At 30.0% G+C, this 281,544-nt stretch overlaps 14 protein-coding genes across 29 annotated transcripts; 5 read left to right on the forward strand and 9 right to left on the reverse strand.

Annotated features, from left to right (window-relative positions):
* Positions 1-457: 457 nt before the first annotated feature.
* Positions 458-178,823, reverse strand: LOC129910514 (inactive dipeptidyl peptidase 10). 5 transcript variants are annotated; one of them, XM_055987923.1, is made up of 13 exons: positions 124,497-124,900; positions 94,596-95,103; positions 7,485-7,599; positions 7,311-7,409; positions 7,076-7,170; positions 6,894-6,979; positions 4,997-5,217; positions 4,788-4,932; positions 3,595-4,725; positions 3,339-3,533; positions 3,113-3,273; positions 2,843-3,048; positions 458-694 (listed from the first exon to the last, which is right to left on the reverse strand). In XM_055987923.1, the coding sequence occupies exons 2-13, from the start codon at positions 94,707-94,709 to the stop codon at positions 554-556; spliced, it is 2,709 nt and encodes a 902-aa protein (XP_055843898.1). In that variant the 5' UTR covers positions 94,710-95,103; positions 124,497-124,900; the 3' UTR covers positions 458-553. The 5 variants fall into 5 exon arrangements, with proteins under 5 accessions (XP_055843898.1, XP_055843897.1, XP_055843895.1 ...); XM_055987922.1 differs by lacking the exons at positions 94,596-95,103; positions 124,497-124,900 and adding an exon at positions 13,199-13,960; XM_055987920.1 differs by lacking the exons at positions 458-694; positions 2,843-3,048; positions 3,113-3,273; positions 94,596-95,103; positions 124,497-124,900 and adding exons at positions 131,537-131,640; positions 178,454-178,823 and having other exon boundaries at positions 3,293-3,533.
* LOC129910517 (XK-related protein 4-like) lies at positions 66,813-208,412 on the forward strand. Of its 9 annotated transcripts, XM_055987929.1 has the most exons (8): positions 66,813-67,105; positions 67,179-67,408; positions 191,788-192,078; positions 192,150-192,227; positions 192,294-192,368; positions 195,230-195,360; positions 195,445-195,597; positions 195,696-196,305. In XM_055987929.1, the coding sequence occupies exons 3-8, from the start codon at positions 191,915-191,917 to the stop codon at positions 196,148-196,150; spliced, it is 1,056 nt and encodes a 351-aa protein (XP_055843904.1). In that variant the 5' UTR covers positions 66,813-67,105; positions 67,179-67,408; positions 191,788-191,914; the 3' UTR covers positions 196,151-196,305. The 9 variants fall into 9 exon arrangements, with proteins under 9 accessions (XP_055843904.1, XP_055843903.1, XP_055843909.1 ...); XM_055987928.1 differs by lacking the exons at positions 66,813-67,105; positions 67,179-67,408 and having other exon boundaries at positions 191,397-192,078; positions 195,696-196,303; XM_055987934.1 differs by lacking the exons at positions 66,813-67,105; positions 67,179-67,408; positions 195,696-196,305 and adding an exon at positions 203,171-203,312 and having other exon boundaries at positions 191,401-192,078.
* On the reverse strand, positions 186,425-189,600 carry LOC129910513 (cullin-5). 2 transcript variants are annotated; one of them, XM_055987917.1, is made up of 3 exons: positions 189,211-189,600; positions 189,071-189,146; positions 186,425-189,006 (listed from the first exon to the last, which is right to left on the reverse strand). In XM_055987917.1, exon 3 carries the CDS (start codon positions 188,857-188,859, stop codon positions 186,532-186,534), a length of 2,328 nt encoding a protein of 775 aa, XP_055843892.1. In that variant the 5' UTR covers positions 188,860-189,006; positions 189,071-189,146; positions 189,211-189,600; the 3' UTR covers positions 186,425-186,531. The 2 variants fall into 2 exon arrangements, with proteins under 2 accessions (XP_055843892.1, XP_055843893.1); XM_055987918.1 differs by having other exon boundaries at positions 189,062-189,146.
* Positions 208,413-208,503: 91 nt separating the features above from the next.
* On the reverse strand, positions 208,504-214,000 carry LOC129910521 (heparan-alpha-glucosaminide N-acetyltransferase). The gene is made up of 10 exons (XM_055987940.1): positions 213,737-214,000; positions 213,546-213,679; positions 213,367-213,488; positions 213,128-213,302; positions 209,955-210,159; positions 209,724-209,888; positions 209,537-209,658; positions 209,299-209,468; positions 209,042-209,228; positions 208,504-208,905 (listed from the first exon to the last, which is right to left on the reverse strand). Exons 1-10 carry the CDS (start codon positions 213,881-213,883, stop codon positions 208,611-208,613), a joined length of 1,722 nt encoding a protein of 573 aa, XP_055843915.1. The 5' UTR covers positions 213,884-214,000; the 3' UTR covers positions 208,504-208,610.
* A 5,509-nt stretch (positions 214,001-219,509) lies between these two features.
* On the reverse strand, positions 219,510-228,608 carry LOC129910512 (syndetin). The gene is made up of 12 exons (XM_055987916.1): positions 228,495-228,608; positions 228,217-228,423; positions 227,816-228,133; positions 225,383-225,571; positions 225,242-225,328; positions 224,598-225,179; positions 224,213-224,544; positions 223,980-224,145; positions 223,803-223,913; positions 223,416-223,739; positions 223,239-223,351; positions 219,510-220,401 (listed from the first exon to the last, which is right to left on the reverse strand). The coding sequence occupies exons 1-12, from the start codon at positions 228,537-228,539 to the stop codon at positions 220,089-220,091; spliced, it is 2,787 nt and encodes a 928-aa protein (XP_055843891.1). The 5' UTR covers positions 228,540-228,608; the 3' UTR covers positions 219,510-220,088.
* Positions 228,609-230,918: 2,310 nt separating this feature from the next.
* Positions 230,919-237,906, forward strand: LOC129910516 (broad-complex core protein isoforms 1/2/3/4/5). 2 transcript variants are annotated; one of them, XM_055987926.1, is made up of 5 exons: positions 230,919-231,445; positions 234,511-234,916; positions 234,984-235,226; positions 235,315-235,386; positions 237,685-237,906. In XM_055987926.1, exons 1-5 carry the CDS (start codon positions 231,176-231,178, stop codon positions 237,900-237,902), a joined length of 1,209 nt encoding a protein of 402 aa, XP_055843901.1. In that variant the 5' UTR covers positions 230,919-231,175; the 3' UTR covers positions 237,903-237,906. The 2 variants fall into 2 exon arrangements, with proteins under 2 accessions (XP_055843901.1, XP_055843902.1); XM_055987927.1 differs by lacking the exon at positions 237,685-237,906 and adding an exon at positions 236,897-237,567 and having other exon boundaries at positions 230,920-231,445.
* Positions 237,907-237,976: 70 nt separating this feature from the next.
* On the reverse strand, positions 237,977-242,474 carry LOC129910515 (serine hydroxymethyltransferase). 2 transcript variants are annotated; one of them, XM_055987924.1, is made up of 3 exons: positions 242,222-242,474; positions 239,389-239,591; positions 237,977-239,324 (listed from the first exon to the last, which is right to left on the reverse strand). In XM_055987924.1, exons 1-3 carry the CDS (start codon positions 242,405-242,407, stop codon positions 238,121-238,123), a joined length of 1,593 nt encoding a protein of 530 aa, XP_055843899.1. In that variant the 5' UTR covers positions 242,408-242,474; the 3' UTR covers positions 237,977-238,120. The 2 variants fall into 2 exon arrangements, with proteins under 2 accessions (XP_055843899.1, XP_055843900.1); XM_055987925.1 differs by lacking the exon at positions 242,222-242,474 and adding an exon at positions 239,659-239,792.
* A 3,267-nt stretch (positions 242,475-245,741) lies between these two features.
* On the reverse strand, positions 245,742-246,777 carry LOC129910520 (probable tRNA(His) guanylyltransferase). The gene is made up of 2 exons (XM_055987939.1): positions 246,503-246,777; positions 245,742-246,452 (listed from the first exon to the last, which is right to left on the reverse strand). The coding sequence occupies exons 1-2, from the start codon at positions 246,768-246,770 to the stop codon at positions 245,755-245,757; spliced, it is 966 nt and encodes a 321-aa protein (XP_055843914.1). The 5' UTR covers positions 246,771-246,777; the 3' UTR covers positions 245,742-245,754.
* Positions 246,778-248,327: 1,550 nt separating this feature from the next.
* Positions 248,328-252,000, forward strand: LOC129910519 (cystathionine gamma-lyase). The gene is made up of 6 exons (XM_055987937.1): positions 248,328-248,343; positions 248,399-248,605; positions 250,343-250,539; positions 250,597-250,958; positions 251,029-251,356; positions 251,762-252,000. The coding sequence occupies exons 2-6, from the start codon at positions 248,462-248,464 to the stop codon at positions 251,907-251,909; spliced, it is 1,179 nt and encodes a 392-aa protein (XP_055843912.1). The 5' UTR covers positions 248,328-248,343; positions 248,399-248,461; the 3' UTR covers positions 251,910-252,000.
* Positions 252,001-254,527: 2,527 nt separating this feature from the next.
* LOC129911958 (60S ribosomal protein L35) lies at positions 254,528-255,345 on the reverse strand. Its single transcript, XM_055989995.1, has 3 exons — positions 255,215-255,345; positions 254,919-255,055; positions 254,528-254,842 (listed from the first exon to the last, which is right to left on the reverse strand). Exons 1-3 carry the CDS (start codon positions 255,215-255,217, stop codon positions 254,611-254,613), a joined length of 372 nt encoding a protein of 123 aa, XP_055845970.1. The 5' UTR covers positions 255,218-255,345; the 3' UTR covers positions 254,528-254,610.
* Positions 255,346-256,517: 1,172 nt separating this feature from the next.
* On the forward strand, positions 256,518-262,922 carry LOC129911625 (DEAD-box helicase Dbp80). Its single transcript, XM_055989479.1, has 11 exons — positions 256,518-256,748; positions 256,807-256,907; positions 256,994-257,125; positions 261,291-261,486; positions 261,541-261,655; positions 261,714-261,891; positions 261,946-262,047; positions 262,113-262,248; positions 262,306-262,468; positions 262,530-262,643; positions 262,712-262,922. Exons 1-11 carry the CDS (start codon positions 256,701-256,703, stop codon positions 262,849-262,851), a joined length of 1,425 nt encoding a protein of 474 aa, XP_055845454.1. The 5' UTR covers positions 256,518-256,700; the 3' UTR covers positions 262,852-262,922.
* A 1,310-nt stretch (positions 262,923-264,232) lies between these two features.
* LOC129911800 (transmembrane protein 203) lies at positions 264,233-265,017 on the reverse strand. Its single transcript, XM_055989743.1, has one exon. It carries the CDS (start codon positions 265,015-265,017, stop codon positions 264,595-264,597), a length of 423 nt encoding a protein of 140 aa, XP_055845718.1. The 3' UTR covers positions 264,233-264,594.
* LOC129911799 (ribonuclease P protein subunit p20) lies at positions 264,952-265,748 on the reverse strand. The gene is made up of 3 exons (XM_055989742.1): positions 265,460-265,748; positions 265,233-265,401; positions 264,952-265,174 (listed from the first exon to the last, which is right to left on the reverse strand). Exons 1-3 carry the CDS (start codon positions 265,610-265,612, stop codon positions 265,065-265,067), a joined length of 432 nt encoding a protein of 143 aa, XP_055845717.1. The 5' UTR covers positions 265,613-265,748; the 3' UTR covers positions 264,952-265,064.
* Positions 265,749-269,436: 3,688 nt separating this feature from the next.
* Positions 269,437-279,917, forward strand: LOC129911691 (uncharacterized). Its single transcript, XM_055989556.1, has 6 exons — positions 269,437-269,864; positions 275,986-276,118; positions 276,186-276,327; positions 276,431-276,629; positions 276,696-276,861; positions 278,935-279,917. The coding sequence occupies exons 1-6, from the start codon at positions 269,739-269,741 to the stop codon at positions 279,042-279,044; spliced, it is 876 nt and encodes a 291-aa protein (XP_055845531.1). The 5' UTR covers positions 269,437-269,738; the 3' UTR covers positions 279,045-279,917.
* The last annotated feature ends 1,627 nt before the right edge of the window (positions 279,918-281,544 follow it).

The following is a 281,544-nucleotide window of genomic DNA, read 5'->3' on the forward strand; positions in this document are numbered from 1 at the left end:
ATAGGAAATAATTTTAACTCAAATAATGGAAACTATAAGCCCGGAAAGATTTTAGATTTGAATATAGCCAATATATCTAAACATCACATTTTATATTTATATATACGTAGTGACACATTTATACATTTATATTAAATTTTTATACACTCATAAATTATAATCTTATACATTTATAATTTTAAGGCATAAAACTATAAATGTTTATATTCGTTAAGAAAAAAACCTACCTTAAAAAAAATTCAATTTTGACACATTCTGTAATATTGTAACAAAAAAATACAAAACTACTAATTTAACTACATTTACATACATTTTTTTAATTATGAAAACTAAAAGATGAGTATAATATTTATCAGTCAAAATTTTCTTTTCTTTATTAATCACATCACACATAATGTTCTATTTTTTTTTTTTTTTTTTGGCTATTTAAACTTATTTTTTGTTTGTGCCTTATAGCCTTTATTTTTGTTTTGTTTATGATGAACATAAATGGACGATAATGTCACGTTTATTGAAAAATCTAATAATAATTTTAAGCCAAAATACACATAACTTATTGTTTGAACACAAAAAGACCCGTGGGATCCCATTCATTTTCATCTAATGGCCCAAAACACTCATCAAAATACCATTCCATAGTTTTGTAAACGTGATTTAGTGATTTGGTCAAATAATGGTCTTCATCGGTATATATCTGAAATTAAGAAATTCAAAGTTTGAAGTGAATTTTATTTTTAGTCATGGTTACAAAATAAATAAAAATTTCTTCAGAAAAATACTGCTTATGTGAAATTTCGCTTCTTTTACGGTATTTTACGGTACCATAACTGAAGGTCAAGGGTAGCTTAAATAAGAAGAAATGGTCCTGCCTTTGAGAACACACTGTATTGAAAACACTGTAAAAGTCGAAACTGGGTATATTTTCGTTGCCAAATGCACCTTGAATATCTGAGCCATGTTGAAATTATCCTTCCAAAAATCATTTTAATGCTCCTAAGTCAAGAAATATGCCGAGATGATCTATTGAAGCCTAAGACTCAAACCCTTCTGTAGTAAAGGGATGATTGTGTAGAGGTGATATCTGATATCATTTAACATTATGAAGGACTTTTGGGAGGAACGCTATAATTCAATACAACAAAATGTTTCAGTTAGGTACTTGCATTCTTTTTTTTAGGCATGTTAGATCTATGGCGAGTTTAAATGTTAATGAAACGATCGGGTGAACTAAAATCGATGGAAAACAGGCCCTAAGATATCCTTAGAGGTGGTTTTTCTCGTAATTGTTTTGAAAAAAAGTTTTTCTTATAATTTTACCAATAATTTGTAACCACTTGATTTTTTACAGTTTAAAGAAAAACTAACCTTTATAAACCAAAGATTGTCAAACGTCAAATTTTTCCGTTCTGATTTTAAGATCTTCAGGTTAACCAATCAATCTACATGCTAAATAAATTATAGTTGCCTACCAGCTCTTTATGTTAGAGTTTTCGAACGATCGCTGTTAAAAAAAAAGTTAATCATAGAGCGAATCTCCATACTGATAACAAATCAGATTCGGAAATTTCTCACACTCAGCATGAAAAATAACCCAAAAAATTCGCAATAAAAGTTTTTCTTTTCTGTGTTTGTAATAATCCTTGAAAAGTGATCATGTTTTACAAAAACAGTTTGTTATTTTGTGGAAGTTAGGATTAGACGATGCAAATAGGGGTACTAATACCAAAAAGTTGATCAAAAGTCTTAAATACAAAATGAAGCTTAACATGAAATTGTTACCTCTATGTCATAGAGAAATAGACCGGATCGACTTTTTTGTGCGATTTTTTTTAAGGGTGTTTTTTATAAGGTTGATTTCTAGTGTTTTTGTATTTATTTTGAAGATTTTAGAGGTATCAACTTTATATAAAGCATATTTTTTCAATTAAGCAAGTTTCTTTTTTTAAATTTTGATCATTTATGGTGAGTGTTCAAAGTGATTTTTCACGAAAGCTGAAAAGGAAAAATTAACAAAAAAGTAATATAGTAGCACTTGGTACCTAAAAAAACTTTGGTTTCTGCATGTGTTAGTTGGTAAAAAATACTTTATCCGTTTTCACTTGCGATATTTAATGGCTTGGAAATCTTCCCATTCCATATGCAAAATTTTGACATTAATTTAATGGTCTACAACTGGTGTAATTGTTTAGTCAGCTATAAATTTGTTTTAACTAATTTTTTGCGTCTTAACTGCGGGTCACTGTGGCGTATGTGTAACTTTATTATATTGAAATATACTATTGGTTCATACAAATTACAAAAATTGTAAAATATGGTATGGTTCTTAACCCTCTGTCGGTACACGGGTGCGAATTTGGCAGGACAATAATAAAAAAAATACGAGTTTTCAAAAAAGTGGTCACAAGTGGTCTCTTTATAAGGGTGAAAATATTTTTTTTTTGGAATTGTGAATACAATATTCGAATTCCTCAGAATATTCTACATCAATTTCATACTTGATTCTCTATAAAATATTGTGACCGAAAAAAGTTCTAGCAACATGAAAAAGTATAAACCAAATTCGCACCCGTGTGCCTATCACGTCACAAAAAAGAGGTGTGCCTACTGAGGGTTAAGAACCTTTTCCATTTGAAAATATGACCAAATAATTTTGATAATTTAAAGCAAATGTAACGTACGTTTTAAAAGTTTAGAAAAATATGAAAATTAAGGAAGGTCCAAGAAACTTGATTGTTGCCCAGTATCTTAAAAAGAAATGAAGTATTCCTTAATGCTGCAACTTTTGACTTCTTAATTTAGCGAGATCAAAAAACAAAAAATTTTAACTTAAAAAACATTGTACCTGATTTCTAAATTTGACTTCTTGATCTACCAGTGCTCGAACTAACATAAGCGAATGTTCCTGATGTATAAATGTATCAGCTGTTCCATGCATGATCATAAGATTGCGGCCTTTTATATTTCCAGCTTTCATCGTAAGATCAGCCTCTTGTAAAGCTCTCAAGTAATCGCCCTTAAGCGGAATGTAACGTTCAGTAAAAAACGAATCTGAAACAATCGATATTCGAATGTAAAAATAAAAATTATTTAATTTCATCAATTTACAACTTACAATGATATCCAAATGAAACTACAGGATTTATTGCAACACCACATTGTATAACTTGTTGTGAGTCTTCGATTAGTGTCATTGCTGTTGCATATCCACCATAACCCAAACCATATGCACATATTCTCGATGGATCTATAAATTTCAAATTATCTCGCAGATAACTGAGGGTAAAAGAATTTAAGTTTTTATTTTTAGTTAGTTTACTGAGTTAAAGTTAGTAACATACGTTAGCACTCCAAGTTGATCTTCAATTTCCACTGTTCCCAGTTTTCCATGAATTTGTGTGCGAAGTAATTCTCCCTGAAATCCACTACCACGACCATCGATTTGGGCCACAATTATTGAACGCTGACTACAAAGATACCAATTCCAATCGACGTGGAATTTTTCCGAAACTAACTGTGATCCAGGAGCTGCGTCTCTAGAAAATTCATTACGAAAATTAATCAAAAGTTAGGCACAATAATTTATTGATAACTTACATTTGTAGAATAAGAGGAAACGCTACTTCTTCCTCTTCTCGCATTCCAGGTGGAAGGAAAAGCCGTACTTGAGCATGAAAACCATGACGAATTTCCACACTGAATGTCCTGATTTGTGGAAGTGCCAACTGAGCTAACCTGTGTCTCAAGTCTGCACCTGAGTTTAACACATATATTTTGTTGTTTGATTGAGTTTCGACTAGATACACTGACGGTGATTCAGGACCCAAGCATTCCTGAATATAATATGAAAACTCTTTACTAAAGTACACCCTATTGAAGAGGCAATTATTTGGAATCTTGACTGGATTATCTTCATCTGGTTGTGATGTCTGATTGTGCCCTGAAGGATTTACGATCTTAAAAGTTGCTGGCGAATTATCGCACGTCAGGCAAGTTGGCTGTGTCGATGTTATATACGTGCGATTTGCTTCTGTAACATTCAATTTAAGACTTATCTTATAGAGATGCCGTTCGCCGGGTCTCTTTTCAGGAGCCGCCATGAAATATACAATTTCGTTAACTTCATCCCAACCGACAATTTCTGTGACTTCAAACTGTCCCATGGTCAACGGTACCCACCGACGATCTAGGGTTGAAATGAAGACAACATGTCTGAAATGACCATGCTCTCCATCACGTACAGACAATCGCTTTAAGAGATACCCTCCGTTTGAAAGCTCGTAGGTTGTAAGACCTTCTGTCACATTTGCACGAGCATCTGAGCCATTCTTTGTGCTATGAATATTATGATGCGCATTTATTTGTGCACTTATTCTAGAAGAAAATATAGGTTTTTCAGCTGGCAATACCCAACCATCACTAACTGTCACTTCAGTATGAATGGATTGACAGATAAAAGATGGCGCCCGACACAGGACTGTTGTGGCTTTTGTTTGTTCTCGATTAGTCACAGTCACGGAAAGATCAAGAGCGGAAGCCCATGTAAGACCGCCAATATAGCTACCATTTGTCAGTTCGGGTGGTAGTTTCACTTGGCTTGGGAAAATATACTTTAGAACGGTTAGATTCACGATGTTAACTGTAACATTGGAATTTGTTGTGCCTGCCTTGGGATATCGTTCAGATCGAATTTCTGGATATTTAAGATCATCTCCCATCCATGTGTATCTAAACAAATCATACAAATTGTTACAGGAATTATAACTTTTTAGCAAGAAATTAATACTAACTTGTACTCGTGCACATCACTGTCGTTATATGTTAAAAATGCCAGATACTGCAAATCTGGTGAAAACATCATTGTGCTGCTTCTAAGTTCTGGCACATTTGCGTACATCCAGTCTGGAATACCATTTGTTATCACTCCAGGTGTTCCTAAAGTAATAAAATCCAATGCATTGTAAGATAACGAAGGATAAAACGAATTTTATGTAGGTACCTGTTGCAGTTATACGACAAACAAGATCACCTTGAACTTTTGGCTTGTAATACAAGTCATTTTCATACACAAAAGCTATACCCTGATTCAATGAACTCTTAACACTAGGGGGATTTTGTGAGTTTGGTGCCCATTCTACGTGCTGGAGGCGAGGTGCATCGGCACTGTTTTCTGGTCCCAAGGGAAATGTATTTCGTGTAAGAACTTCGTACACATGATGTCTGAAAAATAAAAATAAGGAAAGGGAAACTTAAATTATCTGAAAGAGAATTTACTTAAAATTATCGGTTTTGGATGCTTTTTTTAATTTCAAATATTTCAAAATTCTAAATTCAAAGTTTTGAAAAAGACGGTTTGAATATTAGAAATTTCAAAAATAAGGAAAGGGATTCTTAAATTATCTGAATGAGAATTTTCTTAAAATTGTCGGCTTTGGATGTTTTTTTTTTAATTTCAAATATTTCAAAATTCTAAATTCAAAGTTTTGAATAAGACGGTTTGAATATTCGCAATTTCAAAATATAAAAAAAATGTATTTAATTTTTCGATAAGAAATTCCAAATTTGTTATCAAATCTAACCTACAGAATCCAGTTAAACAAAAAGTTTAACCCAAAATGCCCCTTTTAACAAATTGACTATAAATATTGCTTTAGTATTTATATTTATTGAATTTAGGTAGGTACATTGAATTTAGGTAAAACCATCTTTCTAGGACCAGGGGTTTAGTCAGGAAAAACCTTTTTACATTTTTACTATAAGGCTATATCTAAAAAAAATGGCCTCTTACATATGTCAACATATAACGATTTCAAATGAGAAAAACTTTAACCCCCTTGGGGCGCCATTTAGTGTCAAAATAAAAATCTGGAAAAATTAGTTGTTTTTTTTTCATTATTTTATTTTTATTTATTCCATTTTGATTCTCGAAAAACCCTAAAAAAAAGAACGTCCTAATGTACTGAAAAATGCTTTTTCATAAGAAAAATTGTTGAAATCAAACAAGTAATATGGGAGAAAATAAGGTTAAAAAAAAGAAACTGTTCTATAGCAGGTTTAAAAAAAATATAGAACTTTTTTAAAAGCTCACATATGAATTTTTTCAAAAAAACGTTGCAGCCGTTTTTGAGCAAATTAAATTTTTCTAAAATCAGTATATGACGGGTTCCTACCATTTTTCTTGGTTTAATAAAACGCTACCTACCACCTACAAAGTTTGATATTAAATCGATGGAAGGGAACTTTTAAAATTGCATTTTTTCTGGACTTGCGCTTTTTTCAGAAAACCAAAACAAATATTATTTCGAATTTTTGTATGAATAGGCTTTTACAGAAGATTTGAGGAGGTTATAGGAAATTTACATTTCTGATGTTTCTTGAGAACGTTGTGCTGGAGCTTAATTCATCATCTTGGATTTAGCGAGAATTTGGTTTTGAATAATCCGGCGATTGTTGAATTCACCTCTGTTGTTTATCAAATATTTCCGAAATTTGAGACTGATATTAAAAGGTTGTTTTTAGCTTTTAAAATCTGTTGTCTAGTTAGGTAATACTTTTTCCATCCTTTTTTTCAAATAAAATTAGGCACCATTTGGAATTATTAGGTACCTAATATGTATTTATTTTACGTAATTACTTTCTAAGTTCTTAATAAACTCCCTTTTGTTTTCATTTAAAATTTGAAAACAATTAAAAGATATGTTTTGCTTTCATCTTGAAATTGTTATTTTTCCGAAATATAGCAAACGGACAGAAAAATTAACTTATTTGTAATCAAGTTTTAAGTTTGTTTAGTTTTGCAGAATTCACACTTCATTTACATCTAAAGTGTCGTTATAAATTAAGAATGATTTTCGAACGAAAAATTAATGAAAAAAAAAAAAAAATGTTGAAATTACCTTGATCCTTCTTCATTGCTATCTGATTGCAATAGAACATACTTCTGATCTGGAGAGACTAAAAATGATTCCGCATTAAGTTGCCTCTGAAATATTCAAATGGAAAATTAAACAATAGCGAAATTTATTACCTATAGGTACACTTCCGTATCTTCACCACTTAAAAATGCAATGATACTTACAAACGTTGAATTCGTCATAAGAACTCGAGTGGTATAATTTTCTAAATTTAGAATCGATAGTCCTCCAGTTGAATCTCGAAACACAAGTTCAACATCTGAAAAATTTAATATTATTTTTTTTGTTATTCATATACCTATGTATGTAAATCGTAAATGTATGCACAATGTGTTGAGAAAGTATTTTAATTGCATTTCAAATTGTTTTAGTAATTTTTTTGTTTTAATTGTTCATTACCATTTATCCACGTGCCATTAAATGATTTCCATTCTAGACTCTTTCCAATTACATCGCTAAGTACCATACGTCTGCCACGAATTCGGGAACCTTCATCCTCTGTTGAGTATAAATAGCAAAGAAATAATTGAGAAATAAAAATGAAATTATTGTCACTTAATTTTAACAACTTACCTGGAGACAATAGAAAAATGGAAAAGATAATTAGGCTGAATACAGCTGCTATCACTAAGAGTGCAATAAAAATTCCACGCCAATTTCTTCGTTCTGGGGATATCGCAACAAGCTCCTGCAAAAAAAAAATAAATCAATACAAAAAATAATTAGTTTTATTGTGTCGAAATGTTGATTAAAATAGCAACACCTTAAGATTTACTGAACATACAAACAAGTATATTTTTAAAGAAATGTCTTTAATACATAAATAGACTCAACACGGTTGAATTCACTTCTATATTGGGTACTGAAACTAAAATGCCTTAATAAGGTTTGGTTACATATATATTATTTTCTTAGACTATATTATATGTCTTTCAGGATATGACAATGAGTTTAGGAGTTTTTTTTTGTCATGGAAATTCAATAGAATGTTTAGGGATTAGGGGGATAAAATGAGGGGTGTCAAAACATTTTTTTATCGATCGATTGAACACTTGTTTTTTTTTTTGTATTAATCCCAAAAATAAAACTACAAAATAAGTTTTCAAATACATATAAACATTGTATGAAGCTGACAAGCTTCAGTTTCCTTTATTAACATTAGCAACGAATATTAATTTCGTATATGAGTTCAGCCCGTATCCCGTTATTCACGCACCTTCGTTGTTCAATCGCCAGATAGAAAATTAAGAAAATTCAAATCCTTTATTACAAAAAAAAATTGCAATAATCTGCTCCTTTATTTTAATTGAAGGTACTAAAAATATTTGTATACTCTGGCTTCAAATTAGGGTTAAATTGAAAACGATCCTTTCAAAAAATTGAATCATTTTTACACACTGTTAAACAGACGTATACTTTTAATTTTATTGACTACGGAAAAAGAAATAACATTAAAAAAGCTAAGTAATAAATATGACACCGTTTTTCTTTTTTAAGCAGTTAAATGAAGAACAGTTTTTAGGGCTGTTTTTATAGCTTGTCTATTTAAATATAAATTTAAAAATAGTATTTTTGTTTAATGGTCGTTTTTTTTGCGAGTTTTAGATTTTATTTCATCTCATTTTTACTCTCTTAAGCTAGAATTTTTAAAATTTCTGTTCTCAAGTTTTCAAAAACTAAAGTAAAGTTAAAAAAGTTTTTAGTCAAAATTGTAATCACTAAAATTTAAAAACAAAGTTCCTTGTTTTGTCTCTGCTCCACAACAATATACTGTCTTACTTATACCATTTTGTAAGGCCAATAAGTTTCACAGAAAGAAATCCAAAGTTCTTTCCAGTTTTAAAAACCTATAAGTTTGTAAAGAGAAGCAAAAATTTCTGCAATATGTACCAAAGACTGACAAATTTTGAGCTTCAGAAAAATGAGCAAATGTTCACTTATTAAGAAAAAAAAAATTTCGTTAGTACATGAAATTCTCGCTATATACAAATTTCGCATTAAATAAATATTAGTTTTGACAGTTAGGTATCTTAAATTTAAATTGCTAATTTGGCACCAGCAGATTAAATGAACAGGGAAGGTCAAAGCAGAGAAATTCACAAGCATGAAATCCATAGATCATTTTCTTATAGGTACTTAGAAGTTATACTTCAAGAGTTAGCGCACTACAAATATGTCATATTCAGTTTCCTCCCACACTACCTTAAAGGTATTTAAAAATTAAAGACACACACATACAGTGGCGTACGTTGAGTTGCCGGGGCCCCGGGCAAGACTAAATTTTGGGGCCCCTTTGATATTTGGGGACCCCTTAGATACAAAAAAAGTACGTATACGCCATACATTTTTTTGTATGGCTTATTTATTTTTAGGTTTATTTTAATGTTTTAATATGTTCGTAATGCTCTTTGCTATACTTACTTAAAATGTCTATCATAAAAGTAATAAATACTTGTACTAGGGGCCCCCAAAATTAAATATATAGAGACCCCTAAAATAAATTTTATTTAAGCTTAGAATTGATAGTTCTAGGGGCCTCTGCTCTGAAGTAATATGTACACATTTGATTTTCCATCATCAAACATAGTTTATTTCTTTTGGGGCCCCTGAAATATTATTTTTGGGGCTTCAAAATTAAGTGCTTAGAGGCCCCTAAAATATAATATAATTTTTGTGGAGCCAAGAATTAATAGGGCCTCTGTTCTGAAGTAATATTCGGAATGCCACCAATAACATAATGTTTTTATTTTGGTCCCTGATTTATTTATGTTGGGACCCCGGAATTGATATTTAATTTTCCATTTGATTGTTTTGAACCACTTTTGAGGATCCTCAAATAATATTTGTCATGCCATCAGATTTGATGAATATTTTTGGGCTCCTTAGTAATAAATTATGTCACTTAATGACATAATTTGTCTCTCTTTTATCTGAAGTGATTCAAATACATTTTAATTCATACTCGTAACTCAATTTATGCTAACAGTTTCCATCTCTGTATTGTCTCCAGTGGGGGCCCTGGGGTCAGTTGGGGGCCCCGGGGCGCCGCCCCGCTTGGCCCAAGGGAGTGTACGCCCCTGCACACATACACATAAATGGGATGAAGAGAGATAATTATATTTCCAATCAACCAAATTTGTTTGACGCCACAACTTTCTTCAGATTTGTCCACATTGACTCAACTACTAATCTCCATACCGCAATTAAAAAGCAAAACATTTTATTATTTTTCATGGGATGCTCGTTAGTAAAAATACTTTTTATAATAGGTTAGGTATCATGTAGGTAGGCCATCACTTTTGAAATACCCTTCAAAGACTAATATATCCATTTACATACATGCATATATGCAATGTACAAATTTTTGAAACCTTTAAGCTTAAACTAAAATCAATTAAAAAAATATAATTTGAGAATTCAAGATTTTCTGATAAAATTAAAAGTCGATAATTGGCTCTGAGGTTTTATTTTTATACAAATTAATTCAAAGGTACGTGTCCATAATTGCACATAGAAAATAACCCCATTTCACTAAAAATTATATTTAGCCCCTCAAATTAACCCACTCCTATTAGTAAAAATGTTACAAACACTTTCTAATTATCCAACAAAACGAGCGTGTCCTCTGGTTTTATTAAATAAACAACAGGGTTGCCAAATAACTTTTAATTCAGAATGAAAATTCAATACAATACGAGTTTTAATTAATTGAAGCCAAAAGGACGAGTTAAACAATAAATCATACCTACAGTGAGTAATTTTTGTTTTACTGTTCAAAAAATTAAATGAGATTTTTTAATGCACTTTTCGAAGTATCTGTGCACTGTGCAGTTTAAAGTAACTTCCTACTTCAAAATTGCCAAAATCTAATGTTAACCCTGCCTACCATTTATTCTGTTGCATATCAATACATATGAATGTTAGTACGGACAGATAGAACAAATCCTGATCTCTTTTAATGTAGTGGCATTAGGTATTTTTTTTTTTAAATTCAAATAACTGTTCCTGAAAAAACTCTATCTGTCAACCCTATTAGAGAGCTATATAAAATTATTATTAGAGTTGTGCTCTAATTAAAGGAGTGGTGCTTAATAGCAACACATGAAGGTTACAAACATAGAATTTTTTTCCTTGCAACTATGATATGTGTTTTATAATAAATGTACCTATATGTATATTTCAATGGACTTTTTGATTATGCTGTAGTTACTTTATGATTATATTATGGCTCCTAGGCCTAGACATGTTTTTTTTTTTTTTTATTTTTGTTTGTTGCTAATTTGATCTGACTGTTTATTATTAGGCTTCCCGCTACTTCATTAAACAAAAGTAATTGGTTTGATATTGTTAACCAATTTATTGGTTTATTTATTTAAACATCAACACAAAACGTGTCGTGACGTAAGTTAGAAGAGCTATATAAAGGTTCTGTGTTGTTATATTTCAATTACTTCTTGCATTTTATTTAGTTTTGGGGAAAATATAAAACAAAGCGATGCCGACTTAGAAATGATGTGGGAGCTTTACTTTAAGAACGGTGCCTGGTACCGCAGTTTGCTTTATTAGAAATATTGAAGTAGGTAGGTACTTCGATGCAGTCTACCTATTGGTAAGCAATGTGAAAAAAAAGAATCAATATCAGAATTTAAACATTTAGGTCGGATTTATTCACTCTCCATTATATTTTTAATCCCCATTAAAATGAAGAAATCTGTCAAATCGCATACAAATTTTAAAATTTTCCTTTTTTTAATGGAATATGAAAAAAGAGGTAGCATTTGATTTTGCCCAATACTTCTGTGGGCAGAAAGTACCGGGAAAATTTTTAAAAATCAAAAAGTATTTTTTTTACTGTCTATTGTCTCAAAAATAGGCATTTTAAAAAAGTTCTTCCAATCCATCTAATGATACATAAAAAGAAAGGCCTCTTTAAGCTCCATTCATAACTGAAAACCAGAAGTTTCTTTCAGTTCGAGTTTCTGAATAATTTGCAATCGAAAATTTTGTTTTCTTACATTCGGAAGCAGATATTTTCGGATCAAGGTCTCGAAACAAGTTTTGGTTTACACATCTCAGTAAAAAAATTACAAATCTAATTTTTTAAGATTTTCGAGAAAAAATCAAGGTTAACTAACCCCTTGCCTAAAAATAGGCAATTTCAAAAAAGTTCTCCAAATCCATCGAGTGATACATCAAATCAAAGGCCTCTTTAAGCTCCATTCAGTCCTAGTTTCTGAATAATTTGCAATTGAAAATTTGGTTTTCTTACATTCGGAAGCGGATATTTTCGGATCAAGGTCTCGAAACAAATTTTGGTTTACAGATATTAATTCACAATGAGCAGGCCTACACATTTCAGTACAAAAATTACAAATCTTTTTTTTTTAATATTTTCGAGAAAAAAATCGGCATTTTCAAAAAAGTTCTCCAAATCCATCGAGTGGTACATCAAGAAAGGCCTCTTTAAGCTCTATTCATAACTGTTAACCAAAAGTTTCTTGCAGGGATGGTTGCTGAATTAATTGCATTCGAACAACCAAAAACCCTTAAATACCATAGTTTCGTGATATGGATTTTAAATATTCCTAATGTCAAATCTGATTGTTATATCGAGATGAAGTTTTGTACTAACCCTAAACATCTTCTATAGTATCTACATTCATAAAACCTATTTAATTCACCTTCTGTTGATTAAATGTACTTGAATCAAGGTTTAACAAATTTATATTCAGGTATTACGTAAATATACTAAAATATAAGATTAGGTATAACTACTATATGTGTTTCAATTGCAAATCTAAGCTAAGCTCTTGCATCCAAATAAAAAAAAATTCAAGTACCATTATGTGGCACATTAGAAGTGCAATTATGCTATGACTAAAGAGCTTATTTAGTACCAACCCTTCTATAGTTTTCCATCTTTCATTAAAGCCTAAAGATTTCCTTTAAAAAAATGCACTTTATATCTTGTATGTTCATATGTTATGTATATAATTAAAGGTGACACATTTTGTCTTTGGTTTGTTCCTTTTCTTTAAAACTGTTTTTTTGGTACAGTTTTCAGTCAAACAGAACCTATAGAATTTGTACAGCTTTTTAAATTTATACAAAAAGAGATTAGGTACCTGTGTGTTTAAAATTACAAATAAAATATTGATTAGTCTTTGGAAGATACATGTTCACCAATATTATGGATTTCCTACTGCGTATACAAATTCAATAACAGCAGCAACAACAAAACAAAAACAACAACAATCACAAAAACAACTCATCCTTATTTTTCTTACCTCGTCATTTGGCACCAAAGTAACTTTTTTCAAAGGAGCATTTACAACAACAGTTTCTCTCTTCAACGACGAAGGCAATTTAACCACAGACGAACCCTTTTGTATTTCAACCATTTTTAAACAAAAACCAAAGATGTACGAGTATCTTAATTGACACTTGGATAATAAACGAGCTTTATAGATGAAAAGGCCAAGAAGTCTGGCAACAACAACGAAAGAAAAAAAAAACCTTTTGAGAGCACTTTTTGACGACGACAAGACGTCTATGCAGACAAATCAATCACTTTTTTAGGTAGAGCCATTACCTCATGAGTTATTTATTTTTTTTTTTACAAATTTTTTCTTTCTTTTTATCCTTTTTTCAACAATTAAAATGCACTAATCGATGATGCAAATTTTATCATTAAACATCAAGGTAAAATAATTTATTTATCACCAAAAACTAAAACTATATAAATAATTCCACCATATGCTGAATTGACTTAGATGCCTCTTTCCAACATCGATTTTACGATGCGTTTTCATAGGTATATACACGCAGAAGTATCTCTCACGTAGAATAAAACAATATTATGTATTGTTGTTGTTTTTTTAAGTTAAAATTTGTTACTAAAAAAGGACAAGTTCATTGCAAAATGCATTAAAACAAATACAGATTTTTAATTATTAAGTTTGCCATTTAGATGTTTTTGCAGAGCAATGAGAAAACACTTTACTTTCGAGAGGAGTTATTTTCATTACAAAATATCGAACACAACTGAGGGGAATGAAAAATTCTGCTCAATGAAAAATAAACATTAGAGTGTTGTTTCGAAAAATGAAAATGGACAGTTTAGAAAACGTGTGGAAGGTAATTACTCGTATATTGTGTTATCAAAGAAAATTCTTGTGGATATAAAGATGATAAAAGGTAGCTAAAGTGAAAGTTTTAAATGGAAACTTTAAAGCTTTTAAGCTATTCGAATGGTTTGAAAATAAGTTTTCGAAAAAGAAAAAAGTTGGGTGCGCTAAACGTTTTAAGTTTTCGTTAGTAAAATTAAAGGAGCTTTTTGGGTTTAGTACTTATCTGGTTCTAAATAAGCTAAACTTTTGATTTCAAATTCAAATTTTTTTCTACAAATTTAATTTATTCTTAATAATAATAAAATAGGAGTTGAAAGGAATTGTTAAAGAAAAACTGTAGACAAAAAAAAAATTGAAAGTTTTTTTTAAATATTTTATTTTTCATTCTTTAACTTCCTGTTATTTCTAGATTTTTGGTAACGTGTATTATCCAAATGTGTCTTTGACAAAAAGAAGAGCCCTTTAACCAAAAATTCCTGAAACCAAATTCAGTCTAACATAATCTGGGTCAAAATCATGGAGGTGGATAATTTGATGTCCAGGCATTATTTTTAATCAAAGTAACATTTATTTAAAACTTTTTTCTCATTTATCAATTATAATAGTAGGCACGCATTCACGAATATATTTATTTCGGTTAGAAAAGTTTCCATTTCTTTTTTATTGCATCGAATATATCCAAAAAAAGCGTTCCCGGGCATGTCTATAACTCAAAAACTGAAAATCGAATGGCTTAAAAACACATAAAAAGCAATTATTTTTGAGTATTTCTTTTCTCAACACTAGATATACACAATACTCTTTATAAATTGGTACATCTCTTACAAAAAAAAAAAAATAAATTGTGTTATTTTGTATACACTAATAAAAATTGTCCCAAAAAAAATGACGCATAATACTAACATTTCTTAAAGTGTCTATATTTTAATCATTTAAAGTACAAAAGGTGCTACAAGCATCATTCCGCACCTATTTTTATGGGTTAAGCGTTCCGGGAAAGCTTGTTTTGGAGTATATTTAGATTTAAATTTTATTTTTTTGGTGATATTATAATCAAAAATCGAGGCCACTACAATATAATCTCAAAAATATTTCGTTTTACTTTGTGACATAAAAAATAAAAATAAATTAAGGTCAAAACGTCATTTCCGGGAACGTCATTTCCAGGAACGGTCTTAGAATCTGAATAAATAATGTAGTCTAACACTCATAATTTTGAATTCTTTGGGTATTTTTATTCTGTATCTTATCTAAGTATGGCTGTAATATAAACTTTTATCAAAAAAATTAAAAAAAAAAACAAAAGAAAAAATTACTTATGGCTTAAGTGTTTCGGACGTGCATAAAAGCATTTTTTGAAAAATGTACATTTTTGTGCTCTGCCCGTTCATGAACTGACAAATTATGACTAAAGCGTTCGTTCATCGAAATTTCACACCTCCATTATTAGCTTTAAAATAAAATTTAATTCACTAAACATGGTATAATGGTCAAATAATTTTGGTCCATTAGATCAGACGTTAAAAATACCTCAAAAAGATGTATTAAATGAGAAAGAATGTTTCACTTCATGAACTTTAAAATACAACAAAATTTGACAAAAATTTGACAAATCCTTAAAATATTTGTATAAAGATTGGTACAATTTTCTTACTTTTATCATAAAACTTTGGTTTATATATCGCAGTACTTATTCATATCGGACAAGTCTCAACCAAAGAAAGTCTTCTACCAAGTTCACGTTGATATGCCAATATATCTACTATGAAACAATGACAGATTGCATAAATATTAATTTTTAAGCACATTTAAAAGCACTTTTTTACATGACACTGTTCGTTTGTTTTTGCGCATTGCATTGCAATTGTTTAAATAAGTATGATAGTAAAAAAATGTTTTCAAAAGAAAAAAACTTTTATATTTGACTATGTTTCACCGTTCATTTTTACAATCCTTGGTATTTTTTGGGATATTGCAAATACTATTAATAAAATAATTACATTTTACTACTGAAAAAGTGATCCCTATTTAACTATCGAAATAATATTACATATATTTTATATGACAGTTTCTTCTCGGAGCATAAAGATTTATCAACAGAAATGGGCGCTGCTGGCTGTTTTTTTTTTTTTTTTTTTTTTTTTTTTTTTAAGAGGTAAATTTAGATTTCAGTCTATTGGCGTGGAGCCAAACAAAACTTTTGGTACTATGATAGGCTTGTCGTTGCTAATACAAAAATATAGATATAAAAGTTCTTTAAATGGACTGAATACTTTTGAGTTTTAACTCTTTGAATCCATTTTTTGGCTTAAAAGCAAAAAGTAAACTCACTTGCACCAAAGGGTTTGAAAAGGATGTTCTACATATCTATTAGGTATATTAGTGCCAACCAACATCTTTTTTTTTTCTTATGGGGTTAATTTTAGTTCAATTATGTAAACCAATTTGCATGAGCTTAATGTATGGTATTGTTAGTTTTAATTTTGTTATGTTCTTTTTTTTTTTTGACAGATGAAGTGATGAAGTTTTGCATACAATATGCAAACTGTATCTTATCTGCAATTTTCTTTTGTCTCTTGATATGGCTTAAAGGCGATGGTCACTCATTGTCGTTGCATACATTTTTTATGTAGGTCAAAATGTTTTAACGAGATTAACTCAAGTATTTAATAATGCCGGTTAGCACCTTTATTTTCCAGAACTTTTTTAATATAATGCATCTCAAAAATGGATGAATTCTTCTTACGAAATGAGAATTTCATATATTTTTATTTTTTATTTTTATCAAAGAAAATTTTCCTTTATACTGATACAAGTGTCCTCATGGGTAAAGATAGCCCTTTCCCCACAGTTTAAGTCAACGAAAGAGAAAAAAAAATTCCTTTCTGTATTACATACATCGTTATGTGAAAGTTGACTCCTATAACTGAGTAATAGCGAGGTGAACAAAGACCATACAGCTTTTCTCGTGGGTCATCTCTGTAAGTGATTTATTGATTATTATTATTGTTAGACAAACTCTTGTATTTTATTTCAAGTTAGAGCAAAATAAATAAAAAATAAACTAAATAAATGAATGTGTCACAATGGATAAAGTGTACTTGGAAAATATCTTGGTATCATCCTTGGTGACATGTTTTCAACTCAATCCTTTATTAATGTTCACTGAGGAAAAAAACAAAAATATAAAAAAAAAGAGACTATACAGGATCAAATATTCTATTAAAAAGTTATAAAAATAGTCAATGTCAACCATTTATATGTTTTATAACTGCTTATAATAACCACTATCAGTGCAATGAAACAAATTTATTTTAAAAGTGGGAAATTCAATTTAAATTACGAAGTTTTTTCAACTTTATGACGGTGATTAACTATATTATAAAATCATGCTTCTGGCATATTTAGAGGTTAGATCAAGAGATGAATTTCATTTTTTATTTTTGGGTACTTTAAACTTTATACCATTTTAATTCAAAGAAAATAAAAACAATTGAAGCCATTTTCCTTTTTTTTAAATTAAAAAACTATTGTAGTCATTTTCCAGTTGTTTTTTTCTTTTGTGCACATAATGATAATATGTGCTAAAAAAAAGTATACATGCATATAATTCACGAGTAATTTGTGATTCTTCAATTAATAGGTTTTCAAAGTATCGAACCGTGAAACCACAAGGTATCTATATTGTGTATGTATGTAATGCATATGCATACCAACTCACCAATACCATTGCATCTAATGATTAAAGGAATCTACTAAATAATAATTTTTCCATCAATTGTATCTTGAAAAAGTATTTAATTTTCAATGCTAACTGCCATAAACTAACTGAAAACCCACAGGTCTACTACTAGAAAAAAAAAATGTTGATGTTCAAAAAAATAATTTAAAAAATATTTTAAAAAAAGTTACGCATACGCCACAGTGACCGTTAAAGTTTACTTTGAAAACCTTAACAAAGATTCTTACCGGTGTAATAAAAGAAAACCAATTGTTCTAACGTTTTTAAAATGATAAATAATTACTGTGTTGTCTTGCCTAAGCGAAGGATTTACATTCTTTTCCATAAAACCGACAAGAAACGGATGGTGTGTCGAACATGATATCAACCATGAAGTGTATAACTAAACAGAAGAAAAAACTATATTCAACTATTGAATGACAATAAAAATTATTACTTTTTTGTTCTCTATTGGAGTCGTGACAAAATGTATCTGTACGATAGACTAGAATTATTGGATATTATTTTTTTTTTTGATACACCGAAAAAAAAGCAATATCAATTCAACATTTTTCAAATATCAGCAAAAAATGCTCTATAAAATGTGTTTTATGATAATTAAAATATCAAAACAATATTTTTATTACTAGGATGAATTTTTTTTTTTTTGATATTTTATTATCAATTTATCATATCAATTTTTCATTTGTTTCTCATTCAAAATTGTTGAAAATATTAAATAAAAAACTCTTTATATATACTCATTTAAAGGCGCTTTGTGTTTTTTCAAAGTAAAATGAGAAAATTTGATCGGCATTAAGATTTTACTTAACATAGTTTGGGAGAAAATAAAAAAAAAAAAACAATTATATCATTTATCTATTATATATATTTAAGTTTGGTTTTGTGTACGTTCGCTAACCGGCCACACCGACTGACTTATTTTCTTAATTTTTTTAAATCAAAGAGGCATAAGAGGAGAAGGTTTAAGGCAAAAAAATTTAAGATTTTATAGGGTAAATAGATGTAACAAGACATTGAAAAAAGAGGCTATTTTCTAAACGGTAAGTCGTAATGACAAATTTGAAATCACGGTAAAATAAAACTTTATTTTTCAACACGTTACATCTTTTGATCTGGAGCTTATACAAATTTGATTTATCTGTATTGAGCATCCTGATAATATTACCTTTCATTTGAGTCAGTCAAAATATTACATTTTTTACTGTCATGAATCCATTTGTTATCTATTATATGTATTAAAGTTTGGTTTTGTGTACGTTCGCTAACCGGCCACACAGACTGACTCATTTTCTTAATTTTTTTTTTAAATCAAAGAGGCATAAGAGGAGAAGGTTTAAGGCAAAAAAAAAATCAAGATTTTATAGGATAAATAGGGGTAACACGACATTGAAAAAAGAGGCTATTTTCTAAACGGTAAGTCGTAAAGAGTTGACTTTTTTTTTAAATGATAGACAAATTTATTCAATAGTTAAAAAAGGTATTGAAAAATTTTCAAAAAAATTTCAAAACCAAGTTGTGAGGGTTTTTTTGCAGTCATAGACCTTCGACAAAAGACTAATTAGAGGTACGCAAAATTTTACACAGAAATTTGAGTTACACCATGAGAAAGATATTTAAAAAAAAATTAGGGGTCTAAAACGGATTTTTTTTATAGGCCCTGTATTTTGAAATAAAAATTTTTGAAAAATAACCTAATTTTTAGGGACATTTTTGAGTAGTCTTTTATTTTTTTGGAATTTTTAAAAGTCTGCAAAAAATCTCAAATTTATAGGAAATATAGGTTTTAATCATGCGTATGCATGTACAAACTTTTGAATTTTTAAATCGATTTTTGACCGAATAACGGGAAAAACAATTTTTTTTTGTCCCAAGGTTTTTGGCCGTTTTTAACAGTTTTTTATTTTTATCTTTTTTTTTAATAGATAAATGAATCAAATTAACAGTGTAGATAGATAATAGGCAAGACTATATTTGTACAAAGTTTCAATTAATTTTGTAATGACAAATTTGAAATATCGGTAAAATAAAACTCTATTTTTCAACACGTTACATCTTTTGATCTGGAGCTTACAAAAATTATCTATATTATATTATCTTTATTGAGCATCCTGATAATATTACCTTTCATTTGATATATCACACATAACGCTACATTCACTACAAGCTTCACAATGGTAAATTAAAAAACTTAAAAAACGTTTTTAACATAGGCCATTTTTTTTTTTAATTTTAAAAGTGAATATTTTTAAATTAATTGGACGAACTTTTCAAGTTTATTGGGAATTATGACAAATTACAAAGTCGAAAATAGAAATAAATACAAGAAATGGCGGAACGAAGTCCGCCGGGTCAGCTAGTAAATCTATAATAGAAAAAATAATATCACCACTATTTTATAAAGAGGATTCACTTTTAGTAATGTTTTATTTCATTTTAAAGAAACAAGAAAGAAAATACATAAAATAACAAAAAAAGAAAAAGAAAGAAATATCATTGGGCAGTGGGCACGTTCAGGAAATATTAGGGACTAGATATTTAGGCAACGTCATTTTCTGAACGGAAATTTGAGGAAATTGACTAAATTAGTTTGGATGTGATTCTATTGTCAAATTTCGAAATTTATTTAAGAATTTTACGGGTCGCCAAATTTCACATAACTGTAATAAATAAATAAAATTAATTATAACTGATAATGCACTTTTTAGTTGTTTTTCACACAAATATGTACATTTAATTTTGCTAAATTAATTGTACATATTTGTTTTTAATTAATCTGCTGTCATGTTGACAAAAAAAACTTTCCTAAATTTTTAGGGAAAATTTTCTTGCCTAACTTTCCAGTCAGCTTTCCAATAAAATTACCTGAATTATTGGAAGGATTTTTTTTGACAGCTGACTAATCAGAGACCGAGAAATTACCTTAATGTTTAGTCCCTAACGTTTCTGAATCTGTCCACTATGATAAACTGAAACGTAAAATCTACTCAAAATTGATATTTTAATTGTCAAAGTGAAATTTTAGGCCCATTTGCTGAAACGAGTCTTAAATATTTATGTGAAACATAAACCCTTAAGTTATACATAGCGGTTTGCACGAACTTCAAATTGTGTCATAAATTCCTCTAAGTTTAACATAACTTAGGGGGAAGAAATAGTAGAACTTAAGGATTTTATGATCAACTTAAAGTATTTAGGCCCATTTGCTGAAACGAAACTTAAATATTTAAGTGAATCGTAAGGCCCTAAGCTCTACATTGCGATTTGCACGAACTTCAAACTAGGTCATAAATTCCTCTCAAGTAGCACAAACGTCTAAAATACACCAAAATATTTGGTGTATTTTTTGCACTTTCGTCATATGCATTTTGAATATAAAAAATACACCATTTTCTCGTATATAATAAACTCCGGTGGTTAAAAAAATATACCGATTTTGGTGTATAAATAGCGCTAGTGGTATATTAAATGATCTGGTTTTTGGTGAAAATTATCCCTTTGAAATTGAAGAATACACAACAAATCTACGGATAAAATACACCATTTAAATTATTCTGATTTAAAATTTGAACCAAAGTTTATTTTTTACCTCAAACAGTGTGATGAATTCTAATTCACACCATTTGTTATGAAATAAATGTAAATGAATTTTTATTCACTTTCATAATATTGCCATAAGAAACTAATGGTTAAATATGAATTTGTTTGCCTAATTTTAAAACGAAACACATTCTGTCTACTAATTTTACATACTATCCCCTCTAAAAATCGAGCGCCTCAAAAATATCAGTGAATTAATGATTTTTTTGTTCGATTTTAAAAATCAGTTTTTCAAAAATTTTATTTTTTTTGTTGTTTTTACATTTTTTTTAGAAGAGTTCTTTTATAATATAATAAACCGCATAGAAAAAACCAAATTGCGGGATAATTAGGTCGATAAATATACTATTATAGAAAACTAATTAATTGCTGTCTACTTTTTTTAAATGGCGGCCATTGAAAAATATGTCGTCTCCGACTTATGCATTCTGGTGAATTTTATGTCCACAGGGTGTGCTTTCTACACCAAAGAGAGTTTACAAAATGTACCGTTTTGGTTGATTTCAGAATCGAATAATTTTATACACCATTAATGGTATATTATAAAAACAACTGAATATCGGTGTATTTTTTGCACGGAATCTTAAAAAAATGTTGAAATTTTTTACAGAAAAGACAGTGGTATAATTTTTATACCACTAATTTTGAGTAATACACCATATTTTTTCAATTTCCTCAATTTTACACCAAAATTAATGAATTTACACCAATTTATACACCAGTGTGCTACTTGAGCTCTAAGTTAAACATAACTTAGGGGGAAGAAATAGTAGATCATAAGTAGTTTACGTACTACTTAAGCATATTTATTTGAGAAAAAAGAGAGAATATAACTCAAAAAATGATGCGTTGGTACCAAAATGGACAAAAATTAAGTATAGCAATATGAGTTGACTTACTTTTATAAATCCTAACCATCTGCAAACGCAAAAAATTCTCTGAAAATTTTTTTGAGAGAATGTTCACCCTTTTGTTGTTTTTTTTCAACACTTATTTTGACACACACATACGTTCACAAAACACAAACACATTCACTAAAATTATTCCATTTATTAATTAAAACGCAAATTTTATTAGACTTTCACTATTTATAGCTTTTTCCTTTAATTTAAAGGTATTCTTAACAATTTTTTTGATAAAATTTCTCAAAAACAAATAAAAACTAACTGACGTTTTTATCGATTTGACAAATTAATTTGAAGTAAATCATTGCTAGGTTGAACATACAAATTTTTTAGAAACTTAGAATAAACTAAGTAAATCATAAGAGCTATGTTCGGCCTAGCTAAGATCAAAATTTATGACTAGTTTCAGCAAATGGGCCTTAATTGAACAAAAAAGAAAGAACGCGGCTTAAAAAATTGATGTATGTGGCAGAAAAGGAAATTATCAATTTAATATAAATTTACTCACATTTATTAGCATTACCTAACCATCTCAAGATTGTAAAATGGATGGTAAAATTTACAACCCACATTTTTGAAGCACTGTTCACTTTTTGTTTTACAAACAAAAATATTAAGAAATTCTGTCAAATGAATAATTTTTTTTATTAAGAGCCAATTTTTCAATCTTCTAATAAACAGTCAGTTAACTGTTCGACGAATAAAGTTATTAGGCTCATAAACAATCAAATAAAAACATTGAATTTTTCAATCAAGAATAATCTATTCTACAGAATAACAAAAAAAAATGTCAAATTCAAAAATATTTAAAATTAAACGTCATTTTTATTCATGATTGTTTTTGTTTTCTTGTGTTCCACTGTATTTTTTTCAAAATTCTTTCAAAACAGCTTTGACAACTGACACAATATTTTTTCTCTATCCTTAGGAATAAGTACTAACTGACTGTTTAACTGACTATTGAAAAATTGGCCCTAAGTTAAACACACTTTTATAGCCACTTTCACTATATTAACACTTTTTTCTGCAATAAAAATTGCCAAAATAATAAATTTGTTGAATTATTTCCGGCTAATTTCTCAAAAACAATTCAAATACCCTGACGTTTGTGTCGTTTGACATTTTAATTTGAAGCTCTCAGCGATTTCTCGCATGAAAGTGAATCGTTGCTAGGTTTAACATAAATATTTTTTAGAAACTTAGAATAAACTAAGTAACACATTAGAGCTATGTTCGACCTATCTAAGATTAGAATTTATGACTAGTATGAGCAAATGGGCCTCAATTACCCACCTAAAATTTAAAAAAATTTCAAAATTATATCATAATAATATCAATACTGATATTTTAATTGTTGTCACTCAAAAATGTAAATTTGATAGCTGTTATTATCAAATTTTGTTTCGGTGTACAAACTTTGGGTTTCCTTTGAAATTAAATTGAATTTGATATACATAGAATTTTTTCATTAAGAAATTTTACTTTATGAAATAATTTATTTCCTATTTTTATAATATTTATTTCTTTTTTCAATAACACATATTGTGAGAATTTATTTTATTTTTCTATAGTTTGAGTATATTGGCATTGACTTCTATTACAGGTGCGAATTAACATTGGCTTGGGAATAAAAATATAAAAACAACATTGAAACCATGAAATAATGAAATCATGTGTGCTATATAATAAACGAAGTGCTGCATCCAAAAGATTGAAACTCAATCGATTAAAAAAATAAATATACCACAAAAACACATGCATAAATTCATGTGTGTGAGTTATAGCCTTGATGATATATCAGTCTTGCAGAAATGCAATCATCATTTATTCCCGAAATAATCAATACATCTTTAGGGAAAGTACACGAGTGATGAGTGATGTTTGGAAGAAAATTTTTATTTAATATTGTACGTGCAGTTTATTTAATCTACAAAATATTTTTTATCTTTTCATCAACTCAAATTATTGTGTTTCTATTAGTGCAAGAATTTAAAAATAATAAAACGGAAAATAAAATAAATTATATAGAGAAGTCAAAGCAGCAGGGTAGTTCTTCAAAACTGCGAAGTTTAATTAAACTCGTGTGTTGAAATTTTTAGAAACATATTTATACATACGAGTACATAAACTGATACATTTTTCAAAACAAGCGTTAAACGTTCATCTATGTATTCGTTACCGAATCAGAGATTATTTTGCTCTCTTTTTACAAGCATACAAATCAATCTTAAGTTTTTGAAAATCAATAAATTAAAGATAATTTTTTAATAAAATAAAATATTCTTAAGAATCTGCTTGTACTTTTTTACCTGCACAAAGCAAATAAAAATGGTTGTCATAATGAATTTGAACACAAAATTTACTTTAGTTGATTTTTGTGTATTACTTCATCCATTTTATAAGCAAACAAAACAAAATTTTAAGGATTTTATCGTTCTATAAAATTGAAAATATTGTTTGTATTTAGGACACATGGAACATACTCGTAAATAAAATGGGATACATAAAGCCCAAAGCTTTCCCAATAAATTTAATTAAAATGATTGTTTCTATCCACAGTAATATTGTAGCCCATCAATCTCATAAGTCATGACAACTTGAAATCCAATTATTCTTTAACGTAGTATTTAATAGGATATACTGTACTGTAGGTACATTAGGGTTGATTTATTTTAATAATTACAGTTATTTCGTATTTTTTTTGTTTAATAGTACAGCAGTCCCAAATCATAAACATACATAATTTATATTTTTTTTAAATAAAAACATTTAAAAATTATATACAAAAATAACCTTTATTTATCTTTTTAATTTATTTGTCTTAAACTGGCCAATGAACAATATGCACTGTTTGTTTATGAATTGAAACAAAAATATCATTAACTCATTTGACTGTGAAATGTGCTTTTTAAAACAAAGTTGAATTTTTAAATAAACGGATATTGAAGTTTTTCCACCTTCATAATTTTCCATTTATGTAGTTACGTTAATACAGTAACAAATTAATTTTTTCGGTCAGAATGATTATTTAAAATTGATGTTAATTTAAAACTACTGAACATTTTAAGGTAAATTTTTTTGCAGTGAACATTGAAAGGTCAATGAATTCTCTTTTCAAATACAAAAAAAAAATAAGTTTTCTTTTCTAAGGTTTCTTGTTGAAAAATATTGTTGAATAATAAACTCCGAAGTTATGGTAGTACATTTAAAAGCTTTTCATATAAAACTCTACCAAATGAGACATAAATTCAAATTGAATTATATTGTGATGGTTAACTGTTAATTTCATAGATTTTGCATTTAAATGAAATGACTTATTAAATAAAATAAAACCATCTTATTTTGTCACTACTTCATCGTGTTGATGCTATAATTTTCCATAACGTTTTCAATTAAGTTTTTATATGGAAAAGTTAAATATGTGAAGTGCGAATGTCTTCCAAGAAAACCTGAGTGTAAATCAGTAACATTTTGTTTGTAAAAAATGCTTAGATGCCAAACAAACACATTCATTCAAAAACTTTTAAACTCAATTACTTCTACACCGAAAACAAAATTTGATAATAACAGCTATCAAATTAACATTTTTGAGTGACAAAAGTCGTCCAACCATTAAAATATCAATTTTGATATTTTATCATATCATTTTGACATTTTTACTTGCGATATAGGTACTATAGGGCAAGTTTAGGATTCGTAAAAAAAATCGAACTCGAGATAACAATTTTACATGACATTACGATGATGGAGAATGCCAAAAAAGTGGGTCCGGCAATTCTGTCTGTTTGTCTGTCTGTCTGTCTGTCTGTCTGTCTGTAAGAACCTCGAGCTACAGCCTAAACTACTGAAGCGATTTTCTTCAAACTTGGTAGTTAACAGTTTTGGGTGATTCCCTAGAGGAGAAATTAAAGTTTTTTTTTTAGGACCAAAACTAACGGTACCTGTCATATAACGGAAACAGAAAAGTTGATTTAATTCAAAAACGGCTCTAACGATTTTGATTAAAATTTTTCTGCTTACTGTTACAGATAAGAGCCTCCTTTGATAATAAAAAAAATATTTTTTGTACCGTTATTAACGGTACCTGGATTTATGAATTTCTCAAAAACGACGAAACAGATTTCGACCAAATTTTTTAATACAGAAACGTTTAAACAATCATTATTTAAAAAAATTTTTAATTTTTCAAAAAACACATTTTTGGATTTTTAAAAAATATTTCAAAATTTTTTTTTGAAAAATCAATTTTTTGGAAACGAGTTGGTGAAAAATTTTGAAATTTTGTTTTTATGTGTAAATTAATTATTTATGCAAAATTGCATATCAACTTTTTTTTTGAAAAATGTTAGAAAATGTTTATATAGAAAAAATTATTTTTTTAAAAAACGGCTCTAACGATTTTCGAAAATTTTTTTCTAAAAATTCCTTTTTATACTAGAAATTAAATGGCATACTTAGTTTTTTGTAAAAGATCATTTAAAACGGCATTTAATTATTTATAAAAAACAGATTTTATTTTTTTTGCACCACTAACGAAATTCCGTGAAAATATCAAATTTTAAATCTTCCCTTATTTTGTTCAGTGAAAAACTTTAACATTAGAGTAACTTTTACCATAAGAGCAAGTACGTGCGACCCCAGTCGTGCAATTTATTTAATTTTAGGTGAATAGTGAAAATGAAATGGTAACGGAGTTACGAATAACAGAGTTACGCGCGACAGAGTTACGGCCGTCAAAGTTACGCGAAACCGAAGTTACGAAAAAACTAGAGTTACGAATTCTAAAGTTATGTTAAGCTATGACATGTGATTTTTGGGTTGGCAACAATTGCGAGGAACGATATGGAATTATGGAAACATAAATAAGAGAATATCGATACGTAGGTGCAATATTAGATGGACAAATAAGAAGTTAATTTCAATTATGTCCCCCAAACTTACATAAGTATAAGTATTCTTATGTTTTTTTTTCTATTTCAACGTTTTTGCGATCTTTTCACAAAAACAAAACCATATATACACTACGCGTCACTTGAATAGAAACAACAATTTTTCTTTAGAAAATAGCGATTGGCGCTTTGGTAAGGTAACTTAGTAGATTTTAGGTTTTGCATTTTCAAAGAGGAACTTTTAACAAACAATGTTGTAAAAACAAAAACCCAAAACAGAAACCGTATGGCTACAAGTTGCATTTTTTCGCATAACTTCACAAAAAACAGGTGTTTTTTTTTGCGTCACTTGAATAGAAACAAGCTCTTAAATTAGATAAAAATGATGAAAAATGGTGGAAAACACTAATTTTAGTAAAGCAATATTAAGCTTTGACATTATTTGCACATTATAACCAATTATGGGCTACGAGCTACCATTAGGCATCACAGAAAATGCATAAATAGAATTTAACATTAAAAATGCACTTGCAATATGCAAAATCGCGAAAGATATTGGAAAATTTACCAAATTTAGATGAGAATATTTTTAAAACATCGTAAACTAGTGATTGAATAAAAAAATAAGACAGGTGAGACCCAAATCAAGAGCAGAGAAAAAAATAATTAAAAAACTTGCTACAATTCCCTTCACTTTGCCGCTAAAATCGGTCAAAAACGTGGTGTTAGTGCGATGGTAATGTGTTGGTTTGTTCCATCACGGAAGTTATAAAATGTGCGCATCATTTAAAAAGCCTCAAAATGCAAAATAACAGCATTTTAAGTTCCTCTAAGATAACAAAAAAGTTAACTATTTTATAGTTGCATTCGAACTAAAAAGAAGTGAGGTAAAGAGTGGTTTTTTAAAGGAAAAACATACCAACTCAGATGGACAACTTTAATATTAGTCCTATTTCATTAGTTTATGAAAGAATCTTTTATCGCATCGCCACCAAAGGGCACTAAAATGTGTTACAGTAATACGCTTTGTTTTTATGATGTGCAATAGCAAAATTGAAGCTTCACGCTTCGAAAAAAGATGCAAACTTTTACAAAGAAATAATGGTAGAAGCTCTTGGCAAGTTTAGGAACGTGGAAGAACAACCGTCATAGAGATTGCGCAAGGGTAGTTCCAGAAAAAAACAACGCAATAGAAACAAAACAGATGCATTCCGGATGAAAACGAAAGTTTATTTCACTTATTCAATCCTTTAACTATAGAAAATGTAATTTTCTTAATTTGTAAGAAGTTACCAAACACTTTTTTCACTTTCTCCAATTAGGTCCACGATTGTGTACAGTACAAGTGCATTCTCAATGTTAAATTCTATTTATGCATTTTCTGTGGTACCTAATGGTAGCTCGTAGCCCATAATTAGTTATAATGTGCAAATAATGTCAAAGCTTAATATTGCTTTACTAAAATTAGTGTTTTCCACCATTTTTCATCATTTTTATCTAATTTAAGAGCTTGTTTCTATTCAAGTGACGCAAAAAAAACACCTGTTTTTTGTGAAGTTATGCGAAAAAACGCAACTAGCAGCCATACGGTTTCTGTTTTGGGTTTTTTGTTTTTAAAACATTGTTTGTTAAAAGTTCCTCTTTGAAAATGCAAAACCAAAAATCTACTAAGTTACCTTACCAAAATGCCAATCGCTATTTTCTAAAGAAAAATTGTTGTTTCTATTCAAGTGACGTGTAGTGTATAATACATATTATGTATATCTATACCTATCCAATCAAAATTTTACAAGATTAAATAACACCCATTTTCGCTTTACTCATTTAGTTCTGACCAATGAGAAAAATGTTAATCTCTTGTTTGAATTTCCATAATTCCATATCGTTCCTCGCAATTGTTGCCAACCCAAAAATCACATGTCATAGCTTAACATAACTTTAGAATTCGTAACTTCGGTTTCGCGTAACTTTGACGCTCGTAGCCCTGTCGCCCGTAACTCTGGTATTCGTAACTTCGTCGGTTTCCCACTTTGACAACTAAAATATCATTTTGACATTTTTTTAAGTTTGAGTGGATAGTGAAAATTTCACTTTGACAATTAAAATATCAATGTTGAATAGATTTTACTTTAGTTTATTATAATAAAACCTATTTCTTTCTTTTTCTTTTTTATTATTTTTATTAATAAAAGTATTTGCTTTCTTTTTTCAAAACATTACTGAAAGTGAATATTCTTTACAAAATAGTGGTGATATTATTTTTTCTTTTATAGTTGATATAATTGTTTTGTTATTTTCTCCCAAACTATGTGAAGTAAAATCTTGTTGCCGATCAAATTTTCTCAGTAAATCATACATTTTACTTCGAAAAAACACAAAGTGCCTTTAAATTAGTACACATTAAGAATTTTTTATTTATTATTTTTCAATAATTTGGCATGAGAAATTGATATGAAAAAATGATAATAAAATATCAAAAAAAAATTCCAAAATGTGACATTTATATATCATCCTGATAATAAAAATATTGTTTTAACATTTTAAATATCATAAAACACATTTTATAGAGCATTTTTGGCTGATATTTAAAAAATGTTAAATTGATATTGGTTTTTTTTTCGGTGTATTGTCTCTAGAGGTGTATTGAGACACCTTAGTTAGATAATATATTCATTTTTCCGTTCGGTTGTGGAAAAAAAATTGTAATTTTGCACCACTAAGGAAAAAGGATAAAACTTAATAAATATTTTTTTTATATAAATCGGATGCTACCTTTGCTTCCGTAAACCTTTATAGAAGCAAATTAAAAAATGTTCAGGTTCTAAAATTTGTTTTTCTTTTATCATCCTAAACATTTTATGAAAATGTTCAGAGCGCTCTCAGTGTGTTCAAACCGATTGAGCATTCTGACAGTTTACAAAATGTGAAAACAAAATAGATGAAAGTAGTTGCTATAGCCGCGTTCCTTTGGAAATATTTATCTACTTTTTAGTACTTAAAGCTGCTTTTAACTACTTTTTCAGTATAGCAAAGTAGATCAAAGTAGTTTTAAGTACTAAAAAGTAGATAAATATTTCCAAAGGAACGCAGCTTATGTAATAAATAAATATGTAGTTAAAAATATCTTTTTATGAGTGTTATAATAGCTGTGAAAAGGTAACATAATAAAAAATAAAATACGTTTCACAAATAAAACGGAACGCTCAGAACACTTTTAGATTCATAGCATGTTTGACATGCTCGAGCTCTGCTCAGAGCTTCATTCAGAATGAAAAAAGAAAAACCTTTAATGGGGAAATAAATATTACTAAAAGTGGCTGCCACTAAAAATAAGCAAACTGAGTGAATTAAAAAAAAAAAAAAATATTGTTTAGAAATACAGAATTAATTCAGATAAATTAAAAACTTTTTCTGAGCTATTTTGTTTAAGAAAAGAACAAGAGATAAAGCTCAGAAAAAGTTTTAATTCATTTAAATTAATTTTATATTTAAAAATTATTTTTTTTTTTAATTCACTCAGTTTGTTTATTTTTTTTTTTAAATTACTTTCAGTATAGTTTTTCTTAAATAACTTATTTTTTTTAAGAAAATAAACTGCACTTCAAAGCGAACCAAATTAATACTCATTTACGTGTTTTTTTTTTAAATAAATGATGAAAGTGAAAAAAAAAAAACTTAAAAAATGAAGAAAATTGGGTTTGATGCAAAATTGCGGAAAAACGGTTGTCCACAGAAAAAAAAGTTTTGGGACAAACTAAAACTGTAATAAATTCTTGATTGGTCGTAAAAATAATCTTTCCATCCGGATAGAGCTGTAGCAAATCGTATGTATTTGTTACTAAAATGCGGGTATTCACTTCAGTAACGAGTAACGAAACGTTACTTTCTAAACAGTATCGTTACTCGTATGTTTCGTATTTCGTTACTGGGTACTGAAGTAACGAAACATACGAAACGTACGAGATACGAAACATACGAGTAACGACGCGATTCCAGTTTCAATACTCAATCCGATGTAAGAGATACGAAATGAAGTGATACACTCAATTTGTCGCATTTCGCATCTCGTGTCGGTATCGTAACCATAGTCAGAATGCTAACTGCAGATAATTATCTGGAGTTTACTTTTGTCTCGATTAAAACAGTAGTGCCAAGGTTCAATAATCATTGTGCTATCGATAATTTATACAGAAATATCAAAAGAGACGTTTTTGTATTTTCTCTATTTGGCCGAAATATGTACATATATCCACGACGCGACCAATCTGTTTATGGCCTTGGTGTTAATGGTATTGATATTTAGCTTAAGAATGTACAAAAGTTTTTTGGTTTTTCAAAAAATTAGTTTATTTTCGGTGCAAAATTTTCAACACAAAAAAAAGCAGAGAAAACGAGGTTTGAAAATCACTCTCAATAGAAAAAATAAATGAAAAATTGTTCGACATGGTTGTATTGAAGTGTTAATATTTCGAGATCTGCGCGTTGCACTTTTGAAATAAAGGTCTCTAAAGAATTGTGATAAGATTACTGAAAGAATATAAACAAAAAATTACCAAAGTTTTGTCTAAAAATTTGGAAAAAAAACAAAAAAGTTTCCACGTTTGATTAAAAAAAAAAAACGCACAAAATTCAATATAGCTACCTTTAAACTCTTACAGCCTTATTTATTAGATTTCACTAAACAGCTCTAAACGGCTGCATAGTTATACAATACATAAAGTTTTATGTAGCCTTTATGCAACGTTACATAAATTTCAATTTATTAAACATTTCCCTAGCCATTATTGTTATGCTAGGTTTGTGTCCAAATAAGTACTAAAAATGGAAAATTAGTACGACAAACAACTCCATCTGTCGATAAAATAACTCCATCTGATTCAAAAATAAACAAAAAAAAAAAAAATAAACAAAAACCTGAACGAAAGTTCTCAATGTCATATATGTATGTAGAAGAAAATCTCTAAAAAAAACACATTTCATTTGATAACAAATTGTTCACATGTATGAAAATGTAGACACATAAGAAAAAGATGAATACACAGACACATGAATTTATAAGCACTGCGGCCAAAATTTCTCGAAAATTATATCAGGAACAAATCTGCAAATTTCTTATTTTTTGATGTATACATCTATATACTATAGTTGATTTCAAGTTGTTCATTTAATTGAAAATGTAATCAAAAAAATAAATTTTTCAATGAAAAAACAAAAATATATACAAATATTGACATTTTTTTCTCTTTCTGAAAATTATGTGAAGTTCAAATGACATTTAAGCAAAATAAATTCTTATTCAATCTCTAAACAACCTAAAAACCCGTTTAGCTTATACAACCTTTATTAAACGTTGCATAAATATTATAAATCACAATTTTTTGTTTAAATACATTATAAAGAGTACATAATGCTATGTACTCTCTATGATGAGTTTTTAAATAGGGCTGTTATTACATGAGAATGTCGCAACTAATTTTAATGTTTATGACCTTAAAATGTAGCTTAGATTATAGAAATGGTATTTGGTTTTTTTCTTAAAAAAAATTTGTACACCCTTATACCAATGTACGAAACATACTTAAAATACCAAACATTCGAAACGTATCAAATACCTACATGAAATATACGAAATGTACGAAACACACGAAGCATGCGAAAGTAACGAAAGTAACGAAACATGCGAAACACACGAAACATACGAAATATGCGAAAAATGCGAAAAATGCGAAACATGATGCGGGTACTAGTATCAAAAGTAACGTATACATGCGGGTACTCATTTTGTCGTTACTTTTACAGCCCTACATCCGGACGTAGTTTGACACAGATTAAGCCAGTTAAGGGAAAAGAGAGCAAAAATCATAAAAACCGTCATAACTCGAAAACGGGACGAAAACGAGAAAACTACCTCTTAGGTCTTTCGACTTGAAATAATGACCTCAGGAATCCATGGTTTTCGTTTTGGGGTGACTGTGGGACACCCTGTATAAATACTGACACTTTAAAAAATATTTTCTAAGCAACAATTTTCATACAGGAACACGAACATCAATACATCATAATCCTGTTGATTGAAAAACAAAACATACTATAGTTCATTTTAAATTGCGATGAAGATTGAAAGAAAATTGCAATTAAATATCTTTTGATCCTTTCAACTTAGAAAAATATCTCGTTGCAGACAATTAAAACAAAAACACCAGAAACTACATATTGTTTTATCTGATGAGAATGACCTTTAAATTTTTTTATAAATATGTATGTTTTGTATACATATTGTAATTAACGCCAAAACTAAAGATTCTGTTCTGTTTCTCACTCCTTCTTCCACATGAAAACAATTAGTATGCAAATTACTTAAGAAAAAAAAATTCTCTTAAGTGCTCACTTACCTCTTTCAAATATAGGTACATACCTATTCTCGTGTTCATGCTCTTGTAAAGCTCCTCCTATGCCTTGTGCGGTAATGATACATTTCCGTTAATCCTTTTATATTCTTAAGTTTTAAAATGAACGTACACAATGTACTTACATGCTATTAAATTACCTACACATATAAAATGGGAATGGGAAACATAACAGAAAGTATAACGAAACAGAAAAATATCTGTTTACGAAGTTTTAAAACTTCTTGAAGTGCTGCAATCACCAACTTTGTATTTTATTTTAACAAAACAAATACGGATAAAGAATTGTACGTAGGTACCTAACCTAGGTATGGGTTTTCAGAAAAAGTTATAAACACGACTTTTTGAATTATTTGACACAAACAAAAAGTATTTAGTTGTATGTATTCTTTTCTACAAAAAAAAGTTTTAAGGATTTAGCAAATCCCTTGCAATCGCAACATGAAAATCTGATTATCTCTTACAGCTGCAATAGTTTCTTTTTATGAAAGAACAAAAAAAAAAGAAACTCGAATGCTTTTTTTTTTGTATTCCTACAAACTTGGGCTTAAGTGTCAGGATTATTGATGTGTTTTTAAAGATGTTTCGATTTATCAAATGTTTTCACGTTTACCGAAGCAAAATCTTTTTCATTTCAGAATATAAAAAAAACTTTAACTAAACTTTTTAAAATGGCATCCTAAGGTATACATCAACTTTGAAGTGTATTTTAATGTGTACATTTTTCTTATGAAAAGCATTTATCTACTTAAAACGTCTTTGAGGATATAGGTGCATTAAATCAATATTATCATAAACTTGGCACTTGGCACATATGAACATTTCATCATGAAATATTCTACTGAAATTTATAATGTTTGCATTTAATGATTCACTGAAAAAGTGTTAAAAGTTTAAAAATATACATTTTGAACCTCCTCCCTGATGATGATTGGTCATCTCATAACTTAACAATCAACCATTTCCACATGGTTCCGGTTGTTCATTTGCTTTAGTGCAGGATATAATAGTCATATAAAAGGATGAACCCTAATTTGTTACATGGATGAGTGAAAGCTCATAAAAAGAAAGGTTACATAAAAGCACACAGATCCCGACAGGTTTATATACCTTTTCATTTCTTAACGTCCGTCATGAAATCTGAATAACAGATGAGGGTACATCTTCCTGTTGCCGGATATAAGGCAGCGATGAATCAACAATATGAAGTAAATGAAAAACGAAATGAAAAAAAAAAGCAATGAATTGCTGTCATGTAAAAATTGGGACTAAAGTTATTTTTAGAAGAGTTGTTAGGTTGGGTGTTTTAGAAAAACAAGATTCTAGAACATGAATAATTTTTTGTTACAAGAAATTATTAATACGAGATTTTTTGAGGAGAAAATAAAAAATAATTTAAAAAATAAACCAAAACAAAAAGCTATACTAAACCAAAACAAAACTGGCATATTGAAAAGGTCTATTGCTGAGTTCGATTGAGCTCAAACCAGTAAGAAAAACCTAAATTGTATGGATTATGTATAGATGCACAGACAGTACCTATCAAATTAAATAAAATATTCAAAATAATTGTGAAATTCGATTAATATAGTATTTGGTTGTTTAAAATTTCAGTGCGGCCACCATAAACAAAAAATACCAAGACTGGAAAATTTCCTACGTCTTCCCCCCCAAAACCCTTTTGTGAACAGTGTTGTCTGTGAATATATGTGAAAGCCACCACGTTGGTAAATGACGTTAACACGCACACATTTATAGATTCACGACATTCACCACACATCCAACACGAACACAACGATAGATTGACGACATTCACCACACCTCGCAGCTTGTAGGCAAACGTCATTAGACCGCTCAGTTTCCAGTCTTGGTATTTTTTGTTTATGGCGGCCACTTGGCTCAAGACAAAGATATATTTTAAATGCATTTCCGTGCTTTTCAATTTGAGATACAAAAAAATATTACCAAAAATGGTTTACTGACGGGTCATTCAAAAATGACGAATTCGAAAATACAAACAATTATTCTGTTAACAAAAAATTGAAAAAAAAATTCATCCAAACATAAGCCAATGGTATTTTTCTCTTACATCAATGACCTCAATGCAGTAACCAAGCCCTATTTAATATTGGAAAATGCTTTTGATGGCGTTTATAGGGCAATTGATATTTTGAAAATTTACATTTTTACTCACAGTCATTAAAACTGACTTTTTTTTACATTATTTAACGTTAATGATGTGCAGTGATGAAATGCCAAAAATTTCGTTATTTCCAAACTCATTTCAAGAACCGCGTTTTTGCACTTCTCTTATCATCGCAAAAACACTTTTTTGATAAATATAATTTAGTGCGAGTGACATCGACTTGTCTTTATGATTTAAAGACATTTCATTTGAAGGCCACGATGGTTATCACATACCGGGGCCACGGGACAAGACAATTTTTTTTTCCTAATCAAGTTAGACATAAAAATAAAGGTCTTTTAAAGCTCTATTCCTAACTGAAAACCAAAAATTTCATGGAGGTCTGGTTGCTGAATTGCATTATTTGAAATGGAAATATTTTTTTTTTAACTTTTATAGTCAGATAGCTTCGAACCAGTCTCGAAAGAAGTTTTGGTTTAAAGATATGATATGAGTCCAGAGTGAGCATTGAGCAGGCCTATGCATTTGGTAAAAAAAATTACAATTTTTTTTTTCAGATTTTTAAAAAAATCCAAGGGGTACCCCTTGCCAAAAAAAATGCCAAATGCTATCTTAAAAACTATTGGCAGATCGAAAAATTTTCATTTAAATTCAAAGCAATCCGCTTTAAAAATGTCGCTAATTAATGTACAATTTTTGTTTAATACGTAATGTTTTCTCCATGTACATATATCAGTCTCCTTCACGCAATTACGTTGTTTTCCTTCAGATTTCTTTTATCACTAGTTTTCTTGGACAACAACACCCACCAATGATTTTGTCAAAAAAGGACCAAGGATTTTACATATACCTAACTGTTTTTTCACACGTAGTAGGTTCGACAGTAACTTAATTGTCGTGGACATATAGACCAAACTCCATACCACACTGATAGTTTTTTTTTCACATTTTAACTAAACTGTATTTAAAACAAAGTTTTCGAATTTGAACACGAAACCTTTCTGTTTCTACATATTTTACTAATAAAAAAATACTTTATAAACAAAATATATTTAAAATATTTGACAAGAAAATATTTACATCAGTGATTATCTACTGAAATTAGTTTCACAAGAATGTTTCTAAATTAAATTCTTTATAATCATTTTTCATTTTTACGTATTCAATTAAAAATTTATGTAAGTATTCAAAACAAACCTCCCTTAGGCAAAAATGAAATTTTCTTAAAATCATTATTCGTATCTATTAAATGTCCTTTTATTCATCAAAAATTATATTCGAATCTGTGTGAGGATATATCCCAAGAGATTTTATGTCACATTGTTTTGCTGACAGATCAATTAAGGCCTACGCCATAAGCTATATAACTACTATCTACATCCACAAAGTGCTCTACACTCTCCCTCTTTAAACAAGGATATATAAATATTTGTATCTACATAAATAAAATACAAAAAAAAAAAAACATCTTTTCTTGTATCTTGTATCCACCAGTCTCATAAGTTGTCAAGTTTTGTCGTGTAATTTGCTTGCTCTGGGCATAAATTTGATGCTTCTGGTTGCTTCCCTTCAATGCATCTTCCTCTATACTTATGGGACTCTGACGCTGGCCTACTTTGATATAGTTTTGAAAAGAAAATGCATACAAATGTTGATAAATGATGTTAGGTATATTCTACAAACTACAACATAACTCAATGAAAATCATGATCCAGTTTCTTTAGACATTTTGTGAGGTCTCTATAATATCTACTCTATTCCCAGAGACAGAGGATAAATTTTTTAACAAGCTCCTTGATGGTGAGAAGAAGATGTTGATGTTGATGGTATAGAATATGAAGTTTATTGAGAGTGTAAAAACTTTTATGAAAGTTAAACATTTTGAACATCACTTCTAGAAATTCTGTTTTTGAAGTCTTTGTGTAATCGGAAATATTGTCAGAGTTCTGAGAATATATTTGATTTCATAATTTAGAACAACTATTGTTTTCAATAGAAACTTGATTTCTGGTTAATTTTTCACTATACGTTAAAGAGTTGGGTTATTTTTTATTCTACAAATTGTACAAAAAATACCCAAATTTTACTTACTTTTGTGCTTAGTATAAATCCTTACAAAAAGGATTAAAACAAACAGGCATTAATTTCAATGAAAAACATGAATGTGTCGTACGTTTTTGTTAAAGATTTTCAGAAGGAATTCAGTCTATCCTTTTACACAGATGAAAGTACAAAAAATAAAAAAACACTTGAATTAATAAACGCTTATTCAAACGACAAACAATTCAAGTTTCTTTGAAAGAACTTTGACAACTAGACGATGATGGATAAAGAAGTCTAGTAGATGACGTTGATGCTCTCAAGCAGTGTTTTGGTTTGTTTTAATTCCAAGAAGCGATTCTGAATGAGACAGAATTGTGTTTTTGTCAAAGAGTTTCATTCGACACGACATGGAAAAAATAAAAAAAACAAAAAAATTGGTTTAGTGGAATGAAGTGCTTGCTTAGTCTTATAGCTTAACTGGTTCACATAGATTTTTTTCGAGTAGAATATACCTAGTTAAGATATATTTAGAAAATCAACAAGTTGACCCTCTGGCGGAAAAATCTATAACAAATTCTTTCAAGTTTTCAGTTTATTAATAGATGGACATCAGAAAATGAAAGTATCAATTGTGGACATCGTGGGAAAAGATACAATACCAGCCGAACGAAAAAAACTAAACTGAGATCGTCTTTTTAAGCCTTTTAGCTCGATAATCGGTTACTTTTTATTGTTTTAAAACTAAAATGAAAATTTATTTCTTGAGCACCTAATTACTGAGTTATTATTGCTCTTAATTTATCACTTAATTTATGTGTGTAAAGTACCTACTATTGTTGGTAAAATAGATACATAAGCTCATCATTAAATTTAACTAGAAGTACCTAAGCACTTAATTTAATGTTTGGGTACTTAGCTAATTACTACCTTAAAAGCACTACAAAGATGCAATAACAACATTATAGAGTACTTCCCTTCTTGCACTTTAATCTCCAAATAACTTTTAACTGTCTTTAATTCTTACAAAAACTTGGCGTTGCATCCCGATGGATGTTACCTACTTGGAATTATAAGCCAATGGGGACTTGTTCAGTTAATTTTAGACAATGGAAAATGTTGTGACAGAAATCTAGTTTGAGCATCTGCCTTTGTTCATTAGGATGCTTGTTTTGACATACGATTACATAACATGTTTTTGTCATATTTTACAGATGATTGACTTGGTCGATATATAGATTGACAGAGAAGCGATATGGTGTTTGTGGGGAAGTAACTTTTGCATAAACATTTTAAGGTGTGCGAGATAAACCAAATTCTGCAGCAATATAATTTTACCTAAAAAAGATTCATTTGCGATATACCTATGTCCTTGACATTTCAATTAGTACATACCAATTAGTACATATTGTGCAGTTTATACTTTAGCTGGGAAAAAAATCCGAGGTCTATTTTCATTTTATTATTTGATAGAGCACTAGTAAACGAGCTGATAACTACATTTTCCACAGATCCATAGTGTCATACAGTCGCCATTTCGTTTTTAACGGTTATTTTGATTTTTTACATAAATCACTTGTTTTGGATTGTAGAATATTAAGTTATGTGTTAAACTATACTATGAAAAATTTGTATGGGAGGTACACTTTCTAAGAGAGATATACAAAAAAAATAAACAAAAAAAAAAAAAAACAACTTTCAGAATTCCATAAAACTCATCTTTTGGTAATAAATTTGAAGAAAACCCATCCACCTGTTTAGGCTATGAAAATGTGTACAAATGGACGCACAGACGCACGAACGGAATTGCGAGACCCACTTTTTTGGACTTCTCCATCATCGAAATGTTGGTTTTGATTAAAACACCAATTTGTTTTCGACATGAAACCAATACTTGCCCTCTGGAGCAAGTACTTAATAAGTATTAATTTTGTTAGTGGCCATACTTTTTTTTCTGACACTTAAATTTTTGGCTTATACAGATATAACGTTATTATTTCCTTTATGATATATTAAGCCAAACGCACAAAATTTATTTTAAGATATTTCGCAAAGATTTCAACGACTTTAGAAAGAGGGAAAACCGTTCTTATAGAAACGTTTCGCATTATGTTTGAACAAATTTCCTCACATAACAAAAACCTTAAAAGTAGTAAAAAAAGTTTTTTTTTGCATTTTATAACTTTAAGATTACAAAAACGGGAACTGATCGAATATTTCTGACTTCCAATTTGAGTTCAACACATTGAAAACCTTTGACAAATCCAAACAAAAAAGTTTCGTTTTGTAAACCAAAAATACCTGGGAAGTGGTCAAACGGAAATAGTTCAAGACAAAGTCTACAAACGAATTTAATTCATTGGATGGCATTTTCAGTCTATGGAAACTTGAAATCTTTTTATAGTGCCTTTAATTGGAAATACACTTTTTCTATCCATATTTCATCCATATCAAAAATAGTTTATCCAAGTATGTATCACTTTTTACGCATATCACCAATTGTTTGATATTTTTAAGCTTTTGAATTAAAATACATACATAATTTATATTTCTTCAAAAGTTGTAGGATAGCTACGTAACTATACTTCGAAAATTTAATTAAATTTGGTTCGTATGCAAATAAATTTTCACAAATAAAAAATCATAAAATTCCATTTCAATTTTTTATTCAAATTTGATGTCATAGTAATTATTTCACTTTAAAAAAGAACCTAATTAAGCGATGTTATAATATAACAATAGATAGAAATGACAGATATTGTGTTTTGAAAATTAAATTCTCGATTTGCAGGCTGAACTGATAACTACACAGGTTTAGTTGAGCTAATATAATATTTTTTATTTCAATTAAAAACAAATGTAATTATAAAGATTTTTTTGTAGTCATATCTCACTGTTTGATTGGAAGCATTTTTTAAGCTCCTACATGTTTCGTTAGCTATAGTGTTTCAATTTTTTAATCTGCACCTAACCTGGTTTGATCTGGAAAATTATGACTTGAGGACATGAGATTTTTTTTAGATTTTTGAGGGAAGTTATGGAATATCCAAACAAACATTTAAACAATAAAAAAATTTCCAAGTTGTACAAGGATTTGAAAATTAATTTTTCAAAAGCTAGGCCATTAAACAGCTTTAAAAAAAAAAAAAATTAAAAGACATAGTTTTTGGCTTTTCAAAAAGATACACGTTATTTTTGATGTAACCGATTATTTTCTATAATTTTGTTTCCAAATTAAACGGTTGGGAATAGACACCCCCCTCCCATACATTTTTTTTTTGTCTTGACTCAACCTACACGCTCAAGCTTTTTGGTACATTTGGTACATTATATCGTTCCTTTCAATTGTTGCCAACCCAAAAACCACGTTTCATAACTTTGGTGCTCATATAGCTTTGGTTGTTCATAACTTCAATCTTTCATAACTTCGGTTTTCCATAACTTTGACGCGCATAACTCTGTCGAGCATAACTCTGGTATTCATAACTTCGTCGGTTTTCCGTTAAAATAACATTTGTTTTCAGTTTTCAATGCTCTTATAAATGATTTCAAACTCTTAAGACCAGATATGTACATGAATGTGTTTTAGTTTTTGAAAAAAATCAAAAATAATAAAAACTAGGTACTTTAATTTTTCAAAAATTTCATGATGCTATGTATCTATAATGTATATTGTATATTAATGTTAGGTTAAAAAATCAAGTTATTCTAGATAAGTTATGAACATGTTTTAAATGAAAGTGGTGTAAGTCAAATTTGATATTATTTTCAGAAAAAATCATTTAGGGCTAATTTCTCAATAGTCAGTTAAACAGAGAGTTAGTATTTATTCCCAAGATAGAGAAAAAAAAATCAATTTTTCAACAGTCAGATATAGCTTATTCCTAGGAATAAAACATTATTAGAGGAATAAAACTTCTTTTTACAGAGACGAATTGAAATTATTCTAAGGGCCAATTTTTCAATACTCAGATAAACCTCAGTTAGAGCTTATTCCTAGGAATAAAAGTTTTTTTATATTGACATTTGGCAGTTTTTATTCTTCTGATAGTCTAACTGACGATTGAAAAATCAGGGCTAAGGATTAAAGAATGTCTAATCTCAAAAAAAATAGTTTGTCAATTTTCAAAGCTGTTTTGAAGAAAATATTGATAAAACATACAGCGGAACACAAGAAAACAAAAAAAAATTATGAATAAAAATGACGTTTAATTTTGAATATTGTTGAATTTGATATTTTTTTTTTGTTATTCTGTAGAATAGTTAACTGGTTGATTGAAAAATTCAATTTTGTTCCGATTTTTTAATTTTAATTTACACGCATAAAGTTTTCCAAAATTTTGTGGAATAATGTAATAACGTTAAAATGGGGTTAGTTTTAAAACCATTTTTCGTTTATAACGACTCGTATGTTGTTAGTAGTGATTAAATGTTAGGTCCAGTATCAAAGAAAAAAGATTTGTCTCTTTGAAAGAAGTAGATTTCTTAAATCTCACATAAGATTAGTTACATATAAATCCAAATACATACAAATGTTACTATTGCAGATTAATTTTGCCTACCTACAAAGGAGCTTTCATATTTAATATAGACAACCTAAGAGAATAATAAATTACTGATAAAATTATTTATGGGCTAAAAGAAAGTATATTTATAGTGGATTTCGATGATTTATTTAACCTAGATTTATGAGAATTCATATATTTTTTGTTAATACCTGGTGTGGGAATAAATACAACAAGGACAACCACGATTTGTGTATAGGTATTTTTTTGACGATGATATTTCTTTTTTCATATCAATATGAATGAGTTTTAAAAATATGATAAATTCCAAATTAATATTCAAAAAGATAATCCAAAAAGTGTTTTTATATCTTAAGTATCCTTTAGAATGGTATATCTCTATCTTTGATTAAAACAAATTCTCTCATTTAATTTTCATAAATTCGCTTCTTTTTGCTTATTTCTTAAAATATCAAACGGTAACCTTGACATTTCTAAGCTCTGTGCCATTCACATAAACTAGTCGAGTGCTCAAAACATTCAAATTCCTAGAATGTGCTCGCTCTCGTCAGCAACATTAAAACAAATACTTAACATTTTAATTTATCTCAGTTGTCAAGAATCTTATTAAAATTCTTCGTTTTCTCTATAAAATTCGCCAATCCCACTCCCCCCACCATGAATCTCTAACAAAATTCCATTAATTTAAAATTTAAATATTTTTGCATAAATTTACCTCCATTTGGGAGCCTTTCTTCCCAATGGATGATCCTGCATGTCCTCCACTCTGTGCAGCATTCATTTTAATTATTTTATTTACTTTTTGTCGTTTATAGGTATCCCCAACAACAACAAAAAAAAAAATACAACCAAAAATTTAATTTAGACCATTTATAACGGTTAAGGGCTTTTTATATACAATTTAATTGTCCTTCGTTATGTGCATCCAATTTCACACTCCAGTTGGATGATTTCTAATTGTGTTAACCTGAGCCGAACATTATCGTGATAGGATTTATATGGATTAAGGTAGTTTACCTACCTAGTTTCTACTTTTTTTTTGTTTTTGTATTTATCTATATAAAGGCACGTCAAGCTTATAAATTAGTTCCTCGGGCGCGAATGTCTTTAGATATTTGTATACACTTAAACGTATAGCTATAAGCTTTTGATTAATTCGCACTGTTGTCAGGTGGGGTTAAGGTATGAAGTTAAAGTAGTAGTCTTTCTTTTTCAAAAGATACATCCAAATACAGTCGGTTTGGGAGGTTACCTATATATCTTTCTATCTACAGAGATATAATCAAAAAAAAAGAAAAGAAAACACGTACATCTCGTTCTGTATGCCAATTTACCTTTATTTCTTTTCAGACACACAATTTTGTTTTCTTTTCACATTTTGTCCTATTTAAGTTTCATATCACACAACGCCACGATTTCTGTGCTGTGTGTAGGTGTAGACACACAATAAAAAAAAAAAAAGAGGAATGTAGCACACAAAATAAGATGAAAAGCAAACAGAAATCAAGCAATTCAAACAAAAGCAAGGATAGCAATTAAAAGAAGACAAAAACAACAATCCTCCCAAATGTGTACTTTGAGCGCTCTATATAACACTGCTGGACAAAAAACGAATAAACGAACGACACGAGCTCTGGAGACCACAAAGTCCTGCCTTGAAGTGTCCTTTAGTGACTCACTTGTATATAGAACAAAAAAATCAGTTCACACTTTTATCTACTAAACTAGGTACCACATCCGCATCCGCCCACATATGACGTAGTTTAGAGTTTGAGTTTCCGCTAAAAAAAATCACGTCATTTCAAAATACCGTTAGTTTTTTTTTTTTAGTTTCTAGTTTCTCTTTATAGTAATTAAAACTAAACCACATATACTCACACAATGTGTGTGCCACCCTTTAACCGCGACGTATATAAACCAAATACCAGACACACACCTGTGCGCGTTAGGGGGATAATTAACGACTTGAACGCCACACTATACACTTTAGAATCACCGCTATATCGTGTTAAGTTGTAAATTTATTAACCCGAAGGAAAAAAAAAAACTGATTTGTATTAGCTTTTTAAAAAACAACAATTACGGAGCAAAGGTTATAACTTGAAACAACACCCACATTGTATATTCTGCGTGAAAATACTAAACACACCATATACAAACAGCAACACCACCAACAACAACAACAAAAACAGAACAGCGAATGTCTGGTGCTTATTTTTTTTTTTACAGGACGTAGTGAGGCAAGGAGCATAAAAAAACGAAACACGGGATTTTATCTGCAGAGGAATGCTGCATTGCGTGTATCCATCCACTTTACGGGAGAAATGGGGTTTCGAAGTAAAAGATGTTTTGCGTAGCGATGAAATTCATCCATACCCTCAAAGGGTTTGACGATATCAGAATTAAATATCTTTCACGCAACACATACGAGTAACTCTGTGACATTTGGTTGATTTATGACTGAGCATATATTTTAGCTTGAAAATATGAACAATTTAAAAATTCACATATTTTTTTTTTTGTTGGTTTTTTAATTTTTTTTTTTATAAACTGGAAAAAGAAGTAAGCCGCGCCCGAAGGACGAAATGAAATACCGAAAGAGTACCGGATTTGAAGAAAGCTCCTAACGAACTGAATTGTTGAAACCAGAGTGAGCTAAATAAAAGCTAAAATAAGGAGGAGCTTTTTTTGTGATATTCCTTTCAGATACGGGAGATAAATTTTGTTTTTTTTTTTTTTTTAGATTTTTGTTGCATGGGATGCTACAGCTACAGTTTTACTTGTTATGCTCGCAGGATTCAGTAGGACCGAATTGACAAGAGATAATATCATCTTAGTTAAGCCCATGAATTGTGATAAGAATTGAAAAACTCTCAACTAACTATCTCGACAAATGGTTGGAAAAAATTGTATTCAACTTGGAATTTATATTCGAGTTGATTTTGAGAGATGATAAAATCTCAGGGAGAACAAAAAGGTAGGAAATTAAGGAGAAGGAGGCTGTGCAATCTTCAGGCCCGGAATTGTATAATGCACACTTTCACGTGATATATTGAGATTCTAATGAATTAATTTAGACTTAAGGACACTAAAAATAAGTGTTCATTACCAAGAAACAATTCAGTATCATTTAATGAAAAAAAAATCTAAGTATCTTAAACGTTTCATGAAATAATTATGATATTATTTTTTTCCTTTTTCATTAGCAAGGGAAAACTTTTTTTTGTTTCTTAAAAGTTATACAGATAAAGAATCAATGTTTATTGCATGAAACGGCAAAACAAATATTAAGGAAAGTATGAAGTTGTATTTTGAAATACATTGAACGAAAAAGTTTTTGCTAGGTGGGAACAAAATTTAAACAAAAACTTTTTATCTTCATGGACGATAACGGATGAATTTTTTTTTATAAGCGAGAAATCTTTCAAAAGAGATTTTTAAATAACGAAGGTAACTACTATAGCCGTGGAGCTCTTTTTTCCCACATTAGTCCATTTAGAGTATTCGTCGTGTTCTTTACGAAAGAATGGGCAGGCACCTATTCTTGGGTTAAATCTTAATAATACAATACCCATTGCACAACACTGGACAGCCAGCACTCGAAAAATTTGCAGACACGAGGCCAAGCGATTTTCCTAAAATTAAAATGCAACTGGTGCTGATTGCTCAGCGAAAAAGATCTCCTTCAAATCAAACACTACCAATTTTATTGAATTTATCTAAGTTAATTTTTGTAATGTACTGTAACCGACCATAGCAAAACTAATGACAAAAATTCACAATATTCTATAGGTTAAAAAAAAAAATAGTTACGCATACGCCCCAGTGAACTACAAAAAACACAAGCGACGACCTACCCTCACTTAGCACAACGCTAAAATTTTGCAGAGCGCAACAGTTTAGTATGTTTTTCCCGACAGGGTTGCCATGTGATAAGAATTTTTCTTTTTTCATATCAAGTTTGAAGGTAATAGGTAATTTTATTGCATGAACATCGAAATAGTGTTGATTTGGCAAAATTAACTACCGCAATTTTAAAATATTTTTCTCCTTTATAACATAAAATAAAGAAAATTCTAAAATGTGTACATAGGTGGGTTTATTAGGTGGTCTCTAGACAAGAAAAAAATTGTATTGAAGAGTAGAGGATATTTTGTGAAAAGTGACTTAAAATCGAAATAAAAAATATCAAAAACGTTGGAAATAGCTGCAACAACATGTGATAGCCTTTTAGAAAGCTTAAAACATATTCTATAAGTTTATATTGAAATTAACATCTTTCAATTAAGAATTTTTGAAAGAATGTTAATGTAGGAAAATTTGCAGATTTGAAACCTTAAAAGCTCTAAATACACAAAACTATTATGATTTCCATAGAAAGTGTGACGTTTTTAATGACACCTATCAAAATTTCAGCGAAAGTAATCTTGCAGGAGATAGCTCATAACATATCAAAGTAACGTGTAGGCGTTGTATTTTAAGAGAGTATGGAAAATTCCAAAAAAAAGTGGGTCCGACAATTCTGTCTGTCTGTGTGTCCGTCTGTAGGAACCTCGAGCTACAGCATAAACTAATGGAGCGATGAATGTCTCACGGTAAATGTCTCACGGCAAATGTCTCACTGTAAATGTCTCACGGCATATGTCTCACGGTAAATGTCTCACGGTAAATGTCTCACGGTAAATATCTCACGTAAATGTCTCACGGTAAATGTCTCACGGGAAATCTCTCACGGGAAATGTCTCACGGTAAATGTCTCAAGGGAAATATCTCAAGGTAAATGTCTCACGGGAAATGTCTCACGGCAAATGTCTCACGGCAAATGTCTCACGGTAAATATCTCACTGCAAATGTCTCACGGTAAATGTCTCACGGCAAATGTCTCACGGCAAATGTCTCACGGTAAATGTCTCACGGGAAATGTCTCACGGGAAATGTCTCACGGCAAATGTCTCACGGGAAATGTCTCACGGGAAATGTCTCACGGGAAATATCTCACGTAAATGTCTCACGGTAAATGTCTCACGGCAAATGTCTCACGGGAAATGTCTCACGGCAAATGTCTCACGGTAAATGTCTCACGGGAAATGTCTCACGGGAAATGTCTCACGGCAAATGTCTCACGGGAAATGTCTCACGGCAAATGTTTCACGGTAAATGTCTCACGGGAAATGTCTCACGGGAAATGTCTCACGGTAAATGTCTCAAGGGAAATATCTCAAGGTAAATGTCTCACAGGAAATGTCTCACAGCAAATGTCTCACGGCAAATGTCTCACGGTAAATATCTCACTGCATATGTCTCACGGTAAATGTTTCACGGCAAATGTCTCACGGGAAATGTCTCACGGCAAATGTCTCACGGTAAATGTCTCACGGGAAATGTCTCACGGGAAATGTCTCACGGGAAATGTCTCACGGTAAATGTCTCACGATAAATGTCTCACGGTAAATGTCTCACGGGAAATGTCTCACGGGAAATGTCTCACGGCAAATATCTCACGGTAAATGTCTCACGGTAAATGTCTCACGGCAAATGTCTCACGGTAAATGTCTCACGGTAAATGTCTCACGGTAAATATCTCACAGCAAATGTCTCACGGTAAATGTCTCACGGTAAATGTCTCACGGCAAATGTCTCATGGCAAATGTCTCACGGTAAATATCTCACTGCAAATGTCTCACGGTAAATGTCTCAGGGCAAATGTCTCACGGCAAATGTCTCACGGTAAATGTCTCAAGGGAAATATCTCAAGGTAAATGTCTCACGGGAGACGGGAAATGTCTCACGGGAAATTTCTCACGGCAAATGTCTCACGGTAAATGTCTCACGGCAAATGTCTCACGGGAAATGTCTCACGGGAAATATCTCACGTAAATGTCTCACGGTAAATGTCTCACGGGAAATGTCTCACGGCAAATGTCTCACGGTAAATGTCTCAAGGGAAATATCTCAAGGTAAATGTCTCACGGGAAATGTCTCACCGAAAAAGTGCAACAGTTTTTTGGGATGTGCCATGGTATTTTATTCCTTGATTACTTTAAAAAAAGGTAAGACATTTAAAACTGAGTATGAGACGCTGTTATTGATGCGGATAAAGGAAAAATATTACAAAAAAAACTGCACCATATGCAAAAAAAGAAAATTCTTTCACCAAGACAATGCTCCGTGTGACCGTGTCACAAGTTGTTAAAAATTATTACCCGATTGGACTTTTAATTGCTTTCCTACCGGAAAAAGATTTAGCCCAAAAAAATGATTTTCGAAACCGAAGCATATTTTAAGGCCAAAGATAAATCTTTTTACAAAAAAAATGTTACGTATACGCCACAGTCATCCACATTTTTATATAAATAAAGCTTCCAAAAAACATTAAGTTTCGTTAGAAACTGTTACAGATAATGATACTATTATATTGCAACTAGAAGGAAGTCAAATTATAAACTCCAACTGTAAACAAATTTACTTTAGTAAGTACATATCTGTTTTTATCATTGAATTTTTGTTGATAAAATGTTATAAATTTTCATTGGGCACGTTCAAGAAATACATAGGGACTAGATATTTAGACAACGTCATTTTCTGAATGGAAATTTGAGTAAAATGGTGGCTAAATTAGTTTGGATATGATGGTATTGTCATATTTTTAAATTTACTTAAGAATTTTACAGATCGCATGGGGCAGATACCAAATTTCACTTTACTTTAATAAATAAATAATATTATTTTATAACCAATAATGCACTTTTACTCGTTTTTTACACAAATAGATTTAATTCTGCTAACGTAATTCTGTAATTAAAAACAATCAGCTGTCATGTTGACACAAAAACTTTCCTAAATTTGTATAAGCAAAAATTTTTTTTTGAGTTGTTACACTTACTTTCTCAACATGCGAAATGTTTTCTCTTGTAAGAAAATACTGGAACTTGTAGTAAATTTGCGCTTTAGGCCGCTAAAAATTAACTCCTCCCATTGGTTTAGGAGCAGGTGCAAAAGCACAAGCAACAAAAAATAGAAACAAAAAACGCTTTTATATAGTTTAGGCTGATAAACGCTCCATTAAATAGCATAAGAACTTGACTGTCTTTATTTTATATATAGCCATCATTTTTTTTTTTAAATTAAACTCAATCGAGAGTGATTATGGAGCTTAACAAATTTGCATAAATTTAACTTTGACATCGATACACAAGGAAAATGATCCATTCATACCCATTATTTACCGGGATTGAAAACAGTTTAGCAACAAGTTGATATTGGTGCCAATCTTAACGAGCACTCGAATAGCATTTTTGTGTATCTATGTGTGAAATTTGCAGTTAAGTAAAACATTTGGGATAATTGGCCATAAAATATAGTCTACACCAGAGCTTTTTGATAAAACTGTATAGGGTTTTAAATTGATTATAATACTATCAAATGATTGAGAAGATATTTTGTATATCTCTTTGTGTATTCGAATATTCTTTCATTTAATACGGTAATTTTGGGTACGAAATGTAGGCCATAAGGCAAAACTTTATTCGTTCATAAAACTTTTTGCAGATGTTTTTTTTTTGCTTCATCTTCTTCTTTTTATTTTTACGTTTCAAATAGCTTTAAGTCTCTTTTAGGTCGAATAAAAACATTTCACACAAAGTTAAGTCAGACCACGCGTGACGATGACGACGAAGGACGAAACTTGAGTTGGTATATGAAACCAATTTATAAGATGAATAGGAAATAATCTCTGTTTATGTAAGAAAAGTGCCAAGTGGTATATAAGTAGGGGTTAGCAGAAGGTATCTTTGAAAAGAAGACTGGGGTTGTAGGGATACAAAAAAAAATGTGAATAAAAGTTTGAGGAATAAATCTTAGAAAGTTACGTTTGGGCTGACAATAATAGCCAGGGTAGATTTTACACATGTTGCATATAAAGAGCTAATGTATGTTTGATTCCTATTCAACATATAGAGTAACCTTTTTAGAATTCAACTTTCAAGGACAAAATGATGTTTAATGTCATCCATTCTGCTCTGTTGTTGACATTTCATCACATTTTTGTTCGAGTGAAAGTAGGTTTCTTTTGTGACTCTTTTCTTTAGGTAATTTGAAATTCATGTTATAAGAGTTTTGTCGTGTTCAGTTATAAAAATGTAACTTAAATAACTTGACTGAAGTTTGTTTAATATTTTAAGAAGGCCGTTTGTTTTAAAGAAAAAATATAATAAGGTGATTTTGATTTTGGGAAGTAATTAATGTAAATTTGTTTATGATGTACCTACTTTAACATATTCTTACATCAATTAGATCTTATGCACGGTTAAAAAAAATAAAATTTGTATTAAAAAAAACTCAAAAAAAAAGTCGTTCGTGGTACGGATAGTGCAGAAAGTTTGCATTTTAAAATTTTCTTGTTACCTAGTTAAGGTCCTTTAAATTTACATCTTATAAACAAAGCATTGATAAAATTCGTGATTTAGCATAAGAATGCATACAGTATATTTTTTGTGTACACGTATAGAACAAAAAAAAAAAAAAACAATTTTCATGTGTTGTGTAACTAAACACAGCGTATATCTTTAAGGAAAGATATTAAACCTGGTACCGCGAGAGGGTTATTCTCTGTATGGAAAAATTATTTGGAAGAAGGGAACGGCCATATTATTAACTCTGGATTTAATTTGGATTAAAGTGAATTTTAAATCCAATCACTTAAATCTTAATTTAATGTATCCAAGGATTTAATTTTTTGTTCATATGTATTATTCACTCAAAAAAAAAAATTGTGCAATTATTCAATAAATTAAGTATGATTTGCATTTATCTTTATTTTTTCCTTATCAAAATACTTGACAAAACAGCTGAACATTGTGCATATGAATTTTAAATCTTTTATATCTGGATTTATAAAGTTAAACAGACCCCCAGAGAGCAGTTTAAATTTATTTGGATTTAGCGAGATTGGATTTAAAAAATTGAATTTTAGATTGGATTTAAGTAGTGAATTTGGATTTATTTTTGATATTTGAATTTCTTTACATCCAGATGTACACTCGTTTTTATCAGAATAAGTACACAACTTTTCAAATGTTCATTAATCGTTTGTCCCCAATAGTGGTACGTGATCAAACAAGGTTTTATTGTTTTTTGATAGTTTAAGATGTAAGGAAAAGCAACGGCTAAAATTATTTCCAAATGGACCATAACTTTTCCATTGTTTTTCTTGGAAAGTATTTTTTGAGGAAAAATCAACTTATTTTTTTCTTCATCAGAATAGGTACAGTGTACAAGGGTGTACCTGGTACACCCTTGTTATCTTTAATGTTTTTGTAGATTTCGGACAAATTTACCATTAAAACAAATAACTAGACTTTTTTAAGAGTAATTTAATAATCATACTACCATTTTGAAAAACATGGGTGGATTAAAATCGCTAAATTTTGGCGAAAACACCTTAAGAAATAAAACAAACAATGAAGGATCCACCAGTATTGGTATGGTTAAACAAAATTACGAATTGTGAATATGCTCTATCCAGACTTCAGATAGACACATTTCGGGGGTAAAAAAATTAATGGTGATAAAAAAAAATGCAAAAAAAAACTCTTAGACGAGTAAATTTTTACATGTGCTACCAGTTTTGGTGGATTAACGACAAGAATAATACTGAAAAACGGTTCTTATTTGTAATTTAAGGACAGTAAATAGAATAGTCATTAGTCCCAATCTTTTAAAATGGCTGAATTTTGAAAAGAAACCATCACATAACCAAGAACAGAATTGTATGCGTTTAAGGTTTTTGAAATTCCTTACCACATGAAAAGTTGAGTGGTATTTCTTGTTATTTTTGGATCAACGAACGTTTAATTTTAGTGTCCTTGGTGAGTTTAACTATCAGTTTAACATTTTGCGAAAGAAGAAACCATTTTGAGACCAACTTCATTGTTAAAAAAGAAGTGTTAAGGCATCGAAGAAAGTAATCTACTACGATAATACAAATAATGAATTTCAAACGTGAAGAATGGTCACAATTTATTTGTAAATGAATATTCAAGTAACTTTTCCCTTATTCTCTAGTAATTGTGAACCAGTATACTAAATTTTTCAACAGGCCCGCGCCTCCTACCACAAAAAATGCTCTGTAAAATATTGGGAGGAAGTACAAATTTAGGAAGTGCTTCAGTATCTACCATAGAAAACAGCCCTGAACGTTTTTGAAAATGTTTGGAAATGACTAGCCCGTACTGATAAAATTTGCGATAGTCGATTTTAAGACAAAAATATTTCCTAACCAGCCATTTAAAAATTTAGGAAAGAGATTCTGATAGATTGCATAGAAAGATTTAACAATGCAATTCCTAGCCAGTTTCATTATTTTTTTATGAATAAAAAGTCCACTATAAAAAAAATAAAATAAGTTAAATACATTTTTAAGAAGAACTTGGTTTAAATTCCTTGTCATGGACCACTTTGACATCATTCTCTATGTGTACCTATTCTGATGAAACAAAAAAAAACCTCAGTTTTTCGATGTGAAATGCTTTGCCATAGAGAAACAAGAAAAATAACCACACGTTTTGAATTATTTTTTTTTGCTGATTCTGTTAACATCTTAAACAATGACTTGACATCAAAAAATTATTATTTTTCCTAAACTGTAGGAAAAAACTAATACTGAAAATTTGAAAAGTTGTGTACCTATTCTGATGAAAAGGAGTGTATTATTAAAACTAGTGAATAATACAGCCGTAACAGTGTTTAAAAAGAAGAGAGTTAATTACAACATATGTGAGAATCTCTGCAAAGAACCTGGTTCTGGTTACTTGAAAAACGAAGTCACACGAAGGAACTTCTAAAGTAAACTTCCAACACGATGAAGAAACATGGTGGTGGAGCGATGAAGTCTAAGCCGCGATACCTAGGGAAAAACGCTTTAAAAACTTGGTAAAAGAGATAAAAAAGCATGGTAACTCTAGGGATTTGCACAGTGGCGTAGCTACAGCTGTATCAGCTGTATCCATGTAACAGGGCTCCGGAGATATAGGGGCCCCCAAAAAATTGAGTATTAAAAATTTTCTAAAAACCACTTTTTGTACAGTGTACTACATGTGTTTTTGGGATAGTTTTTTTCTTGTGTATCTATAAACGAAACGAATGTAAAAATGTAAGTAACATTTTAGAGACCTACGATTATTGTGTTTGAAATTATAAATCCTATTTCCAAACTCCTTCAGCACAGAATGACTTAGAGCCAATTTTTCAATAGTCAGTTAAACAGTCAATTAGTACCTACTTATTCCCCAGATAGAGAAAAAATCAATTTTTCAACAGTCAGATATAGGTTATTCCTTTAATAAAACATTTAATAGAGGAATAAAACTATCTGCTTTTTTCAGAGACGAATCTAATCTCAACAAAAATATTGTGTCAATTGTCAAAGCTGTTTTGAAGAAAATATCGATAAAAAATAGAGCGGAACACAAAAAAAAAAAAAAAAACAATTCTGAATTAAAATGACGTTTAATTTTGAATATTTTTGAATTTGACATTTTTTTATTATTCTGTAGAATAGATTTTTCTTGATTGAAAAATTCAATGTTGTTATCTGATTGTTTATGAGCCTAACAACTTTATTCGTCGAACAGTTAACTGACTGTTTATTAGAATATTGAAAAATCGGCTCTTAGAGAAAGAAAGCATTTTTATTCAAAAATAAAAGCAGGAACATAAGGAAGCCCTTTTTTGATGAGTTGGCAAGAGCAATTAAATAAGATTTTCAAATCCGGAATTGTACTTTAAAGTCAACGGATATTTCGCCTGGATATTTTGATATGGGTCAAGATCAACAAGGATTTAAGAGCCTTCATTGTCTGAATAGTATGTACGACGCCTTAGAACCAGATAAACTATTTCCGTTTTCAAATGATGTAACAAAAACTGGTAGAAAAAAAACCTGTTGGTTAATTTTTTTTTTTTTCAGTAATTGTAGCTTTTACGGTGCAAACCCCTGAGCTTCAAAAATCAAGTCTTTTTGAAATATTTCAGCTTTTATAAATACAAGTCCGCTCAAAAGTAAGCTTTAAAAATACGAAAAAATTCAAAATTCTAAAATTTATCTACAGATTTTAAAGTAAACTAGACCGAGATGAATCGCTTGCATCCCCGATATTCGGGATTTTTAAACTTCTGTAAGACAAACCTTTTGAATTTTTCATTTTTTCGACTCTTAAATGTGTCTTTTGAGCTTACTTTTACTAACAAAAACATTTTTGTGCCACAAACTCTCATTTAATTAGCTACAATTTCTGAGAATAATTCTTTTTTTTATCCCGTCACAAAGCTAAAATTTGTATGAGGTTTGTTGACCTTTACGGTTAGCACGACAGCTGAAAGATCATTTCAAATCCAAAATATTAAAAAAAAGTTATCGTTTTTATCCATAAAAGTATATCTTGTTCAGCTATGCAATATTTAATCAGCGAGTTTGCCCAAAGACAAGGACACGTTTTGGACGCGCTTTAGACGCGTTTTAGACTCGTTTTGGAAGCGTTCCGGTAGCTGCCCGACCCTAAGCACACAAGTCGAGCAGCTAAAAAATGGTTTCGAGGTAACGGAATTAAGGTTATTGGCCGGCACAATCAGCCGACCTCAATCCGAAAGAAAATGTATGCGGAGATATAAAGAGAGAAGTAAGGAAAGCTAAGCCTTCGAATAATCGGGAACTGTGGAACGTAGTAAAGGAATCTTGGGAATTGAGCGTTGTGAGACTTTGACGGATTTAATGCTAAATATATTATTTGCAATTTTGAGAACTTAATTTAATACAGTAATCCCGAAAAAAAATTATAGCAATAAGCTGTCTTAAGTTATAATCATTATAATCATTGAGAAATTGACTTATATTATTTCTTATGTAATTCTGTTATAAAGTACTTCCTCTTAAAAGTAACAATTAAATGAACGAGCTGTTATTTCTGCAATTATTCGTTTCCCCAATGAAAGCTTAATAGCCAGTTTTGAATTAAATTGTTTTTGAAAACCAAACTTTTGACTTTTTTAATTATTATTTTGGAAAACTTTTTAATATTAAATATCATTTCTCTATTTCAAAGATCCAACTAATACAGTCAAATAAGGAGAAAAAAGGGGTAAATCTCGGAATGAATGTTAGTAGAAATTTTTTTTGCTCAATATCTTCCTTTTGCCATTCTATAACATATCTCAAAAGTCTAGAAAAATCTCATGTCCGCTTGTCGCGATTTCAAGGTCAAATCGCGAAATGGAGATTTTCAAAATTAGCAAAAATAGGCTATGGTATTATATACACATATGATACATGATTTCAAGGTATTTTGTATATGCTGATTCCAAAAAATCTAAAATCAAGACAATCTGACGTCTCTGGAAAAAGTTATACCTGTTTTTCATCTGTCAACTCATATTATTATAACAGTTGCAAACTTACTACCGAAAAACCCTTAAAAGTTATGGTAGATGAACCAAATTTTGCATGAAGATTTTAGAATCCATCATTATTAAAAATCAAAACAATCCATTACAAAAAATATATATACCTACGAAATAATGGTATTTTTTGATGGAGGGGCAAATTTTAGGATATGCACTAAAGAAGATTCTTGTGCATCTTAGGAATAAGTGCTAATAGGCTAATTTTTTCATTTTAATCTTTGTTTGGATATTCTTTAACTACCCTCAAAAATCTAAAAAAATCTCATGTCCGCAAGTCCTAATTTTCTTGGTTTGAAGATAAGGTGCAGATTTGAAAAAATTGAAAAAACTACTCTTCAGATATTTGTGTCAGATCAACATGAATAAGGTACATTACTTTTCAGGGATGGTCATATTGATTTGTTTGTGGGTTTTGTTGGAATCAGCGTTAAAAAATACCTTGAAATGATATGGGTTATGTTGGTATACATATAAGAATCTAAAGTTTTCTTATTATTTTTTTTTAAATCTGCACCTAGTTTAACCTTTAAAATTAGAACTTGCGGACATGAGATTTTTTTAGATTTTTGACATAAGTTATAGAATATCCAAACAAAGATAGAAACAAAAAAATTAGCCTACTAGCACTAATTCCAAGGTTGTACCAGGATGTTTTTTAGTGCACATCCCAAAATTTCCCTTTTTCTCAAAAAATACCATTTTGTCATAGATATGAATGTTTTTTGCATTGCATTGTTCTGATTCTGAATGATAATGTATCTTAAAACCTTCATGCAATATTTGGTTCCGCTACCATAACTTTTAAGGGGTGTTCGGTATTAAGTTAGCAACTGTTATAATAATATGGGTTGAGAGATGAAAAACAGGTATAACTTTCTTCAGAGACGTCAGATTGTCTTGATTTTAGATTTTTTGGAATCAACATTAAAAAATACCTTGAAATCATGTATCATATGTGTATATAATACCATAGCCTATTTTTGCTAATTTTGAAAATCTCCATTTCGCGATTTGACCTTGAAATCGCGACAAGCGGACATGAGATTTTTCTAGACTTTTGAGATATGTTATAGAATGGCAAAACTAATATATTGAGCAAAAAAAATTTCTACTAACATTCATTCCGAGGTAAAACCCTTATTTGACTGGATTAAACCCTTACCCTTTAAACAATAAAATTGATCCTATAATACTCATTAAAATCAATTCAAAGAAAAAAAGTGTTTTTTTTTATAATAAAATCAATATTTCTTTAATCAAGTTGGCCTTCACAAATAATTTGAATACAAAAACGAAACACAAATTTGAATTCAATATTACTTGAAACAAAATTTGATTCTCTATGTAAACATAAATGATTTAAAGTCCTTGCCATTAAGCTCACAGAGCCCCACAATAAAATTTATCTTAAATCTGTTTAAAGTTTGCATAATTTATTTAAGCACATTCCTTTTAGATAATAATCATTTTTTATATCCATGAATTTAAAAAGCTTATCTATTTTAATGTTTGCTCTACTTCAATGTTCAGTGGCTTTATCCTTAAAGAGTGTCCATAAAAAAAAAACAATAAAATTTACTTTGGGACGATTCGGAAGCTTTTAGTCTGTACACAAACCGAAATACATTTTTATCACAAAACTTTAAAAATAAATAAGTTCCTAAGCTAATTTATACAAAAGTAGTGAATCCTGAATCTTTCTGTTATCTGTTTATCATCATTGAACACCCTGTAAAAAACTTTTTTAAGCTTTAACGAGCTTTCTATGTTCATATTTGAAAACCATGAAGATGTTGGTAGGTACATACTTTGTTTTGGTTTTTGTATGCAACAGGCGTGTTGTGGCTTATGAAAGGATGAAGAAATTAAAACAACAATTCTACACTGAAAAAAATCCTACTGAATTTTTGATTTTTTATATGAAAAATGATTTAAAATTTTCTAAAATTTAATTTCAACACAAAACAAAACAAAGAACATACATATAAAAAGTAACAAAAAGTAGGTACAAAATATTTAAAAAAAAATTCCATTGATTTTTTTTGTACTATTTATATGTTTCAAATTTTATTTAAAAGAACCCACTCTTGTCTTTGACCGAAGTTAAATAAAACTCAGTCAGTGACTTTGCTTTGAAATTTCTATATTAAAACAGCTTATTTTGGTAGATTATTGGAAGTATTTGGGAAAATTGGAAAAGAAGCATCAAATCTGCTAGCCATTTTAAAGTGGTAATTTCTAAGTACCTGCAACTTTTATTTATTTGTCGCATTTTTATTTTTAATATTAGTAATAGAATATAGCTTGTATTATACAGCCTCACTTATAAAAATAAAGAAACGTAGACCGAATAATTATTTTGCTTTCAGACTTGTAAGAACAGATCGGATATTGATAAGGAAGAAGAACTTGGTAAGTCATTCTTTATAAAGGAAAAAAAAAAAATAAACCAATAATGACAAATAATATAAAATTTTTGAAATTTAGGATAATTTTCTATTCCTGTAGGAATGTATTTTTTTTTTTTTTCATTTTAGATGTTCATAAATTTACATAACATACACAGACACACATACATACCTGGCTTATTTTTGAATATTTTTTAAGTTAAAAGTTTAAGCTAGAAATATTCTAACCGTTATCTTTATCAACCACCATCAGTAATTATTCACACAAAACTTTGGCTCCAGAACAGTTTTCTTGCCGGATAAAATGTTCCACATAATGTACATTTATTAAATTTTCCCTTTTTTTATTTACATAGTTTTTTTATTAAGTTTGGTTTTGAGATTTATTTTGTTTTGATTTTGACAGAATTTTCGTTATTTTTGATTAATCACAGTTTTTAAAAAATCTTAATTAATGTATAATACTGTAACGTTTTATTCCGGGTTCACAATAAAACTTATTTCGTTTATTTTAACTTCCACTTATCTTTCCGTTCAAATAAGAACACACTTTATTTCAAATCAATTTACTTTTATTATTCGCTCAAACAAACACACTTTTCAATCACTTTATTTACTACTAACAATTTCCAACACTTTATTTCACTTTGTACTGTACTCTTTCACATTCAAGATTAAACTGTCTCCGGTCGGTGTCCACGCTGCCCTTTTATACCTGAAATTCGGAATTCGAGAATGTCTTCGAAGGTTCTCGTCTTTGCTTCTCGAAGCTTCCTTTCCAAGAGGGGGCGCTTCATACTTCCAGTCCAGTGGGATATTTTGGGATATTCAGCAGTCGAGGGAATTTCTTTGGATGCGTTCAGAGGGTAGTTTCTTAATTACTAAAGGTCCGTTCACATTTCTACCTTTACTGTAGCAGGTAGTGTGTTCAGACTTTTATCTTAAAAGTAGTTCGGTAATTCATCGTTACAATACAGTAACATTTTACTTCAGACCGTGCGTTAGTTCGGATTTTTTACAGAGTTGTTTATGGGTGGTTCTAATGAACATTGTATATTTTGCATTGAATGTCGAAAGTTTTTTGTTTCTTCACTAGCCTCTATCTCAGTGGCATGTAATGTCGGCACAAAGCCAAAACCGCGAATCTACATTTTTGGACATTTTCACTTTAATGCGTCGTTTATAACTTGTTATCGGTCCCTTTATTAAATGCAACCCAATCCTCCCACCCTCCATCTGTTGTCTAGCAGCCCAAGCTATCAATGGCCGTTGAGCGTTGCACTTTGAAGCCGTTTTTCTAAAAATTACAATTTTGCAGATTCGTGGTTTTGGCTTTGTGAACATGACGTCTACTCGAAGATGGGAGGTACTATCAGTCACATATCTGACTTGTTCATCATTTCGGGGGGAAGTTTTTGCTGCAATAAATCTTTCCAAAAATTTCAAATGAGCTTACTCATGGACTTAGTTATTCATACAAAATATGTATACATTAAGGCGTTCTTATTTTTGAATCAAGCTCCTAAGTGGAAAAACTGTTTCTAAATAATAAAAAAAAAAAAATTCCCTAATTTTTTCCGATTTTTATTTTTACGCTAGATGGCGCCCCAAGAGGGTTAAAGTTTTTTCTCATTTGAAATAGGTATATGTTGACTTATAATGCCATTTTTTAGATATATCCTATATTTAAAATTTTTCTGTTCACCCTTTTTAAAAAGGTATAAACCATTTTTCTAGGCCTAGGGGTTTAGTGAGGACATGCATGTCTTTTATTTTTCATGCTACTGATATGCTTGTCTTAATAAAACATGCTTGGTTTAATAAACCCAGGACATACATGTCCTGACTAAACCTTTAGTCCTAGAAAAATGGTTTCTACCTTTTTTAAGGTAGTGTTTTTTAGCATTTGGATAGGGTTGCCGAGTACTTGTCTGCATTTGCGAGGTGGCACCCGACATTTTTTAAGGTAGTGTTTTTTAGCATTTGGATAGGGTTGCCGAGTACTTGTCTGCATTTGCGAGGTGGCACAGAAGAGAGTCTTAGCTAAACATGATTTATTTTATAGCTTTTTTATATTATACACTTTGGCCTAAAAACAAGTGATTTTAGTGTTTTTTAGCATTTGAGTAGGGTTGCCGAGTACTTGTCTGCATTTGCGGTTTGGCACCCGACATTTTTTAGATAGAAGAGAGTATTATCTAAAATATGGTGTATAGTTCAGCTTTCTAGTGCATAAAAAGTTAAACTGTTTTGTTCAAAGAAAAATGTTGTCAGTGGTTGTTTTCATTTGAATGGGGTTGCCACATTTGTAGGGTTTCGTTCTTTATTTTATTTTCTATTTTGATTTTCATTTGGCATTTCAAAGATTTGTTTATCTGGCCAAACAACAAAGATATGAATGTATTAGTTATGTGACAATTTTTCCTTTAAAATAGGGTTGCCACATGGAAGTTCCCATTTTAGAAGTGGCAACCCGTTTTTTTTATTTTCAAGATCAACTTATCTTTTATTTGAAACTAATTTTAACCTCTAACCTTATGAGCTAAGTAACTCGACGGTCGCCTCTCCGACTATATCTTCTAAAAATTATTTTTCACAAATGCGTACTTCTTTGAAAAATCAACATTGCTTATTTACTTAAGAATTGGATTGATTTTTTTTTCAAACTTGTATTTACCAATTTTTTTTATTTGTGAAACTTGAACTTTAAGAGGAAGGTCGTAGAAACCATTCGTGCATTTTCTTATTATAAATACATCGAAATGATTTTTATTAATTTGACTCTAACTTTTAAATCCTTATAATTCATGAATGCTGGTTATTTGGACTTATTCATCTCATTCTCCTTCGCTGTAAAAAAATAAAATGCACTACTGGGGTCGCACGAACTTGCTCTTATGATAAAAGTACCTTTTATGTCAAAGCTTTTTTTGAAAAATATTTTGAATAAATTATAATTTGATTTTTTAAGGAATTTCATAAGAAATGCAAAAATGTGTAGGTAATTTTTTTTTTATAATTTCTGTGTAATTTTTGTTTATAATTTCTTACACCATATTTCCGTTACCCGTATTTTTTGAGAAAAACAAAAACGCAATTATATTAAAATCACTTACAGCATTTAATACAGTAAAATAAGGAGAAAAAAGGGGTAAATCTCGGAATGAATGTTAGCAGAAATTTTTTTTGCTCAATATCTTCCTTTTACCATTCTATAACATATCTCAAAAGTCTAGAAAAATCTCATGTCCGCTTGTCGCGATTTCAAGGTCAAATCGCGAAATGGAGATTTTCAAAACTAGCAAAAATAGGCTATGGTATTATATACACATATAATACATGATTTCAAGGTATTTTTTAATGCTGATTCCAAAAAATCTAAAATCAAGACAATCTGACGTCTCTGGAAAAAGTTATACCTGTTTTTCATCTGTCAACTCATATTATTATAACAGTTGCAAACTTACTGCCGAAAAACCCTTAAAAGTGATGGTAGATGAACCAAATTTTGCATGAAGATTTTAGAATCCATCATTATTAAAAATCAGAACAATCCATTACAAAAAATATATATACCTACGAAATAATGGTATTTTTTGATGGAGGGGCAAATTTTAGGATATGCACTAAAGAAGATTCTTGTTCATCTTAGGAATAAGTGCTAATAGGCTAATTTTTTCATTTTAATCTTTGTTTGGATATTCTTTAACTACCCTCAAAAATCTAAAAAAATCTCATGTCCGCAAGTCCTAATTTTCTTGGTTTGAAGATAAGGTGCAGATTTGAAAAAATTGAAAAACTACTCTTCAGATATTTGTGTCAGATCAACATGAATAAGGTACATTACTTTTCAGGGATGGTCATATTGATTTGTTTGTGGGTTTTGTTGGAATCAGCGTTAAAAAATACCTTGAAATGATATGGGTTATGTTGGTATACATATAAGAATCTAAAATTTTCTTATTATTTTTTTTAAATCTGCACCTAACTTAGTTTAACCTGGAAAATAAGAACTTGCGGTCATGAGATTTTTTTAGATTTTTGACATAGTTATAGAATATCCAAACAAAGATAGAAACAAAAAAATTAGCCTATTAGCACTAATTCCAAGATCGTACCAGGATGTTTTTTAGTGCACATCCCTAAATTTCCCCTTTTCTCAAAAAATACCATTTTGTCATAGATATAAATGTTTTTTTGCATTGCATTGTTTTGATTCTTAATGATAATGGATATGAAAACCCTCATGCAAAATATGATTCCGCTACCATTACTTTTAAAGGTTTTTCGGTAGTAAGTTAGCAACTGTTATAATAATATGGGTTGAAAGATGAAAAACAGGTATAACTTTTTTCAGAGACGTCAGATTGCCTTGATTTTAGATTTTTTGGAATCAGCATTAAAAAATACCTTAAAATCATGTATCATATGTGTATATAATACCATAGCCTATTTTTGCTAATTTTGAAAATCTCCATTTCGCGATTTGACCTTGAAATCGCGACAAGCGGACATGAGATTTTTCTAGACTTTTGAGTTATGTTATAGAATGGCAAAAGGAAGATATTGAGCAAAAAAAATTTCTACTAACATTCATTCCGAGGTTAAATCCTTATTTGACTGGATTAATTATGTATGTCAAATTTAATCTTAATCGTTACAGCCGTTTTCGAGAAAGTTGTAATAACTCAATCACGCTGTACGGGAAAGAGCCGACATCAGCGATTTAAAAAAAGTTAATATCATATTTCCATTATCCGTATTTTTTTGAGAAAAACTAAAAACGCAATTATGTTAGATTTACGTACAACATTACGTGTGTTAAATTTAAGCAAAATCGTTAGAGTCGTTTAGAGCCGTTTTCGAGAAAATTGCAATACCTCGAACACTTTGTATTGGAGGTATACACTTCGCATCACTTGAATAGAAACAACATTTTTTCTTTAGAAAATAGCGATTGGCGCTTTGGTGAGGTAACTTAGTAGATTTTTGGTTTTGCATTTTCAAAGAGGAACCTTTAACAAACAATGTTGTAAAAACAAAAAACCCAAAACAGAAACCGTATGGCTTCTAGTTGCGTTTTTTCGCATTACCTCACAAAAAACAGTGTTTTTTTTTGCTTCACTTGAATAGAAACAAGCTCTTAAATTAGATAAAAATGATGAAAAATCATGGAAAACACTAATTAGGGTAAATTAGGGCATTATGGCATACCTAAGCACAAACTCAAATAACTTTACTACGGACAACAATTTTTATTTCAATCATTTTTTTTAATTAAATTTCATAAAAACGTAACATAAATAAATTATTTAAGAATAAAAATTCAAGCTTTTTAACAAAAAATAAATTAAATTAAAAATAGTCCAAAAAAAACCATATTGCCCTATGTGCGGGCAATATGGTGAACCCCATTTACTTCGGAGCCCTTTACTTTTTTTACGTATATTCGGCATTTCTGAAATATAATTGTAAATAACTTTCATAAAATTAACTTAAATTGAGGTTAATTTGAAATTTAAAAAAATGCAGAGACATTATGTAAGTAACTTTTGAAATTAGTTTTACATAAGGGCATTATGGCGCAGTCGGCTATAATGTAGCGCCATAATGCCCCTACTGCATCTGCGCCATATTGCAAAATATACGCATATTCACAAAACACCAAAAACCAAACACAATTCTTACTTCATTTAAAATATTACAAGTTATATAACCAAACCAAAACTGTACTCTGCATTCCACTCTTCACAACAAACACGTGCACTGTATAGTTACCGAGATACACACAAACAAAAACAAAGCAATATTATATTGGAACCCAGAACCGGTATATTTTTTTTGTTTTCTTTTTTGTTTGACACACAAATAATAGCACTGACCTGCGATTTTCACAAGGCTAGGGTTCAACGAAGACCAAAGTTTCTGCATTGGTTTTATTTAAATGCGAGTATTGGAAGTATGGTAGTTGAGAGGTGCGCCATAATGCCCGGTGCGCCATAATGCCCGAAGTTACCCTATAGTAAAGCAATATTAAGCTTTGACATTATTTGCACATTATAACCAATTATGGGCTACGAGCTACCAATAGGCACCACAGAAAATGCATAAATAGCAGCTAACATTGGAAATGCACCTGCACTATGCAAAATCGAGAAAGATATTGGAAAATTTGCCAAATTTGGATGAGATAATTTTTAAAATATCGGAAACTAGTGATCAAATCAAAAAATAAGACAGGTGAGACCCAAGTCACGAGCAGAGAAAAAAATAACTTAAAAACTAGCTGCAATTTTCTTCACTTTGCCGCTAAAATCGGCCAAAAACGTGGTGATAGTGCGATGGAAACGTGTTGGTGTGTTCCATCCTGGAAGTTATAAAAGGTGCACAACATTAAAAAAGCCTCAAAATGCAAAATAACAACATTTTAAGTTCTACTAAGATTACAAAAAAGTTAACTATTTTATAGTTGCATTCGAACTGAAAAGTAGTGGGGTAAAGAGTGGTTTTTTAAAGGAAAACATACCAACTCAGATGGACCACGTTAATATTAGCCCTATTTCATTGGTTTATAAAAGAATAACCTTAATCGCATCGCCAATACAGGGCACTAAAATGTGTTATAGTAATACGCTTTGTTTTAATGATGTGCAATAGCAAAATTGAAGCTTCGCGCTTCAAAAACGGATGCTAACTTTTACAAAGAAATAATGGTAGAAGCTCTTGGCAAGTTTAGGAACGTGGAAGAACAACCGTCTTAGAGATTGCACAAGGATAGTTCAAGAAAAAACAACGCAATAAAAACAAAACAGATGCATTCCGGTTAAACGAAAGTTTATTTCACTTATTCAATCCTTAAATTGTAGAAAATGTCATTTTCTTAATTTGTAAGAAGTTACTAAACACTTTTATCACTTTCTCCAATTAGGTCCACGATTGTGTACAGTAGAAGTGCATTTTCAATGTTAAATTCTATTTATGCATTTTCTGTGGTGCCTATTGGTAGCTCGTAGCCCATAATTGGTTATAATGTGCAAATAATGTCAAAGCTTAATATTGCTTTACTATAATTAGTGTTTTCCATGATTTTTCATCATTTTTATCTAATTTAAGAGCTTGTTTCTATTCAAGTGACGCAAAAAAAACACTGTTTTTTGTGAGGTAATGCGAAAAAACGCAACTAGAAGCCATACGGTTTCTGTTTTGGGTTTTTTGTTTTTACAACATTGTTTGTTAAAAGTTCCTCTTTGAAAATGCAAAACCAAAAATCTACTAAGTTACCTCACCAAAGCACCAATCGCTATTTTCTAAAGAAAAAATGTTGTTTCTATTCAAGTGACGCGAAGTGTATGTTCTAAGCGAGATATTAAAAAAAAAAAACAACCTTGGAAATTACGAAAAAATCATCTGTACCAAATTTCAAGAAAATCCGTCCACCGACGCACAGACCGACGGACGTCATGACGAAAACCACTTTTTCGGACTTCTCCATCATCGTAATGTTAGTTTTGATTAAAACCTCAATTTTTTTTTTTTTGACACAAAACCAATACTTGCCCTATAGAGCAAGTAATAAATTTTTACTTTGGAACCACATTGAAGTCACATTGAATAAAATGTTCACTATTATTTGCCCTATAATAGTAAATGACTATCCCCCGTATTTATAAACGTTTATACAACTGTTTAAATTTGGAAAATGTGATCAAAAACCTTGTTTATTGTTGTCTTATAGCTGTCAAACTTATACACAAGTGTAGATTGTCTTAACCACGAATAATGCGTGATTATTATTTTTTTTAAATAAAGCATATTTCCAACAATTTGAAAAAAGTTATGTAGCGTATAAGTAGGCAAAAATCTAATAAATAATAAGAGTCTTGCCTTAATTATGTATACATAAATAGTTATGAATCTTTCGTTTGTTGCTTTAATACCTACTTGAAGCGAATGCTCTTTTCCAGAAATGTTTATTTTTAAACATCAATGTATAGCAAAATAGCATTATTCCGTGTTCGAGTGAATGTGTAATTATTTTGACAACACATTGCATGTCGAACTTTACGTGTAGCACTCTAAGCATAACACTTTTATGTGTTACATTTCACGCGTGCACCTAACAAATCATTTGTTAACACTTCACGATTCATAAATTAACTACATATTTTTTCATTATCTTGATGTTGGTTGAGGTACTTGATTTTTCGAAAAAAAAAAATAATTTTTAGAAATGCCTTTGAACTTTGAATCACCATACTATTAACTATTTCTCCTTTAATAGGTTAATGCAGTCATCAAGATTTCATACTTTATGAATAAGGCTTTAAGAGCCATAACATACGATCCACTTTTTGGATTTTATTTAAAATCTAATTCAAATTCACTCACCAACAACAAATATTAACCCAAAGCTTAACGAGTAAAAACAATATAAACTTCAACATTCCCAAGTCCACTCTCACAGCCATTCTTTACAAACTATTTGAAGAAACTTGAACTACTAATTACCATCCACCGCAGAAACCTACGGGGGTGGTAGAAAACAAACACCCGCAATTTGTAAATTACAGAGAAAGTTCTTCAACTCAAAGCTACGATTCGTCCATATAACTACTACTTGTTTACCTACATACCTCTACAAATTAAGATTATTTGATTGTAGTTAGCGGATGTTTTGAGAAAAAAAAAAAACTTGAAAAAATAAATTATTTGAAATTATTTTAAAGTTAAATATTCTTTCAAAGTCAATGAAAAAAAAAATCGCCTCTAGGAACTCAAACATAATAATTTCAAAATGAAAATCTTTCTCTCAGAAATTTCAACTGTTAAATACATTTTGATTATTAAAAGCAAAAGAAAAAGTTACATCTAACTTTTTATCTACAAGGAAGAAACAAAAAAATTTAAGGATTGCAGTCAGGTCCACAATCAACTCCTAATAAAACCGTAAGAGAGAGAGAAACTTTTTCAATTAATAAAACGGAACTCTTGGCAACTAACAAAAGTATCTTTTTAACAGTTTAGCGCTTTCATTGTTCATTGTTTTGTTCTGGTCTGGTCTGCTGCTGCAAAAGGACTTAAACAAACCAACCGACTTATGTTACCTCCTCTGAAATAATCAATAGACCCGAGTTAATAAACCATTTGTTTCCACACTGATAAATCAAGTCCATCTGTACGAATTTTAAGCTGACCGAAAGAGGCGAGGTATTGTTGTACGAACGATGCGAAAAGGATTTATGTTTGAAGGTATGTGTATACATTATTATATAGATTGCCTTAAGCTTGGTTATATTATTATTGTACTATACACAATAGTATCCTCCCGAGTGAGTAAATTTCACACAAGATAAAAACTTTTCCAAGTGTGGGATATAAAAAAACAAAAAAAAAAAAAAAAAAAGAAATTATTGCCTGCCAGAGTGGATGTATCCCAAATTCACAGCATAAAGCATGATTCCTAGAAGTGAAGACAAAAAAGTTTTTTTTTTAACATTCCAAAGTGCAGAGGAGGTATCTTCTCTACACATAATAAAAGGAATGTCTAAAATCCTATATGAAAAATCATAAAAACATCATCAGACACAACATATGGGTATTAATAGAGGGAGAAGTTTTTTTTTTTGTTTTCAAAAAATGAAAAATTTTATAATTAATTAGAATTTTTCAGCAGAATTTTCATTTTTTTGAGAAAAATTTAATATTTTATGGGTTTAGTACATGACTGGTGTTGTAAAACTTTGTCTGATGGTCATGAAAATGTTTTTGTTAGTGAAAAATTTTAAAATATTTTCATATTCATAGATGCATATATTTTTCGGTGGAAGTTAAACATACTTTTGGCTGTTTTATAAGTTAGAAGAATGAATGGGTATTTAAAAAGACTGTGGTTATGGATATACTTAAAAGCTTTTTAAACTCGTTGATAGAGGCAAATGGAATTATGATAGAATAATGGGGGGCTTTAAATTTAAATTCAGCTTACGAAACTACTCTGAGGAAAATCCAAAATATTAAACGAGCATTCTATGTTGGCAACGCTGTACATTATCTGTCCATCAATTAAGTCACATGTTTAAAATGTTAATTTAAAACAACACATTTACGCAATCGATATGACCGAAGAGCGAAGAATAGGTACATATAATTATTGCCTCTTGGAACAGTAGGGAATTTATGTAAATTTAATTTTCTTCTCTGATGAGGTATATCCTCCTACCATATAATTGTGTTAACAATCATAATAGCCACATACATGACAGGTAAATCCTGAGGTAAAATATAAACACCATAATATTCCGTAAAAGGTTTTCGCGATACGAATTTTGGTCAGGTGATACACTTAATTGCTGTTAATTTTATGAAAACGATAGATCAGATATTTACAGTCAATGCATATTCTGAGGTATTTGGTTTAACAACATGTGGTTACGGTAAGACTCTACAACACGTCGCATTAAACAATTTTTACCCTATTTATTAAATTCCGTTAAACAGATGAATAGTTGTGCGAATAAGGATTTATGTGGTCATAAATCGTATGTACACTATGGTTGTAATTAGCAAGTCCTTGACAGTTTTTTATTTATTTTCTTTTTTTTTTGATTATTTTTTTCTCTTTTTTTCATTCGAAAATTTTATTAAAGAGCTCAGTTAAAGCTATCATTGGTTGATATTTTGAATACTTTAATCTTTTATTTTGAGGAATATTTTGATTGGATTCTTTTGAAAAAATGGTTTTAGGTGATGATCTATACTAACTACAATACGGAATACCAACTTTATTTTATTTAGAATACAAAAATTAAAAAAATGGCACTTATTGAATCGAACCTCGGTCTCCAACGTGTGAGCCGAATACTCATCAAATTTACGCTCAGGATTCTGCCGTTCAGACCCTCAGCCTAGTGTTTTATGAGCGCTTATACTTTACTCGAGCACAATCAATAACAACAACATGTGAACTCAATACATATAGTTCCTTTAAAGTCCACTCAATATTAAAAAAAAAAAAAAAAACTAATAAAAAATAAAAAAGCCTCATGTTATTTAATCTTTTTGTAAATCCTCTTATTTAAGATATCCCTACACTCTATCTGAAATTATTTAACATGGTCAACTAGACCAACACTAAAGTCTATTGGTCTGGTTAATTATTCAAGAATAGAACAATTTACATTGTTAAATTTTTTAGTTTAAATAAAAGTTACGCATACACCACAGTGACCGCAATAAGAACAAATAAACCAATGTCTTAATAATAAAACAAGTTGATTTTCAGTGATTTTGTTGACTGATAGTTTGAAATAAATAAAATGCAAGTTGTTTAGTCGATATAGTGATCCCTGTAATAGGAGCTTTAAAACTCTCAAAAATACTATTAATTGCTATTGAAACTTCCCAGACAAATTATACTCAGGAAATTATTTTGGAAATAGATTTATCCTGAAAAAGTTTTATTCCAATTTTATTTTTTTAACCTTGCAAAACTTCAAATCAAATACCAAGAATTTTGTGTTTTTCTATGGACCATTCACATTGCAATAGGTCCTTGTACTTAATAAAAAAATAAAATAAAACTCATTGAATATTAAAATAGAAAGTCCATACAGTTTTGAGTGTTTTCTTCTGAATACAAATTGGTTCGACCAACTTAGTTTTTTACACTTCACAACAGATCAAATTGATTTCTTTTTTTTATATAAATAAATAGCCCCTTGAAAAGTTCTTCAAACAGTTGCAACAAGAATGATGATGTTGATGTGCCTTGAAGGGCATTCAATTCTAACAAGCAGAACTGCATCTATTTGATCTCATAAATATATAAAAAGAGATATTGAAGGAGAAAAAGAAGTGGGGCAATATGATTTTGAATAACAGAATAGAATTGTGAGATAAAAAATGTGAATTTAAAAAATAAAACATCTTCTTGTTTATTGTACCAAGTGTATTTAAAAATTGTTGTTTTTATCTGTAACCAGTACAATTTTATACATAAAGGTAGGTACTTATGGCTTAAAAAAGTTTTAAATCACAATATAATGCAGACACTTTGTAGTTTTAGGCTGCTTATGGTTTACCTGGTTCTGAAGAAGTTATTAAAAGAGTTAAGTGATGTTTTAAAGTTTTTTTTTTATTTTCACCCTTGGTGAATTCTTTGGTAACAAACTTTTTGACGACTTGTGTTCCACTTGTAATTAAAATTCATACTTTTTCTGTTCAGTAAAAACTTGCAACCTTTTCGACTCATAAATTCTAAGAAGAGGGTTTGGCTTCCAACACCATTAGATTTAAGGTCGAATCGCATCGTAAAGGGTTAACTTCTTTACCATGTTGAAAACGTCTAGCTTTAAACTTGGGATAATGAACTCCCAACCGGAAAACTGACCCGAATAGAAAAACTGAATCACGAAATACTATGTTTAAAAAAATCGCTACAAACAAAAACTAGGGGCTCATGCGAAACGATTAATTAGTTAATGAGTCTTGAAAAGCTGCATAGAGAAACAATCGAATGTAAACTTTCACTCACATATATAGGGACTTATAGGGCAAGTTTAGGATTCATAAAAAAAATCGAACCCCTAATAACAATCACACATGAAATTTCAATGATGGACAATGCCAACAAAGTTGATCCCGCAATTCTTTGGGTGATTTTTTTGCAGGACCAAAACTTACGGTATACCCGCTATACAGGGTGTCCCAAAAGTAATGGATCAAACGGAGTATGCTAATAGGGGATCTTAAGGGCTCTCAGATTTGATAACTTGTTCATCCCAAATCCTTACGGTTTTCGATTTAATGCAATTCTTGTGAAATTTCGAAAAATCTCGACTTTGCAACAGTATTTTGCTTCCTGCTGCCATTATTGATTTTTGTTTTTTACAATTCTTTTACTAAAACATTGACAAATAATTAGGAACAATTATTTAATCAAAATATTTTTTATTCAATAAGCCATTTCGATGCAAATTAACTAACAGTTTCAAGTTTAATGAAAAATCAATTTTTTACTTTTAATTGAGAGCAACACCACAAAAAAAATTTCTATGGTGTGAGAATGGTTTATTATTTTAAAAAGTTGCCCTGTTATTGTAGTTTTCAAAAATGTATAAAAGTTTCCAAAGTTGCAGTTAGATCGCAAGATATTACAATTTGAATTCAACAAAACAAGGTTTTTCAGAGCAAAAGACAACCAAAACAAACACATTTTCTCGAACTGTTATTTGTTTATTTTTCTTTGAACAAAAGCCTCTATTTTTGTTTGTATTTTTGCTTTGAAAAACCTTGTTTTGTTGAATTCAAATTGTAATATTTTGCGATCTAACTGCAACTTTGGAAACTTTTATACATTTTTGAAAACTACAATAACAGGGCAACTTTTTAAATTAATAAACCATTCTCACACCATAGAAATTTTTTTTGTGGTGTTGCTCTCAAATAAAAGTAAAAAATTGATTTTTTATAAAACTTGAAACTGTTAGTTAATTTGCATCGAAATGGCTTATGGAATAAAAAATATTTTAATTAATTAATTGTTCCTAATTATTTGTCAATGTTTTAGTAAAAGAATTGTAAAAAACAAAAATCAATAATGGCAGCAGGAAGCAAAATACTGTTGCAAAGTCGAGATTTTTCGAAATTTCACAAGAATTGCATTAAATCGAAAACCGTAAGGATTTGGGATGAACAAGTTACCAAATTCTGAGAGCCCTTAAGATCCCCTATTAGCATACTTCGTTTGATCCATTACTTTTGGGACACCCTGTATAACAGTAAAAGAAAAGTAAATTTGAAAAAAAAAACGGCTCCAAGATTTTGATTAAAATTTTTGTTTGTACTGTTACAAATAAGACCCGACATTTGAAATAAAAAAAAAATATTTTTTAAACCATAAACGGCACCGTTTTTTTAGTTTCTGAGTAACGCGATTTCAACGAAATCGTTTTCTACCGTAACATTTAAAATTTATAAAATTTTCAAAAAACACATTTTTCGATTATTAAAAAATATGTATATTTCAAAAATTTTTTTTTTAAATCAATTTTTTGAAAACCGATGCATTCTGATCTTTGAGCACCGCCGAAATTTATCATGCCTATATTTATAGTATAGGTACTTTTTTTTAAATATGTTCAGATGAAATAGCTAGCTGCATTCATATCCCCTTGAACAATTCAACCGTAATACTCGTAATTCAAGGAACATCCATCAGTTTACACTAGAGCACAACTTCGGAAGTACAGTCAAATACAGAGATTCTTTCTTTAGTCGTACTTCGAACTTTAAAACCAATGTGCATCGGCGTCTCCTTTTAAAGCATTCCTTCTTTTTCTAAAGTTCGTGCTGTTCTCGAAAAAAAAGCACTTTTTCAGTCGCCAAGCACAAAATATGTGATTAATAACATTTTAATTTTTTGAAACAAAAAAAAACCTCAAAAAAACTCAAACGGTTCCTAAAATAATAATAAGCGCCATTGATGAAATTTTATACGTGCTAAGCAAAATTCACATAACTTCTTAAGAAATTACTTTCGCATAGCATCACCGAAGATTATATTGAAATTTCGCCAGAAAGACGATCGAATGAAACTAAGAGTAATCCTTTCCACACGAACACGAATACATACATACATAGGTCAAGTGTATACAATCTTTAACTCGTCTGGGTCAAACAATCAAATTATCGACTGGTGATGTTGAAAACAAAGAGTATATATTCTCACGAAAACTACACAAAGCAACCCACCACATCCACCTCAACACTTCAGAACAATAGCAATAAAGAAGATGATATCATTAACGTGCTCATCCATAAAAAAGCTCACTTTTCATACTTCTTCTTGTCATATATAGCCGTAGCCAGTCACTATTTTATATTTCACCAGCTTAAATTGTGTCGGCACTCAACATCACTATAAAAACAAAGTTCATCTTTTATTCTCGGCGAGCAAAGTTTTCAAAGTTTATTAGCCTCTTCTCTGTGAGTTAAAGTGCCAATTCTTCTGTTCTCTATTTTATGCATAGATTTACATTTTACGTGCGCCAGAGATTATCTATTTTTAAAGAGCAAAAAAGGAAACCCCCAAGAAACAATTAAAGACGCCTTTAATGTGTCCTCTATTTGTCCTCAATTTACAATCTGCTAGAAGAGCAAAAATTGTCCTAGAGCAAAAAAAAAAAAAACAAACCAATGAATGAAGAAGTTAAACCTTTTTAAGAAATCATCCCCGGAAGGAAATTCAAGCTTAACAAAATGTAAACCTCATTCGCTCAATATCCTACCTCTACTTTTTTTTTATGGAATTTTATGCACTTTAAACTTTGGTCGGAAAGGTTCGTTATGTATATAGGCACATTTATGTAATAACATGCTTTCATAGGTAGGTAAAGGTACTTAATGCATATAAAAAGGCAAGACTAATGCACACATGAATGAATATTAAAAGACGTTAAGGAGTTTGTGACAGCCCGCACACACACAATCACATACAATATTACTTCATATCCTTCACTTATCTTGAGACCAACGAGGTGTAATAATTAAAGCTCAAAAGTAGTTTCAGAAATAATATGTAATATGTGAAGGTAAAATAAAGTATAAAAGTACCTAGTGCCAACGTTAGCAACTTTCTCAACAGATATTATTTTCAAGCTATTTTTAAACTGAATTTCGCCAGAGAAAATGATTCTGAGTATATTATAGAGATACAAATTGATACAATGTGTGTTCTGTGTTTTTTGTAACTATAAAAAATCAAAATTTAGTCAAATAAATGAAGTTGTTTCTTGTAAGTCCTCAGAAATAGCGCATTTTCTTGATTTCAACGTCATGTTTTTTTTTTTCTAAAGTATTTAGCCCTATTATGAATAAAAACTCCTGGGGAATCGAGTTCGGCAGAATAGGCTCCCAATCAAAAAGTTGAGTGAAATTTTGCGCTTTTTTATGATTATTTGCGGCAAGGGAACAAAAATAAAAATATAAAGATATTCTTGGAATTTTTCGAGTTCGGGAGTTTTAATGCAGAATCAGGCTGATTGTTTGTGAATGTTTCTAAATATCAGAAGGAGTGGAAAAATGAAAATCTGGTGGGTTTTTTTCTTTTTTGTTCAAAACAAAAGCTCTGAATAGAGTTCAAACATTTCAAACATACTCGGAAGATACTCTGAACTGAACGTATTCTGAGAACTCATATTTTTTTGTGAAATACAGTTGAGAACTTACTGACACGTTACCTTTTTACTGAGGGAAAAAATAAATTGAAGTTGAAACGTCTTTGTTTCAAAGATGAAGTACTTTGATTTATGTGACTTTAAGATACGAAACCATCAAAAATTAACCTATTCTCCACGTTGATTTTAAAATGTTCATATTCAACGCAAAATCATTCCGAATAATAGTTAAATCAATGTGGCTTTCATGGTTTCACGTTGTTTTATGGTGGCTTTTTCCTCAGTGTATGTATAATATAAAAATATAATATTTTTACAATTTATTTCGTTAAACTTCAGCCCTTAAGCCTCTTCTTTCATCCACTTTTTTCACATTTTGTAAGATGTTGTATTCGCTCATTCTTGAATCAGTATGCTCGTTAACTTTATTTTTATTTTGAAAGCTCAGGATCTGTCCGAAATGAAAAGAGAAGAACACCCTATCTATAGGTTTGCTGAAAAAGATTAGATTAGAAGGGATACCTCACTTATGTATAATATTTACGAGATATTGCAATTCACTCGAAAACGGCTCTAACTATTGTGATTTAAAAAAAGTTCTATGATATTTTTAAGGTGTGTTTTATCTTTTGATTAAGCATTTTTTTAAATCATAAACGGTGCCTTCAATCGAACCCGTTTTTTTTTTTTCAATTTTGGACTCATTTCAGTTCAACTTAAAAGAAATAAATGAAAAAAAAAATAAAAAAAAAAAAATACTTTTGGATTAAAAACAAAACATTGATTTTTGTTTTTTTTGTAGGTTAATCAATTTTTCAAATATTGGACATTGAACTTTTTTTGAAATGTTGGTCATAAACTATATACAATATAATGAATCTAACGGACAGCCTTATAATTTTCCTGTTTAACTTGTATTATAAAAAAGTACCTAAAATATTTTTAAGCAGTTTTTCCCAACTACAAAATCAAATACATTTACCTTTTGAATTGGCTAATACTCCATTTGTGCTCCTTAAGTTCCTGGATTATTACAATTATCTGTTCATGACTACCAAGATAAGTAGTATTTTCAACTATATTAAGCATGTTTAATAAATATTTTTGGTTTCAAAGTTGAATGAAGTACTCGTATATAAAAAAAAGTTATAAATTTAAATGATTCTCTACTTCAATATGAAATTTTTTGTCGGAGTTATTAATTGGTTCTATACCTATTAATTTCATAAAAAGTAACAAACATAGTAGCAATATGTTTTTAACTTTACCAATGACGTATTTAGATATTTAACTTTAAAGGACTCAAAATAGGAAGGTATATGAATATATGAAACTGTTACCACGTGATTTAATATCATATTAATGCTATTAATTAAACATTGCTGACATGCACTGAGATTTAACAAGTTTATAAGATATAAAAGATTAAAAAAAGTACCAATACTCGTAGCACATATAATTATATCCAACACGGTTTGGGTAACATAACTCGAAAATATCATGGTATATGAATCCTCTCTATAACACGAAACCACAATCAGGCCTTCAAGCTTCAACTTAATATCTACCAACACAGTACAGGATATATGTATGTATAATCGGTAACATGAATACCTACTACTTGTCCAATGTAATTTGCACAGTTATTAAGTTCTTCATTTAATGCAAGGATGAAAGAGATACTATTTATAAATTTGTACGAACTGCGTGTTAAGTTAAATTTCCCCGAAAAATGATATTTCATAAAAGGTCAATATAATGCATCTGGAAACGAGAATACTGAATATTTATCTGTATTATGAACTTCAAAATGAGCCGTATCTGCATATTCGCCTCTCTTTGGTTCGTTTAATCGATTTATTATTAAAACAAAAATGTTGATACATATTTGGAGTTTGATGACAGACATTAATGTACGAAACTGCATTATATGGACCAAAACTGTAACCTATTGTAAGATATATATATAATCAAATTTCACAAACGATAGTGACAAATCTGTTTCTATTTCTATTAAATCTATTTTACAAAAAATCAAATAACAAATAAGTTGTGTTCGAAAAAATGTCATTTTGTAACGTAACAGTCTTTTCTTTGCAATAAAAGGTTAGTTTCGTTTGGGGTTATTTCCCGGAAAAATTTGTTTTTAACTTTTTTCAAAAGCTCATTTATGTTGTTTTCTTTTCCTTTTATTTATGAGTATTAAGGTACGTTTTTGTTTTTATTTTTTGTGGCAACTTGCCACATTCAACTTGCCACATGCTACTTGCCACACGCAACTTGCCACATTTTGCATAGTGAATGCCAAATGCCTCGTGCTACTTGCCACATGCACTTTGCACCATGATTCATGCCACATGGTACTTGCCACATGCCAAATGAAACATGCACATGCAACTTGCCACGTGTTGTTTGTTTTTTTTTTTACCGTACTGCGGCGTACTGCATTTTTAAATACTAAAGTACTACCAACTGTAAAGGTGAAACGACAGCCCTGCTGCCCAATTGTCTCGGAGATAGCGAACGCGTCATAATCCCTTTGACATTCCTGTAAAAAAACAAATTTTCATACCCACCGTCCCATAAGAAGTATGACTTCATAAAATTTAAATTAATTGGTTTTCCATTTTGTATCAAATGTTAATCTTTTTGAAATTTCAAAAATCCATAGATAGACCTTGTCTAAGAACTGACTCTTGAATTTTTAAACAAAATCGTTTACGCGGTTTTGAGAAAATTAAAATATCGACCCTATACTTCTTTCATGTTCATCTATTGGTAAATTTTCAAATATTTGTATCAATTTCACTATTTCGACAGCTAAAAAAACGATGCTGAGTCAATTTGTGAAAAGCTAAAATTTTAATAACTTTTGTAATGTAAAATTCTAATAGATCTTACGATAGAAATGTAAGAAGACCAGACATTTTTTAAGAGTTTCAAAAACGGGTTAGGTTCGATATACCGCTTTTTATATTCCCGTTTCTTAAAATCCCGCTTTTAAAATCCCGTTTTTCATTATCCCGCTTTTTATAATCCCGCTTTTTATAATCCCGCTTTTTAAAATCCCGATTTTTATAATCCTGTTTTTTATTATCCCGATTTTGCAAGCAAAACAAGTTGTTTTATTTTAAAAAATCGCGCGATTTTTTAAGATAAAACAACTAGTTATGCTTGCATAATCGGGATACTAAAACAAATTAAAAAAATGACAGATTGTTCTAAACGCATTTAATTAAAATCTTTAACAACAAATATAATATATAAAAAAAATCAATTAACAAACTAATATTTACTTTAAAGTTTCAGAAGAACAATCAAATCGTGATGATCCCATAGATTAATAATAACATAAAATGATCACAACACCTTAAATTAAGAACACACTTCATAATGAAAAGAAATTTCATATAAATATATTTCAACTTATACTTGGATGCATTTCAACAATTTTAATATTTAAATAAATGAAATTTCTTTTACTTGTGAACTCAATTTAAGACTTTAATCATTTTATGTTTTTATAAAAGAAATACCGTTTTCATAATGTGTTGAAGGTACATATTGGTGGGCTTTACAACGCAAAAAATCAGTTTTACTAATTTTTTGTCCATTTCTCATGATTTTTTATTTGTGTATTAAGCATGTATTTTGTAAAAAAAATCGGGATTTTCGGGATTTAACGGGATTTTAAAATGCGGGATTTCAGAAAACGGGATTTTTAAAAGCGGGATTTTCGAAAAACGGGATTTTAAAAAGTGGGATTCCGATACGCTCCCTTCAAAAACATTTAAGGTTTAAAAAATATTGTAATGAAACTCTTAAACAATTATTATGTTAGATTACCTCCAAACAAAATCCTACCTCAATTATAAATCTTTCCATTAAAAATTGGCTTTCAGCCAATATTTTAAATAAAAAGAGCCCTTCTTTCTAGCTAAACGTTATTAAGTAGTCAAGATAACATCTGGCGATAATCGTTAAGGAAGAACCAAATTTATATCAACAAATTGCTTTTATCTCGGTATTCTTCATTCCCTTTAAAATATATCTAATAATTTCTATGGTTTGTTTTATGTCAATTTTATTATATACGAAACCCTAACATAAAAATCGACCAAACATTTTGAGCATGCAAATATGTATGTAAATGTTTCTTCAAAATTCAAATCGACCTCCATACCAGAGGCAAAATCCCATATTACTATGTAAATACATACAAAAAAAATTTCAAACCAAAAAATTTAATATTTCCTTAAAAAATTATTTTTACTATCGTGTCGTACTCACAGAGGGATGCAAAAATGAACCTCAACAGTCGAAGTAGCTTTGCGCCTCTCAGCACCACAACACAGCGCTATAGAAAAAAAAAACCTTCTAGGCAATGGAATTTAATTTACTTGGATGGATTTATCTATTTATCTGGATTATCTTTTGAATAAAGGAAAGAGGCAAAACACTTACCGAATGCTGTTTGGATTTAAAAAAAAAAAAACAGAAAAAAAACAAATTATTTTTATTATTATTGGCTTCCAAACGAAATGGATATTAGATTATAATTTTGTTTGTTGTTTTTTTTTTTAATAAAAGCATTAAGAAATGTTGTTAGTGTTTTTTTTTTGTGTCCTTGGAAAAAACTTGCAAACGAGAAAAATAGATGAGTTTTCATTTAAATTAGTTCAACTAGAGAAATAATTAAAATTCATTAATAAAGCAGCTTTAAACAGCAAAAAGATCTACAATAGAATTGAGATTGTATTTACATGGATTTTTGTTATTATTTTATTTATTATATTCAAGCTACATGCATAGTTGTTTTAGTAGCACTCTTGGCAAAACCTAAGGTTTGCCTATATCTAAAAAAAGGCTAATAGTTGAAGAGAAGTTAAAGATTTATTTAAAACTAGAAACAAACTTCATGCATTTATTTATTTTTTATTTATTTTGTCTTTGATTTAATCAAAAACTTTAGTTTTTTTTTATTTTTAGAATAAAAGAAATTTTATCCAATAAGTAAGTAAAAGTTTCTTCGTGTATTGAGACTCCATCATTCACCAGCGCATACAACCACTTGAGATAAATTGAATTTCGTGCCATCGCATTTTTATGACATCCTCTTTTAGACTCACTGCAGGAAGTTCCGGTAAAACATTCATAGAACACTCTGTCAAAACGGCAGGGGGGCCGGTGTGCCACTCTTAAACCTCACAATATAAATCTAAGGATAGGTACTTTAAGGGCAAGTATAACATTAGTTAAAAAAAAATATTTACTAATAGCTTCAATTAGAATGACATATGCGAAAACAAACAAGGACTAACCCGATAAATTTACAGGAAAGCCTTTAAGCCATCAAATCAATAGGTTCCATTCATGGCCAATAGGTGGACCTGGTCATTTTTTTCTTCTATATCGCCTATTATTTTTCTACTACAGAAGTGGATGCGAATTGTAAGGTAGTAGAGTGTAAATTCTTATGAGAAAATCCTGTTCTCAGTACTTCATTAGATTTATTCAGATTTGGAGTGTCGACCTTATAGGGGTTATTGTTTAAAAGTATTAAATCCAGTGCTGTCGTTTAGAGTGATTTAAAAAAAAGTAGTAGAATAACCCCGTAGTGCGATGAATAGAGCGATGGACTATGGCACCAGAGAGGTCTTGTGCGAAACCCAGCCTTTAAAATGATATACCCACTTATGTTTAATACGTGAGCATTTCCTTGCGACACCTGCGTGCACATTTCTGTATGCAAAGATTTATGTGCTTTCCTTCATAAATAAAAGAAACTGGAGTAGATTTTGAGTAGACAAATATATGCTTTTGCGTTTGAAGTTGCATACTTTTGCTTATTGCTTCTTAAATTTTGCCTTCGGCATAAGATTCCTTCTATGGAATGAAAATTCACAAAAGGTTGACAAGGATTAAAAATGATAAAAGAAATGTTAATGTAGAATATTTCTCTGAGGTACAATTATCATCAAAATGAAATGAAATGATATCGATTGTTGCTGGAGAGGAAATATTCAATTTTATATACGCAGTTAAAGTTCGTGATCTTGATTTTTTTGCAAATAAAATTGAAATTAGATCTGATTTATAAGGATATGCTGTGCTTATGTAGGTATGTAGTTGAAATCCTGACATATCTTTAAACCAAAAATTGTTTTGGAAATTTGGTAAAAAGTTATCTGCTTGAACGTAAAAAAATACTTTTTTGGTTTGGAAATAACTCAGCAACCAAACTCCAAAGAAAAGTTTGGATTTCATCCATGAATAGAGCTTTAAAAGACATTTCTTTCGATGTCTCACTCGATGAATTTGGAGGAAATAATTTAGAACGCATTTTTTCGGTACCTTAGATTTTTTGGCTATAATAATTTGTGTACCTGCCTATAAAATTTTCAATAATTTTAGTAAAAACAGTAAACCATGTAGAATCATATATGTTAATAAATTGACCTTAGCCAACATTAACCAATATTTTTGACACGGTTCAAAAAGTTTATTTTTTTTTTTAAGTGTTAATTTTTATTTTCAAATGAATCACGATGTGGGGACTGTAGTCTCAGAGTCTGTATCTACTGGAGCGCAAAAATTCAAATTCCATGGTTTAATAAAATTTTAAATACGGAAAAGAAGACGAAAAAGTGGTTCTCAGATCTAATCTCAATATTCAAAATCCCCTTCTTATTACACTTCAAGTAACATTCAAGTCAAAGTTTTTTCGTCTTAACACTGCACCAGAATACTTCTTGTGCGAAAGTTTTCTTCAGTTAAGTGTCATAATAATAAAACTTTATGAATTTGTTGGTTTGCATAAGCAAAATAACAATTTTGTTCATGGATTTTGGGATTGAGCAAACATTTTTTCAGTTATCTAAACTTTGATTAAAAGTAAACATTGTAAAAAATAAGCAGTTTTTTTGATAGGAGAACTTGGTTCCTTTTTTAAGTTTACATGTCTATTTATGATGATTTTTTTTTTTTTTTTTTTTCAAAGTAAGCATTGAAAAATAAAATTTACAAATGAAAATGATTTCATATTATGACAATTTCATTGTATGTAAAAAGCTTTTTTTGTACTGAGTTAAACTATGGATTAACAAATAAGGGGTTGTAGATGCTGCATCAAGCCCTAAAATAGGATGAGGCGTATTGCATTATGCTTTTTTTGAACCTATTACGAAAAATACTAACAAATGACCATATAAAAAATACAAATAGTGGTACAATAAACAATTTAACACTCAGCCTCAAAGTAATTTATTTTTGATAAAAGTATCTAAACATTCAAGTTCAACCTCTAGACCACTGTTACCAACTTGGGTTTGGTCTCATAATATAAATTTCATCGTGTCTGCCTGTCATTCAACATCAGTCAACTATCAACTTTCATTTGTCAACTCTGACGACTCTAATGTAGTTTTTAATTGGTTAAGTTCCTTTGGTGTTTTAATGTTATTCTAATTAGTTCTGTACAATACCTGCATTACAATTATTTAAACAAAAAGTCAAACGCCTCTACTAAGAATCTTTTTCGTCTGTCAATGTAGCCCTAACACAGAAAAGTCTGCAACGATGAGCACTTCTTATAAAAAATTTCAAATCGCCAATTCATATTATCAATAGTCAAAGATTATTCCTCTAAGGTCAACTGGTTTCATTATTTGTAAAAAAAAAAAAAAATATTACACATACACCACAGTGACCTCGAAATTTAAAATTCGAAAATTCATACAAAATTTGCAAAACTTGAAACCATTTTGCTTCAATAGCAGATATCAATGTTTTTTATTCAAAAAACCTTTTCCGGTACTTGCTATTCAATTAAAGGATATCCCTACAATCGCAAGTTAAAACTGTGTACAAACTCTAATATAATTTTTTGTGTGTAAGGGAAATTTGCTTTAATACTTTTAAACTATAATGATCGCCATATGGTGACATAATAAAAAAGAACCTGTTACCCACAAAAATTCATAACTTTCATATTACCAAAATGGCAACCCTAAATTACAAAATGCTTTTAATAACTACCTGGCATTGTTTCATTGTTAAGAGCGATAACAATAGCTTTAATTTGATTTTTATGAGTGTGTTAAAGTGGTTTTTTATCTTGCCAGTAGAATCTGTATATAGGTATAATTTCAAGAATTTAAAATGTATATTCACCTCACAAAATATCATCTTCAATCTTGAAGCAAAATCAACAGGGTCATTATTCTTACCTTACAGGTAGAGCCAAGAGAAAAGTATACTTATTTGTATTCTGTACGTTTACACTTTGTGTCTCTTTTCATTCATTTGTGCCTCTTTTCATTATATTTCACTGTTATTATTACTCTGCCTACTTATTACATCTCCTATATTTTATCACTATATGGCATATCTCACAATCTTAATTTGCACTTTAGGTAAGAAGCTATTTCTATTCTCTCTATAGGTTATGACATAACAACCATGGCTGTCGAAGGTTAAATGGCATAATAGTATTATAGTATCATTTTACTACTTGGACAAAGGAAGTAGGTCATCGCAAACATACCAACAAATCATAGTTTTAGTTAAGTTAAAATATGTTTTGTATTTATCTATTGTATTCTGCCAATTAAAAACTTTTCAAAACAATGTATACCACAAATTGAATAACAATTGATGATATGCACAAAGTTTTAAGCTGTTCCTTATCTTAAAGAAGTAAATCCTTTTCTTTACGCAATCATCGGCGGGAAACATTACAGCAATTTATGTATTAAAAGAAATACCTATAGAATTTAATTTCAAATGACAGTACAATCACTTACAGTTGTTTTAAGAATTTTCAATTAAATTTCCTAAACTCATTAATACTACCTACAGTATTTTCAAAACCACATAAGTGTGTTGTGCTTTATGAGAAAGTTTATATGTTTCTTCATGTTGATTCTCATTAAGTTAAGGGGTTATACCTGGTTGTAATTTTGAAAAAAATCAAATATTTTTTTTGCATATTTTGAATGTACATACATATGTCGTCGCTTTCAAGGCAGAGTGGCATAAGTCGAAATTTGCAAATTTTCAGGAGAGACATTTAAAGTTTTTTGAATCATTAAAAAATGATTTTCGTTGTCAATAAAAAACAAAACTCAAAAGTTATATACACCAAAAAATTGTATTTCTTTTTTGATATGCGATGGTATACCTACTAAGTTTAATAGCACATGCAATATTAAAAAAAAATATTTTGGAGTTATGCTGTTTTAAAAAAAAAAAAGAACTATTTTTGACCTTGGTTTTTTCTGCCCCTATGGAAAAAGTGCCGTTTTGCACGTTATTAAAAGACAAAACTAAAAATATAAAAATATAATATTATTTTAACTCAATTTTAATTAATTTTAATTTTATAACGAAAAAGATACAAAAAATACGATTTTTCTAGCGTATACGAAAAACATAAACAAAAACTTAGTTAAATTCATCTTTTTAACTCAGTTACAGTTACAGCAATTAGTTTCCGAGAAAATACGCATTTGTGAAACCTTTTTAACAAAGTTTACATGGTTCCTAAAATGTTTAAACGCGTTTTTCTCGAAACTGTGTTTTCAGGAAGGAATAAGGTTTTTGACAATAATTCGATTTTTTAAGTCACTTTAAAGTGTACATTTTCGTGAAAAAAAAACGATTTTTTTCTTTGGGAAGTCGCCATTTTATCAAAAATCAAAATTTTGAATATTCCTTCGTTCATTTCCTGCATTCGTCTATCTTGGAAATGAATCTTTTGGATTTTTTTAATTTTAGGTGATTTGGATCAGAGATATCTTGTTTACTGCTAGACACCTTTTTTTGAAGGTCGTCTAGGAGATCTACTACAAAAATAACGGAACCCAATATTTTTTTAAAATACACAGCGAATTCTTTTAAAACATACAATTTGTTATATGTACATGTATTCTTTATGTTTATATAACACTGGTCAACAAAATTAAACTTTTTTTTGTTACAGAAACCAAGGTATACTTTTCTATAGGATTTTGGTGTGCTGACCTCGAATCCGAAGTCAAACAAATTCTATCACATCACGTTTTTGAGATAATCCCGTTAGAAAATCGAAAATGCCGCTTTTTACCAGTTTTCGAGATTATTTCTTAGCTTTTGGTTATTTGTTTTAAATAAATTTGTAACGGTTTCTAATAGAACTAAATCTTGTCTTTCTTAATCCGTTTAAATCTTTTAAATATCTCTTTTCTTCTTTGAGGAATCTGAAATTGAAATCAACGTGTTTGGTATATCTCATGTTTATTTGCTTTTAATAGCAAATCTCGAAATGTTCTTTGCCAATCGCTTTCAAATTTTGACACAACGTTTCATTTACATTCAAGTAAGTTCTTATCTTGTTTTTAACAAGAAAAAAATTATATTTTTCTCACTAGTAATTATTTAGTATAACTATCTGACACGGTCACGTTTTGATGTATCTCACCGCGATTCACCACCTTCGCAAATATAAAAACTTGTAAGATTCTAAATGGAACGTTTTGTCAAAATTTGAAAGCGATTGGCAAAGAACTTTTCAAGATTCGCTATTAAAAGCAAATAAACATGAGATAAACCAAACACGTTGATTTCAACTTCAGATTTCTCAAAGAAGAAAAGAGATATTTAAAAGAATTAAACGGATTTAAAAAGACAAGATTTAGTTCTATTAGAAACCGTTACAATTTTATTTAAAACAAATAACCAAAAGCTAAGAAATAATCTCGAAAACTGGTAAAAAGCGGCATTTTCGATTTTCTAACGGGATTATCTCAAAAACGTGATGTGATAGAATTGTTCTGACTTCGGGTTCGAGCTCAGCATCCAAAAAACCTATAGAAAAGTATATCTTGGTGTCTGTAACAAAAACCTTGTTGACCAGTGTAATTAAATGCCTCTTCACAAAAAATCCACAACTAGAACGTTTTTTCGCACTTACAGCTAGATATAACCCCCTAAGGAGTGTTTTTAAAAACAATTTTGTTTCCAATGAATCCAAACAAATTGGGGAAATAATGTAAATTTAAGGTAAATTTTAAAACGATATGAGACTATAAGTGAACTACCTTTATCCCTTTATTTTATTTTTTGTAAGGCTATTCTTTTTTTCTTTTAGAGAAAATATTTCTTATGTTGCATGCGTCCTTCTTTCAGTTTATCATTACCTTATATTATATAAGACAACTTTTCGAACCCAAAAACTCTTACCATATTGTTCAACCTATAACCTCTTTTTCAAATATTCTACCTTCAATTAGGATAATCATCGATAAAGTATGGGAAATCACCATTTTTATATAATCTCATTGATGTCCTTATAATATATACAAACACATACGACATACATACATAATGTGTATAAATGAACTTTCAAACCTGTCAACAACATTCTGTTTGATGAAGTTCATTAAGACTCTCCATTATCAAATAATCCAAAAGTTATTCCACAAACTTTATCCCTGAGACATAAGGTATAAGAAATTCTATGGTTTACCTATGAACTTCTTATTTTGTACACACACACACACACACACACACACACACAAAAGTATGTTTTTTCGATCAACTAAAATTGGTAATATTTTATCATTTGGCCCTAGAGGGTTCATATTATTTATTCATAAAATTAATTTTATTCACAAAAAAAAAAGACGAAAATTCACATTCCCATTGAAATCCAAACGAATTGATTTATAAATACTTTTCAATTCGACCGGAAGCCATAATTAATTGGAGAATTGAAGTGTTAATGAATAAATTACAAAAAAAAAAAAAATCGAAATTTAATTAACTACTGAATTGAGTATTTTTTTTGTTTGACGAAAATGGCATTGTTAATTAATTCGATTGTTTAACATAAAAAGGATCAGTAATTCTGTTGGAAATTTGAATAAAGTACAAATGGCTGAATAGAGTAATATAACAAAAAGGGATACATTTAAGATTTAATATTCATTTTTTTAAGCTTAATATGCAATTTTGTTTTCCATATTGCTAAATTTAGCCGGTCTAAGTTGAATGAAAAAAAAAAATCTGAAAACAGGTCGTATGTGAAACATTATGTTTAGTTCTAATATTGTTCTTTTTTTCTACTAGATTTTATTTTTTGTGACAGAAAACGTTTACTCATCCTTTTGCAAAGTCACTTCTCGTATTATAATAATAGATGCATGTGGTTTTGGTAAAATTGAAAAAAAAATCTCATGGGATCATCAGTTTGATTTTCCGTAATAAAATTCTGAATTAATTTTCTATTCAGATTTAGCTATTTCCATACACCTCAGAGTATTCCCTCATCTTGTGGATAGAATGGTTTACTATTCCTTATTCTAAGAGAAAACTAGGACATGTCATCAATATTCAAGAAAAAGAAGAAATACAATCAAATTTACCCGGGTGGCCAAAAAGTTGCAATGATAAAGAAAGAAGTGTGTAGTATAAGCAAATTAAGTGTTTGAAAATACCGAATTTCAACTATTCTCCCAAATTGTTCATAGGAATTAACGAAACCAAAATAAAAATAAAAAAATATAAATTATAAAATTTGCAATTTGGATTCTTATCTCCCAGAATTATGAGTTTTAAAAATAAAAAAAAAATTTTAAATATGCAAAGTCAATTATTTTTTTTTTTAGCTCAAAACTATTTTAGAAGTTATATATAATATTTTTTGTTTTTTAAAATGTTTTGCTTGTGATATATAGGTCGTTTCAAATCAAAAGTCCTGACTCAGAGTTTATTTTCTCATTGCAACAAATCAACTCAAAAATAACAACAAATCATGCTTGTTTGAATGAAAGAAATGCTAGAGAAAAAAATTATAGGTCGTTTCAAATCAAAAGTCCATGGAAAATTGAGCAAAAATAAAAAAAATCATTCGCTTACTGGAAGGAAGCATGTATGAGGCAGCTGAACTTTTTCTAAAAATTACGATAAAATAATGAAGAACAGTTCTTGATATCCCTATTTTAATTAATTGATCCGTCTGTGAGATTCACTGGGTAAACCTCAGAAAGCGGAGGCAAGTCTCCCGGGCTTGCATCACTCCATATCCGCGGACAATACAAAAAAACATAAATTTTTTTAATTATTTATCATTTGAAGGCAGTTGGGATAACTTTGCCGAAGATATTGTTATAGGACTAGGTGAAGATGGACCAGATGGGTCAATATGAAAGTATGTAACGGTTTTTAGCGGGGAGATAACGTCAACTTTGGCAACAAGAAATGATAACAGTTTTTGAAGGAGAGCTCAATACAATAACTTTTTTACTACGAAGAGCTCTATCTCTACCCGTTTAGGCGGGAAAATTTTCTTAAAAATGACAAGGAAAATTATTTAAAAAACAAAAGCTAGAATATTACACATAATTCTAATTTTTAAGTCAAGTTATTTAAATGAAATGTCTTTTAATTAATCGACTTTAAAGTCAAATTCTGGGGGAAAAATTATGTGATTTTCAATTCTATTGACTGATAAAGAACATTGCCTCAATTGATTGCTTATAAAATTAAGAGAACCATAATGTTCTTTATTCTATAAGATGCACTCGTGGAGGGTACTTCTTTGGTTCCAAGAAATTTTACTTTTGAAAACTTTCCATGAGTTTTAAACATATTACCTGTGTTTTATTTTCCTCGTGATCCGGATAAGATCATTAATTTATTTGCGAAACAATAACAAAACAAAATCCTGCTTTTTAGTACAGGAAAGTTAATAAAAAAACATGCATTTTGTGGAACGAAATACAGGACGGCTGAAAAAAAATGAATCTAAAAGAGAAGTATTAGAAAAGCTTAAGTCCTGGTTTTCGGGACGCCACCCCCCTGGTGAAATCCGCCATTTTGGAAAACGCGAATTGCTCTATATCTCAAAAACTATGGGTCCTATACAAATGATTATCAGATCAAAGTTATTTGAAATTTAACTATCTTTTTCTTTGTAGTAAATTATTTTTCTGAGCGGGCAACAGTTTTGAGGTTATGTTGTTTAAATTTAGATTTTTTTTTCGGTTTTTTTAAGATTTTATCATTCCCGGTACTAGTTACATAATTTTTTAAACTGTAAAAGTTATAGACCAAAGTTGTAGGTAATATAAATATCTTTCCTAGTGCATTCACTGTTTTTCAGCGAGGACAACACATTTGAGGTTATGTTGTTGTATTTTTTTATTTTTTCGTTTTTTTTTTAATTTTTCTCAGTCTCTATGACAAAATATAAAAGTTGGATGTTTGACTTAAAACAAAATATGTGTAACACAATATTGTAAGTCTTACCATTACAGACCTTAATAAATCCCTTTCATATTATATTTTTCTTGTTTTTACATAACGTACACGACAGTGTTGCCGTTTGGCCCCTTTAGGGGCCTAATGAATTAAAGAAGTAACTAAATTCAATAGCTGTTTAATCAAAAACAAACTACATGTACTTTTTGTGTACTCCATTGAACGATGGACTGTAACACCAGAGGTCTGGGTTCGATGCCCAGCCTACATCACAAAAAATAAAAAGTTTTTTTCGAGAAATTGACAGGGACTTCAAGAGTTTCATTGTCATGTCATACATAAATGTATTGTATAATGTATATGTATATAAATGGACTTTTTAGGAAATAAATAAATGAAAAAACGTTTGAGTTTTCATGATAGCTATAGTTTATCAACTCTTATTCGCTATAAATTGAAATTTGGATTGGAAAATTAAGGCCAAAACAATCTGCCTCCAAGATAAAATATTTTCAATAGACTTAAAGGCAAAAAGTGTGCACAAAAACTAACATTTTCTCTACCTGAACAGAAACGAAAATTCCCATTTAGCCTCGAGGTATTTGTTATGAAAAATGCATCAAATTCTATAGAAATCCGGTAATGATCCAAGTTCAACTATAAATTTAACTCACCAATCAATATTTAACAGGAAAATAAAACCAAATGAGTATAAGAAAAATTATACCACGAAATTTCATGAAATTGAATTCTCAAATCATATTAATTTCATTCAAATGAATGCGTGAAATTATACTAGTAGGGACTGTTGATGGAGCTTACTTCGATATTGGCATACCTTGCTAGATAATTACTCGAATTTGAGAGTACAGAAAAAGAGAGAGTGGGTAGGTATAGTACCTACCTAAAATTCCTACTTTCCCAAAAAGCATGAATTCCATGAATTGTTAATAAAAGGTTGGATGTTTTTCTATTTGTTTTTCATTTTATTTCCAAAAGAGCTTGTGTGTTGCTACAAGGACGAAAGCAATGTTTTTATATTTTTTTCTCGTTTTTTTTTTTTTTTTTTTGTGAACTTGTGAAGCAAATTTCATCACGATGATGGAGGTAGGTGGATTCTATCTTTTTTTTTCATATTCCAATGTCGAACTAGAAGTGCACACATAACATACATTTATATGAACATGAACATATACTCTCGAATAGTAAATAAAATTGAGCGATTGAAGGTTATTCTAGTGCAATTGACATCGATCAAATGAATGAATATTTAAAAAAAAAAGTACATAGACTTTTTTTTATGGATTTTGAAGTTGAGCTCTTTCATAGAGTAGAAAAGTCATAAAATTGCATAGTACTTTAATTAAAGGCTTAATTTTTTAATATTTTGAAATAATAGTTGACAGATTTTAGATTTTCGAATTCTTTTATATAAAAGCCAAGCTAAAAGTAGGATTAATGTGTAAACATGTTTTTCTAAAGCAGAGCCTTAAATCAAGTGGAAACTTTGTTTGGAAAAAATTCCTAAGCGTTTTTACTAACATAAAACGTAGGTATTTAATTTGGAAACGTTTGTCTAAAACCAAAACAAATAAAAAAAGGAAAATACTGTTTCATTTTTCATAAATAATTTCCGGGAAACAAAAACAGGAGGAGGATTAAAATGAACCCATCAATAAAGTAAATAAGAATTTCAAATTCTTGCAAAACACGGAAAAAGTTTCTATTACCTGTTAAGAAATTATAAGGTAGGTAATTACCGTGACAAAATAAACAAACCAAAACTCCATAATTGCCCCATTTTCAGAGTACTACCTTAAATCAAAATAAATTCTACATTTTACTTTCAAATTCATTTTATTCCATTTTTTTTCGCTTTTTTTTTTTTTTTTTTTGTTGATTTATCAAGATTAAAACACAAAACAAAAAGGAAACAAGTTTTGATGTCTTGAAGGTTACAAAATATGTATATGTTTTGTATACATTTCATTAATTATGTGTCATTAAAAGAAGTATTTTTTTCATAATTAACTTAGCGCTTGAGGGGTTGGTTACTTCTATTGTGGTATGGTCGCATTTATGGTATTCATCACAAAAAAAAAATCGGTTGTGTTCTTCTGGTTTACTTACTTATTTCATTTTGTTGGGAACAGGCTTAAATCTAAGAGTTTTTTTTTTAGTATTTAAACATGACCTCGCTAAAACCACAAAGTCCTGCTAAATTCAACCTTGTGTGTTTTAATAGAGTGGTTGTACTTGTTATTTTTTCGACAGTAGGTATTTTGTACAGCAATTAAAAACAAAGCTGAATTTGACAACTTTAAATATAGATACTCCCTAAGTTATTCAATATTTGAATATCATCGTGAATTCTCTGATTATGAATTTATGGTTTTGACAGGCGATTGAGTGTCCACCCTGATTGCTCCTTGAATATTAATTTAACCGTGACTGTCGATTTGAATGACACTTTTCTAAAGTGTTATTTTTTCTTGTGTTTTTAGACATTAGAGCAACTACGTGAAAATTGAATACAGTATGAGTCTTTGTTTTTTAAATAGCTAGTTGTTTTATTTAAAAATTAAAAACTAAAATTTGGTACGCCATCAAAAAGAAAATATTAGAATAAAATTTATTGGTCCGTTTTCAAGAAATTGATTTTTCAAAAAAAAAATTTACTTTTAGCTTTTGAAAAATCCAAAAAAATCCAATAATGGTCTTTTTTCTTTATTTTACCATTCAAATTACTGCAAAACGTTTATGTACATTTTTTTTTATTTTTTTATTTAGTTTAAGCTTAGTACAAGCTATAACTTAAAAACCAATTAAAAAGTACTTTAACTAGCTCAGACTAGTTAATCATTTTTTTTTTTTTTTTTTTGAAAAAAGTACGACCTTATTTTCCATTTTGGTCATATTATGGCAAGAACCGTTATTTTTTTGTCCTTAAACAAAAATTTCAACTTGCCCTCTCCGAAACCACCCAAAGCAACTAACTTATTAATTAAAAAAAACCGCGTAAGTAGGTAGGCTGTATCTCGAGGTAAATACTGACGGATTTACAGACAGTAATGTAATGTCATGTCTGGATTGTTTTCTCGAGTTAAATTTTTTTTTACGAATCCTGAACATGCACTTTAGTAAGTACTATGTCGCATGTAAATATCTCTCAAAACCCTTATAGACCAGGGTCTATAATTTTTGAAACCAAAATAAATCATAGTAGAATGAAACTCATTGGATAAGGAGGTGAATATGATGAAATTCAAAGGAAAAATAAATTACGGGCGAGCCGAGTTCGGGAAGTGGGTGGGTTGAGTTTTTAATGGTAAAAAATGGTATATCTCGATTTCCGGCAAAACTACAAATCCTATAGAAAAAATTTGTATGGCAAAGTTGTAGGTAATAAAAAGATCTACAACTTTTATATCAACAATTTTTTCACATAACCTCAAAATTTATGTGAAAAATTAAAAAAACCGAGTTTTTGGTTTTTTATTTTTATCTTTTTCAAAAACAAAAATTTTTCTACGAAATTTAGTGAAAAATTACCTTATAATGTCTCAAATACACTGTAATTTATTTGATTTAAAATATTAATTTGTTCACCTTATTTTGACTTAATACCAAAAAAACACCCTAATTTTCAATCGAAAATTCACGTGTCAAAATATCACTTTAATTACTCAAAAAACGTAAGATTTCATGTAACATTGATTAATCTTACGTTTTTTGAGTAATTAAAGTGTAAATTTGAATAAATAGGCCAAAATTGTAAACAATGATACAAATTTTTTGTCGAATTCAAGCTTTTTTCATTTTTTGAATTTTACTAGAACATGCTCTATAGTATACTAATGTAAAATTTTTTTTACACCATCAGAAAATAGACATTTTAAAGAACGAAATGCTCACCGACTTTTTGAAAAAAGCTGATATTTTGACACGTGAATTTTCGATTGAAAATTAGGGTGTTTTTTTGGTATTAAGTCAAAATAAGGTGAACAAATTAATATTTTAAATCAAATAAATTACAGTGTATTTGAGACATTATAAGGTAAGTTTTCACTAAATTTCGTAGAAAAATTTTTTTTTTTGAAAAAGATAAAAATAAAAAACCAAAATCTCGGTTTTTTGAATTTTTCACATAAATTTTGATATTATGTGAAAAAATTGTTGATATAAAAGTTGTAGATCTTTTTATTACCTACAACTTTGCTATACAACTTTTTTCTATAGGATTCGTAGTTTTGCCGGAAATCGAGATATACCATTTTTACCATTAAAAACTCAACCCACCCACTTCATTCTTATCATATTCCCCTCCTTTTCCAATGGGTTTCATCCTACTATGATTTTTTTGTACTTTTTAATGTTTTTGAAGGCATCGGCACTGGTCTATTAGGTTCGGTGCACACATGCGTTTTTTGACCCATTACGCAGCCATTTGACTGCTTATGGTTTTACAGGAATCATAATCAAGTGTGGTTACTCTGCAGAAATTATTTGGAAAATAGGCATCCACATTCTTTTGAATTTAAGATCTTAAACTTTTTTTAAAAGACTTTTTCGAAAATATTTTCATTTTTTGAAGATACTTTTAAAAAATGTTGATATGGGAATACTTGAAAATAGTTTATCGCTTGCAAAAAATTTGTTTTCTTGAGCTAATTGCAAAAAAGTGATAATTATCTATTGAAAATTGTTCATTAACAATGAAATTGTATTGCCCAAAACTGTTTAGATAGAACATTAAAAAACGAAAATAATAAACATATTTAGATGAAATTTTCCACATTGCCGTTTTAACAACTTGTATTTTATAATCTATGTAGGTACTTCAATAGTACAAAACTAAAGACTTGAGCACAAACTTTCATACTGGTAAAATTCTCCTAACGTTATATTTCACCCATTTGCCTCATTCAAAAATTATGATGGATTGAAATATTTTAACGAGTGTAACAAAACTACCTCCTTAAAAACTTCACACCTCTCTACCACTGCCACCATTATTAGGTACATTAAATCTACCTTTTTCAGAATCAGAGAATGTGTACCATATTGGATTTTATTGTTCCTATAAGTCTCAAACAAAAAAATACAAAAAAATCCCCCATTCCACTCTTTTCATCATCTATATTATAGTTTATATTTTTATGTTTTTGCCCCACACTTTATTCCAAAAGGGGTTCAAATGAGTCAAAGGCAAAATAGTAGGGCGTTTTGAAAGTTCCACCAATTTATAGTTCATGCTTTAAACTTTAAACTTTAAAGGACATTTAAATTTAAAGTTCAAAATTATACAAATCTTTATAATTTCCCTTAGGAAATTTCCTAAAAACGCCTCTTAAAAGTTTTCATATTATTAGATTGATTAAAGTGACACACAACACATTCTGGGGTGACTATGACTAGGTATATTAGATTCACAATAAGTTTTAGTAGTTTAAGCCCTGATTTTTCAATCGTCAGTTAGACTATCAGAAGAATAAAAACTGCCAAATGTCAATATAAAAAAAACTTTTATTCCTAGAAATAAGCTCTAACTGAGGTTTATCTGACTATTGAAAAATTGGCCCTAAGAAGTTTAAGTTAACTAATAGTTTAATTGATTAAAAGATTTTAATTAAGGTTTTGTTTATTTAAATTTTATTTAATAGAGATTAATTTTCACTAAAGTTTCTAATCACCACACACTAAATATATATTTTTTTTTAAACTCAAAGATCTTTCTTTCTACTTTAAGAGAGAAAAGTTGGTTAAAAAATCAGCTTGAAAGGAAAAATATTAAGTATTTACAGCCGAAAGAAAATCATGAAATATATAAGAGTAAGTAGTAGAGATTTTATTTTCATTTTTTTTTTTTGCAAATTTCGTGCAAAACTTCTATAGCACTCATGCACAAAAAGCTCATTTTATCTAGTGATAAAAATTAAAATTTAAAATAGCTCAAAAAATAGTATAGAAATTGTTATGTGTTAGTTTATAAAATATTAATAAATTCAAATAGAACTTACCCCAATGCGCCCCAATAGTAAAGCATCCATTTCACCGCCATTTTGAGCTACAACTGGAGCAGCTGCTACAATTGAAATAACTGGTTCTGTTGTGCTGCTCAAATCCACAGACATTTTTCAAATTTTTTTCTTTAACAAGTTTCACAGCTTCAATAAGTTTTGGCTTATAAACCCAATTATGTATGTATATGTTAGTTTGGGAAGATGGTATGTCAAATTGTTTTCAAATGCATAAATGATGTGCATATAGATATGTTGTGGGTGAATTTTTAATATACATAAAGCTTTCTATTGACTTTGTTGTTGTTTTAATTGTAAGTAAGAAAGTTATTAGTTATTTGATTTGATTTATGTTTTGGTCCTTGAGATTTAATTTATAAGAATCCTTTTTTGTTGTGTGTTTAGTTAAAAATTAAGATTATCTTTGATTTTTGATTTTCATTAAATGTTTTTGATTGGTTCGTTATTTTAAAGCATTTAAGTTGTAGGTATTGTAGATATTTCTGTACTTTGAATACAAAAAATGGAATGTATTTAACTTTCAAAAAGAGATTTCATTTAATGTACCGCACGTATAAAATCTGTTACAAAGTTTTATTTATGGCTTTTTTATTACTGAAACCAGAAACACTTAAATTAATCTAATAAAGAAAAAAAAAAACAATTTCGTAGCTAGGGCTTGTAAACCCTACTAAATTGTCACATGGCTTGGTAGGGAGGATTTTTTTTATCCAATTATGTTCTTTGAGAGATCCTTAAATGAGTCTTTATTGCTTGCAAACGAAATAAAATATTTACATTCATCAAAGTTAAATTGGACCTCGTATCTCATAGTAAAAGTAATTATAAAAGAACAAATTCGGTGGATAAACAGAGATGTGGCAGCAGAAAGGCATTTCCATGGAACTGCGGGCAGTACTTTGTTAGATGGTGACTTGTGTATAGAGTGAGTGGTGCGGGTGAATGCAAAATGTCATATCATATCCATGATACTTCTGTTTGTATCTTTTTTATTTTTCATTTTCGTTTAACTTCTAAAACAAGTTTTAACCTCGGTAACAAAATAAGGGAACGAAATAAGATGCAAAACATGATAATGTTCTAGTTTTATGTCGAAATGCTTTGAAATTTATTTAAAGAACAAACATTAAAAAAAAAACGGTAGCTATTTGTTCAGAAAATTATAGGTATGTATATTTTACAATTCAGAACATAATTATTATCAGAATTTTATATTTTAGCCAAAAAAAAAAAATCATTAAAAAATGAGCCATAATTGTCTCAGAATGCTCCGAATGGCGACCTGCCCTTATCAAGTCCATTATTGCTGATTTTTTTTCTTTTTATTGGACAACAATCATTTCTTATAAATAACCTGTACCAAATATTAAGAAAATCCGTCCATTTTAGTGGTAACATGGACGAAATATTGAGATCAACTTTTTCGGACTTCTCCATCACCGTAATGTTTGTTTTGATTAAAACCTTTGTTTTTGAAACGAATCCAATACTTGCCTTAAACTAGGTATAGAGCAAGTAAAAAATTATTCATAAATTATGAAAAAAACAAAATAAAACAAAAACCAAATATTTTTAAACGAAAACATTAAATGCATTTGAACTCCAAAGAAAATATCCCATTATTACCAAGGAAGTCATAAATTTGTTTTTTAAATCCTTGCAGCCGTTTTTTGTTTTATTTTATTTTATTTTATTTTATTTTATTTTATTTTATTTTATTTTATTTTATTTTATTTTATTTTATTTTATTTTATTTTCTATATATAAAAATGTTATTAAATATTTCTATTCTTAAGAAACTATTCAAGATCCAAAATTTTTTTTTTTTTTTTTTAATTTTCTCTTTGTTGAGTCCGGCTTAGACGTTAACGAGAATCCTAGACTTGTCCTAAAGTTCCTATAACGCATGTAAAAAGCGCTATCTTTTTGTTCTTATAAATTCCAAAGCCCCCACTGCTTCGTGTGGTGAAGAATAGCATTAGCTTAGAGATTGAGATGTTTCTTCTCATACAAACATACACTCGACCGAAATTTTGGGAATTGAATTGAGTCCTCTTTCACGTTGTGTTTGCAAATGCATATATAGTATGTATACCCAATCCACATTACTGCAAGTTTAACCACATTATGAAAAAAGAGCTGTTAATAAAATTAGAACCCAAGGTAAAAACATTTTTTTTTTTTTTTAAATTTTATAGTCTAATTTTATGTTTAAATTTAAACAAAATTCCCAAATGTACTAAATTCTCATAATCAGTTTAAAACATATGGTTTTTATGCTCGTGATTCTTTTTCATCTCACTAAATCCCAGACCTTCTCATTATTAGCTCTCGAAACGACTAACCCATTATCATAAAAGCAATAACAATAAAAAAAAAGTAATAAAACTGAGTGTCAGATTATTGCAATCTCAAAAGAGGAACAAAATAAAAAAAAATAAAACATAATTTCTGCATCATTTAATATCCTTTTCTACCATTAAAAAGAAGTTCAAAATGACAGTAAATAATACAAACTCTCTCTCTCTCGAAATAAATAAATTATTGCAATCTATTTTAATCAAACTTTATACATACATATATCCCTAGAATGACATAGAAATGGTGATGGTGTATAGTAGTAAAACCAAACCCACAAAATCCCATCAAACTTTGAACCACATTCCAAAGTGGATCCCACATTGTAGAGTAGATATAAAAGTACCCCTAAACCCTAACCCTATTCTATACCAATCCATATGAATGAGAGACGAACTTTTAGTTGAAATATCAAACCACACTCTCACTCTGTGATGTGTTGAAAATGTGATAACAGAACTTGACACATTCGGGTGGTGTGCTAAGAAGAAAGTAATATCGAATTTAATTTAAGAACTGTTCATACTTTGTCAATATATTCGTATTCTATATTAAATTACAACCATTAAGGGGGTTAACAAAATTTTCTTTAGATACATGTTCATATAGAAACAACTATACATGCCACAGCAGAATATTTTGCTAGGGTTTCTTCAAAATTGTTAAAGGACAAATTTGTTGTTTTGGTGTTGGTTGCACTGAAAATAATAAATTTCGTAAAATTACGAAAATCGTTTCATACACTACATTTTCGTTGGCCCAACGAAACTTTCGTTGGCTCAACGAAAATATGTAATTTTTCGTAATATGAAAACCTTCATCAATTAATGAAAACGTTTCATACACTTTTTCTCCCTTTTTAGTGCCAAAAAATCCAATTCAATGAAAAGATTCATCAATTTACGAAAAATTTCATACTCATTTTAAAGAATAAAAATAAGAATTTTTTCCTTACTTTATCAAAGTTTTAATTAAGTAACGAAAAAATTCATTAACTTATGAAATTCAACATTAACTAACGAAAATCTTCATAAGCTTATGAAAATTCTTCATATACTAATGAAATATTACATTGGCTTATGAAAAAATACATCAGTTAACGGAAAAAATCGTGGCCTTACAAAAAAAAACGTAGACTTGGGTGCATTTCTGTTTTAATGATTAAAAATTTAATCTTGCTTTATATAGTTCACATTAGGTTTTTTTTTAAATCTATGTAAGTTGAGCTGAATATAAAAAATATTTGCGTATTGACAAGGTGTCTCACAATAAGTCGGACTCATCAATTGACTTAAGTGAGCTCAACCTTGTCGTAACGCCAATTTTTGGTTTGGACTGTAAGTTAACAATTTAACAAGTATAATAAATGAATACTTTAATCTACTAACAAAAAAAAATAATTAATACAACGAAAAGTTTTGTTAGCTAACGAATATTTTTTCGTAACGAAAGTTCTTTCATAAATTAATCAAAAAATTTAATTTATATTAAATTAAATTTTACGTTAATCGATGAAAAATTTCGTAAAGTGATGTAAAAATTCATTAACTCTCGATCAAAAATTTTATGAAAAATTTCATTAAAATACTACAGTTTTCGTTGATTGATGAAGTTCTTCATTAACGTATGAAAGCCATTTCGTTGAGCCAATTAAATTTTTCATCGGCTGAAAATTAATTAAATTTTCGTTGGCTCAACGAATTTTTTCGTTGTATTTACGTAACGATTTGGTTCAGTGTGCCTTCAATTATTTTCAAAATTTCTAGAAGAAATTTGTGATTGTGTGATACAATGTTGTTGAAAGGGAGGACAACAACAAATGGATAAATAAATGTTGGATAGAATTATTACATATTTCTATATTAAAAGGCTAATAAACTTTAAATATACATTTTTTTTTCTTAAAATAACGGAGAACGCAGTTAAAAAAGGATATTGCTAAAATATTAAAAATTATATGCACGACTGATTTGGATCTTTTTTGTTTTGAAGTCGAAGTGGTTTTAAATTATAAAACCTTTTAATGTTAAAGAAAGAAATAAGAGGAAATTGTATGTTTTTTTTGTACCAAAAAACGCATGGGTTGAGATATATTTGAGGGTAATAAATAAAATGAGTTGAAAAAACTTAAGTCTGAAATTTAACCACAATAATATTTTGTATTTAATCTGTCAAAATACTCTATCGCAAGTGACCTTCAGAAGAAATTATTTCTTTTGATTCAATATTATTGCGATTACAATTAATTAAACTCATTTATAATACTAAAATAATTCTTCTGCTTAGATTAGAAAGTTAATTATCTTTAATGAAAAAGTCCACAGGGCAAATTGATTGTGGTCCAGTTATTTGATTGATGAAGCAGAAAATTTAGTTATAAGGTCACCAAAACGGAAGTTATTATTCACTTCGTTGTGGCTCAAAGAGTGAAGTGAAATCCAAAGTTAGCGGTAGTGTGCTTGACATCTTTGGAATTAGTTTTGTTCGCACGTAAATGAGAAGCTTTTTTCAAGGACTTATTTATTTTTAAATTCATTAAATTGTTTTTAAGATATTTTTTTTTTTTTAAATATCAACCAGATGTATGTAAGTTATTTTTGTTAAAATCTTTTTTTTTCTGCAAAATAGCAAAATAAATTTTAAAATAACAAATAAATGCACAGGAAATATTGAAGAAAACACATTTTCTCTTTCCCTTTTGTACGGAACAGTTTTTTTTGATAATAACTCAAGAACGGATTGACTGATTTCTTTGACTGCTTTTTAGTTCGGCGTCTGAGAAGACTTCTGAGAGCATTAGGAGATGATTAAAAGAGTAAGATTTGAATCCGTTTATAATGCCATGTTATTCAAAATTTCCAATACTGTAGACGGGAATCATGATTAAAATTAATGGTTAAAAATATCGGAAAATAAAATGAATATACATATATCATTAAATTAACCTTAATGAAAAAAAAAATAGTACGTATACACCATAGTGAACGATTTATATTTTTCTTATGCGCAGGTAGTTTTAGATCTGGGCCCTATTTCACCAACTTACAAATTTGTAATTACAAGTAATTTTCACAATATTTGTGAAAAAATCGAGAAATTCTGTTTCACCAGTTTCTTGTGATCACAAAATTGTACTTGTAATCTACAATTTTAAATTTGTGAAAAAATCCATTTTCTGTTTCACCGAAACTTGTATTTTACAAGTAACAAACTTGTGAGCTTTCAAGTTTCTTGTGGGTTTCTGTTTCACCAAAAAAAAAAAAGTTACAAGTTTCTATTTATTTGTGAAAATTTTCTACAAGAGTCAAGACGTATGTCATTTTTGTTACAAGTTTGTAAAAACCGTATTTAGCGTGATTAAAGTGTTTAAAATGGCTTTACGCCGAAGGCCATTATTATTATTTTAATAAAAGCTATATATTATTATTATTCAAGGTTGTAAAAATACATTTGAGATTTAAAAAAAAATCATTTATTGCAAGTAAAAAAATTTCATAGTGAAAAAAAAAAATTGCATTAAAAAAATTTTTATATATTTTTCAGTTGCAATTACATTTTTTTTAATGCAAATTTTTTTGTTTGCAATAAATATTTTTTAAGGCGATTTTTTATTGCAATAAATATTTTTTTTTTTAATTTGTAATGGAAAACAAATGCTTTAAAAATTGGTATAGCATTTGTGTTTTAAATCGAATGAAAACATCACAAAATATCTGTTTAAAAAATTTTCCTGATTCCGCTATAACCTGCCTCTTAAGTGTATGTAAAAATTCGTTCTCTTTTGATCAAAGAGGCTTGTTTTTTTCTCATATTTGTAGTTCTTAATTCCTTAAATTATTTTATTAATTTTCCTCACTCTTTACAATTTTATTATTTTACCCTTTGTTTTACTTCTATAAATCCATGAATGTCATTCTAAATTAATAAATATAAAAATAATCCAGCAATACAAAAATCTTAATATTTATTTACAGTTTTGTTTGGCATTTAAAAAAATTTCTTATTTGATTTAATTACTAAGATATGACAGTATAAGTTATTTGACAATTTTTCGATTAAAATAGGGTTGCTTAAGTTTTAAAAATGGCAATCCTATTTTTTCATATTCAATATCAACTTAGTTTTCATTTGAAACAAATTTTAACCTCTGTCGTTACGAGTTAAGTAACTCAACGGTCACCGCTTTGACTTTAAAGAGCTTTACAAGTTTGTGAGATAAACTTGTTGCTTACAAGAAAAAAATATATTTGGTGAAACGGTAATTCTACAAACTTGTGGTTTTCAAAAGTTAGTTGTAATTTTTTTTCTCGATAATCACAAATTTGTGAATTACTTATTTGTACTTTGTGAAACAGAATTCCATTGTACAAATTTGTACTTGTGATCTACAAGTTACAAATTTGTGCTTGTAACTTGTAGTTGGTGAAATAGGGCCCTGGTAGCAGTTTTAAAACAATTCTTAGTGATGCCAAATGATGTTGCTCTGCTGAAATGTTAGAATGTTTGCAAAAATATACAGTTGTTGGCACACAAATTTATATTTTTTACAAACTTTTTAAATTGGAAGAACTTTTGATGCAGTTTTGCTGGTCAACAAATTATCATTGAACCGTTTGAACATTTGTGTTATGAACTTGCTAAAAACTAACAATTGGTAAAAAAAACATGTCATTGGTCAAATCATCATCTTTTAATCTTTCAACTTCTTCAAATCAATTAAAACAATATCTCCAATTCAATTTAGTTGGAAATCAAAGTTTGGATCTACTTGGAAATGATCATTCATTTGCCTTGGTCTCTTTTTCCATAAATCACCATTGATTTATCGTATTTATTAAAAGTCTAATTACCATACAATTTTGTATAAAGTAAAATACAATTTTTCTAGAAACTTTTTTGTACTTTATTCATGAACAGTTTTGAAAGAAAATAACAGTCTGAGAGGTTTATATTAGTTAATGAATAATTATGGTCAAAACAATATAAAATGTGCCCAATCATTACAAGGAATTTAATTTATTTTTGAATGATTTTATACTTTTTTAAATAACTTACAATTGTAAGGTACTTACGTCCGCAATCATTTAGATGCTATCATTCAAAGCTTCTCAAATATTTTCTTTTTCTATTTTTATTAAAAAGGAACAACGTTAAGAAATTGTCCTTGATTTAACTTTCCAAATCCTCTTTGCATCATCTCATTTCGTTTATAATTTATTTTGTGACATATACCTTATTTATTATTTGGTACTTGATCTCTCTTCAACATCAAGTCAAAGCTCAATTAAGTAACAATGAAAATTTCAACATCTCTTCATTCCATTTAGTTTGATTTTCTGTAAATTCAACAACAACTGCATATTTTCTCCTTTGTTCGCCATGTTTTTTTCACATCACAGTCATCGTTCGGATATAACAAAGGTTTATTCTTCTGGAAATGATAAGAGCATTAAACCTAGCTAAGCAGCATTGCATTGCACCATCATCATTGTACCTTTTCCAACGATATTGTTACCTATACCTTTTGCTTTCATCGTTCACAAAACACTGTTTATAGCTATTTGCAAAACTATACAATAGATATAAGTGTGTATACTTGTATACAATATTTTTGCAAGCTTTATTGTATATAATATCATTTTAGTGTCATGATAATGGACTTTTCATCATCGTCAAATAGAAAAAAAAATAGAAAAAAAAACAAGAAAGAAAAACAGAATAAAACCACATAAAAGAGAAAAAATAAAATCAATAAAATGTCGTAGGAAGGTACTTGTAATCTTGAAAAAGGTATGCTGTAATAATGATGACAAATATAGCATCATAATAGATTTAGTATACCTACTTATTATTCGAGCCCATTATAACAAGGATGTCAATTTGTATTTAAAAATATGTATAACAAACTTTGTTGGAGGAGGCAAAAATTACGCAATGTGTATACCACAACATTTTGCATTATACAGCAACTGGGGGACAATAAAATTTACATAAATTCAAATTTAGTTAAAGGTCCATTTTGTAATTTGAACTTCCCGTATGACAAAGAGGACAAAATAAATTCCCATGAACATTGCATTATCACTCCCAGGCATGGGGATATGCCCTAAAACAATAAAAAATAAAAAAACAAAAAACAGCAGCGCGGACCTCAAATGATGTAATCGAAAACATGATGACAACAACAAAAAAAAAAGTGCTATCATGTTATCAAAAGTGTATACATATGTCTAGACAAAAGTATAAGGTCACTCATTGTTCGGGGCTAATAAACGATTCTTGGGTATGTAAATTTGGGAACATTTCAAAACAATTAATTACTAATACTATGTACTAAAAAATTATATTTTCATTATTTTGTTCAATTTCAAATACCAAGGAGGATGATATTAAATTGAATAGCTCCTCTTTTACCTTTTCTACTTTCTTTTTTATGAAAAAAAAAACACTTTTCCCTGGAAATATTAACCATTAAGCATGTTCGCTGACATGTTATAAGTTTTGTGCGATATCTCATAATTGCCCAAAAGCCATATCCAACATTTTCGGGTGGAGATCATGGAACTACATTATCTTGACCTGCCATAAGCAAAAAGCATAAAAAGACTTGGCAGCCAAAGGGTTATAACTTATAAGGGTAAGTGAGGGCTGGTAGCATTTTAAAACTAAAAAAAAACATACTAATTTGAGAATAAACCTCGTGGCTGTCAGATATTTTTAACGCTTATCTGCAAACAGGGGCAACTGGTGTAGATGAAACGTTTCATAACAGAAAACTAAGATTATTTTCATGGGCATCACTATTAATAGAATTTTTTGTAGCATTGATAGAAATCGTTAATGGGACACATGACACCTTTTTAACCATGGTACTCATATAGACACAATAGAATCTTACTTTCATTTGCAAATATAATATAATTGCTGAATTTCATTGGGTACCATTATTATAAATTAGTTTTTGCAATAAAAGTAAAATCAAACTTGGAATACCATAAAAACAGTCAGTGTTGGTGCTTTTTACATTAGACTGCCTATCAAAAATGGTTTAAATTTTTTAAACAAGAAAGAAAAAATTTCTTTTCTACTTTTAGCATTGTTTTTTCATATATTTTTAAATATTTTTACTGTAAAATTTCAGCTTCAAAAACTTTCTAACCCTTATTTTTCATAAATGTTGGGTGGCAACCCTAGACAAATTATGTTTATTTCATCAATATATTGATAGGAAAAGAGCATGAAGCCTTATAAATGATGGTATTTTGTTAAGCGGGATCATTTTCTACAATTAAAAAAAAAAAAGTTACGTATACGCCACAGTGAACATCACAATTTTTTGTCCAATTTTGAGAAATTTGAAATAAATAAGAGAATGGCAACTACGTTACATATAATTCATAACTTTTCATTCATTATGACCTTACAAGAATATGGTTTTAGTAGTTTAATCAAATTTGTATGGCAAGTATAGGTAATATTAAATTAAATTCACTTATTGTTAAACGGAAATTTAAGAATTGTAGTGGTCTATTATTTTCCCATATTTAAACATCATGGATGTTTAAAATATGTGATACATAAACTTTACATTGCAAAGTGGAAGTATGCTTAACAGCACAGAACGACAAAGTTACTAATCTGTTAATCTGACCACATTTACAGGACAATTTCGTGTACTATACTTTTATGAGTATTATGATATTACTGACATTAAACGTATGCTGTTATTCAGCTTCTATTCGTGTATGATTAGATGAAAATGATGATATACTTCGAAATTCCATTACAAGCCAATTGAAGGCTAATTTTCGTACTTATGAACTTGAACCCTTCAAAACAAATGATTAGCAGATTAACAGATTTGTAGAGAAAATAGTGAGAAAGCATGTGCATTGCAAATAGTGGTTTTTAATGTGATGAATGATAATAAGAGAACTTTCACATTAAATAATACCTACTTTATTTCTATGTTAAAAACAATTCGAAAAAAATTAACAAAAACTATTTAAATTGATAAAAAATTATTCTGTTAAAATAAAAACAAGCTAAAGTTTTTGAATCAATAACTTTATTAGTGAAGTATCAAAATCAATATTTAATTTTTAACAGATGTCTGCTTAAATAATTAAAAAAGCAAACAGAAAAACAGAGTTTACTTATATATGCTTAGTATCATTTCCCATTAAATCTTCGATTTCATATCTGCAAAATCTTTAATTCTTGAATAACAGAATCACATATGTACATACGTACATATCATGTCTTATTACCATTTTCATAGAATCCAATAAAAGGATACGATTTAATGAATCGTAACGCTCGCATATCATCGCAATCGTTATAAAAATAGAGAAAAGACAAACGTCTGGATGTAGATAACTGAGGGAATAAATGATTAATCATCTCCAGATTCTACCAAATGGATGAGGGCTTTAGCAAGAGAAAAAGTAAAAAAAAAAAGCAGAAAAATAAGCCATAGGGTTGCACGAACTTGGTCTTATTCTTTAAAGTTATTAAACGATTCTTGGTATTGAAAATGAAAAGTGGATTTTTTTTAAGATAATAGTAAATTGCTTAGAGAAAAGTTGAAAAAAAATTCTCTTATATTCAATTTTTTTTTTCATGTAGAAAAAACTTTGTACAAACAATATAGAACAGATGTTGATGCTTGAAGGTTATCTTATATTCAGATTATTTGGGAAAGTGATATTAAATGAAGTTCAGTTCTTTATATTTTTTTTATACTACCGACTAAAAAAAAGGAGGTTGTCTGTAAAGCCGGTTTACGGACGATGATTTTACGTGATAACTTCGTAAGAAAACAGGCAGTGTGCTTTTGTTTAAAATTATTCAATTGAAGCGTTTATTTATTTCAAACTATCAGAATTATTTTAAAAGCTTACAAAAAAAATTATACCATTAAAAAGCCAAATATTTCTTCTTACTAATAAAGCCGTTTTTAAATTTTAACAATGCCCAAAAAGTATTGAAATAATGTATTGAAACAATCATTTCTTATGAAAAAAGTGAAAAAATCACTTCCATCACCCAAAAATCCATTTTTTTTTTATTTAACAACTAATAATAAACTTTATACCACCTGAAAGCTTATTGCTTCAGCTCAAAATATATATATCGATCACGTCTATAAGAAATCTACAAAAAGAGCTAGAATTTTTTGAACTCGATCAATTTTCATCAAAAAAAGCAAAAAAAACATAAAATTTTATTTTCTCACGCTATTAAATAAATTATTATTTTCAATGACAACCTATAAAAGTTCATTATGTCACCTTTCATATGACGTTTCAATCTTATTTCTGCGATGCATAGAAAAAAAGTTAGAATTTTTTAAAGCCAACCATGTCGAAATTCCAAACTGAGATTACACGGTACTTCCCACACTGGTATCTGTTCATGATCAACAGATCTCCACAGGTGTTTTAAGGTATTTCGCAAGTTTTTGAAGTTATACTTCTTATGGGAGGGTGGGTATGAAAATTTACTTTTTGACAAGAATGTCAAAGGGATTATGACGCGATCACCCTGGGTAGCAGGGCTTTAGTATTTAAAAATGCAGTACGCCGCAGTACGGCAAACATAAAACACACAACACGTTGCAAGTTACATGTTTCATGTGGCAAGTTGCATGTGGCAAGTTGTATGTGGCAAGTTGCATGTGGCAAGTTGCATGTGGCAAGCTGCATGTGGCAAGTTGCGTGTGGCAAGTTGCATGTGGAAAGTTGCGTGTGGCAAGTTGCATGTGGCAAGTTACATATGGCAAGTTGCATGTGGCAAGTTGCATGTGGTAATTTCAATGTGGCAAGTTGCCAGCTCACATTTCAGCTCAGCTCACAGCTCAGCTCAAATTAGAGCTAGCACAAATTTTGAGCTAGCTCAATTTTGAGCTAGGTACCATAGCTCAGCTCAACTGAGCTGAGCTGAAAGTGAGCGCCCCCAACTTCCAACGCCTATATCTCGGAATGTTGAAGAAAATGAAAAAAAATTTGTTGATGCCAAAAGGTAGCGGGGACTCTAACCTGCATTTGGGTACAACTCTAATCCCTGTAGGTCCACGCGTTCTCAAACCGGGAGAACTTAAAAGTAAAAAAAAATAGACACGATTCTGAAAAAATAGGCATGATGTGGCGATTTAACATTTAATGCGATTTTTTAAAAATCTGACAATGAGCAAAGCGTAGGCCCATGACACAAGCTATCATTTGGCATGACTCCCAAAAATTGCTCTCAAGCGGTTTAGCTTCCAGGAGCGTTCGAAGATTCGGGGATTTTTCAAAAAAAAATTTTACCCCAACTTTCAAACGCGATTTTCTCGGAATTTTGAAAAAAATCGAAAAACCAGATTATACCACTATCGGGTAGCTGAGAATATAAGCTTTCATATGGCACCACTCCCCTGTCTCTAGATCAAAGCGTTCCAACGCCTATATCGCGGAATTTTGAAGAAAATGAAAATAAAATTTTTGATGCCAAAAGGTAGCGGGGACTCTAACCTACATTTGGGTACAACTTCCATCCCTGTAGGTCCACGCGTTCTCAAACCGGGAGAACTTAAAAGTAAAAAAAAAATAGGCAGGATTCTGAAAAAATAGGCATGATGTGGCGGTTTAACATGGAAGGCGATTTTTTAAAAATCTGACAATTGGCAAAGTGTAAGCCCATGACACAAGGTATTATTTGGCATCACTCCTAAAAATTGCTCTCAAGCGGTTTAGCTTCCAGGAGCGTTAAAAAATTCGGGGATTTTTCGAAAAAAAAATATACCATAACTTTCAAACGCGATTTGCTCGGAATTTTGAAAAAAAAATCGAAAAACCGGATTATACCACTATCGGGTAGCTGAGAATATAAGCTTTCATATGGCACCACGCCCCTGTCTCTAGATCAAAGCGTTCAGCTCCAAGACGTTTTTTCGCGCCCCCAACTTCCAACGCCTATATCGCGGAATTTTGAAGAAAATGAAAATAAAATTGTTGATGCCAAAATGTAGCGGGGACTCTAACCTACATTTGGGTACAACTCCCATCCCTGTAGGTCCACGCGTTCTCAAACCGGGAGAACTTAAAAGTAAACAAAAAAAATAGGCACGATTCTGAAAAAATAGGCATGATGTGGCGGTTTAACATGGTTTAACAGCAACCCTGCAAGTTCCATGTTGCTACTACTAGTGCTGAAGCACACACTATTCTCATAAAATTACCATATCGCACATTTTATGCGCAATTCATTTACTTTCGTTAAGCATATACCGTACGTTCTAAACCGCACAACATGAGTAAATTTCACAGAATAAATTGAAAACTACGTGGACTCAAGGAGGATGAAAAAATTAATTAATTCTTCACTTGATAAAAATGTAAAAAACGAAGTGTGGATTAATAATAGAAATTAAAAATATCAAATGAAATTCATTTACCTACATATACTGAATGAGAAGTATAACTTCAGTCGCGTGTACATGTGTACACACACTCTTTTTTTTGATTTAACATTGTGTAGCTTGTAGTGAATGTACAGTTATGTGTGATACATCAAATGAAAGGTAATATCATCAGGATGCTCAATAAAAGTTAAATTAAATTTGTATTTGTTCTAGATCAAAAGATATAACCTGTTGAAAAATAGAACTTTATTTTACCGTTATCTCAAAATTGTGACTACAAAATTGAATGAAATTTTGCACAGATATAATTCTGTCTATAAGCTATCTACAATATAATTTATCTGTTGAAGAAAAAACAGATAAAAACAAAAAACGGTTAAAAAATTTGGGACAAAAAAACTTATTTTTCCCGTTAATCGGTCAAAAATCATTTTAAAGTACTACATGTTCTATAAGTTTGAGATTTTTTGAACGCTACGAAAAATTAAAAAAAAATAAAAACTCGCCCAAAAATACTCCAAAATAAGTAGGTATTTTTCAAAAATTCATATTTCAAAACGCAGAGACCTAAAAAGAAATCCGTATTAGACCCCTAACTTTTTTTTCATTATCTTTCGAATGACTTTTTTCAAATTGTTCAAAAAAATTTCCCCTACCTATAATCACTACTTCGTCAAAGGTCTACTTCATGTTTTAGTTTTAAAAAACTTACTTTTTACTTGGTTTTAAATTTTTTTAGAAATTTTTTAAATACCGTTGTCAGTCTTGCAACGAATTTATCTATCGATTTAAAAAAAAATTCAACTATTTATATTGCTGCGTTTAGAAAATAGCCAATTTTTGCAATTTTGTTTTACCCCTATTTACCCTATTAAATGACGGAATTCTTAAAAATTCTTCATTTGTATTAAGCTTTAGGTTAGTATCTTTCAAATAAGCTATAAAATATATTTGTATCTCTAATAGTTTATTTTTAATTGAAATTAATTAATTTGCCGCACTGCGAAAAATTTCAAGTGGAACGGGAGAAAATGGCGTCACTTTTTTGTGGTGGCTGCCATGGTATTTATAAGACGTTATCACTTAAAAAAAATTGTATGCTTTCCTGTACCTCCTGTACGATATTTCTATTCGTTAGTTTTAATGAAAAATGTGTTTAAGCAAAAAATACTTTGTTTTATAAGATTAAATTGATAAAAATTAGAAAACCCAAAAGTAAATTTCATTGGTTTATTTAAAATAGTTTTAAAAAACTCTTACCAAGTTTCAATTCAATGACAAACTGTGTGACCCATTCAGCAATTCGTGATCATCAAATAAAACTAAGTCTATTTTATTATTCTCACTGAGTGAAAAAGGCACATCTAAAAAGCTATAGAGGAGAACTTATTGTAACTTTTTTACTTCTACCCCATAACTTGTATTAATGTACAACCTCTTTACAAAAACAGAAATACAACCAATAAAACACATAATACTTCCATTTAACAAAAGAATAAACACAAAAATATGAGCATGGTTGAATTATTTTGATTGAACTTTAACTAAGGATCAACAATTTGATGATAAATGAAGAAAAACCCTTTAAACTGTTTATTTTTTTTTTTTTTGTGAAACTTCTTTCCATAGAGGTGCAACATCCTGTATGAGGATTAAATGTAGGGTTTCATGGCATGGAATTGACTGTGAGCTTCAATGATTCTGTTCATTTGTTTTTATGTTTTATTCAACCATCAACTAAGGGTTGTGTAAGCAAAAACAACTCAACCAGCTGACGGTTTTTTTTTCAATTTTTTTTTTTCTTTACTCCAACATTACTAAGGGTTGTATATATTTTTGTTTTGTTATTATTTTTTTTCTTGTTTTTGTATTTATTTCTGCCTCTTGGAATAAAACTCAATCAAAAACCAAATTAAGTTATATGATGATGATGATGATGATGATAATGGTTATGTGTAATTGTGTATGTCTACGCAATAACACTGGATATTTTATTTTTGGTTTTGAAAATCAAAATGCTGAGATAAGAAACACCCCATAAAATATTGCTGAAGCTGATGGTTTGTTTATCAAATTAAACTTATAAATATTCATGAATATGAATTAATAAATTTGCAATCTAGAAATAAGAAACGAAAATTGCTTTCAATGTCTGCTTTTTTGGAGTGCTCAAGAATAATAAATTTGATTATTTCGGTTCAATATAGAAACATCAACATTTTGTGGGTATGTATAAATTTGAAATTAATTCTTTTTATTCAAAATTTTATGGGAGGCGTAATCAGAAAATTGATTTTCAATCAGAATATCATTATTTTTAAAGAGAGTCCAAGGTAAAAAACAAAACACTGGTCTAGGTACTCAAATCAATGCCGAAAAAGACGAAAGTGGTCTTTATCGAAGTCAAGTCAATAATCTTTAACTTTGCCCATAATGGCAGTTGTAGACCCGCGTCGCATTGTCTATTCAGATAGTTTTTAAAAAGCAATACGGCAAAAGCGGCAATTTTTAACCTATAGAGGCATAAGTATTTTTAAGACCGACTTTTTTAAATATGTATGGCCATTCTCTAATATTGGCAGCCTCTGACCTTGAGTTACGCAACTATTTACTTTATTTTGTTTTTGTCTATGCTAAACAAAAAACTTTGTTTTGCAAACAGTTTGTTTTTAATAAAATCATAATCAAATTTCCTAGTTTGTTTCAAAAAAGACTTTGCCTTATGACTATGGATACTTAGCCAATGGCCATTAAAGCACCATCACGGAAGAATATTTAAATAAGCAAACAAAAAAAAGCCCTGGAGGAAAAGGAATAGAAACTAGGAAGATTTCAGTAAAAGTTATTCTTCATTACAAAGAGCTGTTGTTCTGAAATGTACAAAAATGTTTCTCCTTTTAGCTTTTTTAAACATATAAAACAAAATCAATATATTCAGCGCTAATCTTATAAGACAGATTGATTGTCACTTATTTTAATTAAAAACTTAAGATAGCTTAATATGAATTCCGTTTACCTACATGAATAAATAAATTCCTTAAGTAGCAAACAATGAAATCCCTCTTGCAATAAAATATTCCCTCCACCCATCACCCACTACCAACAAACAACACGAAAAAAAACCCTATACATGTTAAATTAGAGGAGCTATAATAATTCTCGTGCCAACAAATTGCTTTTATATAGCTTATACCTAGAATAATTTCAAGGTCATAAAAATAATTCTTTAAGTGCTTCTCTTCCATTTTATAGAAAAAATATATATTTTTGCACTTTGTTTTTTTTTTCTAAATTTTGGTCAAATGCTTGTATCCATGCAAAAAAAATTGTTGATTAAAAATAAAGAAAGAAAAAATAAAGAAACCTATTAGAATGAAATATATGTACAATGCAAAATTGCATGACAAAAGAAATAAAATTGTTTAAAATGAAGGACTATTTTCAGAAGAGCAATTAAAAAAAAAAACTAAGTTATATAGTACAAATAATTGGAAGGAATCACTGGTGACTGTTTTAATAATATTCCTTTTGAAATTCAAGGACAAATTGGATGAATGAATATTGAAGTTCAATGATATGAAATAATTTTTAAAATGAAAAAAAAAAAAATGAAATGAAATGAAGTATAATTTATAGAGTGGTCTGCTTAAAAGAAAAAATAATTTGCTACACCTCCTTATTTAACATTAGTTCATTTAAAATATTAAATATAGGGTGGATTGTAATGTTTTTATATGATTTAAAACATACACAAGTAACAAAATAATTGTTTTGGTGACTAAAATGATAAATTCGTAAAAAATAAAGTTGAGATAAAAATCAGACATAACATTACTATAATAGAGAATGCAAAATAAAAGTCCCACAAGTCCGTCTGTCTGCCTGTATAAGGATAGCTACAGCATAAACCGAAACACCGATTAACTTCCAACTTGGTATGTAGCGTTTTTGAAGACGCTATAGAGGGGTTTTCGGAATTAATTTTTTTAGACGGAAAATAACGGTATGTTATATGTCAATTTTAGAAAAGTTTCATTTTTTACAAGAAGGCTCCAACGCTTGTTTTAAAAAATTCAAATTTTAGTTTCTATACTAGATAATATCTTTTAAAGAAAACATTTTTTTTTTTTTTCAAAAGTACCTAATTATTTATTTATTTATTTATTCCATTTCATCAATTAGATTACACACTTAATATATAATCATAAAGACTGCTGAATTATATATATTTTGAATATATTCATTGAAAAACTAAAAGAAAAATATAATATATAATGTTTTTTAAACTTAACCACCAGGTTGTAATATCGTTAAAATGAACATTAAATGTTTTTTAAAAGTGTCTCGACTTACTTGAGAAAAAAAATCAATATGACTACAAATCTTATTAGATTCTCTAATACATCTTGATAGAGGTTCATTTAATCCGTAATTTACTCGGTGAAAAGATTCATGGAACAGATAACGAATTCGTAATCCTCTAGACGGAGCATACACTTTAACAAGAGACAAAAGTTGGGGGCAATTAATACGAGATGTAACAATATCACGTATAAAGACAATTGAGAAATATTTACGGCGAGTTTCGAGAGACTGCAAGCCTAGAAGTTGGCATCTAGTTTTATACGAAGGCATTTGAATATTCCAGTTAAGACGGTAAACTACAATTCGCGAAAACTTCTTTTGAATGTTTTCAATTCTCGTAGAATGAACATTATAGAAAGGGTTCCAAATTACACTGCAATACTCTAAGGAGGATCTTACATACGCATAAAAAAGTGACAGCAAAGTAAAAGGATCTGTAAATTCTTTTGAGTTACGGCACACAAAGCCAAGCATAGAATTAGCTTTAGAAACTATAAAATCAATATGCGGAGTAAAGCAAAGTTTGGAGTCAAAGATAATTCCCAGGTCTTTTTTTTCTTGGATTTTTGAGAGTTTCAAGCTTTCAATTTTATATTCAAATTCTATCGGTGACGGGCTACGAGAAAAACTTAATGTTTGACATTTGGAGACGTTTAAGAAAAGCTGGTTATTATCACACCACTTAGATAAGTGGAGTAGATCTTTTTGAAGAAGAAGGCAATCATTTTGTGTTTTAATGCAACGGAAGATTTTAATGTCATCAGCAAACATTAGGCAAAAGGCATTTTCTATGAAATCAGGGATGTCATTTATGAGCAACAGGAATAGAAGGGGTCCCAAGTGACTCCTTTGTGGTACTCCTGAAGTTACATGAATAACATCTGATAGTAAATCGTTCATTCGAACAAATTGAGTTCTACCCTTCAAATAGGATCCGAACCATTTTATCATATTGGAGTGGAAGCCAATAGTCTCCAGCTTTTTTAATAAAATAAAATGGTTAACTCTGTCGAATGCCTTTGAAAAGTCAGTGAATATGACATCCGTTTGAAAGCCATTTTCAAAGTTTCTTATAACCTCGTTGCAGAAAATCGTAAGATTGGTTGTTGTGGATTTTCCAGCAACAAACCCATGCTGAAATGGAGAAATGATTTCTTTAAGAGAGAATGTAAGTTTATCGTAGACTATTTTTTCAAAAACTTTGGGGATTGTAGACAATTTACTGATAGGCCGGTAATTAGAAACATCTTGTTTAGACCCAGATTTATGAATGGGAATTATATAAGAAGTTTTCCAATCATCCAAGAAAATACCCTTTTCAAGAGAAGCATTAAACAATAGAGTTAATGGTTCCGAAAGAGCGCTCACGCAATTTTTTAGTATGATTGGTGGAATGCCATCAGGTCCAGGTTGTTTATCCTCATTTAGACCGTTTAAGGCTGACTCAACATCTGTGTTACTTAAACATAAGTGACCGATGCTAATTGAATTATGACACGCATTAGATGAATAGTTGCGAGGAACGAATATTGGTGAGTAAACTGAATTAAAAAAGCTAGCGAAGAGGTTGCAAATAGTGGCTACATTGGAAGATGTTGTCCCTGAGTACTGCATGCAATTAGGTATCCCATTAGAGCATTTTTTTGTGTTTATAAAACTCCAAAAACATTTGCTGTTCTGCTTTAAGTTGGATTCAGTGCGAATTAAATAGTCTTTATACAAAAATTTGTTTAAAACATCGAATTCTTTTTGAAGGCGAAGATAATTACAACGCAGAACTACATTTTCAGTTGAATTTCGAAATAATTTATAAGATTTGTTTTTTTTATTATTTAGATTGCTGAGTCGCGTATTGTACCACGGGGGTTTAGAATTACTTTGGATAGCTATTTTGGGAACAAATAAGTCGATTGCCTTTTCAATTATCTCTTGTAATAAGCGATACGCTTTAGGTAGTTGGTAGTTCCTGAAAATCATGTTCCAAGAGATAGAGCAAATGAAATTATTTATTTCATCAAAATTAGCTTTTTTGTAATCATATTTCATTTTCTTTCCCATTACAGGTTTTAAATAATCATATATACTAAATTGTAAACTTAGCGCAATATGATGGATGCTGTTTTCAAAAATAGGACTAGTACATTGTTTAACATCGGCTAAGAATTCCTTATCAATAAAGATTAGGTCAAGAATACGGTTTCGACTATTTTTAATATTATTTATTTGTGTAAGATTACATTCAGAAAAAGAGTCTGTTAACTCATATTCACATTCGTTAATTACGTTGAAAGGAAAAAGACATGACTCATCAGGGTCCCAGACCCAATTTATATTACCTAAATTGAAATCACCAAGTATGATTATATGTTGATTACTATTTAAACTTGTAATAACAGAACGACAATTATCAATATGAATTTTAAATAATTCAAGGGAACTACCTGGTGGTATATAACTTAATAATATAGTAATATCGCAATCTTTATTTATTAAAACTCGCACAGCAAGTTGATCGACATCATGAATTGTTGTTGTAGAATTAAGTTTGATTTCATAGCAGGAGAATGATGAACTGACTGCAATTAATACTCCACCGCCTCTTGTTAAATTGGTTTTTTCTTGGCATCTATCTTTGCGAAAGACAGAGTAGTTCAAATTGTTAAATAATTCTGAATTATGATATTTATCAGTAAGCCAAGTTTCACAAAAAGTATAAATATCGTATTGACAGGACGATGTATTGAGAAGAAGTTGATTGAGCTTTGTACGTAGACCACCAGAGTTTTGGTAATATAATGAGAATTTTTTTTGTTTGAAAGTTAATGTTGTTGTTGTAGAAAGAGAATGGGGAAATGAGGAAATGGGAATGGGAGAAACCGGTTTTATGTTGTTGCAATTTGGTTCGGAGGCTCTTCGTTTTTTTTTAGAGAGACAAATTTTTTTATTTGCACTGTGCTAGGCCAAATCTGTTTATCCATTGCAATCATAAGCATATGAGAAGGCACACTGATTTTAAAGTTCACAAATTTTAGTTCGGATATATTTGCATTCATTTTTATTAGTTTAAAGCATTTTATCTGGTTGAGAGGAATTTTTGTTTTAGATGCAATATGATTAATTAAAAGATTTGGATCTGTATCAGCGCGGAATTTAGAAACATGAAACCATTTGTATTGAGAAATAGTATTATCATTCAAAGATGAGAGTACATCTGTTCCATAAACTGTTTTTATATTTTGTTTAGTTGATCTTTGATTATTATTGGTATTATTGTTGTTATTAATAACAGTTGAGAAACTGTCATTTTCATTAGGTGGAGACTCCGACTCTGAGTAAGACTGAGACGGAGATGACAATGGTAAAGGGATAGAATTATAATTAATCATTTGATTTTGATTTTGATTTAGTAAATTAATATCACTATTACCACCAGGTGAATTTTGAGAAACATTTATTAGAGGTTCGGGAAAAACAGAACCTAAAGGTTTTTTAGAATTTTCACTTTTTTCAGAGATTTCACTGTTTTGGATAAAGTTGAGAGATGGGTTCACCAAAGGAGTGCGAGAGATCAGAAAGGGCATTTCATTTAAATCGACACTTGGGTTCATTTCGATGGTTTTGTTTCTAGCACATTGGTTAACGCATACTTTAGATTTTAAGAAAGACACATCATTCTGAAGGTCTCTGATTAATTGAATGAGTTCATTAAAACGATGATCAAAGCAAGATTGGAATGAGGAGGTACATAAATTACATTTCCAGTAAAGTTTATTGCTAGCAATGAGATTAAATTCACTGTCTTCAATCTGCGTGCAATCTTTGTGAAAAGAATTGCCACAAAATAATTCGCACACAACACGGGGTTGATTGCGTTTAATAGCAAAGTCACATTTAGCACAATATAAAACCATAGTGCAGAACAATTATGAAAGCGTCTATATAGAATGAGAACTCAGTGACAACTGTACCTGTCCTAAAGCCGTTCTTTTTTATTTTTGATGTCTACAAAGTTTCAAGTTTGTGGGTCCATGTCGTGCATTTTATTTAAATAGCAGCAAACAACCTATGAAAAAAGAGAAGGCTGGTAGAATATTCAAGACAATCGTATCAAAATTCACACTTCCACAAAAAAACAAAGTTGGTATGATAAAATTTACATATTGATGCGGTTTCACTTAATGTCTTTCTTGCATTAATAGATTAGACCACTCTAGGCGAAAATAAAAAGTGCGCTTTTTTCAATGTATCAGCAACTTGAGCATTTCCAGCAGCATTAACGTTGCCAAAAACTTCAGAGGTGAGGTATCTGCATTCTGAAGCATTGTTTTTTGTAGCAATAGAATTATCTACAGCAATGTACACTATGTTTACTAGAATAAATACGAAATTACGTAGTTTCAAGCTCTTAGAAACTCCTTTTGAGTTGGGGGCTATCGTGAATAAAAAAAAATGCCCTGAAAACTGCCTGGGAATTTTTTTTTTTTTAGGACATTTAAACTATAATTTCGTGAGATTTTCTACTTACTCGAAGAACCATGGCAAAAATTAATGGAACGCACAGTGGGTACCCTCCCATACAAAGTGCGGTCAAAAATATAATGACCATTTTTTTGAAGTGAAAACTTCTTTAGTATCGTAGTGATTTGAAACAAGATGAAACGAAAACGCGATACGACTTCAACTTGTTATAAATTTTTTGTTTTAATAGACAGATGAATGAAATTTGTACAGTAGATAGGTAATTAAATGAATTATAATTGTACAAAATTTCAATTAATTTCATATTCAAAATTCGAAGATAACGGTAAAAAGATGTTCTTTTCCAACACACGTTATATCTTTTGATCTAGTGCACATACAAATTTGATTTAACTTTAACACGCATGCTGATAACATAATCTTTTATTTGATATATCACACATTATGGTACGTACTCTACAAGATACACAATCTTAAATTGAAAAAATTGAAAAATACCTCAAAACACCTGTGTAGATCTGTTGGCGATGACCAGCTACCAGTGTAGGAAGTACCGTAATCTCAGTCTGGAAATTCGACATGGTTGACTTTAAAAAATTCTAACTTCTCTTGTAGACATCTTTGAAATAAGATTTATACATCGTTATACAAGGTGAAACAATAAGCTTTCACATGGTATAAAATTTTTTATAGGTTGTCACACAAAAATATTTAATTAATAGCATGAGAACATAAAAATAAATGTTTTTTTTTGCTTTTTTTGATGAAATTTCATCGAGTTTAAAAAATTCTAGCTCTTTTTGTAGATGTCTCATAGACTTGATCGATATATATATATTTTAAGCTAAGGCCATAAGCTTTCAGATGATATATAATTTATATAGGTTGTCATACAAAAAACGTGGATTTGAAGGTAATAGAATAAAAATAGGTGGATTTGTTCTATTTTTTTTTTTTGCAAGAAAAATGATTTTTTAAGGTTTCACTTCTACCACGTGTGAATTGCACACATGATTTTTTTTTTTAATGAAACGCCTGTATTATCAATTTATATGATTTATTATTGCAAAAAATGCATCAAGTCAGTTTTTTAAAATTTTTGTTATTTTCAAGAAAATTAAAAAAAAGGTAAAAAAAATTTTTTTTTGAAAATATAAAAAATAATGGTTAATGCCGGAAATGGACCTGACTGTCAGTCGAGCACCTTACCCTTACCCTCTAGTTCAGTCTTTTATAAAAATAATAGTGCCGAATTTTTTTAGTTTTACGTTGTAATTTTTTTTTCTCCGTGTTTCGTCATTTAAACTCGTATTACTCGAAAAGGGGAAAAAAGGGAAAAAAACGGCGCTATTATTTCGAAAGGTAGGACGGTATTCTTCATTTGAGAACTTAAATTGTAGAGGGCACTCGAAGGCAAACCAACTAAATCTCCAATTTACTGAAAATTAAGCTAAATAAAAATTAGCCTTTATGTTATTTAACAATATAATTTATGTTTTTAGGAAGTATTAACCTTCTTGTTTAATATCCATAACAATTTAAGTATTAATTTTTTAACACCTGCTATCACTATCGCAAGTTCACACCTTATAACTGCAGCGAAAAGAAAACTGTACCTTTTTTTATATACCGACTTTGAATGGCTATTAAGAAATGAAAAAAAGGGTAACCGTCAAACTTTTTTTGGTTTTGGTTCGATGGGAGATTGTAGAACGTTGTTTAATCATTGGATTTTAAAAAACTGACATTTACTTTTTTTTATTTCTGACCTATGAGCGGTACCCACTGTGGAACGGTTGGTATTGGTACAACTCGCATCAACCGCAGACCAAGAATTATTTGATTCACTAACCTCTCTTTACAATTTAACGAAGAAACTGAATTGCCCCCAAAACAACAAACAATAAATATTCAAAAACTGTTATGTTTTCATGTAACTTTCACCAAATCTCTTGGGTGTGATACATCTTATGCTGTTAACCTCACGTATTTGAATTCAAGGTTTTGATTTTGATGATGCACTATTTCTCAGAAAGTCATCAATAAATTCAGTTAGGTATTGTTATCACCTTTACCAGGAATAAAAATATGTCCTTCGCTAACCTGCTTACGTATTCCAATAGAATAGATGATAATTCATATCCGATTTCTCTTTTAGGACAAGTATTGGTTTCGGGTATAAATCGGATATTTTAATCAAAACCAACATTTCAACGGATACAAAAGTAAAAAAAAATGGTTTTCTTCATAAAAATTCAACTCAGTTTGACATCTCCTTTTTACTTTCTAACAAACTTTATTAACATAATTACATAAAATGACTCAGGGAAAAATCTAATCCATTAAACTAACTTTAAGATTACAGCTTAAGGCTTTTAAAATTTTTTTATCACTCTCTTTCTAAAACATCTTTAGATTTCAAAACTGTCAATCTCATGGTTTCCATCTACCTATACATTATATTCACATTCAGGTGTGGTTATGTCTTTATTCATCCAAGTTTATAGCCAATAGCTGTCCAATATATATGTTGTATTATACATAAAACTTTCATTAAATAAAAAGCATCCTTCAATGCCAAGGACCAAAAGTTTGATGAGCATATAAAATGTTATAATAAAATTACGACATTGAAAAAACACAAAACTCAATTGTCTTCAAGACATAATCAATATTTGAGAAGACGTCTATAAATTTTGCAAAAGCATTATTCAATCTCTATCTTGTACCTGTATTTGATCATATATCTTTAGGATAGTTTGTGTTTTCATGAATTTGAATTAACTTCTATTAACTCTGTCTTATAATATGAATTGTGGACTTGATTAAAATAGCCTTCAGGGTATCTTTTGCTAAATTCCCTTACCAAGGACTTAAGTTAAAATTTATTGTATCAATATGTTATAGCTGCCATCACATTCTGAACATCCAACCTATTCCCATGATGTTTATCTCATCTATACGTGTTCAAGCTTTTAAGGGGATTATTGAAATTTGAATTTCTTCGAATACTCACTTACTGACACTAATCATTTAGGAAGGTATCCCCATATCAAGTGATTACGTTTAGAGAGTAGCCTACTAAAAACAAATATCGATTTATTTTAGTTGTTGTATATAATAATAAAGAACCCTCTATCGCATCCAGACATCAAATCTTAAGTTCCTTGTGTGTCCAAAAGATGGGGATAAGATGAATTTCGCCACATTTGAAAATGCGAACTTCAAGCAGAAAATTAAAAAAAAAAGTGTAACTCCTTCTAGGTAAGTTAAGTTTGTTTCCAAGAATCACCCAACTTAATTCTTAAAAAATATTTTTCCTTAACGTCTGCTAAATATCATTTTTTTTTACAATAGCTAGTTCTATTAAGATGACTGCCAAAAAGCTAGAGATAAAGTGGTGTAATGCATGGTAACGTTCATGTATTAATGTTATTTTTATATCAATTTCATAGAAATGTAATAAAACTTAAAATAAATTCGGTAAACATTTTATTTGAAAATCTTATAATTAAACTCTACAATAAGCAAATAATATTTGATCATCAAAAAACGATGATCTAAAAAGCCTCAGTAAAAAGTTAGTTAAATGGGAACTCATGGAACAAAACACTACAAAACAATTTAGATCTTAAAGCTAGTACGCACTTGAAAAGAAACAAATTGAAATATTCATCTAAAATTCTGTTAAAATATACGAGGTAAATTTAACATTGGTCAGACACGAAAATAGAGCTTAAACCAAACCCTACTTTACTGGATTTTTGGATGGTGAGTCTGAATCCAAAGTCAAAATTTCACTGAGACATCACGTTTTTGAAATACTTGAATATTTATGGCCAAAATTTTATTTTGCAAGACTACTTATACACCATATTAAAATGTCCTAAAGGTATTTTTTTTCTTTCAAAATTAATTTTTTCTCAAAGATATTGAAAAAAGAAATTTATGATGCATATCTCGAAATCTTGATAGTTTTTTTTTTTTCAAGTTTTGAATGGTTTTTCACTTTTGTACTTAAAAAAAAAAAAAAAACAATATAATGTGGAACTATACATACATATATACATATATATTTGACTAAACATCAAAAAGAACCTAATTGAAAATTAGTTTTTGAGACTTTATAGCAAAAATAGTGATGAGGACAGCTGAAAAACTAGACGTGATAGAATAAATCTGTAAACATTTTTGAATTCAGAAAACTAAAGACTACTATAATCATCTAATAAAGTTCTTGCTCCCGACTTTTTTCTTTTGTTTTTGCCAACCAAAACCAAATTAAAGTTCAAAATTCATGAAAACCATTTATTTGATTCAAAAATTGTTGGTGACACCAAATTTTGTCTGAAAAATGTGTGGAAACTGGAGAAAAAATGCATATGAGGTAGTTGTAGTAGAAATACCAGTAAAGCAATGAGACCTAAGTTGAAGAAATGCTATTTAAAATGATCATAAGTAGCTCGAGATCAATCATAAATGTAGGTTGATTACACAGAGAAAAATATGACCCGCTAAAAACTAACAGATTGCCATATTGTTTTACCTTCCATACATTTCATAAGGAAATCTTATTAAAATCAACGATTAATATGGTTTTTTTAAGGAGATTTCTTATTATTTTTATAGAGAAAATCTTATTAAAATTTGACTGAAAAGTTGATTTTTTTGCAACTTAGCACTAGACAAAAATCGCCATCAATATTTTCATGGCATGTTGGTTCAGGTGGTAAGGTGGGCGAATAATGATTTGAAGTCTCCAGTTCGATTCCCAGCCTGGTCATCGTTTTTTTTATTTTTTTGCAGATTTTAAAACAATAAGGAAAACCCGATTGTTTTAATAAGGTTTCCTTTTTGGATGAAAACCATAGAGAAATCTTATTGTTTTTGTTCTATTTTATGTGGTCTATTTTTCTCTGTGTATAGTATACACTTATAAATTACGATTAAAACTTGTCGCTAAAGTATTGCATACTGTCATTTTATACATATGAGTTGTATTTCTCTTGAGAAATATTTCCGAATCTAATAATGATTTGTTAATTATGTTTACTTTAAATTTCAATACTTTGTAATTTTTAACACTGTTATAGATAGCAGAAAAAAAGCATTGCATTTCATTTCATGAAAACTATAATGTCAATACTTGCCTTAACTATAAAAAAACACCTATTTTTTTGAATTTGCATGTCTTCGTTATATACTTTGATATTTCGAAATTTACGGAGTAAAAAAATAAGTTTAACCCTAGTTTACGGCACGCAAAATAATGCAATAACCAAACTTGGGGTTCGCGCGAACCCCAGCTTTTATGCACCTCTAATTGTTCATTATCAACAATTTGATGCATTGTCTCTTTCTGTTATTGATTAAGGTGACAGTTGCGGTGTCTTTTTATGATAACACGTGTTTGGTTTTGCCAAAATATAATAAAAATTGTTGAAAATAGTCCATTTTAAGTCTTGGGGTTCGCATGAACCCCAAATTTGGTTTGTGACTTTTTTTCAAAAAAAAATTCCAGAAAATTATATAAACAAAAATTAATTTCGTTCACTGAGTTTTCATCCCAGGTCGAAAAAACGATTTAGAAAAAAGTTATAACCATTTAAACATGCGTTGGGGTTCGCACGAACCCCAATCCGTAAACTAGGGTTAAATAATTTATTTTTGTATATATGTAAATGAAAAATTCAAACAAAAAACTATCTAATATATATCTTAAGACACTTTCCTAAAATCCAAAAATAAAACCCCGTTACTTTATCCAGAAAAACTATTTTTTCTGAATTACGTAGGTAGATTTTTCACAAATTTACTTATTTTCAAAAAAAAAATCCGAACTTTCAACACTAACTGCCAACTAAAATATATTGGCGTCATTTATTAGAAATATGGAGTACTATTTCGATAAAGCAATATTGAAAATGTATGTTATAGGTAAGCATCAAAAGAAAAAAAATATCTTTCAATTAAAGATAAAAATTCCAAACACACAAAATTGATTCTACAGTAGTTATGGAATTTTATTAAATTATTTGTAAGGGTATCAAAAAATCCAAGTTTACCCTCACGTTTTTGAGACAGAAAGTTTTAAATAAAAGAACAATAATAGTTATGTTCACGAAGGTAGTTCCTGAAATTCAAAACAATTTCTCTGGCGAAATTCACCATTTCTTAACTCAACAGCAAAATCCCAAAACAACAAATCTGTGTACATATAAATCAGACTACCTATAGTAAAATTCATTCTTTCCAAATGGAATCTCTTGACACACAAGAGTGCCAGTAGTGTGTATGGCTATGTATATGTATCATTGTTTGGTATATTTAGTGTATATAGGTGTTTCCTATAAGGTGCGATATAGGTACGTAAAAAAAAAAAAACAAACAATATATCCTTACCGGCTTCTTCTCGTATAAAATTCATCTCGAAAATGTATGCTTGTGTCTTTTGTTTTCCCCAAAGTCACAACAACCGAACGATGCCCATCAAAATGTATTTTCAATCTCGATTCCCATTTATCCATGTGTTGTGTTTACTCCATTACTGCCAATGCCACTACTGCCTGCCATTGTTGCCGCCCGCCTTCCTTTTTGCCTCCCACAGCCTGCCACAACCCAATTCAATTCAATTTAACATCAAAAATACAAATGTGATTACGTTGTAATCCTTGATATAAATCAATTCTATTGCCTGTGTGTGTGTATGTATGATTGTGTGACAAGAAGTTATTTTTTTCGCACTCAGTGTGTTGGTTTTCGCACATAAAATCTCAATTAAATAAAAATAAAAATCAAATAAGACTGATCTCTATTTAAATTCTATTTTTTTTTTTTTCCAACATCAAGGAACTCGTAAATAAAGAAAAGGAAAAGGAAAAAAATTATCCTTAATTTTAAATATGTAAGCAAAAAATTCCTCGCATTAAATTCCGCGTAAAAGATAAAAAGAAATAGGTTATCCTCCAAGGAATTTACAAGGTTACAGAGGGTTATAAATTAATCCTGAGGTTGGATATTAAAGTTTAAGTGAAAGCATTCAAGGTGCACAAGAGAAACAGGTACTAACGCAGTAGGGTGTAGGTTGTAATGCTTTAGACGACGACGATGGTGGAGTTATAAAAATAGCTCAAGTACAACGGGCATATATGAGTACTTTATTTTGATTACGTTTTGCAAGTTTAAATCCAAAATAACAAAAACAAAAAAAACGCTTCTAACAAAACTTCACTGGTTTCAGAAATAACAAAACAATTCAATATTTTTATCATTACGGTAGAATCGCGAACTTTATTTATTCTTTTTTCCTTTTGTATTGCGAATATGAACTTTAAATAAAAGCTTTTCAAAATACTCTTGGTTGTTTTGTTTGTTTAGAAATAAAAACAATAAACACCGTCAGAACTGGTGCTAAAACGCATAATGCAACACTCGAAGCCCGCGCTTATAAACCGTTAACCGAAGCACAAAAACAAACAAACAAACACGAACAACCCAAAATAAAATTAAAAAACATAAAACCAAACACCACCAAAACAAAGACACACAAAAGTAAACAAACAAAAAAAGCCGTGAAGAAGCAAAGACAGAACTAAAATGAAAGGACTCGATTTAGAAACAGCGTTAAAAAGCAACAAAATGGCGTGTCAACACGCTCGTGAATATAATTTTCGACTGAGAAAAGTCCTTTCAATCATCAGCAGGATACTGGAATATGAAGTTCATCGTATTGGCATTTAAGCTTGGCGTTTATCGCACACGTATAATAGCCGTTAAAACTGTATGGGTATACATTTTGCTTTCATCCCTCCGTGTTCTTTTGGCTAGAAAAGTCCTTCCCCTAGCCCAAACCCATGGGACCTACGCTATACAACACAAGCACTGATGAGGGAGGATTCACATTCAAGCATCCACCCAAGGTGACTTAATACAAGCAGCCATATTGCCTGCGTTGTTATTTCGGTACACAGGGATGTCTTATTTTCAGGTGGTTGTTGTAACAGAGAGTCAGAGATGATTGCAACATCATGAAACAGCTGATTTCGAAAAGCTTTTTTTTCCATAATAACACAACAAATTTGACAGGAAAAATAAGCTTTTTTTGTGCAGAAAACTGTATAAGAGAGCATTAAGGTGAGAGAAAGCACTTTTTTAGTATCATGAGAGTGAGAGTAAAGATTATGTTTGATCTGCAAACAAACGTAAAAACAGCTGCTCTATCCAACATTAAGTACACAGATTAGAGGACCTTTTTTTGCTTTGTCAGCTTGACTAATGAAACTGCAATTTGTATCAGATGTCAACGCTTTCATGTTTATGATGGCATATCATATTGGCAAATTTATTGTAGTGAGAGTACTAAAAAATATACCAGGCGATGAAATTTGATGCCAACAACGTTGACACATTCATTATACTGCTGAGCGTGGTGGATTTTTCTCCAAGTGGAATTTGTCCATTTTATTGTTCTATTTGTTTTAAGTTTGCTATTGCAAACACTTGTAGATTCTTGCAGCATGGACAAATGAGTTTTATTTACTGTTAGGTAGGTAGGTATGCGCAAATAATAATGAGTTTTTATTTGTATATTTTGACTTCACTGCCTTTTTTGGTACATTTTGTATAGTCTTTTCAATTTTGTATTCCATAGAGCAATATCCTGAGGGAAATCATGGTTAATGTAAAAATACATATTGAAATGTAAATTGTACCGAACGTTGGGAGAATAATGAGTGCATTACGATAGGGAGTCATTAAACGTTGCTGTCTGTGAAGATTTGAATTTTCCTTCATAATGTTTCCACACCAGACGAATACGCAATTTTTTGGCAAAAAAAAATCAAAAACTGGTAAAGCGATCACACCGGACAACTTTCCTATTAAAAATTTTATAACACTTAAAGTAAGATCATAATTTCGCATATAAGCATATCAAGGGGCACGGTAGTGCCCAGCCAAGTTCTCTAGCAACTTTGGCTCTACACCCTTATTTACAGGAAACAACTCAGGCCATTTTCGACCCCCCTCTAACTTCCACACCAAAGATGCTAGAAATTTCAAACTCACTACATTTGTTGAGCTCGTAAAAACCAAACTCCTCACAAAATTTCAGCCTCCTACGATGAGTAGTTTCTGAGATATAGGGCTTCAAAAATCGCAAAAACCGTAACTGACTCACTGACTCACTGACTCACTGACAGATCATCAAAATTATGGAGAACTTCCCGATATCGTAGAAACTTGAAATTTTACACGGTGATAGGACTTGTGGTGTATACAAAGGAAAAAATCGAAAATTTGAGATTTTCAATTCAGGGGGCGTGGCATCCGCCCATTTCCGCTGAATTTTCATCATATATTATAGAGCACTTCTGATTATCGTAGAATCTTGAAATTTGGTAGAATAATAGAGCTGGTAGTTAATACAAAGGAAAAAATTTAAAACTTGAGAATTTCAGCCAGGGGGCGTGGCAACCGCCCATTTCCGCTGAATTTTCATAAATTATTATAGAGCACTTCTGAATGTCGTAGAATCTTGAAATTTGGTAGAATAGTAGAGCTAGTAGTTTATACAAAGGAAAAAATTTAAAACTTGAGAATTTCAGCCAGGGGGCGTGGCAACCGCCCATTTCCGCTGAATTTTCATAAATTATTATAGAGCACTTCTGATTGTCGTAGAATCTTGAAATTTGGTAGAATAGTAGAGCTGGTAGTTTATACAAAGGAATAAATTTAAAATTTGAGAATTTCAGCCAGGGGGCGTGGCAACCGCCCATTTCCGCTGAATTTTCATAAATTATTATAGAGCACTTCTGATTGTCGTAGAATCTTGAAATTTGGTAGAATAGTAGAGCTGGTAGTTCATACAAAGGAAAAAATTTAAAACTTGAGAATTTCAGCCAGGGGGCGTGGCAACCGCCCATTTCCGCTGAGTTTTCATAAATTATTATAGAGCACTTCTGATTGTCGTAGAATCTTGAAATTTGGTAGAATGGTAGAGCTGGTAGTTTATACAAAGGAAAAAATTTTAAATTTGAGAATTTCAGCCAGGGGGCGTGGCAACCGGCATTCCCGCTGAATTTTCATCAAATATTATAGAGCACTTCTGATTGTCGTAGAATCTTGAAATTTGGTAGAATGGTGGAGCTGGTAGTTTACACAAAGGAAAAAATTCAAAGTTTGAGAATTTCAGGCAGGGGGCGTGGCAACCACCCATTTTCACTGAATTTTCATCAAATATAGAGATTTTATATTCTACAGCCATACCTTGCAAAAAGTAGTGAAATCACAACAAAAACATTACTGTTAAAAAAAGAGCCAAGTTCTCTTATATTGAAATTATGCTGGCACAAAAAGTACTGAGATGTAAAAGTGTACCAAGTTCTAAAGTTTGGGTTCAAATTCGTATCAATAAAATTTTGATTGTTTACTTGGCAATTTTTTAAATAACTTTAAAAATCTATAATTAAGAAAAATTGTCAAGTAAACAATCAAAATTTTATTGATACGAATTTGAACCCAAACTTTAGAACTTGGTACACTTTTACATCTCAGTACTTTTTGTGCCAGCATAATTTCAATATAAGAGAACTTGGCTCTTTTTTTAACAGGAATAGGTTTTTTGTGATATGTATGTACTTGAACATGCACATGCACATATGGGTTTATATCCCCTCAAGTGTTGGGCTGACGATTCGGGTAAGAAATTGGGATAAGAATTTTCCAAATAACTCAACCCTTAAGTTTGAAGAAATTTGCGAAAAGTGTAAAGACATTAAAAACATTACACATTAAACTAAAAATTCTTTGCTGGAGATCCGGGTACAAAGGAGTAAAGTCATAAATGATAGTTTGCCAGAAAATGCGAAGTTAAAATAAAATAAGCTAATCGATGAATTTTTTAGCATTGATCCTTTTATTTACATATATAAAAAGAGTTGTTCTAAATTAATGTTTTTGATACCAAATAAAAGAGAAATAAATTGCACGACTGGGGTCGCACGTACTTGCTCTTATGCTTAAAGTAACTATAATGTTAAAGCTTTTTATTCAAGAAATTAAAAATTTGATATTTTGTAGAAATTTCATAAGTAGTATAAAAAAATTAAATCTGTTTTTATAATTAATTAAACTCCGTTTTAAATTATCTTAAAAAAAAAAAAAATATGCCATTTTATTTCTTGTATAAAAAGGTATTTTTAGAAAAAAAATTTCGAAAATTGTAGGAGCCGTATTTTAAAAAAATAATTTTTTATATATAAAAATTTTTTAACATTTTTTAAAAAAAAAGTTGGTATGCCATTTTGAAGAAATAATTAATTTACACATAAAAACTAAATTTCAAAATTTTTCATTGATCCGTTTTCAAAAAATTGATTTTTCAAAAAAAAATTTTGAAATATTTTTAAAAAAACCAAAAATGCGTTTTTTGAAAATTTTCTAAAATTTTATTATTATCTTTACTTACACACTTTTCTATAAAAATTTTCATTTAAATCGGATTAATTTTGTACGAGATATTCAGAAACGAAAAAAACCGTTCTATGACAGGTACCGTTAATAACGGTACAAAAAATATTTTTTTTATTTCAAAAGTTGGCTCTTATGTGTGTGTACTACACACAAAAATTTTAATCAAAATCGTTAGAGCCGTTTTTGAAAAAAATTAACTTTTCTATTTCCGTTATATGACAGGTACCGTTAGTTTTGGTCATAAAAAAAAAATTTCAATTTCCCCTCTAGGGAATCACCAAAAACTGCTAACTACCAAGTTTGAAGAAAATCACTTTACTCGTTTAGGCTGCAGCTCCAGATAGAGACAGACACACAGACAGACAGACAGACAGAATTGCCAGCCCCACTTTTTTGGCATTCTCCATCATCGTAATGTCATGTAAAATTGTTATCTCGAGTTCGATTTTTTTTTTACGAATCCTAAACTTGCCCTATAGTACCTATATCGCAAGTAAAAAGAGGTTCTTATTTCATCGAAAAACGAAAAGTGCAATTTTGTGACTTAACCCCTTTGTACCCGGCGGCAAAGAATTATAGTCACCTCTAGGTAAAGTACGTTGAGTGTTAATGGTGAAAAAACGTATCAAAGAAGTAGCCTTTTAATGACTTTTTTGAAGGCAGTTATCATGTCTTTAACCCTGCTAAAATTAGGGGATTTTTTTTATTATTTTGAAATAGTTTTTTGACGTAGGAACTTCATGCTCGAAAAACCCTTAAATAACGAACGCCATAATAAATACAATTATAAAATTTTAAAATTTAGTTGAAGCGATAAAAACTGTTCTAATAAACCTACTTCATAATTATCTAAGTCGAACCAAAAAACGTATTATATATAAATTCTAGAAAACACATCTTAGCACTTTTAAAGTAATTTACACCAAATAATAATTTTAACAAACTAAAGAATTTTTCAACTCACTACCATTTTTCCATTCCCAAGTCATTCCAAAAAAATTCAATTCACATTAAGCTGGTTTTATTTTGTTTATTGCTCTGAAACTTAAAATATTAGCATAATGATAGCTTTTTGGAATGAGAATTTTTCTATGCTGCTTAAGGATACACACACAAGAATGTGGGCGCCTTGTGTGTCATTACTATTTTGTCCATTATGGACACCAGGATAAAAATGACATGTATACAAGCATTGTGGTATAGGAATAGGAACTTGATTCGATTAAACTAGGGTAAAGCAAATAGTATCTGTTGACTGTTTGTGTAAAAAATCATTTTTAATTTTTACGTAGGTACATTGATATTCATATTTTGATAATGTTGCTTGCTATAATGTTGTAAAAGAAATATACCTATCTTAAAATTGTGGTTTGTTTTAAAATTAGTTTACATGGACTATTTTTACAAAACAAGAGCTCTTATATAAAAAAAAAAAACAAACTTAAGCTTATAGGTATTTCCATTCTTTTTCTAAGCTTTGTTATAAAAAATATAAAATCTTTAAAGTTTATTTAATGTTTGAATGCTGGTAACCCTTGTTCTGAAGGTTTCTAGTCTCAATGAGCGACAAAGAAAAGTAATGTGCTATAACTTAAAGCAATTTAGGAAATGACTTTGCTAAAATATTGTGGAATTAGAATGAATTTTCATACATTCCTTTTAATGTCCTTGATTTTGTTCATATTAAACGCTCGTTTTCGCGTTTATTATTTATCTTAATCATTTACCTAATTTAAAATAAACGAGTCATATTACACAGCTCACCATTCACAAAATTTTGTGACAAATACTCGTTACATACACTCAAGCACACACATACATGCCTTTACAAGTATCATATTAGATGGTTTTGAAATTTAACACAATCTCTGTTGTAAATGTGTCATCCCTTTTTAGCCACAATTTCATTAACGTTCATGTGGTCCTGGTGAATTGTGATCTAGACAACAGATTTAACCCCAAATTATAACATCACCACCTCCAACCACATTTTATATTAGGGAAGGCTTACTCTTATTCAGCTGCAGAACCACAGTCATTTTTGAATGTGGTTTTTCAAAAATGACGCAAGTATTTTGTTCGTTTGGTTGATTTGGTTTCTTGTTTGTGGTCCTTTATACTTTTTTATTGTGTGTCCCTTAAACAAACACATGCGTAATTGTTAGGTTCAAATGTTAACTTACATCTCATCAGTTATCCCATGAAATTCAAAGAAAATGTTTTAGAACAAATCAACTTAAAAAAGGGTTCTTATCAACCTTTGTCCTTAAATAACGGTAGGCACCTAACAAATAAAAAAGGTTTCCTTTGGGGAAATTTTATATTTTAAACATAACAAGGCCGTAAATGCCAATACAAAGTTTATTAAATTCCAAAAATAGATCATATATTTTTTACGAATGAAAATGGCAATGTCAATGACAATGTAAGTGACAATGATTTATCTAACAGACGAAAGTTTAGAGAAAAAGAAATGTCAAAGTCTTATAAAAAATGTATTTATATTTTGAAGTTTAAATTTAAATAAAAACAAAATCTCCAGTCACCAGCCTCCAGAGAAATAGATTTATTCGCCTCCAAAGCGGAGGTATTTTAGGTTATTGAGATGTCTGATAAGTCAATCAGGACTGCAGATGAGAAGTGACTTTTATATAGGAGATGATGGAAATACTTTTCCTTCGCTTATCTAATAATAATGTTTGCCTCTTAGAAGGGTAAAACAGCATCTAACTGATGAACCCTACTATTTCACCTTTTTTTACTTCTTTGTATTTTTGTTTAATTTTTGTAAATTTTATTTTACTTGTTAATCCTCTTAATTATATCTACACTACAGACTTACCTCTATAGTTATATGATGTCCTCTTCCACGATAATTTTCTTCGTTTCTCGGTCGAAGGTTTTTGGAGTCGATTTGGACGTTGGTCTGCATGGTTTTTAAATATTCTAAAAAAAAGCAAGAAAGTTCATTACTTATCAGTTATCACAAATTATTTACTTGTGTCAAATACATAATTTGATTATCAAAACAGATTTCATTAATTTATATATAATCACTGTGAAAAACAACTTTTAAACCAATAATAGTCTAGCTCTCAAATTATGTAATTAATTTAACTATTTCCTTATCCCTGATTGCAATTTTAATCTTTAAATCAAACAATTCTGTCCAGAAGACTATTAAATACTGTTATTCGGGAGTACTTTATCATAAAACTTGTGAAAATGCACTGTGGAAATAAACATACATATTAGTAGAGTAACTAAAGCAAATTATTAGGGAACCCGGCCGAACAGCTCTGATTTTGACGATTTTTTTTTTCAAACGTAGGTAATTAAAAATACTTTAAAGTCTATAGATTAAAAATTGCCGGTGTTGCCGTATTGTTTTTTAAAATTAAAATTAATTTTTTTTTTAACAAAACCATTTTTTTTGCTTAAATTTCATAAAACAAATGATAGCAAAAGATTCTCTAGGTAATTTAAGGAAAATATATAAAAGGCAGTAAGGGACAATCTTCCATCGTTTAAGCGATAAATGCAATTTTCTAACATTCTGACCTCAAACACAAAAAAAATATTTTGAAAACAACGGCAACACCTACAATATTTTAAAATACATTTTTAAAAAGCCAGAAGCTCATTCTTATATCTTAAATTTAAATCCATTAAATTTAATCAAGACTTTTGAAAAAATGGTCCTAAAACTCAGAATTAAAAAAAATAAATTGCACGACTGGGGTCGCACGTACTTGCTCTTATGGTAAAAGTTACTCTAATGTTAAAGTTTTCAATTGAACAAAATAAGAGAAAAATTAAAATTTGATATTTTCACGGAATTTCGTTAGTGCTGCAAAAAAATAAAATCTGTTTTTATAAATAGTTAAATACCGTTTTAAATGCTCTTTTACAAAAAACTAAGTATGAAACTTTATTTCTAGTATAAAAAGGAATTTTTAGAAAATTTTTTTCGAAAATCGTTAGAGCCGTTTTTTAAAAAAATAATTTTTTATATATAAAAATTTTTTAACATTTGTCATAAAAAAAGGTGATATGCAATTTTGAATAAATAATTAATTTACACATAAAAACGAAATTTCAAAATTTTTCACCAGCCCGTTTCCAAAAAATTTATTTTTCAAAAAAAAATTTTGAAATATTTTTTAAAAATCCAAAAAAGTGTTTTTTGAAAAATTTAAAATTTTTTAAAATAATGATTATTAAAACGTTTCTGTATTAAAAATTTGGTCGAAATCTGTTTTGTCGTTTATGAGAAATTCATAAATCCAAAAAACCGTTCTATGGCAGGTACCGTTAATAACGATACAAAAAATATTTTTTGCATTATCAAAGAAGCCTCTTATCTGTAAAAGTAAGCATAAAAATTTTAATCAAAATCGTTAGAGCCGTTTTTGAAATAAATCAACTTTTCTGTTTCCGTTATATGACAGGTACCGTTAGTTTTGGTCCTAAAAAAAAAACTTCAATTTCTCCTCTAGGGAATCACCCAAAACTGTTAACAACCAAGTTTGAAGAAAATCGCTTCAGTAGTTTAGGCTGTAGCTCGAGGTTCTTACAGACAGACAGACAGACAGACAGACAGACAGACAGACAGAATTGCCGGACCCACTTTTTTGGCATTCTCCATCATCGTAATGTCATGTAAAATTGTTATCTCGAGTTCGATTTTTTTTACGAATCCTAAACTTGCCCTATAGTACCTATATCGCAAGTAAAAATGTTATTAGAAAAATTTAAAATGACTTTTTTCCAAACTTTTTCTAATAAAATATGAATTTATTTAAAAAAAATTTGTGGCCATAAATATTATCAGTTGAATTTTGAAGCAAAAAAGGTAAAACATATCACACTTTTGAAAAAAAAAAAATGAAAAATTACTTCAATTTCAATGGTTTTTTTTTTATTAAAACTGAATGTTTGCATTGAATTAATTAATTTTCTCAAAGACTGTGGTAAATAAGAAGTTTAAATTTTTGCTTTTTAACTTTCAACAGTAAGGGTTATTAAATGAATAAAAAATAATTTTTTGTTTAGATGTTGAACTTAAAAAAAAAAAATAAGTTACATTTTTTTTCAAAACTTTTATTAAAAAAAGTTCTTCGAAAATGAAATACTTTTTAATTTTTTTCATAAACCGTAATACATATTGACATTTCCTTTTATAATTTGAAATCATAATAAATGCGGCCAAAAAAATTTGAAAATAAATGCATTTTATATTACGACCAAGTTTAAAAAACGACATGTTAAAATTTTTTCAATAATTTTTTTTTTTCAAAAATCTGAGTTCAATTACCATTCTTTCAAAAGCCGTACATTCAATTAACTTAATTTTAATTTTACATATATTACTAAGCTTCTAGCTTTTAAAAAATGTGTATTTGAATATTGTAGGTGTTGCCGTTGTGTTCAAATATTTTTTTTTGTGTTTGAAGTCAATTAATAAGAAAATTGCATCTATCGCTTGAATTATGGTAGATTGTCCCTCACTCCCATATATTTTTTTTCCTTGAATTTCCTAGACAATCTTTGTGCATCAATTAATTTATGAAATTTAAGAAAAATTTTTGAAAAAAATTTGTTTTTGTTCACAAAAAACTTCAATTAAATTTAAAAAATCAAAACGGCAACACCGGCAATTTTTAATCTATAGACTTTAAAGTATTTTTAATTACCGACGTTTGAAAAAAAAGATCATCAAAATCTAAGCTGTTCGGTCGGGTTCCCTAATATTGCCAATTTTTGAGCTTTAGTTACTCCACTATATAGCTTGTCTACCAAAGAACTTTCTAAAGCAAAATTCAAATCGACCCTTCATGATGATAAATGAACCACCTATCCTTCGTTTGACTTTATATCCGTTTAAGTTATTTATTATACATCTAATATGAAAAAAATCACGGTCATTTTATTTTTCAAATTATATTGAAATCAATTATTAGTTTAAATTTAAAGTTGAACACATTTTATTTGTGTCAAATAAGTTATAAATTAAAATTAATTAATGGTGTACGTTAATTTGAAATAATTTAATGCAAGTACTAGCTTTATTAATTTATTATTACTTCCGATAAGGCAAGCTTAGAAATAACAATGGGACATTTCATCTCTATCGCGAGCTACAACCCAGAGCACGATTAAGTTGAAGTCGTTATGAGGTTTGAAAGATTCTCTAGAAAGACAAGTCACCGTATTCTTGCTTTCTTATTTTCTGCTTAATGACTTAACAGGCTTCAACAAAATTTTTCTACAGAAGCACTTGATAATCCGTTCTATTCAAAAATTAATTTTTTTTTAATTGATTAATTTTGTCTTAATAATTTTTGAAAACGGGACCTATGAATTTTTTTTTTTTTGTTTGTGTCGAATTTATTTTCTTACCATACCAAAGTATTTTTGAAATGTGTTTAAAAAATCTTGTTTTTGGAAAATTATTTTTTTAAAAGAAAAGCGGCTCTGACAATTTTCAAACAACAAATTAAAAATTTCTTTTAATGCAAGAATTTAAATGGCATACCTCGTTTGGAAGTCGAAACCGTTAAAAATATTTTATTCTAATTTTAAGACAAATTTTATTTTTTTTCTTGTCTATTGCACCTTTCAACCTTTCTTGATGGCAAAAGCTAGAATGTAACCGAATTTTCATGAAGATCTGTGGCGGTGACTGTGGGACACCCTGTAACCCAGATTTCCAAGAAATCTGATCATTTCATAATAACTGAGTGATGAAATTTAGTGATGGTTTTTATATGGTAGTCAGTTGGTTATTTTTTCAAGAAAACGTTTCAGTCATTGAAAAGAAAATGTTACTCATACGCCACAGTGACCAATTTTTATTATCTGCCACACCCTTTGGACGATAACCACGGGAGTTCGTGCATGTATGTATTTAAACATGGAGATGGGTTTCATAAATGGTGTTGTAACCAGAAAAACAATGATTCTGGGGTTTTGGGGTTTCGCTGGTAACAAATAATATAGAAGTGCCTTTTATTTTCCTAGTCCTCTGTAGACTCGGAAACCATTCAACAGGTTTGTACCATAAATTTAAGTTCAGTATAAAATCATAATTTAGAATAAGACCTTCATACATTCTATGTGTGTCAGGAAGCAGGTAAGAACTGTTGAAATAATAACTGTTTAAAATACATAAAATTTAATGAAAGAAATAAAAAAAAATAAGCTTGAAAACTGTTAGATGCATGAATGATTCAGCAGATTTCCTCATAGTTTTTTTCCTGATAATTAATAAAAGAAAGGTTAATTTCTTTCACAAAAACGATCTAATAGTGGAGTAAATAAACACAAAAAATGGCAATATTAGGGAACCCGTCCGAACAGCTTCGATTTTAATGATCTTTTTTTCAAACGTCGGTCGTTAGTTAAAAATAATTTAACCTCTATAGGTTGAAAATTACCACTCTTGCATTATTGTTATTTTAAATTTAATTTAAAAATATTGTGAGCAAAAAATTTGTTTTCGAAAATTTTGCTTAAATTTCATAAATTAAATGAAACCAAAAGATTTAAAGGAAAAAAAATATATGGGAGTGAGGGACAATCTTCCATCGTTTAAACGATAGATGAAATTTTTTCACAAATTGACTTCAACAACAAAAAAAAATATTTGAGCACAACGGCAGCACCTACAATATATAAATACACATTTATTTAAAAAGCTAGAAGCTTTGTAAAATTTAAATTAAGTAAATTAAATGAAGAGTATGGAAACATACGAAAAATTAAACTAAATGAAGAGTTTTTGAAAAACTGCTTAGAGGTTAAAGTTTTTTTAATTACCGACAGTTGAAAAAAAAATTATCAAAATCGGAGCTGTTCGGCCGGGTTCCTTAATGATTTGCTTAAGGTACTCCACTATAATTTTGCTTGATTAAACTTCAGTAGGTACATGAATTTTATGCATCCTTTTCTTAAATTTTGTAAGTATATCTTTTTTCCTAAAAAAGCTCAAAAGAATTTGCAATGGTATTTTTATTAAATTCACTTTCTCTGGCTGAAAGCAAAATGGAGTTAGAACAATTGTGCTTTACGCCGCCGCCGGCGAAATACCTACTCACTTTCAAAATGTTGTGTCAATATTGTGTGGTCATAAATTATAAAGTATAAGTAGGTACCTGCATTTTCTTCTTATATAAGGGTTTATAATTATTTGAATTACCTCTCCTTATTCTAAATGGCGCAAAAGGATTCTTCGTACTTGAAGCAATGCTGAAGCTAGTGTATTGGGACCAACTTCTGAATCTTAATATGGATTTTAGTTCTCCTATAACTTTCTACTAAGAGTATGCTAGACGGTGCTTTTTGAGTTTTACCCCATAAGAGATCATTTACTTTCAAAGGATGTTGAAAATTCTACAAAACATTATTATGTAGTAATTTGGGAACGAATGTTATCTTGTACTTAGAGTAAACTTTTTGATTTTGGAAAATGCTTTGAGGGCAAGTTGACATTAATTTATCCAAATACGAATATGTATGCATGTTTTTGGTATCCCGCATTTTATGGTATAGCAATATACTTTTTTTTCCTTTTCATTTCATTCCATTCTACACACAACTCGAATGAAGAGGTCGGTACTTGTTTAGTTTGTGGTTGTACCAGTGAAAGAAATCAGAGATTTACATATCCCATACTCTTTCTGTTATATGTTAAATATTCTGGTCATGCATATTATATATTTGTATGTTTGTTATCCTTATGCATGATGGTGACTCTGCCATACCATTACTGGCATTCGCACAAAGGAAAAAAAGGTATTAGATTTCTTGTTTTTTTTTTTTTTTTTTTTTTATTTTTGTATCTCTTGCGGACAGAGTTCAAGCTTTATCAATTTATCTTTAGATATATTATTACTTTGTGATCCTGTACTGGTACACCCAAACCCAGCCATTGACTATCAATTTATGTCTTTTTATGTCGTAATAAGGTTTTACTTTGTTGAAGTTCAATTTACAAGAATTAAGGTTATTTATAGGTACGTGCACCAAACTGCTCTGTCAAAAGGCTTTAACATTATACATTTGCTGACTTTCGTTTTGCGGGCAATAGTCGTGTATTGTATTTTTTATTGCTCGTACGTTTATCTTGTTGTATATCGTTCCAAAATTTATGAACGTACCTAAGGACATAGAGAAATACTTTTTTGTCAAAGTTTGTGTGTGAGGAAAAGTGTCACCGAAAATTGAAACTATGACCTTAGCAAAATGGAACTTTCGATCTGTCAACAATGCAATGCTTGGGGGTCAAAAAGAAATTGTGAATATTTTATCAAAAGTCAGTATCCAAAAAGAACTTCAGTTCTTTTTTTTTCAAAAATTTTTTTTTTATATTTTACACTTCAAAATAATAAGAAATATCTATCAATAAATGTTGAATAAAATTGGCTCATCCTTTGATGAAAAATACCTACAATATTAATAAAAAATATTTCAATTTTTGCAAAAATACGGCAACGCCATATTTCCGTTCTCCGATTTATTGAGACAAATAGTTTTGCTAGAATCACTAAGGACCAATTTATTCACACTCCATTAAATTTAAAGTCTCCATTAAAAATTAGAAAACTGTCAAATCGCATAGGTGCAAATTTTGATATTTCACCTTTTTAATGACGGCTTTAAATTTAATGAAATGTGAATAAATTGCAATACCTCGAAAACGTGATATTGGAGATATGCGTTAAAAAGGAGTTTTTCTTGATTTCTGACTTTCTCGCAAACGATTTAACCGATTTCAATGAAAATTTTTAAAAAACATTTTAGTAAAATTAATGAAGACAAATTTTTAAGAATCAATTTTCAGTTTAACATTAATTTTTTTTTTTCAAAAATCAATTTTGAATTGCATACGATTTTTTTCTTTTTTGCAAATAATGCAAACGATTGAAACAGAAAAATATTGTTAGTTAATTTTGATTAATTGGTTTTGTTTTCACCACTGGTAATAACTAGATACTAACTGCAGAATTAGATAAATAAAAATATTTTTTGTGTAAGCAAATACGACATATTTTACTGCTTTTTAATTAAATTCAATTCGAATAAAATAAAATACTTTCACTACAAAAAAAATACTTTCCTTGGTACAGATAAATATAATTCTAAAAACACATTACCCAATACAACATTTATATGTGCATAAAATTAAAATGATTCAATGCACAAATGAATATTACATGCACATCTAAATAAAATTTCAAAAAAAACCTATTTGACCATTCAATATTTTATTCAATATGATATATGTCAGAATCTTCTTTTTTTATTCGTATTGTTACATATAATTTTATGCATTTCAATGCAAAACAAGATCAAAATATTAGTCTAAACATTTACAAATAAATAAAATAAATAACTAATATAAAATAGTGGACAAAAATAAGAAAATAATGAAAATCTATAAAAAAAAAACTGTTAATGTTGAGTATTTTGTTTCGTCAAATTACACAAAATTATTTTAAATGAATATTAAACAGTTCGTTGAAACCAAAGGAAAACCGGAACTACTACTACTGAAAGAAGCTCCTAAAACACTTCACTCGCTCCTTAAAATTTAAGGCTCCTTTGTCCTTTAAAATCAAAGCTTTTTACATCAAAAATCTACCAAGGTGTGAACAGAGACAACCTATTTGCATACATTTTTCATTTTTAGAAATGTATTAAAAATTTAATTTAACCCCCGTAAATGAGCGTGAAAACCAGAATTATGAACAAAATTAAATAAAAAGTAATAGAAAATTAAAAAAAAAAATAAAAAAATTCATGCCACAAAAATTTGTTTGCGTTTTTTTGGACCATTTTTGAAAGCGGTGGGAGACTGCTCCTGGCAACACTGCTCCTGAGGAAAACCAGGACATTATTTACTGGAGTCCTGAACAAAATTCAAAAGTCTTGGAATTATGACTGACGACCATTTTACTCTTTTGCACTCTTAGAAAATATTAGTTAGGAATTTTCTTCATATTGTAAAAACATTCGATAATTTTTTGGATACATATAGATTCATTCAAGAGTTCAATCCAACTCAAATTTTCGGATAATCTTATCAAAATAATTTTCAACTTCCTTTATTCTAGGTATTTTTGAATACTTACAAATCAACCACTGCCAATCAACAACGAGGATTATTAGAGTCGAAATAACACACGTATCCAAACTACGACAGTCCATCATTAACCCTCCCTCCAAAAAGCCTGTTTGACTATGATTTACTCAACTGAATAGGTTCGAAAGCAAAAATGTTAATAAATAATAAGCTGCATGGGTCTGTTGGACTCAAAATTGTGTCTGTCAATAAATCTGATTGTGTATAACTTGTAAGGATGAAAACGGGTCGTGAAAAATCTTTAGGCGCGGACAAAATGTGGAAAATAAAAGAAGCCTTTGAATTAGACCGAAACCAACGATGCATTGGGACAAAAACAAACACAAGTTAAAATTTAGTAAGCAGTTATTTGCGCAATATCCAAGGGTATAGAAACAACATTAAAAGTCGATGTAACTCAGTCACAACATGGGCCGATAGATGTGCAATGATCAGAATAGCATGACTTCGAGCTAAAAATTAAGCTGAAAACCGGTATAAAATGCAGTTTAACGACGGAAAAACGGGTTGTAAGAAGTGCTAAACATTTGAGGAGAACAAAACTTCGCAAAAATTACCACTTTACAAACCACGAACAGAAACTCACCTCCAATAGTAAAAAAAAACTCTGTTTGAAATTGCAGATCAAAAGTTTTGTATGGGGAAATAGCTTTGCACTTAATGACACTGCCTTCACAGTTATGTAGACACCTTAAAATAATGCTTCTCTCTACGAAGCTCATAAAAATAGGAATTTAGCCCTCAGGGCCCACTAAATTCATTTTTTTTCCTTTGAAAAATCACCGGTTGCAAATTCGACTTTCACGACAATTATTTTTTTTTTATTGGAGGTGAGTTTCTGTTCGTGGTTTGTAAAGTGATAATTTTTGCGCAGGTTTTTTCTCCTCAAATGTAGCACTTCTCAATACAAATCATCTCAGCCAGAGGACTTAGCTGTTACTTTACGCGACACTCATGTGACTTATAATTCCTATCATCGCCAATTTGGGTCACGCTATATCAAAGACAAACATGGAGGAAGGTATTGGGAATCTGCATTGGAATGCAATTTAACAGGATATAATACGAGGCTCAACGAAGAAGCCAACATCCTTCAAATTGACAGATATCATATAATAAAACGGCGAACGCGAATTTTGTGGTACAAGCTACGCGGCCCACAAAAACCGGAGGGGCATAAATTATATACTGAACGATTAGAATTTTGGTCTATAAGTGCAGAATGTAATTTTTTTAAAGTTTTTTTTACCCGAAATAGATAAATTCAATAAATTAAAATTCGACATTTTAGTTAAAAAAAAAAGAAAACAAAACAAAAACAACTGGAATATCTGCTGGAATTTCCAATCGACTAGAATGAAATGTCATTCAAGAATGAATGAATGAATGAAAGCATTCAGCGAAAATCAAAAAAACATTAAGGTGGTTTCACATTGGTGCGTTGTTTTATGATCGCATGTTAACTGTGGTTAACTTTGTTTTAGTTATCTTAAGTTATCTAAGTTTAGAAGTAAGATGTTTGTTTTATTACCATGAATTTTTTTGTTAAAATCTAATTCTATTAAAATCGAGTCTATTACTAAGGCCCAATCCTTTGTAAACACCTTTGATTATAAATAAAGGTAACCTACACCAAAGGTTATACCATACATTTTTGCTTTGCAGTATTTTTATATAAAATCACTCAAAACCTGAATAATGAAACCAATAAAATCTATCTTCGTCCTTTTCTCTCTTGAAAGAACATAAGAATTTGACAGTTCCTTTACCATTTTACCAAGTTTTCTCTTTTAGAGTTTACATTTTTGCATAAAAGACCCTAATTTTTTGTCGCACAACAAATGCCGCATGACAGAGCGTTTTTCTAATGAGGTTCAGGGAAAACTAACAAAAACGTCTTTTTTGTTCCTTAAGCCTGGTACGCTGCTCGCGCTAAATTTTAGCTGAGATAAAATTCCCATACAAGTTATCGATAACTTGTATGGGATCCATTTTATCTAGGCTAAAAATTTTCGATAATTTGTATGGGAGCTAAAATTTAGCGCGAGCAGCGTACCAGGCTTTAAAGCCTAAACTACACCCGACAAACAATTTTGTTTCTATAAAGCTTTACAGATGCAATTGTTGCTTCTGTAAAGCATTATAGAAGCAGAACTGTTAGTAGGGCAATGACCTAAAAAGTGAAGAAGTGGAAAATTTACAAAATTAAATTTTTTTAAATTCTTTCTAGCGCTTGGAAAATTTTTTGGTAAAAAATACAAAAATTGTTTATTAAAGCAAGCAATAAGCTTTATGCATCATTATTTTTGATTTTAAGGTAAGAAAAAACTGTCACTAGCGTAATTTTTTTTGTAAAAAAGAGTTAACAAATTGTATTTTATAGAAAAAATTAAGCTTTCCGCATTTTTTGTTTTAATTTTCTAGCCCGAAAAACCATACAAAAATGCGTTTGGAACTTTTCACTTTTTGAGCTAATGTAGTTAAGACTTTAAAGATATAACTATAGCGGCTACTTTTTGCAAAAAGTCAAAAAGTGATAATTTCAAACACATTTTATGACAGTTTTTACGATAATAATGCAAAAAGCTTATTTTTTGGTTTCAAAAACTATTTTTGTAGTTTTTCCAAAAACAAATAACGCTAGAAAGAAATAAAAATTTTTACTTATGTAAATTACCCACTTTTTTACTTTTTAGTTCATTGTAGTTAAGACTTTAAAGGCATAACTGCAACGACCACTTTTTGCAAAAAGTTAAAAAGTGAAAATTTTCAAACTCATTTTTTGATAGTTTTTTCGACCAAAAAATTTAAAATAATGATGTAGAAAGCTTATTTTTTGGATTAAAAAACAATTTTTGTAGTTTTTTCCAAAAACAAATGGAGCTTGAAGGAAATACATAAATTTTTTTTACTTTGGTAAATTTCCCACTTTTTCACTTTTAAGGTCATTGTAGTTAAGCCTTAAAAGTATAACTACAACGGCTACTTCTTGCGAAAAGTCAAAAAGTGATAGATTTCAAGCTCATTTTATGACAGTTTTAACGACGACAAAATAAAAAATAATGAAGCAGAAAGCTTATTTTTTGGTTTAAAAAAGAATTTTTGTAGTTTTTTTCCAAGAACAAATATTGCTAGAAAGAAATAAAAAAAAATTAATTTTGTAAATTTCCCACTTTTTCACTTTAAGGTATGTATTAGAGCCTACTATTGCACGTGTATTAAGGTACACGTGCTACACGTGTATTTAAATAATTCGTGCCGAAGCACGTGTATTTGTAAATACACGTGTATTTATATTTACACGTGTATTTATATTTACACGTGTAAATAGCGTTCGAACAGGTAGATTTGGTGGCGATTTCCTAAAATATGTATTATATTGAATGAAAAGGATATTGTTCAGGTTTTTGCGGTTATTGGCTAGATTTACACATTGAAATTACACGGAAAATTTAATTGGAAATTCTTATCTAACCCTAGCCATATAAATCTTGGAAAAAAATTTTGACCCGATTCCCATTATCGTATCGAACTGAACTTTGTACACATATGAAGTTTGGATTGCAACGCAATATTTTGGGGTCCGAACTCAGGGGAGGGGCATTGGGGGGTTGAAACACCCCAAATCTATTTTATCCCATTCTAAATATCGCAAAAGCTTTTGTAGGTAAATTGCAAGAGAGGGGCTTTGGGAGCTCATACCACCCAAGCAAATTATCATCTTCTTTCAAATATTATACGACTAAAAAGTAAAAAAATAAAGCAGATTAGATTAGATTACCAAGCAACAAAACATATAAAATAATTAAATTGACTCCATGGAGTCCCTTTAAATGCCGTCCAAGGGCTCCGGTTGTTCCACCGGGACAAGAAAAACGGTTGTTTTGTTGTGAACTACATAAGTCACAGTAGGCATTTGTCCCTTCTCGGTGGGCATGTTGCCATACCCAACTCCTTGGCTTCATATTTTAGTTTTATTTTAAAATTTATTTTGATTGAATTTGTCGCTTTATTTATAAAACACCTTTTACACTTTCACTATGAACTTAGTAAACCATATGATCTTCAAATAAACGGTGATTAACAAAAAAAAAAAAAAAACATGTAACAGTTGGTACACTTTCTTCTGAGAAAGACACAGTAGGCAATATGCAAATATATCTTGGAAAAATTTATTAGCTTTTTTTTAATGAAAAGGCACATCATTATTTTTAATTTTTGAATAAATTATTTATAAGGTCTTCAAAAAGTTCAAATACTATTTTTCCAATTCGAACTATTTATTTGCACAATAATCTTCAGTTGTTTAGTTTTAAAAACTTTTATTTTACCCCCAAAAAGCAAAAAAATCATTTTGTTTCGTATTTACACGTGTAAATATAAATACACGTGTATTTAATAAATACACGTGTAAATAAGATACACGTGTAAACGTTTTTTAGATACACGTGTACACGTGTATCGGGTACACGTGTAATTAAATACACGAACAAAATCGTAGGCTCTAGTATGTATAACTACAACCCAACAAACATTATCCCTTCTATAAAGCTTTACAGGAACAACATTTACACCTGTAAAGCTTTATAGGAGCAAATTTGTTAGTCGGGAATGGCCAATGAAAATTTTCAAACTCATTTTGTGACAGTTTCTCCAACCACAAAATTAAAAATAATTATGCAGAAAGCCTATTTTTTGGTTTCAAAAACAATTTTTGTAGTGTTTTCGAAAAAATTTTTACAAAAACAAATAGCGTTAGAAAGAAATAAAACAAAATTTAATTTTGTAAATTTCCCACTTTTTCACTTTTTAGGTCATTGTAGTTATGGCTTTAACATAAAAAAAAACGTTGTCGTGCGACGTGTGGAAAAGCCTTAAGAATTGATTTGTTTGATTAAAAATGTCTATTCTCACTTTCAAAGGGATGTTTTGCTTAAAATTTCACTGCCACACAATACCACGGATTACCTTTTTACTACTGTATACTGTGAAGATCAACACCTGCACGAACCTTTAATAAATGTGAACCTATCTTTAATCTCTAATAAATATCTGAACGCATTCATTAAAATTTTCCTTGAAAATTGAATACCTCAAATATAAATAACGCCCCCTTCCGGAAATTTAAACATCTACAAGCTAAGACGAGAACCTACAAAGACATCTGGATTGCATTGTATATATATTTCTTGAAGGAAATACATATATATATACAATGTGGATTGCTTGAATGATGTCGGTGAGGGATGAAAAAAAAAATTAAGTGTGAATCGTGTGAATGACAAATTCGAGTGAAGTTGGTGGAGGTTGAATGATTGAATGATGGAATTTGAACGAATGGAACATGAAACAGATTGAATTGAATCGCAAAATGCAAGGTGCAAACACAATGCTCTTAAGGCGATTACAATTTGCATTTTCTTTTTCGATACTTTTTTTACGTAGTTGAGAGTAGTTGAAACGTAGTTCAACAAAATCTAAATCAGGTTTAAAATATATCCAAAAGTAGGTATATTATATATTTCTGTGTATTTTGCTATAATTGTGTTCAAAATTGTTGCAAAAAAAAAAATAAAGAAATTGGCACTCGAATTTCGAGGGCTGGGTCGGCTAGTAAATATATAAAACAAAATATAGTTACTTGGAGGCATAGAATCGGGAAAAAATAAACTCTTTAAAAAGACTATAGTCCCATCCATTTATTGACGTAGTTTAGTTTTTTTTTGTTCCGTCAACCTATTGAGTATCAAATAAACTTAAGCAGCTATACAGATTAAGCTTATTTTACAATCTGTTAAGCAGCATCGTAAATCGTATACTGCATCGTATGCGACATGATGCTGAAAATTTATTTTTTAATTTTGTAATTTAAATAAGCTTTTGTGGACTGAAAAAGTACTTTATTAAATCACGAGCCACTATAAGGTTTGTACTTTATTTATTATTAAAACATCATCCTTTTTAAAACCAACCAAACAAAAGAAAATTTCACGAATAGTTTGCATGATTTAAATTTGAAAACGAGATTTTAAATTTAATATGAAAATGGTGCATGGAGCTTGTATGTATGTTCGTGTAAATAGCATTTATATAAACTTTCATGTACCTAAGTAACAGTTTTATTTTTGCAGCTAATATTTGGCATTACTCTCTATGACAAGAAAACTATTTACCAAAAGAAAATCCAGCCACGAGCAAACACGAACTTGTTGTTGGATTAAAGTCAATGAGTTATATTCTTACTTTACAATGGCTTACAATAAATCAGAGAACAGTCATGAATGTACTTATATTTATATTTAAAATAAAACATAATATGCTGCCAAATTATTTATTTAATAAGATAGTTTATGTATCCGATGTGCAACCATATCAGTTAAGAAACAGAGGTGATTTTAGACTACCATTTCTATCAACTAGCAGATCTCAGAATATATTGTTTCATAAAGGTTTTAAACTATTTAATAATCTGCCAAATGAATTAAAAGTAGAAAACAATGTGATAATATTTAAAAAAATGTTAATCTCATATGTAAAATCTAATTATTGTTAATTAGTATTTAAGTTTTTTCTTTATATTAGTTTTTTAACAAAATATTGTAAATAATAGCTAAAGCTAAATAAAGAATCAAATCAAATCAAAAAAAATCTTACGGACTTACTCTTATTCTTAAAATTGAGGGAAAAATTCGGATATTTTTCGACATATCATATATTTTTGACAAATCATAAATAACTAAATAAATTACAAAAAAATAAAATTACCAGATTTATCGGACGGACGGTCTGGATTGATGTACATTAAAGAGACCCGACCGTATGTATGTATGTAATTATTTAAATACCCAAATTGCCAATATCTCCCTAGAAATACAAAATCAACTTACATTAAACATAACAGTTACTTGTAACTTGAGGGTACAGATTTGGGAAAACAAGAAATTCTTAAGAAGGACTATAGCCCTGTATGAGTTGTTTTTTCCATCATCCTAATCAGTATCAATAAATTGATTAGCCACATAAGCAGATACACAGCTTAAGGTTAATCTTACAGCATCGTATATGTTATCAGGTTGGAAATTTATTATTAATATTGTAATTTGAATAAGCTTTTTATAAACGAATAAAGTTCTTTTATTAAAACGCAAACCACTATAAGGTACTTTACTTATTAATAGAACATCATCCTTTTAAAACAAACCCAGAGAAAATGGAGCTTCATTTTAAAAATTGCACGAATAGTTTGCATGAGTTAAAGTTTAAAATGAGATTTTAAATTTAATATGAGCATAGTGCATGGCATGGTCCTTGTTTATGTATGGTTTCTTCGTGTAGGAGAACAGATTTACTTTTTCAACCAATTTTCTTGATAACTTTCTATGAAAAAAAAAAAAAAATATTTAACCGCCAAAGGAAAAATTCAGGAAAGAACGAACACGAGTTTGTAGTTGGATCAATAGGTACGAGTATGAGCTAGTCAAACGTACTTGCTCATTTATAAAATTGTTTGAAATATTGAGAGAACATTATTACGTTTCCTCGGTGTGTAATTTACCAAGATAGACGTTTTCATTCAATTTAATCGGTGTTTCTTTTAAGGATATACCTACCTAGTTTTCGATACAAATAAGAAAAAAAAAATTTCTAAAATTATCTACAAAAATGCAGAAATTAGTTAAAAAAAAAATACTATAAGTTTGAGAACGTAGCCTTAGGTTTCGAATTTGTATTATGTATTTGTATCTGCAGTTTGATATTTTCTTCGAGTGCAGAACCTGACCTTTAGTAATTGAGTTACCCAACTAAAATAGCGATACTCCAAAGAACTTTTCTTGATTATGAAGGTATCATGTAAGGTTGCGGAAAAGTTCTACCTAGTATTCACCGCCTGATATGATTGCTGTTTATTTGCAATCTTTTTTGTCTGTTGAATGTTGGTATGGTTTTAACAGTACCTATGTGTATATTTTGTTTATAGTTTTGAGCAAATGAAGTATAAATCCAAGATAAAGTTCTAATAAAAAGGACAGAGTCGTACTTCAGAGGTAATTCAATTTAAAAAGATCAAAATGTTTGATGATGTATAAACTTCGAAATTCTACCTACATATACATATTCCATCATTTTATATGTCATATGACTGCATTTGATGTTTTACTTGTGAATTTTTTTTTACCGCAATATTTTTCAAAATTGTAAGGATTAACTTTTAAAAATTAACTCATTGAGAGTATATTTTGGTTTAACGAAAATTAAATATACTATTTTGTTGAACATTGTAGTTATTTATAGTCGTGTGTTTTTTACAACTTAGTAGTTACTCATTGTTAGATTTAATTCGCAAAATAAAAACAAAACAAATTTAATTACATACTATCTTTTGTAATTTGTTTTTACTTTGTGAATAAAATAAAAAATGAGTAGCTACGGAGTTGTATAAAAAAAACTCTGCTTTCAACTTAAGTGTTGCTCCAATTTTTATTCAAGTAGTAGTAATCTCAGTGAAGTTTTATTCGGACTTTTAGGATATGTTTTTTTCAATGACAACATATAAAAAATTTTATATCACCTTTCAACTTTTCACCTTTCAAATGACGTTTCAATCTTATTTCTGAGATGACTACAAAAGAAGTAAGAATTTTATAAAGCCAACCATGTCGAAATTCCAAACTGAGATTACGGTACTTCCTTTACTGCAATGCACTGGTGACTCGTCATGGGCAACAGATCCCCACAGGTGTTTTGAGGTATTTCTGAAGTTTTTAAATTTACCATTGTGTAGCTTGTAGTGAATGTACCGTTATGTGTGATATATCAAATGAAAGGTAATATTATCAGGATATTTAATATATCAAATTTTTATAAGCTCTAGATCAAAAGATGATAAGATAACGTGTTGAAAAATAGAGTTTTATTTTACCGTTATTTCAAATTTGTCATTACAAAATTAGTTGAAACTTTGTACAAATATATTCTTACTCATTATCTATCTACTGTAAATTTCATTCATTTATTTGTTGAAGAAAAAAAGATAAAAATTAAAAACGATTAAAAACGGAGAAAAAACTTGGGACAAAAAAAACTTGTTTTAAGGGCCCAACCCATAGAATAAGTTTGAGATTATTTGCAGACTTTTTAAAATTCCAAAAAAATAAAAGACTACTCAAAAATGTCCCTAAAAATTAGTTGTCAAAATACAGGGCCTATGAAAAAAATCCGTATTAGACGCCTAATTTTTTTTTTTATAACTTTCTAATGGTGTAACTCAAATTTATGTGCAAAATTTTGCGTACCTGTAATTATTCTTTTGTCGAAAGTCTATAACTGCAAAAAAACCTTCATAACTCGGTTTTGAATTTTTTTGAAAACAATAAATTTGTGCATCATTTAAAAAAAAATTCAACTCTTTACGACTTACCGTTTAGAAAAAAACCTCTTTTTTCAATGTCGTGTTACCCCTATTCCCTCTATAAAATCTTAAATTTGTTTTGCCTTAACCTTCTCCTCTTATGCCTCTTTGATTAAAAAAAAAATTAAGAAAATAAGTCCGCCGGTGTGGCCGGTTAGCGAACGTACACAAAACCAAACTTTAATATATATAATAGATAGATAATATATAATATATTATGTAATTATGTATATAGTTTAATTCCCTATTTGATTGAACTACTATTGAAAATGTTGGCCTTCCTTTATTTTAATCTTAAAGTTTTTGTAACAAATGCTTACAGAGTTAACCAATAAACTTAACAGGATAGACTAACCTTTCATTTTAGTTTTAGAAAATTCACTCAACCATACAATCTCGAAATTAAACTTAAAAGAAAGAAAAAACAAATGAACTACCTGCTTCTCAAAATCATGTACAAATAATGAATGAGCTCAAGTCAAGGAATAAACTTTTCATTTAAGAATTAAGATATGCTAATTGAGGATCTGTGAGAGAAAATAAAGTATTATTTTTATTTTTTATAATTTCACTTGCGGCTATTTTCTTATTAATGAGTACCTTCTGTAATAAAAGAGTTTAATTTTTCAGCAAGCTCAAATAAAATATGAACAAATAAATTCTGTTTTAGACATTTTATTAGACTTCTCAATGCAGTAAAATTATAATGATAATTTGAATATAAAATTGAATTAATACTTTTAGCCAAACAAAAGTTCACAAAAAAGCTCCTTTATGCAATTTACTTACAGTAATGAAAATATTACAGTTGAAAAAATGTGAACTAAATTGGTGGAACAATTATTTATTGTTACAAAAAATATCTACATATAAAAACAGTAACCTACTTTTAACTTCAATTCTAAAAGCTTAAAAATACATATTTTTACTTAAAATCATCTACAAAAAATAGAAAATTATCTGAAGCCATTCTATAAAAAAGGCACATTTAATTTTGTATACGCAGCCTATCGGGATTCATTTTAATTAGGATCATTACAGTTTTAATTTATTCCCATTTTGCCATTCCCCGAAACACCCTGATAAACAAATAACCATCAAGAGCTGCAAGGGTTTAGACATCCTATAGTTTAGATGTCATTATAGTTGGTTTTCTTCTGAAATCATCGTAAAATCAGTAATTGTGGCTGAAATGTGAACTCAACAAGAATATCCTTAATCTCCATAGATTTTACTCTATAATCTATAGGAGGCAAGAAGAGAGTATTTGCAATCTGTAGGCTGCTGTTTTATTCCTTGTTTATTCTGAGAATCTATTGAGAATCGTTCGTTGGAAATAAATTGAATAGTTAGTGTACTAGTTTTATAGAAAGTTACTTGTGTATCTTTGAACTACTTTGCGTGTCATTTGATTCAAAAAATTGAAATCATTGTCCTCGATTAAACATTGAATAGGCTTGAGCAATTTAGGTTTTCAGAACTATTCTTCTTAGTTGTTTTGTTAGATTCTTGTTTTTGTTTTGAAAAGGCTTAAATATGTACGTGTATGTAAAATTTCCATTTAATTTGGTAATGGATCCCTTTATCTAATGACTTTAAGATATTTTAATGTTCTAAGTTTGGATGATTTAATAATTAAATAAACAAATTTCAAGAACTTTTCTTTTGTTTTGAAAACTTGGACATAATAAAAGCTGTTGAAATCTAGGATAACATAATCAGTATACTGGTAGAATAATATGAGTATACTTAATATAATGTTAATGTTAGTTATACTATGTACATTGTACATTAACAATGATGATACTTTTGTCCTCTAAGAATTATCCAAACAGAAACCTTATATACTAATATGTAACATCCGGCATATCTCAACCGATTTTCAAAAATTGTGTTTAGAATACCAAATGTTATAAAATAAAATGCAGGACTGGGTCCCAAGTACCTACCTATATTTCCGCTTGTAGTTCAAAGAAAATTTACGAAAATTTACGAGCTATACCTACGAGAAGAGCCGATATCAGAATAGTTATTTTTATTTCTTCTAAAAAATGAAAATACAATATTAAGTGGCAATGATTTTTTTTTTCATAAAACCCCAGAAAAATAAATTTGTAATTTCTTGGCCTAAATGCACTAGGCCTGTTCCCTGTGAACTCATATCTGTAAACCGAACCTTGTTTTGAGACTTTTGTCCGCAGATATCTATGCCTCCGAATACAAAAATTGAATTTCGCAATTTTTTAAAGCTTTGTTTTGAGCTTACCTATATTTCTGTAAACAAAACCTTGATTATTTTAAAAAGTGTTGGAACTACAAAATTAGAGTTTGAAACAAGAATTTTGTTTACAAAAGTTTCAATTACTGGTGAAAGAAAAAAAAAAAAGATATTTTTATTAAAAATGTCTCCACTGCACCGGCCTGATTAAACCGGAAGTGCACTTCTAAAACTTTTAGTTGAAATAAAAAAACGCTGGGTGGAATTGCAAAATTAATTTTTGCACAAAAGATTACCATTTTTGGACATCAAATGATAAATTTTCCTATTTTCGTCCGCTTCAATCTTATTTTAGCGGAATTTTGAATAACAAAAAAACTGTTAAGGCTATAAAAACTAAGTTTGAAAAGCATTTATAAAGCTCCCAATTTGAAGATCAGCCAAATCTATTGTTTTCAATCATTTCAGATTTTGTCCACTAACTTCAGACTTATTTTAGCGGAAAATTCAATAACTCAAAAATCTTTTTATTGGTTTGCGCTAGATTAATTTTTTTGAGCCCGCCACAAAGTTCTCGCCAAAGTAAGGTAAGTGAAAGTATTTTTAAGAACCAAAATGAACGGTATTTTTCTATTTCACCAAAATGGAAAAGGTTGTTTTTTCCCCATAAACAACTCTGACGATTTTGATTGAAAATAAATAGTTGAAGTATCGCAAAAAAGGGCCCACTTTTAAAAAATTTTTGTTTTTTTTTTTGAAGCGTTTTAACAAAATTTTTTGTTCAAAAACGGGACCTGATTAAGTTTAAATTAGGAAATATTTTTGAAAAATATTAATTGCTTTTTTGAATAATAATATTTTTTGAAAAAAAATCAAATATTTTTTTTAAACTTTGTTTTTATGTGTATATTAATATTTTATTTTTAATTCAATAGCAAGTTTTTTTCTGAAAAATGTTTTTATTTATGAAGAAAATTTAAAAAGTGACCTTAACCATTTAAAATAAAAACATCTTCCAACAATTTTACTTTCAAATAGACACCTTTGAGCTACGAAAATAATAGAAGATAAAAATAACTGTGGCATAAAGTTTCTAAAGATGATGCAAACGCACGTTTCTCGACGGAATGAAAAAGAAAACGATGGAATCCTCCTAAAAGCGTTTTATCTTCTGACATTTCCATAATAGATTATGTCTTAATACAAATTTGATAGGCAGCATAACTTTGTCAAATCGTTTTCATTTATCTGCGACTCTGGTAACACAGGGACTCAATGAATAAATAAAATAAAACACCAAGCGACATCTAATTAAGGCAACATTGTGTTTTTGTGGTGCGGTTAGCTTCATTAGTCATAAAACACTCCTTGTAGTTTATTTATCTCAACAAAATACTTAATTAAAACAAAAATTAATGAACTACGTCCCAAGCACTTCCGCCTATAAATTTTCTTCTTGTGACTTAAAGTTTAATTTATTTTTCTCGTGCTCGTTGTCCTTAACTTGGCATGAAAAAATTATCTTCAGAGAAGTGGTCAACTAATCTAAATTATCTCGGATACGAAGGGAAGTGTCTCTCATCATCAGCACAGCATAGTGTGGGCACTATTTCTTGTGTTTTATATAGAATTCCATCGATTGACAATAATGTCATGCCATTAAGGACCCACTCGAAAACTACTGGAGCCATATCAAGAGGATTTCTCCTTCAGTTGCAATTAGACTGTGATGTAAACTATACTACCACTAACACATATCTGTACGGACGAGACGTTATGCTTCCAATTTATATGAAGCTAGAAAATGAAAGCATCAACTTTGGCATCCTCTTTTTCAAAGGGTTTGAAAAACATTTAACTGATTTTTATATATATTTATATGTAAAGCTTCCAGTACCTACTTCTATAAACGGCAGTTTAATTATATTTGATGCATAATCAAGGACATTTTTAATTATTTCGATACTTAAAAAAAAGGATTTAAATATTTTGCTAAGTAGAGGATTATTGGGTACCGAGTTCTGTTTAAATGTAAAGTAAGAATATCCTTGATATTGTTCATGGAAGTTTAAATCTTCATGAAATCACAGTCAAAGTTGTTAAAAGAAGCCAACTTTAGTACTAAGGCGTTAGTATTTTAAATCAAAAATCAATAAACGTTAATGTTCTTATTTAAAAAAAAAAAACTGAAGATTGCAAGATATCTTCATTGACTATCATTTTTCAGCCACAGCAGTGTGTTGACCCAAGGTAGGATTTGACGTTACAATTTATCAAGCATTTTCGTCTAGTTTCTAGTTGCCGAGGTCGGGGATGCCCTGGAAATGCTGATTATAGATTATACTTGCTATCACTGCATTGGCATCGTTTTCTTAACTCTGGAGAGATTAAATTAAACTAGCCGACCCAGCCCTCGAAATTCGAGTGCCAATTTCTTTATTTTTTTTTTTTTGCAACAATTTTGAACACAATAATTATAGCAAAATACACAGAAATATATAATATACCTACTTTTGGATATATTTTAAACCTGATTTAGATTTTGTTGAACTACGTTTCAACTACTCTCAACTACGTAAAAAAAGTATCGAAAAAGAAAATGCAAATTGTAATCGCCTTAAGAGCATTGTGTTTGCACCTTGCATTTTGCGATTCAATTCAATCTGTTTCATGTTCCATTCGTTCAAATTCCATCATTCAATCATTCAACCTCCACCAACTTCACTCGAATTTGTCATTCACACGATTCACACTTAATTTTTTTTTTCATCCCTCACCGACATCATTCAAGCAATCCACATTGTATATATTGACACTTGGCATCACGGCACCTAGTGGATAGCGACGGAACCCCGAAAGTTATATAGATTATTTTCGGATTTGCCGCTCAATGTAATTTCCATAAGAAAAAAATAAAAAAGACCTCGAAAAACATTTATTTTACGAATTAATTTTATATGTACGAGTATCAATTTTATGATTGCAAAATGATAATAATATGTGTTTATATCTAAATCAGGTTTAAAATATATCAAAAAGTATAATAATACCTGTGTAATTTGTATTTAAAAAGTGCAAGCGAATCGCCTGAAAACAACAAAAAATACTATAAAAAATATAAAAATTATTAAATTATTCTTTTATTTGTTTCACTTTTTCACAAATAATAGTAGGTAAGCATTTTTTTTTATTTTCAACAATCTTGAAAGAAAATTAAACCAAAATAGTTTCTATATTTTTTGTAGTATTTGTTGTTGTTTTCCTGCGATTTGCTTCTCTTTTTGGAGACAAATTAAATAGGAATTATTATTCTTTTTGATATATTTTAAACCTGATTTAGATATAAACACATATTATTATCATTTTACAATCATAAAATTGATACTCGTTCATATAAAATTAATTCGTAAAATAAATGTCTTTCGAGGTCTTTTTTGTTTTTTTCTTATGGAAACTACATTGAACTGCAAATCGAAAAAAAAATCTATATCATTTTCGGGTTGTCGCTACAAGTGGTAGATGGCGTGGAAAGCTATTTCCCAAGTCACAATATATGTATTTCCTTCAAGAAATATATATACAATGCAATCCAGATGTCTTTGTAGGTTCTCGTCTTAGCTTGTAGATGTTTAAATTTCCGGAAGGGGGCGTTATTTATATTTGAGGTATTCAATTTTCAAGGAAAATTTTAATGAATGCGTTCAGATATTTATTAGAGATTAAAGATAGGTTCACATTTATTAAAGGTTCGTGCAGGTGTTGATCTTCACAGTATACAGTAGTAAAAAGGTAATCCGTGGTATTGTGTGGCAGTGAAATTTTAAGCAAAACATCCCTTTGAAAGTGAGAATAGACATTTTTAATCAAACAAATCAATTCTTAAGGCTTTTCCACACGTCGCACGACAACGTTTTTTTTTATGTTAAAGCCATAACTACAATGACCTAAAAAGTGAAAAAGTGGGAAATTTACAAAATTAAATTTTGTTTTATTTCTTTCTAACGCTATTTGTTTTTGTAAAAATTTTTTCGAAAACACTACAAAAATTGTTTTTGAAACCAAAAAATAGGCTTTCTGCATAATTATTTTTAATTTTGTGGTTGGAGAAACTGTCACAAAATGAGTTTGAAAATTTTCATTGGCCATTCCCGACTAACAAATTTGCTCCTATAAAGCTTTACAGGTGTAAATGTTGTTCCTGTAAAGCTTTATAGAAGGGATAATGTTTGTTGGGTTGTAGTTATACATACTAGAGCCTACGATTTTGTTCGTGTATTTAATTACACGTGTACCCGATACACGTGTACACGTGTATCTAAAAAACGTTTACACGTGTATCTTATTTACACGTGTATTTATTAAATACACGTGTATTTATATTTACACGTGTAAATACGAAACAAAATGATTTTTTTGCTTTTTGGGGGTAAAATAAAAGTTTTTAAAACTAAACAACTGAAGATTATTGTGCAAATAAATAGTTCGAATTGGAAAAATAGTTTTTGAACTTTTTGAAGACCTTATAAATAATTTATTCAAAAATTAAAAATAATGATGTGCCTTTTCATTAAAAAAAAGCTAATAAATTTTTCCAAGATATATTTGCATATTGCCTACTGTGTCTTTCTCAGAAGAAAGTGTACCAACTGTTACATGTTTTTTTTTTTTTTTTGTTAATCACCGTTTATTTGAAGATCATATGGTTTACTAAGTTCATAGTGAAAGTGTAAAAGGTGTTTTATAAATAAAGCGACAAATTCAATCAAAATAAATTTTAAAATAAAACTAAAATATGAAGCCAAGGAGTTGGGTATGGCAACATGCCCACCGAGAAGGGACAAATGCCTACTGTGACTTATGTAGTTCACAACAAAACAACCGTTTTTCTTGTCCCGGTGGAACAACCGGAGCCCTTGGACGGCATTTAAAGGGACTCCATGGAGTCAATTTAATTATTTTATATGTTTTGTTGCTTGGTAATCTAATCTAATCTGCTTTATTTTTTTACTTTTTAGTCGTATAATATTTGAAAGAAGATGATAATTTGCTTGGGTGGTATGAGCTCCCAAAGCCCCTCTCTTGCAATTTACCTACAAAAGCTTTTGCGATATTTAGAATGGGATAAAATAGATTTGGGGTGTTTCAACCCCCCAATGCCCCTCCCCTGAGTTCGGACCCCAAAATATTGCGTTGCAATCCAAACTTCATATGTGTACAAAGTTCAGTTCGATACGATAATGGGAATCGGGTCAAAATTTTTTTCCAAGATTTATATGGCTAGGGTTAGATAAGAATTTCCAATTAAATTTTCCGTGTAATTTCAATGTGTAAATCTAGCCAATAACCGCAAAAACCTGAACAATATCCTTTTCATTCAATATAATACATATTTTAGGAAATCGCCACCAAATCTACCTGTTCGAACGCTATTTACACGTGTAAATATAAATACACGTGTAAATATAAATACACGTGTATTTACAAATACACGTGCTTCGGCACGAATTATTTAAATACACGTGTAGCACGTGTACCTTAATACACGTGCAATAGTAGGCTCTAATACATACCTTAAAGTGAAAAAGTGGGAAATTTACAAAATTAATTTTTTTTTATTTCTTTCTAGCAATATTTGTTCTTGGAAAAAAACTACAAAAATTCTTTTTTAAACCAAAAAATAAGCTTTCTGCTTCATTATTTTTTATTTTGTCGTCGTAAAAACTGTCATAAAATGAGCTTGAAATCTATCACTTTTTGACTTTTCGCAAGAAGTAGCCGTTGTAGTTATACTTTTAAGGCTTAACTACAATGACCTTAAAAGTGAAAAAGTGGGAAATTTACCAAAGTAAAAAAAATTTATGTATTTCCTTCAAGCTCCATTTGTTTTTGGAAAAAACTACAAAAATTGTTTTTTAATCCAAAAAATAAGCTTTCTACATCATTATTTTAAATTTTTTGGTCGAAAAAACTATCAAAAAATGAGTTTGAAAATTTTCACTTTTTAACTTTTTGCAAAAAGTGGTCGTTGCAGTTATGCCTTTAAAGTCTTAACTACAATGAACTAAAAAGTAAAAAAGTGGGTAATTTACAAAAAAAATATAGTGACAGTTTTTTCTTACCTTAAAATCAAAAATAATGATGCATAAAGCTTATTGCTTCCTTTAATAAACAATTTTTGTATTTTTTACCAAAAAATTTTCCAAGCGCTAGAAAGAATTTAAAAAAATTTAATTTTGTAAATTTTCCACTTCTTCACTTTTTAGGTCATTGCCCTACTAACAGTTCTGCTTCTATAATGCTTTACAGAAGCAACAATTGCATCTGTAAAGCTTTATAGAAACAAAATTGTTTGTCGGGTGTAGTTTAGGCATTGAATAATTATATATAGAAGTGACACCGATAGTTTCTAGCGCTACAGAATTTTATTTTTTTCGGCAATCAGATGTACTAAAAAATCCCCAGAGAGAATGGGGCTTGTCTTAGAAAATTATTTTTCCAAAAATTTGTTTTTAAAAAAGGAAATTTCACAAATACAAACGTAACAAAACAAATATCAAATAAAAATAAATTGTATCAACACGTCGACATCCTATAGTAGAAAAAAAAATAAGGAAATTTTACTCACACATAAAACATAAAACAAATATCAAAAAAAAATAAATCGTATCGACACATCGACATCCTATAAATGAAAAAATAAAATAAGGAAATTTTACTCATACATACAAAATTACACAAATATCAAACAAAAATATTGAAAAGTTAGTTGACATTATAAATGTATCCATAGTAACTCGAAACTAAAAACAAGAAATTTTGTATTAACGACGAGAATTTGAACAAAATTAAATATTATTGTTGTATATCCTAGGCACGTTATAGCTTATAGGGCATGAAAGTTACCCTTGTTTCAATAGTCCTATTAGCGTAGGTGACAAGGTGATTGCTGTTTAATTTTGCTTTCTGAGTTCGTATCCCCACAGAGATTGCTATTTTTTTTATATTATATTTTGTTTTGGAATATTATGAAATGCGTAACAATTAGAGTCTTTTTTTGCTGAATCGAAACTTAAGCATTTAATTACAACATAAATCCTTATGTGACAGTTTACGCCGAAGTCAAAATAGAGCCTTAAAATTTATGTTCAACATGAATTATTTAAGGTTCGTTTCAGCTAATGGCCCTTAAAGAAAAAAAGAAAAACGTTAAGAAAAACTCAATGTAATAATTTAAATGAGGTAAGAGCTCAAACCAATAAGTCGTTTTGGCTCAAACTTTTTGTTTATTTTTGATTCCAAGGAGGGAAATTTGAAATTTTTTAACGGCACCAACTAGAGATGCTGCAAATAATGATTCGGTCGAATACCGAACATTCGACCACGCTTATATGTACAGTGCGGTTCACTTGGTTAGACGCACCAATTTTCGTTTACATAAATTTCATTTTTTTTTGTGTGTGTGCAAGAATAACCAAAAAAATTGTATTTATTAGAATGGTTATTTAGTTCTTAATAGAAAAACAAAAAGAATTAGTGGGTGAGTGGAAGTTAACGGTACTTTTTAGTCCTTCTTGTCCTTGATGTAAGAAAAAGGGCAGCTTTTTTCGGTTCACATGATTAGACGCACACCTTAAATTAGTTAGTTTGGCGAGATCTATACAACTGATTTTTAAGATATAGTAGTTTTTTTTGAGATTTTCAAAATACTTTAATGCGAATATCTCAGAATCCTGACGTGATAGAATTTTTTTTGACTTCGGATTCTAACTCATCACATCAAATACTATAAGACAAGTATACTTTTGTTTCTAGGAGAAAAAAAAGCATTACAAGGCGGTTTAGTGAATAAGATATTTATAATTAGAAAAATAGTATATAAAATTACAAAACACGTAAAAATTTTGTTTAATGTATTTTATTATGGTTTTCTTTACATATCCCTCTGTAGGCACACCTCTTTTTTTTTGACGTGATAGGCACACGGGTGCGAATTTGGTTTATGCTTTTTCATGTCGCTAGAACTTTTTTCGGTCACAATATTTTATAGAGAATCAAGCATGAAATTAATGTAGAATATTCCGAGGAATTCGAATATTGTATTCACATTTCCGAAAAAAAAAAATATTTTCACCCTTATAAAGAAACTTTTTTGTGACTACTTTTTTGAAAAATCGTAATTTTTTAATTTTTGTCCTGCCATATTATGAGGAATAAGTACTTCAAATTTGAGCTCAATGCGACAAGTAGTTTTAATTTTATACAAGTTCAAATGAATCTAAAAGGATGATTTTTTAGAAACTACCCACATTTTTCAAAAATCATTTTTACAAAAATGGTACCTGATAGAATTTTTCTGAAACCAGATTTAGATTTAAGAAAATCTAATCTTTCATAATATCAAAAAGTTATTTGAAGGAGAAAAAAATAGTTAAATTTTGCAGACCAGTGTAATCAAATTAAAGGTTCACTTAAATATTTAACTGAATTATACATATTTCTCTCAACCAATATAAACAATTTAATACTCAGATTAAAGGCTAAAGCTCGGCTAAATTTAATACTTGAGTTTCATAACCATAAAATTTAACCGAGCATTAGCTTTTAACCTGAGTTGTTTTTATACACTAGCCCAAAAAGTTTAAGGAACAAAGGAAAATTCGTGATAGCTCCAAAACAAGTACCAATTCGATTTGATTTTTTCTACTAAGATAGATTTTTAGAAAAAAAAAATTTCAAAATCGTTGGAACCTTATAAATTTAAAAAAAAAAAACTCAAAAATAAAATTGGTATGCAATTTTGTAGAAATTACTAATCCAAAAACTATTATTTTCCCAAATTTTCTTTCTGTTTTATATCTAAACTATATAAATGCTTTTGTATAAAAAATTCGTTGAAATTAAATTGGTAGTTTGGCACGGTTCTACGGTAGGTTAATAATAATTTTAAGAAATGTCCATGATTGCCCAAAAACTATTATATAATTTTTTTAAACAAAATCACTGGTACCGTTTTCGAGAAAATTAAACATTTCCTAAATTGGTTTATGACAGGTATCGTTATTTTTGATAAAAAAAATTAGTTCTAAAAACCCCTATGGAGATTCTGCAAAAAAATGCTACATACCAAGTTTGATGTTACTCGGTAGATCCATTTAGCTGTTCCTTTGGGAGGTGGCAAAGTACTACTAATAGTTAACTAGCGATTTTCAATGGAACGCACTTTCAACGAATTCAATACAAATCGTATCCACTCGGGAAGAAGAGCATGAGTAGGTAGATGATAGTACTAGATTAAACAAAAAATCTACTATTAGCAGACTACCACCTCCAGTGGAACAGGGCTATAGTAATCCCATGTCTGATTGTTATCTCAACTTTTTTTTTGTACGAATGCATAGCTTGACTATATCATGACAAAATAAAAAGCATGTAAAAGCTACATTCTTCTAGTTTTAGAATCTTAGAACCAAATATGTATTTTATTTCAAATGGTGAAATAGAAAAATCATTGGAACTATCCCAAAACCACATTTTCTTGCATTTGCGATCAAAATATGCCCTTTTACCTTTTGAGTTTATTTTAACATTTTATTTATAAATATCGTTTAAATTTTAGATAACAAAAATGTTTTAATTAAAAATAAGGAAAAGTATACAAAAATGGTACGAAAAGATTTTTTTTTCAAAATTTAATATTTTATAAAAACTTTTAATTTTTATTTGCAGTTGCAAATTTGAACAAAGCCGTATATCCAGAGTCCTTGTTTGCAAACATAAATCAGTTTAAGCAAATAAACGAGGTTGTTTCGTATTGTATTAAAATACTTTAAAATAATGTGAAATATGGCCATATTGTATGAACTTGATCCCTACACCCTACCTACTCTTGCATTATGCGGTTTAAGAAAATAGTAAGTATATGCCACAGTGCATGTGGAAAACATTCAAACAATGTGAACTACAACTTTGGCCTAGATATTATTACAAAAAGCACCCTAATCAAAATTAAATAAACACTTCTATAACTGAAGAAAATCTTCTTCTTTTCGTTAATAAAAACAAAAAACAAAATCCTTCCAAACATACATAAGAATCAAACATTCAAAAATAAATATTCAATTCAAAATAATACAAAAATTTAAAATAAATTCAATTTCAATATTACAGAAACAAAAATAAACAAACACACTACTAGCACAAAACAAAACTAATACAAATACACCAAATATAAATAATATTGTAAATGTGGTTACTTAGTAACCAAAAGTCCTTTTCAGGGATTTTTCGGCCATCGAATACACAATCCTAAAACGATTGTGGCGCCACCCCTCAAACGATTGTGGCTCCACCCCTCAAACATAGCGGACGTTTTTTCCGGTGTCACTTCTATATATAATTATTCAATGGTTTAGGCTTTAAAGCCTGGTACGCTGCTCGCGCTAAATTTTAGCTCCCATACAAATTATCGAAAATTTTTAGCCTAGATAAAATGGATCCCATACAAGTTATCGATAACTTGTATGGGAATTTTATCTCAGCTAAAATTTAGCGCGAGCAGCGTACCAGGCTTAAGGAACAAAAAAGACGTTTTTGTTAGTTTTCCCTGAACCTCATTAGAAAAACGCTCTGTCATGCGGCATTTGTTGTGCGACAAAAAATTAGGGTCTTTTATGCAAAAATGTAAACTCTAAAAGAGAAAACTTGGTAAAATGGTAAAGGAACTGTCAAATTCTTATGTTCTTTCAAGAGAGAAAAGGACGAAGATAGATTTTATTGGTTTCATTATTCAGGTTTTGAGTGATTTTATATAAAAATACTGCAAAGCAAAAATGTATGGTATAACCTTTGGTGTAGGTTACCTTTATTTATAATCAAAGGTGTTTACAAAGGATTGGGCCTTAGTAATAGACTCGATTTTAATAGAATTAGATTTTAACAAAAAAATTCATGGTAATAAAACAAACATCTTACTTCTAAACTTAGATAACTTAAGATAACTAAAACAAAGTTAACCACAGTTAACATGCGATCATAAAACAACGCACCAATGTGAAACCACCTTAATGTTTTTTTGATTTTCGCTGAATGCTTTCATTCATTCATTCATTCTTGAATGACATTTCATTCTAGTCGATTGGAAATTCCAGCAGATATTCCAGTTGTTTTTGTTTTGTTTTCTTTTTTTTTTAACTAAAATGTCGAATTTTAATTTATTGAATTTATCTATTTCGGGTAAAAAAAACTTTAAAAAAATTACATTCTGCACTTATAGACCAAAATTCTAATCGTTCAGTATATAATTTATGCCCCTCCGGTTTTTGTGGGCCGCGTAGCTTGTACCACAAAATTCGCGTTCGCCGTTTTATTATATGATGATGATGTAAGTTGATTAAATCAAAGAACCATCTCGCTTTATTTATTCTTTTTATAGCTAGGGAGCTATTTACAATTTGTGTGTTCGAATTATTACATGAACACTTGGTTGATCTGGATATCTGCCTGATGTAATTGTTGATTGAAGCGTAAATTTAGAAGAGAATTGTAATATCGCCTTAAGTAGTTTAGTGTACTTTTTAGACGGACTAACTACAAAGTAATCAAAATCCACCAAAGCACAATCAATCTGTACTAGTTCCGTTCACCATGTTTTAATCGGCACCAAAAGAAACTCACTTAACACTATAAAATGCGGTCGACTCGTGCTCCTGCTCATGTCATGTGTCCCTTATCTTAAACATTGCTGTCTTTTAATGGACATACGAAATCAAATTTTTTTCAATAAATAAAAAAATATATTCTCAAGGTTTAAGTTTCTATAATTATATTTACAACAACGAATTGACGGTAGTTTTTGACTTACAGTAAACCGCTGATAAATACCCGCAAACTGACAGAATCAGAGCCGAATTTTTGTAAAATACTAAATAAGTAATGAAATGAAAATCATCTTGGCTTTTAAATCAAAGATAACAAACATATAAGTCTGCCGGTTTGTACCAGCAACAACAACACTAAAGTGCAATAACAGTGCAGGTTTTTTTTTAATGATTGTGGTACCAAAAACAAAATTTGGAACTACCTATACAACAGTTTATCATAACCTGAAACCAATACAATTAGTTGAAGTGAGCTGCCTCTTGCCTTCTGTCCGAAAAAAATATAATGTGAAAAGTCATATGAGAATGCATATTGTTGACAGATGGATTCGTTTAAACTTTCCTAAATTATATTTTTGCTATCAGGGATAGAAGATCTTTGTAGAGCCAGCAATATTTTTTATATCTATCATAATAATCATTAAATAAAACTGTACCTACTGTTACTGCAATTTTGTTTTATATTAAAAAATTGAGCTATACAAACCAAACACATATGAACATATGTATGTACTTGTACATCAGGGTGCTTCAAAAAATTTGAAATGTCTTTTTTTAACTCCTACTTTTTTAGATATAATTGACGTTAAAAAAATACTTCTGCAACCTAAGTTAATACGATCAGCACCGTCTAGATTGAATATTTTTGTTCGGTACTAACGGCCATATTATTCACTTTTGTTTGGATTGAAGTTAATTTAAAATCCATTTAAGTAGTGAATATTATGGAATTGGATTTATTTTTGACATTGTTTACATCCAGATGTATTTTTTAAACTAATGAATAATATGGCCCTAAAGGTTAGGGATGGGAAAAGCCGACCGGTTTCGGTTTTTTTGCTTAGGTCAACCGGATTTGTTCGGTTTTTGTTCTCCCGGTTTAAACCGGTTTTTGCAAAAAAAAAAAAACGAAAGAAAAACCGGCTAAAAAAACGTCAAACAAAAAAGACCCAAAGAGACAAAAAACTGAAAACCCTCAAAACTTTCATTAGCTTTCTCAACTAAACATACACTCCGCTTCAACTGAATAAGCACACAAATTTTCAAAGCTATTTTGTCCATTTTTTCCTAAGATTGATCTTTCATGTAACATTTGATGATGTTTACAGTTAGCTTACGATGTTGAGAAACCAAATCGGAAAGAATAATTCTCAAAGTACCGCTATTTTTTTTCGTGTTCGCTTACAAAGCGTCCCATATGGAAAAATGCAGTTCTCATTTGAAAAAGTTTAATTTTGATGGATTCATAATTGAAGTCATCGGGGCCATCAAAATTGACCTTTTTCAAATGAAAAAAAACCACTTTGCGTCACTCATTTTTTAAGCTCATATAGAGTCTAGAAAATTCTAAACGAATACCTTTTTGTTGCTTGTTTAAAGTTGGTTTCTTTTGGACTTTTAATGGGTTAAAATGATCCGTGCTGTTAATTACTCTGCGGAGTGTTGAAACACTTGCAGAAACACCAGCTTTTTGTTTGATTTTTGCCCCAGAGTCAAATGAATTGGAGGCAGATCTCAAAATTTCTCGTCGATTAACTGCTATTTTTGCTGTTTTTTACCTTAATTCATATTTTTCCTGTACGAACTTTTATTTTTGAGGTACGAATAGGCAACACACTAAAACTCCGATCAATTTTGGTAGCTATAGCAGACCCGGTCAGTTGTTGTTCCGTTAACAAATTAATTTTAGCTCTGTCGACAGTATTCAAAGCTTTTAATCTACTACTTTTTTTTAAATTTTAATTAAATGACAAAATCTCACTGAGAAAATTTCAACCTTTGATTTGGTATGCCAAACACCTCAAAACTCCCATAAACAGCGAAGATATTGACCTTGAAAGACCGTGTGTCTATTCAGTTGACGCAAAAAAAAACTGCATTGTTCCATATGGGGCGCTTTGTAAGAGAACACGAAAAAAAATAGCGGTACTTTGAGAATTATTCTTTCGGATTTGGTTTCTCAACATCGTAAGCTAACTGTAAACATCATCAAATGTTACATGAAAGATCAATCTTAGGAAAAAATGGACAAAATACCTTTGAAAATTTGTGTGCTTATTCAGTTGAAGCGGAGTGTATAATTATAATTAATTAAGTTCATATTCAGCTTAAGAGTGAGTTAAGAACTCTTATAACAGAATCAAACTAAAAAAAAGCTTTGCCTAGGGATTTTCTTCGAAAAGTTTTTTTCTTTTTGGTTGACATATTAGGTTGAATTTTTTTTTTTGACTATCAAATCATGCAAAAAGACCGAAAACCGTTTTTTTTGCCAGGTTTAAAACCAGCCGGTTTAAACGAAAGGAAAAAAACCGGTTTTTGTACTAGCAACCGCCATCCCTACTAAAGGTGGCGGCAAACTTTTTTAAACTTACATACAACAAAACTGAAACAGATCGCATATCTTCATTCTTCATTATATTTGGCATTGATATGCCGTTTGATAAGCCGCTTGATAAGCAACGTTCCTTAATCCTTTGATGTACCTAATTGAAAATGTCTTTAAAAAAGACATACAAATTTTTTTGTCATTTCTCAGTCATCGAATGATTTTGTTTTCATATTTTCATGAAATCATTTGCTACCCACTGTAGGTACTTGCTTTGAATTTTCAACCGGTTAAACATGTTTCTTGCTGGTACATATGCAATCTCTTTCATTTCGTCAGCCAGGGCAGCAAACAGCGTAATTTTTATTTAAAATCGTTTTTTGCCTCCTATTTCAACTAATGAATTGAGTTGCATCTTTTTAGAATAAATATTTACGCCAAAGAAAATTATTTTGAACCATTTAAACTTCATAAACTCCTTAGGGCTCAGTTATAGCTATCAGTAAAATCCATCAGTAAAAATTTTGTTTTGCTTTTTTGAATACTTTAATCTTATATTTTGTGGAAAATTTTGATGAAATAAATTGAAAACATATTTCTACTAATTTTTTCAAAAAGAATCAATGCATTTGTGTTAAATTTTATACACAAATTCATTTTATTACTGAACAGCTGACTGCCAAATGCCAAAAAAAATTCGATTTCGTTTTACTGATGGCGTTCCATTTTTTTACTGTTCCGGTGCCATAGTTAAAAAAATTACTGATGAAATCAACAGTAAAAAAATTTCTTGAGGCGCGAATGTCAAAAAAACATTTAATTTAATGACGTAAATTTACTGATTGGTATAAACGCTCATCAGTAAAAGATTTCAGATTCCTGATGTTTCAATTTTTACTGATGGATTTTACTCATAGCTTTAACTGAGGCCTTACTAAATACATAAAACAAAATTATGACTAAAAAACGAAAAAAGAATGAATGAAATAAAAGAGGCAATTTAGACACAAGACACCCTATACAAATAAAACAACACATAAAAATTGCTCTCACTATTCTCCTAACTATTTTTTACATTATAAACAGAAATTGAGAATCCTTTTTAAGGGTTTTGACTTTGACTTTAACAAGCAAGTTAACAAGCAAGTTTTTAAATTCTGAAAATAAAAATCTATGCGTCATCATTGCACATGAGCATATCCTAATTTTATTATTTCACATCATCGAGTTTTTGAACGCCTTCGCTATCAAAAAATTGCTATCCTACGAGGATTTTCTTCTTAAGATATTTTTCTCCAAGTTGCCTTCATAAAATCACAATTTATGACCCAAGACCAATTTAACAGGGTCGATGGGTTTAATTTTTGTGTGCTTTTTTCTTGTTTGGGTGTTTGTTTTGTGGAAATCAATAGTTATGTTATGGTATATGAAAACAAGATAGTTTAAGTCTGAGAATAAAAAAGAAAGAAATAAGTAAAAAAAGGAAACTTCGTTTTATTGAGTGAAAATAATCCGTTAAATCAAATGATGAAACGATTTGATAGTTTTGTTGGAGATTCATACAGAATAGAATAGAAATAAAAACAATTTTCATCTTCTTTTTGTGGTTCATGATTTTTATAACTATTCTGGAATGATAGAAAAAGTAGCAAGGATTTGGCAAGCAATTTGGCATATAAATATAATTCATCATATAAATCTAATTCATCATTCTATAGGAATTTCTCTTAAGGAATTTGTTTTTCATGCACAGATGCTTTAAGTCACATTAATGTAGGAAAACGAGCACTGAAACGAGCAGTAAAACGAGTAGGAATAATCGTTTATCAACTCGTGTCTCGTGATGTGGTCTCTTTGATGATTTAATTTATTCTAACTTCTTACTTTTTATGAAAACAAAGCTCATTTTTCACATATCTAACAAAATGCTAGCTAAGCTATTTCTCATTTCGAAATAACTTTTTCACTACACTGTATGCATCCTTTTTATCTTTAGCTATACTCCATGTGCAACAACACCCAGGGTTTTCTTGCTATAGCCGTGTTAAACCTATTATATCTCAGAGACGAAAAACCTGATGCATTTCTTTGGCAATATTGTCATCATTTCTCAATACTTGCTTCTGTTGCCATAGGACCAATGACGTTGAGATGTTGATAGTAATACATGGTAAACCCTTTCCTTTTTTTTTGCTTTAAACTTCCTCACAATAGGTGATGATGTACAATCCGTAATCGAACCGTGGCTACAAGTTGTTAGTGATCCCAGCCAAATGTAAGCTCCTTTCGGACATCCATGATACTGAAGAAGTGTAGTTCGCAATATGGTCAATCTGATTGAAGGTTGATTTGTTCTAGATATTCATATGTCCTGCAGGGAATGTTAAAATGTCAGAACTGTGCGTTGATACCCTGCTAATCGTTCATAGTCCGTCAACCATCATAGGAGCTTGTGTCGTACAGAATTTCAATCCGAAATCCAAGGATGCATGGGTGCTTCGATATTGTAGCAAGGCAATGTATGTAATTGTAATTTTACTCCCTAAAACGACTCCTAAAAATGTCTACCGAAAAACATTTACTCGAATTTAAATTGACTTCATTCATATTCACATCTGATGCAGTTTTTAGGAAAAGTATAAACATTTAAACGTACACTTAAACGTAACGCTACCATTTTAACAGAATTTAATTTTCTTGGCTGTTTTCTTCACCATTATCAAAAATAAAAAAATATCTCCGATATTTAATACATAGAAATAGTTAGGAATTTTGTACGTCTTCAAAACACTAGATTCTCTTCGTACGCTCACCACAGGGGGCTCTGGTGGTGCAGGGAAATAAATCCCAAAAAACTAGTTTTCTTATTTCCAAAAACTGATTTTCCTATTTTCCAATTTTCTCAAAAACTAGAAAGCATAGGAACATAATGGTTTTCAGTGTTTGATAAGGAATTAATTGGTGTAGTTTACTTCATTGATCAATTTCGTATTGATATTTATTTTTCTCAAGTGTTGACTTTGAAATCGATTATTACGAAAACAATTGATTGAAATAACTTGATTTAAAAATTAAAAATAAGTAGAAAAAGGTATCATAAACAACTGTAAGTTGTTGTTGCCGTTGTTTTTTAATCATTTCTTTTTGATTTTAAGTAATTTTTTTTTTTTAATATCCCCTCCCTCCTAAACGGAGGGATATAAACTTCCCTTCTATAGAAACAAAATAATTGTATTAAACCGACAAAAAATCGTTATCAATTCTTGGCGCCTAAGCTATCGTACTCGTGCCTTGCGTTGCACATAGGAGTATTCTGGTCGAAAAGCTGGACAAAAGTCGATTTTTTTAAAATCAAAATTTTTAATTAAATTTTTTTCAAAGCGGATGGTAAATATACAGAGGCTCATATGATGCACCTCTTTTTTTTATGGTACATTGTGTGGAGTGACAAAACAAGTTCAAAGTCTGTTGTTTATTTTCTGAATTTTTTTTTTTAATTTGTGGTGATTTGGTGAGCATTGTTAGGAGATTGATTGTGAGCGAGTGTGCTTTTAAACATAAAATTTTCAAATTGAAAATACAATTGCAGGTATTGAATAATAAATAATTAAAGAGTAATTATGGAAATATTAAATGTTTTTTGTTCAATTAAATGACAGTGGGAAAGAGTCTGCCACATATAGATTTTTTTATTGATTACACGGTGTAACACACAAAATATACGCGGCCGGAGACCTATCAGGTTTTGTAGAGCTAGTTGCACTGATTACGAAACGGTATTTGAAAATCCCCTAACACCCCCAAAATCTGGAGTTACGGGCAAAAAACGGATTTTTGGACCTTCACCCATTGAAAAAATTCTAGCTTCGACAATTTTTTACCCATTTTCGATTTTTTTACAGTTTCTGATAAAAGATAAATATACCTTTTCAACAATGTATAAAACATGTAACTCGGTTAAACAACTTAGAATTTATAAGCTGTCAAAGTTCAAAAATTCCATTTTTTTCGTCATTTGTCCAACTTCGGCATCAATTTAAAGTATATGTTTTCAAAACAACATTCTATTTAAAAAATATATTCTAAAACTATATCTATTTCTCAATCAATCGAGGCATTTTTTATGAAAATCACTTCAAACTTGGCTTAGAAAAAAAAATTTTTCGATTTCAACCCAGATACAGAAATTCGAACTTTTAGGTATAGAACAAAAATGTTGTTTCGGCACGTAGTAGGATAACTTGGGCGCCAGGATTTGATAACGGGTTTTTGTAGAGGAGCTCAATACAAACATTTTTTTCTTTGGGAGGGGGGTCTATCTCCCCCCGTTTAGGTGGGAGGGGCATTTTTCTAAAAAAATTATCAAAATAAAAAAAAATTATTAAAAAACAACGGTAACACTAACAGTAATAAATGATACCATTTCCGAAAGGAAAAATTGTACATTTGATTCTAATTTTTAAATCAATATAATATAACCAATAGTTTTTGAAATAATCGATTTCAAAGTTAAAAATAGGCGAAAAATTTTTTTTTAAAACTCATTTTATACTATTTTTGTCCAGACTGTGAATTTTAGTAAAAAAATTACTCATACAAAAAACTGCCTCAATTGATTTCTTATCGAACAGTGAAAACTATATGTTTCTATGTCTTCTAGTTTATGAGAAAATTGAAAAATAAAAACAAATAAAAACAAAAAATATTTTGAAAAAAGAAAAATCTGATAAAATAATTTCTCAATTTTCTCAAAAATTAAAAGACATAGAAACATATAGTTTTCACTGTTCGATAAGAAATCAATTGAGGCAGTTTTTTGTGTGAGTAATTTATCTACTAAAATTCAAAGTCTGGACAAAAATAGTATAAAATGAGTTTTAAAAAATTTTTTTTCGCCTATTTTTAACTTTGAAATCGATTATTTCAAAAACTATTGGTTATATTTTATTGATTTAAAAATTAGAATCAAGTGTACAATTTTTCCTTTCGGAAATGGTATTATTTATTACGGTTAGTGTTGCCGTTGTTTTTTAATAATTTTTTTTTATTTTGATAATTTTTTTTAGAAAAATGCCCCTCCCACCTAAACGGGGGGAGATAGACCCCCCTCCCAAACAAAAACCCGTTATCAAATCCTGGCGCCCAAGTTATCCTACTACGTGCCGAAACAATATTTTTGTTCTATACCTAAAAGTTCGAATTTCTGTATCTGGGTTGAAATCGAAAATTTTTTTTTTCTAAGCCAATTTTAAAGTGATTTTCATAAAAGATACCTCGATTGATTGAAAAATAGATATAGTTTTAGAATATATTTTTTAAATAGCATGTTGTTTTAAAAACATATACTTTAAATTGATGCCGAAGTTGGGCAAATGACGAAAAAAATGGAATTTTTGAACTTTGACAGCTAATAAATTCTAAGTGGTTTAACCGAGTTACATATTTTATACATTGTTAAAAAGGTATATTTATCTGTTATCAGAAACTGTAAAAAAATCGAAAATGGGTAAAAAATTGTCGAAACTAGAATTTTTTCAATGGGTGAAGGTTCAAAAATCCGTTTTTTGCCCGTAACTCCAGATTTTGGGGGTGTTAGGGGATTTTCAAACACCGTTTCGTAATCAGTGTGACTAGCTCTACAAAACCTGATAGGTCTCCGCCCGCGTATATTTTGAAACCTCATTTTTGTAACACCGTGTTATTTTTAAAGTCTAAGTTCTTTGTTATAGTATACCCTACTATTCTGCCTCGAAACATAGATTTATGATAACTTTGACTATTCTTTAAATTTAATATCAAAAATTTGGGTGCGATTTTTTGCGATTAACGAAATAATTTGCGAATGAAATTTTCACTTTGAGTAAAAAACACTCATACGCCCTAGGTTTTTTTTTACTGGTTGTTAACATTTTCCAGAAATTTTTGTTATTGAAATTGATGCATTTGGATTCACTAAGCCTAAAAATCACAATGGTTAGTTTCTAGAAGCTCTAATAATTTAGATTTTTTAATTTTTCACAATTTGGGTGTATGAAATTTCATACTATTTTTTTTAGTTTTTCTTATCACGAGCGTTTTTTAAGTTTTTCAACTTATTTACATAAAACCGCCTTTCATTGCATAAATAATAAGTTCTAGTATAAATAAATTGTTTTACTTCAAAAAATAATTTTGTCCAGGTTTTTAATGGAAATACTCCTATGTGCGTTGATATGATTTTTTCACGAAAAAAAAACTTTACGGGGATATCTCGAAAAAAAAAATCTAATCCGATTTTGCCAAAAACGAGTTATTGTTGCTGGGACCTTCAGGAACAAAGCCTCATTTTTAGTTTTTGTCGTCATTTTAGGTCAACCTTAAACTTGTTCAGGATCACTGAGTAGAATAGTAGAGATGAGTCAATTTCAAGTCCATACAACAAGCTTCAATCACATATTTCTTATACCAGAATGGTTACTATATGTAATGTACAATACATTATTTATTGGTTCAGTATTGTATTGAAATAATATAACTCATTTTCTTTGAACGGCGGCGTTGTTTAAATAATAGCTTTTTTTTGCAACATTCTAAGTTATCAAGGAACTTAATGTTCAACGAAGACATACCTACTCAATATCGAAAAATTAAAATTATTCTTGATTCTGTATTATTTGCCTTATTCTTCACGTCCCATAGATACGAGTATGTGTGAACAATATGTATCTTTTACTTAAAAGTTCAGCATGTTTTACTGACGGAAGTAGCATTCCTACATTATTTGTATCACATGTTGTCCAGACAACATGCGAAATAATACACACAAAGAATTTTAAATGAATACCATATATTCGATATTCAATGACAGATGGGATTCGCAATCATGTCATGTTGTTGTCTGAGCGGAAATTGACTTTAGATTAATAATTAAGTAACATTTCTTATCGGCTTGTTTCGTATTCATTTCGTTTGCAGGATAAAACTTTATCTTTTTCTGAAGTTTTTTTTTTCTCATTTTGTATGGAAATTGAAAGAAAAAAAAAACATGTTCATCAGATTAATTGAATTTTTTTCACTTTACTTTAATTAATTAACTGTTTTATATCATTTATATTTAATCTACTTCAATACAAAAAAAAAACTCCGGTGGGTTCAAGATCCTCATATGAAAATAAAGCCACATAAAGAATTTCTTTTTGTCGTTGATCCTTCAGGATGTGTCTTAAATTGAATTTGAGTTCTATGGTGTCATATTTTGCTAAAACCTTGCTTGAGTTACTCAAAGACTTTTGATATTGCAGGAAGGAGAGAAATGGGCGGTACGACTTCTTCTCATAAGATAGTTTGCTCAGTTGTCAAGAACATTATAAATTTTGCAACTTTCCATTAGATCGGATCCACCTCTAACCTATGAGTATTATTTATTGAACATACATAAGTTAATTTAATCCTTTTTGGAGGGGATAAGTCTGAGAATTTCTGCAATAATGAAATCGTATCCCGAAACTCATTTTGATATTAGCTTCGAAATATCTTTGCCTAGTTCGGCGAGCGTTGTTATGAATACTTCACTTTAAATAACGTTTATATATTTGTTATAATTTTTTGCTGGTTCATTGAACTATTTTCAATTTCCATCAAGAAATTTTCGAAAATACTCCATATCTTTGTGGCTTTTGACCCATTCGTTTTGGACTTAATCGGAGGTGCTGGAACCGAAGTTTAGATTTTTTCAATGTGTTGTCACTGTTCTCGGTCTTTGGTTATGTATATTTTTTGACAAATTACTCAGCAATTTAGAGTTCATCCAACCTCTTAAAATTTAAATCAGCTCATATCAACCTACAACATTTTGTATCAATCTTTAGATCTTTAGGTTTAAAGAAAGTGGATATAGCAAAGTTAAAAGCCAAGCAATTAAGGTGTCCTTAGTCCTTACTGACTAATAAGCTGGACTAAGTTATAAAATTTAATATTCAACAACTGATAAAAATTCGGGCCATTACCTATGTAATCCTTGAAAATGTTCCCCACAAGTGCTTGTTTGCAAAAACAAAAATTAATCAAAAATTCTTAAACAAACATAAGTTTTCCAAGCCTTAATTATAATTACACATCACACATCTAATGGGAGATTTTCCAAGGCTCAGAGTTCAAAAATTGTGTTAACGATATTAATTATCCAGTACTTTCCAAACTTTCAGCTATGAAGTGTTAAGTTGGTAATATAAGAACTTACGTATGGACGTGCATAAATTTGTTTTCTTTTTTTTTTTATTAAGGACTTCATGCTTCACATTTCATGAAGATATATTTGAACATTCATACTAAAACCACTTCCCTTCAATTTTGATGAAATAGGCAAGGAATTCATCGATAATAATAATTTATTCCAAACACCACTCTTTTCCGTGGTGTAAAAAAAAGGGTCATAACATTTTATTGTATTTTGATGATATTCTGATGTTGAGAGATGACATCCTGTACGTATCTACATTTCTATTTCAAAGACGTGAAGAAAAAAAAAACTTTTACGAACCTTCATGAAACGTGACATACACGTTTATTATCTCGTCATCCACAAGGATAACGATATTTGCAAATACAATCGAACTTCATGTCGTTACTATCGAAGTTTGATTATTTTTCTTTAAATAAGTAAACATTTCTTTCGACGGAAAAAAAACTTAAAGTCAACTTATTGAAATGTATTTCCATATTGTTCAGTAGGATACAAAAAACGTTTTCATTAAATGAGGCAAATGTGACAGAAAAAACTTTGTTCCAAAAGTGATACTAAAAAAAAATATTTTTGCACCACATTTCTTTGTCACTTGTGGAACGCATTCTTTTGCCATATTTGTTTTATATATGTATGTAGCAATGTAATAACCCCTTCAGCCACTTTAACTATTATACAGTACCAAGTACGTGCAACCAAGTTGTGTATTTTATTTATGTTTTCATTTATCACGTACCTACTCCTACATACATTATGCAATTATGAGTGCTAAGTTGAATATTACAATTAATCTGGTATGCTGAAGAAGCTATTTAGAGAGAGGGTTTTCATGTGCGTTGATGATAGTGCCCAGCCCATAACTATTAAGACCAAGAGATATGTACTGTACATATACATTTACGCTCAGAACTCAGAAGGTCATTACAAAAATGTGTTAATAAATACATCCCATAGCAGTCGTTGTGATTTTATCTGGGGTTTTTACATCAGGGTTGTGGTGTCTACTCTTATATTAAGATACACCCCTAAAAATGAATTAAGGTCTAAACGCTTTTCTTGAGAACATAAATTTCATGTTGAGGTTTTTATCGTAAATGATATTTTCTTTTTAGAAAAAATCATTTACCACAAAATTATATAAAATATTAAAGACAAATTTGTATGCAAATCGCTCATAAAAAAAAAACAACATCCCACATTCTTGAAGTTTAATTTTGTTTTGAACATTCAGAAGATGTTAATACCATTAACTTAAAACATTAAGTTTTAAATTAATAGTTATTTATATACAATTCAAAGATCAAAGATTTATTAAAGAAAAAACTCAAGGTGAAATGTTTTACTTCTATTCCACAACTTTTAACAAACATCCAACGACACGAAAAACCTTTTCAGGAGAAATATAGAAGAATTAAGAAATTTAAATTTACATTTTCCTCTAAACTAGTTTCTTATTTCCCCTCAAAATTTTTGTGAAAATACAAAATTTGAACTTCTTCACCCGAAAAAAGTTATTTACTCTGAAACTAAATTAACATCAGGAGGTGCTAGACTATTCATGAGTAGATGATTATAGTAAATCTACAGTACTTCAATCGATGCATGATCTTCTGCTCGAGAAGATATGACCGGTACTGTGCATTTGTTGTACCAAATTTCTACTCATGAAAAGTCTACCACCTAGAAAAAAAAGCGGCTAAAGGCTGACCAGTTTCATTTTATCTACGAAAATCTATACAATGACCAAATTATGGAACGTTAAATAGAAAGAAAACACAATTAATTATAGTTATTTTTTAGGTAAAAGTGACTGTTTTTCTTATCTTGGCTTTCAATAGAAACAAATTCATCACTGCAACTTCTTCTTTGCCCGAAAGTGTCAATATCATTAGCATAGGCATAGAAATTTGTTCTTATTTGCTCACCTGGTGTTGTTAAGGGTTAATTCTTTAACTTCTTTTTTTTTGATCTGACAAACTATCCCTAGTATGCATTTACCAGACATTAATTCCTTCGACTAAATTGTTGTTTTTGTTTTTGATGAGTTGAGTATTCGAATGTTTTTGCCACTGCTCTCGAAGACACTCTGGCAATAGGCTGCATCGCTGACTTTAAGTATTAAAGATGATTGAATAAATGTATTCTTTTTCTCACCAAACAATCAAACGGTTATTTATTAGTTTTATTAAACTAATAAAAACATAGGTAATAAGAAAGAAAGAGAGTTGGGTCACTATGGCGTATGTGTAACGTTTTTTTTTTCTTTTAAGACACTTTAAAGGTTGATAAAAAATTAATTTTTGAAATCGCTGATGTACTCATGGAACCCTTGTGTTGTTTTAAGTACTTCTTCAACCTTTCCGGAAATCTTTGATATTAGCCCTGTTCCTCTGGGACGTAGTAAATGTATTAGATCATCAACTCATGACTAAACTACCGACTCCAATGGAACGGGGCTATTGTTGATTGCTTCCACAGAGCTGATAAATGCCTCCAAATTTTTTCAAACAATTTTAATATAGACTCTGTATAGTTTGTCCTTATTAACTCTATACAATCGTCAAAGATGTAATGTATGTATTACTTACGTTTGCTTCTTAAATTTTGTTCGTAGAAATCTAACAAATTTATCGGTAGTTAATTTTTCTCGCACATAATCGAACTGATAAACGATGATCCAGTTTCACAAAATGCAAAAAAGTTTGACTCCTCCAACTTACCCTTATTTGGTTTACAAATAGAAGCTTTATAACGTAAAAATGCAAAATTTAAGCTATTCTCTGAGAAATACAATTTTGAGTCGAGAAGTGCCAACTCAAAAAAATTGATTGCTGTATTTTTTGTAGGTATTAAATATGAAATATTTTAACATTTGCTGGAAATTTTCAACATTGCATTCCAAAGCGACTCAATTTAGTTTGTATGGTAAAAAATTGCTTTTAAAACAAATATATGGTCAAAAAAGGTGTTCCAAAAGTGATATCGGAATCGTCTTTTGCTTCGCCATGCCATTTTAAGGACTCAAAATAATCGCAAAACCCATATTTTATCAAAAAAAATTATGAATAACATTTCAATGGCACTTTTGGAACTCATGTTTTCAACTGTTAGTTTGAAAAGTTTTAAGTTTTTCAGTACTCCTTTGAGATAACATAATCAGAAATTGGAAATACAGTCGACTCCCTCTAAGTCGATTTTTCTCGGGACATAAAAATTGGTTCGAGTTCGAGGGAAATTTGAATTGGAGGGAATATATTCTTTTTTTCTTCAAAAATTCTCATCGAAAATGGCGAAAAAGTTCGAGTTCGAGGGAAGTTCTACTTAGAGGGATTCGACTGTGTGTCCAAAACCAAATGCACGTTGTGGAACTATTTCAAAATAAAGTCTAGTGCGCAACTCTGGTAAAATTAAAAATATACGCGTGCAACAATATGTTTAAGGGTATAAAAACACGTATTTCAGTAAAACAACGGTTTTTCTGTATAACAGTTGTTCATAGATATTTTTCAATGCTATAAGAATTTTTAAAAAATTGTATATTTATATGATTTCATACGTTGAGTAAAACATGCTAATATTTACATTATTATGTAGGTACCTACTTACCTCACTTGTAACGAAAAATGAATGCGTTCCACAACGTGTAACTAGTCAGCCAAAAGTATTTACATTCCATACTAAATGTGAAAAAATATTACTAGTAAATGAATGTGGAAGGCATCGTTTTATTTTCTTATTCATTTCGCAAACTAATGGAGTTGAATCTCTGCTTCCTATATTAATGGTGTTCTGCTTTTTATTTTCTTAAACTTAGCAACAAGAAGAAAAAAATATATTTTTGTGAAAATCCTTAATATATAAATATTGTCTTTCGTGTTTTTTATAATCAATATCAATGAATATTTGAATCAAGTGCTCTAAATTCCCATCATAAAATATAAATTGTTTTCACATTACACCTTAAAAAATCCGAACTTACTCCCTTTTTTTTAGTATTTTCTTAAGTTCAAAACCATGTCAAATATTACAGACACTTTAATCCCGTTGAGGAAATTTTTTCAAAAGCACGTTTTCCAATTAACTTGCACTGTGTCACGCTATGTATACACAACTCAAGGATCTTGTTTTTAAGAAATATTCATTGCTTTAAGTAAACATATAATGAATACTAAGTAGATGTTGGAACTGGAATTCAAAAAAAATAAAAGAAATGGGTAAGGTTACCCAGAGTTATAATGTGCAGCAAGCATTCTGAAGAAAACCCCCCAAAGAAACTGCAGGACAATACATTTATTTCCTCAGGAGTCTTCTGGAACAATGAAATATACTATATTATATTCATTGTGTTTGATTTAATGAAAAAAAAAAAAAGTTCAAGCTCAAATGGGTTGACTCTTGACTCCCTTGGCCCTATTCCATCCTCGTAAAAAAAAAAATTCTATTCCTTGCATTTGTCATCGAGGATACAATATGAGGTTTTTCTTTAGAACACATTTTCTTATAGTCACACAATACAAAAGGATTGAAAAGAATATTGCATTAAAAATTTACAACTACACATACCTAGTTTGGATTTGGATCTTAAAACTTTTGGTTGTATTTCCACTAAAACAGCTGCAAACTATCACTACGAAATGTTTAGTTCTAGATTTCATTTATTTAAAAAAGGTCTCTCCATATTTTGTTTTTCACAAATCAATCAATTTGATTGACCCACCAAATTGTTTGTCACATACCGCTATCCAAAAAATTACCATATTTATTTGTATAATTTTCAAAATACCGAAACAGTTTAAAAATTTAAAGCGAAAAACTTTAAACTTATTTCAAATTAAAGAAGAAAAAAAAACTTTAAATACGATACGACAACACGATGTACATTTGATTTAATTAAACTCGTCTCTCTTTTCACTGTCACCCGCTTCTTGCTGCCGTACGCTTAAGCGATAGTAAGGACCAAATCATACTACTACAACTTGTTGGCATGATGACATTTTAGATGTTTTGTTTTCGTATTTTTTAGTGCGGTTAGCAACCCTAACATCGGCTGTATTATTTTAGTTTCGAGTCATGGAAATCAGTTTGAAGTCATTGCCACCATGTTCGACGAGAAAAAATAACATGGAGATTGAATATGGACCAAAAAACACAGAAGTTCTCAAAAAGCTTTCACCCCAAAAGTCTTTTGAAGTTAACCACAGTAAAAATCCACAGCATCCCATCCGGTGGTGTGTCAAACACAGATTTGGGTTGACTTAAGAGTATAAGAGAGTTGTTGAGAAACTCTTCAAAAATAAAAATCTCAAACAAAATATAAATTCCGCTGCAATAGTATCTCCAACATAGTAAATTTCTATACCAAGTACTCGAGTGTGCCAGAGTTGCTGCTTTGTGATTATCACTTCTGTGTGAGATTATGTTTTAATATACATACATAGATACTTAAAGGATTCGTTAAAAAAAAACCAACTCGAGATAACAAGCACCCATGACATTACGATGATAGAGAATGCGACTAATTGGTCTCCAGAATTCTATAAACAATTTTTTTTATTTGTTTGTAAAAGAAAAGCTTTCAGGAGTTCTCCTTAAAAAAAAAAAACTTCTTAACACAAAAGATAGCTCATTATTTAATAAATGATCACAAGTAAAACCTTTGTGATGACACACAAAAATCTTGAAATATAAATAAAATATTATCAAAATATAATATTTATATCCTTAAAATATTGGAAAATACTATTTGTTGCAACCTCAACTCATAAGAAGCATAATAAAAGAGAGAAAATTGGGTCACTATGGCGTATGCGTAACATTTTTTTTTCACTTCTCTTAAAAACATTTAACTGTTGATACAAAAATGGAAAACGTTAACTTTAAGGACATTTATCTAACAAAAAAATTGTGTCACTTTTCGTTAAATGAAACGTTATGTGAGTTAAAATTAATGGCGTTTTCGATTGGCAGTCCGGAAGCGTCCGGAATCATTCTGAAAGCGTTTTATTCGCACAAAACTAATAGTTTTGTGTGAATAAAACTTTTTCAGAATGATTCCGGACGCTTCCAGACTTCCAATCGAAAACGCCATAAGTAAACTAACCGATTCTAGGAGCGATGATAAATTAAACAATTCTTTGAAAGTCAAAGAAGCTTACTGTGACTTGAGATCAGGGTTCCCAGGTTGAGGGGAAAATCACCATTTTTGCCGATTTTCTTAGACGAAAGGGATAAAATAGGGGACGGGGATAAGAAAGGGGAAAAAATATCTAAAAGGGGAAAAATTTAAACTTACAAAAACGTTAGACACAATCTTTGAACAATGGAATCAATTTAAATAAAACTTAATTTCGAAATAAACTATCGTATTCCACGCTAAGTGGATTTTTTAATTTGACAGCTCTACTAAAAACTAGGGTGCTTCCATTTTTTAAATCACTCCTCAAAATATTTCATTAAGGGAATCTGTACTTTTTTGGGTATATCAAACGAAATTTTCAGCCAGGGGTAGTAAAAAAAAATAAAAGTAAAAAAAAAACACTTATTCATTTTTAATACATCGTTGTTAAAAAAGCATGCCTTAATCGGCATAAATACTATATGATTTCCAAAAATACATTAAATATAGAAAATAATATCCATTTTGTATTAAATTAGCACTGATATTTTCGATTAACCCTCAAAATAAAATTTATGAAGTAGTTCCATACTTCATAAATTTTATTTTGACTGAAATATGAATTTTGAGCTTCATTTTTGTTAATATTTTTTATTTACTTATGGCCATTACAAAGTTTTTATTTTTATGAATAAATTTAATACAAAACTAATATGTTTAAAAAAATATTTAATAAAAAAATTTTAAAAAAATAAATACTTGCATTTTTTTCTGGAAAAAAGGGGAATTTTTTTACGAAAAAGGGGAAAAATAAACGTTTTAGTGTTAAAAAAAAGGGGATTTTTATTTTGAAAACCTGGGAACCCTGCTTGAGATACATAATCGTCGGTCCAAAGAAAAAACTCACTAACTACACAGGTTTAATAGCAGTTAGTGAGTTTTTTCTCTGAACCGACGATATATAATGCAAATTTATAGAAATAATATGCACGACTGGGGTCGCACGTACTTGCTCTCATGGTAAAAGTAACTCTTATGTTAAAGCTTTTTACCGAAAAATATTAGAGAAAATTTAAATTTTGTTATTTTTAAGGATTTTCATTTATGTATGTAAGTAGTGTACAAAGAAATAAAATATATTTTTATAATTAACCCTCTGTAGGCACACCTCTTTTTTGCGAATTTGGTGTATACTTTTTCATGTCGCTAGAACTTTTTTCGGTCTCACTATTTTATAGAGAATTATATATGAGATTGATATAGAATTTTCCGAAGAATTCGAATATTGTATTCACAATTTCAAAAAAGGTATTTTCACCTTCATAAAGACACTTTTTTGTGAAACACCGATTTGAATGAATTTTAAAACAAAACCAAGTATGCAATTTGATTTCTTGCACAAAAAGGAATTTTTAGAAAAAAATTTCGAAAATCGTTGGAGCCGTTTTTTAAAAAAATAATTTTTTATAGGCATACAAAAATTTTCTAACATTTTTACCGACTTCCAAAAAGGAGGAGGTATTCAATTCGTCTGTATTTTTTTTTTTTTTTTTTTATGTTTGTTACCGCATAACTTTGGACTGCGTGATAATTTTGATAATTCTTTTTGTATTGGAAAGCTGGTGGCTGCAGTGTGGTCCCATTTCAATTTCGTTCACTTTTAGCCATAGGAACTATTTTAAAACCATAAAACCCAGTTTTCATCCATGGAAGTCGGTTTTGTTTTTTTTTTGCTAAAAATGATTATTCAAAAAAAAAGTTGGTAGGTATGCCATTTTTAAGAAAATATTGTTCAACACTTAAAAACGAAATTTCGATAAAATTCATCAACCCGTTTTCAAAAAATCGATTTTTGAAAAAAAAAATTTGACATATATTTTTAAAAATCCAAAAATGTGTTTTTTTGAAAAATTTTAAAAGTTTTTAATAACGTTTATTTTACCGTTTTTTAATACCTACAAATTTTAGTCGAAATTTGTTTTGTCGTTTACGAGAAATTCATAAATAAAAAAAAAACCGTTCTATGATAAGTACCGTTAATAACGGTACAAAAATATTTTTTTAATTTCAAAAGTTGGCTCTTATGTGTAATACTACACACAAATATTTTAATCAAAATCATTAGAACCGTTATTAAAATAAATTAACTTTTCTATTTCCGTTGTACGACAGGTACCGTTAGTTTTGATCCTAAAAACAAAATTTCAATTTGTCCTCTAGGGAATCACCTTAAACTGTTAACTACCAAGTTTGAAGAAAATAGCTCCAGTAGTTTAGGCTGAAGCTCGAGGTTCTTACAGACGGACACGGACGGACAGACAGACAGACAGACCCACCTTTTGCCATTCTCTATCATCGTAATGTCATGTAAAATTCGATGTCGATTTTTTTTTCCGAATCCTAAAATTGCCCTATAGTACCTACATATATAAAGCAAGTAAAAAAAATGTAAAATACAGGTTTTAAGCTGATATGGCATTTCCAAAAAATGTTTAATGTCAACGCTTATTCTTGAAGTAGTAGGTAGTAGTAAAGAACGCTGAATGTATAATATTATTATTATTATTATAATTTATTATCTAGTAATTAAAATTACAAGGTAATATAAAAAAAAGAGAGCCTAGCTGCGAAGCTCTGCTTGGCTTGCAATTTAAATTAACACATTTAAGCCCTGATTTTTCAATCGTCAGTTAGACTATCAGAAGAATAAATGTCAATATAAAAAAAAATGTATTCCTAGGAATAAGCTCTAACTGAGGTTTATCTGCTTATTGAAAAATTGGCCCTAAGTTAAATTCAGTAAGGAATTTATTTACATTTTCAATATTTCAGGAAGTTGGATTTTTTAATACGAATAAGATCGATGTGCGTTTGAAAATTGATTGATTGATTGGCAGTTTTCGAGAAGGTGATTTAGACTCATTGTTGTATTACAGCTGGTGCATAGGTATCGTTGGATTGTTTTGCTTAAAATATGTTTGTGAGTTACTGAGGTGTGACCAAGTCTTAAGCCGATGAAGTTCAAATTTTTGGGTGTTTTCATAAACGTCGGAAATCTGCGTCAGTCCAATCGTCTTTCTGCTTTGCTGCATTAATGAACACACCAATTCTGCAGAATGTTTGCAGGCCTGCGTTGGTACAATTTTCAGCAGTCACTGAGTGTTCATAAACGTCAGAAAAAAAATATAAAAAAATTGCCACAGAATGAGTTTTGTTTAAGCAAAAAAATATTTCTTTTTCAGTTCCCGAAAATATTGTTTTTAATAACACGAAAAATTTGTAAGCCGTGTTACGTTAGGGTGGCTAAAAAAAAATACTTTCTTCTAAAAAAAAAATAATAAAAACACCGAGTAGTTCACATTTAAAACAAATTATCTATGGAAAAAATATTTTTAATTAGGGTGTTCAAGAAAGTTTTTTTATGCGTTTGAAAAAAAAATGATTTTTAGTGCACAGAAAGTTTGTTAAGTGCGTTTTTGCTATAGTAATATTAAATTCATGCCGAATTAATTAAATTGAATTTGGTTATATTCCAAGCGTAAATGTTAACTATACCATTTTTCTGAGCCCCCTAATTCGAAAATACCTACCCCAATTTTACATTACATTTCATAAACCATGTTTTACCAACTTTCTCTGCAGTTAAAAATAATTTTTGTAATTAATTAAAAAAAAAAAAATTTTTGAACCACCCTAATGGAAATTTTTTTTTTCTTCGATAATTTGGTCAAAACAATATCCACGTTGATTTTTTTGGAATTCTTCAAGCAACTGTAAAAGATAACATTTTTTAGAGCCACCCTAATACGAAAAAAATTTAATATAAACTCATTATCTCAAAAAACACGATTTCGAAATTTTCTGTGTCATTTAAATTTAAATTTTTCGAAAAATAAAAGAAGAAACATTTTTTGCACCACCCTAATTAATATGTTTGCTTTTCATTTTTTTTAACAATATTTAAATTTATTAACAAAAAAAAATCGAATCAAGAGTCAAATAAATTTCTTTTTGAGTTCTGCAGCAATAAAATTTTGGCTGCGCAATCTGCCCGATGTTGACGACATATTGACGTTTATGAACAGCAGAACTGCAGTTGGACTAAGTTAGTCCGATCGCAGATCTGACTTTATGAACACGACTAACGCAGGCCTAAGTTAGGCAGACGTTTATGAAAACACCCTTTGTTTTGATACGTTGCGTTGGTCGGGTGTAGAGGTAGCTAAAGTGAACACAGGCTACTAAACATCTTAAACTAAGGGTCGGTTTGTTCACACTCGAATCAACGATTTTTATATGGAACAATCCTCAATTAAAAGATAATCGACTGTGAACAAACTGGCCCTAAACATCATTGCTCAAAATTAGTAAAGGAGAATGGGCATTTTGGACGTTGAGCGGCCATTAATAAAATTGGTATCAAATGAAAGGACTATAACTTAGGAAAAACTTTTACTATGGACGTTTCGCAGTATTGCGTTAAGAATGTAAGAAAATGCAGTATTAGTATCGTTAATGCATTATTCAATGTATGAACGACAAATTGGTTTATATTTTTATTTGGAACATAAAATATGATGTTCTGCCATTTTCCCTGAGTCTGAAGTCATTACTCTTGAAAATCCGACCAATAGAACTCATAATATAAGATTTTTAAGGCAATCACTTCAAGATTTTGTTCGAAAGTTTTCAAGCAATTCAAACTAACAAAAAATTGAATAACGAAACTCTCAAAATAGTCTTGAAACTGTTGTTTTAAAATGCTTATAGTTTGGGTTCTAGTGGTTGGATATTCAAGATAAAGGTCTTCAGATTTAGGGAAAATGAAAGAGTATCGTATTTTGCACTTTAAATACACACATAAGATACAACTTTGAGACAATCTGCATAAAGTGTTATATGCAAAAATGCATTTTATCCGTTTTTGGAGTACGTCAGAAGGATAAAACTTCTCCACAATATATTTAAACCTTAATTACATCAAAAAATAACAAATTCATTCCTGGCCGCGCAACGTCCACATTCCATACAAACTTGCCCATTCTCCTTTAAAAAAATGAAAAAAAGTTAAAAAGGTAACGATTTACTGGTAGACCAGAATGTGTGTCTGTGGCTTGTGTCTTGTGTCGCTGTCAAAGTTAAAAAGTATGAAATTAGTATATTGGTGCCAGAATACGTAGCTGTGGCTGTGGCAAGGAAATTCGCTGTGGTACAAGTCGAGTCGACTTTTACTTCAAGCTACAAGCGCAATGACTTTTGACGTTTCTAATGTGGTTGCTCAGTTAATATTATTTTTTTTTCAAGGCAATTGATATTTTAGTGCGCCACATAATTCTGTTCATCTTTTCTACATTTTGAGCGATTTTATTTGACACCTTGTACCACGGCGTTTTTCTTTGCCACAAGCGAATTTCCATTGTGTTCAGCCAGTTAATCCTTTGGTTTGCTAAATTGCTTGATGCTTGGTTTCAGAACGGAACCTTAAAACTTTGTACTAATGAAAGAAGACAAAAATGTACTTCTTCAAAAATAGGCTCTTTTTCATTGTTTTTTGACTTTTTTGTTTGAAAGCAACATTTTAAAATGTAATAAAAAGGTTATAATTGGTAAATTTTTGGAAACTATAGATTTTCTATCGGCCGATAGTTAAGTCGGGTTGGGCTGTTAGTGTGCGCACAGTCAGCTGACTTAGGTCCATTTTCTTCACTCGGAGTTGAACAAAACTTTAGAATTTTTATATTAAAAATTCTCAAGTTATGTTCAACTCCGAGTGAAGAAAATGGACCTAAATAGTCAGCTCGGTAGGAAATATTTTACTTTGAAGACAAATTTGTAGCACAATAAACTTTTTTTCGACCGCGCAAACTTTTTGATCGGCCCTAGAAATATGTTTTATACCTTTTTTGAAAACGGTGTATAATGTAGACAAGAACCTCGTCAAAATGACCTCATAAGTTAAGTTCAAGTTGCTAAAATGTTTCAAATTTTTTTCAAAAATAACTTTTTTCAAAATTTTATTTAAAATTCTTATTAAAGGTGCTTCTGTATTAAATATTTCGTTGAAATGGAATTAGAAGTTTGGCAGAAAATCTGATTTGAAAAAAATGGTCCTACGGCAGGTTTTTGAAAAAAAAAATTCATCAAAAAATAGACCTTGCCTAAAAATTTACATTTGATTTTTTTTTATCGTTGGAGCCGTATTTGTACAAATGCATAACTTTATATATTATAGTACCTACATATATCGCAAGTAAAAACTGTACAGAGGCCAATGCAGTAGTCTACACGTAATCATCTTCAATTTAGATTAAAATATATTAGAAATTGATTTTAAACATTCCAATTTGTTAATTTTACTTTCTTTGTGCTGAAATTAAATAAAACAAACATAGACAAAAATCATTGTTTTTTTTTTCTCTTTTTAATGCATAAAATATAAATACAAACACAAAAATTCTTCATCACTTTACACAGTACTGCAATTGTTATTTTAGATACAATTTTAACAATTATTATTACTATAAATTTATGCCATGTAAAGAAACGTATTAATGTCATCATCATCACGACGCATATACTTATGTTCTATCAACCATTCCAGCTGTTCTTTAATCATTTTCTTCGACGGCAAAAACATATTTTTCAATATATCAATTAATTCCGCCTGCAACGATGCATTCTTAATTCGTTTACGCATTTTCATAATCTTAATAATGGCTTCTTGTGTACGCAATATTCTAAGTTGTACAATGGAATGATTATCTTCTTGTTGTGATCGTTCTGTACTTAATTGCAAACGTCCTATCAAATTCATTTTACCCCTTCGTTGTAGTTTTCCATTTTTCACTACCGAAAACTCTTGATTGATATAAAAGGAAGTATTTTCTGTATAATCTTTAGATGAACTAACCACAGGATCCATAAATAATACTTGTTTTTTAATCTTTGGAAATGCTACCAAAGACCATAATGTCCGTCTTAATTCAGGATCTGGTAATTCTGTTGCTAATCTCAAATTTTCATATGTAATTCTATCGCCAGGTCTATGATTCCAAGCAAACAATACAGCCATTTGAAATGTCGTTACATCCAAATCATATCTACCGACTTTATTCACAAATGTTATAGTTCCATTGCTCATATGATGATACCATTGCAATTTTCTACCGGAATGTTTTTTCTTATAAAATTCTTCAACATCAGGTATATAATCTTCCAGCTCCAATGGAAGACTTACCGACACACGATCTGAACACCTTGCCCATGCACCTGCATTTAAAATTTTAATATTAATAGCATCATGCCGGGTCGTTGACATTCGAAACAAAGTGTTGAGATCCTCGCTAACTTTAATATCTTGAAACATTCTCGCTAATCTATTGACATAGTCTGCAGGCATTCCAACCTCACGAAGCCATTCAACAATATCTTCTTCCTTTTCACTATCCGCACTCGTGCCCAAAATAAGCCTTCGTGTTAAATGAACTTTGTGGTATCTCATAAAGACATCTTTATTATTAACATATTTGAGAACGAGTAGGACATCTCTTAATCTTCTATCAATTTGTTCGGTTGTCAAACGCTTACTTAACGGTGTCCGTCTTAGTAGCATATCGCAGTAATTTGCTAGGAGTTCTGGGCATTTACTTTCTGGAGCTGTATGTTTAATGCCTCTATTACAAACATTAGTTGGCAGTTCAAGTTTGAATACGCTTATATCATTGACCACAGTCTTAAATGCTTTATCGCGCGAGGTTAGAAATCGTGGATCGTTATTAAACGCTTTTTTAGCCAAGGCACTAAACTTTTTAAAAAGCTCTAATAAACGTTCGACATATTTTTCCGAATCTTGGATGATTACATCCGAAACTGATAGGATATCTGCTAGACCAGCAGTGACTATGTGGTTTTCTAAGTCCCTGAGCATTGGTTCAACTCCGTTTTGAACTCGATCAAGCAGACGGAACATTAGATTTAGTTTTTCAATTTCATGAGTTTTAATGAGAGTTGAACACTCTGCTAGGATTGTATTCAAATGGTCTCCAATGAGAACCTTTATGCAGCATTGGGAGAGAGCATGAAAGCTGCTCGATTCCAAATACCGCTTTGCTCTAATTTCCTCTTCCCGAATCTTAGCGTCAGCATATTTCATAAAAGCCTGAACACCATTAGTCTGTTGCTGATCACTCGCTTTGATATTATAAAAGCTATTCGTGGCTTTTAGGTAGGCTGCTTCGAAATGTTCCCTATAAATTTCTAATTTATCTTCCGGATTTGAACAAAGATTGACATAGCTTTCACGAACTCCAATTACCAATTGACAATCGTATGCCTCGCCGTTTCGTTCGGCATGAACGATTTTCATGGCAGATTCTTGGAGATGGTCTTTAATGTCAATGAATATGTTTTTATTCCAAGAATCTAACATTAGTTTACGTACCACACTCTCGTCGCTATTTGCTTTCTTTTGATTGATAGTTGACGTGTTATTTGTGGAGGATAGAGAGCGTCCTTGGAGAGTTATTTCCAACTGACGGAAAGGAAGTGGCAGGTAGCTGCTTTGAGTAAAGAATTTTCGCCACTCAATGATGTAGGATTTGAGTAAGGCCTGCTCACCGCTTTGGTTTTGGACTTTTTTCTGAGCGTGCTCAATGAATTCTACAATATCATTTTTTAGGCTATCGTATATTTTGCTAGCTCCTTTGTCATCCCACAAACAAACCAAATGAACACCATAGAATAGGTCTTGCCATTCGGCTTGTGAGACAGCTTCTTGTTTAAGAAGTTTGAGGACAATACAACGCATGTGAGGCCACACATCCTCGAAGGTCCTCTGACCTTTGCCCTTGAGCATGGTTAATGGCTAGTTTGGTAGGTTTTTTTTTTTTTGTTGTTTTGTTTCCAAGTCCGAAACGAATTGGACAGAAAAAATAAGACTGTCGAATATATATGGACAATTTACATGTTATGTTGAATTGCTTTTAGCCAAGTAGGATTGCTTCTGAAAAAGTTAATAATTTTTATTGGTAAAAAAGGCATTTGGAAATAGATTGTACATTTTATACTATAGATTGTTTGAGTGTGTGTGTGTTGTTTGACAGGAATTTTGATGTAAACAGCAAATGTATTTGGAGACAATTCCTGTGGGGAAATAATTAAAAGATTAGACAAATGTTTGATTGCTTTTTACTTTGTATTTATTTACTTTTAGGACATATACGCAATTGTTTTATAATTATTTGTTGAATAATTTGGATAATTACGCGACTTTTATTTTAATGAAGACACCGCTGAAAAATGAAAACTTTCAACTTGACGTATGCGAAATGTCATAATTATTATTTCTTCTTTGTGTGTGCGTTTTTTGCAACAAAAAAAAATTATGAAAAATTTAAAACGGACACCGCTCTCTAAACAACAAAACATGCAAATTTATTGTTTAAATTAATTTGTTTAACAGGAAAAAATAAACGTTTAATTTGTTGGTAGATATTTAACACTTAATTACAATAACAATTTAATTCTCGCCGGTGGTTTTATTGGCCAAGAGTTATTATTCTCGGGACAGAGAATAAAAATTTTTGTTACCAAAAAAGTTGAATTTTGGTGAAGTTATCGATAAATTGTATGGAAAAGTCAAAAATGACGTTAACTTTTTTTTGTTATCTGTTGATTTTTTTTTTTATTGGTCGCGTTCAGGTGAAGAATAAAAGGTTGATTTTTATTGGGTGTGAGATTTTGATCTGAGATTGTCTGGCATTTTGTTACCAAAGCCCACAGTACACATAAAGGCTTGGCCACACCAGAGGGTACGCGGTAGAGGTACAGGTAACGGTACGGGTATTTGTATGGACAAAATTCCAAACTGACACATCAACGTTCGGGTGTGGAATTTTTTTAATACAAATATCGTTGCCGCTACCCGTACCGCTACCGCGTACCCTCCGGTGTGGCCAAGCCTTAAAGGCTTGGCCACACCGAAGGGTACATGCGATAGCGGTACGGGTAATTATATGAAAAAATTGCCACACCTGAATTTTGATGTTCCAGTTTGGAATTTTTTTCATACAATTACCCGTACCGCTACCGCATGTACCCTTCGGTGTGGCCAAGCCTTAAAGGCTTGGCCACACCAGAGGGTACGCGGTAGAGGTACAGGTAACGGTACGGGTATTTGTATGGAAAAAATTCCAAACTGACACATCAACGTTCAGATGTGGAATTTTTTTCATACAAATATCGTTACCGCTACCCGTACCTCTACCGCATACCCTCCGGTGTGGCCAAGCCTTAAGGCTTGGCCACACCGGAGGGTACGCGGTAGAGGTACAGGTAACGGTACGGGTATTTGTATGGAAAAAATTCCAAACTGACACATCAACGTTCGGGTGTGGAATTTGTTTAATACAAATATCGTTGCCGCTACCCGTACCGCTACCGCGTACCCTCCGGTGTGGCCAAGCCTTTAATAAGGTAATATCTTGCGAACGTTGTCAAAATTTGTTTGTCAAAAATGGGCACAAGTCTGTCAGGTCGGCCTTTAATTTTTATATTTCAATCGCAGTAAACAAAAAATTTGTTTTTGTTTTAATTTATAAAATGTCATTTGAAAAAATTATAAATTGAAATAAAAACAAATTTTCTTCGTGTTTCTTCGCGGAAATGGTCGATAATTGTTGAAAAATGTTCGCGCTAAATTTTAGCCGAGATAAAATTTCCATACAAGTTATCGATAATTTGTATGGGACTCATTTTAGCCCTGCTAAAATTTTTCGATAATTTGTATGGGAGCTAAAATTTGTATGAAAAAAATTCCACATCTGAACGTTGATATGTCAGTTTGGAATTTTTTTCATATAAGTACCGTTACCTCTACCCGTACCGCTACCGCATACCCTCCGGTGTGGCCAAGCCTTGAAAAGGGTACATGCGGTAGTGGTACGGGTACTTGTATGAAAAAAATTCCAAACTGACACATCAGATGTGGAATTTTTTCATACAATTACCCGTACCGCTACCGCATGTACCCTTTTCATACAAATATCGTTACCGCTACCCGTATCGCTATCGCATAACCTCCGGTGTGGCCAAACCTTAACTCATACCAATACCGCAAACCTTGCCGGTTTGGTCAAGCCATTTTGGGAGCTAACACACTAAAAAGGTAAACGGTAGTGGTACAGGTACAAAGGTACGTAGATCTGAAGGAGGATATTGAGGTATACATACTGTACAAATTTAACGGTATTGCTATGCAATTTTGTGTCGCTTCTGAATATTGTCCGCATTGGTTCGGGAAAGCGAATCTAGAAAATCAGTGTAGACACAGCATTAGTTTTCAATTTTTTCTCATCTCTTTTCACCTGAACTCGAACTGAAGTCATAAAAGAACTGTCAACAAAAAAAAAAACTACATAACTGTAAACAAATTAATTAACAAGAAATCTGTGAAAAAAACAAAATAATAAATAACCTGAAACTATTAATTAATCCCTTTCTTGAATAGGGCTTCATTTAAATATCCAAATAAATATAAAATTAACATAATTAGAAAGAACATTTATTTTATAGCTTTAAATCTCCAAAACAAGTTCGATGTTTTGGCCCAATTTGTATGACTCAGATTATTCAGTCTAGGAGTGTCATTTGCTTTGTTTATTTCGTTCTGTTTTTTATTTGTTTATCTTTTCTTTAATTTAATTTATGTGTGCAATAAAACAAAGTTGAATTAGTTAGTATGATAAAATCTCTTTGCTGATCTTTAACTATTTAAAATGGATAGTGATGCTGGGATAGCATCAAACGAACACAAACGCAATAAACAATGGCAAGAAAATATACCAATTCGAGCCAGGGGAGCCTCTGTGAACGAGGATCTTGACGATAAATATTCCATTCAATATCGAGATATGATTTGGACGGGCATTTCAATCATAACTCGAGCTATCACTGTGATAATGAACATCAATTTGGCCTTAAACTATTACCAAAATGGTAATTTCAACTGTTTCATTTGGACGAGTGCAAGCATTGTTATTCCAACTATTGTAACAACTCTTATTCATGCCACTATGTAATTAAAATTAAACTTAGTTATTTATTTGATAGTATGAATGTTAAAAAATTCTATTATGTTTGTTGCAGGTGTCTTCAAGATCGTGATTTGAATCAGGAAGTCTTAAAAGTGCCCTGGATCACACTTGTTTTGTCCTTTTTGTTTCGGTGAGTTTATTCAAAGATATTTTATTCATTGTTTTGATTTGAATAATGTAATATTTTTGTTGACAGTTATTGGAACGTTCTATTTTATGCTATAAAGTGTAAAAAAGCCGAGTGTAATAGTGACCCCGAATCCCAAAAAAAGTGAGTAAATTAAAGCAAATCATCCTATGTACTTAGAAATACTTTAAACTATTATTGTTTTCACGAAGAAAAAAAAAAATAACAAAAATAATACAAAATTATTAAAATTATTTTTATTTTAAGTGGAGCGATTGAATATAATTCAATATAAGTTCAAGTGTTGTTTTCCATTTATTTTACGACTCGTGTTAGTTGATACAACTATGACTGTATCCAAGCTGGTGCTAGCTTATAATTCCTTATTTTCAGATGTTTATGCAGATGTAAATGTAAAAATAAAGGGCTTAACACTGCTTATTAACTTATTTTGCTTTTTATGTAACCTTGATAGTCTATTTTAAGTTGCCATCAAAAATTAAAAATTTGTTAAATCGCATACGAATTTTAAAGAATTCCCATTTTAAATGGCAACTTTAAATTTAATGGAGAGTGAATGACAGTAGTTTCCTTGAGCTTGAGGTAAAGGATTCATATTAATATTGCAAAGAGGTCCATTTATAGCGTATACAAGCGTGTAAGTCTACCGGCAGGTATCGGTGCCGCCGATAAAAATGCAATAAATAGTGCATCTATTTAAATGGTTATGCAGCCAAAAAAAAAATAGTTGCTACTTCAACAGTTCATCGTTCCTTAATACCAAAACATTTGGTTCTAGTGAGGCTTCTGTCCCAAAATTACAATCAGGGATGCATTGAAGACTTATTGTAGTACCAGCAATTTTGTTTTGTTTCTCGCGCAAGAAGTCTGCTATCAGCTCCTTGGTCTATGAATTTTTTTTATAATTGGATACCCGTATCTGGAATACCTTTTTGAACAAGATTATATAGCTTGCCAAAAAAGCTAAGAAAATGTAAAACAAAAAATAAAGAAATTCCTTGGTGGTTTTGCAGGTATTGAATTTTGGTGCATAGTACACATCCTATTTTTTTTTAGGAAGAATGAAATTGATTTTCAAAAAATGATTTTAAAAAGAAGAGACAAAAAAATTACTAACAATTTATGTTTTATCCATTTTTGCGTTCGACTTTTGGTTTCCACTCCAAAAAGCTTTGAAAACAACCATACGGTATGAAAAAAAAAAAACAAATAAAATTATTTTGCTGGTTTGTATAGAAATTTTAATGCCCTTATTGGAGCGGATACCGTACACAAAAAAAAATGAGGTATAAATTGTTAGAAACTGTCTACTTTTTTTTAATTATAAAATGTGTTTTTGTAAAAAGAGCTCACCTTTCAAATAATACATAGCGTTAAAACAACCATTTTTTTTTCCTCTTCGCGTTTGGGTTGTGCAAATCAAGGATATTCGCATGTGAGAAATTTTTTTCCGCTTCACTCTGGTATGAACTCATAAGAGTTATTATAATTTTCAATTAAACTTTCAGTTTATATGTTTATTATTTGCCACGACGCAATTCCGACTAACCAATCAATTTTCAAGCTTTGCTTTTGGAAAACAAGATTTCTAATAGCTTGTAGCTGTACTTTACATTAAAGTTGGTACTACCGAAAAAAAAGAAGTGGTCAACATTTGAGAAGAACAAAATTTCTCAAAAATTAAATCATTTACCCACCACGAAAAGAAACTGGCCTCCAATAAAAAAAAAAAAAAAATTGTCGTGAAAGTCGGATTTGCAACCGGTGATTTTTCAAAGGAAAAAAAAATGAATTAGTGGGCCCTGAATTCTAAATTCCTATTTTTGTGACCTTCGTAGAAAGAAGCATTATTTTAAGGTGTCTACATAACTGTGAAGGTAGTGCCATTAATTGCGAAGCTATTTCCGTCTACAAAACTTTCGATCTGCAATTTCTAACACAGTTTTTTTTACTATTGGAGGCGAGTTTCTTTTCGTGGTGTATAAAGTAGAAGTTTTGTTCTTCTCAAATGTTGACCACTTCTGGCTACCCGTTTTTCCGTCGTTAAACTGCATTTTATACCGATTTTCAGCTTTATTTTTAGCGCGAAGTCATGCTGTTCTGATCATTGCACATCTATCGGCCAATGTTGTGGCTGAGTAACTTCGACTTTTAATGTTGTTTCAATACCCTTTGATATTGCGCACATCACTGCTTACTAAATTTAAATTTGTGTTTGTTTTTGTCCCAATGCATCGTTGGTTTCGGACTAATTTAAAGATTTCTTTTATTTTCCCCATTTTTTCCGCGCTTAAAGATTTTTCCCGACCCGTTTTCGTTCTTACAGGTTATACACAATTAGATTTATGGACATACACAATTTTGAGTCCAACTGACCCATGCAACCCATCATTTTCTAACATTTTTGCTTTTGAACCTATTCAGATGAGCCAAAAAATATGCTTGTTTTTATGAATAGATTTGGTCAGCTACCGTGTGAGAAAAAGGGTAGGCCCCAAAAAAATTTTGTTTCTCCTAAACTAAGCGCATAAAGATGTTCTCTCGTTACATATATAAAAAAGGTATACCATTGCAATAAGTACCAAGACAGGCTAAAAGTAAGATGAACTAAAATGTGAACCTATTCAGATGAGCGGCAATGTATTTATGCAAGAAAAATATAAGTGGGATATAAGTCCCGAACTCTTTTTTAGGCACTAATGTCTCAGTAGGGTGGGAAATAATTCTCGAATTTGATTATGGACCAGTAAAGTGGGACATAAGTCCTAAAAAACAAAAATTCGGGGCTTATGTCCCGAATTTTAAAAATGACCCTGTTATTGCAGTTACATTCATTCAAACCTAAGATATAATAAATAACAAAAATATATTTTTATTTTATTTTTGTTGCAAAACTTGCATTTTAAACTCATTCCCACTACCAAAGTAAACTCTCACACTTATGCTAAATCTTTTAAACACACAAATTATACTAACATTTTCAGGTTTTACAAACTTAAAATTCGCGAAGAGAGCGATGTTGCATTTATACGCATTTTCGATTGTTTTTTGGAAGCAGCTCCCCAAAAAATTTTACAAATAACAATTGTTTTGTCGCTGCCAGAAAGAATTTCAAGTAAGTTTTGCTTAAAACATGTATATTCTAAAAAATTACACTATGCACATATTAACCTAAATATAATCTTCTTTTTTATTGCAGCCCTTCAAACTGTTGTTATTTGTGGATATTTTGGAACTATGGCTTGGTGCTTGTCAGATTATCATCGATGTAACCGATATGCTCAAATTGATAAACAAAAAATGGAAACAAATGGTTTTGTACTCCAATTATGTTGGCATTTTTGTGTTTCAGGTAATATAATTGATAACATTTTGACAGTATTATCATTTTTATGTCCATTTTTTTATTTAATTTAAAACTTAATTATTTTGTTTTGCATTTTATTACAGTATCACGCATACTTTGTTTATCATTAGTTGCTAGTCTTTTCCCGCTGTGGACCCTCTTTGGTTGCATTATGCATAGCATATTTTTTGGCGTCCTAACTTACCTAATAGATTATCCCCAATTTTGTGCAGTTTCTTTGGGAAAATTTCTATTTTGCATGATCTTGGGATTTGTCTATCTATTTACTTATATTATGCCAAAAGATGGACGGACCAGGAATAAATATATAATTTATTATACATTGAATTCGTTAGAAAATATTGCGTGTGTTGCTTTGTTCATATTGTTTTCGTCGGATAGCATGCGCTCATCGATGTTATTTTATCCTTTATGTATACTTTCTGTAGCATTTTATTATATTGGAATTTTATGTATGATTTTATATTATACACGATTTCATCCAAAAATCACAGCTCGATCATCTAAATTGATATTAAATTATGCTTTAAATAAATAGTTTTAGAAAAGTTATGAAAATATATAATAATTATACATACATATACAATTTTTTAAGGTAACTACAGAATATATTTAAGTTAACTACCTCTCATTATGTAAATGCACCTCAGTTTAATTAAATAAGAACGTATTTGTATGTATTAAGTTTTCTGAAAGTCTGAAAAAAAAATAATCATTCCGAAATTGAAAATTGACTAGTGTGACCATTCTCTCAACCAACAATACAAACGTGAAAGCTTTAAGTTTCTTATGATTGCAAACAAACATTTTGAATAATTCCAACAACATTTTCTTAAGTTAAAATTTTATTAACAGGCCTTTTATTGCCGTTAAGCATTTATTTGAAAATTCGGAAAACTAATAATACAATTATGTTCATTTCAGTTCTGGGTGTACTTATTAAAGTTTATATTTAAACATTTTCGAAAATTTGTTTATATTTAAGAATTTTATAATATATTTATGTATTGTTTTGTTAGATAATTTGGTTTTGTTTTATTTATTAATTTTTTTTCTTTTACACTGTCAAGTTGCTTTAAAGTTTTAAAGCAAATTGTATGCTGCTGAAGCGAAACGAAAAATTTTGAAGTCTCCAAAGTCAACAGCGGACATGCTAACGAAAAAATACCATCAGGTATTATAGCAAAGTAAAAATAATAGAAATATAAATCAAAAAATTCAAGAAAAAAACACCCGAAAATAAGTTTTAAGGCAAAAACAAAACAAATTTAATTTCGTTCAAGATTTCGTTGACGAAATTTTGTAAATTTCGTTTCGCATCAGCAGCGTACTAGGCTTAAATTGTTAAACCCTCAATAATCGACCAGGTATAAGGGGTATTCACGATTCGATGCAAATGGTCTTGTATCATTGAAAAAGTGCAACAGTGTAACATTTTCTTAAAATAAAATACCCAAATATAAAGACTACAATTTTTTACACCTTTACACTTTTGCTATACCCTAACTCTATTGCAAAAATAAAATACAATGGTTCAAAATTTGTCCGTTGTAGTTGTAGTTTCCCTCAGACAATTTGCCGCATTAAAAATGGATTATTTTAATGCATTGCTAGAAAAAGAATTTATCTTTGGAAGAACCGTCGAAAAGATAAGTCTGCACGAAACCCCGTCCATAACGGATTCAGGATAATCCAATTCAAAATTCAAAAAAAGGCGACAACCCAAACGATAGCGAAAGTGATTTTCGACCTAAAAGTCTAGTGCGCAGATCGAGCTCAATGTTAGTTCCCATTCAAATTATGGAAAACATTTTAGCTCCTACACAAATTATCCGTTTTAGCTCGGCTAAAAATTTTCGATAATTTGTATGGGAGCTAAAATTTAGCGCGAGCAGCGTACCAGGCTTGAAATTGGTAGTTAAGCCCATACAAATTATCGAAAAAATTTATCCGAGCTAAAACGTATCCCATACAAATTATCGATAACTTGTATGGGAATTTTATCTCAGGTGGTCCAGGCTTTAAGCTGAGGTTTAGGACTGGTTCAAGGTTCATCTATTTAAAAATAGCCACATCCATGCTTGAACCAAAGCTCACCCACAGCTAATCCACCGAAATCGGCGAGTTAAATTCCTGAATCAAGGCTGATCCACGTTTGTACAACTGGCCCAAGAGCCCAAATGAGGTAATTACTCAAATTATCTCATTTCGAATGTCAAATCACATAGAAAAAAAATTTTATTTGAAATGTGAATTTGAAAATGTTTGAAATTATCTCATTTGGGCTGTTGTGAAAACAGGCTATAAAGGAAATTATTATTTTGAATTCCATGTGGCATTTTTGAAATAGGCTAGGAAAGAGCCACTTCCTGAGATTTAACTAATTTATATGCATTTAATTTTGCGTATTTAAAGTTTTAACTGTAGTTTACCATTGCAGTGATTGTCATTAATTTACATGGCATCACTAATCGATTTACCTTCTCTGTTATCGATAACACAATCTCAACTAATAAAACTCCCATCTCTAACAAAAACTCCATTTTTACGAACAACAATCAAAGCAAAACGTCAAAAGAAAACACACAAACACATGCGCAAATCATATAAACACATTTGACATTTCTTATTGGTTCCATTTTCTTTACACAAACATGAACGTTTGTAAAAAATGGAATCTCAAACCCCAAACTAGTTCTCTTGAGTCGTCTCGTTCGGAATCTCTACGGAATGTTGTCTCGTAAATTATAAAACCCTAAACTTGGCTTCCAGTATTACACACAAAACAAGAAAAAAAAAAAAAAAAAAACAAATCCAAGTACACCTCCGAATAGTTTTTTCTCATACTTTAAAACAAAACATTTTACTTGAACTTTGATATATTTAACATTAAATATAATATTCCAAGTTTTCCATATTTGCAACTTGTGAATTGATCTACCTATATTCTGTTCTGACCACCTACATAATTCCAGAAGGTATGTCTATGTCTCTTCCCATTAATTTGTTATTTATATTGCATCAACCTACAGTTATAGTTACTAGCAGACAATAATAATAAATATTTTAAGCTTAGTTCAAGGTTAATTTATTTAACTCCCGTTTGATATAGAAAGATACATGTTTGTTAAGTTTATCTCAGGGCTTTAAATGAAGAAAAAGCCATTTTGCATTGTCGTCTCGTCAGGATGTACATTTTTGTTCATAACTTGCTATAGTTGCCAGTTTGCCACCAGTGCAGTTTGCAATGGTGAGCCAAACCTGTACAGAGACACGACAAAAAGCTGATAGTCATCTTTCACTGAATCTCTGCTTGGTTGTTTTTGGTCGTATATGTGGTGTGGGGGGACGGGGGAGTACAAAAAACCTTTAAACTGTGTACATAATGTGTGCGAAACTCTTTCTTGGCTCAAAGCAGAAGTCTCGATAGTCGATGTTTGGTATTGGTTGTTTGGTCGTCTTAAAATGATACCCATTTAAGTTGCTTTAAGTAAAAATCATCTTTTTTTTTTGTTTGAAAATAGTACCTGCTGTGTGACAAAGACTTATTTCAAGCCAAATCAAATTATAAAAGTTTGATCAGTGTATGTACATACTTTCTTTTTTATAAATGCAATTTATATTCGCAATAAATAAATTATTTATTCGCTAACCTACGTTTGTGTCTAGGTCAGCAAATTAAGGACAAACACGTTCATATTTAGCATGTTAAAGACCTAAATATGTACATACAACTTTCAAATATGTATAAAGTGCCGGCCGAATAAAACATAAGCAAGCTCAATAATCATTTTTTTGTTTATATTTCATTGCGACATCTCCACTGAATGAAAAAAAAAGATCAGCACAAAAAAAAATGATACAAATCAATTTGTTTGCATATATACTATTTATGTAATTTAAACTCTTATCGCGCTCGCGCTTTTGCTTTATGTGTGGTCAAAACGACTAGGTAGAAGTACCTACTTGTGTGCAGTTATTATGGTATATTTTAAATCCATTAACTTGTGCATTATTTATCAATCTGTAAATTTAAATGGAAAATCCTAAACAAGAGTATCTATTTCACACACAAGATTCAATCAAGATCAAGACCCTGTAATGAGGTTAAATGTGATAAAATTATTTTCGAGGACATCTACATGCAAAGCTTTTTGATGTGGTTTGTCACAGAATTATCTCTTGAATTATAGAAGTTGTGTGTTGGTAGAAAAAACATCTTCAGTGAGCTAATTTATAAAAAATGCCGATTAGAGCGAAACGATTTACTTTTGGTAATCCATTGGCGTTGATCGTGCATCGAAAACTTTAAACCAGGGTTGACCATAAACGAAAAAAAAAACAAGTCTTTTTGTGTCTTCGCTTGGATAGAAGTTACAAAAGCAGTAAACACAACTAAAGCTTTTTAATTCGAATTTTAGGTGAACAGACTTACAGATCAATATTTTGCAAATGAAAATATTATTTCTTTCCCAACGTTGTGTAAAAATAGAGCGATATTAAAAAAAACAACAATTTTGAATCAAATGATTGATAGGCTTCAAGAAATAATTATTAATTAATTTTTTTTTTACAACTTAACAAAAAAGCAACCTCTGTTTGGTAAAAGTCCACGAAATTCCGGGAAACAGGTTCAATTTTTGTTTGCATTCAGAAAATACTGATTTGTGAGCCTATCCATCTACAGTTCTATTTTTTTTAAGATTTTTATTCTAAGTATTCTATAGATAAGAATAAAGATAAGATAAAAATAAAGCATAATTTTTTAATCTTGATATACCTGCAATAAATCGTATTTTTTATTTGAATTTTTGAATCAATCTTTAGTTTACCTTAAACGTTGAACGATGAATAACAAATTTTAAAAAAATTGTTCTGGATAAAAAAAAAACTTTTGTAGAGGAAGTGGAGGCAGGACCGCCTATGGGGGCAAGACCGTTTTTGTATTATGTTGTATGAAAAATAATTTAATTCTTAGCACTTGTAATATAAAATAAATGGCTTCTGGTAAGATCGATTATGTCTGCGAGTATGAGCAAGTTTGGTTGAATTCCCAAAAAGTTATAGTAAATTTTGTGATTTTTCATCAATTCGTCATGTTTCGCACGAAAACAAATTTGTACTTTTTTAAATGAAATATTTAAAAATCTTAACTTTTCTTTTTTTTTAATAAAAGTTGGGAACCAATGCAAAAATAGCATACGTTTGTGATTATTGCAAAAAGATTCCAAATTTTAAGATAAAAACGGTTTTATTGTCAACAGATGTTGATAGGGCCCCACATGGGGGCAAGACCGTTTTTTGTTAGATGTTTTTTCAAAACTTATTATCTTTTGTTCAGTATTTTTTTATTTTTTTTTAATGAATTAAACATAAAAATTAATGAATAAACACTTTATTTTAATTAAAAGATTTTTTATTGGTTTTTAAGACTTTTAAACACTTATGGGGCGGTCTTGCCCCCACTTCCCCTATATATATATTTTTTTTTTTTTGAAAAATCAAGAAATATTTTTGAAAAAATTAAAGAATGCAAAAACAATAAAATTTTTTTAATTCAAGCTTACCTAAAATATAAAAACGTAATTTTCACAAAATTTTATCAAAATTCAACTAAAAAAAAATATTAGATTTGTAAATTGTTCATAAAACGTTGTTAGATAAGAGAGGTTCTTTGGCAAGAAATACGTTTTTTCAACCCCACCCAATTTTATCGATCCCCCAACCCATTTCTGCCATCTCTAGCGGTGGACGATCCAACCGCTTTCCCCTCTTATCTATGCTATTGATCCTAAATTTTCACATAACTCATTTTCTGCTTACATTTTTTTTCAAAAATGATTTGCACGTTTTTAGTATCAATCCTAATCTGAATTAAAATTCCTGGAATAATTTTTTTGTTTTTTTTTTTTCGCTTTTCTGTAACTATATTTAAGAAAAGCAGCCACATTCTGTGAATTTTACTATTGGGAAAAATGCATTTGTTACCTCTCAAGGAAGAAATCTGCTGTCAGCTCCTAGACTATATATGTAGTAACATTTCAAAACTCAATTTAACCCAGCATTTTGCCATGTGGGATCAATAAAAATAATCTTTAAATACGATAAAATATAAGTTATTTTTTTCGGCAGTTTTTTCTTCATGTTTTTGTATTTTTCAATAATAGAAACTTAAAGATCAAAAACGAACTTTACACTATTTATAACTGAAATCTATTTAAATAATAAAAATACACAACAAAGTTCTGCTTCCATTATTCTATTGAAATATTTAAATAAACAAACGTGTTTTTAAAAAATGTATTACAACTACACTAATTTGTTTTTTCTTATCCAATCTACACATAGACATACGCGTATAAAAGAAAAACTTGTCATGTTTTTTTTTTCTTAACAATGTAAATAAACCGTATAAACAATTAGGTCCATATATTATTAAAAAATTGCATATGTGACTTTGTTTACTCAAATCATGATACTGTTTTCTTATCTATCTGAACGGTTAAACTAAACAACTTTAACACATAAAATGTGTTCTTTAGAAATGATTCAAAAGTTTACTATGACAACAATCATTTGAAAATAAAAATAAATTGCATCTGATCTAGTAATAACCGTAATACAAACCTCATAACATGTTTTAATATAATTCACACTTTTATTCATGTCAAGATGAATTTTTTTATGACGAAAAGATCAATAAGCATACATTAAGAGTGCACGATTTAATATGATTTTGTAAATAATAATAGTAATAACAGTGTGTAGCACATTATACGTATTATGATTAGCATTCAAAACATTTTGTGGTTGTACATATTAAAATTACTGATATAAACGGAAATTTGTAAAAATATTAGGTAATATAACTTAACATGTACATATAAACATTAAAAGATGTATTTGAAGGACCCCCAAAGCTTTGTTCAGGTGCAAAATTAGGCTACTCAAATTAAGTCCAAATTAAGTCTGACCACTCATCTCTTTTGACTTATTCCGATTTAATTGATTCATTGGGGATACAAATTGATTCAAGTTATCCATATCATCGAAAGAAATGGACACTCTGCTTGTTTCATCGAACGTCTGATTTATAGGTTCTGATTAAGTTCTTGCATTAATATTTCTTGTGAGATTATGTTTGTTTGTAATATTTGCGTTCTCGTCCTTAATAAATTATACAATTTAAAAAGCAGTAATACAAGTTATTTTCGTAGAACCAAAAATATCATCATGAATATTTCTTCATTGATTAAAGATTCTTAACCGCTAACGGTCGAGTCATTCTTTGATGACGGAAGTGGTTCCTTCTGTGCCGGAATGTACTTCGGAGGGGCAAATTGCTCCTTTTTCATGATTAAAAAAACATGAACAAAAAACAAAACATAACTAAATCCTTTTAAAATAAATACGCTTAAATTGATCCTAGTAGAATAATCCAAGAGCCATTATAAAACCAGTACGATATTTGAGAACATCAATTAGAAAAAAGAATAACAGTATTAATTTCAATTTAAAAATTAATGTTCTTACGCAATCATAGAAATTTATAATTTAGTACCTACAAATGTCTCGTAACAACAGCAAAACAAGTGGACTACGGTACCTCTGGATACCAGGAAGAAAGAAATCTCATCCAAAAGGACGATTAAATGTAACAAATAAACGAATTGAATACAGTCCCGGTCATAAAAATAACGAACCATGGTCTCTTGGAGGCAGCAAGAATCACAAAAATTTATTGTAAGTTTTTTAATTTATCTATTCTACAACTTTGTACCAGCAACATTAATTGGAAGAACACAGATTATTGGTGTAATTCATTGCCTATGGAAAACAAAGCTTTGATCACTTTGAAAAATTAATACAAGAGCACACAGACATATTTTTCATGATGCACATATTAACAGGGTTTTGTAACTAATTTATTAAACATTTTAACAATTACTTATAAAATTATTAACGTATCAACAATTTCATATACGAAACCTTCAGAATACTAAAATTCAGAATACGACAAAATTTCACAAAAATGGTAAACGGGATAGAAGGCATGTTATTGTTCCCAGTGTCTGTCCTCATTCCTCCCACTTTTTAAAAAAGATTTATTCCATTTGAGGAATGAAAAAAATGTGAACGTTTTTCTAGAGTTACAGATCGTCAAAACCTGCCTGCGAATAATCGTACCTTAAACTATGAAAATTTGATTGTAGTGTTTGTATGTATTCTAATCAGAAGAACATTTCATTAAATTCATGTATTAATTTCATACACAAAAAATCTTCGTAAATTTTAATAAATAACCTTTATTGTTTAGGTTAGATCTTCACCCTTAGGTTTGGTTCAACTGCACGTCTATTATTGTATAGTACATATCTGTATTAGTTTTTATATAGTTATATTTTTACTTTCGATATATATGTTACTACATATAGGTCAAGTTTAGGATTCGTAAGAAAGAATGAAATAGAGATAAAAATCCGGCATGAAATTACTATGATAGAGAATGCAAAGAAGTGGGTATCTTAATTCTTCCTGCCTGTCTGTCGATTTCTTCACTATACTATGAACCATAGCCTAAACTACTGGAGCGATTATTATCAAATTTGGTAGTTATGAATTTTGTGCGATGGCCTTGAGGTGAAATTCGAATTCTGAAAAAAACTAACTTTCTCAAAAACGGCTGTAACGATTAAATTTTGTATATGTGTATTATCAATGATATTTTGTTCTTTTAATGATATCTATCTCAAAACCATTTTCTTCATTTTTGATTTAAAAAAAAAATTTTTGTAGCAGTAAAATTCCAAATTTAAAAAAATATTTTTTTTTTCTGAAAAATCAAATTTTTGAAAATCGGTATAAGAATTTATTTGAAATTTTGAATAGAAGAAATAATTGCAATTAAAAAAATATTAAAAAATCGATAAGGTCAATTCTTTTTCAATGATACAACAAATATCGAAAATTGTATTTTGCCTGTTTTTCAAAAATAACTACATAGTTTTTATGAACACCGTAACTATTCATTAAGTTAGTACTCAAATCGGTATACATTCATTTCTTCTTCCAAGTGCTTAGCTTGCGTACTGTTAATTTAACACCGATTACTAGTTCGGACTCGATACTAGCTAGCTCCTAAAAATCAGCAAGTATGTGGTTATTTTATTATTCGTTATTATTCAAATCTAAACCAAGTGTCTAGCACATACCCCTCTAGTACTGTCAAATTGGTAAGGAGGATTAGTTAGGACTCCGTATCAGTTATGGCCTTAAATCGATAGTCTAGCAGCATAAAAACTTGACTCCAAAACCCTTTCGGGATAAGCTCAAAAAAACGCTACATACTTATGTTAAGTTAATTGGCCAATCCGTTCAGGCATAAGCTACTTATAAAAACAGACAAACAGACGACTTGCTGGACCCACTCTTATCCCATTCTCTATCATCCTTATTTTATGTTTTATTCTCTCAACTTCGATTTTTTTACGAATGCATACTAATATACCTCGAAAAAGAACATCATAAGTCATTACAAATAATAACGTTACATCAATCTTCCAACGGATGTGAGATTAAGTAATGTTTTATGAATACGTGATGTTTGCAAACAATGAACGTGTTCTTTAAAACTTTTTTCAAGCGCATCTCAATCAATTCAATAAATCTTTAAGTGTTGTAATAAGATAATTCCAATCTCTCTTTTAGCCTTCATTTTTTCCCTGAGTCTTATTTTGTTTGATATAATGTGTGATGTGTGTCAATTCTATAGTGAGTGTGAGTACAAACAAATCAGTTATAGTAAAAGTTAACTCGTAAAACCTTATTGAAGTCCAAAATAGGTTGTGTATTTTTTTGTCATCTAAAATATAGTATAAAAATTGGTAAGGAAATAAAAAAAATAACCAAAGAAACTAAGCCGGTTTCAAATTTCACGAAAAAGCCTCATGCCCTCAAATATCGTGACTCGTTTCAACGATTGTTTGGCATAGTAAGAGTAAATTCCAATGCAAACTTTTCCAACTCTCGTCTGCATAAGTGAACGATTATAGTTTAAGTACAACAATAATATCGAAGTGTTTTTCTAATTAGTATTCACAAGAAGCATGATTAATCGATCATTGAGTGTTTATGTGTGCAGCTTTTTTTTCCACACAACGCAGTACCTACAACATGCTATCATCTCGTTTTCATAACCACCATGGTCATTATTTTTCAGTTATCGTTTATTTAGTTAGAATTCGACCCGCAACACACATAATTGTCATTAAGGTGTGGTGTATGTTAATTTGGATAGACAAATACTTGATTATTAATTAAAAAGACAAATAAATTTAAATTAATTCTTTTTTTTTTCATTTTTAGGGAAGCTGAAGCATTAGATAGTCCATCAATATCTGGATTAATGCCAGTTACATGTGCTGTTGCAGCGCCAAATATTGCTTCTACAACCGACGAAATGCCTGTGTTAACTGTATACATTGATTTTTATTTATTCATAAAAAAAATAGAAATATGATTGAGTGCATTTTATTTTACAGGAAAACAAATTCAGTGTATTGGCAAAAATTGACGACAACAATTATCAACTGCCATCGCCACCAAGAGATGGTGAAAAACACAATGGAAATAACAATCATGTTTCCGCAAGTGATCTTATTAGTGATTCAACCTCGAATCACAATTTAAAGAAAATCGATGAAGATCTCGAAGATGATTTACCATCCCCACCAAGTTGCGAAGATCATCACAGTGATGTTGCAAGTGAACACAGTCCACATAAAAAACATTCGAGTATAAATAAAAGGAGGTCGTATAATAACTACCATCCAGAGGTATGTACATATTATGTATCTTTAGATAATTGTAATAGTTTGTAATTTCTATATGAATGTAGTAAGAACGTGCTTACTCTGACCGAAGGTAACCATATCTATTTTTATTCGCAACTATCGGGGAGCATTTTTATTGTTATTTGTAATCGGTGATTATCACAAAAGTTCAATTTGCTCTGCGAAATCGTGCTGTTGCAGACCAAATTTGGTTAACCCTTCACAGTTTTAAACTGATATTTTGTTTTAGGGGCCAGTTATAGCAATTTTCATTTCGATAAATTCATAAATGTTATAAAAATATTTGAAACATGAAAATAATGCCAATCGATTGCAAATGGTTTAAATTATTTTTTCTGATAAAAATTTATTTTTCTATTGAAAATTAGTTTAACTGAACAAAAGTGCGTTCTTTAATGAAATTTAGTTAGCTTTAGTTTAGGGGTCTGGCCACCCTGGCACTTTTTTGTTTTTATTTTTATTTTTATTTTTTTAACTCAATATCAAAAAGGATTTCAAGATTAACATGGTAAAATTTTGTTTAAAAATATTGATACAATGGTCGCCGCGGAGGGCCTACACACGACACGCGCGGTACATCCAAACAACAAAAAAAAAATACAAAATCAAGTAACTCTTAAGTAGTGTGACTGCAATGTAGCGTAGCCGATTTTTTTTGGACCATTTGAAAAATTATCATTTTATATAAACATTTTTCAAGCAAAAACATTAATAAAAACAAATAAGTTTTGTTAGTTATCAAAAAGGTCCTACGCTACATTGTAGATATTATATTCAAGGATATTCAGTAAATTTGAAAGCAATCGGATGAGTAGTTTCTGAGATCTCGGAGGTACCAGGTCAAAAAATGTAGTTTCGAGATAATCCAAAGGAAGTAAGTCAACCGACCGTAGTGTTTCATACTTCCCTTCGAAAAGTGCCCGTGACTTGGCCAATTTTGAATGCTTAGATACGCAATAGGTCTAAATTTGTTCTAAGAAAAGTTATAGCTGATTAAAAACAAGAGCCCCCGCACACTACTAACTTTCTATCGGCCGACAGTTTAGTCGGTCTCTTAATCAGTATAAATGTATGAATGTGCGCACACTACAAGTATCGGCCGATCAAAAAGTTTGTTTGATCGAAAAATAGTTTGTTTTGCTACACAATTGCCTTCAAACTGAAATATTTCTTACCTAGCCGACTATTTAGTTGCCTGCCTGTGCGCATACTAGGAGCCCAACCCGACTAAACTATCGGCTGATAGAAAGTCTGTAGTGTGCGGGGACTCTAAGTATATAATAAATAATGAACACCAACAAATTTCAGGGTGGCCAATTTTGGCCAAAATTTCAGGGTGGCCAATTTTTTAATCAAAAAAGGTGTTAAAGTTATACCACTCATCCAAAGTAAGCGTGCGTTGATGAAACTAAAAAAAAAAATAATGTGTTTGTTTTTATAAAAGATTTTAATGTTATTGTTTTAATAAAAGATATCTATACCTACAGTAATTTATTCAACATTGAATTATGTAAATAAAACAATTAAACAATACAATTTATCTTAAATATATTTCTAGGTTGACATCAATTCAATCGAAAGTGTTAGCGAGAGTAAACTACAATACTCGGACTCAGACATAACAGATGGTGTTTACAGCAATTCACACAACAATAACAAAAAACGAAAGAATAAAAAAAATAAAAATTCAAAAAATAATGGCGCAAAAGAGGAAGAAGACGAAAAAATTGTAAAATGCTTGTATTACACTCTTATGTGTTGTGAATGCACAATATCATAAGAAATTTACAAAAAAACGCACAATACAATAACACATATTCATAAAATATATATACTTTTTTTTACAAAAAAGATTTAAATCTAAATTTCCATGGCAACTATAAATGATACAAAAGAAAAAAACAAAACTGAACATCTCATTTACAAGAAATCTCCTAAATATATGCCAAACTAAGATTCTAAACTTTTATATATTTCTTAAAAATATGTAAACATTTTTTTTGCAAAACTAAAAAATTGACGCAAATATTATGCGTTCGCATATTTAATTATACATGAAACATATTTAATTAAAAAATAAAATAAACTTATTTTATATACAAAGAATAATAGTAAAGTTTTTTTTAACAATTTTTAATTTTTTGTTCAGAGAGTGTAATAATATTTGATTCCATTTAGGTAAAGTGCTATTCCAATCCAAAGTGTTGTATTCCATAGGCATTTCAATAGCAACATGAAGTGAGTGTTCATGGGACCTATTGTCCAGTGCCATGGTAGCATTTTGTGAAACACCGTATGACCAACATACAAAATAATTGCATTCAATCCACATTCGGCAAATGGGTAACCCGTCCAACTTTCTCGAACATCGATTATGTAGTACATAATTGTTAACAGGAAAAATGCAAGAGATGAAGTAACAAAAACAAAGGAAAGAGACCTATGAATGAAAAAGAATATTAGTTATAAATTAAATTCAAGGTAAGTTTTTTTTATTATAATTTAAGAGTAGGCATTAGAAAAGCTCTATCATAAAATGACGAAGTTATATTAGAAGAGTTGATTAGTAAAGTTACCATAAGTTCTTGTTGATAGGGATCCAACCAACTTCTATTGAAAATAAGCACAAAATTCCTCCTAAAATTCCTAAAACAACACTCCACGACATCCAGCGCTTTACTCTTGCAGTCCATTCGATATGTGTTGTTAAAATTGTACCGCAGATGACACCAAAGTATACTTGAACAATAGTTAGAAGACAACCTATGTACAAAAAGAAAAGGTTAATCATTATAATTTTCTTTATAAAAAGCATAATTATTAAGTATCATACCAAACAAGCCTTCGGGGTCGAATGCCTTAGAATCATACAAATATTTTGCTGTTGGATGCTGATATATATGAGTTTCTCCAAGAATTTTAAGATCAATAAATCCAACTATTCCACCAATACAATTTGGATTTTCAGCATTCATATACTTGCCTCCGGGTCCAACGTAACCTCTTAAATACAATGAAACAGAAAATAAAGTTAAGTGTTTCGTTTTTGCAAATTTATCCAAATCAATTACCTTGGACAACCTGGAGCACATAGTCCAAATGTTATTCCTAAGCTAATAACAATCAACGAAACCATACAAATCAGTTGCTCTTTCAGCAATATAAGGTCAAATATCGATCTTCTGCATCCAGACTAAACAAGAGTAAGGTAAGGTAAGGTATTTATGTATATCATCTTTCTTATTATTATAAACTTACTTGAGGCATCACATATTCTGTTTTAGAGAATATTGTATGAAGAACTCCGACTACAAGAAATGATATACCGAATCTTTGTAAAACACCCATAATTCTTAAATCTTCCAGTTGAGGACCGTTTATGGAATTAAGGCATACACCAATAAGAAACATTTTTACGGATCTCTAAAGTAGATACAAAAATAAGTTTTATGTACGTACGTTAAAAGAAGGGAATGTTTTTCTACTTGCCCAAAATATTTTTTTGCATATTGATAATTTAGTTGAGCCTCTAGAAAGTTGAGATTTTATTGAGAAAGGAATACACACACCCATTATCCACAAAAAACATGGAAAGACAATATCAGCCAGATGTAAGCCATTCCATGGTGCATGTTCTATCCACCAATAACCACCTCCTCCGCTATTGACGAAAATCATCAGAACCATCACCAAACTGTGAATTATAAAAAAGAATAATTCAGTGTGACAGAAAAAAAAAATAATGATAACACTTTTCAATGCACATGAGAAATTTTTGCATAAAAATAAAATAAAATTAATGCAAAATTAGTGCATTAAATATTTTTCTATAATCTTCGTCGACTTTCAATGTTCATTTGAACTCAAAAAATAGCCAACTATAAGTACACTAGAGGAATACCATTATACTTCTTTCGGAGTCTTTATTTGTCCTAAATTTTAGCGATCTTGACGTAAAATTGAAGTTAAGGGCCCGACTAGTGATGGGCAAATACCCGGTATATACCATTTGTGGGTTTATACCCTGGGTATATACCGGGTATTTACCAAAACGAGGGTAAAAACGGGTATTTACTTATAATCGCTACAAATTCGATTGTTTGTCATCAGGGCCCTGTTTTAGAGCTACTACATCAACTACATCAGCTACATCAGCAACCTCAAAAGCCAATAGTTCAGTCCGATTGAAATTCGGGAAATATTTCTTATATGGTTTAAATAGTGTAAATGTTCAAAAAATGCTTCGTGAAGTCCAACAGGCCTCCGCAATTAATGTTTAAAGTCATTGATGTAGCTGATGTAAACAGTGTATTAAGCTCTGAAATAGGCTCCTTATATTATATAAACATGACAGGGGCACACTTGTTCGGTCTTCTTGATTGAGGTTATTTTGTTGTGTTAAATTTTGGAGGAAAAAACAATTAATTTTTTTGTTCACCCACGTTTATTAGTGTTTGTTTTTCAAAAACGGATGTATAGTTTTAAATGATATTTTCAGAGTTATGACGTTATGAGCAAGAAAAAAGTAATTTAAGCAAAATCCGCTTAAATTGAAACGGCTTGAAAACGGCCATATTTATAAAAAAGTTTTATTTAATTAAAGACACTAGCGGAAAAAATTAACGGATTAAAAGAAAAATTCCAAAATTTTAAACAAGATAAAGCTCAAAGTTTCTAGTTTTGAGAAATCATAATGATTTTTTTTCAAGCTACATGTTCGGCTCAATCCTATTAAATCCAAAAAAAAAGAAAATTGGAAATTTTTTATTTTTTTTTTTTTGGTCTAAAAACTTGGAAAAAATATTTCCAGCTTAACCCCAATATGGATCGGATAACTTGTTTATCCAGCTTAAATTTTCTTTTTTAAAGTTTGATTTCGACGCTGAGATATCGATTTTAGAACGGGAAAGGATCTTTTTGGCTTTAGATCAATAAATCAGCATCCGCTGATTGCACAAGAAAAGGAGTGTTTTGAAATCTTCAATAAATTTCATACAAAAATCTAGTGGGTTTTTAAAAAAAAATATTTTTTGTTTTTGCAATTTATGGAAAAATCAAGAAAAAAACGTGCTTTTGGTTGCTATCGGGATAATCAGGCGCTAACTTATATCAAATGGTTAGATCAAAAAGCGTTAGATCTATTTGCGTCCTGAGATTCAAAAAAATGACAAAAAAATGAATCTGAGATTCAAGAATCTGATTCTGGATTTTTATCAAGATTCACGCATACAAACACACGCACTTTCACACACACTCCTCTGTTTGACATTTGTCTTAACATTTGTTGTTGTTTTATTTTTTTTATACGCACAGATTTCGCACACAAATACAAAACTAGATTTCATATTCTATTTGCAGTGGAAAATCTGAGAATTTTACACAAAAATCTCAAAAGTCAATAGAAAACGACATAAACAATTTGAAGAAAATAAATATGCAAGCAAAGTTTCACAATTTTAGGTCTTAGGTGGAAAAAACACTACCAAAGATTTACTTTCTGTCTTAATTCAGCTAACTTTAGAAGTTGATGGCTCTTGGCCTAAATTCTAAAACATTTCAATAAAAAAGGCTGCAGCTGTTGCATTAATCGCACTGGTCAACAAGGTTTTTGTTACAGAAACCAAATTATATACTTTACTTAAGGTTTTTTATGTGCTAAGTTCAAATCGTGTCTCTTTATCATTTTTTTTCCCATTAACAATAAAAAACATATTTATTGCAATTAAAAACTTCAAACCGAACATTTTTTGCATTACAAAAAATATTAATGCAATTAAAACAAATTGTATAAAAGAAACATTATATGCAAAATGTGTGCATAAAACATTTTTTTGATATTTTTCGAATTTCTTAAATTTTTACTATTTGATCTTCATTCGATAAATTGTTATGGACAAAATTATTTACTGCCCATATTTTGTATTGAATTTTTGTTTTAATGGAAAATATTTTTGTTTGCAATAAAAATTTTATTTTCATGTAATTTTCTTTATTTTCAGTAACTATTTTTTTAATTTGAAATACATTTTTCTATTCACATTTTTACAACCCTGCTGCCATTACAAGTTAGGTATTTAATAATAAAAATTTAAATACAATTTGTAAACAATTTATTTTTTTAAATAATTTATGTCTACTATACACATTGTATTTTATGGGCAATTTTAACAAAATTTGAATAAAAGTGAAAAGCCCAAAAGAGAGCACCTACAAAATTCATTAGAATAATGATGAGTTAACCTTTTACTATTCTTATGATGATGATATGGTAAGTTTAAATTAGGCAAATAGTATCCATTTCTTAACTGAAAATCTGCTTTCATTATTTTCCTTTTATACAACAATATATTTCAAAACATATCATAATCAGCCTATTGTGAGTTTCACGTGAACAGTTTCCACCCGGAAAAATTGAATTTCACTTTTCCCCTATTGTGAGTTCCGGGCGAAAAGTTTTTCACGCTCGGACATCTCTGGGTATTTTCAACAGGTAATATATGAAAATGTAAATTCCCCTCGAGTGAAACTTGCGATACCTTTTAAAATTCCGGGCGAACAAAAATATTTCGGATAGAAAACATTCCTCGTGAAACTCACAATAAGGCTTAATAAAATCATTTCTGTTCCAATTAACTTACAAAGATCATGATACTCAGACTCACCCTCTAAATGCGTCCAAACTTCTCATTCTCTTTTTCTGAACCGTTTTGTCATTGCTGGCTTCTTCTTCTGCATTAATTTGCCCATCAGAGTTTGACTGAAATCTTTTCGTAGCAAAGATTGTCAATTTGAATATAATAAACAATATAATGCTCAACAAAACAACAGATAATAAAGCTGTAAATAAAAATTGATTCTTTAAAAATCTGAATCCATGCACTAAGTTGGTTATATTGCTCACACAAATTTATGTTCACACCCGCCTTGTCGGTTATTATCTCACAGGAACCATTCGAGTGAATCGAAAAGTTGTAAACACCAAATTCATTCAGAATTCGTTCTTGTAACGTACACAGGGCTGACCTGTAAAAGATAACTGGTATTAATTTTGGAGAGTAAATCGATATAAATTTATCTTACACGTTATCTGGAGCATATCTTCCTACATCTTTTTCGAATATTTTAAAGCTCAGTGGGTGAGCCACGTTTAGCTTCAATACTTCATTTGTATGATTTGGATTTGAAGAAATAACTTTCACTTTTGCATACGGACACTGTGAAGACAAGTAATCTTAAATTATAATTTGTACAAAACAATTTATTAATCTTACTTCATAACATTCATCAGAAAGAGTGTAAAGGAATGCCTTGCCGGCATTTAATGTTGAATTGATTGAAAAATAGGCCTCGTCCACTTTTAATTGTCTCATATTTAAATTGCGCCATATTGGCTCAGTGTATTCTATCCAACTAGACATCTTGTCTAAAAGAAAAAAACTAAACTTTTTTTCAATGCAAAACAAACAATTTAACGCCCTGATACTACGACGATATCTACTTGTTATGTTTATTTTGTCACACAAGCTACTGAAATTGAAACTGAAAACAACATGCTGGTTAGGACAGCCAACTTAATGAGCTTTAACAGCTTTATCTTGTTTCAAGTGGGTCAAGCTGCCCGATAGCATTCAATATAACTGATTTATGGTGGTTGCAAGTTTGTTATTATTATAAGTGATTTATATTTATTTAATACAAATTGGTAGGATTGTTGTTTTAGAATGCAGTTAATATTTTTTGTTTTAATTTGCAGTTAAATTTCAGATTGATGAAATAATTAATATAACAGAACGCAAGACTGGTTTGATAGTTGGTACTTGCTTTAAACTTTAATGAGATTAAAGCTCTTTAATTTTAATTGCAAATTATTTATTTTTTTTATTATTTTTTTTTAGCATAACCTAACGGAAAAAACGTCAACAAACTTTGAAATACTGTTCTTAAAATCAAAACCAATTCTAATTTTACAAATTAAAAAAAAGTTGTATGTTTCTATTTTAATAAGAACAATAATTTTTGAATTGGACCAATTATGGTTCGGTAAGAAAAACATCCACAAGACTATTGGTTAAGATTTAAATATTCGTTTTTGTTTAACCCTTCCACCATTTTGTTTAGTCTGCATTATCAATCTTCAAACCAAAAACCATATTTTTGGTTTTACCTATGTATTGAGATATTGCTCAACAAAAACGGGTCAGTTTTAGAAAATACACAAAATATACAAGAATTAAAAATCTCTACTTATAGTAGAGTAACTAAAGCAAATTATTAGGGAACCCGGCCGAACAGCTCTGATTTTGACGTTTTTTTTTTCAAACGTAGGTAATTAAAAATACTTTAAAGTCTATAGATTAAAAATTGCCGGTGTTGCCGTATTGTTTTTTAAAATTAAAATTACATTTTTTTTTTAACAAAACCATTTTTTTTTTGCTTAAATTTCATAAAACAAATGATAGCAAACGATTCTCTAGGTAATTTAAGGAAAATATATAAAAGGCAGTAAGGGACAATCTTCCATCGTTTAAGCGATAAATGCAATTTTCTAACATTCTGACCTCAAACACAAAAAAAATATTTTGAAAACAACGGCAACACCTACAATATTTTAAAATACATTTTTAAAAAGCCAGAAGCTCATTCTAATCTCTTAAATTTAAATCCACTAAATTTAATCAAGACTTTTTGAAAAAATGGTCCTCAAACTCAGAATTAAAAAAAAATATGTTTTTAGAAAGATTTAAAATGACTTTTTTCCAAACTTTTTCTAATAAAATATGAATTTATTTAAAAAAAATTGTTGGCCATAAATATTATCAGTTGAATTTCGAATCAAAAAAGGTAAAATATATCACACTTTTGAAAAAAAAAAAATGAAAAATTACTTCAATTTCAATGGTTTTTTTTTATAAAACTGAATTTTTGCATTGAAATAATTAATTTTCTCAAAGACTGTGGTAAATAGGAACTTTAAATTTTTGCTATTTAACTTTCAACAGTAAGGGTTATTAAATGAATAAAAAATAATTTTTTGTTTAGATGTTGAACTTTAAAAAAAAATAAGTTACATTTTTTTTCAAAACTTTTATTAAAAAAAGTTCTTCGAAAATGAAATACTTTTTAATTTTTTTCATAAACCGTAATACATATTGACATTTCCCTTTATAATTTGAAATCATAATAAATGCGACCAAAAAAATTTGAAAATAAATGCATTTTATATTACGACCAAGTTTAAACAACGACATGTTAAAATTTTTTCAATAATTTTTTTTTTCAAAAATCTGAGTTCAATTACCATTCTTTCAAAAGCCGTTCATTCAATTAACTTAATTTTAATTTTACATATATGACTAAGCTTCTAGCTTTTAAGAAATGTATATTTGAATATTGTAGGTGTTGCCGTTGTGTTCAAATATTTTTTTTTGTGTTTGAAGTCAATTAATAAGAAAATTGCATCTATCGCTTGAACTATAGAAGATTGTCCCTCACTCTCATATATTATTTTTCCTTGAATTTCCTAGACAATCTTTTGGCATCAATTAATTTATGAAATTTAAGAAAAATTTTTGAAAAAAATTTGTTTTTGTTCACAAAAATCTTCAATTAAATTTAAAAAATCAAAACGGCAACACCGGCAATTTTTAATCTATAGACTTTAAAGTATTTTTAATTACCGACGTTTGAAAAAAAAAATCTTCAAAATCTAAGCTGTTCGGCCGGGTTCCCTAATATTGCCAATTTTTGAGCTTTAGTTACTCCACTATTAATTCCCTACAACAACAAAATAAATGGCGCCCTAGCGAGGTTGCGGAAATTTGTCCGGGTACATACGAATCGAAGACTTGATCTGCCGGACACACATTTTTTTTTGAAAATTTACCGTGTATGCTATCCTATTTTGTACTTGCGATATAGGTAGTATATATCCCAAGTTATGCATTCGTACAAAAAGTTGAGATATTTTTTTTCCATGATATTACGATGGTAGATAATGCCAAAAAAGTGGGTCCCGGAAGTCCGTCTGTCTGTCAGTCTGCAAGTCTGTTAGTATAAGGAGCTACAGCCTAAACGGATGGACCGATTGACTTCAAACTTGGTATAGAGCATTTTTTGGAGACTCTCTAGAGGGGTTTTTTGAATTAATTTTTTTGGACCAAAATAACGGTACTTGTCATATACCGATTTTAGTAAAGTTGAAATTGCTCAAAACGGCTCCAACGGTTTTATTTAAAAAATTCAAATGTATGTTTTAAGACAAGGTCTATCTTTTAATGAAAACATTTTTTTTTTGAAAATCATTATTAACGGTACCTGCCATAAAACCGTTTTTTTTTTTTAAATCATATATTCTCCGAAACGGCTTCTTCGATTTCATCGAAACTTTTTGTGAAGAAGCACTAAAGCAAAACATAAAATTTCGAAAAAAATATTTTTTGGATTTAAAAAAAAAATTTGAATTTTTTTTTTGAAAAATAAAATTTTCGAAAACGAGTCATTGTATTTTTTTGAAATTTTTTTTTAGATGTTGATTAGTGATTTCTACAAAATGGCATACCAATTTTATTTTAAAACTTTTTTCCAAAAAATTATTTATAAAAAATTAGTTTTTGAAAGAATTTTCAAAATCGTTAGAGGATTTTGAAAATTTTTTTTCTAAAAATGCGTCTTAATATATCAATCAAAACTGCATAATTTTAAACAACCCAGAAAATAATTAAAAATTGGCATAATAATTCATTTTTGTCGTGTTTTTTTTTACCTATTGTATTAGCGTTCACATTAACAAAGTAAATTAAATTCTCTCATAATAAATTATAATATACAAACATATGTAGGTACATTACCTTTGTATTTTAATAAATTATTTTTGACTGATAAATGGGCACGTTCAAACACCTATCGGATAGGCTATCTGGGATACCCGTATCTGGAATATCTTTTTGGACGAAAAGCTATCCAGATAGCTTGCCAAAGCAGCAATAAAAAAATATGAAAAAAGAAAATTGATTCTTTTGAGCAAATTCCTTTTTTTTATTGTTACATAGTACTTGCACAATCGATTTAACTATATTTCTTGCAAATTTATTTTATTTTCAAGCTGAATAGTCGCGCAAAAAGTAATCAAAATAAAAAAAGGCCAAGTGTTTATCAGCTGATCAATCGGATACGTGAGGTATACCAGAAATTCTCGGATACCTTCAGATTATTTTTTGACAGAAAATGGTTCGTTTCTTTGCTAATTTTTAACATTGTTTACAACAACAAAAAGCTATCCGATAGCTTTATGTTAACTGTTTGAACGTGCCCAATGAATTGACAATTGAGTATGTAATTGAATTACGAGTATGTTGTGTTTACTTTTGCAAGCGTATAACATTGCTGTTCAATTTCATTACGCATGTGCAGGAATAAACAATGAAGCTATGATAAACAATAATAATTGTTGCAATCGGTGTTGTTTTGGTTGCGAATAAAATAAACAAAATACAAATTACTTACCGCACGATAAGTATAAAAAATGATTTTGAACAAATTGCGATTGAGAATTTTTTGTTTAATTTGATAAAAGCAGAAAAACTATGCATGCATAAGGAAATTACTTGATAATGCTAAGACACTGTGGTTGGCGACGCTACAGTGATTGCACACAAATAGAAAACTATCGCCCATTGTAGCTATGCAGTGATGTTATATGCTCAGGTTTATCTTTGATGAGTTAACTGGATAAAATCGAGCACCAATTTAAATTAAAGTTAAATTTTTGACAAAAAAAAATCATACCTTTTTTGTAGCTTTGTATATTTTTCTCTATTTTGAAATTTTTCTGTTGTTTAACTAAAATAGAGCTAGAACTATGTCATACTTTTCGAAAGGGGAAAAATATATAATTTTCATTAAACATCAAAAACAACTCCATTGAAAATTAGTTTTTAAGACTTTATAGCGAAAATTAATACTCGTAGCTCAAAAAATAGATAGAACAATGTTATTAAAACTTAATGGTTTCACTTTTTAAGACAGTAGAAAATAAATTTTGTACCAACTTTCAAAATTTTAAATGAACGGTCAATGGGGCGTATGTGTAACTACTTTTCAACAAAATTGGTTCATTTAGCAAAATATTTCTGTTGAAAAACAAACAATAAAACCTGTTGAGCTAAGGGCCATTTGACCATAAATAATATTTTGTCAACAGGATTTTTACATATGAAGTGCGGCTCCTTGTGTATTGATTGATGTACCAACGACGACTTTTTAACATTTTTTTTTTGTAAATGCACTGAACTACAATACTCTTCTCTCATCAGTCGAAACTTAATGCTCTTTAAATACTCCTCTCTCATCAGTAGAAATTTAAATAAATCGATGTCAAATAGAGCAGAAGTGGATAATTCTAATAATGTAATGATCCAATCAACAAACTGACAATATAAGAAGTGTGGGTCCATAAGGTGTTGTCAATTTGTTCATTCGATCATCAGTAAAAAATAGAAAGAACATTATACTGAAATCAAATTATCGGCAGCAGCTATTCGGAGATTTGTCTCGCCCGTTCTGCTACAACCTTCAATCTTTCAATATCAAATTAAAAAAAAAAAAAACCAGCAATAATTAAAATTCATTAAACACAGTTATTTTATTTGATATTATTTATATATAATATATAAGTATTGTACATTCAATAATGCTATACATAAAAATAAAAAAATAAATTAGTAAAAAATTTTAACACAGTTTAATTTAAGTTTGTTCGAGGGAATAATATTGAGTTGAAGTACAAACAAACAAATGTTGCAAAATGTTTTGGTATAAAATTGGTGTCTTTTTGTACTGTCCTAAAAATGTATGAAGGTTGTTCTAAACTTAGTTACATAAATCATAACTGAAAAAATGATGCAGGATAAAAATAAATATTTCTGTTAGATACATAATTGCATTTTAAAATTAAAAAAAAAAAAAAACTGCACATAAACTACTAAAAAGCTTCGAAAGTTATTATTTGTATACAATTTAAAACGATGAAATAAAAATATAGACTCTCAAATTGTTGAAAATTAAATTGAAAATGATATCTAAACAATCATCGAAAGTTAAATTTAAAACCTTCACCACATTTTAATCTCTTAGCATTAAAAATTCAAACACCTAAGAGCTATTTAAATTAAGTTTGCTTAAAAGTAAAGGGATTTTCTTTTAAGACTGTCAAAGACAACAAATTTACCACATCATATCTGCATTGTTTGTTTGTGAAAGAGAGATCGTTTACAACAACAATTTTGTTTCAAAAAATAATTTTGGAATGATTAAAGTTATTACTTACATATAGATAGAAATAAAAATTTTAATAAAATAATAATTTTGAGACATAAAATATAAATTTAACTAATGCATGTTACTTGCGAAAAATTTTAATATATTCACTGACTGTACATTTAGGTTCGTGTTTTATTTAGTTTCGTGTTCAACATAATTTACTTTTTTAAATGAGATTTGCAAATTTAAATAATTAACTACAGTTTATTTCTTGATAACGTGTGGACTTTTCTTTTAATTCTTTTCTATTAACACACAAAACTAAAGGTACAATTAGTGAAAATCTTTTTTTTTTTTTATAATAAATTATTGCAAACTATTATTAAGATTTTCTAAGGAAGTCAAAAGTTTTTGTTTAACCCGCTTATTGCCAGAACACACACACATTATTAAATTGGTTAATTGTTTTTTCGAGTAGATTCCGAGATTCTTTTGTGATTCTATCCATTCTTCAAATTGTTCTACGGGGAAGTAATAGGCTTTAAGATAAACATCTACATACGATCGATGTTCGATGAATTTTAGACCAGAAATAAGTTCTATTATTGACATGAAATTTGTAAAGTCTAACTGCATCAGAGCTCTGCCACCAGCTGAACACTTTTTTGCATTGGAAAACCTTTAATAATTGAAATAAAGATATGTTTTTAAATTATTTTTTGATTTTTGAAAATTCCAACTTAAGTTATGCCACATACTATTTTATAAATATGCATATATACAGTGGCGACAAAATAAATAGCACATGTACCCTAAAATTTCTAAAATGAAAATTTTTCGCACTTTTTTAACTTAAAAGAACTGTTTTATTAATGAGGAAGTAAGAGCACAGATATATTTGATTTATTAAAAAAGAAATTAAGTACATTGAATTCTTAAATAAAAAATAACAACAAAATCATTAATACAGCTCAAGTTTTTTTGGGACAAAATAAATAGCACACTTCCTTAAAACAAAAACAAATTAACAAAAATTTTTACACAGTTAAAAGAAAATAACTAGTATTTGGTTGGGTAACCCTTATTATTTATCACAGCATAAAACCAGCGGTTAATAGACCTAACAAGACTGCGAAATCGCTCAAAAGGTACTGAATACCAAGCTCGTCGAAATTCCTGCCAAAGTTTGTCCAAATTTGAGGTATCAGACCTGTTAATCGCTTTTCCCACGTCACTCTACAAGTCCTCAATAGGATTCAGATCTGGGGATTGACTTGGTAATTCCATAACACCGATCTTTTGGACGGATAGCAATTGTTTCACAGACTTAGTCTTATGTTTTGGATCGTTATCCTGTAGAAATGTCCACTTTAAAGGCATTTCCTTCTCAGTAAAAGGTAGAATAGTGTCCCTTAGGATTTCCTTGTACTTAAGGTGGTCCATAATACCCTCTATCCGATGAAATGGCCCCGCACCATGCCAAGAAAAACATCCCCAAACAAGAATACTAGCCCCACCATCCTTAACAGTCTATATTTTATACTGCGGGTCACATTTCAACTGCCCCACGCGGGGAATTTCCCATAGGGGACATTTCCAAATGCTCCATACGGAAATTCCCCGCGTGGGGCAGTTGAAATGTGACCCGCAGTATAAAATATAGACTGTTAAGGATGGTGGGGCTAGTATTCTTGTTTGGGGATGTTTTTCTTGGCATGGTGCGGGGCCATTTCATCGGATAGAGGGTATTATGGACCACCTTAAGTACAAGGAAATCCTAAGGGACACTATTCTACCTTTTACTGAGAAGGAAATGCCTTTAAAGTGGACATTTCTACAGGATAACGATCCAAAACATAAGACTAAGTCTGTGAAACAATTGCTATCCGTCCAAAAGATCGGTGTTATGGAATTACCAAGTCAATCCCCAGATCTGAATCCTATTGAGGACTTGTAGAGTGACGTGGGAAAAGCGATTAACAGGTCTGATACCTCAAATTTGGACAAACTTTGGCAGGAATTTCGACGAGCTTGGTATTCAGTACCTTTTGAGCGATTTCGCAGTCTTGTTAGGTCTATTAACCGCTGGTTTTATGCTGTGATAAATAATAAGGGTTACCCAACCAAATACTAGTTATTTTCTTTTAACTGTGTAAAAATTTTTGTTAATTTGTTTTTGTTTTAAGGAAGTGTGCTATTTATTTTGTCCCAAAAAAACTTGAGCTGTATTAATGATTTTGTTGTTATTTTTTGTTTAAGAATTCAATGTACTTAATTTCTTTTTTAATAAATCAAATATATCTGTGCTCTTACTTCCTCATTAATAAAACAGTTCTTCAAGTTAAAAAAGTGCGAAAAATTTTCATTTTAGAAATTTTAGGGTACATGTGCTATTTATTTTGTCGCCACTGTATAAATATAAATTATTATAATTTACTGTTATTTTATAAATACATGAAAACCTCTTAAATAATTTCTTAAATTTGGAACAATTTTTTTTTTTTTAATTTAGTTCGTTGTTTGCCTTTGTTACTAGCGAATATTTATTTATGCAAGCAAAAAGAATTCCTCGAAGTTATCCTCACAAAAAGCAAGAAATTCATAATTAGAAAACCTAAACGTTAAAGGTAGATATTCGAGTAAATACACTATGGCGTATACTTACTATTTTTTTTTCCTTTATTTTAATGAATATATTAAAAATTTAGTAATTTAAATCTTTCACCTTTATAAAATTATGACTCCTGCGTGGTGAATAAAGTGGGTTAAAATTTATTCTGCTTTAGAGCAGGATAAAATTTCAACCAAGGTCAAAATTTTAACCCAAATGTATATCTGATTTACAATATTGCGAGACGAGAGCGAGACGAGATTTTTTCTTGGTCATTTAAATCGTAAGCCATTTGGTAATGTTAAGATTTTTTTTTTAGTAATTGTATTTTTTTGAGAGGAAATAGAAGAATGTGTGTAAAAAGAAGGAAATTATTTGGCCAAAACTTCGAAAACTAGATATCAATTTTACTCTCGCAACGCTCTTGTCTCGTCGTCTCGCAATATTGTGAATCAGGCATTAAACGAAATTCACAAACGGCCTAAAATGGAAAAATTGGTCACATGACCTTGCTCTTATGGTAAGAGCAAGGTTAATTTTTTTTTTTAACTCATAAACGAATAATAAATCGGATCCTTTGTAATATTAGGCGTGTTTTTTCTACAACTCAGTAACTATTCATTTTTTTGTTTTATTCGAAAAACAATAAAAACAAATACTTACTTGTGTAATTTTTATTATTGTTTTGAGAACAAAATGAAAAATGAGTAGCTACTGAGTAATAGAAAAAACACGCCTATTGTTTTTATACATTTTGTATAAAAAAACTTATTAACATGAAAGAAAACAAATCAGGGAATTCCTTAATTTATTTAGTAGTTTAACCAAAAATAAGAAATTGATAGATTTAACTTACTGAGTAAGTAAGTCTTACTCCAATGTTCCAGTGCACCCTTAAAACTTACCCTTCGACTAATAAATGGGTAGCTACACGAGCCATTGTATTCCACACTGCAACCGATGGTACAGGAACTTCTTTAGCTATCTCTTCTAGGCGCATTGCAAATGTTTGAACATTCTTAAATATAAAATTTTAAAAATACGTAATTAAAAGTCAAAATAAAAACAATAGTATTATATACCCTGTTCATAACATCAATATAACCGCTATGTTGAAAACTGACATGATTAATATCCCACTTAACTTTAGACATATTTGCAAGGATAGCAGGTAGATCGATAATTTTTGATGTGACACACGTATAAACCGGATGTGCAATATTATTTATAAAATCAGAATTCTCAAAAAAAGCTGATAGGATACTTCGTTCATTGATAGGCAGCAAGTGATTAAGATAGTTTTTCAATAAATGGAATTGTTGGATCATGCAAGATCCACTCTCAATAGCGACTATTCTTAATGATAGTCCATAGAGTGTATCAGGATTGGCTAATTCATTATTTAACTGTATACAAAAAATTATTAAAAAAACATTAATTCAAAAAGATGTGATTTAAATTAATATTACCAATGAAGAAAAATTTAAAGGCCAAATTTTAATTTTAGGAATAATTTTTTCATCGATTGTCTTCAGTTTGACTTCAATTTTACTCGTATAGAACTTTTCCATTTGGACATTCTGTTAAATAAAATCAAAATTGAAATTATATAGAAAACAAATAATAATTAAAACAAAACAACTTACAGAATCCTTAGCGAAGACTTCGTGAACTGCATAACAATAAAAGTCAATTAATTCCAACATACAGCTGACTATTTTTGGTGAAATACAATGTAGTAATTTGCACATTTGCAAATATCTTCCAATACATCGAAGGACATTCAATGATGTATTATTAACAATAACTTGTCTAATTGAGCAAACAAAATTGTTACAGTAAAAAAAAAAATTGAAAAAAAAATCTTCAAAATACATACTGAACGCTACCATCATCATCTTTGCTTTGTGTACTCTTGTCATCATCGCTCTCTTCAGAAAAGTAACACGATGCTTCATCAACGATACCAGAAAGAATATCTTCTTCTAGCATAGCTGCATCCAACCCACCATCAAATGGTGAACTTTTTTCTGAAAATCTAAGGAAATATCCACAAGATCCGTAAATAGAACTGCCACCGTCATGGGAATGTGCCGAAACTAATTCATCACAGTTGTTGTTACTATTGGGGCTGTTGTTGGACTCAGTGGGTAAGATTGCAATGTGGGGAGACTTGTGCCGTCGCAGTGTATTACGAACTGAACGAAATTCCTTGAAAAAATTTATATTAGCAAATATTAAGAACAAAGAAAAATCAAACATACTTGCAATTGAAGGATATTACTAAATGAATCAACAATTGTCCATGACTCATTATCAAGAAACAAGCAGATTTCTTCCAAACAAGAAACATGATACCTATTAAAGAATTCTTCACTTTGCGCTTGCATAGTTGCAATCAATTTCTCCGAGTACTCTCCACAAAATTCAATACCAACTTTTTGTAGTCTTTGAATAACCGACAGAACTTGAATAAATTGTTCGTGTTTAAGTGTTCGCAATTTTGTGCTCGATAAATAGACACACATCTTTGATTGGATGTCATTCCAAATACGAGATTGACCTTTTTTCAGTTTCTCTTGGATATAATTGTCTGGTGATTCTTGTGCGTCTTCGGGGTATAATTTGTAATTTTGGTGCCACATTACTATTTGATAGTAGGATGCTAATATTGTCCAACAAGTTTTGCATAAACTTATCAGACAGGGAATGTATTTGTCGGTTGCAACTTGTTCACAAAGTTGTTCAAATAAATATTTAAGGTTCTCATCCATATTGGGATCGTTATATGCACGTACGACTGAATTAACAGACGAGTGAATTGATGAAATAAAATTTATATGAAGCTGTAGAAAAAAGAATTTCAATAAAATTTTGTTTAATTTAGTTCAGAATATTATTTGTGTACCTGATCCATTGCGAAAAGAGATTTATTCAATAATTTATAAGATTCTTGTAGTTTGCCATATTTTTTTATATCAAAATTAAGTATAATCTGTAATATAAAAATGTTTGACGAGTTATGCATTGTGATAAAGTAAATATTTACCTCATTTAAAACTGTATCAAGTTGGAATTCAGTTAGGAGTAATGTTTCTTGCAGTTTTTTTGTAAGCGATTGAACGCTATCATACTGAGTGTATTCAGCTGCATTGTCTTTGCATTTTAAAAGGAGTCCTATTGCTGTTGAGAAATTGCCTTCTGCTAATAAGTTTTGAACTTCAACGTCCGTAGATTTCTAAAATGAAATAAAAAATATGAAATAAACGCAACGTATTTTACTCATGTTCTTTTGTCGATTCATTTAAAGTTTAAAATTTATTTTAAGTTTAAATGAAGGGATATAAAGTTGTCTTCTTTTCCTCTGTCTAAGGCCGAGTGGGTACAGGTTAAGAATTCAACAAGAAAAGTAATTGATAACATACCTTTACGGAGAATGAGAGACCTACACAAATGTTTATAACTTTACACAAAATACTTGGCGATAACGAAACAGTTTATTACATTAAAAATGCATTTTGTAAATTTTTTTTACACAAAAATACATTTTATAACTTTATAACTTAATGAATTTTCCTGAAGATTTGGATCAACTTAAGTTTTTTAAAAGGGGTAAGGAAGAGGCTGAAGCGTAGTATGACTTGTTTTTATCTTGTATGTCCATCCGTAGCAGATCGTGTATGAAAATTTTCTACATCCTGATTTCTCTTCTTTCAAAACATGTGTAGATTGTGTTTAAATCAAGGTTGAAATTTTTATTTCAAGAGCATAATGCGTGTGATAAATGTAGCTATGGCACCTTTAAAAGTTTGCGTTTCAAATTTCAAAAAAAAAACTGTTAGCTTTAAAAATAAAATTATAAGAAAGTAACCTAGGAGGAAAATTCTGCATTGGAGAGTTATTTTTTTTTATATCTAACGCGCACGTACGGGGTTATGACTGCTCTGTATGTGTATATGGTTTAACGACAGTGCGATCGTTTAATCGAATAGGATGGAGTAAGAAGTTATGATTAATATTTGTCGTAAGTAGCAATAAGATAAAAGCTACATTTGTGCGATGCTTGGTATAAAGATAATAAGACGCAAACCCTGGGACAGAGCTTTGAGGCAAACTACCAATTATTTTGTGAGGAAGATTGTCTTTTTGTCGGCAGAATTCGTTGAAAAAATGCTTTTTTCCATCAACTTGGAAAACAACACAAATAATATGAGTTAAAAAATGCTATTGGAGTACAACTCACTTGAATTTTAATTGAATTTTATTAATCGCGTGGGTTTAAACAAAAACAATAGGTAATTTCATTATTTTTCACTTTGTTATAATTAAAGATCATAAAACAATTCATAGTTTTTTTTTGCACTCAAGATTAATTAGACCAAGCCCCGATTTTTCAATCATCAGTTCAGTTCAACATAAAAAAATTGATATTTTTAGGAATAAGTTAAGTTCTAACTGAGGTTTACCTGACTATTGAAAAATTTTCAATTAAGGGTTTCAACTCATTTTAATAAAATAGAAGGAGGTGGTTTTTTTTTGTAAGTCAATCCACCTATGGTAGACTAGGTAGTGTATGTATATACATTTCTGTAGATACATTGTTTGAAACTATCAAGACCATTCACAATATTTCAAGAAGAGATTTCGAAAACTTCAATTGTTCGATTCAAAAAGACAGTCTTTGTGACAGCTTTGTGTGAGGTCAAGTCGTTTAATGCTAATTAAATTGGCATTATCCAGTTTCGGAAAAATTCACCATTTACCAAGTTCTCATATTCTATCTATCACATCCTAGATATGCTTTATATTTTTGTCGATTTCCAGTAGCCAAACTTATATAACCAGAATTAAACTCACATGAAAAGTTAAAAAAAAACATTTAATTATATCGAAACGATTGGGAAGAATCAACAAGCTAGACAGATGATATAAAGTCAAGGCTTCTTCACAATGATTTCTTAAACGACAACAATTCAAAATTTTGTAAATGATTACCCAGCGATTTCTCAAATCTCATGTTAATATCGTGTTGCCTTTATTATGCGCTACATTGCACTTGAGCACAGATTTTCGGGACACAGAACCCATTCAGACCAATCGTTATCGTCATTGCATTGTATTGCTCTTAATATTTAAGAGAGGAAATGTTTATAACAATAAAATAGGTTTGCACCAGATGATGGTTCCACGAACTAAACATTTTTTCAGCAAGAGATTTTCAAAAAAATATCGTATATGTATTCAAACTATTGCAATATACCAACTGTTTTGGTGCATATCTGCATATTGATATGCACTTACATTTCTATATAAATACTGAAGGTAATTTGGAGGTCAAAACTAGTTGCAAATAATTTATGGTTTAAAATGTAATTCTTAAATGCCTATTAGCATAAGCTAGAAGATCATAAGCCAGCCAATTGATTTATACAAAAACCACAATATGTTACATCAAAGCAATTCTATATATATATCCACTTACAAGTATCTTGATTGCATTTAATGACTTTAGCAATTCATTGAGAACCTCTCTCTTACGATACGCAGCCAAAATTTCAAGACTAGTTGTTGTCAAGTTGGTTTTTGCATAATTCAAATAAGATCGAGCCTTCCTACACGTCCACAGAGATTCTTCAAGTTGCTTTTGAACATCATTGATGGCAGCAAGTTCAACATTGCATGCACTTCGTTGCTCCAAAATGTTTTGTAAAACTTGTTTAGATAATACTTTTTGTTGTTTCTTTAATGTACTCATGGTTTGTTCGATTGCTTCCAAGTTAACTCCATCGTTAAGAACTTTCTAATAAACAAAAAATGACAAAGAAAACAAGAAAAATGGAAATTGCAATTTGAATGGATTTTTTTTTTGTTGGATGAACAAACTTCGAGCTCATATAGACTGGGATTACTTTCTGGATCGAAGTAAATACTTTCGGTGCCTTCAAGAATTTCTTGATCGGATTTTTGTTGATTTTCATCATCGTCTGTGGTTGGGGTCTGCTGCACTTTAGCTTTGACTTCTGGTTCTGTGGTAACATTTTGGATGAAATAATCTGAAAAGCCCATAGCAGGAATTTTCATTTGTCTATTCTGGAAGATAAATATTTTGGGGGTTTTATGATTTATATTTTTTTGGATTATTATTATTTTATAATATTTACCTGCTTATTAAGCAAATCTAAAAACTTTGTTTTTATTTCATCCATTTCTATTTTGTATTTGTTTCCATCAAGTCTTTTGTGCGATTTCGAGATAGTGACATTTTGACAGTTACAGTGGCTTGTGTAAAAGTTTTATTTTTTTATGGCTGGGCTTACAAGTTTTCAGACATCAAAAATAATGAATGTATTCAGACAAATTTTACGTTTACATGGAGAGTGAAGTGATGGGAGTTGAAATTAAAGCCTGGTACGCTGCTCGCGCTAAATTTTAGCTCCCATACAAATTATCGAAAATTTTTAGCCGAGATAAAATGGATGCCATACAAGTTATCGATAACTTGTATGGGAATTTTATCTCAGCTAAAATTTAGCGCGAGCAGCGTACCAGGCTTAAAAGGGAAAGCAAGTACTGCAATAATTGCAGTATTTGTACTGAGTTTTGAACTTCGTACTGATGTACAGACTGCCGCACAGAGCTATTTAGGGCCAGGGGCCCAATTCCGCAAGAGTGGGTTTTTCTATGCATTGTTCTTAAAGCAATTTACACGTTTTTTCGTGTACAAGCCCGGTACGCAGCTCGCGCTAAATTTTAGCTCCCAAATTATCGAAAAATTTTATCTGAGCTAAAATGGATCCCAAAAGTTTTATTTTTTTATGGCTGGGTTTGCAAGTTTTCAGACATCAAAAATAATGAATGTGTTCAGACAAATTTTACGTTTACATGGAGAGTGAAGTGATAGGAGTTGAAATTAAAAGGGAAAGCAAGTACTGCAATACTTGCAGTATTTGTACTGAGTTTTGAACTTCGTACTGATGTACAGACTGCCGCACAGAGCTATTTAGGGCCAAGGGCCCAATTCCGAAAAAGTTAGTTTTTTTGTGTGAGTTTTTCTATGCATTGTTCTTAACGCAATTTACACGTTTTTCCGTGTACAAGCCCGGTACGCAGCTCGCGCTAAATTTTAGCTCCCATACAAATTATCGAAAAATTTTATCTGAGCTAAAATGGATCCCATACAAACTATCGATAACTTGTATGGGAATTTTATCTTGGCTAAAATTTAGCTCGATCTGCGTACTGAGCTTAAAGCTGAGGTTTAGAACTGGCTCAAATAGCCACTTTTGTCGTTTTTCAAAAAGTGGTGTATGTAGTTAAAGCCTGGTACGCTGCTCGCGCTAAATTTTAGACGAGATAAAATTCCCATACAAGTTATCGATAATTTGTATGGGATCCATTTTAGCTCAGCTAAAAATTTTCGATAATTTGTATGGGAGCTAAAATTTAGCGCGAGCAGCGTACCAGGCTTACTGGTAGACCAGAATGATGTAGCTGTGGCTTGTGTCTTGTGTCGCTGTCAAAGTTAAAAAGTATGAAATTAGTATATTGGTGCCAGAATACGTAGCTGTGGCTGTGGCAAGGAAATTCGCTGTGGTACAAGTTGAGTCGACTTTTACTTCAAGCTACAAGCGGAATGACTTTTGACGTTTCTAATGTGGTTACTCAGTTAAAATCATTTTTTTTTCAAGGCAATTGACATTTTTGTACGCCACATAAAGGCTTAACTACATTGGCTCAAAAAGTGAAAAAGTACAAAAGTGAAAATTTTCAAACGCATTTTTGTATAGTTTTTCGGCCTGAAAAATTAAAACAAATAATGCAGAAAGCTTATTTTTTGGTCTAATAAAAAATTTGTATACTCTTTTTCACAAAACAATTGCGCTAGCCAGAAAAAAAAATATTTTCACTTTTGTACTTTTTAAAAAAGTGGTGTATGTAGTTAAGGGATAATTCTGTTCATCTTTTCTACATTTTGAGCGAATTTATTTGACATCTTGTACCACGACGTTTTTCTTTGCTACAAGCGAATTTTCATTCTGTTCAACCAGTAAAGCCTGGTACGCTGCTCGCGCTAAATTTTAGCTCCCATACAAATTATCGAAAAATTTTATCTGAGCTAAAATGGATCCCATACAAATTATCGATAACTTGTATGGGAATTTTATCTCGGCTAAAATTTAGCGCGAGCAGCGTACCAGGCTTAAAGGCTTAAAAATTTTCGAAAATTTGTATGGGAGCTAAAATTTAGCGCGAGCTGCGTACCAGGCTTAAGCCTGGTACGCTGCTCGCGCTAAAATTTAGCTGAGATAAAATTCCCATACAAGTTATCGATAACTTGTATGGAATCCATTTTATCTCGGCTAAAAATTTTCGATAATTTGTATGGGAGCTAAAATTTAGCGCGAGCAGCGTACCAGGCTTTAAAAAAAAAAAAAAAACAACTTGCGAAACGGACTCTTTTCTCGTACTTGAATGCATTCAGTGCTCAGCTTTGTACTGCAAATAGATGTTGAGCTGAACGTTTTTGCTATAATGCAATAAAATGGCGTTACATATGTCGATAAAGCAGTTCAACAATGTTTGACATAAAAAAAAGCGTACCGAAAAAGCAAAGTTGAAGAAAAAATTTCTACATTTTATTATTGATTTGTTTGAATTTTTTCCTAAAAAAAAATTACATATAAATTGTGCAAAAGAAAACTTAAATAAAAATCAATTTGAATAACAAACACATTTGTGTTAAAAATTCCATTAAAAAGTGAACATAAAAAGTTAACATATTTTTTTTCCGTCTGGCACACAAACTTTTTCTCCAAAAAAATATTAAAGCGCCAACGAAGAAATGGCCACATCGCAGCAATATTCCCTGCGTTGGAATAACTATTTGCGGCATATTACTTATGCATTTGACTCTCTACGCCTCAACGATGATTTCGTTGATGTTACACTTTGTTGTGATGGACAGAAAATCAAAGCCCACAAGGTGCTCCTCTCCGCATGTAGTGGATACTTCAAGGAAATCTTCAAAGAGAATCCTCATCCCCATCCAGTGATTATATTTAAATTTATCAAGTTTGAGGATTTGAACTCGATCATTGAGTTTATGTATCAGGTAAGAATATTTTATGTTTATGGGTTTTATTGAAAGATTTATTGTTCTATTGGGATTTATACTTATATAACTTATAACTTGGTTCCTTTCCATTTCATTTCGTTAAAATATTTTTAGTCCACCTTTGTATTAGGTGTAGTTTAAGATTGCCACAAATTTGTAATGAGGAACTCGTGAGAATTCTAATACCAAAATTTCTTTTGCTATTAAGCTTCTGCTGACGCATGCAAGTTTCTCTCTATGGATTGTATGTAGGACATTTCTAGTTTGCAAAAAAACTAATCTAATTCTAGACTGTCATAATAGTGTCCTCATTATGCCTGCTTAAAAGATTAGAGCTTTTAATTAATGTGTGGTATTTGTTTTAGTTTTGTTATTGTGCACAGTCACTAAGTGTGAGTTTCACCTATTCATTCAAAGCATGAAATGGCAACTTACCTATTAAATTTGAGTTTTTAAAAGAAGATCCATACAAAACCTTTTACTTTTGCAACTAGATAAAGATTTTTCAATCTAATCGTTGAGAGTTTTCAAACAATACGGCAAGCAAATCTTTTTGAAGACTCATGAAAGCAAGACTGGATTCCTTTCGATATTTTTCATGTCACTTGTACCTTGAGCCACAGACCAAAACGCAAAGCGATTCTGTATAAAATTGATAAGTTTTAAACTAGGAAGTTGTGGGTATATGGTTCAATATGTCGATATACTGTTCAATTTTCGAGATAAAAGGTTTGATCGTTGTTCCCAGCTCCATGCCGCTTTGAGTAGGGTAAATCAATTGTCAAAAAAGTCAGGGCCCTAGCACGTAACTCGATACAATCGAGTATCGACAGCATCTAATTTGGTTCAATCGAGGGTTTTCAATGTAAAATGCTCGATTGATACAAACTGGGTAGGTGCTGCCACTGCTCGATTGTATCGAGTTAACTCGATTGTTCAAATTTACGTGCTGGCACCCGAGGTTTGCTCAGGTTTTCACTTTACACCAAACACCTCAGAGCTTAAAGACTTGGCCACACTGGAAGGTATGCGGTAGCGGTACGGGTAGCGGTGAGGGTACTTGTATGAAAAAAATTCCAAACTGACACATCAACGTTCAGGTGTGGAATTTTTTTTAGTACAAATATCGTTACCGCTATACCGCATACCCTCCGGTGTGGCCAAGCCTTAAGTTTCATCAGTTGATTTTTCTTTTAATTAGTTTCTTATTTCGTGAATATCTTGAACAAAGCTCATATTTATCAGAAACATTTGTATCCACACTCAGTTTTTGCACTCCGAACAAATTTTTTTTCTAAAAAATTCTGAATTCTGTACTCTGACAAAATACTAAGGGCTGTTCATAGCGCGTTATGAGCGAAGATCGAACACAGAGCAAATAACTGTGGTTGAAAAAAGCGAATGAGAGCTCACAACGAACAACCATAAAGATAACCAAATAATACTCGTATTATCTTTCATTTGTATTGAAATCAGAGTCCTTGGTAAACGATATCTGGAAAATGGAACGAAATATCGAAAAATTTTGTTTAATCTTTTCGTTTTTTTTCTCATCAGCTGTATCCTCTCATTTAAACTTTTTTTTAAAGATTAAGATGCTGCTTTGCTCCGACTAAGTGTGAAAATTACGCATAATATCACTAATTTTTATAGATTTGCTGAAACATTGCCTCTTCGACCTTCATACATGCCCCTTCTAAAATCTGCCCTTTTTTATGAAATATATCTTTGGCCCCGGGTACAAAGGTGTTAAGTCAGAAAATGTAGTTTTCAGGAAAATGAAATTGAAGTTTCAATTTTTGTTTGTAAATCTGAATATTATTATTTTTAAAAAGTAATGATGCAGAAACATCATTTATCAGATCTATTTTAATATCCATATGCTGTTGACCAGAAAATGACCGTTTAAAAAAAAAATGTGTTGACTTAACACTTTAGAGCCATTTAGTCTTCAAAAATAAACTTTTTCCAAAGGTGTTAAGTCGAGAAAAATCTTTGTTTACATTGATAACAAGGTTTAATTTATAAAAGAAAGTTGGAAATATTAATGTGATTAATTACCAAATGTGAAAATTCTTTTTGAAATAATATAAAACAGTAGAAAAATCGCTTTTCGTTTTTTTTTCTTCCTCTTGACTTAACGCTTTAGGATCAATTTTTTTATTTAAAAATTTAAAATGAATGCCAAAAAAAAAGAAATAAAGTCAACTTACGCCCTTAGTACCATTAAATTTAAAAATTTTTGACTTAAACCCTTTGTACCGAATTATTTCTAACGGAAGGAGATACGCTAGAGCTATGGCGATAGGACCAAACGAAAGAGAAAAAAAACTGAGTGAAGTCCAATAAAAATCCGAAAATCGATTTTTTTGACTTAACCCCTTTGTACCCGGCATCAAAGATATGTCCACCACGCTTAAGTTTAATTTTTCTGCTCCCATTTTTTCGCGTTGTTTAACACCCCGAAAACCATATAAAGCCGCGACTTTCAAATTCGTTATTGGATCGCATAAAATGTTCAAATTTGAAATTTTTTGAAGACTTACGATGGCCAGCCAAGAACTTGCAAAGAATGTTTTTCAAAAAACTGTTTTCTTAATTTCGCCACAAATTAACCGGCATATTTTCTTCGGCCACGGTACCATTATAATCTTCATACTGTCAATATGATTTTTTTGTTCAAGTTACCCTCAAAGCAATGAATTAATCCAATGTCATTCCAAAAAAATATACCGAAAAACACAGATAGACCAAACAACTGTTTCACTACCCGGGAAATGTATTCTGGATCACGTTCTTTGCATTTAGGGACCATTATCATTTAGGACCATCAATCCGATAAATTTTCTTACCATCACTCGACAACAAAAATTCTTCCCAAATGCATTTCGGTAGTGAAACATGGTATTTGGTGATTCTGCGTTTTGGTGATGTTTTTCTTGGAATGGCGTTGGATGAATTCATCGTTTCTAATTATGTAGCTGTCAATGGCTGTAAATCAAAAACAAAATGTTTAGACTCCAGAATAAAATCACTATTCTCTTTTTTTCTTATTAATAAAGGGTGAAGTCAATGTACATCAAGAAGCTCTGCAATCATTTCTTCAAACTGCTGAATTACTTGCTGTGCAAGGATTAACATCAGAAGACAAAGAAAAGAAAGAACCTCCTCGAACTCTTAACGAGGAACAAATTATCAAAACCATACCAAGTACAATACGTGCGGTGACTGAAAATGTCACTCAATCATCTCAAACAATTGAAATACCAGCTATCATAACACAACACACAGCTCAGCAGACACAACAACATACAATCTCACAACAACATACGCAGCCCCAAACGACGCAACAACAACAAACAACAACTACTGTCATGAAAAAACGTAAAATTACGTTTTCCGATGATGATGAACATATCTACACCACAGAAACTGTGGAATACAAAGAGGAACCTAACATTGTTAAAAGTATGTATTTTTATATTTCTCTAATAATAAATTCTAATTAACTATTTGTTTTTTTTTTTTAACATAGCAACTGAAATTAACTTCCTTCCGGCATCAGTAAAAATGGATATACCAGAGTACATAGATGTTTCTGATACAAATCAACTGCATGATTCTGTAACACAAGCCCATCAGACCTCTCAAGAAACTGGTGGTCAAACCGTAACGCAGTACACTTCAGAATATGAAATCTTGACCGAATCAGAAATTGAAGAATCAAAATATCAAACTGAATCAGGCGATAATACGGAAATAACAACAATTGACATGGGTAAGTTTCATTATTTTTTTTCGCAATCTGATAAATGGTTTGTTTTTTTTTGCTTAAATTGAATTGAAAAATTTTTATTTGTACCCAGGACGATTAATATCGCAGCCAGAAAGCACAGACAGTGGTGGAAAAGACGAAAAAGGAAACCTGATTGGACAAGGTTAGAAAATATATTTTTTATAGATAGACTGCATATTTATAAGTATGTTCATTTTTGTTTTGGATACAAATTTCTATTTATTTTTATTTCCAACATACATAATTGTATTTAGAAAATTTTGGGTAGGGATATAAAATGTGATATAATTTGAAAGTTCTCTTCTAGAACACTGGTCAATGAAACTAATTTTATTTTTTAGTTTAGCCGGAATGCAATTTATTTTTTTCTAATTCATTCATATTCAGCCCCATCGGGAGTTTAACGTTAAAATTAATTATGTATGTACTTAATTACGTGACATTCTCACACCAATTACATTTTTGGGAATTCTACTCTACATAATATAACAATTTCAGATATATGTAGGGCCCCAACTACACCTACGCACCATCGTGTGCGGTTTAATTCGATAAACAAAAAACTCTTAAATGCAAAACTCAAGTAAAAGCGATTCAATTTAACAATCGCCATAATCTGATTTGTTTTCTTTCTTATTTATTTATTTGTTAGGCATACATTAATTTTTCATTTGACAGCACTCATATTTCTGCCCAAAGAAATTTTTGGTACTAAATTTTATAATTTATAATAAATGGCATGCAATACTTAATTACCTATAGAAGTGTTTCGGCTTATCAAATTATATTTTGCCGATAGCAATAAAATCACTGGGAAACTTATGAGCAGCATTTGCGTTCCCATGTTTAAGTGAGAGAAACATCAGGAAAACTTTTAGTCGTGATATCTCCCATGGGCCTTTTTGAGTTGTTATGTCCCGAACGGTAGAGCCATAATTTTTCTGTCTGCACAAACTTTGTTAAACTTAGCATTTTATTAACTTACAATGAACAAAATATTACCGATTACTGTTATGTGGTAAACAGATGCAAGTTGATACGATTGTTTTGTTTGCCGTGGAATGCTTTTTGTTTTTGGAAAAAAGATCACACCAAAGTACAAATTAAAAAAAAAAAAATATATTAACCTTAGAATTTTTATTTTCGAAGACACCTAAGTTGTTTTTGCATTGTATTTAAGAGTATAGAAATAACTGTTCAAATTGTAGAGTTTAAACAAATCAAATAAAAAAATAAAACTAAGATTTTAACTTCATTATTTTTACTTTTTGTAAATTAAATTTCCATTTATATGCATGTATATAATATTTTTCACATCTAGGATTTTTTATTTTAAATTTTTCTCCTCACGGCAAACTATGAAAGTAACTGTCGAAAATTTACCATAAATATGTGGACACATATTTGTTTGACAGTTTCTAACCAACAAAATATTCCTTAACAATAGGATATTAGCAACGAGTTTTTTTTTCAAAATAACTTCATACTTAATTTAAATATATAAAATACAATAAATAAATAAAAAACAAACGAATATGTCTCCAAACGATTTATTTTTAAACAAACAAACAAAAAATTAAATTCTTTTTTCAAAATCAAAATTTACTTAAAACACCGATACTAACAAAATATTATTTTTGTTATACTTTTAGATTTGCCAAATAATAAATGGACTGAATGTCAATTTTGCAAAATGGTTATAACAACCGTAAATCTTTGGAGACATATTCGAACTCAGCACACTCCACAACCACCTCGAAAGTGTGATCAATGCCAAAAGAACTTCAAAAATAAATACAGTTTGCGTGAGCACATACGAATATCACACGAACAAAAGACCACAAACCGACACGAAAGCCCATAAGTACCAAACGAAGTTATCACAACCAGCCACCTGCGTCCAAAACAATTTAAAAACAAAATACTATTTCGTTTAATTAAAGAAAAAAACTTGTTTAATAGAGAAAAAAAATATTGTAATTAAATTTAATATTTTACCACCTATAATAAGTTTGATGTAAATCTAAAGCCCAGCTTTTAAGCAATGACATATTTTTTTTTTTTGGCTAATGGTAGATTATAATTTTCCCTTTTTATAAATAAAAATACACTCAGTATAATTTTAGAATTATTGCCATGAAAAAAAACCTAACCTAAGCATTACAAATATTTAAAAAAAAGAAATTTTCATGCAGATACAAATAAATGTGAAGTTTGTACTTGTTAAAAATTCCTCTGGAATAATTTATTTTAAATACTAGTTCAAATAAAATTAAACAAAATAATTTCTCAACATTTTTAATTATTAAAAAAAAGTTAATTCCGGATGCAACATTCTTAAGCTTTATTCATATTTATTTGTTTCTTTAAATTATTTTTAGCTATTTTTTTGCTTTCGATATTCGATCTTAATAAATATTTACGAATCATATATTCACAGAAATATTACTACAGTGCACAGTATGCAACAGGAAACTACAGTCCGTATCAGCCCTTAGACGACACATGGCGTCCAAGCACTCAATAGCATCGAAAAAGCACGATTGTTCTATGTGCAAAAAAAGTTTCAAAACGAAATGGTCTCTATCAACACACAACTCGCGATTCCACCGAACGCAAAGGCCAATTAAAGAATGCATAAAAATGGAATCAATATAAAAGAAGAACTTTTTTTTTTAATAATTATTAGAAGGAATATATCGATAAGAATACAAAAAAAAAATAGATAGGCATTTAGTTTATAACATAGTTATGAGATTTTTATTAAGGCATCAAACAAGAAAAATTCAGTGATTGACAGAAAAAAATGTTTTAATTTGTACAAAATAAAAAAAAATAAATATTTCATTTTATAGTATTTGTTTTTATTTATTTATTTATAGTTCTCCGATTCCAGGTATGGGGAATGTAGCGCTGAAAGTTTCAACTTCTCCTAACAAAGACTTAACTCGAGCAGCTAGTTCAGAATTTTCGTGCAAGATTTTGTAGAAATCAGCAATTTTGGGACCAGCAGCAGTCGTAGCATCTTTTGCAATTTTAAGGGCACGATCGATGAAGTCGACAACTTTATCCATATCATTTTCATTTAAGCCTCGAGTTGTCAGTGCGGGAGTACCAAGACGAATTCCAGATGGGAACAATGCAGATTTGTCTCCAGGAACTGTGTTCTTATTGCAAGCAATTGCAACTTCTTCAAGAATATGTTCGCCACGAGCACCGGTCAAGCCGACACTTCGAAGATCAACAAGAATCAAATGCACATCAGTTCCACCAGTTACAACGGTGTATCCTTGCTTTTGCAATCCTTGTGCTAAGCGACTTGCATTGAGAATCACTTGTTTTTGATAGGCAGCAAATTCAGGAGATTTGGCTTGCTTCATGGCAGTAGCAATTCCGGCAATTGTGTTGTTGTGTGGGCCTCCTTGGAGCCCCGGGAAGACGGCTTGATTAATACGATTTTCCAAATCGTACATAATTTTTTCTCCATTTGGCTTGACTTCGCGTACACCTTTACGGAAGAAGATAATACCAGCACGTGGGCCACGAAGAGTCTTGTGAGTAGTGGTGCTCACAACGTCAGCATATTTAAACGGACTTGGAATAACTTTAGCTGCAACTAGACCAGCAATATGTGCCATATCAGCAAATAAATAAGATCCATTTTCGTTGGCAATTTTCCTGAATCGCTCATAGTCTAAGCACCGCGAATAGCACGAAGTACCAGCAATGATTAATTTAGGTTTGAATAACTTTGCATTAGCTTCAAGTTGGTCGTAGTCAATTAGTCCTGTTTGTGGACTAACTTTGTATGGCATACTCTCGAAGAATATCGATGTGGCAGATATTTTCTTTGTAGCTGTCATGAATCCGTGAGTTAAATGCCCACCATCGGGCAAGTCGAGACCCATAATTCTGTCATGAGGGTTTAGCAAGGCAGTGTAAACGGCCATATTAGCCGGGGATCCCGAATAAGGTTGAACATTCACACCCCATTCTTCGGGATTCAAGTCAAAAGTCTCTAGAGCTCGATTTTGTGCGAGTACCTCAATTTGATCAATAAATTGATTGCCTCCATAGTACCTTTAAAAAAATATTTATTTTATTAAAAATTTGTATCAATCGATGTGAATATGATTTTTCTTACCTTTTACCAGGAAGACCTTCGGAATATTTATTATGTGCACACGAACTGAGTGTTTGCAAAACGGCAACTGAAGTAAAGTTCTCACTTGCAATCATTTCCAAACCACAACGTTGTCGTATTTTTTCATCTTTAATCATCTTCGTTAGCTCAGGATCGCTTTCCTCGAGACTATCGAAAAGGATTTTTGAATTTCCAGACATTTTCTGCAAACAAATTAAAAATAAAATTCTTAAAATCAATTACAACAAAAATAGTTAAAAAATTATTTACGGAGCGATTCATTTTGGATGTGTGTATTCAACGATTGATTATTTTAAATTAAATGAAGCAAACAGTAACAAACTCATAGATAGGTCTTTAATTCTAGACTCGAACAAACTGGCTATAGGTCACAGAGGGTTATTTTTGTGATAACTTGAATTTACGCAAAAAACATACGTTAGTATGAACACAAATAACACCAGCAAATTGAGATAAGTACTTTGTTTTGGAATAACATATTTTTGGTTTTTGAAAATGTACTAAGAATTATGTACGTCATAAATAGAATGATGCTTGTTATTTTTAAACTTTTTTTTATTATGAGGACTGAACAAATCCTTAACGACTTTGCTTTTTACTTGAGATTAATTTTTAAACGAGGGGCCGAGATGTTTTTTTGTTGATAAGATTGCTATTTTTAGATTTGTTTCTATAAACATCTATGGTTGACAGGGAAGAAATTGAAAATGCATTGATAAGAACTCGAATTAGATTTTTGTTCAAGGCCTCATACCAGTTGAAATCTAGCTATTGTGAATAGTTAACAAACCAAAAAATAACCGTAGTCTACAACAAATTATTATGACGTAATTATTGCATCATTATTAATTAGATTTGTTTTTTTTTTTTTCAATCCCAAAATACACATTTTAGTTGTCAAGTTTAAAATCATTTTTTCAATCCCAACTGGGGACAATTATAAAAGTGTGCTTGTTTTACAGTTTTTTGTCAAGTATATAAGTATTATCAGTAAAGAGGAAAGAAAGAAAATAACTAAAAACATCGAAAGTGAATTGAAATCAATATTCCAATTCTATCAAAATGCGAAAACTTCGAAATTGGTTCGTATTGTCAAAATTCAGTCAAAGTAAATAACACAGTTGCATGGAACTTAAACATCGTAAACAGTCTGTTCATTTAGGAGTAAAGAAAAATGAGAGAAAAATTTGCTGTACAAACTTAAGTTTGCACGAAAATTAAAGCTGGGTAACTGTTTTACATTTTTATTCATAGATTCCCTCGTGGGATAAACATTGGAATAGACATGCTGGTGGTTCTGAACAACGCTATATTTCAAGACTTATTGAAATTTTGTATCTAAAAGCTTTTTCAAATTGCAGTTATAAACCCACCTCATGCCACTCCTTTTAAAAACTTATGCCTTCAAAGCATTACACTTTAATTATTACAAATTTTGTAATCTTTAACATTTAATTACTGGCGAGTTTTTCTATGGGATGTGCCTTTTAAGAAGTAATACATTGGGTCGAAAATTCTGGAAACTAAAAAGCCTTTTATGAGCATGCAAAAACTTAAAGATTTTTTTTTTTGTTGGATGAAACTTTAAACAAACAGCCTTTTTTGTTGGAAGCAACCTAAAAAAAAACAAGCATTTCACATAATAAAAAATTTGCATGATTTTAAGTATGATATTTTTCTCTCTACAGCATTACAATTATTACACAAGCACGAAATTAAACTATGTACTGTAAAATTATTTGAAATTCTACCTTTTACTTGTCAACACCAAAAGATCTTCATACAAAAAATAAAGACCACAATAGATCTTTACACCACTTAAACTCATTCATCAATAATAAAACCAGATAGCAAGCATTTTCACTACACTAATGCATGTATGTAGCTGTCTGCTGTATATAACCTGTTAATGATTTATTATGGTATTGTATTGTAGGTTGAATTTCAAATAGAAATAAGCAGTTTATCCAATAGTAGGTACTAGGTTATCTATAACCTAATGATTATAATATACTTCTGTTGCGTAGGTTTCAATATCTAGCAAAGTAATTTTAATGGTAAACTAGGTACCTAGGTATAAAGACATTGGAAGCAACAGGTAATCATAGTAAATTATATAAATACACAAATACATAAATATTGGCACACGTTTCAGTATGCTCTTCCTCTTAAAATCAAAGGAAATGGGAAAAGTTATTAACCACAAAATAGGTACCTATATCTATCATAATTGAATTTAAGTAACTTGTTATAGGTATTCGTACTTATGGTACCTACTTGTTTATGGTATGTTAGTATCTATGATTGATCATTCTTAATTAATAATTTATAATAAACAAATTTATGCGGTAGGTACCCCTAGTGCCAGTGCCTATACCTATTTGATTATTTTATAGCGGTACCCAGGAACCTAGACAGCTAGACACATAGAGTGCCTCCATTAATGTAGGTGCCCACTAAGTTTTTTTTAAGTTTAATTTTTAGATACAAAACTAGTCAATTAGTTTAGATAACTATAACTTACTAGAGCTTCTGCGTAAATAGCTTTAAAAAAAATTAAATTAACTCAAATGGGACTGAACTAAACAAAAATGAAGAATTGTATCTATGGAATTCTCCGAACAGGAAGAACAGAATACACAAACACAAGAGACAATAGTAAAAGAAGGGCACGTGTTTAGCATTTTATTTCACAATTAAATGAAAATAAACAAAAATAACACTTTAAAAACAATTTGGTATAATAAAATAAATTGTAAATAACAAACATTTTAATTAATAAAAAAAACAACACAAAATTACAATTTCTTACCTGTAAACACGTTGAAGTTGAAAAATGATGAAAACTTGTGATTCTGCTCTTTACACTTGCCGCAGCAATGAATGAATTTTGGTACACCAACAACGATGTCGACGTATTTGTATTTAAAGCATGGCTTTTCCACCGTTGAAGTGGTGTTTTAATTTTGAGATTGTAGATGGCACGACGGGCAATCATTTCGATAGTTTGTAGATATAAATATGTTTATATTTGGAACTTTCCAACTTTCCTTGCACTTCAAGTCTTCAACAAATTGTTTATAACTAAAATAAAAAAAAAATTTAAATAAAATATACAGGGGGTCTATTTGACCATTACAGGGGCAATGATTGATAACAAAGTGGAAGATGATAACCTTTTCACATAGTTATGTCGATAAGAACAAATCTTTAAAAGCAAAAAAAATTGGCATATAGCCTAGGTATGTATGTATATGAAATTATATTTACTTAACTACATACATAAATAGTGTTGTGGAATATGCCGGTGCCGCAAATTAGTGGAAAAAAACATCTCAATCTCTAGTAACTTTGTTTTTGTATTTATTTGTATTATTGATTTTATTTGTTTATATATTTTCGTATTGATGCTCTTACCTTAAAGTCTATTTGTTGTTTATTGAAATAAATAGAAACAATTTTCCTCATTTTTGTAAACAGCATAAAATATTTTGACAAATTTTAACAGCTGAACTGATGGTTATGGTTGTGTTTTATCGACTAGAGTTGGAATGATGTCTAGATATCGATATTTCATCGGTACAATCGACTTGCTTTGTACATTTATAGTTATCGAAATTTTTGTATAAATCAATGGTAATTTCCATTTGATACATGATCAATTATTTTTCATCTCCTAGAAAAAAAAAAATACTGAAAAAATCTGGTATCACAAATTTTTCTTTGACAAAGGAGATCATTTTTCTATAGGAGATCAAATTTTCCAGATTTTGATTTTAGCAAGATTTAGGGCGAAATTCATAGTCGTTACTCATGTAAAGATTTTTCTCAACTTAAAGCCTGGTACGCTGCTCGCGCTAAATTTTAGCTCCCATACAAATTATCGAAAATTTTTAGCCGAGATAAAATGGATGCCATACAAGTTATCGATAACTTGTATGGGAATTTTATCTCAGCTAAAATTTAGCGCGAGCAGCGTACCAGGCTTAAGCATTCACTTGAGTAGAGTAAAATCTTGACTTAAAAAATATTTTTTTTCAATCAAACTCACAATGAAATTTGACTGATTTGAGGAAACTATCATCTAAAAATATATAATTTTTAATTATTCCCTAATCGTTTACTTCTAAATCTAATCGTTTAATGTTAAATATCGTGTATCGCAACAAAAACAAAATCAAATTAATGAAGAATAATTAAAGAGAAATTCTAATTTCTACTTTGCATTAAAAAAAAAATCAAATTATTTTTTTTTTATAGTCATTGTTCAACGGTTATAACGCTTTTTTAATAGCTATGTGTAAGAAGAATTATTGTAAAATATGACTGATTAAAAAAACTGATGGAATCCATGCATTTGTGGCAGCAATGTGAAAAACTTAAGATTTTACAGTTAAAATAATTTAATAAATTAATAGGCTTTTTTTGCACTTTGGTACCAATAACTTCCTAGTAACTATAGATTTGATAAAAACTTTTACCATTCTGCAATCCCCTTTGGACGCGCATATTTTTAAAAAAGTTGGCCACCTACGTTCATATGGATTTTTTTTATACCACAGGTGTTTGAAAATTTTCATAAAAATTTTTTTTTTCACATTTTGCATCGAAAAACAAATTTCAAATTTTTTTTTAAGAAAAGATGCAACAGTTATAAAAACTTTTAACTTCTTATGTAGTGAGCCAATTATTGTAGAAAATTATAAAAATAAGAAATTTATAAAATTCATTCATTCGTGGTTGAAATTTAAAGTACACTGAACGAAAGAAAGCTAATATTTTCAAAACTGGTTGCGATAGAAGCTTTTTCTATTCGGTTTCAGAACAGTCAAAAGTGCACCTATCAGCCATTTCAGGATTATCCATTTTCTACCGGACACCCTGTATATCTACGTAAAGTACCTTATTGTTTTCATGCGATTTATGTAAAATATTTTTGTAATATTTGATGGACGAGAACTTTACACTTCCTTCAGCTCCAGTCACTGTTAGTTGGCAATGAAACAAAATTATATTGAAAAATCAAAAACTTTCATCAAAATCAAGAACTTTCATCATTCATTACCAATGACCAAAAAAAGCCGAAGGAAGATTATAATTCACACCCACCAATTATATTATTACATATGATATCTTACTTGGTCAAATCATTCATTAGTCAAATATTTTTGACCACCAGTATTAAACATTTTTCCCACAAAGAACTAGAATTTATCATAATCATAAGCATTTCGAATTTAAAACATTTTAAAACATTAATTTTTTTTCTAAACACCTAAACCAAACTTGACTCAAGCCATTATAATTCTGACAAAAAAAAAACAAATTTTTAAAAATGTTTCCTTGTTATAAAAGCTGCCTTCCTTTGGGAACATTTATCTACTGCTTAGTACCTACTTTTGCTGTATTGAATAAGTAGTTTAAAGCAGGAATGCAGTTAAACAGTTTGATTTATATTTCTACTTTTTAAACAGTAAGACGTAGGGGGTATTACATACTTAAATTTTAACTTACGACCTACGTACATTTTACAGAAGTGACTTAAAGACCACAAATGTTTTCGAACTCTGAAAACTAGAAAATTAACCGTAAGTTGTAAACTTACAAATTTGGTTACATTTGTTGTAAGTCTTTGTTTACTCAATTCCAAATCATTCTCATGTTACGTAATTTGAATTTTTGAAATACATATATGTTTTTTTTGTTTAACTGTGCCCTTTGGATGCAAAAAAAATATATTAAATATTTGTAGGTTTTCACGTGAAAGATAATTCCAAGAAAGCTTATATTTGTTTATATTGAGCACTGAGTAAAGATGCTGCGAAATAATAAGCGAAGGAAAAAAATCATTTTTTCATATAAAACCCTTTTTTTCTTAACAACTTGAACCGATTTGAGCGAGCCAAAGACGAACGGTTTTATAATATTTTTTTTTACATATTATTAAGCCTTAGACCCTAATACAACTTTTGACCACTATTATATTGAAAAATTAGAGTACTTTTTTCGGCCATACAAAAGTGACACACCCTAATGTGTAATCCCCGCTGTTTTAATTCTTATCTTAAGTCTTGGGCTTATTAGAGGTTCTTTTAATATAAGCAAATTTGTCTGTAATTGTGAAACAAAATTAGTACCAAAAATACGATAAGATCTCATAAAAAAATTGTCGGCAGAGAGCAAAATTGTTTCAAGTTCTTAAGACATGCTATGGAACAATTTTGCTTTCCGCAAGCGAAATACTAATTCCATTTGCATAATTTTATCGAATGGATGTTCGGAAGATACCACGAAATCATAAAATTTCTATTAAATTACTAACCAAAAATCAATTAGTCTGTTTTGTTATTTTATTAGACATTTTTCAAACTGATTACTCAAAAGTATATTTATGTCGTCCGAGTCTTCTTTTTTAAGAATATGTTCAGCTGGAACATACTTGCCCAATAGTTCTGGATGATCTTTCCAAAACTTTTCCCTTATCATATCCTCATGCAATGGCACACATAATTGCCTTTTCTTGTCGCTTCCCGGTACCTGTACATATTTTCGCAACAATATCGTGCCCTTGCGAAACATAACAGGTAACTCATTGTAATTGATTCCAAATTGTGAAAAAAGAATTTCGTTCTTATCGGCCGAAAAAGTTCCACGTAATCTTTCTTCGGCCTGGGTATTTGTCATACCTCCGTTTAGAACAAGTTCCCAAAATGTTGTGTTGTATAGGTTATTTACATGCACGTCCGCTTGTCGCCAACTCATATAGTCCTTTAGATTCTGATCTGATGGGTATAGAACAACTCTTCCATCGAAACATGGTATAGACTTTAATTCTTTGTCATTAAAAAAGGTTTTCCAATTCATCACATAAGCAGAACTAAAAAGACTTGTTATATAGGACAAGAGTTTTGATGAACGTCGACTGTATACTTTGGTTTCTTTTCGTAGTACAAAGGAGTATTCATCACTTTGGCCAAAACTTATAACTATGTCTCGAAATTCTTCCATCACGGCTATTGCAGCACTATTCATAACATTCAATGCTAAAAAGAAATTCTTCTTAGATTTTGTTTTCAGTACTTAAAAAACTTACCATTTATATCATTCGGTTTTTGGAAGTCATGGGTTTTGGTGAATTTATGGAATCCCTTCCCATCCAGACGGACAACAATCCATACGTTTGGTAATATTGTGTCATCTAGCTCGAAGTTCTTAACATATTCGTATCGACTGCATGCCATTGGAAATGAGTTAAAGTTACGCTTTAAAATATTTAAAATTGTTTTGCAATTGGAATGAAGTCGCATGGTACAAACATCACAGAATAACAAAAATATTGGTAAACAAAATACAAAAAGCATGCACCTGCTAGTGACATTACATTTGACGTATGCTTAAAATTTAAAAGGGACAAAATAGTTTTGTTGTGAATATATAGATGGAGCTTGATAACAGCATTGCCAGAAGATAATTTTGGGAAACTTAAAGGCTTGGCCACACCGGAGGGTATGCGGTAGCGGTACGGGTAGAGGTAACGGTACTTGTATGAAAAAAATTCCAAACTGACATATCAACGTTCAGATGTGGAATTTTTTTCATACAAATATCGTTACCGCTACCAGTACCACAACGGAGGGTATGCGGTATAGCGGTAACGATATTTGTACTAAAAAAATTCCACACCTGAACGTTGATGTGTCAGTTTGGAATTTTTTTCATACAAGTACCCTCACCGCTACCCGTACCGCTACCGCATACCCTCAAGTGTGGCCAAGCCTTTAAAATTAAAAAAAGGGGGTGGAAGTTGAAATATATTTTGATTTTATAAAAACAAAATTCTAATGTTTTTATCTATTGGTTTCGCTCAATGATTAACTCCACCCTGAACTGCTGACTCTTTATACGTACAGCTGTTTTAAGTTGGGCGTCTATGACTTGGACATTTAGATAAAATTGCAATCTATACCAGACAGCGATTAAACTCAGGCAAATTGTGAGCATGATGGCCAAAACAGACGTGCAGTTTTTTTCCCTGCAACAAAAAAAAAATAACATGGGCTCTTATGGGAGAAAAATCTGCATGCGGCGCAGAGCTGCATCATGTCTCTATTTCTAAATTCCATGCCAAGTTTCAACATGAGTCACTCACAATAACTTTTTCGTGCATGCAGCCGGTGTTCATCGATTTATAAGACGTTAAGTTAACAAAACGTCAGCTCAGTTCTTTATTCTTCTTCTTCCTGAACTTTGACGTTCCGGTTAAGAATTATTTTCATACAAGTTTGTATCGTTACCCGTACCTCTACCGCATACCTTTCCGCTATGTAACAATGAGTTGGGATAAATGCTTTTTAGAACACTTATACAAAAATAGCGAGACGATGGTTGGCTGTTCTCAAAGCATGGCCCAGAATAATGCCTTAAAATGAACCAGCTCCTAGAAAAATGAGGAAAACAAAGGAAAGCTATTGAAACTACTGATCGACGGAAGCCAATGTCTGTTGAGATCAACCTCTTTCTACCACATAAACCAAATAAAAATGGACCTAAGCTTGAGAAATATTAAGTTTCTGGAAAATAAACTCCCCTCAAGCAGGGCGCTAGAATTCATCATGTCAAAGTCGGAAACACTTTTCACGGCAGTATTTTCTTAGGGTCAAAGAAAATAAATGCGCAATGTGGTCTGAATAATTTAAGATGAATTTATTTGGTAGAGACCGTCAACAACCAATTAATTCCCAATTGTAATTGTCGCCAATACATAATTTGGAACGTTCGTTTGAATTTACTTTTCAGTGGCGCCCCACTAGGTTGCACAACTGCAGTCCCTCCGTGTTGAAATATTCTGTCAAAACTGATGACATTTTGAAAATAGCCTCAAAATCAACACAGATAACAGAACTTCATATCTGAATCCAAATCCAAAGCACTTGGGTAAATTTTTATTTTCAGCGCAAAATCACCAATAATTAATTTTGTCTATCTTTAGTTCAATTCATTTGGCTAAAGCTAATAGGTGTCGGCTCTTCTCAAGAAACTTTAATTCAACGATATGGCATTCAAATCACAACCCAAAGGATTCGCCACAAAAGCAATCCACGCTGGACAGTCTGCCGATCAATGGACTAGCATGTGTGTTATCCCACCTATTGTGACAAGTACAACATACAAGCAAGATGGTCCAGCAGAGCACAGGGTAAATAAATTTATTAATAAATATTTATGAGCTTCTCTGTTATTTCTAAAAATGAACAAATGCTATGCACTTAGATACTGATCTAGAATCTTTTGTTATTGATAAGTAAAGGTAACCTTACAAAAGGTCTCGTATCCAGAATTTCTTTATAATATAAATAAAAATTATATTAATTTTAAGAAGAAATGTGATGCAATCTTAAAAATATCTTACGGTACCTATCTTATATTTATTTTATTTGATTTATCAATCAACAAAGAAAAAATGAATAATACTCAATTGAAGATAATTATTATTAATTATAGAGTTTTATTGGCACTTCATAGTGACGAATTTTTAAAGAATCTATCCCTACGGGTAACTAAGCACATTATAGCAACAAGTGTGTATTCAATTTTGAAGTCCTTTAATAGCAATTTAATCTATTATAATCAATTTTGTTGATATTGAGGCTTAGCCTTTCTTTAAGATAAGCTATCTATTTCCAGAACGATTATTTATGTATTTACTTCTGTCGAATGACTTTTTCTTAATTTAAATAGACAAACAAGCAGAAAGCTTGAAGGCACGAGTACGATAACTTAGGCGGCGAAAATCGATAACGGTTTTCTGTGGATAGTCCGGTCAAATTAGACTAAAATAAGGGGGTCAGGTTACATTTATTCCCAGCAAGCTGCAAATTGGTAGGATTGTTGGAAACACCATCATAAATTAAATCTAAAAAGTCCTCATCGATCCGAGGTCTGGAAAAAAATTTACGGGGGGTCAAAGATCACAAAAATTGGTTTTTCACGATTTTCAGCAAAACGGTAAGTCTTATCAAAAAATTTTCAATGCAAGAATTGTAGACCAGATTATTATATATAAAAAGTGTCATGACACTTTTTTTCCTAAGACCCACCGTTTTTTAGGTATAACGATTCAAAAAGTTGAAGTTGATTTGTAATCGTCATAATCAGGCCTATTCTGAAAAAAAAAACTCCTAACTGAAAAGTTCCTGAAATTTCATTATTTTTTTAGCTTGAATTTCGTTCTTCAATGGTTAAGAATATGGGGAAAGCAAAAAAAAAATGGAAATTTTCGACATTTTTCCGAATGGGGCCCTTCTCCCGAAACCATTTCCCTGAGAATTTTTGTTTACAATATGTCTGAATATATACAGGGTGTGCAATAGAGAATGGTCAACCCTAAAACGGCTGATAGCTAGACTTATGACTGTTCTAAAAACAGATAGAAAAATGTTCTATCGCAACCAGTTTATAAAATATTGGCTTTTTTTCGTTCAGTGTATTTTAAATTTTATCATCTTATGTTTTCGTTCACTACAACCACGAATGAATGAATTTTATTAATTTCTTTTATTTATAATTTTCTACAATAATTGTATGAGTACATAAACGCTTTAAAAACTGCATGGCTATTGCACATTTTCGTATCAAAAATTTTGAAATCTGTTTTTTGATGCAAAATGTAAAAAAGTATTTTATAAAAAATTTTAAACACATGTGTTATAAAATAAATCTATACAAACCTAAGTGGCCAACTTTCTTAAAAATATTCCCCTTATTCTCGGCACCTTTCTTACTCTCGCCAGCTTCAATGCGAGTTACATCAAACAACTAGATTCCTTTCAATCAGAGGTCTTATTTAGGATTCCTGAACCAATATTCTTTTTCTCGTGGACTTTTTCTTTCTGCTTTTGGTTGCCATGAATAATACTGTTTTTTTTTACGTTAGGGATTTGAATATTCTCGCAGTGGAAATCCAACCAGAAATGTTCTTGAGAAATGCCTTGCTTCCTTAGACAATGCCAAGCATGGTTTGACCTTTTCATCTGGTCTTGGAGCAAACACAGCCATTTTGACAATGTTATCAAGTGGTGATCATATTGTCATAAGTGACGATGTCTATGGAGGCACTAATCGTCTGTTCCGGTAAGTTTAATCTCAATAAAAAAAAATAAAATATGTAAAAGTATTTCTCCTCTAAAGACAAGTTGGAGCACGGTTAGGACTCGAGCCAACTTTTGTTGATCCAACTGATATGAAAGCTTTATCCGAGTCGATCAGAAGCAACACCAAACTTGTATGGATTGAAACTCCAACTAATCCTCTCATCAAAGTAGTTGATATTGAAGCTGTTTCAAAATTGGTTCATGAACGAAGCAAAGACATTATTGTTGCAGTCGACAACACTTTCTTGACTTCGTATTTCCAAAGGCCTTTAGAGTTGGGAGCTGATATGGTTGTTTATTCTCTTACTAAGTACATGAATGGACATGGTGATGTTGTTATGGGTGCAGTGACATTGAACGATGACGATTTGCACAAACGTCTTCGTTTCTTGCAAAATGGTAAACAATTTTATTACAATTTGTAGTTTTTTTTTATGATTCTTAATAATTTTCTTTTTTTTTATAAAAGCAACGGGAATAGTTCCTGCACCATTCGATTGTTACCAAGTGAATCGTAGTTTAAAGACACTATCTCTTCGAATGGAACAGCACCAGAAGAATGCACTTGAAGTTGCTAAGTTCCTCGAATCACATCCACTTGTCGATAGAGTTTTGCATCCAGCACTTCCTTCCCATCCACAACATAAACTTGCATTGAGACAGACCTATGGTTATAGTGGAGTGTTTTCGTTCTATCTGAAAGGAGGTTTAGAAGAATCAAGGAAATTCTTGAAGAGTTTGAAAACTTTCACTTTGGCTGAAAGTCTTGGAGGTTATGAAAGTTTAGCTGAATTGCCGTAAGTTACTAGAGGTATTCTGCTCATAATCTCGTAAAGGCCCTAACTACAAAATTTTCGATTTTGATTTTGTTGTATATTTGGAATAAGAGCATTGTCCCTGATTTATTCTCATTTATTTTTTTAGCCTAGGTCTTCAAATAAGTCAAAAAATTCAAAATGTACTTTTGATTTTTTTCATTTTTATATGCAAATTGCGATATTACATTAAATGTTTCCCTCTATAACTCAGAAGGAAGAAAAATGTTGTTAGGGCCTTTACGAGATTATGGGCAGTATTCATTAAACGTTGATTAACCTGCTAAAGTGGTAAATGTGTCAAAATTTCAAATTGGTTTACCATACCCGTACTGTTTTTTTTTTTTTTTTTTTTTTTGAAAATTACCAAACCAAACATTTCTTTAGATCTGTGATGACACATGCTTCTGTTCCTGCTGAACAAAGGGAAAAGTTAGGAATAAGCGATTCCTTGATAAGAATATCAGTTGGTTTGGAAGATTCAGATGACTTGATTGCAGACTTGGGGCAAGCCTTGAAAGCTACTTCAAACTAATAATAATTATTTGTACTAAAAATTGCCAAACTTGCAGTTAAAAAAGTTATTTTTTGTACATTTTAATAAAGCCTTGTTAAAAATAAAAAAATTGTTTTATGATTTTCAGTTAATTTGTAAGTTGTTCGAATTCGAAGTGTGGTTAACTTTAACTCCGCTGATTATTATACCTTTTTTTGGAAGCGTTACACGTTGGAACCGTTAGACTGTAAACCACAGTAAAAATATGGCATTAAAATTTCATAGCATAGCATTACCAAAATGTATATTTTTACTTGCGATATTTATGCATGTAATTGAATACAAAATATGAAACAAAAATACTTCTTAATTGATTTTTAGTGATAAAAAGTTTATCATGTCGTGTCGATGTCAACAAATTAAGACTTTGCGCGATACAAATATCGTTGGAAGATAAGAGATAAGACTTTTATGGGAGATATGCATCAAGAAGGCGGAAAAAAGGTATTTTTTTTTAAATTTTTTTTTTTTGTATCTTGAGAGCGCCGTAAAAATAAAAATAACCGGCGAATAAAAAAAAATACATACATCCCGACAAACAATTTTGGTGTTATAAAGCTTTACAGATGCAATTGTTGCTTCTGTAGAGCATTATAGAAGCAAAATTGTTAGTAGGGATTAATATATATACATAGATATTAAAATCTTAAAGTTTTTATATAGCCGATCTAAACGAAAATCGATTTATGAAAAAAAAGCGAAAGTTCGAACTAATGGCGATTAGTCGATCAAAAAGTAGTTATTATTTTGGCCATAAGATAGGAACTAAGCTGGTTATACCCAAGCGCTCATAACATAAGAGGCTAATAAGTTAAGTTTTTGAAGTAAAGCCTAATACTCTGCGTTGGTCTCCACGAGAAAAACGAAATGCTTTGGAGATCTCAGCTGTAGTACCGCAACAAAAAAAGAACTGTAATGCTATTTTTTCCGCACACAACTAACGTCCATGGAGTTTTTGTTTACAATTCCATTTTTGTATGGATTTTTAGTTTCGCATAAGCAGCGTACTAGACTTCAGCGATGATAAATTAAGAGTGGTCGATACTACTCATAACTTACAGCCCAAATCTGCTATTCGATTCATGTGAAGTCTTAAAAAGAGACCTTTAAATAGAATTAAAATTAAAACTGAAGTAAAACAAATAGTTTTTCTTGAAAAGATATTGAAGAAACGCTTTGCCATCTAAAGATAGAGGTTTTCAAAACGAATTTGACATGATTACTGACGCGATTTTTTTTATTCTTGTTAATTGATAAGCAGAATATGGCTTTTATTGTAAGTTAAGTATGATGAATAGGTTTATTAGTCTCTTAAGTCATGTATGAGCACCTGAAAAATACCGGCTAAGAAAAACAGTTGTACAGGATTGTAATCTTTTAGTTAGAACTTTTTTATAATTCTATAAGCCTGGTACGCAGATCTAGATAAATTTTATCTCACATACAAATTATCGAAAAAATTTAGCCGAGCTAAAATTTATCGGGGCAAATTATAGATAATTTGTATGGGAGCTAAAATTTAGCTCGATCTGCGTACTAGGCTTATAGAATTGTAAAAAAGTTTTTACTAAAAGATTGCAATCCTGTACAACTCTTTTTCTTAGCCGGTATTTTTGCAGGTGCTCATACCTAACTTAAGAGACTAATAAACCTATTCTTGTCTTAAATTTAAACTTCACGTTCTAAGTTGAGAGAAATTCAGAAATAAAAACGGTTATATGGGAGATAGCGCTTGTAAAGATTTTTAAACAATCATCAAAAGATAAACCTTATTTAAAATTTCCACTTGAAATAGTTTATTAAAATCGTAGAAGCTGGTTTTGAGATCCCAAACTCAGAACTTTATATACAATTGTTTTTTCGAATTACGAATGAAACTCATGGTAAGGCCGATTGCCGATTGATTTTGCTAATCGTTGTAACCTATGCGCTACAGATCATAACTTTAAGAAATTTTGAGACTATTTTTTGGAGAGAAACAAGTTATTAATCGGCCTTATCATGAATTCAATTTGTATGGGAAAATTGCTAACAATCCCAAAATCTGTTTGTAACGGAAAATGTCACATAAATTGCCGAACAATCCGTTCGTAACAACAATTTATATGTAATTGTGCGTCTTTATTTTGGGTTCGTAGTAAATTTGGCCGGATGTGATATCATTTTATTTACAAGAGAAACGGGCAAAATTATAAGGAATTCGAAATGCTTAGTTTTATAAAAACAGCAATATGTAATCAACCCATTGAAAATTCTCAGATATATCGCTTTCTACTAAATTGGCGCCATAGAAAACAGACAATTCGAAATTATTTTAAAGGGGTAGTGGCAGACCGGCTTTCAGTTATTCAGTAATGAACGCATATACTTACATAAATTTTATAATGAATATCTACTTTTTCGCTTCCTAAACACCCACGAGCGTTTGGACAAAAATTTGTTTCTAAATTATTTCATTGAATGAATTCTCGGGCTCGAATATAATGACTGGAAATTTTGTATTTTTTTCTCCGCCAAGCTATTCGATAACTCATTCTTCCGTTGGCCGGTCCAACTGGCTTTCCATTCGATATCTATTTGAAGTTTAAATTAAACAATTTGTTTTTGTTGTGAACTCTTCTTCACAATTTTTTTGTGTTTAATTTGTTAATTCTATTACAAAAAGGGTAGCAAACGTTATCTATGCCTTAACAGCGAATTTCCTCATTGGATAGATTGACCTCTTACGGATTTCCTTCAGGGTTTTCCTGTTGGCGTCTCTGGGTGACAAGGCTTTACGCATAGCACGGGTACGTTTCTTCCTCAAGTCCAAAGGCTTGTACTTCTTGTTCTTGAAAACTTTACGCAAGTTCTCCTTTTGCTTTTGGTGCATAACAATGTAAACACGAGCAATAGCCTTGCGGACAACTCGGCTGCAAAATAAAAAAGAGATGATTCAAATTTAGCACTTCATTATTCATTTTTTTTTTTTTAATTCATTACTCTTACATCTTTGAGAGCTTTGATGGAGCTCCACCAGTTACTTTAGCAACACGGAGACCGAGGAGTTCATTTTTGAGCTCTTCGAGCTGTTTGGTGAGCTCACCCTTGTTTTTGGTTCTCAGATCTGAGCACTTGACTTTCACCTGGAATTATTCACATTTGTTTAGCGATTTTATATAAAAATAAACATTCAATACTAGATAGTATAATTTGTATCTTAAGGATATTTAAGAAAATAAACATTTTATTAGAGGATGGCTTTAAAATATTTGGAATAATTTCACATTGATTTGGAAACCTACCATCTTGGCTAAATTCAATCGTCAAAAAGGAGTTTGACAGGCGTGCTTGGCAGCATGTATGTCAAAATGGTTTTCTTACATAGAAGGTGAAGGAAATGTAAGATAATACAAAATGGCACTCTTGCAGCTTTGACTATTGCCCGCTAGGTGTCTTTTTCAACTTAGGGCGTGAGCACACTACTATTATTTTCCTTAATCACGTGTCCACGAGTTGTTTCATTTTAAAGAAAGATTGATTATTAGGTTGGGCATTTCGTAGTAAAATAATGATTTGATAATTTGTTTGGGATCCATTTTAGCTCAGATAAAATTTTTCGATAATTTGTATGGGAGCTAAAATTTAGCGCGAGCTGCGTACCAGGCTAAAATGATAAATATGGTAAACAAACTGTTATACCCATACAAAATTTTGACACATTCACCACTTTACCACGTTTACCCAGATTTTACACCATTTATGTAAATGAATATCCCAAAGCCTTAACTACATTCACAGTATACAAAATAAGGTCTTCCGAACATTGTCAAAATTCGTTTGTCAAAAACGGAGAGCTATATGACAGCTTTTAGTTTATATATTTGAATCACAGTTAATTTAATTATAAAATAATTTATTAAAAATGTCATTTGAAAAAATTATTTATTAAAAAATAACCAATTTTCTTTGTTCTTCTTGTCGGAAAATGGTCAAATATTGTTAAAAAAAAAAAAATAGTTATATGCGTCGTTTATACTATGGCAGATATGTCTCCAATTTTTGACAATCCAATTTTAACAACGTTCGGAAGATATTAACTTATTTTGTGTACTGTGAACTACATTCGCTTATGCAAAAGTGAAAATTTTCCAATTTTTTTTTATTTAAAATAATGATGCAGAGATCCAATTTTTTGGTCTAAAAAACTCTTTTTTACAAATAAAGGCTTGGCCACACCGGAGGGTACGCGGTAGCGGTACGGGTAGCGGCAACGATATTTGTATTAAAAAAATTCCACACCCGAACGTTGATGTGTCAGTTTGGAATTTTTTCCATACAAATACCCGTACCGTTACCTGTACCTCTACCGCGTACCCTCCGGTGTGGCCAAGCCCAAAATTGCGCTAGCGAAAAAAAAAACATTTTTACTTTATTTGTACTCTTGCAAAAAGTGCCCAATGTAGTCAAGGCCTTAATATTGAAAATGCGACAGTTTCTTAAGAAACGTAACGTAATCATAGCTTAAAACCACTGCTTGAATTTTACAACAGTGGAAAAGAAAAAATCTTGCACTTTTTGACACTACAAAAAAAACGACAGAAAAAAACAACAAATCCCGTTGCGGCAAAACTCGAAAACGAAGTACATAGATTAGCGATTCTACAAAAAAAGGATCATTTCGAATCAATTTATTTAACTCAAATTAGTAATTGTAAAATATAAATTCTAATTTATTCATAAACTTTTTACTTAAATTTCGTGCTAAAATAAGAAAATATACTTTAAATAATGTCTGATTGGGCTAAGAAAGCGGAGGATCAAGAAATTTCTAATTTGGTAAAACATTCCTTAGATCTAGTTAAAATACTTAATATTTATTACCATGTGTTTGAAGGTCGATAAATTAGATATCAAGAAGAAAGATGATGAACCTAAAGCAGAAGAAAATAAAACCACTGCACCAGCTCCTGCAGAAGAGCAAGCCGATGTTGTAAGGTAAGTCGGTTTAAAATTTGGTTACTCTTCTAATCTGCCACATGTTGTCTTTACTATATTAACTTTTTTTTTTTACTAATTTTCAGTCCAGCCGAAGCTAGTTTGCTTTTGAAAATAATTCGAAAAGGATTAGTTGAGTCTAAATTAGACTTGGAAGTGCAACGCAAGGATCCAACATCGCCATTGCATTCTGTAAAGACGTTTGAAGCTCTGCATTTGTGAGTACCGCATTTAATTTTTGAATTTCCTTGTTGGACTTGTGCCACATTTTATACAAATTTATGTTTCCGTTATCCATTTTACTATTGACATTTCAATTAAAACAATTTTATTTTTATGAGATTATTTTCCAAGAGCATATTCCTGACTAAATATTTTAGTTTGACTTCAAATAAATCTTGGCGTTTTTTTAGGGATAGTTGTAACGTCACCAAGTAGAATAATTTTCTTGTACCTTCTAAAACTGCATCTGATCGAATAATAGAAGTTTTTATCCTAGGGATGAGTTGATTGAAGTCGCGGTACACAACACATTTTTTATTATCCTTGCACCTTGATAGAATACCAAAAAATAATACAAAAATATGAAGTGAGCTCCACCGGGACGAAACGCCAATTTTTTGTTTGGACTAAAGGCTATAAAAAGCTAAATTAAATCAATAATTTGACATGTTTAATTAAGTTGAGTGCTTATTCTTCTACTTTACTGATTTCAGTACTACTGAATAGAATTCAGAATTTGTATTGTAAAATTAATCTTCTTCTAAAATATAAATTATCAGCTAACTTCTATAAAAAACGAATTCCGCAAAATTACACTGGGTTTTAATAATTTTTGCTAAATTTAAGCTTATGTTCAAGACGCTGTTGAACAGCAAATACAATTTTTTTTTTTCTTTGTTAACATTTTATTTAAGCTGCGTTCCTTTGGGAATATTTATCTACTGCTTAGTACTTTAAACTACTTTTGCTGTATTGAGTAGTAGTAGTAGTTCAAAGCAGCTGTAAGTACTAAGCAGTAGATGAATATTACCAAGAAACGCAGCTTTTGTTTGTTTGTTAAGTTAAATTTTGCAACTTGTGCCATTTTATTGTATGAAGTTCTAGCTTTAATTCTACATCAAAATATATCTGTTCGAACGACTTTGAGTTTTGAATAAAGTTCCGCTAGATATGCAAAATTGCACACTGTGCGTCGAGTTGAAAGAATTCTGCAACGAGGAAGTATTTCCACCAAAGAATACCCTACAGTTTTGATTTATTTATCACAAAACAAAGTCCACATATGTAGGTATACACATTTTTTTTGTTTAAAATAAAAAAAATGAGTAGATACTGAGTTGTAGAAAACACAGGGCTGAAATAATTTTCTTGACGAAAATAACGGTAGCATTACTATTTCCAGTCATGTAAAACTATTTGGTGACTCTTCATTCGCGTTCATTCTTGGAGTAACACAGTCGTCAGGTACTATGGCTTGGAGGCTCCATATGCCGAAGCAACTGCTCGATAAAGGAGTTATGTTATTAAAAGATTAAAAAAATCTTCATTAAGGTTCGCTTACTTATTGGAATCTCAAACTATAAAATTACCTGCCACACATCGACAGGGAATTTCATCATTCATGATCCCTAGCGTGCAGCATGAGTCATCTAGAGGCTGCGCCATCTTCGTTGGAGCGTCTTCGTACACTCGCTCGAAGTGGCAGAACGTATGTCTTCCTGTTTTAGCTTTTTGAACTACATCAATAATTTAATTGGTGCAGCTCATAGAATTGGCTATTGTAGTTTCTCCACAACGGCCCTTTTTCAAAAGGGTACTAACTACTAACATTAAACACTGTTGCAGCTTATAACTGCTGAATACTTTTTCTAAACAATAAGTTTTGAGACTATTATTTGTTCTGCGAAGCAAAATAGCATTGGTTTTCTCGTTAATTTTTAGTAAAATATTCAGTCAAGTGTTGTTGATGGAGTCGATATTTACACCGACCGAGATGAGCTCCTTCAAAACGGCTCTTGTCCATGTTTTGAAAAACCATTTCTTTGGTGCATAATTCCCTTCCTGTTTGTTAATATCACTCAACATAGAGTTCTTTTTTTTTGTTGTATCCGTTAGATATTAAATTTCAGTTGAAGGGCCATTCCGCTAGAGACGATTTTCGGCATAATTTCTAAATTTGTTATTTTTTTGTAATAATTAGTGGAGTAACTAAAGATCAAAAATTGGCAATATTAGGGAACCCGGCCGAACAGCTTAGATTTTGATGATCTTTTTTTTCAAACGTCGGTAATTAAAAATACTTTAAAGTCTATAGATTAAAAATTGCCGGTGTTGCCGTTTTGATTTTTTAAGTTTAATTGAAGATTTTTGTGAACAAAAACAATTTTTTTTCCAAAATTTTTCTTAAATTTCATAAATCAATTGATGCCAAATGATTGTCTAGGAAATTCAAGGAAAAAAATATACGGGAGTGAGGGACAATCTTCCATAGTTCAAGCGATAGATGCAATTTTCTTATTAATTGACTTCAAACACAAAAAAAAATATTTGAACACAACGGCAACACCTACAATATTCAAATATACATTTTTTAAAAGCTAGAAGCTTAGTCATATATGTAAAATTAAAATTAAGTTAATTGAATGAACGGCTTTTGAAAGAATGGTAATTGAACTCAGATTTTTGAAAAAAAAAATTATTGAACAAATTTTAACATGTCGTTTTTTAAACTTTTTCGTAATATAAAATGCATTTATTTTCAATTTTTTTTGGCCGCATTTATTATGATTTCAAATTATAAAAGGAAATGTCAATATGTATTACGGTTTATGAAAAAAATTAAAAAGCATTTCATTTTCGAAGAACTTTTTTTAATAAAAGTTTTGAAAAAAAATGTAACTTATTTTTTTTTTAAAGTTCAACATCTAAACATAAAACTATTTTTTATTCATTTAATAACCCTTACTGTTGAAAGTTAAATAGCAAAAATTTAAAGTTCCTATTTACCACAGTCTTTGAGAAAATTAAATATTTCAATGCAAAAATTCAGTTTTAATAAAAAAAAGCCATTGAAATTTAAGTAATTTTTCATTTTTTTTTCAAAAGTGTGATATATTTTACCTTTTTTGCTTCGAAATTCAACTGATAATATTTATGGCCAAAAATTTTTTTAAAATAAATAACATTTTTTTTTAATTCTGAGTTTGAGGACCATTTTTTCAAAAAGTCTTGATTAAATTTAGTGGATTTAAATTTAAGAGATAAGAATAAGCTTCTGGCTTTTTAAAAATGTATTTTTAAATATTGTAGGTGTTGCCGTTGTTTTTTTTTTTAATATTTTTTTTGTGTTTGAGGTCAGAATGTTAGAAAATTGCATTTATCGCTTAAACGATGGAAGATTGTCCCTTACTGCCTTTTATATATTTTCCTTAAATTACCTAGAGAATCTTTTGCTATCATTTGTTTTATGAAATTTAAGCCAAAAAAATGGTTTTGTTAAAAAAAATTTTATTTTAATTTTAAAAAACAATACGGCAACACCGGCAATTTTTAATCTATAGACTTCAAAGTATTTTTAATTACCTACGTTTGAAAAAAAAAATTGTCAAATTCAGAGCTGTTCGGCCGGGTTCCCTAATAATTTGCTTTAGTTACTCTACTAAATAACAAGTAAAATTGTATTTTATAAAAACAAACCAAAATGAGTCCAAATTTAAAGAGTCGGTACGAACTGCAAATATCATGGCTGTTAATACAGTCTCAAAATTTACATTACAGATAGCTTGAGGTTAAACTTACTTGTTAGACATGTGGTTACACATGTTAGGTAGTTGTTTGTATACAAGAAAATAATATTTTGTTGGTGTATTCCTTACCGTTATTTATTTTCGGTTGGCTTGTAAACGTGTTGTAACCGCGATAGCTTCGAATTTAAATTCCTCTTTGCATTTTTTCATTGTGTTCTTTTTCTTATTTATTTTTTATGTTTTAAGATTATTGATGTAACGTCATTCGATATATGTAAGTAAAAGATCAAAAGTGTTTGAAAATTAACAGACTTCTATGTTTTTGTACTTAGGTCTAAAAAGGTAGGGCCGATTTTGTTGCACCCGCGATCGCAATTTGAACCCTTCCTAGTGACGATTTACTTATTTAATTTAAATAAAATTAAAGTTTTGGATATTTGGGTGTTAAATCTAAAGATAGAAAGTGGGTTCCAATATGCAGTTAAACTATCAGCAAAGGGTAGTTTAAAATGTACCTGTATGTATGTAAATGGCTCGTGTGCCGGTTTTGAGGTTAGGTTATAGGAAATTTGAACATTTTAAATCAATTTTTTTTAATTCATATTTTAAGACAACATATAATTTGTATTACTAGAAAACCGGAGCTACTTAAAGGTATTTATGCTATGGGCTTTAATGCCCCTTCGAAGATACAAGAAACTGCTCTGCCAACCTTGCTAGCAGATCCCCCACAAAATATGATTGCTCAGAGTCAATCTGGTACTGGAAAAACAGCTGCTTTTGTCTTAGCAATGTTAAGTCGAGTTGATACGAAGCTTGAATACCCTCAGGTACTTTATTTATCTATAATTAAATGGAACTGACTATAATGTTAATTGTTTAAGGTCCTCTGTCTATCGCCCACATACGAGCTTGCAATTCAGACAGGAGAAGTCGCAGCACGAATGGCGCAATATTGTCCTGAAATCAAGCTCAAATTTGCTGTTCGAGGCGAAGAAGGTAGGACCACATAGATAATATTTGTATACTTGTATTATATAACACACATTTTCCGTAGTTCCACAAAGTACTAAATTGAATGATCATATTATCATTGGAACTCCTGGAAAAATCCTCGATTGGGGAATCAAATACAAGTTTTTCGATTTGAAAAAAGTTCGAGTGTTTGTTCTTGATGAGGCTGATGTTATGATTGCGACCCAAGGTCATCATGATCAATGTATTCGGATTCATAAGTAAGTTTAATAGTTTTTAAATTATTTATTTCTTTTTAATTTGTATGTTTGCAGGCAATTATCTCCGAAATGTCAAATGCTTTTCTTTTCGGCAACGTATGAAAAGGATGTAATGGACTTTGCACAGCACATTGTTAAAGATCCCACAATTATAAGGTTAATTCGACTAAGATTGTTTCTTTATAACAAAGGCGAAAATTATATTGGATTAATGTTTTCAGATTATTAAGAGAGCAAGAGTCTTTGGACAACATTAAACAATACTACGTGAAGTGCAAAAATGAGGACGAAAAGTATCAAGCTATTCAAAACATTTATGGTGGAATCACTATTGGTCAAGCTATAATATTTTGTCACGTATGATTTTTGTCAAACTATTTGATAGAGTTTTTTCATATAATATTTACATTACAGACGAGAAAAGCTGCTGGTTGGCTTGCTGGTAAAATGTCTCAAGATGGTCACTCTGTAGCTGTTTTGTCTGGTGATCTTACGGTCGAACAACGATTGGCTGTCCTTGATAGGTTTAGAGCTGGGTTAGAGAAAGTACTAATAACCACAAATGTGTTGTCAAGAGGTACACAATTGAATTAACAATTTTAAAAAAATGTATTTTAAACCATCATCTTATTCCATAGGTATCGATGTCGAACAAGTAACGATTGTTGTCAATTTCGATTTGCCCATGGATATCAAGGGTAACGCAGATTGCGAAACGTATCTACATCGTATTGGAAGAACTGGTCGATTTGGTAATTTAAACTTTCTTTTAATACATTTCTGATTCGTTTGTTTATCTTTTGGTTTTTGTTTATTTCAGGCAAAAATGGAATTGCTATCAATCTTATTGATAGTGATAAGGCAATGGCAAATTGCCGCACTATTGAAGCCCATTTCCAGAAGAAAATAGAGTTCCTAAATGCAGAGAATTCAGACGATATTGAAAAGATTGCTACATAAGCATTCCCCTTAGAATTTAATGCATATAATTATATTTTTTGACTCATAAACTTTTTTACGGTATCACTTTATTTTTGTTTTCTATATTTTTCTTTTGTTATTTGTTCGATACATTGTCATTAAACGAAGAGTATATTTTATTATATATAATTCAGGAGGTGAAAAATATTGAATTTAAATAAGTCCGTTTGTTAGTGCAAGTAATTTAATCAAAAAAAAAATATTTGAAGCGATAAATAAATAAGTTTCTTTTATAAATATTTACATGGTATTTTGTAACGAACATTAGGAATCCGAGCGTTTTCCAATTTATCAACAACTTTTTCAAATGTTAGGCTTATGTGTAAGTTCATATTCACATCAGCTTTGCATCAGAATTATTTTTGATGCAAAAGCACAACTGGATTAATGAATTCAACCTATATGACGAAACTGGCAAACTTTGATAGCTCTATGAAATGTGTCAGGACGGGAACAGGAAGACCTGTGGGTTTTGCAATCTTTAACTTCAATTTGAAATTTTCTTTAGCGTTTCTTCAGTGGCTTTATAAGGGTCCATCTTTGGAGATGATATCAATAATCAATGATAAAAAAAAGGTTACTCTGGCATACGTTGACCCATGTTAACGATTATTTCACTCTTAATTCCAATAGTAGGATCTTCGTTAAGGACTTTACTTTTAGAATTAATACTACCCTCTATATAAGCGTTGAAATAATGTTGATTGCATTTTTCTTGTCCTTCTTAGTTTTTACTTCAAGGTCAATTTTCAACTTGGCACCACTAACAAATTAATATATGATTTTGAACATCTGTTGAGCTCTGTTGTACATGGATTTTTGTTGTTAATACAAATGATGTCAATTTATATCGAAACGCGTCTTAACCTGAGGAGGGACCAAAATGCTCTGCAATCCAACACAGAATGGCCATGTCGCTTACGATAATTTGGCGGGAAGGGTTCGATATGTTTAAAAAGTATAATTTTTTTTTCAAATTAACCTAAGCACAAATCACATGCGCTTGGGTGCTAGTGGGTTTAAACTTGACATTTAACTTGAGAGACAGCGGTTTGTAGCTGGCCAGGTTAAGTATGTTTAATCTTCTGCAACTGTTGAATTATTAAGTGGATCTTGACCACTGCTTTGCAAAATGTAGAATGTACATACTTTTTACTTTAATTTTACCATTGATTCGGTAATTTTTGAGGTATTTGACAGCTCTCCTTTCACTTAAATTTTGGTACCGAACTAAAAAAAAACTAGTTTAGCGGAAAATGTAAATTCCCTTCGGGTGAAACTCATTAAAACGAAAAGGCTGAGAAAAAGGTCACGAAGATAAAAATAATAATTGTCTTTTATACTATATATAAAAAATCGCTTAACAAATTTAGATTTTATTGTACAATTTTTATTACAATAGATAACTTGTTATACTTTTTTCAAATAAAATACTTATATAATATTATGGAAAAAAATAATGGCCATAGAAGGATTTAAATTCAACAGTTATTCAGAAAAGTGATAACCACCTGTATAGAAAAAGTGCATTGAACCAAATTGTTTTCTTCTCATGTTGATCACATTAAGTTTTACCGGCATGATACTGCCCTCAGTCGTTGCTTTGTTTCTAATCTCTTTAAAAAATAAACGTCGTACATCCTTCTATGGCCCAATATTAAATAATATATATTTGTTTTATTCGGAACCACTTATATCCGATTCGCTTAATTGTATTTCCAATCATGTTGAGTTGGGTAGTTGACATGCTCTTACCGCAACCAATTGCAACAAAACAAATATTGGAGAGAAAACTTCACTATATTCCAGTCCTGTTTGACCGGATAATTTTAAACACAAGAGATACTTGAATATTGTTATTAGAACTAAAAAATATGTACTCCACATAAATCTATGTAATGCCTTTCGTTTGTTTTCTATTGCCAAGTACATACGAATAGCAACGATAACACAAAAATATGCATTTAAAACATCTGCACAAAAGAGTGGACTGAAAACTATAAACCAATCTGTTAAATATTCGTCAAAAGTACCGTCTATCTTAAAGGCAAGTGTTAGGGAGAATAAAAACATTCCACATAAGTTAATGAATATTTCGAATTCTGTTAGTCCTAACCAGCGAACAAGTTCTGATAGTTTAAACATAATTTTTCTATCGAAATATAACTGAACAATAAATAAACAAACTACTTCTAAATATCGACTCCGAAATCAGAGCTTCGAGAAACTTTAATATGAAGAGCGGAATTCATTCTTCGCTGTAAAGTAAGGTCGTCTTGATCTGAGAGTGGATGAAGTTCATCTAAAAGCAAAATAGGTATGAATTCGAATTTGGTAAACTAAAATAATAAATCACAAACCAATAAGCTCAATTGTAGAAGTGTTTGCTTCGTAGACAAGGACTCCGTTAGAGTTGTTGACCAAAGTTAATGCTAAATTAATTCCACGACTAATTGCATTTCCCAGGCAGTGCAAGTAGATGTCTTTGATTCCAGCATTAAGAATATTCTCGCATTGTTTTAATTGGGCCTGCAATCAAGACGAATGTTTAAAAATCTCATATTATTTTGTGCAAGTTTTTTTTTACTTTAAAGTTTGATTTGGAAGTAATGTAAATATCGTTTTCCCTTTGGTAAGGTTTCGATGTAGGACGTTTCTTTAATTCGTGTGAACCCCGATGTCTTGGTTTGGAATTAGCTTTGTGTTTTGACTCCGTATTTTTGTTAGAAGAATCGTCCATAATAATAAACAAGAAATAAATGATTTATTAAAATATAGCTTTAAAATTACATCCCTTTTTGAAATAAGAAATTATTAGTAAAGTATAAAAATCGTGTGTTCTTTAAAATATCCACAGACTACAAGGGGGAAAGAGATCACACAAAAATGAAAGACAAAAATAAACACATGAAATGTCAACTTTAACGTTACGTTACGTTAGGGTGAGGTGACCATATGTGCTTTTTTTTCTAGGGCCGTGTGCGAATATTTTTAAGCTCAGTTTTTTTTTGTACAGCTGTAAAAATATCAATTAAAAAAAATGCATTTGAAATTAAAAAAAAAAAATATTTATTGCAAATAAAAAAATAATTATTGCAACTGAAAAATATTTGCATTAAAAAAAATTTGCAATGAAAAAAAAATTATTGCAACTAAAAATATTTTGCATACAAAAAAATGTATATAGCAAATAAAAAAAATTTACATTGAAAATAAAATTTTTATTGCAAAATGTGTACAAAATATATTTTTTAATACTCGTCAAATTTCTTACAATTTTAGCTATTTGACCATGCACAAACTTTTTCAACTATAATATTGAAGATAATATAAGATCAAGAAGTCAAATTTGTAAGAAATTCGACAAGTGTTAAATAAAATTTTTAATGCACAAATGTGCAATAAATTTTTTTTTCAATGCAAAATATTTTTATTTGTAGGTAATCAAAATTTTATTTTTAATGCAATTTTTTTCATTTGCAATTACATTTTTTTTAATGCCAAATATTTTTAATTGCAATACCTAAATATTTTTCAGTTGCAATAAAACGTTTTTTCTTTAATTGCTATACATTTTTTTTAACTCAATTTTTTTTATTTCCAATAAATATTTTTTTATTTGTAATGGAAAGCAAATGCATTAAAAATAAAATGATTTCTTACAACCCTGGTAGAGATACTCATATTCTGATTTTATTCGCAAAACAAAATAAAAGAAATGCATACTTACTTGTGTAGTTTGTTTTTGTTTTGCGTTAACCCTTTCACCACTGAAATAACCGTTACTAACCTAATAGCAAATCTTTGTTGATAATCCCATCAAATAACTTAGTTTAACACCCCTATTCTCCCCCACAATCACAACTTATGACAGTCACAAAAATTCTCAACGTTGTGGTCTCCTATGGAGGAGATCACAACTCACAAAAACTTAACGAAGAATTGTGACTCTCACAAGTTAGTAGCCCTGTTCAATTGGAGGTGGTAGTTTACTACTAGTAGATATGTTTTGGTTAATCTAGTACTATCATCTACTCATGCTCTTCTTCCCGAGTAGATACGATTTGTATTGAATTCTTTAAGTTGATTTCTGTTTAAGGCATTTATCGGTATTTAAACAAGCAATTTACAGATAAGAATTTGCAAAGATTCTTAGTTTGAATGCAACACTTAGCATTGACGATAAAATGTTCAAGAAAAATAAAAAAATAAAATAGTAATTTTTAGATTTAAGCAATAACTACATTGGCTCAAAAAGTGAAAAAGTACATAAGTGAAAATTTTCAAACGCATTTTTATATGGTTTTTTGGGTAGAAAATTAAAAAAAAATTATGCAGAAAGCTTGTTTTTTCGCCTAGAAAACAATTTGTTAACTCTTTTTTACAAAAAAATGGTGCTAACGAGAAAAAAAATATTTGCACTTTTGTACTTTTTCAAAAAGTGGTGAATGTAGTTAAGCCTTTAATTATTTTAAAATAACCACTTCGAATTTAGATGAATTTTGTCAAAATAGAATTGTTCATGAAAGCTAAATTCAATTTAGTAACATTTTGGTGGGCCCCTAACCTTTCAAGCAAAAATCCGACTTTACTCCAACTCTGACCCCATTTAAATGGATTGGGTTTCATTTATGAATTAAAGGCTTGGCCACACTGGAGGGTATGCGGTAGCGGTACGGGTAGCGGTGAGGGTACTTGTGTGAAAAAAATTCCAAACTGACACATCAACGTTCAGGTGTGGAATTTTTTTAGTACAAATATCGTTACCGCTATACCGCATACCCTCCGGTGTGGCCAAGCCTTAAGGCTTGGCCACACCGGAGAGTATGCGGTAGCGGAAGGGTACATGCGGTAGCGGTACGGGTAATTGTATGAAAAAAATTCCACATCTGAACGTTAATGTGTCAGCTTGGAATTTTTTTCATACAAGTACCCGTACCGCTACCGTATGTACCTTTCGGTGTGGCCAAGCCTTAAGGCTGGAGGGTATGCAGTATAGCGGTAACGATATTTGTACTAAAAAAATTCCACACCTGAACGTTGATGTGTCAGTTTGGAATTTTTTTCATACAAGTACCCTCACCGCTACCCGTACCGCTACCGCATACCCTCCAGTGTGGCCAGTGTGGCCAAATGTATTGTAATTTTTTTTACCTCAATGCATAAAGGCTGTTCACTTATATCGGTAAACCAAAACTTGCAAAATCAGAAATTTTAAACTGTATTTTCGAAAAATCAATTTTTTTTCAAATAGTTCGTTGTTGCAGCAATACAATATGTACATGTATAATGTATACGCATAAAGGGAAATAAAAGCTTGTTCCAGATAACGAATAGAGGTGGCTTTTAAAAAAGTATTTGTTTCCTTTTAACACATCCTATTTATTTTCTTGGACCCCTAAAAGAAAAGAGCCCAGAATATTGTTTGCCCAGCCATAGAAATATGTCTGTTTATCTGCATTCATTTTCATTATTTTAGACAGGGGACTCATTTTGAAAAAGCCCTCGTATGATTGCTTTGTTGGACTAAGCAGTCTTGCAGTGGGTTTGAAATTGAAATAATGCAACTTTGTATTTGGCATTGGCATTTGAAAAAAAACCTTCTAATATTGTTGGGGGTAAATACATTTAATGCTTCTAGGGGGCCCAGTAATAACAGAAGGTTCCTTCTGTTCTTGCTATTCCCTTTTAATAAGTATACTGGGTGAAAATAATGAAGCTGAGGGAACATATTAGATCAGTTTGCTTTGTTTTTGTATGGGGTGTAGTGTATAGTGGGGCCCCGAAGCACTGACCCAATGGTATGAACGCTCCCGATGTATATTGTATGTAAATTGGGCCAAATAAGAAAAACAAATAACATATGGGGGGGAGAGGGCTGTCTTTTTCCCTTGTTTAGACATGTGGAAACATTTTTTATAGAATTGACTTAAAATAGAAAAAACTTTAAAAAACATCGGCGATACTTACAATTACCTTTCATAAATGTCAAACATTTGTGTGATTTTCAATACCTATTAAAATAAAATTAGCTATTTGTTATTTTACCTTTTTTGTTTTACTTCTTAAAATCCATTAAAAACGCATTTTTTTTAGTTTTGTATAATCTATATAAAAATAAAAAAATGCGTTTTCAATGGATTAGAGATAATAATTATAAAATATAATCCAGCAACACAAAAAACGAAATATTAAATAATTTGCCTCCTCTGCGGCATCTCTATACAATTTTCTCTTCTGTCTTCATTTCTCTCTTAAAATAATTTTAAAAACGAATACGATCAAGATCAGGCATTTTATTTGTTTTACATTTTTACTTTTCTCTTTTTATAACCGGAATCCAACAAAGGCGCACAAGACAAGATACAAATATTCAGGTAGATAAATTTCTAACCCACCTAAGACTTTGAAGTATGTAATCTTATGAACGAAAGACAAGTCCAACCTATCAACCATTTCCTTTTCTCATTCATAAGCAAAAATAACAAGAAAATATTATTCAGCTCATAACCATTTGCCGTGGATCAGGTATTTCGCTGAGACTATGTGAATTTACAAGTTAGTATCGCAATAACAGTCTCCGGAGAAATCTTGACATATTTCTGTTCTCTATAAGCTTAAGGCGGTGTCTAAGTCTTTTTTTCGATTTAAATAAATAAAAAAAATAACAACAATTATTTCCTTTGATTTTATGACAAAAAAGAATTTCTACGGGACAAAATAATGTGCAACTTAACTTAAAAGTTTATTAACAAATTCTAGTGTTTTTAATTTTTGTTTTTGAAAAGTGTGAACACTATCGCAGTTTCATTTGGCAAGATCGTTTTCATTTTGAGTCGTTTTTTTAAAGTAACACGAACAGGAAAATGCCTTGCTCCGCAGTAACTCTATCGATAGCTACGATATCCGCCATCATTGCTAGTGCCCTGTTGGCGATCGCATTCTCGACAGATAATTGGTTACTTTATGATGTTAAACGAAGTAATATTCAGGTGTGTACCTACCATAAGATTCTTGATTAATTCTTTTTTTTTTATTCAAAAGCAACGAATATCTTGCCATATTTTTTAAATGGTTTTTGTTAATGACCCCTAGCTTAGGTTTTTCTGTTTACCGAGCAATTATTTCTGACGCGAAATAAACTTACAGATCTTTTTTTTTTTAAATAAATATTTGAGGAAGAAAGAAAAAAAAACAACAACAAGCAGAAATACTTGTCCGAATTTTCAAAGTCGAGCGTTTTCTCTAAACATTAAACTTTCTACATTTTTTTATATGCCACTAACTTTACCATTACCATCTGAAGTGCTAACACAAACACCTGCATATTCGGACTCGGTACGATATCATGACTGGTATGCAAGAAGCAAGAGTCTATTGGTATCTCTCTTTCTACCTGATCATGTCAAATGTGAATTTTGTATCTTGTACCTGCTCGTACCTAGCTGGTTCTGCAGAGCGAAAACCCATTTGAGAAAAAAAAATATATCATAAATGCAAGCCTACCCCAAATTAACTCTATGGCTAGAGCTACTACACGACATGCGAGATTTAATTGCTTGTCTTGCTTTTTGCTAAGCCCCGTCTTAAGTATATAGTAATTCAAACAACTGTATTTAGTTTAAACATATAGATATTAACCAAAGCATTTGTTGATGATGTTGTTGTTTTTTAAATACCGTGGTGCATTCCATTTTAACGATGAATAATGCACATTCCTATCTATTGAACAACATTACTGATATTAGCAAATTTTCACTCATACAAACAAAAGTATGCCCAATCACATGGATAATATTAGACACCAATATCGTAAAGTTGAACTTAGGAATTTCAAAAATTATTAGATACACGAAATCGATATAAAACAAAACGAAAGACTTCATGAAGTCACAAACTTGTTTTTGATTGAGCTAAAAGTATATTCCTGGCTATAGTTCAGCTGTGTGTTATGTATGTGGATTTATGAATTGAAATTTGTTTTGCTTATTCTACAAAAGAGATTTATAAATACATATGTAGTTATGTATATTGTAGGTAAGTAGGTACCTTTTTAAATGATGTTTGTTTGTTCTGCACAAATACGAGTAATATGAGTTCTTTCAAGAACTATCTATTCAAAAAAATGAGTATTTATATAACTTTTGGTGGTCCATATGTTCAAAGTAATGTTTTATTTTGATGAAAAATCTTGATATGGGTCCATGCGACTTTAACAAAATGAAAGTGTGGGAACAAGAATTTCCTCAGTGTATTTTTTTTTTCTTTTTAATTTTATATTTTTTTTTGTATCATGATTTGTTTGATAAACCTACATCCTACCTATGCATACGTTATTAAAGAACAGGTTTTTCGTTGTTAATGACTTCTTGTATTTTTTTACCTTAAGCAATTAGACGTTTGTTTGCTTGTTTATTATGAACGCATTGTTTTGCTTTATTCTTGTCTAATTTAGGTAATAATCAAAAGTAATTAATTAAATAAAAAATATATTTTGGAGATTGCTTAATTCAATTCACATTATTAGTATTAGATTTTTAAAAATTTGATTTTTGTAAAGAGAAGAAAATAATACATGGATGACTATAGTGAAAATACATTCAAAATTTTAAATATTATAATTCATGTCATATCTTTAAGATCGAAGTATCGAATTTCTTGAATTTTATTCATATAAGTACCTACCTGCTCTTGTCTGTATACTTGCCAATTACAATAAAATAATTAGTATGATGACAACGAACAATCTAAAAATAGCATAATGTATTCTGAAGTTACTTCTAATGTTAAGAACAAATCAAATTTATAGTTTTATGAACGCGAAATGTTGTCATAGATAAGTTGATGATGCAGAAAATGTAGTAATCTTTTTTCAATTTTGTTTAAATTTTCTATAAAACTTGGTGCCAACTTTATCATGATGTCAATGAAATATATATTCATGATTTATCTTCACATTTTTTTTTTTTTTTTGCTTAAATTGGTTATTATGAATATTTTACTGAAAGATTATTCCTCCACATTTTTAGTAAATTTTCTTTTCAAATGTTAATTTAAACATTTGACAGAAACGCAGAATCCTTGAGTAGCGAGTTAATCACTTTTTAAGCATAAATTAATTTTTTTCTTAATCGACAGAATTTTGAAACATTATTACGGTTCCGTTGAATGGTTTATAATTATTATAGACGCTAGACAAATTATGTCTATGGAAAGGGTGTGTTAATGACCCTATATCTACTTATACAAAAATAGTATATCTTGAAATTAATCTGAATTTGATTTTACATAAACGACATTATCATTGATTTATTACGGACAAATAAATAGTATACAATGCATTATAATGATATCCTTTTTTTTTAATTGTTAATGATAATCCAACAGTTTATATAAACACTTTTAAAAGTCAAGTGCTTTTGAAAGATCATAACATGTGACAAAGTTCCTTTTTTTCCATGATAATTATGGTATTTTAGTCACATGAGAATTTATTACTTGTTTATAAAAATTATGTATCCACGGAAGTAAATCATATAAAGGCAAATTACTTTGTTATTTAAGCAAATTTTTGTACATAGTACTTAAAGATGTATTTGGATGATTTTGCACTTTAAGATGTAGCGCTCAAGGTTTCAATGTCCAAATAAAACTCTTCCTTTTACCACGTTATAAATCAATCAACCACTTTAATCAAATTCAAAATCGAAAATTATTAAAATATGACCTTGAAATTCTCGACTTAAAAAATAAATCAAAATTAAAACTTTAATCTAAAAACTATTTCATACTCGTATATTAGCTGGTGTTTTATTTTTCTCGTGATCCGGATCAGATCATTAATTTATTTGCGAAACAATAAAAAAACAAAATCCTGCTTTTGTTGTGAAGCTAATAAAAACAATGATCTGATCTGAATCACGAGGAAAATAAAACACAGCTATTGTTGAACGTATACGTCTGAACTGACAAGAATAGATAACAAAAATCTTGTGAAAATTGAAGAAGCTAGAATTTTCTTAATCGTTGAAATTTCAAAAAATCGTTTTTGCACATAAATGTAAATCCAGATGTTTGGGGTTAGTTGAAAAAAAAAACTAGCAGTTAAACTAACGCAACAAGCCCATCAAAGCGTACTAGGCTCCGAGAAAAGTATACATATGTATTTTATTTTCATTTTCTTCTAATATTCATACCTGTCATAGATTGTCATTTATGTTAAATTATACTTTGACAATAATGTGAAGAAACATGAATAGTTACTCCCCTACTTATCATGCAAAATTAATCCAAACATACAATTTAAACGTACCTTCTCGTATTAGTTTCATAAATTATATTGGCATCAATCAAACCACAAAAAAGATATACAATTAAAAACAATTTATTACGTCGTCGGTTAGTGAAAATAATCGCCTGTATACAAATAAATAATAAACAATTAAAATGTATTTTGTAAAAAAAAATTTGTATCTCTTTGCATAGATTTTATTTGAAAGGGGATTTTTAAGTGGGCTTCATCTCATTATAATATTTTCAGATAAAAACTTGTTTTCTTTGAGTTAATTTTTACTACATTTTTTACATTAATGTGCATATTTTATTTAATGATCTAAAATCTAACAGAACAACAACAGCTGCGGTTTATAATTTTGCAAGAACAGATATTATATTTTCAACTTTGAACCTGAAATAATTGTTAATTATGGAAATTAAAACAAAATTCAGACTTACTCCAGGCCATGTGTACTCTTTTACATATTTCAATGTTTATGTAAATAATGTAAATGAAAGCCATAAATTATATAATTATGTTTAAATTCAATTCAAAATTTAATTGGTAAATAAATAAATATGATATAAAATAGACGCATGTTAAGCCTTAAACAAACTTTAAACGGAACAAAGAAATTGCGTCACAATCAACATCAAGCGCTATAGATTTTACAACTCCTTTTTGGGAGACAGTGCAGTTCATGCAACTTTTATGGACTGCTAAAAGAATGTTCAATTGCCTGGCACTCACATATATACCAAAAGAGAGGTTATCTACTAAGTTAAGTCACCTAACTCTCAAAAAGTTCACTTTCAAATGGATGGGCACCTTTACTGCGCGTTTCAAAGATTTTTCTTTATGTTTTTAACTATGCCCAGACCCAAATTGAGCATCGCTTTAAGTGTTTCTTAACTGTGTGGAAAATTCTTTATCTTGAAGGGAAATATTTCCCACCTTACATACCTTTATCTTCAAAATTTACCAAACAAATATATCTATTTTAATGTGACAAATAAACAAACTCAAGGTTTCAGACTCATCTTCGTTGTATTTGAAAAAAAAAACATAAGCCAACATAAAGAAAAATGAAAGTGTTTAATTAGGCCCTTTATTAGTTTTTATATTGCAGTGTTAATCAGGCCGGAATTGAACAATCACTATGGATTTTCACTTCTCATTTTTTGTCACGCCAATATATTATATTCACACTAAATTAGGGATTGTTTAATTTATTTAATGGCAGTCTCCTACTAATGTCTTTAATTATGATTGATATGCGTGCAAGCCTTATACAAGTTTCTGTTGTAATTAAGGTCTAGCAAACTTCTTTTCGTTTTGTTTAAAAATAAAATTCACAATGAATATGCTTGTGAATTTCAAGTAGAACTTAAAGCAAAATGAGGAAATGTTATGACTATGATCTATGCTTCAAGTAGTAATCATAGATAGATAGCAATATTTTGTTACCATAAAAAAAGTAGCTTTATCCGAAAATCTGACAAGGTCAACTCGAAATTGCGAAACACGGTTTTATCAAAAAGTTTTTTTTTAACATTTTAAATACATTTCCATCAGAAAATATAATAATTGTGTATTATAATAATTATGAAAGTGGGAATTTTAGAAGAATTTGTATGAATATTAAATTTATAACATGAAGCTCTAGTTTTTAGCATTATTGATTCTCTTTAATTTAATTCACGTTTGTTTCTGTTCCACATTCCATTGTTCCTTATTGATGAAGTTAATTTCATACTTTCGTTAGTTTTACGTGATTATTTCTTTAAATTATTTGCTTTACATGTTGGTATGTTGATTTCCATAAAAAAAATTATATGAATGAGGTCAAAAAAGTAAAAGCTAACTCACATCAACTTAATTGATATGCAAATCGAGTTTAAATTTTTTGATGGACCCCAGACAAACATTTTTCTTATATCTTTGTGATAAATTTTTCAAGATTGCATTTTTACTCGTGTTGTTTGTGTTTATATTATAATTCATTCATTCTTAAAAATTGATTGTTTAAATTATGTGCACAGGAAGTTAAAAGTAAAAGTAAAAATATGCAATTTTGTATTATTTTCAATTAAGAAAACTTTTGAATTAAAAATAGTTTATTATAACTGGTTTTGATTTCAAAATAATAAGAAAATATATGTTTCTTTCATTTCATAAAAATAAATGTTCTCAGTTTTCACTGAATAACTATGCACAGCAGATTTACATAATAAAATGTGCATTATATGTGTGCAATTAATTTTCTCCTCGTTAAAAGCTTGAAATTTTCTTGAAAATATTCATTTTTTAAAGTTATTTTTCGATAAGATTCCAAAGATAGTGCAAAACAAAAGAGTTGATAAGCGAACCTGATTTAATTTTTGTTCGAGAGGGTTACAATAATATATCTAATATGAAGGAAGGACATTATGTTTGCTGTAGGTATTATAGAAGAATCTTAAAACTTATATAAGAATTTAACTATAGATAGAAGTAAACCAGGATATTAGGATAATAGGAAATGTAAAAAAGCTACCCGAAGTTCCAAATTGACTTTTTTGAAACGTGGAATTAAGGTAATCCAAAAGGCGGAAAATGTATTTTTAAGTTAAGATCTATTTTCCATAAATTGTATTTTAAATTTCTGGTTTTCAAACTATGGTTTAGTCGATTTTGATGAACTTTTTTGACAGAAGTTAAGTTGTAAAAAAAGAGTTGTGAGGAATCCAAGGAAATGCACAGCTACCAATTTTTTAAAAAAACAAGTTTTAAACATTTTATATACATTTTGTTTAACTTTTTGATTTTTTTTAACACTATTTTTTTATTTTCAAAAGGCATTTGCTGCAAAGCATCCAACAGATTCTGAGGCACTGCTTACTAGCATGAATACCAAATATTACTACTATACGAGGACAAGAGGATTATTTAGAGTATGTTATCCAAAGGAAAGACCACCCACATCTGCAGGTAAGAATTCAATACGGAAATATCCTAAACTTAATTATATAACTATAAAATTAAATTTATATTTTAGTTCCAACATACTTATCGCCTGTTGAAACCCACTGCTCGAATGTTGATTATTTCCCAAATAGCGACGAAGAAAAATCGCCAAATGATGATGCTACTTCCAGATTACATTTGCTGAGGTCTTGTGTGGCTTTGTTAATTATAAGGTATGTGCACATATTGTACACACTCATGGTACACACCCAATTTCACTTTCTTTAAAGAACATGATGATAATCACACATGATCGTTTTGTCTGTCTTTTCGCAGTTTCGTCACCATATTTTGTGCGTTTTGGACTGGTCTGTCTGGGTGCTGGAAACGGTCAGCGGGTGCAATCACAGCTACGGCAATTTTACTTTTGGCAGCATGTCTTTTAGCTGCTGGTGCCATGGGCTTATGGCATACTGTTGAATTCTTTGAAAAGGAGAAAGTTGTTGGTGAAGATTACTATCAACAGTGGAATACGGTAAATTCAAAGTGATTTGAGGAAATTGATAAGATTGGAGATTAATGACTTTTTGTTCTGCTGCAGGTTCTTAAGGATAATACGAAAGTTTCTTACGATTGGTCATATGTTGTGGCATGGACTGGTGTAGGAACGTGTTTGTTGGCTGCAATTCTTCTTTCTGGTGCTGCCATATGTTTGAAGAGTGAACGCGAAAAGGAGGAACAATTAAATTTACAATATTTAATGCCAGGTAAAATTATAATCATATGATTATCTTTTTATAAATGTGTTGACCTTACATGAAGATATGCTTTCCATGTTTAAAAAAAAATAATATGTACCTATGATAGCTAAAGCACTGTGGGAAGCAGTGGTTCGCACTACTTAATATTCACGTGTTCATACTTATTCTTAAATGTGTTAATTATGTAAGGTTGAAAACTAAGTAGGTATCCAAAATTGAAATAGTCAAATCATCCACTCATTGGATAAGAAACGAACAAAAAAAATATAAAAAAGGATTACAGAATTTTGTATATCAATCTTCATTAGAACGATCTTATGATCTATAGTTATCAAAATATAGAATATATATAATAGACTGATTCAAAAAAAATTTACAAAATTGCATTTATAAAATTTAAAAAAAACGACGCGAAAAATTAATTAAAATAATTTTTAGTTGAAAAAATGAATAATTCGAATTTATTGAAGAAATCTAATATGATAGAATCAGGGGTTTGAGAGTTATATAAAAGGATCTGTGAAACCAAAACACAACATAGAATACAAATATTCGAAAAGTTTGCCAAACTTTTTGAAAAACCTAATAGTTTCGTCAAAAAATTGAAAAAAAAATGAAGAATAATTTACATTTTATATTTTACAGTTGAATAACTTCGAAACGGGGTAGTTTATCAAAAAAATTATTAAAAGCTTTTTTGTAGAGCGATTAATTTTATACAAGAAAATGATTAAATCTAGCCTTTTTGATGAACCGTTAAAAAGTTATAAAATTCCAAACTCAAAAACACGGCGGTACTTAATGTTAATATTAAGGGCTGAAACCTTTACAGTATTTTTTTTTCGTCATTTCCAACAATTTTTTCGGTATTACTTTGAACACAAAAAAAAATTTTTTTGAATCAATCTATAATATATAAGACAATATGTACCTTCTTATAATTGTTTAAAGAAGCAAAACGATCAAGAAAGCTAAAAATAATTTGGCACAAATTATCATCATTTTATGATAAGAATGCAATACATTTCATTGGGCTTGTTTTTTAATTTTAATTTGGCGTTTAAGACTCACTTGTGTATTTTAGCTAGATATTTTATAGGTAGTGCACGTTTTTTTAGACATACAAGCATTCAACTCATGTCATCCTTCTTATTGGAATTTCATTAAAACATTTATTACTTAAACGTAAATATCGAAACAAGAACAATAACTCAGGAAATCAGCAACATTAAAAATTAAATTAAAATTTTTTATGGGTTATGTCATTTACTGCCAACAAGTATTACGTCAGTATTTTGGCTTGAACTGCACGTTCTTATCCTATGAATGAATATATTATTAGGAAAGAGTTATTGCTTCTTTTTTATTTTATATACTATTAGAAGTTTATTTGAAGTGGCAATTGTTTCAGATACATAGTCTTATATACACTACGATTGTGGGTCTAGGGGTTAATGGGAGTAGTTAAAATTTTTGGATGTATCAGAAAAAGCGTTGCATTTTGATTGGGTGGAAATTTGATTTGATCTGATTACAGCTCAATATTTAGATTTAGATTAGATTTGCAGCTCAATATTTAGATTTAGCTTAACTAAACATATAATACCTCACATGAACTTATTCCAGCTGTGTAAATTTTTAAAACGTTTTATATATAAATTTAATTAATTAAAACTAAAAAATAATAATTAAAAAAAAATATTTTTATTGGTTTATTTTATGTAAAATTTTCAAATAAAAAACAAAACAACCTTTAAGCCTTTAAATATTGCAAGAGTTTAAAAATTTTTTTTCTCGCTAGCACAAATGTTTTGTGAAAAAGAAGTACTATTGTACTATTGTTTTTTAAACCAAAATTAAGCTTTCTGCATCAGTTTTTTTTTGTTTAAATAAACTTAAAAAAGTTGGTATTCCATTTGTTGTAAATTATTTGGCACCACTCTAAAACTAAACCGATAAATTGTATGTTTTTCATTTTGAAAAAAAAAAATTAATATTTTTTGAAAATCCAAAATTTTAGTTTTTTCATAGTTTAGTTTTTTTGTATTAACATAACCCAAACTGTTTGTGTATTTTCAGTGTATTCCCAAAAGCAACCTCCTTACCCACCATACGCCGGATATCCCCAACCTCAGATTTATCCAGCTCCATACTACCATGGATCACAATATGGACCCTACAATTATTAAAACAAAAAAGAACATCAATCGAAAAATGGAGAGTAACACATCCAGACTTTTATATTAATCATTAAAACAAAATATTATTGAAAACTTTTTATGAACAAGATGCCAAGAACAATGCAAACACATAAAATCGAAATATAATAATTATAATGTATTGTACTCTTATAAAAATAATCATCGATTTATTTAATAATTATTATTAATAAATATTCGACATTTTTGTTCTCGAAACAAAATTGGCAGAAGTGTACAAAAAAATATGGTTTACATTTGAAATTAAAAAAAATATTTAAATAATCATCATATCAATATCAGTCATCAACGAATTAAATAATACACATTGGTGTGCATGTACATAAAATGTATTTGTTTTATGTATAGACTTTAAGTTATAGCTAGAATATTGTTCGTATTTCAAGCACTTCAATAGTTAAGTCTAGTTGCATTGTAGTCAATTATTTTTTCTCGATTATAAGCAAGTCACAAATTTGAAAATTTCTTTTAACAAAACACTTTTATTATATGCATTACAATTTTATTAAACTTTTTTTTGAACAAAACATAAAGTTGGCAGAAGTAGAAATAATAAAAATAAATAGGTATAAATTAAGCCTTATAATAAGTCATGCACATGTCTTCCAAGATTTAAAAAAAAAGGGTTCTTAACTTTAGCATGTAATTATTATTTTAATCGGTTATAATGATAATATGTTATAATAATTTCTTTCTTATGCATAACCTTTTGTTAAACAATCTTTCATATCTACATACGCATTATTTGTACTCTTATTAACATCTTTGTTTGCTTTTTTGTGTTATAAAACTTTACTTAAATTTATCATTAATTCAAATTAAAATGATCACTTAAAGACTGGTTATACAATTTCGCCCTATTAGTTCTATTTTAGCGAAAACAAAAATCTTATAAATGAAATTACATGATAAATTCAAGAAGTTTTCATTTTAAGTGGTTAACAAACTTTATGTAGGTCCCATTTAAATGAGAACATAATTTTGAAAAGTAAAATTTTCGTTTCCTCTTTAAAATTGTATTTTATTTTTTTACGATCTGAGGTTTAAAAAAAAGCGTTTTTACAATCTACACAGAAATCACTTTACATGTATTATGTATGTATATGAATATTGTGCATATCTATTTAAAATTATTATAAATGTAAATATTTTGTAATTTTTAAATAAAAAATATTATAAGAATTTAAATGTTTTATTTATTATTCTTATTTATCCTAATACAGCCAAGTCAAGTCGACTTACGCCTCGCCACACGGCTAAAATCGACTAGTGAAAAGTCGGCATAAGTTTTCCTTTCCTCTAAAAAATATGGAAAACTTTTTGTTTGGTCATCAGGAAAATCAAGGAACAAAAAAGTTAAATTTGTGAGTTTTTTAGTCAAACTTTATTTTGAATTTACTCAAAATAGAAAAAAAAAACAAGGGCAACACTATAATAATATTGTTTCATTCATAGTTGAAAATTATGTCATTTTAAATTTAAAAGGGAGTGCCCATATTTGACTACGAAGTCATGGCCCCGAGTAAGTAGCGTGCAAGGAAGAATTTTATATCAAATAAAAGGTGGCGTTGAGTTTGTTATGTGTTTAAAATATTTTAAAAATCATTCATGGGGTGTCGAGATATTTGATGTTGAAGTTAATGATCTCAAAATACAAATTTCATCTTGGAAAAAAGGTTGATATCGTTTTTATTGAATAGCTCCATTGTTATTCAAAAAATTCACAAAAAAATGAGAAGGGCAAGACTTATTAACAATAAAATTTTCTAAAAAATGATATACAAACTAATTCCGTGAGTTGATTAAATAAAATTTTATAATTATCCAAAGTGAGGGTTTGTCTCGCAAGGTAGGGGCAAAATGACATTTTTTCATTTATCTGACTAACTTTTGATTTGTTTGGTATTCTAACCATCATTACTGTAGAAGTAATCTAACGCCGAAAATTTCTATGTACTCGTAAAAAGTGAGAAAAAAGCAAGTTTTCTGCTACTTAGGAAGAGCAAATTTTGGGAGTAGAGTATGACCAAAATTTAAGTACGCAGTTTTGTAATCATACGCGTCTTAATATCGAATTCAAAGGTTTGAAAACTCTACTACGTTTCCAACTACCCTAAATCCGAGATTTAGCTAAAGATTTAGCATAAATCTCGAATTTTATTGCTCGGATTGAAAGTAGGTGAAAATCTTAGATTTAGGATAGCTGAACCCAAATCTGAAATTAAGGGAAGTAGATTTTAAATAAATCTTGAGATTAAAGGTATAACTACAACGGCCACTTTTTGCAAAAAGTCAAAAAGTGAAAATTTTCAAACTCATTTTGCGACAGGTTTTCCAACCAAAAAATTAAAAATAATGATGCAGAAAGCTTATTTTTTGGTTTAAAAAACGATTTTTGTAGTTTTTTCCAAAAACAAATAGCCCTAGAAAGAAATAAGAAATTTTTACTTTTGTAAATTTCCCACTTTTT

This window comes from Episyrphus balteatus, chromosome 2 (assembly GCF_945859705.1).
Source record: "Episyrphus balteatus chromosome 2, idEpiBalt1.1, whole genome shotgun sequence".
Taxonomy (NCBI): Eukaryota; Metazoa; Arthropoda; class Insecta; order Diptera; family Syrphidae; genus Episyrphus; species Episyrphus balteatus.

Coding starts and splice junctions, on each gene's coding strand:
- LOC129910512 (XM_055987916.1), bottom strand. CDS start 228,539: ATGGATGAAATAAAAACAAAGTTTTTAGATTTGCTTAATAAGCAG. Junction 225,329..225,382: donor TTGATACAGTTTTAAATGAG/GTAAATATTTAC, acceptor TTTATATTACAG/ATTATACTTAATTTTGATAT. Junction 220,402..223,238: donor ACCCATTTATTAGTCGAAGG/GTAAGTTTTAAG, acceptor CAATTATTAAAG/GTTTTCCAATGCAAAAAAGT.
- LOC129910514 (XM_055987923.1), bottom strand. CDS start 94,709: ATGTCTGTGGATTTGAGCAGCACAACAGAACCAGTTATTTCAATTGTA. Junction 5,218..6,893: donor AGCAATGAAGAAGGATCAAG/GTAATTTCAACA, acceptor TTTATTTTTCAG/ACATCATGTGTACGAAGTTC. Junction 3,049..3,112: donor AGTTTCATTTGGATATCATT/GTAAGTTGTAAA, acceptor CGATTGTTTCAG/ATTCGTTTTTTACTGAACGT.
- LOC129910515 (XM_055987924.1), bottom strand. CDS start 242,407: ATGATTGCCCGTCGTGCCATCTACAATCTCAAAATTAAAACACCACTT. Junction 239,592..242,221: donor CAACTTCAACGTGTTTACAG/GTAAGAAATTGT, acceptor ATTTGTTTGCAG/AAAATGTCTGGAAATTCAAA. Junction 239,325..239,388: donor GAAGGTCTTCCTGGTAAAAG/GTAAGAAAAATC, acceptor ATTTTTTTAAAG/GTACTATGGAGGCAATCAAT.
- LOC129910517 (XM_055987928.1), top strand. CDS start 191,780: ATGGATAGTGATGCTGGGATAGCATCAAACGAACACAAACGCAATAAA. Junction 192,228..192,293: donor GTTTTGTCCTTTTTGTTTCG/GTGAGTTTATTC, acceptor TTTTGTTGACAG/TTATTGGAACGTTCTATTTT. Junction 192,369..195,229: donor GACCCCGAATCCCAAAAAAA/GTGAGTAAATTA, acceptor TAACATTTTCAG/GTTTTACAAACTTAAAATTC.
- LOC129910521 (XM_055987940.1), bottom strand. CDS start 213,883: ATGTCTAGTTGGATAGAATACACTGAGCCAATATGGCGCAATTTAAAT. Junction 213,303..213,366: donor GGGTGTGAACATAAATTTGT/GTGAGCAATATA, acceptor TTTTATTTACAG/CTTTATTATCTGTTGTTTTG. Junction 209,659..209,723: donor CAGAATATGTGATGCCTCAA/GTAAGTTTATAA, acceptor ACTCTTGTTTAG/TCTGGATGCAGAAGATCGAT.
- LOC129910513 (XM_055987917.1), bottom strand. CDS start 188,859: ATGCTCAAGGGCAAAGGTCAGAGGACCTTCGAGGATGTGTGGCCTCAC.
- LOC129910519 (XM_055987937.1), top strand. CDS start 248,462: ATGGCATTCAAATCACAACCCAAAGGATTCGCCACAAAAGCAATCCAC. Junction 248,606..250,342: donor ATGGTCCAGCAGAGCACAGG/GTAAATAAATTT, acceptor TTTTTACGTTAG/GGATTTGAATATTCTCGCAG. Junction 250,959..251,028: donor TCTTCGTTTCTTGCAAAATG/GTAAACAATTTT, acceptor TTTTTATAAAAG/CAACGGGAATAGTTCCTGCA.
- LOC129911800 (XM_055989743.1), bottom strand. CDS start 265,017: ATGTTTAAACTATCAGAACTTGTTCGCTGGTTAGGACTAACAGAATTC.
- LOC129910520 (XM_055987939.1), bottom strand. CDS start 246,770: ATGCTTTTTGTATTTTGTTTACCAATATTTTTGTTATTCTGTGATGTT. Junction 246,453..246,502: donor AAAACCGAATGATATAAATG/GTAAGTTTTTTA, acceptor ATTTCTTTTTAG/CATTGAATGTTATGAATAGT.
- LOC129911958 (XM_055989995.1), bottom strand. Junction 254,843..254,918: donor CCATCAAAGCTCTCAAAGAT/GTAAGAGTAATG, acceptor TTTATTTTGCAG/CCGAGTTGTCCGCAAGGCTA.
- LOC129911691 (XM_055989556.1), top strand. CDS start 269,739: ATGCCTTGCTCCGCAGTAACTCTATCGATAGCTACGATATCCGCCATC. Junction 276,119..276,185: donor AAGACCACCCACATCTGCAG/GTAAGAATTCAA, acceptor TTTATATTTTAG/TTCCAACATACTTATCGCCT. Junction 276,630..276,695: donor ACTATCAACAGTGGAATACG/GTAAATTCAAAG, acceptor GTTCTGCTGCAG/GTTCTTAAGGATAATACGAA.
- LOC129910516 (XM_055987926.1), top strand. CDS start 231,176: ATGGCCACATCGCAGCAATATTCCCTGCGTTGGAATAACTATTTGCGG. Junction 234,917..234,983: donor GGAACCTAACATTGTTAAAA/GTATGTATTTTT, acceptor TTTTTAACATAG/CAACTGAAATTAACTTCCTT. Junction 235,387..237,684: donor AGGAAACCTGATTGGACAAG/GTTAGAAAATAT, acceptor ATATATTCACAG/AAATATTACTACAGTGCACA.
- LOC129911625 (XM_055989479.1), top strand. CDS start 256,701: ATGTCTGATTGGGCTAAGAAAGCGGAGGATCAAGAAATTTCTAATTTG. Junction 261,487..261,540: donor CGAAGCTTGAATACCCTCAG/GTACTTTATTTA, acceptor TAATTGTTTAAG/GTCCTCTGTCTATCGCCCAC. Junction 262,469..262,529: donor CACAAATGTGTTGTCAAGAG/GTACACAATTGA, acceptor CTTATTCCATAG/GTATCGATGTCGAACAAGTA.
- LOC129911799 (XM_055989742.1), bottom strand. CDS start 265,612: ATGGACGATTCTTCTAACAAAAATACGGAGTCAAAACACAAAGCTAAT. Junction 265,402..265,459: donor CTTCCAAATCAAACTTTAAA/GTAAAAAAAAAC, acceptor TCTTGATTGCAG/GCCCAATTAAAACAATGCGA. Junction 265,175..265,232: donor TTCTACAATTGAGCTTATTG/GTTTGTGATTTA, acceptor TTTTGCTTTTAG/ATGAACTTCATCCACTCTCA.